The following is a 287,339-nucleotide window of genomic DNA, read 5'->3' as shown; positions in this document are numbered from 1 at the left end:
AAAGGGAATCCATACTGAGGAGACAGCCCCTTCTGTGGCCATAGAACGTCTCTAGGAGCCTGCCATACTGCTCCCAGGAAGGTGGGGAGCTGGTTCCTCCTCCTTGCTAGAAAATGACAGTACCATGCCTCATGATATTCACAGTTGGAAAACTGGTCAAGAAATTCAGCAGAGAAAGGAAAGTGGTTTAGTTATGGAAAGACTAGGAGTTGGGTTTTTTTTTTTTTTTTGGTCTTTTGGATTTGGTTTTTTTCGAGACAGGGTTTCTCTGTGTAGCCCTGGCTGTCCTGGAACTCACTCTGTAGACCAGGCTGGCCTCGAACTCAGAAATCCGCCTGCCTCTGCCTCTGCCTCCCAGAGTGCTGGGATTACAGGCGTGCGCCACCACCGCCCGACTAGGAGTTGTTTTTTAACTTGTGATTGTGCAGGTTTTAATTAAGAAATAAGTATAATTTAAAGTGTTAAGGAAAATATGCTTTTAAAATGTTACAAGCTGCTAACTTGGAAGCAAATGAGGGTAGGAAGGAGGAAACAGCTTTGGGTTTGGGGTTCTGTTGTGAATCCTTAAGTCTTTTTTTATTTGGCAGGGTCTTACTCTGTAGCCCTGGCTAGCCTCACACTCCTCCTGCTCTGCCACCTGAGGTGTGACCTACAGTACCTGACTGTTTTGGGTTTTGTTTTTATTTTTTGTTTTTTTTTTTTTTGTTTTTTTTTTGGTCCGATTGTATTTTTGTTTTTGTTTTTGTTTTTTTGGTTTTTTTTTTTTTTTGTGTGTGTGTGTGTGTGTTTATTCGATATATTTTTTATTTACATTTCAAATGATTTCCCCTTTTCTAGCCCCCCACTCCCCGAAAGTCCCATAAGCCCCCTTTTCTCCCCCTGTCCTCCCACCCACCCCTTCCCACTTCCCCATTCTGGTTTTGCCCTATACTTCTTCACTGAGTCTTTCTAGAACAAGGGGCCACTCCTCCTTTCTTCTTGTACCTCATTTGATGTATGGATTATGTTTGGGGTATTCCAGTTTTCTAGGTTAATATCCACTTATTAGTGAGTGCATACCATGAGTCACCTTTTGAGTCTGGGTTACCTCACTTAGTATGATGTTTTCTAGCTCCATCCATTTGCCTAAGAATTTCATGAATTCATTGTTTCTAACGGCTGAATAGTACTCCATTGTGTAGATATACCACATTTTTTAAAGATCCAACAAAGAAAGAGACTTCAGACCAATTTCCCTTATGAACATCGATGCAAAAATACTCAATAAAATTCTTGCCAACCGAATCCAAGAACACATCAAAACGATCATCCACCATGATCAAGTAGGCTTTATCCCGGGAATGCAGGGTTGGTTTAATATACGGAAATCCATCAATGCAATCCACTACATAAACAAAGTCAAAGAAAAAAACCACATGGTCATTTCATTGGATGCTGAAAAAGCATTTGACAAAATTCAGCATCCTTTCATGCTTAAAGTCTTGGAAAAAACAGTAATTCAAGGCCCATACCTAAACATAGTAAAAGCAATATACAGCAAACTGGTAGCCAGCATCAAACTAAATGGAGAGAAACTTGAAGCAATCCCACTAAAATCAGGGACTAGACAGGGCTGCCCCCTCTCTCCTTATCTTTTCAATATTGTACTTGAGGTACTAGCTCAGGCAATCGACAACATAAGGAGGTCAAAGGGATACAAATTGGAAAGGAAGAAGTCAAACTATCATTATTTGCAGATGACATGATAGTCTACCTAAGTGACCCAATAAACTCCACTAGAGAACTCCTACAGCTGATAAACAACTTCAGCAAAGTGGCAGGTTATAAAATCAACTCAAGCAAATCAGTGGCCTTCCTATACTCAAAGGATAAGCAGGCTGAGAAAGAAATTAGGGAAACGACCCCCTTCACAATAGCCACAAACAGTATAAAGTATCTTGGGGTGACTCTTACCAAACATGTGAAAGATCTTTACGACAAGAACTTCAAGACTCTGAAGAAGGAAATGGAAGAAGACCTCAAAAAATGGGAAAACCTCCCATGCTCATGGATCGCCAGAATCAATATAGTTAAAATGGCCATTTTGCCAAAAGCAATATACAGATTTAATGCAATACCCATCAAAATCCCAACTCAATTCTTCACAGAGTTAGAAAAAGCAATTAACAAATTCATCTGGAATAACAAAAAACCCAGGATAGCTAAAACTATTCTCAGCAACAAAAGAAATTCTGAGGGAATCAGTATCCCTGACCTCAAGCAATACTACAGAGCAATAGTGTTAAAAACTGCATGGTATTGGTACAGTGACAGGCAGACAGATCAATGGAACAGGATTGAAGATCCAGAAATGAACCCACACACCTATGGCCACTTGATCCTCGACAAAGGGGCTGAAAACATCCAATGGAAAAAAGATAGCCTTTTGTTTGTTTTTTGTACCACCCATCCATTTCATTTTTACACAATTGTAAAAGGTATAGTATAAAGTCTTTTTCACTTATACGTGAGATTGGCAGTAGTAAACTCAAGGCAGAATTCATTTATAACCTGTCACTGCTAGATAACTGAACTGTACCCTGTATTTGCATTAAAATCACTGGGATCTGTAGCTGTTTTCTTTTTGTTATTAGATATTTTATTTATTTACATTTCAAATGTTATCTCCTTTCTTGGTTTCCGCTATGCAAACCCCGTATCCCATTGCCCTTCCCCCTGCTTCTATGAGGGTGTTTCCCTCCACTCCTGCCTCACCTCCCTACCATTCCCCTCACTGAGGCATCGAGCCTCCACAGGACCAAGGGCCTCCCCTCCCATTGATGTCTGACAAGGCCATCCTCTGCTACATATGTGGCTGGAGCCATGCGTCCCTATATGTGTACTGTTTGCTTGGTGGCTTAGTCCCTGGGAGCTCTGGGGGATCTGGTTGGTTGATATTGTTGTTCTTCCTATGGGATTGCAAACCCCTTCAGCTCCTTCAGTCCTTCCCCTAACTCTTCCATTGGGGTCCCTGGGCTCAGTCCAATGGGTGGCTGCGAACATCCGCATCTGTATTGGTCAGGCTTTCGTAGAGCCTCTCAGAAGACAGATACACCAGGCTCCTGTCAGCAAGCTCTTCTTGGCATCAGCAATAGTGTCTGGGTTTGGTGTCTGCAAATAGGGTAGATCCCCAGGTAGGGCAGTCTCTGGATGGCCTTTCCTCCCGTCTCTGTGTCACTCTTTCTCCCTATATTTCCTTTAAGCAGGAACAATTCTGGGTTAAAATTTTGCAGATGAGTGGGTGGCCCCATCCCTCAACCAGGGGCCACTAGTGGATATGGTCTCCACGGGTTCTCCCTCCCCTTTCCTGGGTATTTCAGCTAACGTCATCCCTGTTGGGTCCTGGAAGTCTCTTGCTTTCCTGGCATCTGGGACTTTCTATTGGCTACCCCCAGTTCCTTATCTCTCATTACTATATACCTCCCTCCATTCAATTTCCTGACCCTCTGTACATCACCCCCACCTCCTCCCATTCCTGATCCTGCTCCCCTTTTTTCTCCTCCTCCTCCTCTTCTCTTCCTCCCAAGTCCCTCCCACCCTTATCTCCCATGATTATTTTGTTCCTCCTTCTAAGTAGGACTGAAGCATCTACACTTTGGTCTTCCTTGTTTTTGAGCTTCATGTGGTCTGTGAATTGTATCCTGAGTATTCTGAGCTTCTAGGCTAATATCCACTTATCAGTGAGTGCATACCATGTGTGTTCTTTTGTGACTGGGTTACCTCTCTCGGGATATTTTCTAGTTCTATCGATTTGCCTGCAAATTTCATGAAGTCATTGTTTTTAAAAGCACTTCATTGTGTAAATGTATCACATTTTCTGTATCCATTCCTCTGTTGAGGGACATCTGGGTTCTTTCTAGCTTTTGGCTATTATAAATAAGGCTGCTATGAACACAGTGGAGCATGTGTCCTTGTTATATGTTGGAGCGTCTTTTGGATATATGCCCAGGAGTGGTATAGCTGGGTCCTCAGATAGTACTGTGTCCAATTTTCTGAGGAACCTCCAGACTGATTTCCAGAATGGTTGACTCAGCTTCACCGGCAGTGAAGGAGTGTTCCTCTTTTTCCACATCCTCAACAGCATCTGCTGTCATCTGATTATTGGATCTTAGCCATTCTGACTGGTATGAGGTAGAATCTTGGGGTGATTTTGATTTGCATTTCCCTGATGACTAAGGATGTTGAACATTTCTTTAGTGTTTCTCAGCCATTCAGTATTCCTCAGTTGAGAATTCTTTGTTTAGCTCTATACACCATTTTTAATAGGGTTATTTAGTTCTCTGGAGTCTAACTTCTTTAGTTCTTTATATATATTGGATATTAGCCCTCTATTGGATATAGGATTGGTAAAGATCTTTTTCAATCTGTTGCTTGCCGTTTTGTCCTATTGACAGTGTCCTTTGCCTTATAGAAGCTTTGCAATTTTATGAGGTCCCATTTGTTGCTTGTTAATCTTAGAGCAAAAGCTATTGGTGTTCTCTTCAGGAAATTTTCCCCTGTGCTCTTCGAGGCTCTTCCCCACTTTCCCTTTATTAATTAGATTCAGTGTATCTGGTTTTCTGGTCCTTGATCCACTTGGACTTGAGCTTTGTACAAGGACATAAGAATGTCCTTTGCATTCTTCTACATGCTGACTGCCAGTTGAACCAGCATCATTTCTTGAAAATGCTGTCTTTTCTCCACAGGATGGTTTTAGCTCCTTTGTCAAAGATCAAGTGACCATAAGGATGTGGGTTCATTTCTGGGTCTTCAATTCTATTCCATTGATTTACCTGCCTATCTTTATACCAACACAATGCAGTTTTTATCACTATTGTTCTGTAGTACAGCTTGAGGTCATGGATGGTGATTCCCCCAAAAGTTCTTTTAATGCTAAGAATAGTTTTTGCTCTCCTGGAGTTTTGGTTATTCCAAATTAATTTGCAAATTGCTCTTTCTAACTTGTTTTATTTTCTTAAAACATTGTATTAGGCTTTTATTAGTCGCAGATATATCAAAAAGTAAAGAACAAAGTGTGAATCTACAAATCAGGCAGAAAGTTGGAACTCTGATTTTTCCCAGAGGTAAAAGATTTTATCATCATCCCTGTCCAACTGTGTCCTGTCCCACTCCATACCCTTGCTGATGCATCTTATTTGGGTTGCTGTCCTAATGTTTCTCTCTACCTTACATTTATATGTGTGAGTTCTGAGTAGGAAAATAAATACTTTTATTTATTTGACCATATAATGACAAGTCTCTTAAATGTGACAAAAACTACTCATCCTGTTGTCATTTCAGGTTAGTTTTCTTGGGGAAAAGAGCCTATGTTTCTCTGCTGATGTAATTTAGCTGCTTGTTTTTCTTGGTTAGCAAGAATCCCATAGGTGAGGAGTCTGGCACAAGTAAGATATCTTCATTGTAGTCAGAGGCCCTATTCCTTCTTTCTTTTGTTCTACAGACCTCCATGTGTATGATTAATGTCACCTTGGTCTCAAACTAAGGCAGGCAGTAGAAGACAGTCAAGAGTGATGTGTTCTTGCAGATTCACAGAATTCCTGTGGATGCCTCTGTAGACTGTTCCATCTCCTGGGTGGGGTTCATTGCTGGGTGTGTAAGTGACTTCATTTGAGCACATTTCTGCCTTGTATAGAAGTTGGGCTTGAGGCATGAATAAGAAAGGAAATGTGTATACTATTAAATCATGTAGTGTGTATGTTACATTCCTCTGCAAGACCAGTGCCTAGAATACTTACTCAGCTTTCTCTTGTACTTACCTTCAACCTCATATAACCCAGGGGGGAAGCGTTGGTGCTTAATGGTCAGTAGAAGGTGGTGTTACTCACCTTCTAGATCAGCAGTTCTTAGCCTGAGGGGTATAGGCCACCTAAGGCTATCTGAAAGCACAGGTATTAACATTATAATTCATAACAGTAAAATTAGTTATAAAGTAGCAATGAAAATAAATTTATGGTTGGAGGTCCCTACAACATGAACTGAATTAAAGAAAGGGTTGCAGTATTAGGAAGGTTGAGAATCACAGTATCTTATCAACTATACTGTTTACCTAATCACTTTATTTTTAATTACATTTTGTTAATTTACTTTTATTACACATATTTATTTATTGGGGTGAAGGATATGCGCCACAGCAGAAATGTGGAGGTCAGAGGACACCTGTGGGAGATGGTGCTCTCCTGTGGGACCCTGAAGGCTATCAGGCATGATGACAGATGCCTTTACCCACTGAGCCATCTTGCTAGTCCATTGATCACTGCCTTTATTTACCAGAATTATCCAACAAATTTCCCAGAAACAAAGATTTGCTACCACATAATATACGGAAGGAACAAAACTTTTAAAATTCAGTTTTTTGTCAGTAAAAAAAAAAGCTGAATAAACTGTAGTATATACTTACTTTTAAAAAAAGGATGGGGGTATCTTTGTAAACTGCTATAGAGTCTATATTGGTGAATGAAAATAGAGAAAATACATGTGTATATGCCAGCATTCATTCAATCATTTGGGGAGTGAGACAGTCTCGTTGTGTTAATTCTGGCTAGCCTGGAATTCAGTATGTAGACAGGCTGGTCTTAAATACTAGCACTTATTTTTATTGGGCTACATATATTTATGTCTGTCTCTCCCTCTCTCTGAACAAGGTAAGATAAAAACAAGACAAAGCAAAGCAAAGCAAAACAGTTTGTGTGTTTTTTAAATGCATTCCTGTAGAGGGAGCTAGGAAACAGTGCACATGACGGAAGTGACCTTAGATCCATAGTAAGTATTTTATCAGGATTGTACAGATTAACTTTTTAGGTTTTTAAGAGTCAAAATGCTTAGTTTCAGTTTACCTTCCTTCCACCTTACTTTCTGTGGTATTAATTAACATCTTACTAGCCGTAATATAATGAGTTACTGGAGCCAGGAGATTAACACAGATACAGGGTTACTGATGGACTCACATGAATCCCATGTGTGGGAAACTTTTCTGGCCCAGAATCACATTCCATCAGAAGTCGTGCCTCCTCAGATCCTTCAGGGTGTTACAGTCAGTGCCTTTGTCTGTCCTTACCTCAGTGACCATGACACTTTAAACAGTACTGACAGCTTTTTAGATTGTCTCTTGATGTGTTGGTTTGTATTTGCCCAATATTTTTCTTAGACGTAAAGTTATTCATTGCATCAGGGCTATCATAGAAATCATAGCGCCCTACTCAGTTCTCCCTGCTGGAGCACAGGGTTTCACTTGTGAGGAAATTTTGAACTTGGTTATGTTGTTGCCTCCCAAGCCTCTCAATTTAAAATAATTTTTACTTTTAAAAAATTAGTTAGGTATCTTATGAGGAGATTATTTTGGGATCTTACAGATCCAGTTTCTCATACTTTCCCCATTGCTGTTACCATCCACCAACAGACTTGCCCTTGGTCAGTAGTATTACCATAGTCTTTGGCTGAGGCTAAATTTTGTATCCATCATTCTATATTTTTGAATTGGAATAATAATTATTTTGTCCCTTTTCTTTAGTTAGGGAATCATGGATATTTATGGTTTGTATTTTGTTAGTGATTGTTTATACTAGGGTCTTGCTACATCAGCCAGGCTGACCTACAGCTCCTAGACTCAGAGAATCATGCTTCAGCCTTGTGAATAGCTAGGACCACAGGCATGTGTTGGTACAGCTGTCTGTTTTATTTTATAATCCACGATCCTCACTCTTTGTCCTAATGGTCTTCATATCCCGCTCATATCATCTAAGTGCTTTTTCACTTTTTTTTGGATAAAATATTCAGATACATGTTAACATTTTTTCTGACAAGGTCTTGGAATTGCTCTTTCTCCACAGGTACCTATTCTTTTTATTTGAGGAAAGTGTTTAGTGGTCAGGATCTGAAGCAAGATATAATGCCGTTCACCTCTAATTCTTGGCACTTGGGAGGAGGGAATAGAAAATCAGGAGTTCAAGGTTGGCCTTGATCCACAAATCAGGATTGACACCAACCTAGGTTACATGAGACTTGTCTCAAATAAGTAAATAAATAAAAACAGAAAGCCCGCTCCGGAAGCCTGCTCCGGCTCCTGGGTAGGCCCTTTGCTCGGCCCTCTGGGCAGGCGGACCTGGGAAATAGATGTGCGTGTACACAACTGTCAGGCTGCACACTGTTCAGGCTGCAGACACCGTCCAGAGGGAGGACTCTGACGCCTGCCTCTTGCGGGGCTAGTCGTAGTCTTACCTTCGTTCTCTGGCAGACACAGCTTGGCCATATCACAGCAGCATATTTATTCAGTCAGATCCAGCATAAAAATCAAGTGGTGTCAAGAGTATTGACCAACATTTTGTAAAAATAAATTTACTAAAACAGATCACTAATCTACAGTATATCAACAAAAACATTCTTTTCCAAAGATTCTTAGTTTAGTTCTTTTCTTCCATGCCAGGCTGTTTGGTTGGTTTTCGTTACAAAGTCTCATATACCCCAGACTGGCTTCAACTTCCCTGTGGAGCAAAGATTGGCTTTGAACTCATAATGCCCCTGTTTCTGCATCCCAGGAGCTGGGCTTAGGTATGTGTATGTGGTGCCACACTCTGCTGCAAAGTCAGTTCTTAAAATTCAAAAACAAAATGAGCAGTTGGGTCTCTCTGTATATTAGGGAGACAGCATAGCCCCCAGCAAGCAAATTTTAAATATAAATCATTTATGCATTTTTTGTTTGCTATAGTTTTATTTTTCACTTCTGATATACTTTTATCTAGATTTCACCAACTACATTTGTATTTTTCTGTTTACTTTATCATATTTGCCCTTTTTTTCAGTCTTGTTCTCTGAGTATGTACATAGACATACATTTAAATTGAGAATAAATCAGGGGCTGTAGACTCTTTTACCTTCTTTTTTAACTTTTTGTTGGTTGTTTCTGAATTTCACATCATGCACCCTAATCCCACTCGTCTCCCTGTCCCCTCATCTCCACCTTCCACCCTTACATCCTCACCCCCCAACAGAGAAAAAAAATGTTATTGTGGAAGCAATGGAGGATCAAGTGTATCCCACAGTACACCCTTTTGTCCACATTTCTTTGCTTGCAGATGTCCATTGCAATAACTTGTTTGTCAGGTACCAGGCCTCTGGCTTCTGCTAGTCTATCAGTACAGGAACCTTGCTGGGATTCCTCTCAGATATTCTCTTATTGTCCTGTGTTGTGGAGATCCTATAGTTTTGGATCTGTAGAACCAGCCCCGAAATGGGCAGGGTCAGCTCTCCTGCATTCATGCCCCCGGCGCCAGCTTTCCCATGATGCCCAGGTTAGGGGTTGGGGCCAGTTCTGCACAGCCCTCAGACATCCATTTGATTCTTGGTGGTAGCCCAGCCCAGGGACATCTGCCTGGCCTTTGGTGGTGACAGTCCCTGCTACTGCAGAGCCACCAACCCAAATGTGCTCCTCTATCTCCATAGCAGCACAGGCTAGGACCCCACCATGGTCCTACATAGCGTCACCAACTACTCACATCTGGCTGTTCCTCGTGACCCTCCAGTCTCCAGTTCTGCCACTTTTCATTGTGCCCACGTCCTTCTGTTTCTCTTTCTCTTCCATCTCTCCACCACTTGCTCCTCTTAGTGGTACTCAGAATCTCTGCATGTCTGTGGTTGTCTCGGGAGTGGTCTCAGAAGTGCTTTGCCCCAGTTATGCATTATGGTACTGGGCAGGGGTCATCTTGGGTATGGTCTAACCCACAGTGCAAGACTAGTGGTCATCTCAGGCTAGCTCCTTGTCTGGGCCTCATGACATCTGTCTGGCAGTCTTCTCAGGCTCCCTCCTTGCCTGGCCCACCTAAGTGGCCCCTTGAAAGAGTCCCCTGTCTCAGTTCAGTCCATCAGGGGCCCATGGCCCCAGGCAGGGTTCTTCTAGTCTCCAGATGACTCCCTGTCCTGGGAGCTGGTCCAGGCCTGCCTAGCAGCAGACATGTCAGGCTCACTTTTTTCAGGGAATGTTAGGCTACTAATTATTCAGATGTCAGAACATGAAGCTTAGACATGGCTTCTCTCGTCCTTGGCACCAACAGATGCACATGTGACACAGCAGCCACACCTTCAACACCTACAGAGGCAGGAGACCCTTTACTTTCTAAACACTCGGGTCTCTGTTCCATATGTACAAGGTCCTACTCTTGTATAAAAATAGTGGAGTTCATAGTAGTAGTGAGTCCATATTGAAATAGTATCATTTCATTTCTTTCCTACTCTTTTGTAGCTCTCAAGATCAAATCCAGGATCGACATTACATTTGCTCTTTAGCCTCTTTTAATCTGGGTCATCTCTTAGCTTTTCTTTTTCTTTGAAGTTTTTGCTGAGTGGTAGTTGGCTGACCTGTAGGCTGCTTCTAATGCAGACTGTCTGCTTGCTCAGGAGTGAGTTTAGATTTGGTCCCTACTGATCTGATACATCCTTCTCAAATACCAGAATCACAGAAACATGGTCTTCATTTGTCTGATCAGGTGCCCTTTGATCACATTTCCCTGCTTCTTTGAAATTTTAAGTAGTCTTAGAGAAATACACCGAGACTGTGCTTGTTTCTTGCCAAAGTTTCATTTGTGGTTTAGTTCTGTTAGTTATCTTTACTTGAACCAGGTGTCACTTGATGCTTACAGACTGCTGATATTCTGACAGTGCGGTTTGACACACATTTATTAGTTGACTTACTACTCCAGAGGTTTTTCCTTTTTCTCTGATTTATGTCAGTATGCACGCATGGCTCTTTAGTTCGGTGGATTGTAATTCATTAGTGTTTTTGTTTCAGTATTCAAGATGGTGTTACAATTGTGTGTGTGTGTGTGTGTGTGTGTGTGTGTGTGTGTGTGTGTGTGTGATATGTGATGATACTATGCTTGCACACTAAGCATGTGTTTGCTGATGACTACATTACCAGCACTTTTTAATTCTTTTTTGAGTCTGGATCTTACTGCCTTGCCTTACTTACTTGCCTAGGTTGGCCTTGAACTTAAAGTAGCTAGAATTAGAACTATGTGTGGCTGCACCGACTCAAGAATTATTCTCTTTTCATGGAGAACAGTGGTTTGTTTCAGATTTATGTCATGTGTTTCTGTGTGTGTGTGTGTGTGTGTGTGTGTGTGTGTCACACACAGAGAGAGAGAGAGAGAGAGAGAGAGAATATAAGAGTATAACTTCAGCTCTATATATTAGCCACTTCTCTAATATGTTTTGTCTGTGTTGAATTGTATTTGAAAGCCAAGATCTAAGAGTTGGTAAGTATAGGATGGCACTGCTTCTAGGCTTTCAAAGTGTAAATAGCTAGAGTTTGTAGTTAGAGAAACAAAAAAATATACATGTGTATATGTATTTATATGTATCTATAGGTCTAGAAATACATATGTAAAATACAAACATGCATTCATATTTTCTATAACTGCATACATTTAGAGGTACATATACACACTAGTCACCACTTGATTCCTTCTATCCTTTCTAATAATATAGTTTATTCTAAACTTCATCTCTTTCCTATTCACAACTTTGTTCTCTAAGAAGTGACAAGAGTAACTGTCATCCCAGAATATTTACTTACTTGCTCAGTCATTTCAGGATTGCCAGCAGCCGTACTGCATACAAGTCTACCTCCAAGCGTATCGCCAAATGTATTTTGTGTGTATCTAACAGGGTACATAGCCCTGAGTGATTAGAGGACACAAAAAGGTGACGATCTCAGGTGGTAAAGTGCTTACTGTGCAAGCATGAAGACCTGAGTCAGTGACCCAGAATTCACTTTAATAGGCCAGGCTTTATATAATCTCAGTACCTGCAGCTTGATGGCCAGCTAGCCAGTCTAGCCAATTTGCCTGGCTTGTGTTCTCTGAGAACATGTCTCAAGAACTACAGTAAAATGAGACACTCTGACACTCTCCAAATGTATTTGCTTTTGTGTGTGTGTGTGTGTGCATACACACACACACAACTGGAAAAAAACAATTCTCATTAAAAAGTACTTACAGGCCTGGTCATAGTGGCATAGGCCTTTAATCCCAGCACTCACTCAGGAGACAAAGGCAGGTGGATCTCTGAGTTCAAGGCCAGCATGGTCTACAGAGTAAGTTCTATGACAACCAGGGCTCTGTTAAATAGAAAAATCCTGTCTAGAAAAAACAAAACAAAACCAAAACAAAAAATTTACGTTGTTTTTAGTATTTAGTGCTGTGGGTTGCTATAGTATTATTTTCCTGAGACTAATTGACAGACAACCATGCATATTAATCAGGATTGTCTAAAGGAACAGAGTTAGTAGAGTCATGTTAAAAGGTTGTGACAGCAGAACAGCTGAGAACTGGTGGTTGAGTGCCATCTCACTGGGCCCTGGAGTTGGGAAACTTTCCTGGACAGCTTCTGGTTCTCAGAAGTTGAATTTGATACTGACTTGGTTACAGGGGAAATGAACTTGAGAGCAGGAGTAAGCAAAAGCTCTTTTCTTCCGTGTCCTTCTAAGTGGGATGCCACCTGAAGGTGTAGCCCAGATGAGGTCTTCCTCCTCAAATGATCCCATTAAGAAAACATCTTACAAGCATGCCTAGTGTTATTTAGGTGATTCTAGATGTAATCAGGTTGGCAACCAAGATAAACTAATACAACATGAAATTGGTCTCTGCTTGGCAGGCTTCTGTTTTCATGCCATTTGAGCACTGAGAAAGGATTCTGGTGTCATTTTCAGCCATAGAGATAGGGGAGGGATCTGATTCTAACCCGGGTGATCACCTGATAGGCAAACTTCGACTCGCTGCTTAGACCTCCCTCACTCCCACCTCCACCCCAGTCATTCAGACTCATGTCCAGGGGAATAGTAGCTTCCTTTTCACAGCCTGGCATGTGAGCTGTGATTTTACTGCTTTGTTTATTCTCTTTTGGGTGCTGGGATTGTGGTAAGACCATGGGACAGATGCAGGGATCTGAGGCTGTCATTTTCTTCCCACTGTCTTCACTCCTGAGAGCCAGGACACATTCTCCCTGCTCACGTTCACTTTAGTCAGATCAAGAACGCACTCAAGTCTGCAAGGGCACCTGCAGACTTCACTAGATGGCATGGCCAGGCCTCATGGTCAGTGTCTAGGACACCCTTCTCTGCTTGCTTTCCAGGGGGGGTGGGCATTTCTTGTTGAAGAAAAAACCAAAACAACAAGAATCCTTTTTAAATAAGTGAATCTAGCTTTATACAGGCCAGACAAAAAGAACCGTGGAATATGTTATAAGCAAGGTAACCACTGAAGACTATTGGTCTTTGATACAATATACAGACACACACACAGCTATTTGTGGGTTTTTTGGACATATATGTGTACACACATGCACCCCTAATCATTGAATCATACTGATGCCTCTATTCTAACACCAGAAAGTCATTCTATAGAGTCTCTCCCCATAGTCTTCTGGACCATGTCAAAAGAGCTCAGGGGTCAATCTGAGGAGACTTCCTTAGGCCATATTTCAACAGTAATAACAATAACAACTAAGTGCAGTAAAACATAACTGTATTATATGGCTTCATGTGTTCCTTAAAGAACTAATAATAAAAACCTTATGAGGTTTTCATTAGGAATCAAATGTTTAACTTTTCTTTAATAATTTCTTTAGTAATATACCCTCATAATGGTATATTAGGGCAACCAAAAATATTAATGAAGACAATCGTAACCCATAATAAAGAAATACATGTATACAGTGGTCTTCTATTTCATAACAAACAGACAAACATGTGCTTGTTAATGGGCTTTGAAAGCTCATCTGTGATATACCTGTCCAAAAGTCAGATCTAATAAAGTTGCAAGCTGTAACTCCAGTTTAGAGGAAGTAAAAGGGGCAAAATCACCCACTCAGGGACATAGCACAAATACAGTAAGCAAGGCGGGAAAACAGAGGACCAGCACAATAACCGCTGAGAGGGAAGGTTGGAAGGCTGGTTGGCAGCGAGAATTGTTTTGTTTGTGGAGGCACATAGCTTAGAGGTAGAACACTTGCCTCAAATGTGTAAGACCTTGTTCAGTCTCCAGCGCTGCAGGCAGAAAAGAACAGAATTGATTTTTAAGTACAGAAGTGATGGTGTGGTATACACCTTTAGAAGTCTGTATTAAAATACATAAGAATTAGAGGCATTTTTAGGATTTGCTGTGTCACCATTATGGAGAATGGTAGGAAGGAAGCAAGATTGTCCTCAAGGATTATTATACTTTTCTCTGGTTTTGTCAGTGTTTGCAATTTAAAAATAGAAGAGAAGCAGTTCGCCTGCCTCTGAAGCATTCACAGAGGTAGCGCAGCATCCTGAGATGAGCCTCACCACCCAAGATACCTGCACCATGAGCCAGGGGGAGAGGATGGCTATGTCCTTCCCATTGCTTTGCCTCTCTGCCCAGTACTCTGTGAACCTGTTGGTAAAGAAGGAGTAACTCCCAACATGACAAGACACCAGCTGTGAAAGTTGACCACTCACCCCACAGCGGCTTCTGTCATTATATCTGTGTGAAATGTGAGTGTATATATATGGTGACAAAATGTGTGTGACCCTTCTTCCCAGGCTCAGGCACGGTGTCATCGTATAGGCCAGAGCAAAGCCGTAAAGGTATATCGCCTAATCACTCGAAACTCCTATGAGCGGGAAATGTTTGACAAGGCCAGCCTGAAGCTGGGCCTGGACAAGGCTATTCTTCAGGACATCAACAGAAAGGCCAGCACCAATGGAGTGAGTACATTGCACCTGCCCAGAGCACTGAAGAGCTTGTGCCTTTGATCCCAGCACCAGGCAGATTGTTCTGAGTCAGGCCAGTTTGGGATAGATAGTGAGTCTGTAAACCAAGTCAAAAGTAAACCAAGAAGGAACACTTATCAGGGTCCTTCTGAAAGCTGTTTCTGGATTCCCTTTCATCATTTTGACTCAGTCCTCCATAGCATAGTTAGGTAATCCCCCATAATAGAATACTATCTGGAAGCAGTCCCTGCATTTTCTAAATGGATAAAGGCAGTCTTGGAGCCATGGTGTGCTAGGGCTGCTCAGTATGCAATAACATTTAAATAAAGTTTAACCACTTCCATCAGAACTGGTAAGTTTAACGTGTGTGTGTATGTGTGTGTGTGTGTGTGTGTGTGTGTGTGTGTGTGTGTGTGTGTGTGTGTGTGTGTGTCCTAACACTTTTATAATGGATTTGTTACTTTGACTCATCTCACACACCAGACTTTGAGCTGCTTTTATCTTATTAAGATTTACTTACTTTTATTTTATGTGTATGAGTGCTTGCCTGCATGTATGTATGTGTACCATGTGTGTACCTTGGTAGCTGCAGATTCCAGGAAAGGGTGTCCCATTCCCTGGAACTGGAGTTACATAGTTGTTATCTGTCATGTGGGTGCTGGGAGCCACGCCTCTGTGAGAGCAGCAAGTGCTCTTGACCACTAAGCCATCTCTCCAGCTTGACTTTGACCTTCTGGATGGTGTGATGGAGGCAGTGTCCCTGTGACTCTAACAGTGTACAGTATTTCAAAGGTGTTCATTGTGTGATGATCAATGACTAATAAATGAACAAATTAGCTTGAAGTATGACAATTAACCTCTTTGTCTAGCTGGGCATAGTAACACATGCTTATAATCCCAACACATGGGAACTGGAGGCAGGATAGTCAGGTGATCAAGGCAAGCCTCAGTGAATTTTCAAGACCCACCTACACATTACGACCCAGCCTCCTAACAAAGACAACAAATATTTTTGATCTGGATTGGAGAGGGTTAAGAATTACTGCTAAAATTCTTAAATTGCTATCAAGTACAGAACAGCATATCGAAGTTCTTCATCATTGGCCTTAGAGCATCAGAAATAGAGCGAAGATCTTAGTGCAGATGTTCTGTACCCTTAGCTATGCATGTATTGCTAACCATCATTCTCCAAATTGCCCATCCTGGGAGCCGTGGAATTCCCTCTTGTGATTGAAATAACGAGAACCAGATTGTTAATTAGAACCAGGAAAGGATGTTTTGAACTCCATTTCCTGTTTTCAACAAGTGGTTGGAAGATCACACTTGGCACAGGCTCCTCTTTTTAGTTAAGGGGTGACATCATTTCCAATATAAATGTACTTATTTAATAATGAATAAATCATTTTTTCTCAGCTCGTGTGGTACATCTGGAAGTTTTAAAGATATAAACTCAAACTAAAACATTAAAATAAGATGTCAAGTATATCCTCTCCAGTGGTGCATAGTTTTAATAGCTTACGACATTTGATGATAACCAGTGTCCTGAAGAATGTTAGGCCTTTGACCCATGTGTTAGGCTTTGTTTCAGGACTCCCTGTAGAAAATTGCCTCCCTGGCTGCCCTGCAAAGTAGCCAGGGCCCCTTCATCTGGCTTGTCTTCCCGATGTGTGCAGTTAGTAGAGCAGTTATATCCTGAATCACAAGGGCCATATTTGAGGCGTTTTTTTCCTGTACATCTTCCACTTTGGTGACCTGCCCAGGTACAGCAGCTCTCAAAAATGGAGGTGGAGGATTTACTCCGGAAAGGTGCCTATGGCGCTTTAATGGATGAGGAGGACGAAGGCTCCAAGTTCTGTGAAGAAGACATAGACCAGATTCTGCAGAGAAGAACCCACACCATCACCATCCAGTCAGAAGGGAAGGGGTCCACCTTTGCCAAGGTAGGTGATCCGCCCCCAACCCCCACACCCTGTGGTCATTTGGGAAGGGAAGGGAGCACTGTTCTTTTAGCTCATTGATGCAGCTTCTGTTCCTCCAAGTACAATCTCTTGATGATAGAGACACTTAGAGACACGGACTGTAGCAAAGAGAAGCTAGTGGCACATGCAGGTAGACAGTAGTCTGTTCTTTTTTCTGTATACTCTTTACAAAAACTGCTCCAGAACCCTTGATGATCTTCATGATTTTGTAAAGTTTTTTTTTAACACTGTCAGAGTAGACATCAACTGCACATTCCATTCCTCAAGTTCAGTCAGGGACTTTCATTTCACAGGAATGCGGTTTTCAAAAGATTCCTAGCCACTTGAATGAGGATCACTTTCCTCTGTTGTTCCGGTCACTCTTTTAGACCTCTGCAGATTTATCCACAGGTTGCCGTGGCTGCTGGCTCTGCTGGTTCCCATGGGCACTTTTGAGACCTGTTGTGATCAGTCTTCTATCTCATGTCAAGATTTGTTCAGGAGAGCATTTTGTGATGGTAGAAGGAATATAAGTAAACTGTATCTCATTCAACACCTCATCCTGGCCCAGTACCATTCTTTTAACATGTGTGTCATGCATGCACATGTGCACATGCATGACATTAGATGTCTACTTGGATTATTCTCCACTTTGATTATATTGAGGGAGGATCTCCCCCTAAACTTGGGACTCAGTGATTCAGTATAATTAATCCCCTATGTCTGCCTCCTAAGTGGAGGGGGAGATGGCTGCCACTCCTGCCAATTCAATCATACAAGTTCAAACTGCAGTCTCCACCCTTGCAGAGCACCTACTCTACCCACTGGGCCTTTACCCAGCCCAGTGCCTCCTTTGGGTTTTTTTATTGCTGTTGTTGTTCATTGGTTTGGGGTTTGGGTTTGGGGATTTTTTTATTTTCAGACATGGACTTTGTGTAGCTCTTGCTTGTTTAGAACTCATGGAGATTTACCTTCTTCCCTGCCTCCCAGGTTCTGGGATTACAGTTGTATACTACTAGGCCTTGTCCTCCACTCCAGTGCCATTTTTATAGCAGATGCTTGCTTGCTTGCTTGCTTGCTTGCTTGCTTGCTTACTTACTTATTTACTTACTTACTTACTTACTTACTTACTTACTTACTTACTTACTTACTATAAAACTAAAAGTTAAAAAAAAAAAAAAATCTTTTTAAGTTGAACCCTTTAAGACCTGGTAGCTGGAAATCTCATTCAGTTAGTAGAGTCCCTGCCTGGCATGCCCTAAGCCCTGCATTCAGTTTCTGGCACTGCATAAAACTGAGCTTAGTACATCTGTAATCCAGTACCAGCGGTGGAAGAGATGGAAGCAGGAGGGCAAGAAATTCAAGGTTACCATCCTTAGCTATATAATGAGCCCAAAGGCCGCCTGAGGTGCATGGGGCCCTGTCTTAATTGGAGGGGGGGAGATAACCTTTTATACACCATTTTAGTCAAGAATCACAGTGCATGACTCTTGTCCCAATACTTGAGAGGCTAAGGATCACAAAATCTAGGCAAGACTAGACTGCATAGTAAGTTTAATTCCAGCTTCCCGTATGCTGGTAAAGCAAGAGTATTGCACATTTAAGGCCAGCTTAAGTGTACTTGGTTATACTTTGTATCCAAAAAACAAGCAAATAAATGCTATTTTTATATCATACTAGACATCAGGTAATATATTGCTATTGTCTAAAGGGGTTGTCTCTTTACTTTGAAGTTTTTAAGTTTCAAGAAAATAAACCTGAAAATTGAGATTTTGATTTCAAAATAACTGTTTTAAGATTTAGGATTTTCGAAGTGCTGTTTTGGTTTTTAGTTTTGACATGGAAGGCTTTTGTATTTCTGGTGCATTTGAAATTAGTTTTGGTATTTGTTTTGTATTCTGCTCAAACAGAACTTGTTAACTTTTCTTTCACAGGCTAGTTTCGTGGCTTCAGGAAACAGAACAGATATTTCCTTGGATGATCCTAATTTTTGGCAGAAATGGGCTAAAATAGCTGAACTAGACACTGAAGCAAATAATGAAAAGGTACAGCATATTCTTTTCCACTGAGCACTTCACTGGGATTGCATGGGCCATGCTTACATAGCTCAGGCCACTGTTTACTCAGGAGTCTTGATTCTTAAGTAAAATCAGAATGTTACAGTGGCTAATGGGATATGTAGTCTGCTGGGTACCCAAGGAGTTAGGTAAATGCTGTTAGAGATGGGACTTGTAATTGGGTCAATACTTCTCTACAAGCTCCCTTACCTCTTGCAATTGTAAGGGGGAAAAAGGAAATACTGGTTGGCTTTGGCTTTTATGTTCTTTTTGTTTGTTTGTTTGTTTGTTTGTTTTAAATAGTGTCTCAGGTTTTCCCCATTTTTTGTACACAGAAGAGTCCATGGGTGCCAGAATAAAACTAGACTGTGTCTTTATGCAACCCTCCTGAGCTTACACAGACAAGTGGGAAAGGAGATATTGACACCCCAACATCAGAGTCATGGTCACATTGTGAATATGATTGGCAGTGCTGCCTGGCTAGCTATGAGATACCTATAAAATGTTAGTTCTTCTTCCTTCCTCCCTGACCCCAGTGCCTCACTTCAGGATGAATGCACAGTCTTCCTTCCTGTTTTCTTAAGTGTAGGTTGAGCTCTATGGGCCACAGACCTGGAAGACAATTTCTTATTATAATCTAGCTAAGTCAAGAGCAAAATGTGCATAACTATTCTGTTGTAGTTAGCATAATCATTGATGTTTCCTTAACCTAGCTTCTTTTTCTCCAAATAGAAATGTTGTTTCTCCTCCTTTAAGAGGATTCTGGGCTTCTATAATTGTCTACTCGAATTCCATCAAGGAGCCAGTCTGTGGGCAGGACAGTTGGGTGGGTTGGTGTATATCTCCTACCCTAAAGGCAGCACAAAGCAACCGGAGCACTCCACAGTACGACACTGGGTCACTGAAGCACAGTAACACTAAAAATTGGCCGCCTGGGCTGCATTGACAAGTGTTGGAAGAAGTGTATAAAGAAGGCGTAAGGAGAAGACTATACTGGGCTAGAGAAGGAGCAATTAGTATGTCCAGTGAAGCCACAGAAGTAAGATTCCTAAGCTAGGAATTTTGCCTTTTAGCAAAAGTTTAGTAGATAATATCTAAAGGAGGCAGATAATGGCTGTATCAGCATGTACTTTCATCAGAAAGTTGCTGAGCAAATGGAATCCTCTCACCTGTCCTGTCTCCCCAGCTCAGACTGCTCTCTGCATGCTGGGCAAAACAGCTGGGCTTCTCACTCCAGTCTTTCCTGGCAAGAGAAGACTGCCACATTGGGCACATGGGGCTTTGCTTGCTAGAATGACAGCAGAAATAACAGACAGTGGTGACAGTGCTGGGGTCTAAGAAACAACAGCTTGAGCAAGTCCCTGAGAGTTTCCTCTGCTTGTCCTGTCTGTGATCATAGATACAGCAGGTGTACTGTTGGGAGTAGCATTTGCTACCCTGCCTAAGCTCCTGGAACAGACTGCACTGTCAGCCCCCACCCAGATTCCCTTGAATCCACAGATACAAAACACAGACACACATAATTATTTGATTTCATCCTGCCTTAATGGCTCAATTGCTGGGCATTATTAAACTCCCATGGCTGGTATGCCCTCCCCAGTACTCGTAGCTCAGCACCGTAAATCTGTCTTCAACTTTAGTTGCTTAGTTACCTTTAATTCCTCACCAACACCCCCACTGCCCGCCTGTGTGAGCAGCCTGTGGCCACTTCATCTGAGATCTCACTTAGCTGTTTACCTTTCTTCCTCAGAAGCATGGTGAACTCACAACACACTCTCCCCCTCCCTCTCCCTCTCCCTCTCCCTCTCCCTTCCCCCTTCCCCTCCCCCTCCCCTCTCCTCTCCTCTCCTCTCCTCTCCTCTCCTCTCCTCTCCTCTCCTCTCCTCTCCTCTCCTCTCCTCTCCTCTCCTCTCCTCTCCTCTCCTCTCCTCTCCTTTCCTTGCTTCTTTGTATTTACCTAAGGGGACCTGGAAGTCCCACCTATTCCTTCTGCCTAGTCATTGCCCCATGACTTCTTTACTGATAGATCAAGAACCAACTGGAGAACAGGACCAGACCTTAGCATCAGAACCATCCCTATACCTCACCTCCAATAAAAAAAGAAAGAAAGAAAGAAAGAAAGAAAGAAAGAAAGAAAGAAAGAAAGAAAGAAAGAAAGAAAGAAAGAAAGAAAGAAAGAAAGAAAGAAAGAAAACTTTTCTTTAATACATAAATTGAACAAAACCATATCATGTAAATTGCACAGTGCAATATACAAATGACATCTAGTCTATCATAGTTGTTAATTAAATAAAGTGCTCTACCACCATTTCTCCCTTAAAGAATTATGATTCTATCCCTGAATTGTTTAGATTTTAGCCTGTTACACCATATGAAAAGCATGTTATGAGACTATAACTAATATTCAACCCTGTCATAAATCTGAAACCAACTTAAACATTATCAGGATATATAGGAAGCACCAAACATAGCTTCTTAAATGTAAACAGTTGTAGAGACAGCTGACTACCTAGGCAGACTCCTAATTTCTTATAACACTGGAACATCTGTCATCAACCTTCTGACCCAGGCTCATCTGACAGACCTTTGCACAGCAGGATTATGAAGGGCTGTCTACTCTGTCTTGGCAGAGCTATCAGTTGACTATTCCGCATAATGTGTCCTTTTCCTGGAAAGTATTTTGTCTGTAGATGAAATAGGCACTTCCTTCCCAGTGGCTATCTTCCTACAACTGGAGCAACTATATTGATATTCAATTTCTTCTTTGAACCAAGAAGGAGGTGTTGTTAGGAACAGATAAGTCTCATTGTCAAATGATCAAATAACATTAAATGTCACATTCTATGGATTTCTGATGTTTTTGAAGACTATATATATACATACATACATACATACATACATACATGTGTGGAATGAACTCTTAAACCTTGAACACTCTTAGCTTTCTAATTGAAATATATTGAAAACAACTTATAATTAATTCAGAATCTAACATAACCATGAGTTTGCTATCTGGCTCTTAACTTGTGTTGCTTAATCATCTAAAAACAGTTTGTAATAGCAGTTATTAGGACTGGGTCTTAGTTTTGTATTCTTAAATGAGTTTCATAGGCACAATGCCTATCTAAGTGTAACAAGTTTAATCTCAAATTTTGTGTCAATATAATAAATTCACACTAATGAAAACCTTAAATCTGTATCAAAATAAATTCTGTACTAGTATAAGGAATTTTTAACTTCAAGTTTGCATCAGTTATAGTGATTTCTATCAATTAAGATTATGACTACACAGTCTATTCCACGTACTTCCTCCCTGGTCAAAATTATGACCATTCCCAGATTATCCCTTAAAATGACAACTTATTTATAATTTATAAAATAATCATTACCGGACACTCCACCCAGGGAATTAGGCTGATGACTCTTCATAACTTCTTCCTACTGAATAGGGGTGACAAAAAAAATTCTTTAAAGGGTTGGGGATGGATAGGAAAATTTGAAAATTTAGTTAGACTTAAGAAAGCTAGCTTTAGCATCTGTTATCTAGTCTCTGCATATTTGGAAGGTTCAGAGCTTGACTGAAGTTCTGACTATATCCATCTGGAAGGTTGGATAAGGCACAGTGACCTGGAATCCGTGGTGTTCCCTGCCAGAGGCTGACATGGGCTGGTTCTTTCTCAGATGTGCCCTGAGGAGTGGCAGCAGGGTGCTTTGTGCACTGCAGTAGGGAATAAGGACAAGAGGCCTCCTCCCCACAGTCTTCTCCATTTCCAGGAAAGCTTAGTGATTGACCGACCACGTGTGAGGAAGCAGACCAAACACTACAACTCTTTTGAGGAGGATGAGCTTATGGAATTCTCAGAATTAGACAGCGACTCAGACGAAAGGCCCACAAGGTCCAGGCGCCTCAGTGACAAAGCCAGACGCTACCTCCGTGCTGAGTGCTTCAGAGTAGAGAAGAACCTACTCATCTTTGGGTAGGTACTGGCTCTGCTTAGTGGGAAGGGGGTTCTGTTAGCCCCACTATCTTTTTAAGTCCTTAAGATTTGTGCTGTGAACTTCTATCTCCCTCTGGGTACAGGCTAATGACATCTGCTGGAGCAAAAGAAAGCTGTGCTTTACCCAAAATTCCCCTCATCAGTTGATGCTGTAGTATGGGCATACTGTGATCTGCTTAAACCCATGTCACAGCCAATCTCTGATACCAGTTTGTGGCCTGGTACTGATTTTCTCTCCCACACATGAATGTATTATAAGGAATCAGAGCAATGGATGTTGCAGTTAAGGCATGGTTATGCAGTGACCACTCCAGCTGCACTTTCTCAGTTCCAGGCTTATTCTCTACCCCAATATTACAGTCTACCAGCCATATGAACCAGTACATATAACCTCAGTGACAAGTGGGGCAGTGTAGTCATAAAGTCCTCCTAGGCCTTTCAAGACAAAACTTTAGGGGTAGCTAATACACCTGCAAGAGGATGAGGAATATTTTGTCTCTTTGATTCCTGCTGTGTGGAGGATATGTCAGTGGCTCTTCCTCCAACACCTTCTGTATTCTCACCATCAGCTGGGGCCGGTGGAAGGACATCCTGACTCACGGGCGATTCAAGTGGCCCCTGAATGAGAAGGATATGGAGATGATTTGCCGGGCCCTGCTGGTGTACTGTGTCAAGCATTACAAAGGGGATGAAAAAATCAAGAGTTTTATTTGGGAACTAATCACACCTTCCAAAGATGGGCAAGTTCAGATCCTCCAGAACCACTCAGGTAAGAGGGCAAGTAGCCCTGCCGAGGTCTTCTGTTGGGTCATGAGTGCCTGCATTGTCTTGTCATTTCCCACATTTGCTTTTGCTCTGATTCCTGAGTCCACAGGAATCTCCTGACTGGGGACTCACTCCTCAAGCACGGTGGCTCACCTTTTTATCTCACTGTTCTGCTCTTGTCACTTCAGACATGCCTTTTCTTGTGTCGTACTTCTCTGTGCTTAGCCAAAGCTTCTTAGGGCTCCTTCTTCCTACTAGACTATAAGACCCAAAAGGGACAGGCTGGGTTATTCTTCCCTTGAGTCTCCCAGGGCATTCATCAAATCTTCCTGACTACCTTGGATTTTGTGAACTTGAGGCAGTGTGTCCCCTGGAGCCCACCATGTTGTTTCTGTACCCAGCCCAGATTTAATGCCCATATTGAAGCCCTTCTGGCTCATCCATATGCCTTACTATCTCTCCATTTCAGGCTTGTCTGCCCCAGTCCCCAGAGGGAGAAAAGGAAAAAAGACAAAAAACCAGCTCTTACTCCCAGAACTGAAGAATGCAGACTGGCTGGCCACCTGCAATCCTGAGGTGGTCTTACATGATGATGGATACAAGAAACACCTCAAACAGCACTGTAATAAGTGAGTGGGCCCCTCCTATTTTCAAAGATACCCCTGCTCAAACAGTCTAAGTATCTGGGATACCCACAAAGAGATCCTTTCACACCCCTCACAAGGTCTGGAAAAAAGAAAAAGGATTTGGGTGTGGACTGTGTCTGCATTCTCTTCACCCCAACTCCTTTAGCCTCTCCAGTCCTACAATACATTCTTACCCAGAGGCTGTTATAACCCAGCTTCAAGAACCAGTCAGGACAGCCTCCCTCTGCTCCTGCTTACTAATTTCCCTATCTTCATTTGGTGATGTGTTCTCAGTCTTAGGTGCCCAGAGTATTGTGTTAATGTGGTCTTCTTTCATAGGGTGCTTTTGAGAGTCCGGATGCTATACTACCTAAAAGCTGAAATATTGGGAGAAGCAGCTGATAAAGCATTTGAGGGAACTCCTGCCAGGTAAAACATTAACCATATAGTTCTCAAAGTTAAATAATTTATGTAAATTGCCTGCTGATCGATTGGCCAGATTCAGCCTGTTGTTTCAGGAGGCCCATGTTTCCACCCTGCCCAAAGCAGCTACCCAGAGAGTAAACAGATAAAGAAAGAAAAAAGACCTCTATTTTTTTCTTGGTCAGTCATGGGTCCTGTTTAGGCTTAATGTATAAATGACACTCATCCCAAAATGGTCATTTCTCCTATGGCATTGTGCAGTAAATCATTAGGTTTCTTAAAAGCTGGGGCCAAGGAACACTAGCTTCAGGAGTTGGGCCTGACAAGGAGTAGTCAGGCTTCTGTCAGTCACAAGAATCCTATGGGCAGTTGTTAAATGCTACAGAGAAACCCTCTATCCAGGTAAGTGTTCTTCCATCCAAGCCCCAAAACCTTTAGAGAAAACTCAGATGAAGAAAGGTAGTGAACTCAGAATCCATGTGCTCCTCAGGACGTGGGCAGAAACCCAGTGAGGCTGGTGGTAACAGGCTTGCCAGTCCTGCCATATGCCCCTGAGCACTATGTTCATACTTTGGGCCGGGAACAATGCTATGTGTGATTAGTTTTGACCTAACAGACAGCTTAGTTTCTGAAAGGCCCTCTTTATAAGTGAGATTTTACCAATGTAAACTCTGGGCAAGATAATTTAGATAATATTATTTTAAGGATTCAGTCATGTCTTAGTTCAGTCATATCAGAGAAATGTTGCCCTTCCATGACTAGTATATCAAAGACTTTTGCTCCAGTTCTTAACTAAAGATATATACCAAAACTACTTTAATACACAAAACTACATTACCCAGAGTCACCTGAGGGTAGATTCTCCTGAAGTCTCAAGTGGAGTCCGGGAATCAAGTGCCTGTATTTAAACAGCTTCATGAGTAATAAGAGTCACCGAGCTGCAACCTTTTAGATTGTCTCTATTGTTACTTAAGCATTCAGCCGGGAATGTGGTTTCATACCAGGGTTCAGTAGCTTTTGTGTTCTGTCTGGATGGAAAGAACACTTGAGATCACACTCTTCTTACCACAGAGAGCTGGACGTGCTTCTGCCTGACATTGACTATGTGGAGATCCCAGTGGACTGGTGGGATGCTGAAGCTGATAAGTCCCTTCTAATTGGCGTGTTTAAGCATGGTATGTTTTTAAGAAATTGATCCTTCCAGATCAGTTACCCAGAAAGCTTATTCTTTTTTTTTTTAATATCTACAGGAATTTTTTATGTGTGTATCTTGTAAGAAATATAGAATTTAGCATAATGCGTGACATAAGGTGTAGATCCAATCTTGTTTTCTTTTTCTATTAATCATTTTTATTCATTTACATTTCAAATGATAACCCCCTTCCTGGTTACCCCTCCACAAACTCCCCATCCCATCCCCCTCAAGCAATGTAGACTAGGCTATACGTACTCCTGCAAATGTACAACAGTCCCGTTGTCTGATTGGGACAATTCTGAAAACCAAATCATGCAGCTGCCCATTTGGGAGTCTTTAACAGATGAATGTGTGACTCGTAAGGGTTCTGTAATATATTACTAATAAACTTCAAAAGGGCAGCTGTGGTCACAAAGAATGAGCTCGATATTTTATCCTTTTCTCTTGCCTATTTGTACTTAAGCTGGAACTGCATCCATCGCCTTCATTGGGGGTGGGGTTGTCAGATACACATACTTGTGTGCGTGTAACAGCCAGAGGCAGATTTGGGTACCTTCTCTGTCACTCCACTATTCTCTTGAGACAGTTTCTGTCACTAGACATCTGTCACTAGCTCATCATTTTATATCTAGGCTAGATGACCAACAAGCCCTAAGGACCCTCCTATCTTCCCCAGCCCTGGAACTAAGGTTATGGCACACAGCCGTGCTTTGTTTTGTCATGTGGATGTTAGAGATCTGAGTTCGTATCTTCATGATCTCACAGCAAGCACTCTTTTCAGCCATATTAGTTCCTTTTCTGTTACTCCAGTAGAATACCCTGGCAAAAAGCAGCTTGGGAAAAAGGCTTACCATTTCTGGGGAGTACAGCCCACTGTCTTGGGTAGGACTGGAAGGTTGGCATGACAATAGATTTGGTCTTTGACTTGAACAAGCCTTGTCTCACAAGATTATATTCAATACTACCTTCAGGAGACCCTGCACCTTCTTACCCCAACCCTACCCCACACACAAAAAATATTTTGTTAGATTCAGTAAAATACCAGACATCCTCCTGCTTTAAAGTACCATCTGTGGGCTGTGGAGGGCTGATGTGGAGAGTGCCCCACACACAGGCACAGGACCTGAAGTCTGTACCCAGCACCACATGAAAGCTGGGTATGCCACATGCACCTGAAGCTCTGACACTGGGAACCAAGGAAAGTACGAGAGAGATAGCCTGAGCTCACTGGGGAGCCACCCTAGGCAGCAGGCAGTGAGCTCTGGGTTCACTGAGACCCCGTCTCGAAAAATAAGGAGAGAAATAGAGGAAGACATTACCACCAGCTTCTAGCTTCCACATGCAAACACATGAAGCATTTGTTCATTGTTTCATTGTCTTTAAAGTTCATCTTTTGGGTCAGAGTATTCCTTTTGTTTATTTTAAACGTGATGAGGAGCAATTCCAAAGCCCTAGCAAGTGTGTATTGGGATTTTGTGGTACTAGGTTTATAACACCGGGCCAAGTCTAGTAACCCAGCAAACCGTCTCCATGGTCCAGTTCACAGTTCAGCACTTATATCCGCCATTGGTCAGCTTCCTTTTCTAACTCACAAGATAGAATTGGACTATATGAAAATAAGCTCATTTGGGACATAGCAAGATGTTAGAGCTGTGGAACAGGAGAGAGAGGTTATAAAAGTAACTCATATGCTTCCCTCGGCTGTACAGAGTAGCAAACCAGTAAGAACTGTCTGGCCCCCTACGTACGTCTGTTTACAAACATGATGTTTACACGAATTGTAGCTTTGGTGAGAAACTGCTCAGAAGTCTCTATAGTAGCTCCAGAATCTTCCCATTGGGACATCTCATAGGATCGCATTAATGTCTCAGACCAGGGGCATGTCTGGTTGGTTCTGACCTGATCTCTGACACTTGTCGTTGCCTGCTCAGGTTATGAGAGGTACAATGCCATGCGGGCTGACCCAGCGCTCTGCTTCCTGGAGAAGGTCGGCATGCCTGATGAGAAGTCCCTTTCTGCAGAGCAGGGTGTTACAGATGGAACCTCAGACATTCCTGAAAGGTGAGAAGCCACATAGGCCCACTCTGATGTCACGTGCCTTGCCACCAACTTGTGTCCTAGTCCACATACACCAGCACTCTGTATCTTTATGTATTCATACCTTTCTGTTGCTGTGATGAATACCATGACCAAGAGCATTACAGAAGAAAGAGCTTATTTTGTCTTAATATTCCAAAGGGGAGTCTACAATAGAGGAAAAAGGATATAGCAGCAGGAGCAGGAAGCTGGTTGATTACATTTCATGGCTACAGGAAGTGGAACCCTGCTATAAATCCTCAAAGCCTATCCCCAGTGATATACTTCTATAGCAAGGCTCTGCCTTGTAAAGGTTCCATAAGCTCCCAAACTGGGGACCAAGTATCCAGAGATGTGAACCTGTGGGGACATTGCTCACCTACACCACCAGTTTCCCTCAATGTCCGACATCTCTCTTAAGCCTGTACCGTACCCACACCCTTCAAATTGCTTCTTTGGGTTCATCCTTTGGGTTCATGCCTTAGACTTGTTCTTTGGACCAAATCCCAACTCCTGTCCTTCATGGATTGCCTAGGCTGATTATCCTGCTTAGCTTGTTGACTGCAGTTGTCTCATTCTGGTCAGAGGGCTCTCAGGGGGATTTGTATCTCTCCCCTGGCAATAAACAAACAAACAAACAAACTACACAGACGCAGCAAGTACAGCCTTCCTGATCATAAAGTTCCTCATCTGATTGCTGGTTTTATTCCTGAATCATACAGCCTCCAAGGAAGATAGACTCACGAGGTTTAAGGTAGGGACAGTGTCCATAGTGAAGGGTAGAACGCAAAAGCATAGAAGCAGTCTCTCTGTCTCTCTCTCTCTCTCTCTGTCTCTCTCTCTCTCTCTCTCTCTCTCTCTCTCTCTCTCTCTCTCTCTCTCTCTCTCTCTCTCTGGCTCACTTGTATTGATTGTTGGCATAATCTCCAAAGGCATGAATTCTCAAATAGCTAAAACCTATAGATCTCCAAGATATAAAAGTTTTTAGAAAGTAGAATTTATCTCTTAGATGTGTATTGGCAGCTCTGGCCAGATCTCTCCTCTGTTAAGGAGAAGATGCTTTGAATTCCCCAGAGCTGTAGTTGGAGCTAGCCATAAGAGTATGGCATTGCCAACAACCTCTGGTGAACACGTTCGCTGTCATGATGCTCTCTGCCCCAAAGGCATTTTCTTTTCTTTTCTTTTTTCTTTTTTTCTTTTTTCTTTTTTTTTTTTTGGTTTTTTGTTGTTGTTGTTGGTTTTGTTTGTTTGTTTGTTTGTTTGTTTGTTTGAGACAGGGTTTCTCTGTGTAGCCCTGGCTGTCCTGGAACTCACTCAGTAGACCAGGCTGACCTCAAACTCAGAAATCCGCCTGCCTCTGCCTCCCAAGTGCTGGGATTACAGCTGTGCACCACCACCGCCCGGCTCCAAAGGCATTTTCTATGGCAGGATAATAAAAGTATATTTTGGGAGATGTTGACAAAGGCCTAGTGTGGCTGGTCATCCTGGTGTTAGTTAAACTAACTGATTCAGGAAAAACACTCCCTGGTTCAGGCACCTGTGTGTAGCTCAAAGCTTTTATATTTGTGGTGACTCCAGTGAGGCACCTAAGGTAGGAGCGAAGCAGCTGACGCTTCCTTCCAGCTGAACCGTGTCTGAGTCGAGGCAGACAGGCATCAGCAGTAGTTAAGCTCCCAAGAGTCACAAGTGTGATATCTGAGGGGATGGCTCACCTTCCTTCTCAGCAGCCGAGAGAGTTGTCTTCCAAGAAAGGACCTTGTGGGAGTAGTCACTGTGCCGGGTGGGCACCTGATGAGCACAGTTGTTGGTTTGGACTAGAGTTGTTCTCTTTCAGCTGTAAGTGGAGACAGCTCTTGACAGGCTGTAGTTACTTTTTCAATGATAGTGTTGTTCAACAGTCAGCCTCAGAGTGTGCCTGAGTAGATCACAAGGCCTCATACATGTGAGGTCTCAGTTGAATGGAAGTCCTTACCCACCTACATGATAACAATCTTGGGTGGTAGTATCTCTTTCTTAGTATCTCTAAGGTTCTCTGAAAAGAAAAGGAAAAATCTTAAGATTTTGAGTGCCTGTGAGAAAGATATCTATTAACCTTCCCTTTAGATTTGGAGGGCTTTCTTACAAGCACCCTGGTGGTAACGTAACTCCTAAGTGGTATATAATTACTTTTATTTAGAGGCAACATAGATAAAGAAGACAGTGCTGAGGACAAGTTAGATGGTCTCCAGAAGCAAACGGTGAGTCAGATTTGCTGCACTGGTCCTGCATGCTCCTTCCTGCTGAGAGAGGACTTCGTCTTTTGGGGAGTGGGACTGCATTGCTGCACTTTCTTTGTATCACCCTTTAGTACCGAAACTCTATTTATATTCTAAAAATTTTTTTTAGATAGCTGCAGTTTAAGATATAGTTGTAAACCACAGTATCCTGTACTAAGTATTCTCCAGAGTAAGGTCAGGTAAAATCATTTAATATTCAGGATGGTGACACTGAGTCAAGGTCAGAACATTTCAGTGACTATACAGGTCATGTCTCTATCTCATAACCATTTGTTTGCCCCTTCCACCTCATCATTGACCTTTTCTCCATTTTTATAACTGTGTCATTTTAAAAATGCAATCATGCAGTGCAGTGTGAACCTTTGACAATTTTTTTTTCATTTGTCATAATCTTAAAATCTGTTCCAAACGATTTGACTCCCTCTTTGGTTTGTTTTAGGTTGGGGGCAGGGGTGGTTGCTGGCTGTTCTTCTATGATATGGATGTGCACTGTTTATATAATGTACACTCGTTTGTTTAAGAAACGGCCACTTTTTTGGAGTCACTTTTTGCTACCCGCTGGCAGTGACTGAGTGCCATGCTTCCTGTGCCTCCTGTGCCTCCTGCATTTGTGCCGTCCCTGTTTTCTGTGGATGCACCCGCTCTTGAGCAGCCCTGCCGCCTTGGGACAGCTGGCCGTGCTGTCCTGGGACCACCTGTGCTCCACACGGCACAAGGTCTCACGGCCTTCGCTCCACTCCACTCCGCCATGCCGTCCTAGATGCTATGATAGAGTCCAGACGCTAGTCCTGGGGTTTGTTGTTGTTTGTTGATTTTGTTTTTGAGACAGGGTTTCTTTGTTCAGCTGTGGCTGTCCAGAAACTCACTCTGTAGACCAGACTGGTGTTGACGTTAGAGATCCTCTGCCTTTGTCTCCTGAGCTGAGTGCTGGGATTGAAGGTGTGCACAAGCATTGCCTGGCCACACACTCATCTTTGTATCAGATAGGTGATTTGCATGTCTTTTCTCTCCTTTGTAGTCTTGCCGTTTCATCTTTTCCATCTTGTCTTTAATGTGGCAAGAGTTTTTAATTTAAAGAAAGGGCTCTCTCACTATTGCTTTGTGGGTTATGTTTATGGTACTAGGTCTCAGAGCTCTTGTTACCTGGCAACCTAGAGTCTCTTCCTCCCTCCCCTCCCCCACATTTTATAGTTTTATGATCCATTTTGGTTAGTTCTAATTTAAATAATGAAATAGATCAAGGTAATTTAACCTGTTCCCATCCTGTTGATCCATAAACGGTCTTAACCTTATCAAATTACTTTTGCCCCTCAGAAAATCCCAGTTGGCCTGTTTGTGTGCCTCCATTGCTGGGTTCGCTGTTCAATCCTCTCAGCAGTACATAGTCTAAATTGTTGTGTCCATGTTTTAAGTCTTAAAATTGAACCAGCAGATCCCTTCCCACTCTATTCTTTTTCAAAATTATTTGACCTTTACTTAAGCTGTGCTTTTCTATGTAACTATGTAAAATTGTCATGTAAAATTCCTATATAAAATTATCTAGACAGGTGGCCTGGCTCAGCAAGTAAGGGTGTGCTACCAAACCTAAGTTCATTCCTGGGAGAACTGACTGCTGCAAGTTGTCCTCTGACCTCCACGCGTGCACACTCAGTAAATAAATAATTATTTAATTAATAAAAATGTTTCTATATTTTCAGAAACTTGCTGAAATAATTATAGTATGCTGCTGCCTGTCATCATTTCTTCATTTCACTGTCTGCTTCTTTCATCAGTGTGCAAGCTCTGCACACTTGTTAATTCATTTCATTGTTTCTTCTTGGGAGTGATCGTAAGTGCTGTTGTGGTCTCCTTCCATTCCCATGCTCCTTATGGCGGCAGAAATCCAGTGCGAGTGTTACGCCTGCCCTGCATCCTTCAGCTGGTTTAGACTTGCTTACCCATTCTAGGCCATTTCTCATGGATTTCTGTGGAATTTTTTTTTTTTGTCATCATCATCTGTAAATACAAAGTTAAAATTCTTCCTGTCTGGTCTAAATTTTAAGACTTCTTTCCTCTTCTTGGATTATGGTACTGGCTGAAGCTTTTAGCACTTTATTGAGTAATATGGGTGGAGTAAATGTCCTTGTTGTAAGTTTAGTGAAATGCTTATCATTAGAGTAATATCAGTTAGAGTTGAAGAGGTGGCTCCTCAGTTAAGAACACTTGATATCATAGAAGATGTAGGTTCTAGTCCCAGCATCCTCATAACTATCTATAACTCCAGTACCAGGTGACCAGACTCATAAATGCAGACAAACCATTCATAAACATAAAATAAATAAATATTTTTAATTCTTATTATAAAAATAATACCAATTGTAGATTATTTTTGTAGATCTCTTTATCAGAAACAAAAGGCATTTCCATAATTCTAGTTCCTGAGTTTTTATCATAAATAGCTGTTGAATTTTGTCATGCTATTTTTTCCTGTTAGATAAAAGAGGTTATCGGGGGGTTTTTTCTTCCTCCTCTCTCCTATTTTCTGATAGGGATTGTCTTGAATGCTTACCAGGTATGTGTGTATTACCCAGGAGCCAAAGGCCTTGCCTGAGCCCCAGCGCCATTTGAGCAGACTCTGTCTTTGAGCAGTAGAGCAGATGTGTCTGGCAAATGCCATGGATTCTGATATCAGAAGTTTGTATAGCACTATCCTTTGGTGATTCTACTTAGAGCCAGAGAGTCTGTACTCTTCTGAGCACACAGTTATAGTCAGTTCTGTTCTGTTCTTTACTGTTTGCATGTATTCTCTCGCAGCTGTTTGTTTCCTGATTCACTTCAGTTCACTGTGTCTCAAGCCTTTGCTCCACAGGAAAATAAGTCCTTAAAAAGTTTATGTCCCAAATGGGAAAGTGGTGGTATTACTGCTCAAAGTGCTGAGCATGTACTCCTAGGTAGGGTCACTCATTAGAGCATGATCAACCTAACACACACACACACATACACACACACACACACACTCACAGATGAGCGCGCGCGCGCGCACACACACCCACACACACTCTCACACACACACAGACACGCGTGCGCGCGTGCACGCACGCACACACACACACACACACACACACACACACGCACACACATGCGCGCGCGCGCGCGCACACACACACACACACACACACACACACACACGCCATCCTACTCTCCACTTCAATCTTCTGCTCTATGTTAGAGTTTTGACTGGCTTGATTGTATTCAGGCAACCACAGCAGCTTTGCCTTCATGAGACCAGCAGACCTGTTATGTATAGACGCTAATTCATTTATATTTCTTATCATAAATCATCTCCTTCATACACTCGTCTTTCTCTCTAAACATGGCATTCAGAGTTTCAAGGTTGGGAGGAACTACATGAATGATAATGTCTGCTCCTCCTGTCCTTCTCTGTTCTAACATCTGTGATATTTTTGATCAGTAAATAGTTGCCAGCTATACGGTTCAAGGATCAGAATTTGGGTTTTTTTATGAACCACACACAGTATTAAGAATATTTGTGTATGGAATGGTCTCAAAGCCAGAATTGTCAATAGTCTTTATCACACTGTTTTGCATGTTGGGAAGATTACACCTCTGTTAACAAAAATAACAAATAATGAAACAGCTTTTGTTAGCAGAGTACTTTGTGGCAGGTGCTGTCTTTGCTATACTACTGTTCCGTCTGCCAGTGTCTAGACTGGCACTAGAGTGCTTTCTAAAATAGGAAAGCTGTAATAGGATGAATGTGGCCAATGGGGGGTCAGGGAGAAGGGGGGGAACTTATAAGGAAATTTTATGACTTAAATGGTCAAATCCTACTGTAAAGAACCTTTAGTCAGGGACTAAATAAGAACCCACTTCTGTGAGTTAAGGGCTTGAAGATGCTCTAAACTCAGTATTATTTGTATGTAAATTTTGTTCATACTTGCAAACAGGCATCATTCTTTCCCCTTTGTACGGAATTAGAGCACATAGTCTCAGTCAGCTACAGAAGTCCTAACCAAACTAAAGGGCACAAGCAGTGTCCCTGATCTGCTCACATTCTTCTAGATCCTGCAGGCTCTGGAATAGACACCTGAGCTTCATGACGTTTGTTTTTATAGCTACTTTGTACACAAAGTTTGTGCAAAAGTAGGATGTTTGATTTTCTTACAAAATGAAAATACCAGCAGGGTCTTTTTGACTCTGACTTCAGACCTTTCGTTGCCTGTATACAGAGACCCTAGTGTTCTGCAGACTCCTTTACTTTCTTTCGTTTCTAGCTTGAGAATCACCTCTTAGACCTGTCCCAGCAGCCCTGGTTGATGTTCTAGTTGCTTATGGTACTGCACATACAGCCACTGCTTGTCTTTCCCTCTCCTCCACCAGACAGAATCCCCAGGACTAACGCTTCTGATTTGCCACTATTATAGTCCTGGAGCCTAGTACTTACAGGATACCCATTATTTGGCCAACTGCTGTGTTGACACTGGGGTTTGGTAAAAGGTCATAGCAGAAATCCCCTGAATCTACAGATCCCACCAAGTCTATACACTGCTACTGCCACCTCAACCAAGACAAAATCTGGGAGGCAGCTTCCCTCAGTAGGAAAGTACACGTGCATAGCTGTGCCGCTTTCAGCTGCTGGCATGACTTTGGAGGGAGCACAGGGCATGTTCATTCACCAGTATCGCTATATATCAGTTAGAAGCTCCGCAGCAGCACTTCTGAACCTGAGTTTCATCTTCACCCTTGATGACTAGTTTAACAACTTCCCCACTCCACACTTTCTCCAGCTGTCTAAAATTGGTTGTTAACAGTAAGTTTTTAAAAATTCTTACGCAGTACTGACTGCAGCCTGTACAGCATTTCCCTAGGCTCAGTAGAACTCACTGGTGCTGCTATTGCTGTTGGTAATCCTCTGGAGTCTACATAAGAGCATATACTCCAGGTAAAAGAGAAATGCTAAGTCACTGTTACTATTCCCTCTCTCCCAGCTGCCAGCATCTCTTTGTGTCAATGTGTAGATTACTCATTATACTCCATAACCACCCTGTAATAAGCTGAGTATTATTTTCGCCATTTTCTAAAAGAAGAAAAGTTACCTTAGAGAGAAGGAAGCATCTTGCCCAAAGCCAAAGAACAGAGGTTTTGTTCTCAGGATGGAGAAATTGTCTTCTATTTGTCCCTTATCAGCACTCTGGGACCCTTACCTGAAGTCAACTCATATTTCTAAGCTGAGCATCTGCTTCCTTGTAAGCAGAAACTGGTGAAGCTGTGAGCTCAGCTGTAAGGCCTTCTGTGTACCCACAACTATTGGCTTTCTGTGCATCAAACTCACCGTCATCTGGTTGCTTGGCCATGTTCTGTCATTCTATTAAGGAGAAATGCTTTACAAAAGATGGGATATATAAAAAGCACTTATTAATACCGAGAACATTCTCATGTGTTTACTCAAGGATTATTCACATTTACTAAATGCACCGGCAGAAAGTGCTGGATAGACTGGAGGAGAAAACTATGCTGACCTCACACCACCTGGGAGCCTGTAGCTGTGGGCAAGCCCCTGTCAGCTGCCACTGTGGCTTGAGAGGGAACTTGTCGCTGTGCTTTCTAGGCTGATGTACTCTATCACCTGTGCTTTATATTCTGTAGAATATTTTTCCCCTGCCAATATCCTTAAAAATGTCAGCATTAAAAGTATCTCACAAATGTTCTGGCCACATCTAAAGGCTCTTTTCGGCCGGAAGACAAACAAGATATAGGAAGTTTTTTGTTTTGCTCACCTGCCTAAAGAGTAGGGTGAGGTGGCACTCTTTGATGCCATTTCAAAATGGCATCATAGTGGAGCATGTATCCTTATTACATGCTGGGGAATCCTCTGGGTATGTGCCTAGGAGTGGTATAGCATACATGCTCCACTATGTTCATAGCAGCCCTATTTATAATAGCCAGAAGCTGGAAAGAACCCAGATGTCCCTTAACGGAGGAATGGATACAAAAAATGTGGTATATATACACAATGGAATACTATTCAGCCATTAGAAACAATGAATTTATGAAATTCTTATACAAATGGATGGAGCTGGAGAACATCATCCTAAGTGAGGTAACCCAGTCTCAAAAGAATACTCATGGTATGCACTCACTGATAAGCAGATATTAGCCTAGAAGCTTGGAATACCCAAGACACAATCCACTTATCAAATGATGTCCAAGAAGAAGGATGGAGTGGCCCTGGTTCTGGAAAGGCTCAGTGCAGCAGTGTAGGGGAATACCAGAACAGGGAAGTGGGAAGGAGTAGATGGGGGAATGGGGAGGGAAGAGGGCTTATAGGACTTTCCGGGAAGGGAGATCCAGGAAAGGGGAAATCATTTGAAATGTAAATAACGAATATTTTGAATAAAAAAATAAAGAATATATCTTAAAAAAAATGGCATCATAGTTCATCCTCAGTTTTCTGCTCTGTTAAATAGCAGGAAAGAGCTTTGGACAGCAGAAGGCAACTCAGCTAGTGCTCTGCGGTCCTAAGTGTCTTTACCTCCAAAGCCAATTTTATCTGGAATTCTCTTGGTGCCCTTTCTTAGATAACTTGGTCCTCAAGCAGACTACCTTTTTCTGAAGCCCACGTTTTAGCCTGAGATGCTGAGTGACTCGCTCAGCCTCCAGGGGCAGTTGTCTGGATCTGTGAGGCACAAGTAGTGATAGTTCTATCTCAAGAGATAGTTCGGATAGCCAGAGGAGCCATGTGAAAGATTTTGTCACCCCCACTCTACACAGGGAAAGTACATGCTCAGAAAATGGACTTCTTCCTCTGCATTCTCTCGAGGGTTTTCTCTCCTGGGTCCATACATGACTTCAGGGCCTAAAAGAATATATTGAGTTTTAATTATTGGAAGCTGTGTGTGTCTGTCACTGTCACTGTGTCAGAGCACCTGTCTCCTGTCCAGGAGGCAGCCAGTGCTTTCAGTAAACACAGGTGGTGAATATCCTAGACACTTCACTAGACTACCGCCACCATCTTCATGTTTCATATCCTCTTGCAAGTAGAACATTCTTAACTTGGGCATCTCCTTTCCCAGTCCCAAACCATCATTTGTGAAGTTTTACTTCAAGACAGGATAGAGCTAATGAAGCAAGCTGTTCAGCCAGTTTCATTAATGCACTGACATAACAAATTTTGTGCTTCTGTTCTCACTCCAGATTTGTTTGGAGCTTCAAATCTTAATTTTAAGTTCCTAGGGTTTTATACCATCAGGGCCCATGTCTGGAGCAGTCATGTTTTATAAAAAATAGCGTCCATTTCCATAATGGCTGATAGCCTGACTCTTTTTCACAGTGAAAAACAAAAGTGCTCTTTGTGAGATAACAGAATTAAATTGCAAGTGGTGGTGGCAGAGCAGATATTTAAATTCACAGCTAAAGCAGAAATGGTGCTTATAAAAGGTAATTGAGTTTCCCATCCTTTAACCTGAATCTCTGTGGGAAGAGGCTCTGGGGGAGGGCATGTGAGAGGAACTGCCTGAGTGAGCTGTGGTTGTGAGGCCTTTCGGGTCTCCGGCGTCCGCAGGCTTTGCTGTGCATGCATAGTCCTTGCGGCAGGGCCTTTCAGTGCTTTCTTCTGGGCTGCAGTTTTGCTGATGCAATGGCTTCATTTATCCCTAGGCGAGTCCCAGTGATGGAAGTGATGGCATTTTTGGTGAAAAGAAGGATGACAGCCAGGCAGGTGAGACTGTGTCCTGCAGGCAAAGAAAAGTAAGGTCCCAGCTTGTAGTTACTGTGGAGTTTATATAAGTCAATGCTATCTTTAAGGAGACTTAAAAGTAAGTTGACCTGTATTAAGTTCCCTAGAGTGACACATGTCTCTGAGTTCCTCCACTTAATGTCAGATGCAAAAGTTAAACTAGTGCTGTCTTCAGGACGGACTCTGACCAGTAAAGAAGGGACTGTAATCTCACTGGTGTGGGGTGTTTTATATCTCAGTTCAAACCTGACTGGAGCTTTGGTAGTTGGAAGGGTCAGCTGCATAGAAGCCATGACGTTTGTGAAGAAGGCAACAAAATTTTGCTCTTTCCTTTCTGTAGAGTGACTCCGCCCTCCAGAAAGAGGTGTGCGTTTGAGCAAGAGCAGCACTGACCACAGTGTAAAGCTGTTTTTAAAGCAAAATTGTTGCCTTTCCCACTAGCCTCACTCCTGACTGATGTTTAAAGCAGCTGTTTTAAATCACTGAGCCTGTTTTCTTTGTATTTAAACAAACAAGGAAAGACCCTCTTGTTTCATTTGCGTGCATAAATACTAATGTCCTCACTGATGTTTGAAGCCCAGGATGGCTCCGACCCAGACAAATCACCCTGGCCAGTTTCCTCTGCCCTCACTGCTCGACTCAGGCGCCTGGTCACTATTTACCAGCGCTGCAACCGCAAGGAGCTGTGCAGACCTGAAAGCTTAGGCCCAGCTAACCAAGGATACTGGGTTCAGGAGGAGGTGTTCAGGAGAACTTCGGACATGGACCTCATCAACAAGGAAGCCCAAAAAAGGTAAGAGTCAAGCTGGAGAGACTGCTAACCTCACTGGGCACTGGGCACTGGGCAAAGGGACGAGGGACAGGCTAGCAACCCAAGCCCAGAAAGAGCGTATGTCACTCATAGTTACCTGATCTTACAAGGATTAAGCTAAAAAGGTCAGTAAGACCAGAAACGAACACAGCAGAGCTGCAGTTCTCAGTGTTTAGATTATTTTTCTTCTGAGGCAGAATCCAGTAAATTAAAAGATAGAAAATTCCATTTTTCCCCCCTCTGTATTCCCTCTGACAGTACAACATTTGGAAGTGCATCTGCCACAGCTACAGACCTCCTTCCTTTTTCTCATTCTTCCACTGGTTCCCTCATCCCTACCTCTGTTCCTAGCTGAGGTGGAACACCATACCCAAGAACCCTCATAAAGACTGTGGTGGTGGGAACTTACCTGTTCTCTAAGTACTGTCTTAATCCTGTTGAGGACCTTTGTGTCCCAGAGAAGGGGATGGACATAGACCTCCACACACATAATAGAAGGGAGAAACTAAGGGAAGACGGAACCAGAGCATGTGCCGTCTCAGTAGGAGCGCTTGAATGACACTGACAGAAAGACCCCAGAGTCTGCGTTCAGCGTCGTCATGAGGGAAAGGCAAAATACAGAAGGTGGTATTTTTAATATTTTGGCCTTTATCTCCTACAAGTGAAACTTTAACTAGATAATTCCTAAAATTGATGACCAAGAGATAGCACAGTCAACTCAACGTATTTGACTTTAAAAAAGAGGGATCAATACCAGAAGGGGGAGCTGAAGATTTGAAAGTAGTTCCCTCTTTGGGAGTAAGCCTCTCCAGTATGTTTGGCTTAAAGATAGACAGCAAAATACACAAGCCAGCGCCAAACTTAGTAATACAGACGTGTAATCCCAGCACTCAAGAAGAGGGTGTAGAAAGATCTTGAACTCAAGACCAGCTTGGGTCCCAGGGTCACAACAAGATCCTGTTTCTAAAGGTACAAAGCAGCTCACCTTTCCTCTGATCAACTCTAGGTGGACTAGAAGAGAGCAAGCTGACTTCTATAGAACAGTGTCTTCCTTCGGTGTTGTGTATGACCAAGAAAAGAAAGCCTTTGACTGGACACAGTTCCGTGTCATTTCTCGTTTGGACAAGAAGTCAGATGAGAGCCTGGAGCACTATTTTTATAGTTTTGTAGCCATGTGTCGGAATGTGTGTCGTCTTCCCACGTGGAAAGATGATGGTGAGAAAACTCTTGTCACTACGTCAACAGGGAGGTGGGAAGAGAACATGTTAAGTATAAATTGTAGAAGTACTGTAGCTGCACTATAAAAGTGGGATCTATCTGAAGGATTCTGATAAAGATGGCAGGTTGTTGGAGGTCTGTGAGCTCGTCATTCAGATCTCCAAATTCCCAAAACGTACAACTCTGTGAAAGTTGAAATTTAGTTAAAACCGTACAGCAATAGTACAAGATTGACATTAACTATGCTTTCCAAAGTATAGGGGTTGTTTGGTTGGTTGGTTGGTTGGTTGGGTGGGTGGGTGGGTGGGTGGGTGGGTGGGTAGGTGGTTGTTTAAAATCAAGATCTAGGAGCTGGAGAAATAGTTCAGCAGTTAAGGGCACTTGCTGCTCTTGCAGAGGATCTGAGTTCAGATCCCAGCACCTGCATGATTGCTCGCAACTGTCTGTAACTCCAGTTTGAGGAGATCTGACATGCCCTTCAGAGCTCTGATAGCACCAAGTGTGTACCAAGTGGTACACATCCTTACATAACACTCAAAATGTTCATACACATAAACTAAAGAACAAAGAAAGAATTAAATATTTTCTCTGTATTAACTTAGATAAAAGAAGTGCTGTCATTTAAACACCTCCTGATGTTTCCTGGGCAACCCTTCTGACGTTTCCGCCTAGTTGGACTTTAGCAGCTCCCCCGGTCTCCCTGCAGCCTCATGGGTTTGATTAAACTGTTCTGAGCCATGTTGCCACATTTTAAGAAACAAGCATTGAGCCTCTGGCTTGGATGTGACTTGGTTTTAAAATATGTTTATTCAAGTCAAGGAGCTAATTTGGACCATGGAATCATATTGGTGAGACTTGATTTGACTCCTGCTGTGCTATCTTAAGCAAAGTGGCTTTTCTGGACCTGTTTATTTTCCTTAAGACAGGAATGATTGTATCAACATTTTTTTTGGAAGCTGGAGAACATGTCAGGAGTTTCATCAGGGCATATAACGTTGGTTTAAGTGGAAACCATTGCTTGTTTCTGTTTTAACAACAGCCTGTGTAAAGTTCTGTATGTCTCTCCCAGGTCCCCCAGATGCCAGCGTCTATGTTGAACCCATCACTGAGGAGCGGGCAGCGAAGACTCTGTACCGCATTGAACTGCTGAGGAAAGTCCGTGAGCAGGTGCTCACATGTCCTCAACTACATGAGCGCCTCCAGCTTTGCAGGCCCAGCCTCTACCTCCCAGTCTGGTGGGAGTGTGGGAAACATGACCGAGACCTGCTCATTGGCACCGCCAAACATGGGCTCAACCGCACAGACTATTACATCATGAATGACCCCCAGCTATCCTTCCTAGATGCCTATAGAAACTATGCCCAACACAAAAGGACTGACACCCAGGCACCGGGAAGTCTCTGTTGCCTTTACCAGAGCAACTCTAAACTATACGAGTCTCTTACTTGCACCCCTATGAGTAGGACTTCAGAGTCTCTGGAAAGTGAGCCAGAGAATCTGATGAAAATGGAAAGCAGGGATGATCATCTCTGCCTTCCCGAGGGCGGCTTACCTGACATAACATGTGAAAACTTTGTTTCCAAAGTTCAGGAGGTCATTTCTCTTGACCACGATGAAAGCTTGCTGCCTGAGTCTTTGGAGAACATGATGTATGGTAAGACAGGACTCAGCCAAGAGCCACGTTCTTTTCAGGAGGCCCTAAGTACCAACACACAGTCCAGGAAAAATGCTATTACCATCTCAGCCAGCAGAGATGAAGGCCAGCCTCCAGGTATTGAGGCAGAAATTACTTCAGCTTCCTCTCTCATGAGCAGCTTAGAAGCAGGAGTAGCTAAAATGAATATTAAAAATGGAAAACATTTGTTAGTATCTATCTCAAAAGAGGGGGAGCCCTGCTGCAGTGAGACAGGGCGGAGACCTGGAAGCGTAGGCCACCTAGAGGCCAAGTGCTTAGCGTCCCCTACCTTAGATACAGGACATGAGAGTGGATTTGTAGATCTATGCAGTCTTAGTGTCTTTGACTCCAAAAGAAACTTCTCATCAGATCAGCAATTAATTGATTTATTAGAAAACAAGGGTTTAGAAAGTAAGTTGATTTTGAATCAGAGTGATGAGGAAGAGGAAGAAAATGAGGACGAAACCTTAGCCATAGCAGTGAGCACCACAGAGAAGCCGGAGGTCTTGGACTTCACCAAGCCCACCGCGAACATCCCACGGGGAAAGAACCTCAGCTTCCACCAGGAGGAAGCCAAGAAAGGAAGGCTGGAGGTGGTAAGCAAGACTCCGGGACCACAGAGGGTCTTTCCTGCCTTGACCAATCAATGCCACTGCCAACACATTGAAAGGTGGGCACATGGCCTGGGGAGCGAAGGATCTGAAACAGAGAGGCCCAAGGCTTATCAGCCAGACCTGTACAGAAGCAAAGCCAATAATGCCACAGTGGAAGGGGAGCCTGCTGTTACTCCAACAGAGCCATTTAAACTGAAGCATGAGCTTTTAAAAGAACCGTGGAAAGAAAGTTCAGAGGGGGGGAAGAGTTTCTCCATGTATGTTCCTGAGGGAAGTGAACCCAAACCAGAAGACATGGATTTTGAGAATAAAGATGATTATGAGAAAGACGGACCCATCCACAGTCAAGGTACAGTGTGCATAACTATGTACTCGTGTAATGGGAAGAGGGGTGCCATCGGAGCCACAATCAATAGTTTTTAGTTTTAATACCTAAAATGGGCCTACCCACCCTCACCATGTGGGTAAACCCAAGAGGTACAAGGTCTTGATCTGAGAATTCAGCAGAGTACTTCAGCTGGGTCCCCCCAGAGAACTGGGGTGGCTGTGGACTGTCAGTGCCTGCACTGCAGCAGCCATAGTTCCTAGAAGGACTGTGCTTATGAGGAGAGGATACAAACTGGCACAGGGAAATGCTTTGTTCCTGCACTAGATGAACTGAGCCAGCTGAAGTAGAGCAGCTGTGGGACATAAGAGACCTGCAACTAATACAGGTGCCATTAATTTGCAGGAACTCCAAAAATACAAGTCAAGGTGGCCTTGTTGAGGTGAGCATAGAAAGCAGTTGTTCGTGTCATCGTCCAAACCCTGTGCTTTATGTCAGGGCATTTGTGTTAGGTTTCTTTTAGAACTGGACATGAATAAAAAGGACAGTTGCAAACAACTGAAAGCATAGATTTCATCTTTTTAAATAGGGAAATCTTAACTGGGGATTCAGGTTAGAAGGAGTTTCAAGCCTTTGTATGATGGCATATACCTTTAATCTCAGCATTCAGGAGACAGTGGATTTAAAATCAGCCAGTACAGTGATACCCTCCCTTAAAAAAAAAAAATTCTGGGTGACTCTGAAACTGTTGATGCTTTGTGAAACATACACATGGTGATTGGGATGCTAGTGGTTTTACTCATTTCCTGGGCCAGGAGGATGTGTGAGGGTGATCAAAGCAGATGGTTTATTCTTGCCGTTATCTGGTCCTGAGTGTGGTACCCCAAGACTGAGGCAGGAATGGCCTTTCTAAGTGGTGGGGGGAGGGGAAAGAAAAGCCTGACCATCTTGGGTCATATAGCTTCTTTTTGTTTTTTAATTTTTATTTGTGCTTTGTGTATGTGTATGTACATATGTGTGTGTGCACTCACACAAACACACATTCATATTTGAAGGCCAAATGTTGAGTACTCTCTATTTTTTGAGACAGGGTCTTACACTGACTGATTCTAGAGCTCACGTTTCAGTTAGACAGGCTAGCCAGTGAGCCCCTGGGATCAGACTGTCTCTATAGATTTCCCAGCACGGATGTTAGGCCACCATGCCCAGTTTTCTGTGGTTTCTGGGAATCCAAATACCGTTCTCCTGCTTGAATAGTAACTGCCCAGTTGTCTGCCCCTGGCCTATCTCCCCAACCCATGCTGCCATTTTTTAAAAACTTCCACCTCTAGTTTTTATCACTGTGATTAGGAACTAATGGTACTGAACACAAGTTAAAATGTACATAGTAGCTGTAGTAAGGACTTGGAAACTGAACTGAAAATGACTTGGTGGAATTGTAGCCAGGCCAGGATGACCTATCTGTGCCCACACTCCTGGATTCCTTTTAACCTCAGCCAACAAAGATCCTGCCATGTATCAAATTATAAGACTCCTATCACTCTTTGGACCCGGTTGTAAATGAATAAATCGCCAAAAGGATGAGGTACTAAAAGTGTAGACAAATAAGCACATGGTAAATGTGAGTTAGAGGGGAACGTTCTTCCTTTCTGTGGTGGGGGCTGTGAGGCTGGCAGCTCTGTGATAAAGATAAATACTGGCACCAGTGCATACACTACAGACACTGCCCACAGAGGTGTGGAAGAGGTAGTGCAGGCAAGTTAGCCCACTCTGGAAATGAGAGATCCTGAAGTCCTGAGAGAACAGTAGCTTACTAGTACTCCTTAAGGGTTGTCCCCCTGCTTCAGACCTCTCACTGCTGCTTCCATTGACTCCAGAACAAAATCCAGTTTTGTGTCTTGATTTACAAGACTCAGGATAACCCAGATGGTCCCTGCCCCTGGCTTCACATTTCTCCCTACTCCTGGCTATCTTGGTTCCTTAGTATGCCCTGCCCTTCCCCAATTACTTCCTCACCTGCACAGCCGTCCCCTGTTTATTAGCCTACTTGGGATAAGCCTTCCCTTCATTCCTTGTCAGCACATCATGTTTCTTCTCTTTGTGTGTTCTTACCCCTGGGGTTTGTGGGGGTTACACAGGCTCTCACTCTATAGACACAGCCAGCCTCAAAGTCCCAATCTTCCTGCCTCAGCTTCTGGAATATTGGGGTTATTTGTGTGAGCCACCTTGCTGTGGGTGTTTGCTCTCTGTGTAACACTGCCACCATCTAGCTGTTCCTTTATAGTTAGTGGTTTTCTATCTTCTCCATGAGGTAGGAAGAGCACTGAGCGCAGACCCTAGCTAGCTGTCTTGTTTATTCCTAAGTCCACCAGTCCTAGCAAGACTGCTCATAGGAACGAGCTTCTGTGACTCCCTAGGAGACTCATTTCACGGTGGGAAGTAACACACATTCCTTGTCAGTTTATAAAGAAAAGAAGTCTGAGTTTCCACCTTGAACATTTTACTGCCCTGTACATATTCTCTGTTATTACTTATTAGAAGGTCTTTGAGATTCCAGACCACACTTATAAATTAACTTTGACCTTGCCTAGCATGATGACACTCTCTTTTAATCCTACCACTGGAGAGACAGAGACAGGGTAGATCTCTAATTTTAAAGCCAACCTGGTCTACACAATGAGTTCCAGGCCAGCCAGGGAAGTATAGTGAGACCTTGTCTCAAAGAAAAATAATTAATTAATTAATTAATTTATATATATATATATATATATATATATATATATATATATATATATATATATATATATATATATATATATATATATATCTTTGGCCTTAAGGTAAAGCTCTAAGCTCATTTGCTTCACTTTTTACATGAATCATGGCTCCTTGTTGGAAGGTTCATGATATCATCCTTTCTTAATATCATCCTATTGATTTATCACATTTCATTCCTCTTTTTAACTGTCAAAATAGTGTTTACTATTGTCTTGTCCAGTAAGCTAGCAAGGAATGTTTAGGTAGTCTTAGATATCAACATGCTTAGTGACCCTAAACAGAATTTGTATCTGGTTTAGTTCTGGAACTAGGAGAAATGGCAATTTATAATTAATTTAAAATAAATTAGAACTGAGTGGACTAATTAAAGACAGAAGAGACAGACAGATTCACATGTCCAGAACCCTCACGTCACTAGCATTTCCCAACTATCTAGTTTGTTTGTTTGTTTGTTTAACCTATCTTTGCAGACTACCCAGGCAAATACTCTGAGGAGGAGAGTAAGAGTTCGGCATCAGGCATTGCAGGAGACCTTGGGGAAGAGACACAGGAAGTGCGGGCTCCCACCATCGCTCAGCTGCTGCAGGAGAAAACCCTCTATTCCTTCTCGGAATGGCCAAAGGTATCTCCTAGGGCTTGCATCCTCCACTCAAGGATCCATTCCCAGCTTTGATTCCTTTGCATTAGACCTTATAAAAATGCTTCTGCTGGACAAACTTAGCTGTATACGCTTGAGCATTTGAAGGCAATACACTAAGAAGGTGGGTAATATTCACCAGACCAATTAAACAATCATGTAAATGGCAGGTTGCCCCTAGTCATAGCACTGAAGATCTATTCTTTATTGCCCAGACTATGACATTTATAAATTGTATAGTGAGTGTCTAAACACTCCTTTCTGGTCATCTCCTTGTGAAAATTTCAGCCCCTGCTCTCAGGGACTTTGCAGACTTGGGTAACTTGAAAGTTATTTCTCAGTGCTGCTCTTCTTTTCCCCAGGATCGTGTGATAATTAACCGCCTAGATAATATTTGCCATGTGGTGTTAAAGGGGAAGTGGCCCTGCAGCCACCACTATGAGCCCTCAGGTACACTGGCCACACCAGTGATAGCCAGCAGTGCAGGCTCTCGAAGCAGCCTCTCAGAGCCAGAAGCAACAGAACACAGCTTCAGCAACGGTGCAGCATTGGCAGCCCAGATCCAGAAGGTGAGCTTACAGCTGGGATGGATTACCAAAGGACAGCAGCAACATCCTGTGTTCCCATTGAGTCATTTTTTCAACAAGTATTTGGGGGGTTTGGGTTAGTTTTTCAGTCAGGTAGTTAGTATTAATTAGAACTCTGGACCTTAAGCCAGTGGGGTTGTGTAGTGTGGTGCATACCTTTAGTCCCATTGCTCAGAAGGCAGAGGCAGGCAGATTTCTTTGAGTCAGAAGCCAGCCTAATCTAAAGACTTGAGTTCCAGGACAGCCAGGGCTATACAAAAAGAAACCCTGTCTCATGGAAGAAAATTGTTTAAAAGAATGTTTTGGTACAGAGAAGTAAAAGCAGGGTTTTATTCCTAAACTAGAGCCTGCAAGTTGTCAAGGGAAGCAAGGACAGAAGAGAGACATGCCAGGTAAGGATGCTGTGGAGGAAACATCTGCTAGAACTACGTCTAGTTCTAGACTGCAAGTTAGAGGAAGAGAAAGCAATAAACTTGGCAACTATGACTTGGGGAGAGAATAGGTGTCTTTAAGCCCTCGGAGGACAGATACCAATTTTGAAATTGGGGCAGAAAGGGGTGTTTATATGGAAGGAAGGCGAGTGATTTAGGAGTTATTAGCACACTGAATCTGATGCTAATTTGACCGCACTTAGGACTCAGCCAGAGAGACCTTGAAAAACTGCTGACTGATTTACTTGTCCTAGTGTAGCTTAGATATTGTGTTGTTTTAAGTTCCCAAATGATTCTACTATGTAACTGAGGCTGAGAATCTCTGGGCTTACACTTGCAACTACAGGCATAGTTGGAAGCCTGTTACCAGTGTAGACTCACAAAGTAGACTCTAGATTGAATGCACCATCTGGTGGCTCTCGCTCATATTTGAAGACCCTCCCAGTCACAGAGAAGATAGCTGGAAGTTACAAGCCTGGGGAAATGAAGCGTGAACAAGGAGCTAGTGTTTGACTACAGAAGTTACTTTCAAATTTCTTGCCGTTGTGTGTTCACAGGAGAGCTTCTTAGCCCCAGTATTCACAAAAGATGAACAAAAGCACAGACGTCCCTATGAGTTTGAGATGGAAAGGGATGCCAAAGCTCGGAGCCTAGAAGAATACTCTGCTGCCCATGGGCGCCCACCCCTTGTCCTCAACGGCTGGCATGGGGAGTCAGCTATAGACCTCTCCTGCTCATCAGAGGGGTCTCCAGGAGCCACATCCCCTTTCCCTGTGAGTGCCAGCACCCCTAAGATTGGTGCTATCAGTTCACTTCAAGGAGCCCTCGGTATGGACTTGTCTGGAATTCTGCAAGCTGGCCTAATCCACCCAGTGACTGGACAGATTGTCAATGGAAGCCTCAGGAGGGACGACGCTGCCATGAGAAGGCGGAGAGGGAGGCGAAAACATATGGAAGGAGGGATGGACCTCATCTTTCTGAAGGAGCAAACACTTCAGGCTGGAATCTTGGTGAGTATATGAGGTAAAAACCATTCTACATTGAGAAGTCTATTTCTTAGACATCAAGTTTTTCATTTATGGATCATTTACACCTATTTTAAGTTGTTCCTGTTTTCTGTCATGAAATGTCCTCTATCTTTTCTAGAATAGATGATAGTAATCCATTGGTGACCCTTAATGTATACAGCCTGGAAAAATGAACCAAAGGGTCTTATTTCAAGTAGAAGTAACCCAGATCCTCCAGTGCTTCGAAAGAGAGCCTCCGGCACTTGAATGAGCAGGGCCGGGGGCAGGCAGCGTTACCCAGCATGGTGAGGCTCTCCAGGCGTGGAGATATAGGAGATGGAAGGTTGATCTTGGCTTTGGCCTGGCACTGATGTGAGCATACCCACAAGCTGTGTTCTGGTCCTAGAGCATCTAATACAGCTGCCGAGGAGTCCTGCAAACCGCACACGAACAGCGAGTTCTAAACCCAGTGAAGGCCATTATGAGCCATGGTGGAAAGTGAGAAAATCACCTGTACATCTTGTCAGTGCCTGACGCTGTGTTTTGAGTTTTGTTGTTTTTTTAAAACATTGAGTCCTAAAAATGTTTCATAGGTTTTTATTCTTTTAAGTGAATAATGACAGTATTTACTGAGTGCCTACTGTATACCAAGTACTATCCAAGTACTATGCTCAGAGTTTTTCAGAGCCTCACAGCAACTCTATCAAAAAAAAAAAAAAAAGACAACTTGAAGTCTAAAAGCTTTTTAAAACGGCCCTCAGTTGTTCAGCTGCCCAGTGGCAGCAAGAAATCAGACTAAAGGCCTAGTTCTCTAGACACTTGAGAACATCTGTGGAAGCCTGTGTGGTTTGGTTGGGTCTTTCTCTCACGTTTTGCGTATAACTTGAGAGGTGGTTGAGGCATATTTTTTTCCCTGTCTAATTCTACAGACTAATTTTACTATTTGTTTAGTCTTGTTTAATAGAGTGACATTTTATTTATATCCTAACCTTGTTGTTTTGTTTTGTTTTTTAACGTAAGGGTGGTGGTATCTCAGTATTGCTCAGGCTAGTCTCAATTTTGTAGGGTCACTTGAACTTCTACCCTTAGTCACGAGGATCAAAGGGACCCTCAAACCTCCCAGTTGTGATTTCCCTGGTCTGGGGTGGAAGTGTGTGTGTGTGCATGTGTGATGTCGTTCTTCAGGTAGCATCCACCTTTGGGTTTTCTGAGGTGATCTCTCACTTGCCTGGCAGCCTGCAGTTAGGCTGGGCTGGCTGGAAGCAAGCTTTGGGATCCACTGGTTCTGCCTTCCAGCTCTGGCATTAAAAGCATGTGCCGCCACCTAGGGTTTGGTTTGAAGTCTTGGGTTTTAGTGAGGGAGTTTAGATTTGCTAATTTTTGTTTTATCTGCATAAATGTTGCCTAAATGTGTATATATGTACCACATGTATGCCTGGCCCACAGAGTCCAGAAGAAGGTATCAGATCCCCTAGAACTAGAGTCATAGATAGTTATAGACTACCATGTAGGTACTAGAAAAATACCCAGTGCTCGTAACCGCCAAGCCATCATTCCTGTCCCATCTGACTTCCTCCCCACCCCCCCCCACCCCACCCCCCCAAAAAAACCCATGGTTTCTTGGGACTGTGCTCTGGTCTTCGTGTGTTTAGGCTGAGCTCTGTACTTACTGAACTACCTCCCCAGCTACCTATGTGCTAAGAGTGAGCTTTCCACTGTTAAAGGCTCCTGTAGAAATACCAAGCAGTGATTTTCCTCTAGTGCTCATAGTATTCCAAAAGAGTAACTAGTAGGAAAAAAATACATTTTTTCTTCTCCTCTGGATAATTTTTAAATTTGTTGATGCAAGTGTTGTTAGCACTATTATAGGATTGTTTGGTTTGGTGATTCTGAGCTGAGTGAGACACAGTCAAGCCAGAGGAAGAAAAGGTGAGTAAACCCCAGCATGGAATTTTCTGCGATGTGAGAAATCTGAGCAGAATGCTGAACAGAGGGGGCGGTGCCTAGGACAGAGGAGGCAGTGCCTAGGACAGAAGAGGAGGTGCCTAGGACAGAGGAGGAGGTGCCTAGGACAGAGGAGGAGATGCCTAGGACAGAGGAGGAGGTGCCTAGGACAGAGGAGGAGATGCCTAGGACAGAGGAGGAGGTGCCTAGGACAGAGGAGGAGGTGCCTAGGACAGAGGGGGCGGTGCCTAGGATAGAGGAGGAGGTGCCTAGGACAGAGGAGGAGATGCCTAGGACAGAGGAGGAGATGCCTAGGACAGAGGAGGAGATGCCTAGGACAGAGGAGGAGATGCCTAGGACAGAGGAGGAGATGCCTAGGACAGAGGAGGAGATGCCTAGGACAGAGGAGGAGGTGCCTAGGACAGAGGAGGAGGTGCCTAGGACAGAGGAGGAGATGCCTAGGACAGAGGAGGAGGTGCCTAGGACAGAGGAGGAGGTGCCTAGGACAGAGGAGGAGGTGCCTAGGACAGAGGAGAAGATGCCTAGGACAGAGGAGGAGGTGCCTAGGACAGAGGAGGAGATGCCTAGGACAGAGGAGGAGGTGCCTAGGACAGAGGAGGAGATGCCTAGGACAGAGGAGGAGATGCCTAGGACAGAGGAGGCGGTGTCTAGGACAGAGGAGGAGGTGCCTAGGACTGTGAGAGAGAGTGATAATGGAAATTAGGATGGAGGTCAGGCCTGCTGAGTAGACAGGGAGTGGGCAGTCCAGGGTGAGCACCTAGCATGTGTAGGAGCAGTGAGGAGTCAGTGGTATGTGGGTTGAAATGCAAGCACCCAGCAGTGAAGACGGCGTGGGAGCCGCTGGAAAAGTCAGACAGCCCATGCCCTCCCATCGACCTGTGACTGGTGGGAGCAGTGTAGAGATGGGCATCTCAGGAACTCACTTCAGCCTGCCGTCATTATTGCTCACTTTTGTCTTACTCCAGGAAGTCCATGAAGATGCAGGGCAGACTACCCTGAGCACCACACACCCTGAAGGGCCAGGAGCTGCTTCCTCAGCTCCTGAGCCAGCAGCAGCATCCAGCAGCCAGGCTGAGAAAGCGGTTCCTAGCAAGAGCCTACTTGACTGGCTGCGGCAGCAGGCTGACTATTCTTTGGATGTTCCTGGCTTTGGGGCAGTAAGTACCCCAGACCACTGTTAGCTCACTGCTTGCTTGAGACAGTTGAGAGAAACTAGAAGATGGAAGCTATTTGGAAGAAATTTATGTTGACTGAAAGCATCATATTAAGGATTTTGTTTTTGTTTTTGTTTTTAACATTTAAATCCTGGCTAAATTCTCCAATAATAGAAATAGCAAGAGCATACCAACAACTAGACATGTAAAAGTTAAAAGAACTTAGGTTCACCCCTTCCCCAATATCTCCCCAGAAGTGACCACACAGCATCACAAAGAAATCCTTAGGTTGTATAAGTTCTACCACTTGATGAACATTTTCCCCAGCTACTTTCCTGGTGCTTCTGTAGGGGTTCTGTGCTTACAATTGCTTTGCTGGGATTCTCATTCAAGTCACCTGATGCCTTTGCTCTGTCTTCTCCCAGTGAGGAACAGCTCCTAAGCTCTGGGGTTCAGTTTTGGTTCTTCCTGCCTTACATGCTCACTCCTGCCCCATCTGACTCATAAGATACATAGAGAGCCAGCTGCACAGATCACAGCTGCACACTCACACAAGACCGACAGAACCAGCTAGCTGGGTGCCCTGGGGGGCTGGTAAGTCAGCTTGAGGCCCCAACCAAGGCATAGCATGGGCCTGCACAGCTTGTTTTCCAGCCTGCTGTAGGAGTTCTGATACCGCAAGCAGAGAGGTTAAGTGAGGGTTGGTGGTAGACGTTCTGTGTAAAGTACCATTAGGGAAAAAACAAAACCAACTGAAAAGCTCCACCATATCAGACTGTGGCAGAATGCTTTGTAACATTTTTCTCTGTTAACCTCCTAGAGTTTTTCAGACAAACCCAAGCAGAGGAGACCACGTTGCAAAGAACCTGGAAAATTAGACATCAGCTCTCTAGGTGGAGAAGAGAGTGTTCCTGCTGTCCCCAAGGAGCCAGGACTGAGGGTAGGAAGAGGGCCTTGGGTGTGGGAGCAAGGGGATCATCTTGATTGTGCCATGCCTTGCACACTTGGGAGAAACCCCTGCTGAACAGTGGGGTGGCTGGATGGCGAGCTCCCAGAGGACGAGAGGCCAGCACAGAAAGCTCAAACCACAGTAAGTGCCACCGCCCTTGTCGAGTAGCTGCGTGTCTCCTGAGGTTACGTTTTCCATCTTCACCTCCTAAACAGTGTGTTAAACCATTTGTACAGTCACACAGGATAAAAACCCTTAGCTCTGGACAGCAGTCTGCTGTTTCCATTTTAATAGATGCATCAGAGAAACTTTCATGTCTTACCTAAGTTTTCAATGACCATTTAAGTAAGACTTTTCTTCCTAGTGCTTTTGCACCAGCAATGAAAAACAGCTGACTCCAAGCATTGCCCCATTCCTGTTATAGACTCCTAAGACTGGAACCAGCTTCAAAGACATCCGCAGGATACTTAGAGTCTAATGAAGCTGAGTTAATTATAGTTTACAGATGGATGCAAGTTTGGAGTAGAAATGTCCTAACCTCTAGGGGGCAGCAGTGACATTTCCCCTAAAAAAACATTGGAGTGGACCCGCTGCATATAATGGACATCTCATCTCAGTGTATCCAGGAGAGGAGCGCCTAGAAATTCCTGTAGAGACATTTGCTCCTCCCCAGCTTTTCCATAAATGCAAGCTCTCCTCAGCTCCTCAGCTCCTCAGCTGCAGCAGTTCCTGCATCAGCTTCCTAGGTGGGCTCACCACTGTGGTTTCTTATTTCAGCTGTAGACACTACCCACTCTACTCTAGGCCTCTTGGCAGAAAGGAGTTGCCACTAGCTTTTGTCACTCACCCAGCAGCTCCACACTCAACCGCCTTCACTCATTTGTATCTGCTGCCACCACTGCTTCAGGGCAGGCCTGGTCAGTCCCTCAAATCTGCCATGTTGAAAGGTCATCCTCCCTACCTTACCTCTTCCTCTTCTTTCTCTTAAGACTGTGTTACCAGCTGACATGGCTTCTATTTCTATCCTACCTATACTTACTTACCCAGTCTTCCCCTGTGCCTCAGCATATAGCGTCTTAAGAAAGGTCAGGGAACGACCTCTAGTTCCTGTCCTGTTGTAATCTCCGAGTTGTTGGTTTACAGACACGCCCTTGGCCTTCCTGTTTCTTCCTCCATGCCCAATGGTCCCCTCACATTCCCTAGAAGTTACTGATCATTACTCCTTTGCAAGCACTGGCCCTTTGCCAGCAAACCCATGTCGAGTCTTCCAAGCCAACCTCCTCTCCATGGCGCATCTCCTTCCTTTATGAAATCTCATTCCCTGCCTCTGAGGTTACTTTTCTACACTGAGGCAGAATAGGAAACTTTTATCTGCCTGGCCCTCAGGGCCGCTCAGTCTTCCCAACACTTAGGTGGGCAGTGGTTCTCCACAGCTCTGCCAGGGCATGCTGCCTCTTCTCTCCCAAAGGAACTCTTAGACCACTCAAGTGGGTGTGCCAAAAAGCTTATAAACAACAGAAGCTCATTTCCCATAGTTCTCAGGGCTGAGAGATTGAAGGTTGAGTATCTAGTGAGGGTCCAGTTTTCATAACCATCTTGCTGCATCCTCTCGTGGCGCATGACAAGAAGTCTCTGGGCTCTCTTATGAGGGCTCAAACCCATTCATAGGGAGCTGGCCCCCGTGATCTCACTGACATAAAGCCCTCTCTGTCCCCAGCTTTGGGGGTGAGATTTTAATATACAACGTCCAAGGCAGAGACCCTTCCCCTTCTAAAAGTAGATTAAAACCCACAAGGAGCTTGGTTTGAGTTCAGGATCCAGCTATGTATGCTAAGGTTTATCTGGGAACGGTCCATATAACTAACACCAGGGGCCTTGAGACTCATCTTTGTTTATAAGTTGTATCTGTACATATGTAGTTAATGTAGAGAAAGATCTTCATTTATTTGCTGCAGATATGCTGTAATTACCTAAGTGCCACCACTGTTACACATGTGAGCAGTGATAGACTGTGCCAGCAACGTCATACTCAGATTTTACCAGTGATTCCAGAAATTCCTCTGGACCTGGTATTGTCTGGCTTTGTTTGGTTTTGCTTTGGGGATTTCTAAACATTGAGTTACCGGGTCCCTTTTCACCTAGTGCTTGTTGGATAAGCTTTTGTAACAGTAGCAAGAATGACTCAGTCACTATCCTGTTGGGCCTACCCAGGAGTTTGAGGGTTGGAACAAATGCCATCGTATACTGATGAGGCTGTTAGTGGGTTAGACTGTGGTGCAGTCCTCTGACATGCCTTTGCTGTTGCTTGAGCACGGCACTCTTGCTCTCCCTGCGCTCTCTCTAGGCCTCCTCTGGAAGAGGAAGAGGTTTGCTCCCCAGGGGATAATTACCAGAATGGAAAGCTGCCAAAGCCAGATTTGGCTGCTGTGTGTGGTCACAGTGCTGTTGGGAGGGGCACCTGTCTGTGGTGGGCAGCATCTGGGTGGCTAAAGTAGCTAGCCCTCCTCCACAGGAAGTGTTGAAGGCTGACTTCCTCTGTCAGGGCTTTCTACGCTATACACAAATCATTCTCTTTACCTGGGCTTTTCTACTTTCTGGACCTGAGGAGAAAAGAAGAAGAGCAGTCAGTCCAACACCCATGGAGGCCTCACTTCTCAGAGGACCCTGTGTGGAGGCTTGCTCTCTCTACAGCTCTTGGGAATGGCAGGGAGAGGATGTTCTTACACAGCCTGGAGCCTGTGGAAATTCCAAGTGTTTCCTCTGAACAGAAAGATTTTGGATGTGGACTGTGCCCTTCACAGTGGACAGTGGTAGGAGGAGCCACAGCATGTGTGGTACAAGGGCAGACGACTCGCCAGCACCTTCCCCTGGCTCTCTGCTGTAGGTGGGCAGCAGAGAAGAGCCTCAGAGAAGCTGTGAACTGCAGCTGTGCTCAGCAAGTGAGGTTATTGACAAGCAAGGGACCAAGATGGCATGGTATAGACAGAGGCCCAGAACAAGGTGGTTTGTGTCAGTGTGAGCTTAAGACAGATGGGTAGAAAATCATTTTTTTTAGCTGGATCCCATCCTTCAGACTTTGTTGTCTCTCTAGAAATAAGCAGCCAGGAGTTTATTCATACCTCAAAACCAGAGTGAGCCCTTGCCCAGCACACTCCACAAGAAACCACCCTTGCATACTGCTGGCGGGTGGTCCTTTCCTGCTGGAGTGGAGGCACATGGCGTGACGTGATATAGAAGAGCCCGGGTGCTTTCCTGCTCAGCCCCCACCCACTCGGCCCACAGGAGTCCTTGCCTCTCAGTTTTGAAAGGGAAGAGCTCCTGGTGTAACCGTTAAAGAGTTTCCTTCTAGATCAGTGATACTAAACTAAGGCTTTTTGGAAAGTTCTCTCAGCATTGGCATAATAAAGCTTTTTTCCGGGATAACTCTGTGCTTTTCTACAATATTCTTTTGGAAAGCAAAGGACAAGCATAGCGATTCAAAAATAGCTCTCTGGGGACTCTAACATTTGAGTCGTGTGTCCGTGAATTGTTAGTTTCTGTGACGTGACACCCATGCTGATTGAGGAGGTGATGGAGCCGTTGGCTGGCTGCTGACAGGCATTTCCATTGCTGCCTTCCTGTCATGCCTGAACAGCTTCTTCAGGGCTCGCTACTCTCTGTGAGGAAAGATGCATCCCATGAGCGTCTCCTGGAGCCCACCATGCCTGTGCTTACAGCTCATTGAGAGCTGGGAACTGTGTCGCCAACACCCGTTACACCCTGCAAAGAGAGCTCTGTGGAGTGTTATGTTCTTTAATGGTTCTGGGAGAACAGAGTCAGGGAAAACAATGGGACACACCAAAGCTGTGAGTACATTTCTATACCAGTCTCGGGAGGTAGTAAGTAGATTCCTTACCTGCTCAAAAGCCCAGTCTCCAGGCTCGGCTACCCTTAGCTTCCATGGCTTCCTTTCCATGTTCTAAGGCTCTAGGCCCTAACAATAGGGTTCCTCGATTCTTTGGTTAGTTCTCTGTTAGTAAAACTTTCTTCCTTACCCTGTCTGCTCTGTTGAGGAGTACAGTCAGAACACTGCTCTGAGCGCAGACAGGCAGCTGTGGAGTCCTGCTTCCCTACAATCCCTGCTGTGCACCCCCTCCGCACTCTGAAGAGGCTCCAGATCAGCTCAGAGAGATGCTGGGCTAGTCCACACAGGGGCAAGTGGTGGTGTGTGCAGTGGCACAAGACCCATCACTAGTACTCTGAGCATCCTGGTTTCACGCTTGCTAGAGCCAAAGGAATGTTGTAAAAAGAATGCTAGCTTTGAGACAGGACCACAGGAAGGAGATACAGGGCAGCAGGCCTTCCCCTTTGTGTGCATGGGAAAGAACAGCCCTCGGCATGAGGAGCTTTCTTTATATCACTCCTGTATGAGAAAAGGTGGAGGCTGCTCCACAGCACAAGGGTGTTGTAATCCTGTGGATCTGTAGTACCTGATGAACTAACAGCAGGACCAGGGGAGAACAACAGAGAAAGGCATGCGCAGATATCTCTGTGCAGACATCTATGTGTAAACATCTATGCCCAGGGATTGAGAGCAGCAGAGGGGAGGGAGGGAGGGAGGGAGGATGAGAATGAATCACTTTCTTGTGGAAGAAACAGGTTTCTTTTTTTACAGGAGGTGGAGCTATTATAATTCCAGTAGCTTCTGTAACTTCCTCTCCACAGCAGGCCATGGTCCCTGCAGCAGCCTCCACTTCCTTCCCACTGTCTTCCCTGCTTGTCCCCCCATCAAGGACGTGTGCTTATGTGGTCTGTGCTGTGATCCTGATAAGGCCTGGTAGGGAGGGTCCATGGGCCTAGTGCTAGGTAACATTATGAGTCTTAGGAGCACGTGCTGACTGTGGGGCTTTCTGCTAATCCCAACTCTCAGGAGGCAGAGGCAAGCATATCTCTGTGAGTTTAAGGCCAGCCTGGTCTACAGAGTGAGTTCTACTTACATAGAGAGACTGTCTTTAAAACACACACATTCACATTTAAAAAAAAAAAAAACTAATAAAAAATGGGGGCAGGGAAAGAACTCCAAAAAGAAGAAAAATATAGGACCTTTCTTAAGGGAAACTAGAACCTTATTTACTTGAGAGCATTGCTCAGTGGTGCTCAGGGTCCTTCATTTCTACAGCCTGTGTATACACATCTTTTTTCATTTCAACTCACAACTTGCAAGGATTCAGAAAATACTGGGATGTGCACATCATTGACATGCCATGTCCTTAGTAAGTACTCTATCTGTGGGCTGAGCATTGTGTTTAACCACTTCACTTGCAGTGACACAGGAGTGTCACTGTCTCTCTTCTGAGCCTCCCCGTCAGTTGTACTGTTGCCCAGGCCACCTTTTAACTTGAGTGCATCTGCCTTTAAATCCCCGCCCAGCACACTCTGCTCTGCTGCTTCAGTACAGTCCTCTTGTTCTGAGAAAGGTGGCTGGAATGTTCTGTGAAGGGATTGTAGCCTTAAGAATCAAACCAGGAAAGGGGAAAGCATTTGGAATGTAAACAAAGAATATTAAAAAAAAATGAAAAAAAAATTAAAAAAAAAGAATCAAGACCTGAGGCACCGGCAGTGCTGGTCTCCCTGCCCACCTCTGCCGGTTTCTCATACAATGGAAACTGCTCTTCCAGTCAGCACTGTTTGATGGGGATGGGCACCTGGTTGCTGCCTTGCCACTGAGTGCTTTTGTCCTCTAAGAGGCAAACCCCTCTGGGCCTTTGGACAGGAGATACTCTTATACTAGAGCCCTGTGTGGAACGGGATAAGCTGTTGCCAGGACACAGCTGCAGCCACCACTTGCCATCTGGTGACTTTCAGCATCCAATGTTTCTTTGTCCTTTTTCAGGGGTTTCTCCCAGAAAACAAATTCAATCACACCCTAGCTGAGCCTGTGCTTCGAGATGCAGGCTCCCGCAGAAGAGGGAGGCGGCCTCGGAATGAACTCCTAAAAGCTCCAGCCATTGTAGCGGACTCTCCTTCTGGAATGGGACCACTGTTCATGAATGGGCTGATTGCAGGGATGGACCTGGTAGGATTGCAGAATGTGAGAAATATTCCAGGCATTCCTCTCACTGGGCTGGTGGGCTTCCCAGCGGGTTTTGCCACCATGCCTACTGGTGAAGAGGTCAAAAACACCCTGAGCATGCTGCCCATGATGCTGCCAGGCATGGCCGCGGTGCCCCAGATGTTCGGTGTTGGCGGACTCCTCAACACACCCATGGCAACTGCCTGCACGACCACTGCATCAGCGTCTCTTGCAAGCACAAAAAGTGGTTCCTCAGCCACTGAGAAAACTACAGAGGACAAGCTGGGCGGCCGTGATGTGAAGGCAGACACTCTGGTGGAGGATAAGCCTGGCCCTAGTCCGTTTTCTGACCAGTCCGAACCCACAATAACTACTAGTAGTCCTGTGGCTTTCAACCCATTTCTCATCCCAGGAGTGTCTCCTGGACTCATCTACCCTTCCATGTTTCTTTCCCCTGGCATGGGCATGGCTCTGCCAGCCATGCAGCAGGCCAGACACTCAGAGATGGTCGGTCTTGAGACCCAGAAGAGGAAAAAGAAGAAAGCAAAGGGGGAGAAGGCCACCCCAGAGCCTGCTTCTGCCTGTGAGCAGGAGCCAGGCAGTGAGCAGAACTGCACCAAGTCCAGTGCCACTGTGTCCCCAGAGAGAGAGCACGTGGCACAGGCCAGGGAAGAGGGCCTCAAAGACTCCAATGGCGATACCAATTAGAACTTTTTCATTTCAGAAATTATTGTGACTTGTAAGTTTCTTATCCCATAAAGGTTTGTTACTTCCCTCACCTTCATAAGAACCTGTGTTTCCATCAGTAATATTACCTACCTAACTTCCTGTCTGAGAACTATGGTAACATGTTAATAGTTGCAGGGTCTTGCCACTTTGTTAGATAAGTGTCACCTGCCTAGTCTAGGAGGCACAGAATTCTTTCTTTTATCCGGTTCATTCCAGCAATCACAGTTGATACAGTGCTTGGTGACATACCCTTCTCCTTCTCTTTCAAGTCCTACTCATCTGAGGAAGAAAACAGCAGAAGAAAGCTGTGTAGGGATTCACTGTGGGGCCAAAGATCAAAGAGGAAAGTGAGTGCAAGTTCGTTCTTTTGTGAGCAACTGAATAAAAAGAACGTATCAAAGAAACCAAACGGCGCACAATAGGAAGTGTCAGTGCGTACTTTTGTAGTTCAGGTGTCCCTGTTTTATCACGGTTACCGAGTAGTATAGTTTACAGCATACTAATGGTTCAAAATGCATATACTGATGGCTTCTTTAAAACAGGAACCTTCCAGATAGTAATATGGCTTCCCCTCAAGGTTTCCCCCTCTTCAGCAAGAAGAACTACTGGCCAGCTAGGCAGTATACCTACCGTCCTGCTGAGTCTGAGACACTTCAGCACCTTGAGTTACTACAGCAGTGGGGAGGGCGCTGCGCAGGGTGCACGGTGCTGCTGGCTCTTAGCCCACAGGAACTGCAGCCACCCATTTCCCCTTATAAGAAACCTGCTGGATTTCATTTTGTGTTCTTTCACCCAGAGCCAGGCTTTTTGGAGCCTAGGAAGGTAATGGCTCAACACTTGATAGAATCTGTCATCAGCGTAACGTGTCAAAACACACACACCACCTTTACATTGCAACCGTGAAGATTTGTCCCTCTCATTTTCTCTCTACTCAGACTGTATCTTAGAGTTGGGCCCAAATTCCAAATTGTCAGTCAGGCAAGGTTCTGCTAAGTCAGCAGCACATGCTCTCCAGCTCTGTGTTGAAGAATTGAGCAGGGAAGAGCCCACTCAGCGGCACGTGAGCTTCCTGTCTTCTCCCTCCTCCTGTCTCACCACGTCCCTCCCGATGGTCTCATCCAACAACTCCTGCTGAGACCTGAACCAGCCAAGCCTCATTCTCTGGGGCACAGGCTTGGGCTGGACAGGTGGTGGGGCCCTGAGTACCAGGTTCACTTTGGTTACAATTGACTGTGCTTTTTACTGTTTCTGTTACAGTTTTACTAAGTTATCAGAAGGTCCGAAAGTTTGGCATGCTATTTCAGTTTGCATTATTTATTTATGATGATTTTTGTCATTGTCTTTTATACGTTTGGGTTATAAATTATGTAAATGTTAAAATGAGCATCTCAAAGAAGTCTGTTAAATTGTGACCGGGGAAAAAAAAAAAAACAATCAGGTGTATTTTCAAAATGGAGAGTCCCAGTTTTAAGAATCATAGATATAAACTAGAAATTCTATAACTGATCTATAAGAAAGAAGAATCCAAGAACTGAATAAATGATATTTAATGACGTCTTTGTAGTGTAGAAGGTCTGTAATGCTGATAACAGATTTCTTAGAAATGCTGCTCACTGTTGAACTAACATTCTGTTCACTTTTGCCTCCAGTGGAAGCAGAAAGGGTTTTTCAGCTGTTAAATCCTAAAAATCAATATAATTTATTTATGTAAAAGAAACACACAATCAATATATTTTTGAACCTTTTAAGTACTAATTTTCTTTTTATCAAGTAGAAAAAAAATGTATTTGCCCTAAATCCTTAAAATACAAATGCTATAAAAACTCCTGTATCTTGAAAGCCTTACTGCACATGAGCATTATAGACACCCAGCAGAGTCTGCTTCTCCTCTCGTCTCCTGTATTGTTTCACGTGGAGAGATCCTCTCCACAGCTTCCACTTAAACCTCCAAGTAGGTCACAGGGTCCAGTGTGGACTTGACTTAACCACCAGCATGCGCAATCCCTTGTTATATCTTACCAAACCTGTATGTTAACTCTCGGGTGTTTAGGCTTCTGTTGACTGCTGTTGTGATACTGTTTGCAAAATGAAATTGACACTGTGGATTATTTGCTCTGTAAGGCATAAGTGCTTCTTATGATTATTTTAACGTTCCGAGAGCAAAAGCCAAATTTAAACTCTTCAGCAAGCTCGAGCCTCTTCATCTAATTCCATGTCACTCACAGCCATAACTTACTTCCCTTGGTCATTCTTCACCCGTCTCACACAATAAATTGTCTGTGGTCTTGATCCTGGATTTAAAAGGGAAGTTCAAAATTCAGATTTATATTAAGGATTTCACTAGCACTTGGATGCCTGGATGCCTGGGCATTTTATGAATGTATTGTGTATACCGGGGCTCTACAGTCCTTCTAGGTGCCTGGTTCCGGCTGGACCACACTCTTGGGAGCTGACCTGACCCATCTCCACTGTCAGAACACAGACTAAACTGTGCCGTGGAAAGGAGTTAGCAGTACAACCTCCCTCCACTACCGGCCCAAAGGTTCTTCCTAAAGGCACGCCTTTAAACCCATACTGCACGCACATCTTACTAGAACCTGAAGTCTCTAAAGGAGCTAGGCTGCTGTGGGTGGTGTGTCCCATAAGACACAAGAATACCTGGTCTCTGATAAGAACTTTGTTGCCCTACTTATGGGGAAGCACAGCTCCTTGGCTCCAGGACTAAATGAGATGATCAACGAGGCTGGAGGAAAGGAGTGGGCCTCAGTTAAAACGAAGCAGGACACTAGCCCAGCTTCCCCTGTGGGTGCAGTCCCTATCTGGGAGCCCTCACTAGGCAAGTAAGAGGGTAAGGTATTGAGGGTCGGGTGCAGAGCCCTTTGCTGTTATTTCTCACGGCAGGAAGTACGGTCACCAGCTTAAGATCTCTAATGGAGGACCAGTGAATGTTTGCCGAGCATGACAGTGTGAGTTTGATCTCAGAAGTCACCTTGTGGAAGGAGAGACTCCTGAAAGTTGTCCTCTCACATGCGCGTGTGCGTGTGTGTGTGTGTGTGTGTGTGTGTACGCGCGCATACGCGCACGCACGCGTACGTGCAGGCATGCGTGCACACACACACAATGAGTGGCCTTTTAAATCTCTAATGGAGGCAGCAGGGCCCTCCTGGATAGGGAAGAGCTAACTCAACTAGAGTCTTGGTTTTGTTCCTTGACTTGGCTCCTGACCCAGACACCCTCCCCTCAACCAAGCAAGGGTTAGAAAGTACATTTTGCACCCTCATACAAGGGTTAGCCAAGTACACCCACGCCTCCACCCCATGAGTCTTATCCACGTTGCTAGTATTTATTTGCCATAAGCTGCAAGGGCTATGTTAGTCTTAGGAGGCATAGCTGAAGCCAGAGCTCATGGTCTCACGGACAGAAAACAACATCCCAGTCCTAGCTTCTGTAATACCATTCTGGGACCTCTCAACTTGGAGACCAGAATTCTGAAGGACTTAAATGAAAACTTGGCACTGGGAAAAAGGGTAGACACAAAGCCATCTCTCAAGACCTTGATGCTCGATTCATTGGCATCTACTCTCATTAAGTGGCCTCATGCATGTGCTTGATCTGGAAATCTCAAAAGAATTTAAGTCAGAATTGGCCAAACCCAAGGATTCGGTTTTAGTTTGGTTGTGTTTGCCGTTTTCTCAGACCTATTTATTATCTGAAGTACAGGAGCTGAGCAGCAGGAGCCCAGAACATGCTACTTAGAGCTGCTTTTGTGGTTCCCCGTACAAGATAATCTGAGGGATAAAATGAGAAGCAAGTGAATTAAGTACTGTCTCCCACTAAGACCGTATTTCATGAGCTTAGTGTGGGACTGGAAACACAGTGGCAGGGGCAGTTACCTGTTACCCAGACCACTATGACGCCTGAGCCCTGGAGAAGAAAAACCAGAGCTGCAACGAGAAAGGAGCATTGGAGTTCCCGGCAGAGCTCGCCCGAGGTGGATCCTCATCTGTGATCATTATATGCTGAGGGATCAGTAGTGGAGTTGATGGAATCAGGCAAAGTCAAATCCTGGGTCATTTACTCCTTTCAGTAGCCGTGGGAGCTGCCAGCTCCACTAGGACGAGAAACCAAAAGTCAAGAGCAAAGAAGTCCTTGCTGCAGGTAAACACTACAGGACCCAGCTTTCCAGCCCAACTCCAGGGCCCACACACAAAGGCAGCTTTCCGAATGACCTGTGTTCTAAATGGATGAAGAGCCCATTGTGGTGCCGGGAACAGGGAAGCAGTTCGGTACACATTACCAGGACTTATCCATAGTGCTTAATGGCCTTGTCCTCAGTCCCCACAATAACCTTGGATAACTCTATATCCTTGAGAGACCTGAAGTCCAGCAAGGGTAGATAGCTTACATAGTCAGTGAACTGGTCAGTAAAAGAGCTGGGCTGTGAGAATCCAGATTGGTTCCAGAGCCCTAAGTTGACGTGGGGAGTTGGGGGGTGCGGGCAGCTGTTCTGCCTGGGAGCTTCCCAAACTAGAAGTAAATGCAGACTGGCTGAGGGACAGGGTCCGTGCTAGCTCGTGCTGCCCTACGCCACCAGTGTCAGCCTGGAGGCCCATCAGGAGGCAGGTAATTTGGGCAAGTATTTCTTAGCCCTCCTAACACTGGTGTTGAGAGGTTTCTGGGCCAGGATGTAATCTGGAGACATCTTGGTATCTCTGTGCTTGGTCTCACTAACCTAGGGCTAAGGAGCCACGTGAGAAGTGCTTACCCATCTCAAAGGTGGAAAGAAGAAGGGCAGGCCGTGAGTACCTGCTCAGCTAGAAGACCTGAGGGAGAAGGACCTACAAAAGAGAAATAGACACTCCTCACACTTGGCCTCCCACCCCAGGCAGCTGACACACCATTGATGTTCATCACAGTGACTATTGGTGCCTCTCTGGGTCACTGTGTCAGGGCTTAAGAGACATGAGCTTATCACAGCATGTGCTCCCCAGATGAGAACCCAGTTCAAGTAGATGGCTACCTGCCTTCAGTGGCACAACCGGTGAGCAGAAAGACAAGAATGAAGGACAGTCTAAATGCACTGTCCTTACTGTGGCTTTGGCTTCGTGCAGGAAGCCACAGGCCCCACATAGCTTTCTAGAGGGAAGCCAGCCGACTACAACCACAGGCTAAGAAGGGACTTCATATGGATAAATTATGGGAAAAGCCAGAGGAATATTCCGTGGACATGGAGAGTATATCACATTTAAATTACCATAAATAAAGTTAGTGCTCAGCCACACTCATTCCAGGCCATGCTGCTTTTGTGCTGAGACCGCTGTTGTCACCGAAGCCTATGTCTGAGAAAGCCTAAGACAGTCATTCCCTGGCCCTTAACCAAGATTCTGGTCTGCTGACCTCTGGCCCAAACATCGATATAATTTATAGACTATTTGTTAAGTCAGTTAAAATATATGAGCTCAAACGTGGTTCTATGGGAATGTGGATCCTACAGTAGAATCACATTAACATCTAAGATAAAACAAGACTTGAAAGCAGCCCCAGGCTCCAGGCAGCCTCCTGGGCATGGGGTAAAACTCATCCTTTCACATTGTAGGAAGAGTTTGGTCTGTCCTACCCAGCCCCTTCCACACGGGGAGCCCGAAGAAGGCTGCTATCAAGAGCTCAGATTACTGAAGGGCGGATCCAGGAAGTGTGTGAGGAAAATTGGGATATAAGGAGAGAACCAGGAGGCCAAGCCCTCTGGGGCTTGTCTGTCAATGAAACCACGATGGTCCTCCTAAGTGGCAGAGGCTGGCCAGCAGAGTGGACCACAGAGAAACTTTACAGGAGAACAGGCCTGTCAGGTGAGCTCTATATCAGTGCAGAAGTTAGGGAGCTTCTTCCAGCACAACCCAGATCAGGGTAGCAAACACACCCCTGAGCTCCCTCCAGCCAGCTGGACTCAAATGTCTTCCAGACTTCCGGGCTCTCCCCTCAATGTACCCAGTTGGCTGTACCCCGCCTTGGGGATCTGATTGTTCAGTGAGTGACAGAAAGAATGGCAATTGCGCAGTCATTGCCCTTTCCGACTTAGCACCAAGTAGGACTTGAGACACAGCGTTCGTTTTGTTCCCCTGCTGGCCTGTGTGTGCTGCTACACAGTGATAGCAACCTCCAGGGGCTTGCGACTAGCCCCGCCCGGAGGAAGTCCTACAACATTCAGAAAGAAAAATGGGAGTTCCCCCATCTACAGCCCTAATGGGAAAAATTATAGAAGGACTCTTTAGAGGATTTGTCTTAATCTGTTTGTGCTGCCAAAATAGAATTGTGTAGTCTGGGAAGTGTAAACATCTTTTCCCACCATCAAGAGGTCAGGAGTCCAAGATCAGGGTTCTGACCTGTCCATCTGTTTCTGTTGAACACTTACTGGTTTGCAAACAGCTGCATTCTCGTGGTGGGCACCCAGAGCAGATGTGTGGAGGAAGAGAGCCCTTTAAGGCCCCTTCTAAGGATGTAGCCAGGGTTTGCTCTCATGGGCACAAAGAAGGACACTCTTGGTGTTCTTCACCACAGTGGACACCGTGGAAAGCTGTGGACTTCCACCTCTGTCTGAACAGCTGCCCCCACAGGCAGCTGAGAAGCAAGCGTGTCCATCCAAGGAGCTTCCCACGACTCACAGGCACTTCACTGTAAAGTGGTTCTCAACCTCCCTAATGCCGCGACCCTTTAATAACAATTCCACATGCAGTGGCGGGCCCCCCACCTCCGACCATAAAATTACTTTCATTGCTACTTCATAACTGTAATCTTGCTCTTGTCATGAATCGTAATATATTTTTGGAGATAGAGGCTACACAAAGGGGTTGTGACCCACAGGTTGAGAAATGCTGCTCTAGGCACAGCAATGCTTGTGAACCTGGATGCCTGCTGCTCGGGGTTCACACCACTCAGGATGACATACATGCCTGGATGACATGGAGGCTAAGGTGGCCGGAAGACCAGAACCTTGACACTTGGCTGCTTAGCTGGCACCTCAGTACGGGTGGCTGCCTTACAGGGGGGTGAGCTCTGTGCTGACTCGTACCTCATTCAACAGAGCATGGAAATGCAGGTGTTTATGTCTCCTTGATATTTTAAAATTCACTTATTCTTTGAGAATGCCATGCACGTATATGATGTCATTTGCTCATAGTACCCTCTTACATCCCCTCCAACTTCTCCCAGACTCCTTGCGGCCACATCTTCCTCCCATCACCAGTCTCTTTTGTCAACCCACTGAATCCATTCGTGTTTCTAGTGAGCGCATGGATGTGGGCCATCCACTGGAGCACAGGCAGCCTACCAGTAGCCACATCCCAAAAGAAAATTGATCTTCCGCCCCTGGCAGCTATCAACAGTGAGTGCCTCTGGGTGGGGCTCTGTGAGCGCCTCCCCCATCCATGAGGAGAATTGCTGTGAGATGGTGTCTTCCTACTGTGATGAAGCTTTGCACATTGGGTCTCACAACAGTCACTTTCTCAAGACCTGAACACGATCAAATTCCCTGACTCTTAAGCGTCTGCCATCAGTTATTTTCACACTCTGAAACAGACAAATAATCTGTCTTCAGACTGAGCCTAGTTCACAGAGCTTAGTGTGAATGATTACAGACCTGTGGGTGCTGACAGCTTCCTGATAGGATCCGAAGGTAATAAGGAGATGCAGAAGCAGATTCCCCCGCCCTGCACTGCAATGTGCCCTGGCTTTAAAAGCAGGCTTATCAGGAGGTTTCAGAGCAACACTGAGGCCAGACAAGTAGCTTAACAAAGTCCCCTGAGTCTAACCTGTCCTTGGGCCCCACAACTCGGGCCCTGCTGGATGCATGACTGTGGTGCCACCCTTCAGATAACCTCGGTTTTCTCCCAGTGCATCCTGGCTCCTGGACCCTTAATGATTGCCAAAACTCTCACTATAGCCCCCTGAAGGGCTGAATGCAGGGAGCAGAGCAGCCAGAGGGAAATGGAGAGCCATCTGCAGCAGGCCTCCTTTTGCCTGGATCTGCCCGGGCAGTGACAGACCAAGACAGCTGTAGCTGCCTAGCCACCACTCCAGTCAGGCCCTTCCCGCCCCCACTTCAGCTCTGACCCAGGCTTTTCCACTCAGACTTTCCAGAGAGCAAAGCCGATGGCCAAGGAGGGAGGGAGAGGAGAAGTAGGATTCGGCGGGGATTAGACACAAGGTCTCAGCATCTATTTCCAGCATCAAGGAAGCTCTTCCTAATCTGGGCCAACTTCCCATCTCTCATCCCTGGGACCCCAAAAGCCACCCTTCTTAACTCTTACAAATGCCCTCATCCACAAGCCAGTGAAACGTGGCCCCTTGAACCCCTTTGAGCCCCTTGGGACTCTGGAATAAAACCGTGCAAACACAGGAAGACCCTGATCACCCTGTAGGCAGCAGCATTACAAATTCTTCTCTGTGCCTCTGTGGGGACTGGGAGAAATGAGCCTAAGACCTCCAGGTTGTTATTGGGGAAGGGGGATTTTGTTCCCCTCAGACCAGAGGAAGGGGCTCAGAGCCTGCTACTGGAAAATCTTGGGAAGCCACCAGGTGATTACAATTGGGACCAACTCCAGGATGTTCTTTGCAGAGGCTGAAGGCTGCTGAGATGGGGCCTGGATCCCACATGGCCTAGGCCTCTTCTCCTGTGTCTGTTCAATGAAGAAGGCCCCTCAAGCTTTGCTGCCCCACCATGAAATCGTGAGTTGCAATGCCCGCTTGTTGGGGTATGAGGTCTTCTGGCCAGGCTCAGCCTTAGACTGCAGGGCCCTCTCTCCCTGGTTGGACCTCAGCACTGATGTTCCCATTCAGTCTTGCCTTAGAGCAGGAGTCCTAAGTCTCCCAGGCAGGATCCCTGCCTTCCTATTAGTCTGTTCTCCATGAGGCTTCTTGTAAAATGTTTGGCTGGGGACCAAGGAACTTTTGAAAACTCTATGGGCTAGACCAAGATGTACAGACCTGTCTTCCTCCCAGAGTTGATAGAAGCCAGATTGTTCACAAATACCGAGATGGAAGCTGGAAACGGAAGAGAGAAAAAGACTGTGTAAAGTGGCCTTGCCTACCACAGAGCCCCTGGCAGCAGTCTGCCCATCGGAGTGGGTGGGATGTGGGCAGAGGTAAAGCCTGGAACTGGGCGACTCCCATAGATACACATGTGACATATATGTGACATATATGAAGTCACCCACACTAACATGTTTAGGTATAGATGTGTTATATTGGTAACACACTTTGGAACTATACACTAACATGATGTATACAGAGAGAGGGGCACTGATGACCCAGGCAGTACAGCTGCAGAGCCGTACACAAACATGCTTTTATAGAGAGACACAAACTCCCCAAAGATGTACACAAAGGTTCACACTGCAGATAACAATGCCAAGTCAGACATAAGAGGTGAAGAAAGGGCTGGAACTCACTGTGCATCTAGCCTGCTTGGACCCAACACACATACATGTGTATATGTATGTATGTGCCCTTGTGTGTGCACACGCACATGCATACACACAGAAAACCTCCTCCTTCGTGATGGTGTCTGTGTATTCTGGGTAACAACATGAGGTCAAGAGCTGGTGCTGGGGATGAAGGCAGCTTTGTCTGCTGGGAATGGGACTATTGAAGCAGCTGCAGCCTCCTCCAGGGTAAGTGCCAGGCCAGTTCCTTACCCTGGAAGGAAGGTCAAGTAAGGCCCAGGCTAGAATGGAGGGCAAGCAGGAAACTGGGAGCTGTGGTAGACTCCGCCACTCGTCCCAGAGGACAGGGTCCAGCTATGGCACAAAGCCCGGAAAGCCAGTTGTCCCCCGCCATGGCTACTCTGACTTCTGACCTTGGGCTAGCCTGGGCTACATGCCTGTCATAAGCCTATATAACTCCAACTTTTTAGTAGAATGGGAGGTCGGGCTCTGAGTTAGAAAGACCTGACAGTTAGAAAGAGCCTTTATTGCCGGGCGGTGGTGGCGTAGGCCTTTAATTCCAGCACTAGGGAGGCAGAGGCAGGCGGATTTCTGATTTTGAGGCCAGCCTGGTCTACAGAGTGAGTTCCAGGACAGGCGGGGCTATACAGAGAAACCCTGTCTTGTAAAACCAAAAATGAAAAAAAAAGAAAGAAAGAAAGAAAGAAAGAAAGAAAGAAAGAAAGAAAGAAAGAAAGAAAGAAAGAAAGAAAGAGAGAGAGAAAGAAAGAGCCTTGATTTTGTCACTGTGACTGGGTGGCTTTGAGAAAACAGCAAACATGTTTGAGCCCTACATTTGAGTTTCTGACAGTGATCAAAGGCAAGACTTCTATCAGCCTAGGAGCTCCGTGGCCTTCTGGGTGTGCAGAGTATCCTCCAGGAGAGCTGACCCAGCAGGCCCCAGCCCTCTCACCCAGCCCACAGCAGTCCCTCCTGCTGTTCTAGGCCCAGGGAGGAGGCCTCCGCCATCTCTAGAGCTTCCCCCTATTTCCTACCCCTGGGGTCCCACTGCGGTGCTTTGGGATGCTCTGTGCCCTGTTTGTTGCTTGACCCAGACGCAGCCAGACGTCTGTCCCTTTAGAGCTCATATCCTGAAGGCTGACAAAAGCAGCCTCATTTTCCTAACTCCGGAAAAGTGCTGTGGTTCACACGTGGTTTGGGCTCTTCCAAACTCAAGTTGAAATTTGTTTCCCAAGAGAAGAGCTTTGAAAGATGGCAGGATCCTGAAAAACTGTTTTGGGGCGGGGGAGTGTGGGGGGCCCATGCCTGCCCTCAGGAAGGGCCTGGTACTGCCCAGAGCTCTAGTGGAAACAGATTTTTTTTTTAAGTCAAGACAACCCACGTGCTTTCTTCTTCCATACAACAACACTCCGTGCCTTTCTGCCATGGTGAAGACATGGCCAACGGGCTCGCCAGAAGTAACTGCCTAGATGTCAAGCCTTCAGATCTGGAGACAAAATAAGCTCATCTGGTCACAGGTGTTCTGTTACAGAAACAGAAAACAGAGTAAGACAGAAAATGATTTTGCTTTGGGAGGCAAGCAGCTCTAGACAGCTCTAGAACTCAATCCAGTCATCCACCCAAAGGGGGTTCACTTGAGGCCCTCCCGTACTAACCTTGATGCTGGGATTCAGCAGAGGGCTGCGGAGACAGATCGACAAAAGTGTCTTTCTTTGTGGCCTGGGCTCCCCTCACTGTGCACAAACCTTCTGCATCCCATATGGTTATATCGGCTAACGAGTTGGAATCACCCCATAAGCGCAGATCTTTGTACTCCAACAAAAGTTTGAAATGTTACCATCAGAACCCTGTTTCCAGTCAGCTCATCCATAGTAGACTGCACATCTCAAGGGCAGGATGTAGAGGCCACAGGCTGTGTGAGCCAGATTGTCAGAGACAGAGAGACAGCAGGGACTTTCAAGTGCATTAGGTAAAAATGCCCAACAGTTACTCTTTATGCGCGTGCATGTGTGTGTGTGTGTGTGTGTGTGTGTGTGTGTGAGAGAGAGAGAGAGAGAGAGAGAGAGAGAGAGAGAGAGAGAGAGAGATGCAAGAGGGATAACAGATGTGCCACAGTGTCTATGCAGAGGTCAGAAGACAAATTTCAGGAGTCCTCTCCCACTATCAGAGAATGAAACTCCGACTATGAACTCTTTTAACCCCTCAGAGTATTTCACTAACCCATTTTCATGTGAGTGGAAAGGGTGTGAGTATGGTGGGGGGTACACATAACAGATACAGAGAGAACAGAAGCCTCCTCGTGGAGACCCCTGTCTAGACCACAGCCTACCCGAGGACTGCCCCAGCCTATTTTCTCTTGCTATTACTGACCACAGACCACAATATTTATAAAGCTAGGAGACTTATTCAGCTCCTGGTTCTAGTGTCTAGGAAGCCCAAGAGTGTGGTGCTGGCGGTGCAGGTGTGTGTCAGCCCTGGGCTGCCATCGTTTTCCTATAAAGCCACAAGTCTTATTATGGGGTCCTAACTACCTCCCAGAGCACCCCCCCCAGCTCCAAATACTATCAGTGTAAGATTTATGGACATTTCCATATAAGTTTCTGTGGGGGCTTTATAGCATGGCCCTGGCCCTGTGCTGATGAGCAAAACCTGACACTGGGCAGAACCAGTGGGCACTGGGCAGGATGGTAAGCTAGTGCTGTGGTAGCCCCTGGAGAGCGCCTTGACTTGAAAGACAATGAGTCAAAGACAATTTTTCGAGATGGGCTCAACCTTGAAGAAAAGCTGGAGTGTGTCCGGGAAGAGTGACCAGCTCACCTAAACGTGGCGGGATTAGGGGCATGCCTGGTGATGCGAGACAGACTGGCAAAGTGTGGGGTGTTCTGGGCGAGAGTGTTTGGCTGAGCAGGGAAGCTACTGGCACCAGAGGGACTGTGATTGCCAGGGAGACTGGGGAACCCCTGGCTCCAGCCCTGGAGCTGCTCTTCTGAGATGTCTCCACTTAACATGTCCAACTCAAACCTACTCTCCAGGGTTCATCCTAGGTCAGATCCACTGTGGTCAAATTCTCCTTGATTCTTGGCTTGGGATCTCCCCTCCCTTCCTCCCTTCTTCCTCTCTCCCTCTCCTCTAGATTGGAAGAAACCTCACACTGTGAGTCTGTAAATCTATCAACCTGTTCAGATATTCTCTTCGTTCACACTGTGTAAGCATCTGCGTTCTTTTACAGTTTCGTGTTTCTTTTTTTTTTCTAATATTTAAACCTTTAAGCCATCTGTGGTTTATTTTGGTATAAGGTAGGAATCTAACTTTATTTTTTCCAAATCCTTAGCCAGTTATTCTGTCCCATTTTCTGAGTAATCCATCATTTCTGCAATAGTTTGTTTATTTTTTTTCCAAGATTTCATTCCCCTCCTGCTTGGCTTTAAAGGTATAGTTGCTGTGTAGAAAAAAGAAGAATGAGAAAGAGCCAGAAAAGGAAAAATGTGGCAATCCCACCAGGATGTGTGGCTCAGAACACGAGAGTCCTCTCTTCCCACTTCCCCAAGAAAATGGCAACTGGTTGTTACTTACTGTGTGTCTGCTCATTACTGTGTTGTGACTTGTAACCGGGTTTCTCTTCTACGCATAGACAGAGAAAGGAGAAAATCTAAAATGAATCATCATCTCTAGATACTATGTGTTAGCATACAAATATATTACCAAAAAAAAAAAAAATATTACCGTGGGCTGGCCAGTCACCTCAGTGGTGGTTGCCCCCGAACCTGAAGACCTGAGTTCAGTCCTCAAGAACAGCATGGTGGGAGGAGAGAACCAACTTCCGCAAGTGGTCCTCTGACCTCCATGCACATTCATTGTTCATGTGTGCCCCATGTACAAAAACACTCGAACAAATAAACAAAAAAATCCAAGTGGGGTGAAGAGACATCTCAGCCGTTGAGACCACTGGCTCTCTTCCAAAGGACCAGGCTCAGTTCCCAGCATCCCCACAGTAGTTCACAACCGTCTGTAACTCGGGTCCCAGAGGGTCTGACACCCTCTTCTGGCTTAAACCCATAGTAGGCTGCTCACAACCAACTCTAATTCTAGCTCCAAGGGATCTGGCGCCCTCTTCTGGTCTCCTTAGGCACCTGCACTCATGTTACCTACCTCCACTTAGACACCCATGCAAACATATAATTTGTAACATTTTAAGTTAGTTTTTTAAAAGAAGCAATATATATATATATATACACATATATACACATACATACACATATATAGGCATACATACACATAGTTGGAAAAGTGAAGTGATCCTGAAAGATACAAAATCAAAAACAGAGGGTTAACGGGGAGTTAAACACCTTTTATCCCATCCAGCACTCAGGAGGCTGAAGCTAACAGAAGGATCAGGAGTTCAAGGCCAGTCTGAGCCACATAGCAAGACTGTTTAAAAAGAACAAAAGGAAAAAGAGGCAGCTGAGAAGGTGAGTCGGTAAATTAACTCTTTGACGTTCACAGTCACTGCACCCTGTGAATGCTGAGCGTGGTGGGCCGCCTGCAAACCCAGCACTCAGGGAACAGACAGCATGTCCCCCCCCAGCAAGCTGGACAGCAAGACTAACCGAATCTGCAAGCTCTCACAGTTTATGTGTGGCTCGGCCTCGATACATGTGGGAGTGTGTATGTCTGCACACACCCCACACATGTAGACCCCCACATGTATGGACAGACACACACACAAGCATACGAAGAAGAGAAAAATAAAAAATGAGTGATTTTGTGTCACTCACTACCGGCCCTGCCCGTGCCGAGACCCTCTCCCCAAACGTAACCAAGACTGAAATGGCCTCTTCGTTCTAGTCTAAAGAAAGAAAACATCTCTCTTCTGTTCCAAGTTTTCATCTTTAAAGGGTCCACTTGGGGGGGATCTTCGGTTGGCTGTGCCAGACTGTGTTGTCTTGTGCCAGCGACGAACTGTTGAAAGTATCTGAGTTTTACCGCACGGTTCAGCTCCTGAGCAGTCAAGTCTTTGCCTCACTGTTTGCTTCAGAAACACTGCGACTAATCTATAGCTATTTGTCTTGTGAGCCTTATATTGTACACTCCTCCTCATTGACTGGAATTTTTTTGGAACTGAATTGTTCTTACAGATTATTGGATTATTTTGTCTATGGGTGGATTTCCCCTTTGGGGTCTCTCTGCTGTGACTGTGTTCAGACTTTATGATTCTCTTCATGGGTCCTCCGCTTCCTCCTGAGAGCGCTCTTAACCTCAAGCACCTGGTGTTACAGGCACAGTGACCGGAGAGGCAGAGAAGGCTGGAGGCTCAGTGGCCAGGAGGTTAGGAGGGGCTGTTGGTACTCAGCAGAGCTCTAGCGAGCACAGCTTGCACGAGCTTCAGGGGTCACCCAGGGGCCACTTTGGCTCAGCAAACAGAAGAATGTTCTATCTGTTGGCGCTGTGAGGACACGGAATGACTTCTGGAGGAGGCAGTGAGCTCTCCAACCCTGGCTCTTTCCCAGTGTTCTAGGGAGAAATGGAGTCTGGGCTGCCTACAGGCTTCCCAGTTGGTGACAGGCATGGGGGAAGGTGCTAGGTCAGAAACACCACACACACACACACACACACACACACACACACACACACACGCACACACACATGCACATGCACACGCACATACACATGTATGCACACACACACACGCACATGCATGTGCACTCACACACACTGGTGTTTTTAACTTTGCTCAAAGCAAAAAGGCCAAACCTTCCAGCCACCACTCTGTTCCTCTCAGCTCATTTTTCTTTTTACATTGACTTCCTTCAGGTGGAATGGTGTTTCTCTATTTCACATTCTAAGACACAAACATCTCTGCAAGCCACGGGACTACCAAGAACACCTAGCAAGGACCTGGATTCTTTCAAATGGACTCTTCCCTGGCCACTGTTCTGATTGTCTCCTCAGGGGTCCTTGTTCAGAGTCAGGCTGACAAACAGAAACCTGTGTCACCCTCCCCTCCTCTCAGTCCTGGGACAGTTCCTGAGCAAGTGAGTAGCCCACTGGGCAGTGAGCAGGCACCTCCGGCCCGCCTCCCATCCCTGGTTCTGCATGTACATACAGGCCTCTTTCTCCCCCGGGTAGCACTCAGCTTGGCTTGCAGTGTCCTCAGGGGGCCAATGGGCTTCTTGATTCCAGCCTGCACATCTGGAAGTTGACGCTATTAAAACAAACCCTATTATATAACAAACGGACATCTGGAACCCTTTAGCACCGAGTTTTTAGAAAAAGACATTGTTTTGGATAGGCTTGCTCCTAAGAATGTGGCACAGTGCCCTCCCTCTAGCTGTCCAGGAACCCAGGGACCAAGTGGCCTCCCCTGAGTCCATTTTTCAAGGTACAGGGCCAGAGGTGATCTGAGGCACAGACAAGGAAAGAGACCCCACACACGACAGACAGCTTCATGTGTCCCTGCTGTCTGCATCTTTGCAAGCTTCCTTTCCAGACTTATTTGAATCTTTACCCCAAAAAATACCTACTATGTGCTGCCGTCTCCATATCAATCACATATCTATCCCCAATACACTGGTGAATCTACATACTCCAGAATGTCACCCCCACCCCTGCCCAAAGCCTGCAGGGATCAGGAGGCAGCTCCAGAAATAATGGTGCTTGCTACATAAGCCTGCCAACCTGTGTGCGAGCATCGAGCCCACATTGAAAAGTCTAGATTTAATGATAGGGATCAATAAACCTAGGGCTCTTGTGGTAGGATGGGTGTTGGAGACAGGAGAATCACCAGAAGTTAGCAGGCTGGCTTACCTCAGGTATGCCACATGGCAGAAACAAGAGGCCCTGCCTCCAGTCAGGATGGAAAGTGAGAGATAACTCCAGAAAGTTGTCCTCTGACCTCCACATGTGTGCCTGGCATGCGTGCGTGCGTGCGCGCACACACACACAGCCCTCAATCTGGGCATCCTGGCATGCACCTACCTGTGTTCCCAGCTCCTCGGGAAGCCTGAAGAGGGAGGGTGAGCCTGGGTAACACCGTGGAAACCAACAGAGGGAGGGAAGGAGAGAAAGATGAAAACCAGAGAGAGCCAGCCTGGACTACCTGAATTACTATTGTAATTGTTTTTGTATTGTATTGCATTGTTGTTACTTTGTTATTGCTACATGTGTATGGAGTCTTGTCTGCATGTATATCTGTTTACAATGTGCATGTAGTACCGGCAGAAACCAGAAGAGGGTGTGCGATGCCCTCTGAACATTGAACAGTGCTTTAGCCACTCTTCAATCTCCAGGATTACAAGCCTGACCACCCTTAGCCTTAGACCTCCTCCGTCCATCCCCGTCCACTCTCAGGCTCTTCTCCCTACCCATCTTCCCTGCATACATTGGTGGGAGCACCGGCGCAAACATGGCCTAGGCATAAGTGATATGATCTTGGTCTATCATAAAGAACCTCTGTAAGAAGCATCTGGCTAGAGTAGGGGGTATAGCCCCATGAGTAGGAGGCATGCACAAGGCCCTGGCAGCACTGTGCCTTGTAATCCCCACCTCTGAGAAGTGGAAGCAGAAGGATGAGACGTTTACTTTCATCCTCGGCTACTTGGTGTGTTCAAGGCCAGTCAGGACTATATGAGACTATCTCAAAATTAAACATAAAAATAATTAAAGAACTGTCTAGCTACAGGCTGGAGAGATGACTCTGGTTAGGAGCGCTGGCTGCTCTTGCAGACAGCCCAGGTTTGAGGTCCAGCACCACATTATGACTTAACAATCTAAAACTCCCGAATTCCAGGGATATGATGCCTTTTTCTGACCTTTAAGTACACCAAGCACGCATAAATTATCTACATAGATACATGTAGACAAAACACTCATGCATGGAAATTAATCCAAAAAGGTTCTTTTTCCCTGTCTAGCTAACATTTCCAAATGGAAGTTCTAATTTAAAAATTTTCCCCAACAGTTTATAATCAAAATGTTCAAAAATACAAAAAGAAAGACCATAACAACATGTACACAGAACATGCATGTGTATATGGTGCCTGCGCAATAGTTGGTGGGCGACTTGTGCGTTTCAGTCAATTCCAAAGCAAGTTGTAGGCATCAGTAGGTTTTCCATCTTTGACACTATGCATGTATATCACTGTCCCTGGGTTTTACTATGTGCCTGCAAGTGTGCGTTAGAGTGTATGTGTGAGCACCAGTGTACAAGTGCTAGGGCAAGCGTGTGGAGGTCAGAGGGCATCCTCACATGTGCATCCTTGCCTCCTGCCTTGTTTGTGACAGCGCCTCTTCGTCACTTCTGCATGCACCTCATCTCCCAGTAGGGACACAATGGAATCACAAGCATGTGTGCTACTATGTCTGCCTTGATGTGTGTTAAGGAGATTCAAACCTAAACCATCAGGCTTACAGAGGAGGCGCCATCTCAGCCTGTTTGGGGGCTTCCTTGAAGTGAAATTGATAAGACAGTGAGATGCACAAGCCTTATGTAGCCCGTTTCAGTGAGCTTGGCCTGTGTAGACACCTGTACAATGCAACATCGTCTTCATAAGCAGTCCATCGTCCACCCCACTGAGTCCCAGCCTCCCTCCTGCTTGCTGGACCCTCGCCCTTCACAGAGACAAACACGACTATTTGTATTTTCACCGTAGATGAGGATTCACCAAATTCAGATGTTTGAAGTCATCATTGCTTCCCCAGGACCTCAAAATGTGATTGTACTCGGAGACAGGTTCTTTCAAGAGGTTATTCAACATAAATAATGTTTGTGATAAGCCCTAATGTCCTGTGACTGTGTCCTCATTAAAAGAGAAGTAAGTTAAGGCACAGCTATGCACAGAGAAGACCAAGTGAAGACAGGGGTTTTCTTCCTCAGAGGAAAAAAAAAAGAAGCCTCCAGCAACTCCTTGTTGGCAGGCTTGAGCCTCCAGGATTGGAAGTGAGTGCGTTTCTGTTGTTTAAGATGCCCAGACTGTGGTGCTTTGTTTGAGCATTTCTAACCACTTAAGACGGATACGACTTGTCTTTTCAGGGTTTCATATAAATAAAATCAGGAGCTGAAAACGGACAGTCAGAATGAGGTCCAAAGCTCAGTCCCCAGAACACATGCAAACTCCAGCGTGTGGTGGTGCCTACTTGTATTCCTCGTACTGAGAAGGCAGAGGTGGGTAGACCGCTCAGGCTCAGCCAGACGAGTCAGACTGATGGTGGGACCCAGGTCCCACCCAGAGATCCCGTCTCAAAAAAACAAGGTTAGACTAGTGAGATGCCTTGATGGTAAGAAAACTTGCCACACAAGTGTGAGAACTTGAGTTGAGGTTCCCCCAGACCCATGTAAAAACTGGGCATAGGCCAATGAAATGACTCAGTGGGTAGAGGGGCATTTGCCAAGTCTGTTGGCTTGAGTTCTTGTCTTCAGACACATATAGTGAAAGAACTGACTCCCACAAACTATGCTCTGATGGCCACACACATGCACACACACACACACACACATGCACATATATGCCATGTGTGCCTGTAACCTCAGCATGGGGAGGAAAGCCATCATGCAAGTCCTGGGGCTTGCTGGCTTGCTGAAAATAGCCAGGCTCAGTGACAGAGGCTATCTCAAGGGCATAAGAGAGAGAGTTATTGATAGAGAAGATACCCGGTGTCCTCTAGCTTGGGCACATGAATAGCGCCTGCACAAACATTGTGTGTGTGTGTGTGTGTGTGTGTGTGTCTTACTTTGTCCAGCCTAAGGCTCCTGGGATTTATCCATGACATCTTGTCCTTTTTCATTTATGGTTAATATTCTATCTACCATAGGGCATCAGAGCAATTTGTTTTCTTTAACTATTGGTTGCTAAATGTTTACTTTGTATATTTTACAGCTTCTTCTGCTCAACAGCTGTCAGGTCTGGGACCTCAGAAGTGGAATTCTGGGCTGCTATCAGGAGAAAGTATGCTTTCTGCACCGTCACGGATAATAGCCGAGAGCAAGGAGCTGGGTGGTTATGACCGTCAAATCACCAGGTGCCAAGATCAATTAATCTGCTGATCATAGGAGAAGTGGTATTGTTAGAGCTTAGTGAAACCCACTCTCAACTGTGATATCAAAATGCTTCCGGGGTGCCCATATTTTTATACATGTGTGTGATGGTTAGTGTGATACAACCTAAAATTACCTAGGAAGAGAGACTCAAGGAGGGATTGTCAAGATTAGGTTAGCTTGTGGCCAAGTCAGAGAGTCAGGGGGTGGGGAGGAGATTATTTTGATTACATTACTTGAGGCTGAAATACTTTCCCACTGAGGATGGCATCATCTCCAAAACAAAGAGTCCTGGATTGTATAGGGAAAAAGAGAGCTGGCTGAGTGCGAGCGTGTATGTGGAATTCCTTCCTTCGTGCTTTTTTTTTTTTAAGATTTATTTATTTATTATGTGTAAGTACACTGTAGCTGTCTTCAGACACTCCAGAAGAGGGTGTCAGACCTCATTACGGATGATTGTGAGCCACCACGTGGTTGCTGGGATTTGAACTCAGGACCTTCGGAAGCGCAGTCGGTGCTCTTAACCACTGAGCCCCTCTTTCAAGCTTCTTATCTACGGATGCAACGTGACCAGGTGTCTCAAGCTCCTGCTTCTATGATTTCCTGAAATGATGGATCGTCACCGGAAACCGTGAGCTAAAATAATGTCCCCTCCCTTCTGTAAATTGCTTTTGCCAAGGTATTTTTTTCACACCCACAAGAAACAAAACCAAGACAACATAAAACTGGTTTTGTTCCATCTGAATGGAGCCTGACAAAAATCCGCTTCACTTTGCCATGATACTTTCTAACAATGTGAATATTTGAATTAGAAATTACAGGAAGTGGGGGCTGGAGAGATGGCTCAGCAGTTAAGTACACTGGCTGCTCTTCCAGAGGTCCTGAGTTCAATTCCCAGCAACCATATGGTGGCTCACAACCATCAGTAATGGGATCTGATGCTCTCTTCTGGCCTGCAGGTAAACAAGCAGATAGAGCACTCATTTATAAATTAACAAATTAATTAATTAAAGAAATTACAGGAAGTGGTGGCGTATTTAATCTCAGCATTTGGGAGGCAGAGGCAGGAGTATCTCAGTGAGATTGAGGCCAGTCAGATCTGCAGTGCTAGCTCCAAGCCACCCTAGGTGAGATCCTAACTCAAAAGAGAAAGCAAGGAAGGGGAGGGAGGGAGGAAGGAAGGGAGGAAGGTGGGGAGGAGACAGCAGGAGCCCATCCTTTATCACAAATACTAATTTAATATGTTTTTAAGTCAGAGAAGTACATACTCCAAAGTGCCTTCATTTGTTTTATTCCAAAATTCCTTTTTATCTGAAATGCTTTCTGGCTTTGAAGTTCTTAGGAATTGCTTTTTTGGCACTGTTTATCTGCTTTGTCCCAAGTGGCCTTGGAGACCTCATCATTTCGCTCCGGTGATGATCATTCTTGGCTTTTCGAAACAAGGAGAATGTCTTTGGTTTCACTTTGAAGCTTGCTAGGGGGAAAAAAATCCAGGACCCTTATCATGAGGTAAGGAAATTTGAAACAAGAGATAATTCAGATTTGGAAACCGTGACTGTAGTTGGCTCCTCTGTCGCCAGCAGGATGTGAAGAATCCTTTGTGGCGGCTCCCTGTAACCTAGTAACATCTGAAGTGGTCCATTTGCAGGGGCTGGTGATGGAGGAGAGGCCTCAGGCCGAGCTGTGCAGGAGAGAGTTCTGCTGCTTCCGCACCCTTCAGCTTCACCCGCCTCCAGCGGGTTGGACAATGCTTTTCTTAGTAGAGCCAGGAGCAGAAATGAAAGCAAGTTTTTTCCCCTTCCCTCCCCAAAGTCATTTTTATCACAACCAAAGGGTGTATAGGAGCTCACTCACCAAGCTGCCTGCCTCTTAGAGTTCCTTTGTGTGCGTGGCCATTGACCCCACAGAGGGGTCTATTCAAAATCAACCACACTTTACCAGTTTGCTTTTTCTGGCTGGTTTTCTTCCTTTGGTGCTGGGATTTGAACTCAAGCCCAGCTCAAGCCTGCCAGGCAAATACTTCACCAAGGGGTCACACCCTCAGCTTGGTAGATCTTTATAACCCTGTGCTAGGGAGTGGGTCCTACCAACACTTGTGAACGAAGAAGCTCTCTCTAGTTAAACATCTCAACAATGGCAGCTTGGAAGTCTCATTTCTTTCCTTCGCAGCTCCAAACCTGCTCCGGTGGCTGAGGTCCAGGGTCAGCCAGCAGCCAGGCCTAGGAGGTGGGGCGGGGTTGTGCTTGAGCGGGCTGGCTTGGGATTTACTCTCCCTCTGCGCCAGACAGTAGGGACACTGAGCTCAGAGGACTTTGGGTGCGAATCAGATCTCCACAGTTGCAGAACTTGGCACAGGACCCTCAAGAGGAGAAGCAGAGCCAGGAGCCTTGGGTGGTCCTGGTAGCCCTACTACATCCCTCCTGAAAGCAGAGCACTTGTCCTGAAGCATTGGGAGGCTCAATGGGTGTCAGCAGGACAAGGGCCTTGGGAATGGTGAGAATTCCAGGAGACAAAGGGAAGATGGGTGGACGGTGGAGGGGATCCAAAAGAGAGGGGGAAGAGCCCGAGGGCGGCATACCGTGGATCCATGGGAAGACACCAGCCCGTAGTTGAAAGGAAGTCACACGGGGTGGGGTGAGATGCCGAGCATCTGTCATCCCAGCCCTGGGAGGCTGAGGCAGGAGGATGCCAAGTTTGATGCTAGTGGTTAGACAATGTGGCTTTGTCAGAAAGGAAAAAACAGCAGGAAAGGGAGGAGGGGGGAAACTTTCTTGACCATGGTTTTAGGAGACATGGGTTGAAATTTAAAATGAACTGGAGAGAGGATGGAAATGTAGGAGCCCAGATGGAATAGTGATGCAAAACCCAACGCAAAAGTGGGAGTGGGAGCAAGCGCGTGGAGGAGAAGAGCCTGCGAGTCGCCGTGTGCTCAGCACGAAAATAAGAATAACATCCCAGAAGGGGAAAAGCAATCGGAGTCAACGCCATCATTTTTTAAATGGAAAGGAAAAGTTTCCGTGGTTTGAAGAACGCCCTGGGTTCTGCAGATTGGAAGGCTCGCTGGGTTCCAGGCAGGAACGATGGAAAAAAGACTCAGGACTAGGCAAGGCCAGGGAAGAGCCCAAAATTCCATGATTAAAGGAGAAAGCTTTCCAGTGGAGAGAACAAGTTGCAAAGTACAGGGGTGGGGGTGGGGGTGGGGGTGGGGGGATCAGACCAGAAACCAGCATCTGCTTGCAGGTGCTAGACTTCCTGTTCAGGCTGCAGTGCCAGCCATGCGAGGGCGAGGGCGAGGGCGAGGGCACAGCCTGGAAGCCCAGCACCCAGGTGGGAAAAGCCAAGCATGGTGACAGCACTTGTGGTCCCAGCGCTGGGGAGGTGGAGGCAGGTGGACTTTCGGCACGACCAATAGCTCCGGGCCAGCAAGAGACAAGACGGACAGCATCTGAGGGATAACTCGGCTGAGGCTGACCTCCAGTCTCTACAAACACAGTGTATGTCTACAGGAAGGAAGGGAGGGAGGAGGGAAAAGGGAGGGAAGGAGGAAGGAGAGAAGGAGGGAGGGAGGGAAGAAGGGAGGGAGAGAGTGAGGAAAGAGAAAAGGAGGGAGGGAGGAAGCTGATATGAATTGCTTCCACATCCTACTGAAAACCCATCCCATGGCGGGCAGGCTGCCATCCACCCATCTGAGCAGAAAACAATATGACCCAGCAAGATGAAGCCAGGGTAGGCTGAGCTCAGCCAGCAATCGGTGTCTAACACAGGATAACACCATGATAATGAACACCAAGCTGGTGCTGTACCTCGGTTATCCCCTGAGAAACCTGAACTGAGCCGAACCTGATAGCACAGGCCTTTAATCTATGATACTTTGGAGGCTTAGGCTGGAGGATGGCAGGTTTAAGGCCTGCCTGTGGTACAAGAGCAGCCTGGAACAGCTCAGTGAGATACCTTCTCAAAAAAACAAACAAACAAACAAACAAACAAGGGGGGGGAGTTGAGCGGTAGAGCGCTTACCAGGTGTGTCTGGACCCAGTATAGAGATGGGGGTAACCCTGTGCTGAACTGTAACTGTCTCTCTGGTGGTACTGAAAGAGGTGATGAGGCTGGGTGGGGAAGAGCAAGGTCTGCGTGGACGGATAAGGCCGTGATTGCAGGACTGCGTTGGTTGCAAGCTTTCCCTCCCTCCTTCAGTGTCTCTTTCCTTCCCTCCCTAACCACGCAGTGCCTTCATCACATTACATTATGACACAGCAGAAAGGCCTTCACTAGACACAGCCCTTGAACCTCCAGTCAAACCTCTGGTCTCTATAATTTACCTAGTTGTAGTATTCTGTTACAGCAGCAGGAAACAGACTGAGGCAGATGGGTTTTTTGTTTGTTTGTTTGTTTGTTTGTTTTGTTTTGTTTGTTTTTTTTTAAACAGGAACCTGTATCACTTGCTTTTCTCATTGCTGTGACCAAATACCCAAGAAGGGGCCGCTTAAGGGAGAAAGGGTTTATTTCAGGGCATGATGGGGCAGGAAAGACATGGAGGTAGGAGTACGGGACTGCTTGCTCATATCTGGGCAGAGCAGAGAGCGGAGAAATTAACACCAGAGCTCACCTAGCTTTTCCTTTCACTAAACTCAGGCACCCAGTCCACAGGGTGGTGCCCCTCACTTCAGGGTGGGTCTTCCTCAGTTAATCCTCTATGGAAATACAAGTGTTTGCATGTGTGTGCGCAGGCACATACGTGTGCTCAGAATCCAGATTCAGCATTAGGTATCTTCCCTCAGCAGTCCACACATTGTTTTTCTTTCTGAGGCAGGGTCTCATTAAATGCGAAGCCCATCAAGCTGGCTAGAGCAGCTGGCCAGGAGACCCTAGGGCTCCTCTTGTCTCTGCCTCCCAGACACTGGGATTCTAGGTGCACGCCTACATGCCTGACTTTTTACAAAAGGTGCTGGAGACCCAAACTCAAGTCCTCCTGTTTGCAAGGCAAGCACTTTACCAACTGAGCTGTTTCCCCAGCCTGCTCTAAAACTAGTCAAACCACTACTGACCTTCAGCAAGACATTAGGAAGTAAAAACAATTAGGAAATCTTGTAAGAACAGCAATAACCAAGGGAGGCAAGCCAGGCAGGTGGAATCAGACAGTCCATGGAAATGCTAGCGTCAACTGGGTCATTCCCAATGTTCCTATTTTCCTTAGTTTTCTTTTTCTTACTCACATCTTATCAGTGAGATGTGACTTTTACATTTATTTTTCCATTGTCACATCTTATATCTGTTTCTGTTACTATAACAGAACGCACGAGGCTGGGAGAGTTGTGAAGCAGAAAGGTTTATTTCAGCTTACAGTGTGGAAGCCTAAGAGCATGGTCCCAGTAAGTGCTCAGCTTCTGGGGCGGATATAACCCAGTTCAGTGGGTGTGACGGAAAGCAAGGAGGGACAAAGGAGCGTTTTATAACCTTCCTCGCTCATGGTGAGACCTTGGCTACTCAGAGGACTGAATTGAATTCAGTCTCCAAGTAACCTCCTCAAAGGCCCCACTCCCAACCCCAGGACCTTGGCAGGCACGTTTCAACATGGGCTTTGGCAAGAGAGCCAAATTCGAAACTACAGCAGCCCTAAAATAAATAGCAGAGTCGGGCTTTACCATTTACACGCATTTCAGGTGATTTTGAGGGTTCTCCCAATCCCGTTTCCTATGTACACTGATCTTTACTGCCAGTCCACCAGGGTCGGCCCTCCCCCACCCATCCGCCTCTGCAGCCTCTTCCGCGTGGCTCCTAAGTATGTGATTTTGTCTCCACCCTCAAGCTGCAGAGGGCTGTGAGCAGATGCTGTGGTCCGGCCCTTCCCAGACTTTCGCTTCTGACCCCTACCTAAAATATCCCTCCATCCCCACCCAGTTCTCAGGAGGAAGCTCCAACAGCTCTTGTTTAGCCTGAGCAACAGAGGCCGCTTCCTACCGTCACCCACCCCTGCCTTGGAGACCAGCGAGCGAGCGCACCTTCAGGCCTGTGTCCCCAGGCTCGGCTTTGCTGATCCTCAGGCTTTGCCGTCCCCTTCAAACTGTCTTTATGTTGGTTTGCTTTTGTTTTTTGGTTTTTGATGTTTTTTTTGTTGTTGTTGTTTTTTGATTTTTGCAGGACCCTATCTTTCTGACTTGCTAGCACTCTTCCCTCTCCCTTCCCCCTCTCCCTCCCCTCTCTCCTCCTCCCTCCCTTTCCCCTCCCCCCCTCCCTCCCCTCTGTTTCTCCTTCCTCCCTCCCTCTTCTATTCCCTCCCCCTCCCACCCCTTCCCCTCCCCTCCCTTTCCCCTCCTCCTTCCCTCTCTTCTTTCCTCCCCACTCCCCCTCCCTTCCTCTCCCCTTCCCCTCCCCCCTCTCCCTCCCTCCCCCCTCTCTTCCTCCTCCCTTACCCTCCCTCTCCCTTTCCCCTCCCCTCTACCATCCCTCCTCCCTCTCTCTCCCCCTCTCCCTCTCCCCTCCCCTCCCCCCCCCCGTCCCTCCTCCCTCCCTCTCCCCCTCACCCCTCCCATCCTAGTTCTCTACCTCTCTCTGTCCCTCCATCTCTGTCACACCCTCTGGGCCCAGCTCGTCCCACTCACCTTCCTCCTGAATTTCTAACCCTCCTGTCCTCCTCACTTGGCTCCGCCCTTCCCTTGATTCAGCCCAGCTCCACCCAGGCAGGGACGCTCCTGCAAGAGCTTGGTTTCTGTGTGGCTCAGAAACTTCACCCTACCCTGGCCTGGCTGGCGACTCTCCTCCTCTCTCCAACCACATCTTTCTGATGTTCTTCCACAATACCTTTTCCTTGGATTTTACCTTCGGTGTCCCCAGATAGACCTTCAGTCTCCTGCTCAAAACTTTGGCAGAAAAATGAAATTCTCTCCAGGTTCAGGTAAAAGAGACAGGGCCGAGCTTGGTTTTGTTATGAACGTTTTTTGTTTGTTTGTTTGTTTGTTTGTTTGTTTTGTCTCTTCCACTGCAAAAGAAGCTCCAATTCCATTATTTTCTCTTTCCTAAAGCACATTTATTATTTTTTTATGTGCATTGGTGTTCTACCTGCATGTATGTCTAAGTGAGGGTGTCAGGTCCCCTGGAATTGGAGTCATAGACAGTTGGGAGCTGTCACATGGGTGCTGGGAATTGAGCCCAGATTCTCTGTAAGAACTGTCACTGTACCGGGCAGTGGTGGCGCACTCCTGTAATCCCAGCACTCTGGGAGGCAGAGGCAGGTGAATTTCTGAGTTCGAGGCCAGCCTGGGCTACAGAGTGAGTTCCAAGACAGCCAGGGCTATACAGAGAAACCCTGTCTTGGAAAAAACAAAAAACAAAAACAAAACAAAAACGTGCCACTGCTCTTAACCACTGAGCCATCTATCTCTCCAGCCTCAGATTCCTTTCTGAGAACAACCTCCCCTGGGGCAGAATTGGACACTTTATCCTCTTCTCAGGAATGCAGCCAGAATGGCACTTGAGCGCCTAAATTGGGGAAATTAGTTTCTCACTGGCTGGCAATTTGGGTTGCAAGACATAATGAGCAATCATGCTTCTTCCTGATTGTGGGAAAGGAGAGTGGGGTTTAAGGAGGGTCAGGGCCTCGGGGAGGACACCCAGGGAGGACTGGGAGGGGACCTGGAAGGAAGTGGAAGCAACAGAAAGTGTCAGGCCAGAAGAGCAGAGAGGATAGACTGGGGGGCAGCAACCAGCTGCCCAGGGCCTTTGACAAGAATCTGGGAGAAGGATGGGAAGCCAGCAGGAACAGCAGCCAGCCAGCTGTCTACTTGTGGCCCCAGGAGCAGCCCTGGATGCCAGCAGGGTAATACATGGGTGGGCTGCCAGAACCTGAGCCTGAAACACATCCCAACACCCCAAGCCGAGAGTGTAGGGGACAAGTGAACCCAAAGCTAGACACAGCCTGCTGCCCTGGGCAGGCTCTCTTCTCCGACAGCTTTCTCTCAGTCAGTCCGTCCTCACAGCTACACATGGGTCTGCCTGTCTTCCCTCCCAACACCTTCCTGTCCTGTCTCAGCAAAGGAGCTAGAATCCAGAGGTGGCCAGGGCTCTCAGTGCCAATCTGAATCACTCCAGATGTTTGTCAGCTCCTGTTCCTCTCTGGCTTGGCCATGGCCACACAGCACGTCCTTCTGGGCAGCTTTTCTGTCCCTCTCCCTCACTCGTCCAGGGAAACCATGATGAATAGCTTGTGTGATGAAGAGGCCCTTGGAGAGGTCAGGGACTGAAAAAGCTAAGGCAGAGGTGGCAAGGAGAGAGAGAAAGGGGGAGACACGTGGAGATAGGGAGCAGCCATGGGGCAGGGGTAGGAGACAGCCAGGGATCAAGATGTCCTGAATCTCAGCACAAACCCGAACAGAGGAGGGACTGATGGGATAACATCCCACCCATGGGAGCCTCCTGACCTCTCTTTCTCAAAGGAACTGCAACTGTCAGTCAAGGCCAGAGTAGCCAGGAGTGCAGGAGGCCTCACTGCTGAGGTTTAGCCTCAGGGAGGCCCACATGGTAGTGGCAGAGCAGAGAGATGGAGTGGTCAGGGGAGGGGAGGTCTACGAGTCCAGGCCCTGGCAGGGAGCCCTTATAAATAATTGTCAAGTGTATCATCAGCCCTAAGCAGAAGACAGAGGAGGCTAGGGCCCCACAGCGGATGCGAGCTCCCCAATGCTCACCTCAGCCCTGACCTACCTCCAGACAGCTCCTGAAGCTTGGCAGATTAAGAACGGCCTTCCTGTCCGTCAGCAGCAGCCCCTTCTGGAACCACAGCTGACTCATGTACGTGTTCTCACACACACACACACACACACACACACACACACACACCTGTCATGGCTACAGAATGACCCATCTAAAACCAGGATTGATCGATTTGTCAGATGTGAGCAGGAGATGGTCTGAAACTGCTAGTCTGTATTGGAGCACAGCAGAGGTACACCCAGGAGCTGTGCTGTGTTGGAAGCAGTCTCCAGTGGCTTCATGGGGCTGGCCACCGGGAGTGTCTATGCACCACGTTTGGTCTTCGGGCTGACCCATCAGAATCCCCCAGGCATCCCTCCAGGGACATCTCCTAACCCCCCTCCACCTCTGTTTCTTCCACCCTCTGAGTGCCTGGGGCACAGCCTGTCTGTGCTTCCTACACCAAAGCGATGGCCAACAGATATCCCAGAGAATTAAGGAGTCCCAGCAGAGCAGGTCTGCGATATGGACAGTGTTTGGGTGAAGGTCAGGTTCTGTCTGCCCAGGCATGAGTTCCATGGCAACAACAAGCCCGCCCCCGCCCCGTCCCGCCCCTCCCACAGTCCTTTCTCATGTCTGCTTTGTCCTCTCCACATCCTCCCATCCATCCTCGCCTCTTTGCCCGATAATCCCGTGTGCGTCTTTTACCCCAGTGCTCGTGAATAGAAGCGTTAGAAGAGAATGAGCAGAAATCATTCCCAGGGCCTTGCACCCCCAACTTGACGCCTCCCACAGACAGCTCTGCTCCCCCTACCCCCAGCCTGTCCCTATCCTAAGCCCTAGACAGATGCCAGCTCCAGGCCTGACCCGGGTTGGAACTGCGCCCCCCGCCTGTCTTCCACGCCCACACGCCTGTCTGGTTCTAGCTTTGCTTGAAGGGCACAGAAAATGCAGGCTCCTGCCCCTCCCCCTGCACTTGCTATGCGCCCCCTTCCCCCCTCCCCCACCTCCAGGAACTGCGAGTGACAATGGCTGCCTCACTGATCCCTTGCCCAGTGTACCCGGTGTACCCACGCCATCACCAACACCCTGGGATATTTGCAGCGGCAGTTCTTACGCGCTGTTCCCAGCTGAAAGTCCTGACCCTTCATTAGGATGTTCAAGATATCATTGGCTGTTCCTACTAAGCTCTCTTGAGACCTTGGTTACCCAGAGCCTTGAAGTGTTCACCAAACACACCGAGCTCTCTCTTAAATCTTGGCCAGGTGCGTGCTGTGAACACCACCTAGAGCCCTCTCCTAACATGGTGACCTCTGTATGACCTTTCATATAACACACGCACACTCCAGTGCAGGCAATCAACCATTTTGTTTCCTGTGGTCTCCGACCACACAAAGTATCACAGTCAGGGACTCCTCTGCTTACATATCTGTCTCCCTAAATTGGGTCAGGCTTCTGGAATCAGAGCTTGAAGGTAAGGATCTAGGTTCTAATGATTCATTGAGATGTGAGGTAGGTGCTCTCAAATGTTCTCTCCCCCCCCCCCTCAGAGGAAGCAGAAGAAGATAGGACTATAAAATGAATGTCAGGTAGAATTTAGACAGGGCCCAACCCTGGGGCTTTAGCATAAGTCATACTGCCAACCTATCCCCTAAAGCAAGGAGGCTATCTTTTGTGTCCTGTATCAGTTAGTCATATGGAGGAAGGTTCTAGAATTCCCTGGAGAAGCAACTGTCATCAACCAAGATGATTCACAGCACAAAGGGAACTATCACACCTACAATAGGATTGGTGGGTGTACTGGCCAGGTTCTGGTGTGTATATGCATAGGATACAGACAGTGTCCCCTGTGGAGTGGGACCTCTGACAGATTTCTGAAGGAGAGAGAAATGAGGATTCCTGGCTCTCCCAACACCACCAAATCCACAGGTGCCTGCTGCCCTAGGAGAAGGTCCAGCCCAGAGTCTGCGAGAGCACAGAGGAACTGTCATAGGGACAGATGGCTGATCTCTGGGGATGGGATCTCCACTGAGCACTGCCCCACTCAGTGAGCATCTATGCACCCAACCGTGAGGCCACCATTCCTATCTGTTCCTCCATAATGTTATAGAAGACCATTATAATCCAGAACGGTCACTTTGCATGTGAGAAAACAGGCTCACAGGAGTGATGGGACCTCAGACCAATGGTAGAACTTATGAGAAGATCTGGGCTTCAAACCCAGGTGGGACTCCCCACCTGCTTTCATCCCCTCCTGTCTGAGTAACCTTGAATCCAGCTCTTCCTGTCTCCCATAAGTAGTTGGGTCATACTTCTACTATACAACAGTGCTCAGTGAAATTCAGAGTCCCCAAGGGTCACATCTGGTATTTGCAAGTTGGGAGGCCCACATATGTATTTTGCATATAATTTGCATAATAGATGCATCTGGCTTGCACGTGTCCACGTTGAGACCCCACCAGCCGAAGCTGTTTGTAAGTCACTCTCACTTCAGGCTTTTCAGAGTCCGAGTAGTGTGATTTCTGGACTCTCTCCCTGGTCCCCACATATAGACTGCACACACTCTGGGGTCCTGATCAAGTGATGTCTGTCTAACTGGAAAGCGCCACTGTGAGCTGTAGTCCTGGAGACTTGCGTAACTCTGACAGTCACCCTTTTCTGGTGGTGCATGTGTAGTCCAAATGGGTTACGATGGGCTTTGAGAAGGCAGAGCTGGACAAAGAACCGTGTTACAGAAAGCTTTTAACAGAGAGGTTCAGGTGTGCGTGCACAGAAAGAAGAGATCAGCAGGAGTGATGGACATGAGGAGGCTCTGGGTAGAGTCTAGAAGCCACACCTTGGTGTAGGTGCCTCCACACTTGGCTTAGGGGAGCATGGGCTGTGCCTCTCCCAGCAGCAGGGGCTCATCTGCGGCAGCGAGGGCTCCTGCCAGAAAGCTGGCAGAGCCTGAACATTCTATTTCTGTCTCTTTCGGAAGAGCTCCATTCTATAAACTGTGGCTTTCAGCAATCGTAGGTGATGATCTCTGGATAAACAAGGAGCCACATACCCTGGGTGAGACAGAGGAGGCTGGGAAGAAGTGGGAGACTCACTTCTCAGGAGAGCTTCGGGGGCACACACGGGGTGGACCCAGAGCACACAGCATGTGAAACATCAGGGCCCCGGGATCACACAGCACCAGCTGGGTAAGCCCAGCTTACCAGAGAGGAAGCTCTTTGCATCCTCCTGGGATCCATTCTCTCCTGTTTCCGATGCATGGTTCACACTGCTAGCATCCTTGGCTATGCCCGTTACCAGGGCTATGAAGGAGGGTCACGTGTGTGACTCTGTGGGGCTGTGCATGTTTCCATGAGACAGTGCAGCGGATGGTGTCTGGAGGTGGCTGCGCATGTGAACGGAAACCGCGCTTCTGTGTGTGGTGCCTCTGGGGTCTCCATCCAGGTGGAGACATTCCCATCCCAGTCAGGGAGGACATGACTGTCTGCCTCCCTCTCCTGCCTCTGGCCTCCCTAGGTTTCCTGTCTGGCAAATGCAAAGTGGCCTCATCATCCACAGGGAGACCCCAGTCTCTGACTGTATCCAGCCAAGCCCCTGCGCGTCTCCCCAGGCCGGTGTCCTCCTCCTCCACTGGGATGGGGCCCAGGCCCTGGCTCCCCAAACTGTTCCAATTAAAGAAGGAGCCTGTTTTTGATGTCAGCCACCTGGGAAGGGGAAGTAAGTCCCATCTGTCCTTCTAGCCCCCTGTTCCATGGACATTTTCAAGTTCAAACAGGGTCCAGCCTCCTTCCTGTGAGTTGTGGGCCCCACATCTGGGGCTGGGGAAGGGAGTTAGAGGAAGGGGTGGGACCCTTTGGAAAAGGATCACAGCTTCTGGGGTGGAGGGAGTTTTCTCCCAGAGCCAGCTGAGTGGTGCTGCCAAGCAGTCAGAACCCAGCTGGGTAAGGAGCTGGGATCCATGCATTTACCCCTCAGATGCCTCCCTTTGTGGAAAGCAGGAAGTCCATGGCTTCAAGAGCATGGGCACTCTGTCCTTGCAAAATGGCTCCGAACATCTCTGGTAAATGTGAGGCTCTGGGTGCATCTGGAGTTGCCTGAGCCACTCAAGCTAGATCGAGTGGTAGGTTATTAGAAGCAGATAGAGGAGCTCACGGCTTGTCGCCAAATGGCTGTTTTCTAAGCACTGCGGTCTCCTCTCTAGGTTTCTATCCCTTCTAACTGCTACGGAGCTGTGATCATAGTATGTCTTCTCTGGTGTGTCTCTTCACCTCTAAAGCCCCCTGCAGGCTTGAACAGAGCCCTATCCTGCTAAAATGTAGTTCCACCAGAACCCCAGATTGTGACCTTATTTGGAAATAGGGTCTTTGAAGATATATTTACTTAAGATGAAGCTGTTCAATGGCCGCTGCCCTTATAAGAACACAGAAACACAGAAGAGGGTCGTGCGAAGACCAAGAGAAGGGCACGAGAATGCCAAAGCAGAGATGAGCGTGCTGTGGGCATGAGCCAGAGCTTGCTCTGAGGCACCAGGAGCCCAAGAGACAAGGACACATCCCTTCTTAGAGAAATGTCCTTTGATCCTGGACATTAAGACTCCAGAAATACGGCACAATAAACTGCTGTCATTTCTAAACAGTTTTCCTTAAATTTATTATCTTGTTTTATGTGTTTAGTGTTTTGGCTGCAAGTATGTCTGGGTACCACGGTGTGTGCCTAGTACTGGAGGAGGCCAGAAGAGAGCATTGGGTCCTCTGGAACTGGACCTACAGATGTGTGTGAACGACCACATGAGTCCGAGGAACCAAGCCTGGGTCCTCTGGAAGATTTGTCCCAACACCAAGCCATCTCTCCAGCCCCACAAATGGCTGTCTTCACCCAGGCACTTGATTTGTTAGTTATGAAAGAAACCCTAGAAACTAAAACACTCACACCTGTGAGGGGTTTCCCGTCACCTCCTGGGTCCCACCACTACGCAGTTCAAGAGCAGGACAATCAGAAAGGCTTAGGTCAGGTATCGGCCTTGAGGGCCACGGCAGAGAGGGCAAGGCACAGATATTGCTTCAGAACCTCTCTTTCCAGCATTCTTGATACCGTCGCCTTCAACTGTGTTTATTCACACCTCAAAGTTACTTTTGAAAAATTATTTAATGTGTATGGTTAATTTACCTGCATGTATGTGGTGTACCACATGCATGCCTGGGAACCAAGGAAGCCAGAAGAGGGTGCCAGGTCCTCTAGAACTGTCCTCTGGTAGTGCATCAAGTGCTCTTTAATGCTGAACCATCATCCTTCCAGCCCCTTCAAATTACTCTTGAAAGAAAGCAGAGTTGGGGAGACCAACTCCAGCTCAGTCAATGGAGTGCTTGCTTGCTCTGCAAGCAAGAAGACCTGAATTTGATTCTAAAAAGAAATGTTAAAAAAAGAGAGAGAAAGGAAGGAAGGAAGGAAGGAAGGAAGGCAGGCTGGCAGGCAGGCAGAGAGGGAGGGAGGGAGGGAGGGAGAGAGGGAGGGAGGGAGGGAGGGAGGGAGGGAGGGAGGGAGGGAAGGAGGAAGGGAGGGAGGGAGGGAAAGAAAAAGCCAGGCATGGTTGCAAGCACTTGTAACCCCAGTGCTGGTGTGGTAGAATTGGGATCACTGGGACGTACTAGGCCAGTTCACTGGCCGGCCAGCCTAACCTACTTGACAGACTCATATCAATGAGCAAGCCTGTCTCAAAGAACCAAGGCGAGGGTCCCTGGGAACATCTCCTGAGGTTGGACTCTGGCTCCATGTGCATGTGAACACATAGGAATGAACCCCATCACACACACACACACACACACACACACATACACACACATGTGGGCAGGCAGGGACAGCCAAGCAGGTCTGGCATTCCCTTGGTGCAGATTCAGAGGGCTATGGTCCCGTGGGAATGAGACGAAACCAGAGAGAAGTGGTCCTCTTGGATGACAGAATCAGAATTCAAAAGGCTTCTTGCAGGTTAGGCATTTAACAAGATGATGTCCAATAAGAATGACTGTATAGATGAACTCTTAGGTTACAGAGTCATGTTCAGGAATGAAAAATGCAGGAAGCCTGGCTTCAGGTAGTTTCTTAGGGAGGATGTCCTAACAATATCCTTTGACTAGAAACTAATAATGAACCAGATACCAGACTGTGGCCCACCTAATTAAAAGCTTTTATTGGAGAGACACTAGTGGGGTTGGGGTGGGGGTGAGTTATTCTTGGAGGGGTTAGAAAGGCAACAGACGCATGGTACAGCACTTGCCTAATAGAAACCGGCAAAGCTGGCCTATCGTTGAACTCAGACGGGCAGCCTGATCACCCTAAAAAGTTGGTGTGAAGTGAAATCTGCAAAAGTTGGTATGAAGTGAAATCTGCAGTTGTCAGATCTCCTGGGGCACCCATAGACAGGGGATAGTCTGAACCTTCTTGCAGGAAGGTGGCTAGGAAAAGGTTTCCTGGCATGCCCCTAAACGTGTTCATCTCAGGTCCAGGGCCAGGACTGCGGAACCCATACGCACTAGACGTTTAAGACTGAGGTGTTCTGCTAGATAGCGAGTCTTGGGGATCCCAGCAGGGAGGCCAGGCCTGCCTCCAGGCTTCCCTGCTTCTTGCCGGGTACCCTAAGACTACGCAGGGGCTGCGCGTGTTTGGGGAGCCTCCTGGAATTTAGCACCCTGCGTCCCGCCTGCTGGGTTCTTAACCTCGTGTTTGCACGCGGCCCTTCGGGCGTCAGCTTGGAGCTGGGGCCGGGGGCTGGCGACGGGGAGGGGGCTGGCGGAGCTCGCGGCGCGGCCCCAAGTTTATGCTAATCCGTGCAGAGCCCGCCTCCCGCCTCCCCTGCGCGGCCCCAGCCGCGAGTAGCCCGGGCCACTCGGCGGGACGCAGCGGCCGCAGAGCTCCAGGCGGCCGAACCAGCGCGCTCCGGGGGTCGCGAGTGGCGGCGGGAGCCCGGAGGACGAGCGGAGGATTCCCCGCGGGAGGCACCCCGAGGGGCCGAGTGACGACTGAGCGTGATGGGCCGCCGTCTGCCCGTGTGGCTGTGCGCCGTCGCGGCGCTGCTCTCGGGGGCGCAGGCCAAGGGCACCCCGCTCCTCTCACGGCCCGCACAGCCCGGTGCCTCCCGTTACAGCCTCTACACCACCGGATGGCGTCCGCGGCTGCGCCCGGGGCCACACAAGTAAGCGCGGGGCCGGGCCGCGGCGGGAGCGCGAGGGGGGTCCCCGCGTGGCGCGCCGCCACTCCCACCTGCCGGGACCCGCGCGGAGGCGTGGAGACATGGGTACCCCAGCCACCGATGGGGCGGTTCCCTCGACACGATCCTTTGCGCGGGCAGGCACCCCGCCATCCAGGAGGCTGCGGGGTTGGCGAAGAACAAGTCAGACGAGGGGGCCTGGCGCGGCGGCTGGGATCCTGGCAGTGCCCGTGGAAACCTTTCCAGCGAAGTAACATTTTCCAGCTGCGCTGTGAGCAAACTCCAGGCGTAGCGGACCAGGTGGAGGGAGAGGAGGAAGGGCTGTCCGCGCCTGGAACACGCGGGGCTCCCCAGTCCAATGCCTTCTGCCTCTCCTCTGCCTTGCATGGTGGTAGACAGAGCCATGCTTACTGTAGGTAGCTGCTCCTCCCTTCCTACAGTCTGGCCCCAGTAACCCTCCGGGAGCCTCAAGGTGGGTGAGATACAGAACTGGTGAGGACTCGTGGGTCCTGGGATTGTACTGTACAATCTTCCACAGTGATTTCTACCAGAATTTGATTCCAATCGAATGTAAGATCTTGAAGGCAAGTACACAGCCCACAACCATACTCCGCTGAGTCCAGGAGCATCAGAGCAGACTTCCTATCAGAGAAGGCACAAGTACTGGACGTGGGAGCAAGGAGATGGCAAAACCCAGGAGGCTAGAGAGCTTTTTCACAGGAGGAAGGAGGAAAGCCCGCTTAAAAAGAAGCCACTAAGTTGTGCTCTAAAAACCTTGAAGGCCAGGATAAGGAGTTTAGAACCAGTGAAGGAGCTGGGGGCAGGGGAAGGGGTGGGGATGGGAAAGAAGGGCGAGTGGTTGAGGGAGAAGCTGAGGCGGCCTTCTCAGAGTGTGTTGGGTAGACACCCAATCTTCTGGTTCAATTGAACACTTGGCTCAGTAGATACCCGTCAAGGACACAGGCCCAGTTTCAGAAGATATGAACAAGAATAAATAAATAAATAAAAGATACGGGGAACTCCCGAGGCCAACAGGTGGGAGACTGGGCCAAATATTCCAGAGCTGCTGTTTCCCCCCATCCAGGTCTCTCTGTGCCTATGTGATACATAGGAATGTGACCTGCGTCCTACAAGAGGGAGCAGAGAGCTATGTAAAGGCTGAGTACCGGAAGTGTGGGTGGGGGCCCAACTGCCCCTCAACAGTCAGGTGAGTGAGTATGTCCCAGGGTATTATTGCCTTCAGCTGGGAACAGAACCACTCTGCAAAGGGCTTCAAAGAACCTATCTGGGCCACAGTGCTTGCTAGAGTGGTCCAGGATCCCTGAAAAAGGCCATGAAAAACCCCAAAACTTTGAACTTGCAGCAGATCCTCCCCTATAGAGACAAGGACAGGCTCAGTTTGGAGCCCAGAAACCTCAGGGATACAGGAGGGAAGCTGGGCTAGAAGATAGGACAGAGACAGAGAGTTTAGGGAAAGAGAGGAGAGGTTGATACTGCAGGGGTCCCTACCAGGATGTAGAAGTCAGAGGCCCTGGTATAGATCAGACAGGGCCGCCCGGGACATGAGATATAATTAAGTCTGCATTTGGAGAGCTTAAATGTGTATGTCTGAGAACAGACCTATGCCCCATTGTGACAACGGGTGAACAGGTACATGGCTGATCAGGTAAAGGGGGTGTTCCTGGTGAGCTGTGCCTGTACCCCAACCTTCCCACCCACCATCAGAGCTGCCCTCACACCAGTCTCTGAGCAGTGACCAATTCCCTAAGCTAGAGGTGGGTTTGTAAGAGGGAAAGAAGTCCGGCCCTGGTGAGATATTTCTTCTACATATCAGGGGCTCGAAGCTTTGTCAGGATTCTGAGAGGCTCCATTAGAGCCAGGATGGAATTTCTCTTGGCAGATGGGGATCTAGTGGTCTTGGGAAGATTGGGGTTAAATCCATGCTAGCTTCTCAAGCAAGCAGGATGGTGGGGCTTCTCCACACAGTCCTTCACTCCCAGGGCTTAGAGCTTCTGTAAGACTCTGACTCCCTTGTTCTCTCTGATCCAGGTACCGCACAGTGTTCAGACCCAGATACAAGATTGGCTACAAGACTGTGACAGACCTGGCCTGGCGTTGCTGCCCTGGTCTTACTGGGGAAGACTGCCCGGAACACCTCACAGACCACGGAACCACCCCACCACATCAGGAGCCAGAGCCTCAGATTCCCCTGGGGCAGCTGGGCCCAGGTCCCAGGCCTTCTCCTTACAGCAGAGAGGCCCCGCGCCCCCGTGGTGAGTCTGTCCATGGATGTCCTCCAGGGAGGGTTGGGTTTCCTCAGCTTAGTGGCAGGGTGGGGAGGAGCTGATGCAGACTGGCTAAGCTCTTGTAGAGTTGTGTGTGGGGTGGTGCATCTTGTGTGGGCCATGACTGTAAAGCCCCAACCTTCCCCACCCAGACCCCATTGTAAAGGTGAGGGAGCTGCGTCCAGGGTAAGGATAATGTGTTGGAGGGCCAGGCCTGCGATGCTTGTGGGGGTCTTTCTTCCATCTTAGGAAGGAAAGGCCAAGGTCTGTTTGGTGAGCGGCTTGACCGGCGCCTGTCACAAGCATACGGCACTCTGAATGGATTGGCGGCCAGCCACAAGGATCCCAATAGACTCACTAGTGACTCCAGGGCTCCTGCTGTACCTATAGGATTTGGGGTCATCCCTGAGGGACTCGTGAACCCAGAAGACAGGGGCAGAGGGCCACTCATCCCTCCTCTGAGTGAGATCCTGAGCAAGGTCACAGAAGTGAGCAACACATTACAGACCAAGGTGCAGCTATTAGATGAGGTGCGCGGGCTGGCCCTGGGGCACGAGGCTCACCTGCAGCGGCTACGAACAGCCCCGCCGTCCCCACTGACCTCCTTAGCACTGCTGGAGGAGTACGTGGACCAGCGGCTACAGCGACTCTGGGGGAGCCTGCTGGATGGCTTTGAGCAGAAGCTGCAAGGGGTCCAGAGTGAGTGTGACCTCAGGGTGCAAGAGGTGCGGCAGCAGTGCGAGGAGGGCCAGGCGGCCAGCCAGCGCTTGCACCAGAGCCTCGACGGCCGGGAGCTGGCCTTGCGGCAAGAGCTCTCACAGCTGGGTTCTCAGCTGCAGGGCCTGACTCTGACTGGTGGGGGCACCTGCTGCAGCCAACTGGCTCTGATCAGTGCCCGGGTGGACAGCCTTGAGAGGAACCTGCAGGCTGTCACTGAGACCCAAGGCGGCCCCAGCACCTTAGCCGCAAACGAGCTTGCGCGCCTTTCTGCAGCTATGCTCCAGGGAAGTGTGGGCAGACTGCTTGAAGGCCTTGAGACTATCAATGGGACAGAGAATGGAGCAAGGGGCTGCTGTCTGAGAATGGAGATGGGGGGCTGGGGTGTCGGTGGCTTCGGGTCCACGCTGGAAGAACGAGTGCAGAGCCTAGAGGAGCGGCTGGCCACTCTGACCGGAGAGCTAAGCCCCAAGAGTACCATGCCAGACAGACCGGCGCGACCACTTGTTCATTCCGAACTAGCTGTGCTGGAACAGAGGCTGCTGTCCCTGGAGACCTCATGCACCTCAAGCACCACCACGGCCATCCTGGACAACCTTGTGGCAGAGGTGAAGGCCTGGCAGAGCCGGAGCGAGGCCCTCCTGCGCCAGGTGGCCCGTCACACCGCCCTGCTCCAACAGCTCAACGGCACAGTAGCCGAAGTTCAGGGGCAGCTGGCAGAAGGGACAGGCAGCTCACTCCAAGGTGAGATCACTCTCTTGAAGGTCAACCTGAACTCGGTGAGCAAGTCAGTCACAGGCCTCAGCGACTCTGTCAGCCAGTACTCTGACGCCTTCTTGGCCGCCAACACATCCCTGGATGAACGAGAACGGAGAGTGGAGGCAGAGGTCCACGCCATCCAGGAACAGGTCAGCAGCCAGGGCTCAAGGCTTCAGGCTGGCCACCGGCAGGTCCTGAACCTACGAGGGGAGCTGGAACAACTCAAGGCTGGCATGGCCAAGGTGGCCGTAGGGTTGAGCCGCTGCCGGGACACAGCCCAGGAACTCCAGCATACAGTAGGCCACTTTGACCAGAGGGTGGCCCAAGTGGAAGGAGCATGTGAGAGGCTGGGCCTGTTGGCCAGCCATCTGAAGAGTTTGCCTGCTGAGCAGCTGAGGTCCCGGGAGGGCCTGTGGGGCCACATAGAGAAGCTGAACCACACACTGGCCCAGCACACGCGGGACATCGCCCGTCTCCGGGATGACCTGTTGGACTGCAGAGCTCAGCTGGCTGAGGGGAGACCAGGGCAAGCTGACTAGAGTAGCTGCACAGAAATCTAAAGCGCAGATCCCGCCAACCCTGGGAATATCATCCCAGAGACCAACCCTACCCGGAAGCACCTTCCAGCCCTCCCTGGCCGCCAGAGGCCACCGGATGAATGACCGTGGTCCAGCTCAGCATGACTGTTTCAACCATCAAAAGTCACCCTCGGAGCTGCAGCCTGGACAATTCAGAGCAACAGTCAAGGTGAGCTACACGGGATGGTGTCTTAAGAGTCAAGGCAAGGAGGCCATGCCCAATGACAAAATCAGGCATCTGAGATGGCACGCTGCATCGGCTGCACTTCCTCTTGTTGTAGACACACTGGAGTTAGCAACAGTGCAGAGTTTCCTGGCCACGTCTCAGACACGCCTGTCCACTGTTCCCTTTACTAACCAGGGACCAGTCACAGCACTCGGGCCATCTGTTTTGTCCCTGAGCTTCTATCCTTAGGTATCTGAATGAGGTTTCTACGGGAAGGTGATGCCCACTGGACCTATCTGGCAGTTTCATAGGTGCTATTTCTGAACTAAAGACCAGAGGCCACCCGAGGTTTCCAACTCCCCACACATCCTTCAGAACAAACGAAAGCCCGGCAGCCCCAGCCAAGAGCACTCCACATTCCTTTTGATCTTGCCTCGTGATGAGGGTGTAGGCAGCTGTAGAATCCCAAAGAAGGGATCCAGACAATGTCTGAAGACCCCACCCCAATTTATCTTTTCTCTTTGATTTCACAAATACACCCACACGGTCCTCACCAGTTAGAGGAACACCCCTTCCCCCAACGCCACCATGGTCGGTACCTCTTGCCAAGTGGAGCCTTATAGTCTGTTGAGGCAGACCCCAAGAAAGGGGCTGGAACTGGATAAAAAGGAGGCCAGGCATCCATACAGAACCTGAGCCTTGCAGGAGTTTCACAAACTGGAGAGAAGCTGGGCTAGGAAACCATTAGGGAACGACTGGGGAACACACGTGTTTAGAGGCTGGCCATTTCTGCTTAGGCTCCTGGCCTCAGTTTCCCCCGATGTACCCCAGGGCCTGCTGTGCTGTGTGTTTCTCTCACTGCCCCGCACTCTGGCATGTGACCAGTCAATGTTTGCCCTCCACTCTGATGTGGGTTGGAAAACAGGTTGAGGATTAAATCTTTTAACTGGGCTAAAGGTGCTTTCTTCTCTCGTGGCAATGGGAGGGAAAGATAACTGTTATTCTGTGTCCCGTTGTGCCTTGGATCGTGGCTCGCTCAGCCAGCTGGCCATTACACTGAGCTGCTGAAGCCAGGGCAGCAAACGCCATCTGCTAGAGTGAGGATGGATTGGACTAAGCCCCCCAGGGAGGGGGTGAAATCAACAGGGGTAGGCAGGAGCTCCCCTCCATGAGCCCTTGTGTGACCTCCAAATCATTTTTCTTTTTGGTCAGAGGGGCTTTGGATTCAGGCTTGGAGCTGAGATTTCAATGTAGAGGAAGAGGTGATGCTTAGATCAAGACCCATGAACAGAGAGATAGGATCACAGAGACACCTGGCTTTGGGGGTTAGCCTGGGCTCCCGCAAGCCATGGGATAGTAGTATTCCCAGATGATACTGCAAGGATAGTGGTTCTCAACCTTCTTAATGTTGTGATTCTTTAATACTGTTCCTCGTGTTGTAAATAAAAGTATTTTCATTGCTACCTCATAACTGTAGTTTTGCTACCGTTATGAATCATAATGTAAATATCTGACACACAGAATATATGATATGAGACCCCCATGAAAAGGTCATTTGACCCCCAAAGGGGTTAGTACCCACAGATTGAGAACCAATGGCCTAGGCACTAGAGAACCCCCCCACCAAGGGTCTAGTGACACATTTCATTGTTGGAGGTCAGGGTTGTCCTGAGGCCTGACCCCTGATGTGGGTCCCTGGATACTCCCCATGCTCCTAACAGCCACCCGGGCCTCGCTTGGAGATGGTGCCATGTCTGTCGAGATGGATACTTCTTGTTCCATTTCTTCCAGTAGATGGCCTTGAAGTGGCCATGCCCTGGTACTGAGCAGTCAGACTGATGAACACGCCATTTCTGTTTCAAGATGGAGGTAGGGGTGACCGCCCATCAACTTGTAGCCCTTTGTTGGGTTGACCCTACAGCACACATCTTCTAATCCTTACCATCCTAAGTAGTCCATCAGTCCTGGGTCAGACCAAGGAGAACAGACAAGGCTCAAGCCAGGGCGTCAAAGTCCACATACGGCAGTGGCTTCCGCCAATAGCAGAGGTTGCTGTATTCGGGGCTGGCCAGGTCTGTGCTGGGGCCACGCACCACGGGTGGGAAGAGGAGCTCAACCACCTCTCCAAGCCGCTGGTATCTGTGGGCAGAAGGGGCTGCACTGAGTCAGAGTTGTTACAAGGCAGTGGCCTTCACAGTTGGCACAGCCCAGGGTTTACCCAGGAGAGGAGGTGAAATCTAGGTCCTGGGAGAGGCTGGGGGTGGGGGACAAATGGCCTTACGTTGATTTGTGGTTTTTTATGAGCTCCTGAATGAGTTCTCCCCGGGGGTTGACTGTGAAGATTCTAGACTCAGGAAGGCCCACCTGCCTGTAGGCAAACACATCCTGCAAGAGACAGAAAGGGTTAGTCTGAGACTGCTGGGGGCAGGGAGATGGGACTGCAGCTGTAAGAAGGGGACACTCACATTGGGCCTGTTGCCAAAGGCAGCGTAGAAGGGCTGTCTCTGGGGCAGAAACAGTTGCTGGATATCACTCAGGCAGGCAACCTTGAACACCTCTGGCTTTTTCTCGATTACCTCCCTGGAGTGGCCATGGTCAAGGACAGGGAAGAAGGCAAAGACAAGACAAGACGCCAGAGAGTCAGAGGACATGTTGTCTGACTGGTCTTGTGAGACACCCATGAGCTAGGTGTGCTAGGCTGGAGGTGCTCTTGCCTTTCCCTTGTGTGTAAGGGTGGTTACCTGTGGAGGGCGGAGAAGAGGCTGCTGGGAGACAGCAGGATGGGGCCCTTAGGAAGGCCACAGCCACGTTCGCTCACCCACTGCAAGTAACCCTTGGTGAGGTCAGCCATGCCAATAGCCCGTGCTGAGCAGTACAGGAACTTGTACCCATTTCTGGGGGTTGGAGACAGAGTCATCAGAGACACCCCCCATTCCCATTACCCATTCACTACAAACATAGCTCAATGGGGGTTCTGGCCTTCAAACCCAGAGGGCTTTGAATGAAGGAGACTGAGGAAGGCCTTTGTGGTATTTTCAGCATCTGTCCCAGTTGGAACTTGGACACTGTTTTATGGGCCAGGATAGAGATGGCTTCCTGCTACCTTGAGGTCAGCAGGTAGATGACTCACACAAGAACTAAGGACCAGGAAGGTTTCTGTTTTACAGACGTCCCAGTCTACTTCCATTGTGGGCTCTGGTGGTGCCCAAGACTGACTTCCTGGGGCAGAGGTTAGGGTGGCCTAAGATACCCTATTACCCTCTAGCAAGGAGCCCCGACCCAGTCATAGCTCAGTACTCACAGATGGACTTTGTGGTAGAGACTAGTAATGCCCTGGTGTGTCCAGTCTTTCCCCAGCTGGGGCAGAATGTGGCCCAGAGCATCTGACCTATAGCCAGAGAAGAAAGGTTATTTAGGCTACTACATGGCTCCCATGCTCCGTGGGTGTGGCCCAGTGTGGCTCAGCCCTACCTTGGCCCACCTCAAGAAGACATTGCACATTGTTCCCATGCACCCAGCATAATGGGTCCCTAGGCACCCCCCCCCCCCAGGCTCCTCACAACCAGCTGGCTCTTACTTGGTGATGGTGCCATCTATGTCAGAGATGACCACCTTGTCATCCCAATTCCACAGGTAGATGGTGGCTTTGCAACGGCAGGTGCCTTGGTACTGGGTAGTCACACTGAAGACCACATCGTTAGCTCCTTCATTCAGGTTTAGACACCGCTGGGTGGGGCGGGGGACAAAAGGGGAAAGTATAATCCCGACTACTACTTTACACTTTGACAGTAGCTTTTGATTCCCATGAGCCTCCTTCTCCTCTTCCTGTTAGTTCTGAGACCCTTCCTGAGGAGTTTTACAAGAACCACATACAGACATGTGTATATGGAAAGAAGGCCTTTCTGTGCCTTCTGCTCTGTGATACAAATATCAGAGAAGCCACATTTGTGACTCTGCTGGGTTTCACTGGTCATGATAAGGAAATACTTTATCTCAAAGGAAGTGAGGTTGTGCGATCATCATAGGAAGCCCTTTTGGGGGGCACGGTATCTGAGTCAATACTCCCCTCAAGTGAGACCTGGCCCGAATGTGATCCTTAGAGAATGATGCTGGCTTTTTCTCTATCATAGCAAGGAGACCTCTGTGTCCTAGCTGATCCCAAAGTGGACAAGTACTCTAGGGTACTAGGCAAGTGTCTGCTACCTTGTACCATACTGGTCAAACTGTGGATGCCTTCCTGACCATGGGGCTACCAGATACAGAGCTCAGAGAATCCATATAGTGAAGGATGGGTGGGGTTGTCAAAAATCTGTTATCAGCACTGATGGCTTCGATGAGGTTTCCAAGGTACACTGCAGTACACAGCAGGAGTACACCACAGGTAGATATTTTAGGACATGAGTGGACTTTTCCCATTAGAGCTTCTAACAGAAATAAGCTGGCCTATGAAGAAGTGAACCCCCATAGGTATTCAACCACAGGCTATCAGAGAAGCTGCCTATGGAGTAGATTCTGGCCTGTGGTGAACTGCACTTCATCTTGGTCCCGTGAGACTTGAACAGAATTAACATAGCCGGGCCCTTCCACCCAGGAACACACGGATGCGCACACTCACGATCTGATCGGAAGAGAGACGAAGAGACTTCTTGTAGGTAGGGACATAGGCTGGAGTGGAGGATGGCAGTGGGGGGACTTCAAGGATCACAGGGCTGTCTGGGACATCGTCGTCACTGCTTAAGACTTCTGTCTTCTCTCTGTGGGCATCACTGGCATTTTGAACCACCTCCCCTAGCCAAAGGCCTCGTCTTTTGCTTATCCTCAGCACAGGCACATGAGCAACCCAGGCCCTGTTCCTGTCACTCTAGAGGCTGCCTCTCCTTCAGGTGCCACCTGTGTGGGGTGTCTTCTCAGGGAACTAAGAGCCAAGCTGGAATGGAGGTCCAACCACCTAGCTTCAGTATGCCTCTCTGGGACATCTACCCTGGAGATCTCTTCCTGAACATATGTATCCTGGAACTTATCTTGAATCCTACTGTTTTGGCTTCAGCTGGCCCACCCTTGGTCACTCTTTCCACAAACTGGACGGCTGGGCTGCTTCCAAGATTAGAATCAAGTGTGGGCCAGGGAAAAGAGACCCTCATCCCTCCCCTTAACTGGCAACCCCTCTCCCAGGCTAGGAGACTGCATACCTGTTCAGCCCTGTCATTTCCTACCTGAGGGACATCTGGTATGTCTCTAGGTCTGTTTTCCCATCTTGGAGGTGGTGATGTTTCTCAGGAAAATGAAACAGCTGGGGAAGAAGCTCTGGCACCCTCCCCCGCCAGGCCAATCCTGACCAGGCTCCAGCCCTGAGCCCTACCAACAACAGGTCATACTCACCCCTGCTGTTTCCTGGTTGTGGCTTTCTCCCTCTGGGAACTGTGCTGTGGGAGGAACTTCCATAAGCAAATTCTGCTTCCTGTCCTGTGCTGGTTCTGCCCTGTGATCACCGGCCACCCACCTACCTCTTCAGCTGGAAAGTCCCTGCGTCTCCAGGAAAACCACCATCGCCCACCCTTCCGGGGCATCTTCTCCTTCTCCAGCTTATTCACAGTGCTCTGTGGGCAGATGGTAGCCACATGGTCTTTCTACACCACATAACTCTATGTTGACAATGGGAACCCCATGAGCCCAGAATCTCAGCCCACCCTAGAGCAAGGTACTGTCAACCTCTGGAGGTTGAAGAAAATGTTTACCTCCTCCCAAGAGGCCAAGAATGGCTCACGGAAGTCTACATAGGAGATCAAAGGCCCTTCCTGTCTCACCAGAACTCTTGGCTCTGGCCTAGCTTCCAGATCTCAGGAGCCTGTGACCTACTAGAGTGACAGAGGGTAGTGCTATATTGGGAGAGTCTTAGAACTGGTACTCCATACAGGGTGCCTCCCAATGGCCCCTGTAACAGACTGTAGTCAGGATACTCTTCAATCCCAAAGACAGACAGAGACAATTTCCTGAAATCAGCAATCCTAACTCATGATCCTAGCCCTCTCTTTGTATTCTGATCAGTATCTTATTGGAGCACCATTACATTATAGGGAAAAAAAAAAAGCTGATTAGATGCATGCTAGGTAACCTGCTTAGATGACCTATCGGCACCCTACAAACGCAGTTTGCAGAACTCAAGTTAGAAGGACATGAGCTTGGAGTATGCCAGTGGGCTTCGGTGGGAGCCTCTCAAAGGCCTCGAGTGGTGGGTGTCTAGATAAAATGAGGAGAGTCAAACAAGGGACAGACTCTCTTTCTTCCCACAAGTCCTGAGTCCTGTCACCATATGTTAGAGCCAGATGTCACTAAAGGGATGCTGTCAACACTTAGATGTCCTCTGAGGAAGCCCAACTGAGCTAAGAGTCAGGGACAAGGCAAGAGTCAGGCTCTGGGAATCTCACCGAGGACAGAAAGTCTCACAGGCCCCTCTCTGTTCACCATCCACTTGCTTGCCAAGGCTATGCCTTCAATGACCTCACAGAGAGGGCAAGTGGCTACAGAAGGCCAGGTGATATTCCTTCTGAGAAGGAATATAAACACTGGCTTCCCTCCCCCTCTGAGTATCCACAGTGCTGTCCCCTGCCTGACCTGCTCAGGACTGTCACTCACTTGTCTGACCAGTGGGCACTTGTTCTGCTCCCCAGGCTACTCATCCCTACCAATCGGGTGAATTTGATGCATATCTGCATGAGTTTTTGATCAACTGTGCCTTCCTGGAGGGTGGCTTTGTTTGGCTCGTGACTCCTCATGGTACATAAGTGATATGCAATATAGGAAAGCAGACCAAGGGAGCAAGTACCCCTCAGCTCAGCGGAGGAGGGGCAGGGTGGAACCCTGTTTCCCAGGCCTCATCTTTCTGATCCCAAACTCTCCTGTTGAAGGTTTGTCTCCGTTTGGTCATCTGTTGGATGTTTATCCTGCTCTGATTTCACATGAGTTCCGCTGATGAAAAGCCCAAACCCAGCAGGACCCAGCCATGGCTGAGAATCCTCAGAATGACGGGCTCTGTCCACACAGGAAGGGCAAGACTTTGAGGACCTCTGTTCCCTGTCTCAAGAGTGGGTCTGGTAGCCAGTAGCCACAAGCTCCAAGCCCCATCTTTGTTCACTATCTACTTTCTCTCCGAGGCTATGGCTTCAAGGCGACGGCCCCAGTGCTGTTCTTAGCATTACCTCAGGTAAGTTCTTCTGGAAGGCTTGCAGAGAAAGAATCATGGGGGCAGCCACAGCCCAGTTGTAGTGCCTAGAGAGACAGAATGAGGTGTTGGAGCTACTGCAGCTCTGAAGGTACTAAGAGAGGGTAACTCAGGCCACCAGACATCCCCAACCAGCTACTTACTTCTCATTGATTTTCACCACGAGGTTTGGGTCATCCAGGAGCCCGGGATTCTTAGTGAGGTCCTCATAGGAGACCATGTGCTGGGTGAACTTCTCTGGACACAGAGGTGGAAGTGAGGGCTGAGGCTGTCAAGCCCCACACGATCTGCTTCCCCCATACCTTCTGCTGGCTAAGTCTTTGACTTGGCAACATTTCCTGCCTCCTGTGGCTTTTACACCTATTCCCACTCCAGGCATAACAGGCTAGGTCAAAACTTCCTATCAAGCATTTGTGTCATAAAAATGTTGGTTGAGAGTGGGCGCCACAGGACAGATAATGGCAGGAAGCCCAGCAAGCCTCACATCTGTACTACTCCACTCTCAAACATCTGTACTCTCCACTCTCAAACATCTGTACATCTCCACTCTCAAACATCTGTACATCTCCACTCTTAAACATCTTCCCTGATGTCTGCCTCCTGGAGCCTTCCCTGCCAGGTGGCGATCTCTGGAGGTCTTCCTTGCTCTTCCTAGGCCCTGAGGGGTCATTTCAGTCCTCCAATGGCTCCTAAGTGTCACATCTGTTCTCCTCGTCCCTCTGTTCATCCCTCGATGTCTTCATCCCTTCTCTGATTCCTCAGCATCTTCTCCATCCTCCCTTGGTCCCTAGCTCTGCACTAATTCTTGGAATGACTGGCACCATGGTTGAACATACCCGGGGAGATATCGCGGGTGTCAGCCAGTCCACCACAGAGGGACAATTCTATTTTGTCCACTGAGTCCAGAGTGCACTCTGCTATGTGCTCAGGGCTGGAGTTCTCCAAGAGCTTCTGGTTGCTGGGCTCACTCCACCTCCTTGGTCCCATGCCATAGTCACTGAGGACCCATAGGGCAGCAATGATATGAATACAAAAGAAGATGGAGGCGACCCCGCTTTCCTCCCAGGCCCTTAATAGGAAGCCCTCGGCTCCACAGGCCCCAGTCCAAAACTCCCTGCCACCCAGTGCCCAGGCACCTCTTGGGGAAATAAAGAGCTACGTTCTCAGAGTCCAGGGAGGGTAGATCATCCAAGTAGATGTCACTGGGGCCCAGGTGCTGGTTTCTCTTCAGGGAACCTGAGCATGAACGAGGGGACATTCACCCACCAAACATGGATTCAGTGGTATGAACAACATATGTACCATGTCCAATAGAACTCTTCCATGATAGAAATGTCCCATATCTGTACTGTCCAATATGGTAGCCACTAGCCACATATGGCTACTAAGCACACTTCAGATAGATTGGTGTGGTAGAGAGGTGGAAATTCAACATTTGTTCACTTGAATTATTACATTTCATTTTACGTACCTATTCACTGGTACCATTTAAAAACTATTTCATTTATTTTGTGTATGTCAGTGTAGGGACGTGTGTGCCATAATCTGAGGATGACAGTACACGTGTATGGGTCAGAGGACAGCTTGGGGGAGTCAGTTCTCTCCTTCTACCATGTGGATCCTGGGATCAAACTCAGTTCTCGAGCTTGGCACCAAGTGCTTTACCCACTGAGCCATCTCACCAACCCTGCATTGTTTCTTTGAGACACAGCCTCATATATCCCAGGCTTGCTTTGAACTCATTATGTAGCCAAGGACAGCCCTGAATGCCTGTTCCTCTCACCTGAATCTCCCAAATTCTGGGATAAAAGCTTGTATCACTGTACATAGTTTATCTGAGACTAGGGCTCGAACCGTGGCTTCCTACATGTTAGTCAGGCATTCCACCAACCACACACCATCCCCAGCCCTAAATTATTTCACTTAATTTGGCTTCCTTCAAATCAATGGCTACTAACTTAGACAAACTTCAGTAAAGACAGGCTGGGAGTTGAGGGAGGTCCAGCCTTGCTTGATCTGCCTGACTTCCTGTCCCAGCGTCCATCATCCCTCCCCACACAAGACCACTCTCAGGTCCCAGGCCTGAAACCTGTCTCTCTTCCACCTTGGAGACCTAACTCATGCAGCCTCCTCTATAGAATTTTCTTCTTATTACCCCCATGGCTGGGTCTTTATCATCCACGTCTTGGTTACGACTCTCATTATTCAGAGAGACGTTCCATGACCACGAGATTTCACAGCCCCCGTCCTCGAGCAAATGGCTCTGTTCTCTGTGGTCTATGCTAGGCTCTCTCTTGTTTATGCACCCACTATTTGGCTCCTCCATAGGACTGGAGCCTGGGAACACTGGCCACACACAAGGCTTGGCATACAGCAGCTGCTCAAATTGTACCTAAAGTCCTACAGCCCATCCAGGACATAACCTGGGGCTAGGAATGCAAAGAGAGACACCCAGCTATTACTTACCTTTTCCCCTGGAGACTTCTGGATGCCCAGAGGGAGTGTGGCTCTCTGGAGTAGTCCAGCTCCATGATTTAGTGGCAAGGGGGTGGCCTGCACCCCCGGAGTTCTGAGTCTTAGATTTCTTACTCTCTGAGGTAGCAAGAGGAGAATCCACTGGAGTTTCCTCACAATGTGCCTCCACATCAGGGTTAACCGTATCAGCCCCGACTCCTGGTTGTAGCACTGGGGTTCTCAAAGGGTCCACACCAACCACAGAGGAAGAGGGGGAAGGGCTAGGTTCCTCAGGAAGAGCACAGATCGCCTCAGCCATGCTCTCAAGGACCACTGAGAACTCCCGTTCAGCTTTCGCCACCTTCAATCAGATAAACAGGGGAAGACAAGGCGGGTGCATGTGTGTCACAAGGTGCGTATCCTGGGGACTCTAATCCTGACGCAGAGGGGCCAGGGAGTCCCTGAAAGGTAGAGACTGGGGGAAGTGTGGAGGAACTCACCTTAGGCAGTCTCCCCCAGGCCCACTGCATGTGAGACTCAGCTCTCAGAGGACTGGGCTCCGAAGACCGCAGCTCCAGCTCTGAGTCACTCTTAGGGGACATTAGGTCACCAGATGAGAGGCTGCAAAGAACAAGCATTCAGAGACGGACACTAGTCAGCCTGTCACCACCCCTCAATCTAGGCCAACACAGAAAACCATTTTCAACAGATATTTATGCCTGTACTGAATCTAAAATAGACACACACAATATATAGATAGATATGTACATACATAAATGTACATATGTAAACAACTCCTATAAATCAACAATGAGAAAGCAATCCGATTTTAGTTTTAAAAGCTAGGTGTGGTAACACATGCTTGTAATCTTAGCACCATCTTCTGCTACATAAGGAGCTCAAGGCCAGCCTTGGCTGTGTGACACCTTGTCACAAAAAATCAAAACAAACAGGAGGGCAAGATGTGACTTCTGTGAGATCTATTTATGTGTATGTGCGCACATGAGTGCAGTGCCTGTGGAGGCCAGAAGAGGGCATCAGATCTCCCGGACCTGGAATGGCAGGCAGTTGCAAGCTGCTTCATCCATGGGCAAGGAACTGAACTTGGATCCCGCGGAAGAGCAGCAAGTGCTCTAGAGTGTGCAGCCTCCGTTCCCAAAGACGTCGCTTCTTAATGGGCACAGAGTTTCTGTCCAGCATGAAGGAAAGTTCTAGAACTAGTGAGCAGCTACGGTCACAGAGCATCGTGAACGGACGCCATGCCATTGTACACTCTGAACTGGCTAACACAGCAAAGTCCATCTCAGGAGTATTTTGCCACAGTTGAAACACTGAGTTTGATCCTCAGCCAAAACGTTATCAAAACCAAGACAAAAATAAAATAAAAATTGCCCCAAACTTGAACATTTTATACAAGAGAAATATAAATGGGCAACACACCCACTGGGTGGGTCCTGAGGAGTTAGTCATCACAGAGACGTGAACTGCAAGCATTCTCATACCAGCCTGCTGCCCACTTTACCACTTACTTGGTCTGTGGGGTACACTCGCCATCAGAGTAGGGGTAGATGTCTTTAGGCTGCAACGAGGGCTCCTCTTCCTCCTGAGCACTGTTTAGGAACCACAGAGAAATGCTCACTAACAGGCAAGGGCATGGAAGCCTGCCTGTCAACACTTTAGACAGGAAAGCCCAGAGACATCAAGGTCCTTGTCCAGAGTTGCACAGCATCAGCAGAAGAAATGCTCTGGCCCAGGCTAGTGTACCCCATGCCTCCACTTGGTTCCTACCCACCCTGGGGACTCTGGCATTGGCTTTTCCAGCAGCGTCAGCTCACTCTCGGCACCTGCCTCCAACTCCTCAGAACTGGAGTCCACAGCATCCTCCCTGCGCCTGGGTTTCCTCCTGCGCCGCCTCTTTCTCCGCCCGGTAGTGACTAGGCCCTCGGGCTCACTGGCTGTGCCCAGCTGGGAGTCTGAGGGAAAGCCCGACAGGCCTCCCCATGGGATGGGTGAGGTGCACAGGCGAGGAGGCACATCTTCCTGTGAAGAAAACAAGGGCTAAAAGTGGTGGGGTCACCAGGTTATCAGATCCCACAGTGAACTCGTTTGGCCCAGGCATGGGGGCTAAACAGAGGTGGTAGCAGCCCATACTGGCCTCAAAGCCCCCTCTCACTGAGGCCATGCAGCAGTCCAGGCAGAACAGACAGAAGCAGAGGCCCCGGACTCTCCCTGCCTCCTGTTAACAGCCATCCCTCCTCCTAGACTCAGCCAGGTGCCACTTCCTCCAGGAAGCTTGCCCAGACTGCAGTTCCTTGCAATGACCAAGTAGCTGCCTCATTGGACATTCAGATGCTCGTACTCTAGACTTGTCTGGAACTCTTTTTAAAGGTAAAGGAGTGGCTTGTTTTGAGCCTGCTGGATGATGTCTTGCATACAGTAGGGGCTCAGTTAAACTTTATCCAATTCAAGCAGTTTATAGTCTTCTGTTGGCTTGGACTAGGCTCTGTCTTCATTCTGTGAGTACCCCCCCTTTTCACACACACACCCCCTTTTCACACACACACACCCCTTTTCAGACACACACACCCTTTTCACACACACACACCATTTTCACACACATACCCCCAATGGGCCTAAGACAGACTAGAACACCAGGCTTTACTCTTCACAGTCCCCTTTAGCCTCGTCTCTTCGGAGCTTTCAATCCAAGCCGTCTTTCCATGGGCTCAGAGGACCCCTGCTTTAGAAACCTTCCCCAGGAAGCAGAATCAATCAGAGTACCCCCATCCCATTCTGGGCTGTGAAGACACAAAGTTTGAGGCCAGCCTCAAGTGACCCTCTTCACCAGATCTCTGATGAAGAGATGACCCTGAGGTCAGAGACAATGACAGAGCCCAGGGTCCCTCCTGCTGGAGCCCCAGTGAAGAGGTGACATCAGGCACAAGCCAGGAGGACGGTCCCTACCTCATCACTGTCCAGCTCCTGGACAAAGAAGGCCTCGCCACTGTCGCCTAGCTTCATGTGCAGGTCCACGGGCTCTCCATTGATCTCAATGTCCACCTGGGATGGGAAGGGGGTGGGAAGTCCATGGCCAAGGACACTCCCACCTGCCTCCAGCTCTGAGGTGGATGGAGCGCTCTCCAGCTTCAGTGTCCCTGGCCCCTTGCTCAACACATGGTCACCAAGAGAGCCGCACTGTGACCTCAGTCTTTTCCCCAGTTCCCGGGTGTTATCTGCACAGACTATGGTGAGAATCCCCACTTACTGTAGAGTGTTTTATGTAGAGCATCCTGTTTAACAGCCCCTTGTAGTAACTCCTATCATTATCTTTATAGAGGAAGAAACTGAGGCTTGTGTATGTGTGTTTGTGTGTGTGTGGGGGTAATTTGTGAGGACCTGCAAAAGGTCTTCAACTACACCCCAATCTCTCTGTTTTGTTTCATACGTGTTTACATGCATGTGTACATGTTTGTGTGAGGAGGGCAGAGGTCAATCTCAGGTGTCTTCTTCAGTCACCCTCTACCTTATTCCCTTGAGACAGGGTCTCCCACTGAATCTGGAGTTCACCAAGGCTGGAAGGCTAGTGAGCTCCGGAGAGCTACCTGTCGCTACCTCTTCATGCTTTATATATTTATACTGTAAATTATGGCATATAGTGCACCATGCTGTTGATACTGGAAAAGTTTGCCGGATATCGAAGCTCGGCATCACAAGCTCTTTGTCCTCTCAGCCATCTGCCCAGCGCTGTGGTCCAACCTCTTATCTCTGAGTACCTTGTCTTTTACAGATTATAACTTCCTATCAGGGTTCTGAAAAATTCAGCTACCTAAACTCGAATGGGGTTTGGGCCCACTGCCCTGCTGCTCACACACGGACCCAGGTGCGAAAAGAAGTCATGTCCATCTGAACTTGAGGAAGTGGATATAGCCCTACTAAGGGACTAGCCCTTGTTCCCACACACTGGTCTCAAGGCCACATTACCGGTTCCTGTTTACTGTTCCAGACTACTCCTCTTCTAGCACTAGGAATATAAAAACTCGTCCATCCCTAAAGGTGACGTGACTTTGTTTGAAGATGTGAGGTGATTTAGCACGGTCACAGGAGAAGCATTAGTGAGTTGAGCCAGGCCTGAGAGCCACAGCACTTAGTGCTAGTCCTCTGGGCTTCCTACCGGGGAAAATAAGAATCTTCCGGATCATAGCCCCAAACCAACCCCAAAACAGTGAGGACAGTGCTATCCCTACCTTCCAAGGCCCAGCCTGATGAAGCCAAACCACCGGCCAAAGCACTTACCACCTTCTCCCGTGACCGCAGGACACCCAGCTTGCCGAAGCGCACGTGGAAGGGTGAGCACCGGAAGGAGCCATCCCTCTGCCTCACCACCAGCACATCGATGCCACCGCTCAGTGTGGCTGGGTTCAGGCCCCGGTACAGCTCCTTCACTGTTCCAAACACTGTCTCTGCCAGCTGCCCCACATAGTTCATGGCTGCTGCCGGCCAAGAGCTGTGATGTCCAAGCTCACGCCACCTCTGCCGCCGCCGCCGCAGCCGCCGTCGTGTCTAGCCCTTGGAGAGGGACTGAATATGCCTGTCCAGAGGCAGAGGCAGCCGCCGCGGGATGACGGGAGGATCTCCAGAAGACCTGGGCCTACTAGCTGTGGCTGGCCCACACACCTGCTGTGGATCCCTTGGGCAGCCGGCTGCCTTCTCCTACTGCCAGTCTCCACATCTGTAAAAACAAGGACTCGGGGTGAAACAATAGCTGGGTGCCTGTGCCTCGAAATGCTATGACTCACTGTAATGCCCATGAGCACTCCATGGGCATGGCTCTAAACCTCAGGACAGCCTTGCAAGGCTGGCAGAGCTGGTGTTATTACCTCCTGTTTACAGATGAACTAGCTGACGCTTGGGAAGGTGGGGTGACGTGTCCAAGGTCTCACACCTGTACAGAGGGAACCTGAGGTTCAAGACCAGGTCCGTGTGATTCATGTCCGGAACCCTGGGCAAGAACTACTGGGAAGAAGAGTCACTGTGTGAACAGGACCTTGTGGGCAGTGGGGAGGGCCTCCTGATCCAGATAACCTTGCTAATTAATAGACGGCATCCTAAAGGAAGTCTTCCATTTAAGCAATGGGTCTAGGGCTGGAGAGGCAGCTCAGCCGTTAAAGGCTAGATTCACAACCAAAAATAATAAAAATGGGCCTACATAGCTTGCTGCTCCCTGGCCCTAGAAATTGAGTGGGCTCTTACCTATGAACTCCAGGTACCTAAATCTCTACTGAACCCTATCACTAGCCCAGACACCAAGTAAGGTCTCTGTATAGCTAAGGAACCACTTCAGCCCTGCAAACTCTCTCCAGCCCCTTTCCCTGGTATGATGAGGTTGGACCCTATACCAGGGTCTCCAGGCATTGCTACCAGTCAGTTCTTAGCTTCAGACTGGAAATCAGTCAGGCAGGTCCTCAGACCCACATTCTGGCCAATGCTCTTCTCTGCATCCCAGCCGGACTGGTCTCTCCGGCTTCCCTGTCTGAGGCAGGGTGGGGAGAGGTAAAGGAGGAGGCTTCAGTGGCAACAAAGAAAATCCAGGGCTATAATGAGAGTCATGACCAAGCTGACATAGTGTCCCCTCATCCTGCTCCACCTGAACCAGACTCAGCTCAACACACCTGTTATGCTGCCAAGTAAGTGATGTTCTGGCCTCGAGGACTGAGAACCAGACCCAAGACACAGCAACAAGTCACCCTCCTCTCTCAGATCTTGCCTATGAATGCCTGGGGGACAAAGGTTTGGGGTTATCCTTCAAAGATAGAGATAAGAAAGCATAGATTGTGGGGGAGGGGGGCGGGGTGAGCAGGCAAGAGGCTGTGACTAAGGTCTCCTGACTCCTTAATTAGTCCATAGTCCCCAAACCATACCACAGAGAGCAGCCACCTCTGCACAGCTCCGTGACGCACCAAACTTGGAATGTGGTCCAGGAATCCGCAGCATAAGTGTCCCTGGGAGTTTGTTAGAAATGTGGGAACTTAGGACCCTTCCTGAGTCCACATGCACATGTGAACAAAGTCCCTAGTGGTGCTTGCACCCTTGACCATTTCATAGGAGCTATCTCAGTGCTCCCAGCCCATAGTGACTTTTGGAAAAGTCTGAATGATCAGACCCCAGTTTTGAGGGAATGCTGCTATCTGGTTGGTTCTGGGACTATAGACAGGGTACAGGCTTTCCTCTGCCTGTGTCAATAGGTGGCACACTTCAAGAAGACTCGGAAAGTGAATTGACTTGCTGGGTGACTGAGATTAGCACCCAAGCAGTCTGGCACCCTTACCCACAATGCCCTATACCCATTCAGATTCTAGGCATCTGATAATAAAGTCTTGGCCTAGCCAGCAGGAGGCTAAGTCAGAACAGGGTGGCACTAAACTCTGTGGCTTCATAATGTCACTCAAATCCAATAACAATGTTGTCTGTAAGACACCCATTGGCTCCTCAGTGGGAAGCTTCATTCTGCTACATACTGAGACAGACAGACAGGTCAGACATCTATCTGTTGAGCAAACCTCTGGACCAGTGAGCCTAGGAAAAGCAGAGGAGGCCCAAGGGTTTCCAGGAATAAAGGAGTGAGCATGGACTGCCCAGGGTAGGGTGGGGAACAAATCAGCCTCAGACCTGCTGGGAGTGAAAGAATGGGGGAAAAAAGGACAGCGACAGGCTTGGCTTGCCCTAGCACAACTTCTCAACTGCTGTTTGGAACCAGAGAGCTCTGTGTGTGTGTGTGTGTGTGTGTGTGTGTGTGTGTTGTGCAGGGTAAATTGTAAGTAAGACTGTATCATCTCTGGTTCCTGACCATTAGATACCTTCCCAGCCTCCATCCGGGGTTGTGGCAGCCAAACTGTCTCGGGATGTTAGATGTCTCCTAGGAATGCTGGGGGTGTGGCCCAGTGGGAGAGCACTTGCCTATTACATACAAGGCCCTAGGCTCAATCCACAGCACTGCAAACAAAATCAAATGTCTCCCTGGGCTAAAACCGATCCCCAGCGGGGAGTCACTAACCCAAGAAAAGGAGCTGGATGGCAGAGGCGGCTGCGCGGGACAGGGTACCACTAGAATTGCTCTGGTCCATTCACGGCTCTCAGGAAAGTCTCCCTTGTACAATATAGGCCCTAGGTCAGACCCCTCTCACTCAGAATCCCACTTCCTTGGGCTTTGGTTACCTCTAAGTAAAATCCTACCCCTAAGAAAACCTTTTTGTAGGCCTTTTTGTTCCTTGACTGTCATACCACTTAGGTTAAGGTTTTATTACTAGATACTCAGATCACTGATGGCGGCAGAGCACTGAAGGTAAATACATCCCAGTAGCTGAGTTCTAATCTATACCCTGCCCCTTCCTAGCTACGACTTTGGGCAAACTGCTTCATTTATCTGAGTCTTTTTTTTTTTTTAAAAAGAATTTTCTATTTAATTTTTTTTTTTCTGTGCATTGGTACTTTGCCTGCATTTATGTCTACGTGAAGGTATCAGACCCTTGGGACTGGAGTTTCAGACAGAGGTGAGAAGCCACGTGGTTGCCGGGAGTTGAACAGGGGTCCTCCAGAAGAGCAGCCAGTGCTCTTAACCTCTGAGCCACCTCTCCAGTTCTTCTTTACCAGAATCTTACTTCCAGTTTCTTTAAGTGGAGATAGTATTAGGTAGGAATGAGCACCCGCTGGGATAATTAGCATACAGTCTTGTTGTACAATGGGTGTTAGGCCCCTGTTGTTATACAGGGACACCAGGATCTCTTTCAGAACCGTGACCATCCCACTCACTCAGGCTGTGGGCTGTGCAGTAGGGCAGCCTCTATGTGCAGTTAGCAGTTTAGACACAGCAGTCTGCCACCCAACACCACGCCAGTGGGAACCTCACTATTTACAAGACGGATAGGTGAACTCCCGGCCTTGCAGAGTACCTTGTTTAAGCTAGGTTAGATATATCCTCAAAGTTCCAGGGCTAGTTTGTCTCTACCACAGGGAAGCCAAAGTTGCTCCGGAGACGGGCAGGGAGTGGTGGTGGAGTGGGGATGACTTTCCAACTGCCAACAAAGACATCTGACACCAAAAAGTATAAGGAGGGGCCCTTATACCAGGGAAGGGATCCACCACTACGTTACAAGTCCCCATCCTAGAGTGGCAACTTCTGTTGCTCCAGGTGAGGGGCAAGTGTCGCCTCAGTTTCCCTCATTGACCGCCTCAGCTCCCCTCACTGACAGGCAAGCCGGGCCGGGCAAGGGCCCAGGACATTCCTTTGCAACTGAGGACTTAGTACCAAGGACACACCTTCAGTCTGGGATACCCTCCCTAAAAGGTTCTGGCATCTCCTCTCCAGCTTCCTAGTCTTGGCCATTCAGGGAGCTCGCAGCCTCTGGGAAAGGGGCAGGAAGGAAGTGAAGCCCTCCCTCCCCTACTCTTTCCCTAGCTCGAGGTGGACTCTGGCCCTTGAAATGGAAATGTAATAGAACAGAGTGGGAGAACAACTTTTTGTTTCCCAGGCCCAGCTAGGTTCCTACGTAGAAACTCTCCTCCCGTGGACCACTAAGACCCAGAGTCACCGCCTCTACCTGTACGCAGAGGTTCCACAGGTAAGCGTTCAGGTCCCGGCACTTCCGCTTTCTCTGAGACCGGGTGAGATCCGGTCTCCACTCCTTCCACCAACCAGGTATGGCTTTCGCTGTCCCCAGTCGGTTCAGGCTCCACCCCTCACTTCGAAAAGACCCCGCCCCCGTCCCTTGCTCACACTCAAGGGCGCCCTTTTTCCTATGGAGACTGGGGAGCTCCGGATTTCGAGGCTCTGACCGGTTGCCAACCAACCACACCCGTGGCCACCTCAGCTGCCACGACGGAAGCAGCTGATATACGGACTTTAGAACCGCGTCTACCTACGTCCTGTTCCTTTCTACCCGGCTCTATGACCTTGAGCGAATCTTCCACCGATTCCAGAGGAAAGCTACTTGTAAGATTTGCCAGAGAACGTGAATGACTTTGTCCAGGGCTTGGCGTTTGTATTTCCCATCCCGGGAACAGCGTTCCTTGACCCTCCACACCCCTTTCTAGCCGAGGTCTAGCTACCTATACGCTCACAGTTGTAATGTCTTATTTGCTCAATTAATGTCAGCCTTGTTTGTTTTTGCATACTGGTATCAAACTCGGTGGTAGAGGCAAAGAGATCTACCACCGCTACACCACCCAGTTTCAAATGACCTCTTTAATTGCCGAGCTTGACCGCCTTAAGAACCGATCACCTTCCTGCGCTCAGTGCCTTTGCAAACCTGCTCAGTCATCAGACACTTTAGCGGGTGGGCAATGCGCTTAATACTACCATGGGCCAGCAGAGGGCAGATGGTGACCAGTCTTCTCACCCAATAACCCTTTCTCACCACCCAGCAATCAAGAGCAAGCAAGACAAGTAAGCAGATTTGTAGGAACAAACCCAAGGAGCCGGGGCCAGCCAGGAATGGCTTTGAATCTGTTCAAAGCCTCCCCTGATTCAAAGGTCTCTCAGACTACCTGCATGTATGATCCCTGCAAACAAAATATGCTGGAAACATGAGAAGCTGAAGGTGTTTGTTCTAAAAAGCACAGTCGGGCTTTACCTAAAAAATGGCTCAAGTCAGCCCAGCATGGTGGCACCCATCCTGGAAGGCAGAGGCTGGCAGATGCCAGAGTTTCAGGGTAGCATGGTCTACAGAGGGAGTTCTAGGACAGCCAGGGAGACAGATAAAAACCCTATCTGGAAAAAAAACAAAACAAACAAACAAACAAAAAATGTTTCAGCCAGTAAAGGAGCTTGCTTCTGAGTTAGAAAACTATAATCCACACTTACAAGGAGTCTTGAGCAGGCTGCGTAGCCAAGGTACACACTGTATGCACTTTAAATCGGTGGTTCTCAACCTAAGGCTGTGACCCTTTAATGGAGTTCCTCAAGCCGTGGTGACCTCCAATCGTAAAAATTATTTTCGTTGCTATTTCATAACTGCAATTTTGCTGAACAAATTGAACAAATTTGTTCAGAGTCATAATGTAACTATCAGATAGGCAGGATAGCTGATATGGGACCCCTGTGAAAAGGTCATTCTTCCCCCCCTCACTACCACCAAGGGAGTCTCGACCCATAGATTGAGAACCTCTGCTCTAAATAAAATGTATTTATTTTAGGGTAAAGTCATAAAAAAGCAGATCTGGGGGACGGGAGTGGAGAACTGGGAAAAGCAAGGTATAGAGAGGACCGGGTGGTGAGGAGTGAGAAACTGTTACAACAGAGCTCCGGTAGAAATGACGGGCTTTTGTTGTTCTTCCTGTAGTAGTTGCTATCTCAGAGGAGCCCTCCCTGCAGGAGGCAGAAATCCTGAGGCCACCCTGGGGGTTGTGGCCTGCCACAAGATTGCCCGTGGCGCCATTATTTATAATGATTACATTCGGATGGTAAAACCCTGGAAACAGGAATTCGCAAAGAAAGAAGGTAAGAAGATAGGAGAGGCCACAGACTGAGGCTGCTAATGCCAGAGTCAAGCTGCGTTTCCTAGTTTAAAATTGGGATCTCACAGTCTTTTAACCCCAGCTCTCAGGAGGCAGAGGTAGGTGGATCTTTGTGAGTTCGAGGCCAACCTGATCTTCATAGTATGTGCAGGACAACTAGGTCTTAATAAAGATCTTGTTGAAAGGAAGGAAAGGAGGGAGGAGAGAGAGAAAGAGAGAGAAAGATGGGGCTTCACTATATAGCTATTTAGAATAGGCTAGCCTCAACACAAAGGATTCTGCCTGCCTCAGCCTCCCTCCAAAGTGTTGGGATTAAAGGTGTGTCCCACCATGCCTAGCCAAATCTATCATTTTATTCTTAATTTCACTTGCAAGATGAATAAAATTTACCTTGCAGGATTATATGGCAAAGATCTGACAGCCAGTGTGGTCCTTGGTCTTGGTTATATATTTAAGTCCTCATGCCCTTGACAAAGGCTGACCACGGCACTGTGGTTTCAAAACCCCATGTAGTTTTACTGAGCTAAATAAAGGCTGAGCGCAGCACAAGGTGCGCATTAGGCATTCCCCAGTGCTTACTGTACTTTTTGTTCAGGTGTGTGGTTTGTGGGGGAGGGGTAGTGAGGAGGAGGGTGGAGTGGGGGAGAGTACAGTGTATGGGGAGAGGCGTGTCCCTGAGAGTCTGGGTGCACAAGGAGCCTGGAGAAAAATCTAGGCATCTTCACTGTTACTCTCTGCCTTAATGCTCTGAGATGATCTGCCCTGAAGCAGGAGCTTGCTTTACGGTCTCAGTGGGCCAGTCGGTGATCTCTCCGGATCTACCTCTCTCTCTGTTACAGAATGATAGATTTATAGGCATGCACAGCCATGACTTAATTTTTTTTTCTTTTTTTAACCAACCAGAAAAAACAGGTCGGTGCCATCAAGCCTGGCTTTCGTTTTCTTTTCTTTCATTATTTTGTGTGTCTCGATGGTTTTGCCTGCACAGATGTGTGTGTGTGTGTGTGTGTGTGTGTGTGTGAAAACCATCCATGTGCAGTGCCCCCAGATGCCAGAAGAGGGCACTGGCTCTCCTAGGACTGGAGTTGGAGCAGTTGTGAGACTCCATGTGGGCCCCGGAGATCAAACACTGGCCCTCTGCAAGAGCAGCCAATGCCCTTAACACTGAGCCATCGCTCCAACCCTCATGACTGGCTTTTTATGTGGGTCCTAGGGATTTGAACTCATCTTCTTGCTTGCCGGACAAGAGCTCTTACCACTGAGGCATCTCCCCAGCCGTTTCTTTTTGTTTTATGTGGATTTGTTTTGATTTTGTTATGTTGCCCAGGATGACTTAGAATTCCTGGCCTCAGCTGAGCCTCTGGCCTCAGCCTCTTTATCAGCTCTTACTGTAGGCTCACAGTACCATGACCAGCTCTCAGCTCACAGTTTTGAAGATGAAGCACAAGTTGTTTTTGTTGTTCTTTATTAAAGGGGGAAAAGGTTCATAAAGATTGTTGCAGAAATTGGATTTGCATCAAGCTTGGTTTTGGAACTTGGAATCATCTAGAATGTGGTAATTATGGGTGAGGGGCAGTGTCCAGTGATCTTCCTTGTCCTACTACGAAGTCGAGCTGACCAAGGCAGGAGCTATCCTGCTCTAGCTTAGACCTTATATCGCCATCACTGGGGTATCCTTTTAGTCCGAAAGGATCTCAAGTACTGCACTAGCTTTGTTCTTCTCTTCCTGGGTGTGTGCACTAGCTTTGGCCTATGCCACTGCTGGGTGTGTGCACTAGCTTTGGTCTATGCCACTGCTGGCTGTCATTTTCTCATTAATCCAAGATTAGAGGTAGCACTGCCTTCTGTATGAAATTCTGTAGCTTATATGTTTCTCAGTCCACAGGCAGGTTCAGTGGCTACTTTGCCCCACTACTTCCTTTCGAGTGAACCCGGCCTGAGGTGAATGGAAGCTTTGAGCCAGGCCTGCAGCTGCGATCACATGTCATAAGCAGCAAGACTGGCTGCCAGGAGCAGAGCCTCCACCAGCCCTAGTGGGACAGGATACAGTGTAGCTGGTATTGACTTTCCTTAGGGAGCAGGCTTGAGGGGCAGGAGGCAGGCAATTAGCAAATAAGAACAAATGATACTGGTAACATTTTAACTTCAGATCCACATTTTCGGTATGTCTCATGTAATATTCATTACTTATCTAAAATTCAATATTAACTGCATGCCTTCGTTTTTTCTTTGTTAAATATGGTATATTCATATCTGCCCAAATATCTAAGTTCACAGCAACAGTCTGTCCTGTCCAATATCTCTGTCTCTCTCACTCTCTCTCTCATCATGTTCTCACTGTAGATCCCTGGCTGGCCTGGAACTCACTATGTAGACCAGGCTGACCTCAGACTCTTAGGACTCTGCCTGCCTCTGCTGCCCAATCGCTAGAATTAAAGGCATGTGCAGCCATCCCTATCAATACCTGGCTTTTTTGTTTTAATTGATGTCAGGTCCTTCTGTTTTTCAAGGAAAGCACTTACTGGTTTTTCTGGCTCCCCAGCCTCATATAGTGTTACTTAAGAGTGAGATTCGTGGACCAGCCTCAGTAGTAGCTCCTGGGAACTCATTAGATACTCACAGTCTCAACCCACCCACCTGACAGACTTTAGTGTGTCCAGAACTTTGGAGGAGAGGTTGGCAATTCTTAACAAGTCCCTCCCCTTTTCTCCCGCACCTTAGTCTTGACACTTGGTCTCATATAAGACCTGAAATGTGTAAGAAATGAAGTCTCCCCGCAGGCAGAGACATAAAGCACAGCGGAGGCTTCTAGGTACATTGTTATGTCCTACCTACACCAGACATGCGCCAGGCCCTGGGCATGCCACGTGGACTTCGGTTGTGGGTGCTGGCTCTAAGAAAAACAACAGATGCCAATGAGTAACCACTGTATAAGGCAAGTACAAGTCCAGGAGCTTATAGCCAGGTGAGATGCGTCACGGCGAGCATTCTCTCATACATATGTAGGCCTGAAAAAGAAGATGGCTGGAGTGTTATGGGGCCTACCTGGTAGGGAGGCCGAGTGGTGCTGGCTGAAAGTAGGTTGGCGTTGGTAAAGCAAGTAGGGAAGGGGATTGTGATGTTCCCTGTCCTAAGAGCAAAGGGAAAAACACATTGGGTATTGTGGAAGTCCTCTTGCTTTTAGGTTAAGGGAGCGCTGGGGAAAATGAAGGGTGTGGAATGAGGAGAGACCCAAAGGATGTTAGTTAGACCTTCTCATCCCTTAGATGGAAAGAGCCTCCGCCCTCAAAGGCATCTACAGAGATTCAACTCCCCATTATGTATACCAGCAGGTTCTGAAACCCAGCCCATGCTCTGGGTGCAAGGCCTGCTCTTCCAGGGCCAGCAGAGGGGGAAGGGTCTGGGAAACTGTTTCTCGAGCCCCACCCCTTGTAGCCTCTGCCTCTGCCACCCTTGCCAAAGAAAAGCCTTTGGTGCCAGCTGAGAACTGACTAGCCTGGCCGTGATGCCTGGCACTGCCCAGGCTCTGACTGCCTTTCTTAGGAAAGACGTCAGATGGCCGAGCCTTTCTGGAATTTGACAATAGTTTCTGACCTAAGGAGGAAAACTGGAAAATCAGACCACTGTGTAAAATGGAGTTTTCCATGCCTTAAAACAAAATTCTCCAGCAAGCTGGGTGTGTAACTCTGTCAGCAGAGTGTCATGCGTGTTTGGCACATACAAAACCTTGGGTTCAAACATCAGCAGTCCATAAATCAAGCAAGGTAAAGTCTGGCTAACACCTTTAATCCCAGCACAAGGGGAGGCAGAGGCTGAGTTGGAGACCAGCCTGAGGACAGCCAGGACTCTGTTACATAGAGAAACCCTGTCTTGAAAAACAAAACAAACAAAACAAAAAAACAGAGCAAGATAGAGGCAGAAGGAAAAAAAAAACCCTCAAGGTCCTTTTCAGCTACAAAGTAAGTGTGGGTCAAGTTTGGATCCAAGAGACATTTTTTCTTTTTGAGACTGGATCTCATTATGTAGCCTTGACTGGCCTGGAGCTTGCTTTGTAGATCAGGCTGGCCTTGGACTCATAGATATCTACCTGCCTCTGCCTCTACTGGGGGAGGGATTAAATACATATGCCATCATGCCCAGCCTGAGACTGGAACTTAAATGGGACTTAACAGACCTGTTTCTGCCATATGGCTCTGTGTTACTCAGGGTACTTCCCCCGTGCAGGGATGCACTCTCTGCACAGCTTCCTCACAGCCTCACAACTATGTGAGACTCAGTGGAGTCTGCTCGGACTCTTCCCAGCTATATCTCCATGCTCCGTTCTTTCCCGGCATCAAGAATCCCTTCCCTGGGTCTGGGGAGATGGCTCAGTGGATAGAACACTTGCTGGGGAAGCATGAGGATCTGACCTGAGTCTGGAGCCACGCCCCTTACATGAAAGGTAGCTGCAGCAGCAGCCTGCATCTGTAACTCCAACCCCTCTGGGTGGAAGGGAAGGACAGAGGGTAGGGGAAAAGCAATAGTGGGGATAGACCCAGGATGAGCCTTGGGGCTCTCTGGCCAACCAATAAGAGCTGAAATATCTAGCTCTAGATTCAGTAGAAAAACTAGCTCCCAAAATAAGGTAGAGAGAAATGGAGGAAGACACCCAAAGTTGACCCTCTGGTCTCTACATATGTACATCCAATGAGCACACCCACTCTTGACTCTTCACAGTGAGTACACATGCTATCATAATTTACTTCTTGATGATAGCTGGTGTTTGTCTCCCTCCACAGGAATGTGGACCCTGGGAGGACAAGATGTTTGGTCTGTCTTCACTAATCTATCTTCAGATCAGGGTCTGGCACACACTAGGCCTCCAATAAAAATAAGCGAACCTGTAGTTACTGCCTTGGGTTGTCCCGTCTCCATCTCAGCCTCAGCCTCAGCCTCTGATGCCTGCCACCAGCCTCTGATGCCTGCCACCGGCCTCTGTTTCCAGGATGCTGAGCCTCCCCCAAGGAGCAGATCTTGTCTGGTGTCTGCCTGCCTCGGGGCCTTGAGAGGATCCTGTTTGTTTGACCTTGTATCCCAGCCAAGTTGCCAGTATGCGTGAAATGCTAAATTCTAGCTTATTGTTATTATTGATTTTGAGAGCTATGATAAGAGGGCAAAAGGACAGCAAACAAGGAGAAGGAGGGGCTGAATGGATGGACAATCAGAGTTGGAGAGAAAACGCACTCACGGCTTTCCCGAGCTCCCAGTTCTGTGTTTTCCAGCCGTGCTCAGAGCAGCCAGAGGCTAGCCAGGGCTGGGTGCCACGTACCATGAGCTGTGAGCCACGTGGCAAAAGCAGGCCTGTTGAATCATGGAATGCTCAGCTTCTACTGGCTTGTAGAGTTTGGTGTGTGGAGTATTTTTGCTTTTTACAGCCCAGCTGTCTAATGATTTCCTTCCCGCGGCCTTGTTCACCAAAGTGTCCCAGAGTGACTAGCTGAGTCACTGCATTCCTGGCTGTTTAGGACACTGGCCTGAGCACCAAGGACCAGTGCTTTCATGGAGGTAGAATTTTTGCGGGTTGCCAAAGAGTGCCCAGAGAAGACAGAACAAAGGACTCCCATCTCTAACTTGCACCCTTCCCCAGAAATATAATTTAGAAATTATATTATATTAGGTACAAATAAGTGAAGTGGAAATTTCTAGTTACTTTAACAACTCAGTTGTGTTTTTCGAGATGTTTCTCGTGATGTTTTTTGAGAAGCTGTCTTGTGAGAGGGCATGTGATGTTCTGCTGAAAACGGACCCTTGAGAGGTCGAATGTTGTTGAGAAGGAATATGAGTGGAACCCCACAAGTAGTGAGAGGACACTCTTGCATTGCTACACTACTTTACTGGTCATCACTGGTCTTCATTGGTCTTTACTTCATAAAGAGAAATGCGCCAAAGAACGTCTCGTGGTGTTCCGGCTGATTCTGGCCTCTTCCCCAGACTCCTGCCAATTTGGAGGAGTCTTACTGTTTTGCTGGACTTGGCTGTTGCTACTGATTTGTGCTTGGTGTTTGTTTGCTCTTGAGCTGGACTTCTGGTATCCAGACAATGAAGAGTGGAGTCACCCCAAGGAATTACTTCTAAACAGGACCCCCTTTTCAGATTAACCTTCTTTTCCCCTTACCTCTGGTTTGTGGGTTAGAAGGGAGCTTGAAGCATTAAGACCCCTAAATAAAGTAGGTTTTGAAAAAAAAATCCAAACCTACAAATAAGCAAGACATCCATTCCATTTGCTAAATCACCAGGAAATGGCCACAGCCTGAAGAATTGTTTGTCAGTGACCATAAGGCCAGTGCCAGATTGAAATGGGTGGGGCAAGCTAGAAACCAAGACCCATCCCTGAGTTGCAGTAGGAAGATCTGAAATCCAAATACAGAGAATTCTTTCAGCCACCTGGTGGGACTATCACTATCTTTAGCCCCTCTGTAATACATGAGTCAGTTTTTAGCCAGGCAGTGGTGGTACCCGCCTCTGATCCCAGCACTTAGGAGGCAAAGGCAGGTGGATCTCTGAGTTTGAGGCCAGCCTGGTCTACAGAGCATGTTTCAGGACAGCCAGGGCTACACAGAAAAGCCCTGTCTGGAAAAAAAAAAACCATAAACAAACAAACAAGCAAAAAGAGTCAGTTTTTGGTAAAAATAAAATATGCTCAGAGTTTGTAGTGTAGCAGTTGCACTTCTGGAGTGATTTCTGAGACAGTTTACTCAGATCTATAAAGAGAAAAGATGGAGATTATTATAGCATTGTTGATAGGTGGGGAATTTGGAGCAAAAGGGGCCCTGGGAATTGAGTATGCAAAATACTGTAGATGTTTGTTATTGCCTTACTTGTCAGGTTGACACAGCTTAGAATCTCCTAGGAAGAAAATCTTAATGAGTGGTTGTCTCCCTTGGGTTGTCCTTCTGGGCCTATCTATGGGGATTGTCTTCACTGATCTGGGAAGACCAAGCCTTCTATGGGTAGTACCATTCCCTAGGTAGAGGGTCCTGAACTGTGTACGGTAGGGGAAATCTAGCTAAACAGAGCAACCAAATGAGCATGAATGCATTGACTTATGTTTACTTCTGACTCTGTGATATGGCTAGCTGCCTTGACTTCCCCCACAATGATGGGCTGTAATCTGAAATTATAAGTGTGAAAAAACCCTCCTTTTCCCTAGGTTGCTTTTCATCAGGTTATTTTATCATACTGAACAGAAATGAAACCAGAATACATTCCTTGAAATTCTGCATAGTAGTAAAAATCAAATCAAAACAAAACAAAACCCAAAAAATGCATACAGTAGCTGTTCCTAAAACAGCATGAATGGAGCTTACAGAGTTAAAGTGAGGAAAAGACAAAAAGAGTTTTTAAAACAATATACCTGTTTCATTAAGGCATAATTAACATACAGTAAACCACACATATGTAAAGTGTCCCATTTGAGTTTTAACATACATATGCAAGGCCACGATTAGGATAATGATTGTATCCATCATGCCTCAAAATAGGAATGAATATGTGTGTGTGTGTGTGTGTGTGTGTGTTTAATACCTACTGTGAAATTTTAAAAAGTTAAACAGTAATTTAGACATATAGTATGTACATATACTACAATCCCATTAATCCCATTATTGTGAGAATAAATAATGTTTGGACATTCTGAAAAAAAAATCAGAGTAACTATTTTGGTGATTTGAATAAGAATGGCCCCCATAGACTCATATATGAGTGCTTAGTCAACAGGGAATGCAACTATTTGAAAGGATTAGAAGGATTAGGAAGTATAACTTTGTTAGAGGAAGAGTGTCACTGAGGATGGGCTTTAAGGTTTCAAAAGCCTACAGAAGATCCAGGTTCTCTCTCTCTCTCTCTCTCTCTCTCTCTCTCTCTCTCTCTGCCTGTAGATAAGAATGTAAAGTTCTCAGCTTCGTAGCCGCACCTGCCTACATGTCACCATGCTTTCTGTCATGATAATAATGAACTATGCCTCTGGAATTGCAAGCAAGCTCTCAATTAAATGTTTTCCTTTATAAGAATTGCCTAGGTCGGGGCTGGAGAGATGGCTCAGTGGTTAAGAGCACCGACTGCTCTTCTGAAGGTCCTGAGTTCAAATCCCAGCAACCACATGGTGGCTCACAACCATCTGTAACAAGATCTGACACCCTCTTCTGGTGTGTGTAAAGACAGCTGCAGTGTACTTACATAATATAATAAATAAATAAATCTTTAAAAAAAACATTAAAAAAAAAAAGAATTGCCTTGGTCATGGTGTCTCTTCACAGTAATAGAACAGTGACTAAGACAACTCTTCCAAAACCACATGGCTCCATTTCATCTCCTGTTATGGCTGTGAACACACTTTGCCAATGTATATTGTGCCACGGGAATTTCTGTGTGTCTGTTGTCCTGAACCATGATCTTCAGAGCATGGTTAATATTTATTTCAGTATAAATAGCTCATTGTGGCTCCCTAGCTTTGACCTCATTAACATCACAAATGTCATTGTGATGGACTCCTACAGAAAGGTGCTTGACTGTCCTGTTCTCTGCTTTACAATGGAGAGCTGTGTCTAAAACTTCCTTGTGTGCACTCACCTCCAGGACTAATTTCTCTCTTCATCTAAGTAGATGTTCCAGCAGAACTGGATAGTTATCCATTCTGTACCACAGAACTCTCTCCCTGTAGTCATAAGAAGTAATAGAGAGCTATAGGGGCAAAGGCATGGTTGGTTTTGTGAGACTATGAATTTGATGAGCTTTTTACAAGGTAAGTCTTTTACGTCTAGCCTGCTTGGCTCAGCAGTCTTTGTGGGAGTCGTGCGTGTGTTCCCGTGGGTGCACATGTATGTGTACATTCTTGGGCACATCCATATTGTGATCAGATGTCAAGCTTGGGTGTTGTCCCTTAGGAGCTGTCCACGGTGTTTCTTGAAACAGGGTCTCTAATTGGCCTGGGGCTCACTAGAGTGCCTAGCTACTGAGTCCTAGAGATCTGCCAGTCTCTGCCTCTGCACTTGTGGGATTACAAGTGTGAGGCACTGTTCCTGGCTTTTGGCTTCTGAGGATTGAATTTAAGACCTCACACTTGCACAGCAAGCACCTTAGATACTGCCTCCCTGCTCTCTCTCTCTCTCTCTCTCTCTCTCTCTCTCTCTCTCTTGTTTTTTTCAAGACAGGGTGTGTAGCCCTGGCTGTCTGGGAACTCACTCTGTAGACCAGGCTGGCCTCAAACTCAGAAATCTGCCTGCCTCTGCCTCCCAAGTGCTGGGATCAAAGGCATGCACCACCACTGCCTGGCTTCCCTGGTCTCTATGAGATTATTCCATGTGATTTTTCTGTAATTATTTCGTGGCCAAGTTCTTTTGAACAGCAAAGCCCAGCTTTCTTACCTTGTTGCTCACAGCAAAGGCACAGAATACTTTCCACGGCCTGCTCGCTGTCTCATCCCATTTTTAGAACTTGCAAATATTCTTGAGTCTATTAGCCAGTTTGGGTCCACCTCTGTACTGATGCGTCAGGCCGGATCATTAAGAATTGTAAAGAAAGATGGCTACCCTGGAATTCCCCCATACCCATCCATGAAGACATTGTACTTTCAGAGAGTCTAGATTCTCCAGCCCTTAATTTAAAAAAAATTAAAATCTTATTTCTGTGTATATGTGTGTGCGCGATGTGTGTAGAGTATCCTTGGAATTCAGAAGTGTGGGGTCCCCTAGAACTACAGTTACAGATGGTTGTGAGCTGTTGTGTGAGGGCTGTGAATTGAAGGCAGGTTCTCTAGAAGAACAACCAGTGCTCTTAACCATTGAGCCATCACTCCAACCCTTATTTTTATTTTTAATTATGTGTTCATGATTATGTATGGGTTTGTTTACATGGGTGTAGTTCCTAAATAGGTGAGAAGAGGGTGCCAGATCCTCTGGAGCTGGAATTATAGGCAGTTGTGTTCTACCTGACATGGGTGCTGGAAACTGAACTTGGGTCCTTTGCAAGAGCAGTACTAGCTCTTAACTGCCGAGCCAACTTTTCAGACCTTTACCCTAATTCATACCTATACACAGATACATTATAAGCTAGGATCCACATCTGAGAAAGAATGGGAGGCTTTTTCTTTCTGAGTTCGGGTTACCTTGCTTAACGTACTTTCCAAATCCACCTGTTTCCCTGACAGTTTCACATTTTCATTTTTCTGTATGCAGGGTAAAATTCCATTATGCGTATGTACAACCTTATGTACTCACCTGTTGGTGAGCATCTATGCTGGCTCCCTTTCCTTGCTAGGGTAGATTGTAGCAATAAACATGTGTGTAAAAGCATCTTTAGGGGAGGCTATAGAGTTCGTTGGTATATGCCCCAATAGAGTCCTCTGAGTATATGCCCCAGATCTACTTTTTTTTTTTTTCAAACACACCCGGGGTTTTCAAGTGTGTTTGAGGGATCCAAACTTATATTCTCATGCTTGCATAACAAGTGGTTTACTGTCCAAGCCATCTTCCTAGGACGTTTCATTTTGGGCCAGAGCCGCTATCAGGAGTCAGTTCTTTCTCTCTACCATGTGTGTTCTCGGAACAAGACTCAGATTTTCAGGCTTGGCAGCAAGTGCCTAACTCACTGAGTCCTCTCATGGGTCCTTTGTCTTTTGAAGGAAAATAATTTACCTCTGATTAAATATTATCAACAAGTTCTCCTCCTTGATACCCCTCCCGACACTAATGTGTGTGCTGGTTGCTGTCTCTGCCTAGAGTCACTTCCAGTCATCTCTCCAGGTTCAGCTTCTAGCTTCCAGGGTCGTTGAGAACCCTTCCCACACTCACCTTTGTTTCTTTGGCCCTCTGAATGTTTGTTCTCTCCACTAGTACTGGAGATGAAACTCCAGGGCTTGACTATGCCAGGCAAATACTGTATACATCCAGTAGCAATTGTCTCCCCTGCCTTTAATTTTTATATTGAGATAAAGTCTTGCTAAAGTTGCCAAGGCTGGCTCAAACTTGTGGTCCTTCTGCCTTAGCCTCCTGAGTATCTGGGATTACATGTAAGCACTAGCTTACTTGCTTCATACTGGTAATTATACCTTTTGTGCTCTGTTTACCAGAGCAGTTGGCATTTGCATATTGTCCTCCCGAATTGTAGCTTTACATGTCTGTCTCCTGAAATAAGGAGTTCTTTGGCATCTGGAAGAACGTCTTGCTTACCTCTGCATCTCTCAGAGTGCCTAGATCAGAAAAGGTGCTTGGAAAATTGGTTGAATAAATGAAAATAAATGGGAGTACAACATACCCTATATACTCATTCATTCAAGAAATATTTATTGAGTGTTTGAACGTGTCTGCCCATGTTCCAGATGTTGAAAATAAGTAACACAAACATTCCTGCCCTGAGGGACATGAAAGACCGGAAGAGGTTATGTGGGCTAGGCAGAGAAGAAACAGCATAGGGAGACTGCATGGTGAAGGTAGGACTTGATATCCAATAGGAAAGACCTTTCGAGTAGAAGTGTGAAGTGAGACACATCTTTCCAATGCCCAGGAGAACATATCCTAAGGGCAAAGGTCATTCATGTTCCAGGAGCAGGAAGGAGTCTAGGGTGACTGACTGAGGTATGAGGGAAAGAAGTGCACTTAGTTAGAAAAAAAGAGAAAAATTGCATGTGATCTAGGAGTCCCTGGAATAAAGGCGGCTTTAAAAAATGTGCCCAAGATAGGAACCATTGGATTTTTTAAAATATTATTTATTTTATATTCTAATCGGTTTCCCTTCCTTCCTCTCCTCCCCATCCCTCCCCCCCAGATACATTATTTTGACTTAGGCTTTAACAAGATCCCCATGACTGCTGTGTTGACTACAGGCTGGTAGGGAAGATGCTATGGCAGTATTCCCAGCAGACAGACGGCTAAAGGTGGGGTCAGCAGGCTTGCTAATGGATTAAGATGGCTATGATTGGAAGAGAGAAGTGAAGGGTAGCTGAGGTGCTTTAGCCTGATCATTAAAAATACTGAGCTTGACATGAACTGTATGTAATGAGGAGGATCGTGTAATGACTATATGTAGTGTGTTAAGGTACAAGTTAGAGTGTTTGAGTCTGGACATGTTAAATTTGACACACTACTCACGCTTAAAACATATATTTACTGACTGTGATAAACTCAGCTTTTTTGTTTTGTTGCTTGAGATAGGGTCTGCTATGTAGTCCAGACTGGTTTTTTGTAGCCCAGGCTGACCCCAGACTTGCAATCCTCCTGCTTCAGCCTCTTTCAGTGAGATTATAGGTGTTTATACATCTCATACATCGCTATAAATTCAGCCACATTTACTAAACACCAAGATAAAGTGCAGGAAGCTTTATATAGACTGCCATTTAATCTTTTCACTCATTCTATATAATCCTAATATTTTATTGTTGCCTTTTGTGGATGAGAGATTGTGGCCGATTGATATTCGATATAAGCAAATTTGGGACTCAGTCTTCAGAGCTCTATTTGTCAATCTTGATCCGAAGGGTGAGGACCACTTTCTGAACATACTTGCCACAGATTTAAATTGTTGTGAAAAGATGCCTGGAACATGAAACAAGATTTTAATCCCAGGCCAATAGCAGCTGTGAAAATGAACATGAAGGGAGCAGGTGTTTGAAAGCTCAACTCTCTTAAGATAGTGTTAAGGAATCGGAGATCATAAATTCGTTTCGGCTGCTATTTTCTTTGAGTAAACAAGATTCTAGAACCTGTCGTGAACTCTTAGCGGGTCTTAAAAAACAACTCCCAAATGTTGCTAATTTGGAAACACTGCACTGGGGGAGAGGGCGCACGGGTCTGGGACCCTTGCCCAGACTACATCCTTTTGAAAGTTTAACCTCGTGTGGCCTTGGGGGAGAGGGCGCACGGGTCTGGGACCCTTGCCCAGACTACATCCTTTTGAAAGTTTAACCTCGTGTGGCCTTCCTTAGGTGGCCCTCAAGAAAGACCAGGATACAGAGCACAAAGACCGGGAACTGCTTAGGACCTCAGCATCCGCCCGGTTGTCTGCCTGCCCTGCCCCCGTTGGCTCCCCCACACACAGAACGAGGGCGGACAGCCGACCGGCGCATGCGCTCTGGGAAAGGTCCGCTCCCGGCGACGTCAAGGGGCTTGCGCCCTTTTCCAAAGCCCCGCCTCCTAGCGCCCGAGGCGACCTGGGCGGGGGCGGGGGGAGCGGGGAGGGGGGCGGGCCACGCCCCCAGCCGAATCGAGGAGGGCCGACCGGAGCCGAACGCCTCCGAGTGCCACCGAGCTCAGCCGAGCGGCCGGGAGTCAGTTGGGGCAGCTCGTCTTCGCCACAGAAGCAGCCCGTGGCTCTGGCGCCGCCGCCACCGCCTCCGCCTCCGCCTCCGCGGGGCCTGTGTCGGCCGCCCGCCCGCCCACCGGGGAGGGAGGGAGGGAGGCCCGCAGCGTGGGGAGAGCAGCCGGGCCACGGGTGCCGCCGCCGTCGCCGCCGCCAGGTGAGCGCCCGCCGAGGCCCATAGTCCCACAGCTGTCAGTCCTCAGTGTCTGCGTGTCTCCCCGCCTGTCAGCCCCTGTGTGTTTGCGAGCGCCTTCCCGCCAGGCCCGGCTCCCGCCCGGCCCTGTCAGCCGCCAGCACCCCCCCCCCTCCGAGCGGCCCCGCCCCTTCCCCCCCGATGTCCCGCCTTCCCCATCTGTCAGCGCCGCGCTAGCCGTGGGCTCCACGCCCGGGAGTCCAGGTCAGGGTGGTCGCGCTGGGCAGAGTTGCAGAAGGAGCCGCAGCGGGCTGGAGGTGGGGGCCTGGCTGTGCGTGCGTGTGTCCGCACTCCCGCGAAGCGGCTGCGAGTGGCTGACACCGGTGCCACTGGTGAAATGAGCGTCGGGATTCGAACCACTTAGGGGTACAGTGGAATCCTCCTTGCCTACGCGCAAACACCAGGGTTCTAGGATGCCCAAATGGGCGTGTGTGAGCAGAGTTTGGGACTTGCGAAGCCTCTCCAGTTTGAGGTTTTCATTCAGAGAAACCTGTTGGGAGCGATTGAGGAGTGGGTGGGGTGTGGGGTTTAGGGTGGAAAGTATCTGAGAGCTTGAGGCATTTTGAGTTGTGTGGCCTGCATTTGTGAACAGTGCCGTGGTAGTGTGTCCTGGGAGAAACTGTTATGTGACGCAGCTGGGGGGGGGGTGTTAGAAAAGAGAAGGCATGCTCTTTTCTGCTTTTATCGATGTCATGCCAACACATATATTTATCTAGATAGCCTAGTTTATTCATGAGGCATCCACACATTTTTAATTAAACAAGAATCCAGCACTTTCCATACATATATACATGTTCTCATATGTTGCTATCTTGATTTATTTTTTTGTTTGTGGTAACGTAGTATCTCAGTATTTCAAAACTAACAGAAATGTGTTCTAAAATAATTGGTAGCTTGCAGGATAATTCTCATCCAAGGAGAAAAGAGCCAAAAGCACACTTCATTAGCTGGAACAACTGATTCGGGCTTAATTTGCTTCTAAGAGACAGACATACAGTGGAAAAATCCAGAAACAGAAAAGAAGTATCAAAGAGACTTAGGAAACGAGCAAAAGGGCCTTTGTATGTGTGTGCCTTGGAGAGATGGTATCAAAGCAGCTTTAAGGGACAGGGCTGCTGTGTAATGATAAACGTATTAACCAACTTGGTTTTGTGACCTTGATACATTGGGCCATGCTTGATCTGTGCAGTGGTTCATGACAGGCAAACATTGCATGGGAAGTGTGGTAATTATTTTGGAAAAGAAAAAGTTCCCTATGTTTTTTTTTTTTCTCTTAGTTGAAGTAAGATTTCAGACTAGCTTTGTCCATAATCGGGATGTATAGGGTGTGGGGTGGGGTGTGTGTGTGTGTGTGTGTGTGTGAGAGAGAGAGAGAGAGAGAGAGAGAGAGGGAGAGGGGGAGGGCAAGTGTCCACTTGCATGGAACCATCTCAGTTTTTCTGTTTCTGATTTTTTTTTTTTTTTTTTTTTTTTTTTTTTTTGGTTTTTTGAGACAGGCTTTCTCTGGATAGCACTGGTTGCCCCGGAACTCACTCTGTAGACCAGGCTGGCCTTGAACTCAGAAATCTGCCTGCCTCTGCCTCCCAAATGCTGGGATTAAAGGTGTGTACCACCCCTGCCCGGCTCTGATTTATTTTTAAGGCAGAAAATTTGAGTAACAAAAGCATAAGGAAAAAAAAATCCTTATAACTCACAAATACTAGTAAACGTGTTTGGCATTTATCTTTTTCAGTCTTTTGTTCCCAAGTATATGTGTTTTCTTTTTTCTCTCTCTCAAAGTGCTACCAGCCTATATGAGTTTTATTGTATATGTTTCCTTCTATTTATAAATAGATTGTGAGGGGTATGTCTTGCTTTTATGAGCAATCATTTTCTCTTTAAAAACTTAAAGAAAAAGAAAAATAAAGAAATCCAGGTCTCACGGAGTTCTGTTCAGAAGTTGTCCTCCAGCAACTCCTCCAGTCCTCTCATGACCTACTGGGTGGGCTACCTGTCTCCAACATGGCCAAATCAATCTCCACTGTCTTTTTAAGAATTTCAGTCATACTCGAGCCTTGGTGCCTCTGCTTTTATGCTTCCTCTGGGTACACAGCTGGCCTAGATACTGTAAAGTTAAGATGGGTTTCCTTAACTTCAGGTCTTCAGGATTTCCCCAACAATTTCCCATGATCGATCACATCACCCTCTGCACATCACCCTCTGTGTACTTATCACCACTTGGTAGTATTTACTTGTTGGTTTTTTGTCTGTCTCCTTTGCTATCTCACCAGCTTGAGGCCTTGTTTCACTGAGTACCCTCAAGATTTAGAACTGCTCCTGATCCACTATAGGCATTTAGTATTTGTTCAGTGAGTAAACAGAGGGATGCTAGTTGTCCATCGATTCTGTAACATTGCTGATAGACTTCTAAGTAGCTATATCATGAGGCAGAGTAACATATTTTTAAACTCTGCAATTTTCCTCTTGTTACCATATCTTAGCTGAATTTCACAAAGCGAGAGCCTTAGTATCTTAAAAAGGATGACAGTCTTAGGGGCTGGAGAGACAGCTCAGCAGCTCAGAACTCTGGCTGCTCTTCCAAAGAGGACCAGGTTCCATCTCCAGCACCCCCATGGAAAACTATCTGCAACTCCAGTCCCAGGAGATCCAATGCCTTCCACTGGCTTCTGTGGGTACCAGGAACACAAGTGGTACACAGATAAACCCAAAGACAAAACATCCATACACATAAAATAAAAATAATAAAATTAGAAAAAAGGCTGGCGAGTCGGCTCAGCAGTAAAGAGTACTTGTTGCTCTTGCAGAAGATCAAGGTTTGAGTCCCAGCACCCACATGGCAGCTCAGAACCATCTATAACTCCAACCCCAGGGGAACTGACACAGTTTTCTGACCTCCATTAGTACCAGGTACACATCTAATGTTTATATATACATGCAGATCACTCATATGCACAAAATAATAAAGTCAATGAATTTTTTAAAAAGGCAAAGAAAAGAAAACCTTGATCTAATTTGAACAGTCTCAGGAAGAAACATTCTTGGAAAATGTTGCTTGCTTTCCTTCTTATGTGTTACCCTTTTTTGTCACACTGGAAAATTTGGAGCAGTCTAAAGTGTCCCAGTTTTGTAGTTCTTAGCAATAGTATAAGCCTTAAGAGCATAGTGAGCTTTTTGTGTCTACAGATACCCAAAGGTGTAATTACAGCCTTGGTGTGTTTTCATCCAGGGAGTACCTGTTATATTTACTTATTTTCTTGGCAATTCTGCCCTTTACATCTCTCTGCTTATCGGTTTTGGACAGCTTTGGAGGTGCACTTATTTGCTTGTTTTTTTTTTTTTTTGAACATTTTATAATTAATCCTTGACCTTTGACCAATTTTCATCTCTTGTGTGACCTATGAACTGTTTGAAAGTGTAGGCTTCATCTTTCAGGAGAAAACAACATCTGTAGTAAAATGTATCAAACTTTCATTGATAAGGATAGGAAAATTGTATTTTTGAGTGTAAAATTCTTATAGGTTTGAACATCAGATAGGCTACTTTTGTTTTTAGTGAGGTTTTTTTTTGGGGGGGGGGGAGATTTGCTGTTTTCTCTGAACCTTTTCTAGAACAAAACAGCCCAGAGACCTTAGAAAAATTTTTGATGTTTATGTTTCAAATACGTAAGAACTTGATGGTGTAGTCTATATGTCCTAAATGGAAATTTTATTCTGCTGAGGGAGTATAGGGAATATGTTCAAATTTATTCTTCAATGGACATTTGTTGCAAATGTATTTGAGTGCAAGTCTGTGTGCTTTTGTAGAGGTTGCTTAATCCTATTCAGTTTTAGATTTCCCTCTCTTCCTCTGAGACAGAGTCTTGATGTATAGCTGAGGCCCTTGAACTCACTGTATAGCCTAGGAAATCCTTGAGCTTGTAATCCTCTTGCTTCAGTTTCCTAAATTCTGGGAATTAAAGCATGTAACCACCCTTATTCAATATTATCACTTCTTTTCTCAGCAATTTCTCTTCTCTCATTGTATTCTTACCTCAGTTAGACTCACTCAAGTCTTTAGTATGCCCTACATGGAAACAACTCACCCTACAATGGAGACAACTCTGTCTTTAAAAGTCTCTCTCTCTCTCTCTCTCTCTCTCTCTCTCTCTCTCTCTCTCTCTCCTCTCCTCTCCTCTCCTCTCCTCTCCTCTCCTCTCCTCTCCTCTCCTCTCCTCTCCTCTCCTCTCCTCTCCTCTCCTCTCCTCTCCTTTCTCTCCTCTCTCCTCCCCCCTCTCTCTCTACCCCCTCTCCTCTCTCCTCTCTCCTCTCTCCTCTCTCCTCTCTCTCTCTCTCCTCTCTCTCCTCTTTCTCCTCTCTCTCTCTGTCTCTCTCTCTCCTCTCCTCTCCTCCCCCTCCTCTCTCCTCTCTCTCTCTATCTCTCTTTCTCTATCTCTCTCCTCTCCTCTTCTCTCCTCCCCCTCCTCTCTCCCCTCTCTCCCCTCTCTCCCTCCTCTCTCTCCTCTCTCCCCTCTCCTCTCCTCTCCTCTCCTCTCCTCTCCTCTCCTCTCTCCTCTCTCCTCTCTCTCCTCTCCCCTCCTCTCCCCTCCTCTCTCCTCCCTCTCCTCTCTCTCCTCTCCCCTCCTCTCTCCTCCCTCTCCTCATCCCTCCCCTCCCCTCTCCTCTCCCCTCCTCTCTCTCTCTCTCTCCTCTCCCCTCCTCTCTCCTCCCTCTCCTCTCCCCTCCTCTCCTCTCCCCTCCCCCCCCCCTCTGGCTTGAGGCTTGCATTTTCATCAGTCAAACTTTCCTGTTGTCTTTGCTTGCTGCCTCATCTCAAACTTGACATGTCTACAAAATCTCTGCGCCCTCTACTCCCATTTCATGCTATGTAACTTGGGCCATGTGTTTGCTAACTAATCATCCTACAGTTGAGCTAAATCCAGAACCCCCAATTTGGTCTTTCAGTCTCCCTCTCAAACTTCCACATCTGTTGTCTTCATTCGTGATGCATCCCTCAAGCCACCCCGGAATATTTCAAATCCGGTTCCTTCCTAATCTTGCATTCTCTTTTCTCAGCTGGATGACTGTTGATGCCTCTTAGCTGGTCTTTTAGTCTCACTCTCATCTGCTTCTTCTACAGAAGCCAGGATAGACTGGTTAAAATACAAGGGCAGACCACCTCTTTGTTGAGTGGCTACCCACTGTACTGAAGAATCACATCTGTGAATATTTTGAGGTACCACCCAGGCCCCACTGCTCTCTCTAGTCCCTGCTTATTGCTTGTGTTTGTCAGGTTGAACACCTTCAATTCCTCAAATATCCAAGTTCTCCTCATTTGTAAAAATCCTTCTCTTTATCTGGCACACTTAGAAAGATCCTTCTTCTCTTCAGAATGACCATTACTGATGGTCCCTGGTATATAGTACCTTCATTCTCATTCACATATGCATTTTCTATTAGAAGTTCACTAAAGTCCCAAGAATTTCATTTATAAGTTTCTCTCCTTCTTTATTGTCTCTTTGCCAATATATTACAAGATGTATGATTATGAGGACAGTTTTGCCTTGGTTATGGTATGGCTTTGGTGTGCAGCTCTTTCTGTAGGATCCTGTAGGTTAATGTTTCAAGTACTTTGAATAATGATTAAAGGTCCACTGCTAAGTATAGTTACACATTGGGAGACCCTGGAAAGATGCAATGACATTTAAGTTACCATTTCTCTATGTAGTTGAGGAAATGGAGTTGAAAGTAACACAGTTAAGAAGGTAACTTCAAAGTAACATAGTTGAGAAAGTAGTAGTTAGGATGTTTTGTTTGTTTGATTTTGTTTTTTTCAGAGAGCATTTCTCTATGTTAATGCCTCTCTTGGAATGCCTTTTGTAGACCAAGCTGGTCTCAAACTCACAGAGATCTGCTTGCCTTTGCCTCCTGAGTGCTGAGATTAAAGCAGTGAGCCACCAAGCCTGGCTAGAGTTTGGATATTAATCCACATGATCTTTCAGCCTTTTATTTTAATAATCTCAACCCTTTAACATGAATATGAGAGATACTGTTATCTTTATACTTAACTACTGCTAATGTTTGTGTTTTTAAGGACATATGAGAGCTAAAACCAGAACATTTGTGTTACAATCTTATGTAAATCTGAGTTTTTTCTTTGTGTGTGTGTATACATACATACATGTTTGTGTGTGTGTGTGTGTGTTATATACATGCTAGTATGAGTGTGTGTGTACAGGTAGGTATACTTGTGTTTATGTGAGTATAGAGGCCAGAGTTGTACTTTGGGTGTGTCTCACTCTGTAGTCCTTCTGGCCTGGAACTCAAACTCAGAGGTCCATTTGCCTCTGCTTCTAGAGTGCTAGGATTAACAGTTGTGCATCCCAAACACCTGGTCCTTCTTTTAAAATTTTTTTCAGCTATAAATGTGAGAGAAAAAATAGTTCTTATCTCATAGGGTCATTGTGAGGAGCAGAATTGCACACACAAGAAAATCAGTGTCAGTTATAAGGAAGGAAGGCTTGTAATCTCACCCATAAATATGGCTTGGTTGAGAATGAAAGACATACAGTTAATAATTTTGTATTCTTTCACTGACCCTGGTTTTGAATTGGGATTTGTAATTATTCTGTGTATTCATGATCACTTTAAGTTTGGATTTAAGCTTGTTTTATGATTGGGAGGCAAGATAGCTTTCTTCTTTTAAAACTTATCTCTGACTTTAAGATTCTTAGAGGAGAGAATTTACAAGAGGCTATTTTGTTTTCCTTTTCTACTAAGTTACCCACTGGGGCTAGAAAGATAGCTCAGTGGTTAGGTGCACTGGCTACTCTTCCAGAGGCCCTGGGTTCTGTTCCTAGCATCCACAGAGTGGCTCACAGCCCTCTGTTGTTACTGCAGCCTCAGGAGGTCTAATGCCTTCTGACCTCCACGCATTAGGCACCCAAATGGTATGCAAACATATGTGCAGCTAAAACTACTCTTATGCATAAAATAAGATAAACCTAAATAAACACATTAATAAGTTACTCAGCAGCATGCTGCTTGCTTCAGGGAGCTTACTTCAAATAATCACATGAACACTGGGCCCCATTACCTTGCCTGCTCAGGTATGAAGTTGGCAGCCTTCATAATGGGCTCTCTGAGCACAGTTGTATTTTCCAGTGGGATGGCTTATGAGGGAGTGAGAGTGTAACAATCTTATTCGCTGCTTTTCTCATTGCTGTGACCAAATACTTAACTAAAAGCAAGCTAAGCTTTAAGAAGGGATATAGTCCTTCATGGAGAGAAGGCGTGGTGACAGGAGGCACCTGGTCACTTTGGGTCCACAGTCAGGAAGCCAAGAAAGATGCATTTTGGCATAAAGCTGGTTTTCTCCTTTTAATTTTCCCTTTTAATTAAGTTGAGACTACAGTTCATGTGGTGGCGCTGCCTATATTCAGCAAGTCTTTCTCTGAAGTTAATGATTTCTGGAAAGACCCTCACAGACACACTTAAATGTGTGCCTCACTAATAACTTGTTTGTTAATCCAACCACGTTGACAATTGAAATTAAACAATAGAGACTGAAGTTGTTTGCTTAGAATAAGTGGGAAGAGTCCAAAGGAAAAAGGAGACGTTTTGGCAGTCAATTAAAATTAGATGGATGGAGAATGAGTTTGAAACAATGTCTGTGCTTGTTAGGCAGCATCAAGATAGGAGTTGTAGGATTAATTGGGATACCAATAGCATTTAACTGTCTAACTTGGGGAGCAATGAAGGCATATGGTTAGGCTGAGCCAGAGTTGGCATTTGTTAATGCCAACTAACCAAGGGGGAATGGCAGGATGGTGAAGCAGGTGCACTGAGGGTATTGGTCAGAAAGTGACTAACATGACAGATGGGCTGCCAAGGCTGCATGGCAAGGAGAAAAGGCCTAGAGGTGTTGATGAAGTCAAGGGATGAGTGTTTTGGAGTGATGGAGTAATACTAGGATGTGGTGAGAGGGACATGGGCATGGAAGATTCAAGAGTTGGAGCAATTAATTAGTGGGCATAACAGACTCCTGTGTTTTGCCACAGAAACTAACCATTGACGTGAACTCAGTGAAGATGGGTGAAGTCAAGGAGATTTAATAACTGAGCAACATAAGAGTTGTTTTGTTTGTCCCTAAGGTTAGAAGCATGCCAGGATTTATGGAGCTGAGAGAAGGAAGAGCTAGACCTGTAGAAGAATTTTAACCCAGCAATATGGTTGTTCCAGAAAGGGATCACATCCAAAGATATGGAATACAGACAAGCCTTTAGGACACCCTTAATCCCAAGCAGCAATGACATCGAATTGAGGGGCAGACAAAGTTGATGAATCAAAGAAAGATTTGACAGAATAAGTCAGAGATAAGATATGCCCAACTTTCATGAGAATAGACAGTAAAGAGAGGCTACTTAAAAGAACAGAGAAGGGGAAAGAGAGTCAGTTTCAGAGGCAGTTTCGTTCATGCAGTTCAGTTGAGCTCAGTTTAGAGCAGAGAAGTTGAATTTGGAGTTCAGTTTGTGGATATCAAGGCAGTCTTTCCAAGCAGAGCAATTTAGTCAGAAGCTGGGGAGAGCTAATTTCAATCAGTTAGCTAGAGAGGAGTTTAAGCCAGAACAGCAGAATTGAACCAACCAGCCAGAGTTTAGAAAGAGCTAGAAAGGGTGAACTTATTCAGCAAAAAGTCTCAGAGGCTGAAACATTCCAGGCCTAGGTTAACAGACAGAGGGTGGAAGCTGAAGTCTTCAAGGTCTGGGTTTGCAGCAGATTAGATTGTATGGTGGCGAGAAGCTTCAGGCCTAAGCTTAGGGACAGTTAGAAATGCTCTAGGCTCTGCCCAAGCCATGTATTTATAAAGCTTGGGTATGGCTCTTATTTCATCACTTCCTCTGAGGAAATAAAAGTGACATTTACATTTACATTTACATAGGTCTCTAGTGAATTAACTGAGGTAAGAGGTCCCACCAGTAGAAGAGGCCAAGAGTGTTAAACCAGTCTATAGGAGGCTCAAATTATTGGTGGATTCTGCTCAAAAGAGGAAGTTAAAAGCATAACACAAGATGTACTACTAGTTGTAAGGTCTATAGGAGAATTCACCTTTGATCTACTCTTTTGTATTTCAAATGGTCTGCTGTGGTGGCAAGCACTACTGTGTTTCTAGAATGTATATGAAAACGATGTTAAAAATAAGAGATACCAGGCTTTATCATATGGGACTATCTGGAGGAGAGGAACTTAAGAATATGTATTTCCTCTACCATGTACATAATACTTGACAATTCTTTGTAATCAGGTAAGAAGAGCTTGGAGGCTGGCTTGGATGAAGTGTATCAGAGTAGGATTGTCTTTTAGTGTCAGAGATTGAACTCTGGCTTTACACATGCTAGACAAGTGTTCTATTTCTGAGCTATACCATCTGGAAGGCCAGGTAAGACTGAACTACCAAACTATACCTGATCTATTTTATTTATTAAGACATCACTAACTTTAGCAAGGCTCCAGATCATTTTAGTGCTTACGCGTTAGCCTCTAATTATTTAAAATGACTCACTCAATGGAGAATGCCTAGTTCCATATTTTTAATAATTTGTTTTTGTAATTAACATAATAAAATTTAAGAAGTATATGGTGTAGATTGCTTTCATGGAAGCATAGATGAAAATGAACTCTGGATCATAGTGAACATCTAAAATATTAGAAATTCAGTCACATGCTGCTTAACAGGAATATATTCTGAAAGATGCTTCATTGGGTGTTCAGCATAGAATGTGCTTACATACCCAGGGATGTATGATTGTGGTTTGCATCAGAGTGATCCTATAGCTCATATCTATGAATGCTTAGTCATTAGGGAGTGGAACTCTTTGAAAGGATTAGAAAGATTAAGAGGTGTGCCTTTGTTGACTGGCTTTGAGGTCAAAAGCCATTACCAGGCCTAGTGTCTGTCTGTCTGTCTGTGTCTGTCTCCCTCTCTCTTCTTATTGTAGCATTTAGCTACTTCTCCAGCAGCACACCTACCTGATGCCTCCATGCTTCCTGCTCCCATGTGCCCTGTTTTAATGATAATGGTTGAAGCCCCTGGAAATGTAAACATGTTCACAATTAAATGCTTTCCTTTATCAGAGTTGCCTTGATCATGGTGTCTTTTCATAACAAAAGAACAGAGACTAAGTCAATGGTATAACCTATTGTTCCTTAGTTTTAAAAATGTAGGGTAACATGCTATACATTTTATAGCTAAGGAACAATAGGAATCCCATCATTTTAGTAACTGTTCTATAGCTGTGAAAGGACATCATGACCAAGGCAACTCTTATAAAGAATTTCAGTGTTTATGTGTTTAAATAGAAAGTATTGTTAAAGTCCCATGTGGTTAGAATATTTTAGCTCCACCATAATTATATAGGGCCACCATAATATATGCAGTCCATTATTGATTGAAATATTATGATATGGCTCATAACTGTCTAATATGATAAATGGAAAATCAAAATAATGGGATGTATATAGCTTGGTATGTGGAGAAGGGGAGCCCTAAGTGATGCTAGTGAGGCCATCACAGGAAAGGTTAACCCCAGGTTAGCAAGACTTTGGACAGCCATCATCTCATTTCTAAATATCTTTTTCAGGGATGTTGGTGATGGAGCGCTGTGGAGTGGGTTAGCTGCTCAGTCTCCTTTTCTCTGGGATGGCTAAGTACAAAGGGGCTGGCAGAAAAGCTGTGAAACAGCTCAAGGCAGTTCTTCCTGGTTGAGGGCTCTATATGCTTGGTTCCTAGGTATGGTCTGCCTCAAAAAGAAAAAGTCACGTTGTTAGAGTGAATTATCTCTCACTGATTCAGTGTGTTCCTATGAGTGAGTCTTCATTCCTTTGCCAGGTTTGTGAAAGCCAGATAGATCTTTGTTCTAGCTTTCTGGAAAGTAAAAGGCTAGAATAGAAGTTTTGCCCTTGTAAAAGCTATTTTGTTTCTGAAGTGGGTGGGCCCTTGGCACTTAGTGGTCAAGAGCAGAAAGTACAGTGAGGTCTTTGAAGGAAGAAGAATGTATCAACTTACTGTTGTGGAACTTGGAAGTGGGAGTTGATTATTGCTTCCCATTGTCTGTTGGGTGAAAGTTACACTCTACAGATTGATACTTAAGGACTTCCACAGTCTTTGATCAGTTCTACCAGGCTTTTTAATTTTTTGGCTTTATTCTAGTTCCTTTGTGTGTAAGCCAAGAGTACCTCTGATAGAACACTAGAATGTGATATGAGAGACCAGATGCTGTAGTGAAATGCCTTTTGACTGTGAGTCTAGTCCTGTGAGTCAGTCTCAGCTTCTCCATTTACTAGTAACTTGCTCCTCTAAGTCATTTTCATTTCTAATCCAGTTATAACCCTTTATTTATAATAATAGAAAGGATGGTGAGTGTTAAATTAGAAACTTTATTTTAACAAGAAACTTTATTTTAAAATTTCTTGGTGAAGAGTAGTATAGAGGCTGTGTCATTAGGCTATTCCTAATCCTTATTCCAAGCTCTTATATAAATTTTCTTCTTTACTACTATATCCTCTGTCAGATACTTAAACTCAACTTATATGAGTAGAGAAGCACTAGCTTATATGATAGACAATGCTATTGAGACCTCAGTGACCAAAAATAATAGAAAGTTTTGTGCTCATTTATAATACAAATAGTGTGGAAGAGGAGGCCCAGTCCTATGAATACCTGCTGATTTTAAATCATGGTTTCCTAAGTTGTCCCCTGGGTGTCAGTGGTCAACAGTCTGAGGGAAGTGACTGATAATGTATGTATGTATATATATATGTGTGTGTGTGTGTGTGTCTGTCTGTCTGTCTGTCTAGGAGGCTTTTATGCACCAGACTTAGGATGGGAGCTGGTGAGTTAATTCAAAGAAGATTAAGAAGTATGTACTGGATAGGAAGTGAGTTTGGTTGTTTGAATGTTTGTTTATACAGAGTTGTGAAAGGACTCCAGGAAGAGTCAGGCAGGACCTTTAAGGTGCCAAGACAGGATGAAGGGGCCCTTCTGTCTGGATAGCCAGGGATTGAGAAGGACTGGAGAGCCTTAGACTGGCTCCTGGTGAAGGCAGGTGGTTGCAAAAGGTCAGGAGAGACAGGAGAACTAGGGTGCTCACAAATCTTCTAAAGTAACTTTCCTAATAGCTCTGGAGGCATTGTTGTTCTTTAAAGCCCACACAACAGGCACCACAGAGAAATGAGTTAAGTCCGTAGTGCTGAGAACTAGGACAGTCTCACCTGCGTGATTGGATGACTTAGGCCACAGATGAAGTGGCTGGCAGAGCACCCCTGGGCATGGGGTAGAGGAAGACTTTCGTAGATGACCTCCCCTTAGGCTGCTTCAGTTGAGGGGAGGGAGAGTAAGAAAATAGGAGCATTTCTAGGAGGAAGCAGCAGTTTGAGCAAGTGTGGTCCAGGACTGAAAAGAGCCAGGTTGGTAAAAGCACGTAGGAGGGAGAAGTGGTGAGAAGGTGAGAGGGAAGCAGAACCTAGATCATCCAAAAACTTATAGACTTGGCAAGGAGTCGAGACTTACTCCAAGGGCAGCAGGAAGCCATTATACACTTTGAGTGATGGGTAGGATTATCTCAATTTATATTTTGAAAAGACCATCCCACCCAGCCGTTGTATGAAGAGTAGGTGGAGAGGAAGTCAGCATATGATTTCAATGTAGTAGATAAGGTAAAAAGAAGAATTCAAAGGGTCTAGTCTGGAGTTCAAATCAGTGATTATGGCTGGAAAATAGAATTTGATCCTATGTTTCCTGTTGGCTCAGTCTGTTCTAAGCCACGCTTCCTGTGGGTAGCCTTCTCCATGGCCTCTATTTCCTCACCTCCCTCCTGTGGATCAGCCCTCTATGCTCTAGCTCTGTAACTCCCTGAAATGTCTCAGACACCACCCAGGGTTCTTTGTAGTTTGATAAGTCCAGGACATTCTCTCCCACCTAACTTCATACTGTAAGCAGTTCCAGCCTAGAGCTGCTTTCCTCTTTAATGCTTCTATTTTTTGGCCTTCAGGCCTGTGAACTCTTCCAGGTCCTAAGTTCTCAGAGCAGTCCTGAAATGAAGGCATTAAGACTTCTAGCCCTGAATTTTCTGGATTTCCTATGTTCCTTTCCTAAAAAATGAACCTTCTCTTTCTTCATCAAGCCTTCCCAGCTTTATCTGAGGTGCCCCACTGACCCCTCTGGCCGTGATAGGTACCACTCCCCTGTCTACAATTCTCACGGAAATAAATGGGATACTAAAAAAAATAAAATAAAATAAACTGGATAGAGTAGCACTTAGTACTATGTTTACTTGTTTGTCAGCACAGTACTTGAAAGATAGGATTTACAATAAAATGTTTTGTGAATAGGCCAAAGATTGCTTTCTCCATTTTAGGTGAAAACCACACTTCATTATGAAGGTGCCTATATCTAATTGCATGGCCTTTGATGCTCCATTTGTTTTTCACTGAGTCCGAAGGTTGGAGTTTGGATATAATATCTTTTGTCAACAGAAGAAATTAGCTTAATTTGGAATAATCAGAAACTATCTTCATATTCTGAAAGGAACAAAAAGACTTAAAATCTTAATTGTTTCAAAAGAACTTGTAAAAATTGTGTTTCTTACTGGCATCTCTGCTGTCTTGTTCATACTCCAGAACCTTTTGTATGTGTCTTGTATTTTGTGATTTCACAGTTCTGGGTTTGACGTTACAATTGCCTCCATGGTGATGGGCACTAATGTTCTGTGCTGAATTGTGTTAGCCGTGGAAAGCAGCAAACACGCTGAATGAAAGATGAGCTTCTTCCTTTTCTGTCCTTGTCTCCTGCCAACCAGCTCATTGTGGTGAGGGAAAGAGAGGAGATGAACAGAGATGGTGCTGTGTCAGTTAGTGCACAATCCAACATTTTGCAAGGTCAGTAAGGTTTGATTGGCTAATGTCACTAAACTCTCATGTCTTTCTACTCTTCTGAATCCTCCCTTTTTGTCTTTTACTTCTAAAGCCAATCTATCTTTTTTTCACAGGTAGAAAGAACAAAGAAAATACAATAGTGAATCACTTTCTTCCTAGTGATTATATATATATAATAGATATACATATACACACATATATACTTATATTTAATGTTTATTTTCTAAACAGAAAAAAAGCAGTCCTTAGCATCATTACTCAAAATGATGTAGCTGCTTATACTTTGGCTTGATTTTACTTTTTATTTACATGGTTACTAGAATACCTCTCAAAAGGAGTAAGACTCCCTCTGTAAATGACATAGTGGGCTAACTCAGCACTCCTTGTTTGTTGCTACCCTTATGAGAAATGCCGGCACATATGCTCCACTTATTACCACTTATATTTCTTTCTTTTGTCTAAAGTAGACATTAGGATTATAGACATTCAGGAAGTAACCATCGAGTTTTCCAGTATGCCCACTGGTAGTATGCTGAGAGCTCCCTTTATGTAGAGACTTCTGTTAGCTCAAGAATATTTTTCCTTAGAGGAAACCAGTCTCTAACTCAGGAACTTTGATTCACCTACTTTGCATAGCAAGTCTTTCAAACATCTGCAGCCCTTTAGATTCCTAAAGTTGTGTCTTTTACCCTCAAGTTTCTTCACATTCTGAATCCCTAGTTTCTTCAGATGTAACCTTCCTCCTTATCCTGTAGACTGTAATCCTAAAAATCCTAAAAAATTGTCCCCCAGATTCCATAGTTTTTTTCCTATTCTCTCAGTCAGTTCTACCCTCATGGAACTCCTGTCAGTATAGGGTTAGGGTTAGGTTATAGATTTCCAGGTGTATACTTAGAGAATATTTTTTAAAAATATTTATTTTGTGTGTGTGTGTGTGTGTACTACTATGGTGCATATGTAGAGGCCTGGGAATAATTTGGAGGAATTGATCCTTCCTGAATGTGGGTTCTGGGGATAGAATTTAAGTCATCAGACTGGGACAAATGTCTTTATCTGTTCAGCCATCTTGCTGGCCGGGTCTATTTTTATCTCAGGAGTTTCAACTGGCAAGTTCCCTGTTGTGTTTTGTTGGTAATATTGTGATATAATTACCTTTAAAAGAAAATAAACGCTTTAAAATTTGGGGGTGAAGGGAAAATGCCAGTAAAGTTATGGAATTCTAGCTAGAACTCATTTACACACATTACTTGACTCTGCTGACAAGAACCAGTTTGTTACAGATATTACTAGAGCCATGCAGCCCTGTGTTAATAATAATACCATTCAAGTATAATGTTACTGACCTCATTTTAGTAAAGAAAAAATAGAGGCATAGAAAGTTTGAGACTGCAGTGTTGTTCATGGGCAACAAGTTCTCCATCTGCCTCCCTACTGCCTCATAAACACCTTTCTTTCTTTCTTTGTTTTTTTAAGATTTATTTATTATATTTTTTTGTTGTTTTTTGTGTTTTTGTTTTTTGTTTTTTTGGCCAGTGGTTCTTCTGATTTCATCTTTTTTTTTTTTGTAATTCTTTTTTTTTTAATTTTCTATATTCTTTGTTTACATTCTAAAAGCTTTCCCCTTTCCCAGTCCCCTCCCCCTCCCATATGTCCCATAAGTCCTCTTCTCTCCATCCATTCTCCTATCTTTCCCCCTCCCTTTTCTCTGTCCTGGTACTCCCCTACAATGCTGGATCAAGCCTTCCCAGGATTAGGGCCCTCTTCTTCCTTCTTCATGGGAATCATTTGATATGCTAATTGTATCTTCAGTATTCAGAGCTTCAGGGCTAATTAATATCCACTTATCAATGATTGCATTCCATGTGTATTCTTTTGTGATTGTGTTGCCTAGTTTAGGATGATATTTTCCAGTTCCATCCATTTGCCTAAAAAATTCATGAATTCATTGTTTTTAATTGCTGAATAGTACTCCATTGTGTATATATACCACATTTTCTGTATCCATTCCTCCACTGAGGGATATCTGGGTTCTTTCCAGCTATTATATTCTGGCTATTATAAATATATGTAAGTACACTGTAGCTGTCTTCAGACCCACCAGAAGAGGGCGTCAGATCTCATTACAGATGGTTTTGAGCCACCATGTGCTTGCTGGGGTTTGAACTCAGTACTTTTGGAAGAGCAGTCAGTGCTCTTAACTGCTGAGCCATCTCTCCATCCCAACACCTTTCTTGGTTCAACCTTCTTTTCTTGTGTTTCATTCAGTATTTAGCTTTCTGGTCTCCATAATTGGAATGTGATTTTAAAAAGAATTGGCTGATTCTTTTCAACTCAACAAGATATCTAGAAAAACAGCATGCACATGGTCAGCGCTAACAGAGAGTGGAGGCCCTTGGTGTGCTCTGTCTTTAGCCCAGTAAGAAGAGGGTAAACCTCTCGTTCTTGGTCTTGAGAGTTGCTCCAGGCTTCATAAACCAGTCAAAGTCTGATGGATTGTAGAGGGCTAGAGCCAAACTAGGGAAAGTGTTTCATTCCCTTGACACCAAATGGCATGCTGTGCATAGGATTTTATTAGAATCTTGAAAAGAAATGTAGACATTCTCAACTCAGGACAATTCTAGGAGAGGTTACTTAAAGAAATGTAGATTTGCTGTGGAGAAAACCATAGGAATATTATATTAACTCTAAGGTATGGTGATGGAAGAGCTGTTAGTACCCTACCTACAGAGGAATGTTAGATTAAAGTACCCATAAGAATCCAGAAGAGATTTTTATTTGGAGGATACTTTGAAAGGATCCTATACTTTTGGATAAGGGATGCAAACAGACCAAGTGCTGTGATTTCCCCTAGCCTAACCCCTTTCTATCCCATACCTCCTTCTCTTGGCCTTTTTCTGGGACTTAGCATTAGCAATTGATTGGGGTCAAAGGCACAGGGGCATATTGGTCTGTTCCCCAAAGCATAGCCTGAGTAGGTTAGGGAACAGGATAGAGAAAACGTGGATAATATGAAATGTAAGACCTCATGCAGTTTTACCTTGGGGAGAATATGCATGTATGTTAGGTAGAAAGTGAGATGAGAGGATGAGATGAACATTTCTTGAGCAGTACCATGTTCTAGGGGCTTTTCTTATGACTTCATATTTTAGGGTATGTTATTTATTTATTTTTACAAATGTGGGGAACTTGAACCCAGGTACCTTGGCCCTGAGTCTCAGCCAGTTCTTGTGATCCTGGTGATGATGGGCAGTGTATACCCCATCCCAGAAAGCTCTATTTCATGACATTGCTGGGGGGTGGGAGTGTGCAGGGGACTGTAATAGAGCTGCTGTGTACTTTTCCGTTTAAATCTGTTAACATGTGGGCAAGGAAAAAGAAGAGGAAAAAAACTCAACTTGGCATGAGTAATGTTAAGCAAGATCAAATAAGGTGAAAAGCGAAAAGCAAAACAGAATCCAGAAATTTTAGTTTTGCTTTTACCCAGAGTTCATGGGTAGTTACTGAACAGTCTCCCACAAGTGTTATTTCCTATTTCCCCCCTCTCTCTCCCCACTCACTCCCTCTCTCCTTAGTTGTAGTTCTCTTCTCATACATGAATATCACTATTTTTACTTTTTACTTGCTTATAAACTTAAAGAGCATTGAAGTATTTATTTAATTTAAAAATATTTATTTATTTAATTAAAAATGATTATGAGTATGGGTGCTTTGCCTGCATATCTGTCTGTGCACCACATTCATGCAGTACTCAAGGAGGCTAGAGAGGGCATCAAATCCTCTGAAACTAAGTTACAGACAATTGTTAGCTGCCATGTGGGTACTGGAAATAGAACCTGGGTCCTTAGGAAGAGCAACCAGTGCTCTTAATAGTCTGACAACCTCTCCAGCCCATTTAAAGAGATATGTAAAGGATAACGATCCAATCAAACATTAGGATCAGTTACATCACCTATGTTATTTTATTAGTGTAAAGATTAGTAATGAGTTACACTTATTTTTGGTTCCTGAAACTTTTCATTATAAAAAGTATTTATTGAAAGTCATCATTGGGGCTGGGGAGATGGCTTAAGTGGTTAGGAATATTTGCTGCTCTTGCAGAGGATTCAGGTTTAGTTCCCAACACCCACATGGTGGCTAACTAACAACATTCTTTTTTTTTTTTATTGATATATTTTTTTATTTACATTTCAAATGATTTCCCCTTTTCTGGGTCCCCACTCCCCACAAGTCCCATAAGCCCTCTTCCCTTCCCCTGTTCCTCCATCTACCCCTTCCCGCTTCCCTGTTCTGGAATTCGCCTATACTCTTGCACTGAGTCTTTCCAGAACCAGGGGCCACTCCTCCATTCTTTTTGGACATCATTTAATATGTGGATTATGTCTTGGGTATTCAAAGTTTCTAGGCTAATATCCACTTATCAGTGAGTGCATACCATGATTGATCTTTTGAGATTGGGTTACCTCACTTAGTATGATGTTCTCCAGCTCCATCCATTTGTCTAATTTATTGACAATTTATTGAATTTCGTGAATTTATTGTTTCTAATAGCTGAATAGTACTCCATTGTGTAAATATACCACATTTTTTGTATCCATTCCTCCGTTGAAGGACACCTGGGTTCTTTCCAGCTTCTGGCTACTACAAATAGGGCTGCTATGAACATAGTAGAGCATGTGTCCTTACTGCATGCTGAAGAATCCTCTGGGTATATGCCCAGGAGTGGTATAACAGGGTCCTCAGGAAGTGTCATGCCCAGTTTTCTGAGGAACGGCCAGACTGATTTCCAAAGTGGTTGCACCATCTTGCAATCCTACCAGCAGTGGAGGAGTGTTTCTCTCTCTCCACATCCTTGCCAACACCTGCTGTCTCCTGAGTTTTTGACCTTAGCCATTCTGACTGGTGTGAGGTGAAATCTCGGGGTTGTTTTGATTTGCATTTCCCTAATGATTAATGATGTTGAACATTTCTTAAGGTGTTTCTCAGCCCTCCGAAGTTCTTCATGTGAAAATTCTTAACTAACAACATTCTATAACTCTAGTTTCAGAGCACCTTCTGCTGTACACAAGTATACGTGCAAGTATACATGCAGGCAAAACCCATACACATAAAATAAAAGTAGGCAAATCTTAAAGAAAAGCAAAGCAATGGAGACCTGGAAATTTTAAATAGTATTCTGGGGAGATGGCTAAGAGTAAGAATGCTTGTAGCAAGCATGAGGACTTGACTTAATCACCATCACTCTCATTAAAAACAAAGTAATAATTTCTTAGATTTGGTTTATGTGTATATTTTGTATATGCCTGGTGCCTTTGGGGGGTCAGAAGAGGGACGCAGATCCCCCGGATTTTGAGTTATAGATGGTTGTGAGCTACCACGTGAGTTCTAGAGCAGAACTTGAGTCCTCTGCAAGAGCATCAAATGCTCAGCCACTGAATCATCTTTCCTGTCCCCTTAAAAGAAATTTTAAAGAAAAAGTACCCTAACATCCTTGAAAATAACTTAACATTTTTTCTTTTTCCTAGTTTTTCTCATATGTATAATTTTTCCATGGCTGGAATTGTACAACTCAGCATTTGTTAATATCTCTGCAGTGCCATGGTACTGTGGAACCTGCAAACTTGGTTATAATAGTTTATAGTTTACCTTAACCATCCTTTTACTTGTTAGATTTTTAAAAAATTATTCCTAGTCTTCTCCTGAAGATTACTTGTTTTGTTGAATATTCCTGTCTTTTTCTACAAGCATCTAGATTTACCCTTTCTCTCTGAGAGTGGGAAGAAAGCTACATTTCCTTAGAATTTGCAGAGTGGGATGAGTAACTCTGAAGCTGTCAAGGAACAGGAGATGTAGTAGTTATAGAAAGGGTAGCTGAGAGAAGCAAAATTCTAGCTAAGTCAGTATGCAAAATGGTTGCCTAAAATATTAACATGGAGTTTTATTAAGTCTTATATTTTAAAAATGATTGCCACAAGGGAATTAACATCATTAGCATTTTCATACACAATCTTGCTGATAATCTGAGATATGGTTATGTTCAAACATGTTCTGAGCTCTAGTAAATGTGGTAATTATTAATAAATTTTTTATTATAGTAATTATACTGTTCCCAGTTATCTTATACCCCTCGAATATTAACCTTGGCCTGCTAGTCCCCTCAACTGTCCCCTGAGCTGTGGTTGTTTCCTCCCTTAGCCATTCCTCCCAGTCTTGGGAACCTGAGGTACTTTTTTCTGTTCAGTCCTGTACAAAACTGTAAACTAGACAGAAGGGGCTCCTTTTGGATGGTGCCATGTCTTTTGATTGGCTAGAACTGTATTTTCCAGAATAGCAGTCACATTTGTTTCACTAAGCAGAAACCTTCAGGAAATCGAAGAGCTATTTGATTTTAAATCTCTATATCCTTATACTGGGCACAATGCCCAGCATATAACAGATGCTCAAAACACATTTGCAGAATGAAATGTCTTGAGACAGTCCTGAAATGTGTGACTAGTACAACAGCCTCCACTTAGCTCTTCTGCAGCTTAATGCCTTCTAAGTCAGTCATTCCTCATGATAGACTCTCTTGATCTCCATGCCTATTTCTTCTCATTGCCTCTAGCCATCATTGGCTATTAAAACTGTAAGGTATGTACATGGCCAGATTTCCCAGACATGGTATAATTTAGAGTAATACATTCAAGTGTGCATTGTTATATTATTTTGTTGAGAAAGCCTTGGTTGCTTATGTCTTTGTACTTAACCTGTTATCAAGCCTGGTAATTAAGAAAAATGCTTGTGTACATTTTCTTCTTCTAGTTTAGTGTTGCTTGATGAGCTAAATAAACTTGTTATTCATTATCCTCATCTTTAGGGAAATCCTAAGGAGGAACATTGTGGAAACCTCCCTTCAAACTGGCAACAATACCTTATTCTGTGCTTTTCAGAATTTAGTTACAGTGCAGGTTCCAATTCAGTGGGACTGAGTACAGCCTGAGATTATACCTCTGTAACAAATTCTCTCAAAGGTTAGGCTGATAGTGTGGTGTCTCCTGGATTGTACTGTGTGTAGCAAGGTGGAATTTTGGAGTGAAACTGCTTGTGAATGAAAATCAATGTTTGGCTGGCTCTTCAGTTCCTATCATGCCCTCAGAAGAGTCTTTCTGATGCTCACTAGATAAGCAGAGAAAACAAGTGTTAAGTGTTGTTTCGCTAGCCTTTAAGAGCTATCCACCCTGCTGTTCATGTTTATTGGATTCCATGTTCCAGCAGAGGAGCTCTTATACAGCATATCCAGTCTCTTTTCAAGTTGCTTGTCATTTTGACATTTGATGAACTGTCCATCTGTATTGGGTCTTTTGTTTGTTTGTTTGTTTGTTTTTTAGTTTTTTGGTATATTTTCATATACCAGAAGGTTACCAAAAAGACAAAAAAAATTTTTGTTTATATGGTACTGGGAATTGAATCTAGGACCTTGAACATGCTAAGCAAGTGCTCTACCAATGAGCTATATCTCTAGCCTAAATAGACAGTTTTAAAATCTTTTCCTATTAAGTGTGCTGTAACTGATAAAATTATATTAGAAATGTTAATGACATTCAGCATTTTTTTACTTTGTCAGAATTTGTATAAAATGAATTCATCGCTGAAATAACATTTCTAAATGGAAAAGATACTCATGTAGATGGGAGCCTTTAAGATTAGCCAAGTGACTTCTTTAGAACACAGTGTAACCCTAACCTTAACCCCTAATCCCAACCCTAGAACACATGTTAAGAACAAAGAAGTACTGATGTCCATTTTCTCAAACTTTTAACTCCTTCCTCTTTCTATCTCCCTCTCCCCCTCCCTCCCCTGCCCCCGTGTGTGTGTGTGTGTGTGTGTGTGTGTGTGTGTGTGTGTGTGTGTATGTGTGTGTGTGTGTGTGTGTATTGGGGATGGAACAGAGAATCTTTTGCAGCTCAAACCAGAAGTCTGCTATTGAGTTACACCCCCAAATTATATCAGTAATTTTTATTTCAAAAAATAATTATTATACTAAGATGGAGAACTGTTTATTACATCTACTTTGTAGACTTTATTGTAATTTGCTTAATGAATTATCTAATTGTTATAGAGAATTCTTTGTGAGGTAGTTCTCAGTTTCTCCAACTTCAACTTAGAGGATGTTTATGTAGAGGCCAGGAGGGAAGACTCTAGGTAAAGAATGTGGCAGAGGAGACCAGAGAAAGGAAAAGGTAAGTAATATTTATTGAGATGTTTAACCATTTATCTACATGTTTACTTAGATCTCATAGCACCATGGAGATTTGATACTAGGAGAATTGATGACTTTGTTAGTGTAACCATGAGATTATCAGCAATAGCCTGGCTTAAAAATCCCTCCCCTGCCACTATATGCATGGCTATGTAATATTCACCCTTTCTCTCTCTCTTCATCCCACTTAAATAACATGGTATTTACTTTATAGATTATTGATGTAAAAAAAAGGTACCTAACACTGGGTGGTGGTGGTGACATACTTTTGTAAAATTAATTTTTTAAAAAAATATTTATTTATTATATGTAAGTACACTGTAGCTATCTTCAGACACTTTAGAAGGAGGAGTCAGATCTCATTACAGATGGTTGTGAGCCACCATGTGGTTGCTGGAATTTGAACTCAGGACCTTTTGAAGAACAGTAAGAGCTCTTAACCGCTGAGCCATCTCTCCAGCCCGTAAAATTTTATTTTTTTACTTATTCACTTTACATCCTGCTCACTACCCTCCTCCTAGTCACCCCCTCCCACAATAGTTCCCCCTCCCTTTCTCCTCAGAGTGGGTAGGGGATCCCTGGGTATTCCCTCCCCACCCACAAAGGCACTTTTCCCACTAGCAACCCAGCTAGTAGAATATATCCCACATTACAGTCCACTGCTTTTGTTTCAGGTGTTCAGGATCCGCATGGAGACCAAGTTGCACATCTGCTCCATATGAGTGGGGAGGACTAGGTCCAGCCCATGGATGTTCTTTGGTTGGTGGTTCAGACTCTGAGAGCCCCAAGGTTCTAGAGCCCTAAGTTGACTCTGTTTGTCTTTCTGTGGAGACCCTATCCCCTTTGGGGCCCACAATCCTTCCCTTATTCTTCCTTAAGAGTCCCCAAGATCCACCCACTGTTTGGCTGTGGGTGTCTATATATTTCTGAGTCAGCTTCTGGGTGTCTCAGAGGACAACATTCTCTTGTCTGCAAGGATAACAGAGTATCATAGTGTTAGAGATTGGTGCTTGCCCATGGGACTTGAGAATATCTTCCTGAGTGAGGTAACCCAGTCCCAAAAGGACATGCATGGTGCATGCTCACTTATAAGTGGATATTTGCTGTATAATACAGGTACCATGTTACATTCAACACACCCAAAGAAGCTAAACAAGAAGCAAGGCCCAAATGAGGAAACTTGAATCTTACATAGAAAGGGGCTTGATCTCAAATAATCATAAGAGGCAGATGGAGGAAAGGAACTGGGAAGGAGAAAGGATGGGGATGGGAATGGGGTTCAGGATCAGGTGTGAGGAAGGACAGGAGCGATGGCTAGATGGCCATGAAAATTAATGGGACTCTGCAACTGACTAGAGTGAGGGGGTAGGGGGTATCTCCAGGACTAGACAGAGACCTGGGATAAGTGAGGCACCCAAGAATCAATGGGGATGACCTTAGCTGTAACTCACTATATTGGGGATATGGAACCTGAAGAGGCCACCTCCTGTAGCCAGGCAAGAATCCCAGTGGGGTGATAGAAACACCAACCTACCCACAAAACTTTCAACCCAAAATTTATCCTATCGACAAAAAATGTAGGCATGAGGGATGAAGCAGAGACTGAGGGAATGGCCAATCAGTATCTTGCCAAACGAGGTAACATTGACCTTTAATCCCAGCACAAAGGAGGCAGAGGATCTCTGTGAATGTGGGGCTAGACTGGTCTACAGAGTGAGTTCCAGGACAGCTAGGGCTACATAGAGAAACCCTGTCTCAATAAACAAACAAATAAAAATGGTATCTGGCATGAAATCAGAATTTAGCAAAGAAAACAGATTCTTATTTGTTACTTCGTTATAGATATATAGGTTTGTTTTGGCTTTTTTTGGGGGGTGGTGGCGTTTGTTTTAAATTGGGTCTTACTACCTTGCTGAGGGTGATCTTAGACTCCAGGATCAGAACTACCAGTGTATACCTACCATTTCCAGTTGTAGACTTAGTGGAGTTTTAGGATCTTTAATAACATTGAATGTTGTGATTATAGACTAAGCAGAGTTTTAAACAATCATAATAGAAGTTTGTCAAACATGGGTGCATTTTCTTTTCAATGGGTTATTTTGAAAACCTCTTATTTAAGCTGGAGAGATGGATCAGCAGTTAAGTGCATTGGCTGCTCTTCCAGAGGACCTGAGTTTGATTCCCAGCACCCAGTTATAAAGATGGGAGATCACTTTATAACTCCAGTTCCAGGGGATGTGAGACCCTCACATGGGCATATATGCAAGCAAAATACCAATGTATATAAAAATAAAAATTAAAACCTGTTTTTAAAAAAAAGAAAGAAAAGTGACCCAAGCCCTTGGAGGAACCCAGAAGATTGTGAGTGGATCGCAGACATTGGATGGTTAGAGTCTGATTTTGTTTTTGATTGTGACTGTGCCTTGATATTTTTCCCTCTTAAAGGAAGAAAGTATTTTAGTGGAGCCCACAGTTAAGAGACTTTGAATTGTAAAAAGATTTTGAATTTTAAGAGAGATTGGAAGCAGGTGTTGGTGAGGATGTGGAGAAAGAGGAACACTCCTCCACTGCTGGTGGGGTTGCAAATTGGTACAGCCACTCTGGAAATCAGTCTGGTGGGTCCTCAGAAAACTGGGCACACCACTTCTGGAGGATCCTGCTATACCACTCCTGGGCATATACCCAGAGGATTCCCCAGCATGTAATAAGGATACACGCTCCACTATGTTCATAGCAGCCCAATTTATAATAGTCAGAAGCTGGAAAGAACCCAGGTATCCCTCAACGGAGGAATGGATAAAAAAAAATGTGGTATATATATATACAATGTGGTATATATACACAATTCAGCCATTAGAAACAATAAATTCATGAAATTCGTAGACAAATGGATGGAGCTGGAGAACATCATACTAACTGAGGCAACCCATTCTCAAAAGATCAATCATGGTATGTACTCACTCATAAGTGGATATTAGCCTAAAAAATTGGAATACCCAAAACATAATCCACACATCAAATGATGTCCAAGAAGAACGGAGGTTCTTCCCTGGTTATGGAAAGACTCAGTGTAGCAGTATAGGGCAATACCAGAACAGGGAAGAGGGAAGGGGTGGATGGGGGATGGGGGGGAGGGAAGAGGTCTTATGTGACTTTCGGGGAGTGAGAAGCCAGAAAAGGGGAAATCATTTGAAATGTAAATAAAAAATATATTGAATAAAAAAAGAATAAAAGAGAGATTGGAAATTTTAATATGTAAGAATTTGTAAAGACTGTAGGGCTTTTAAAATTATTTAGATCTTGGGAATGCATAAGAAAGTAAGGGTTGAGGCTTAATAGTGTGTGTACGTGTGTGTGTGTGTGTGTGTGTGTGTGTGTGTATTTGACAAGGTGTCAATTGTACTGGCTGGTTTTGTGTGTCAACTTGACACAAGCTAGAGTTATCACAGAGAAAGGAGCCTCCCTTGAAGAAATGCCTCCATGAGATTCAGCTGTAAGACATTTCTTAGTGATTAAGGGTGGGAGGCCCATTGTGGTGGTGCCATACCTGGGCTGGTAGTCTTGGGTTCTATAGGAAAGCAAGCTAAGAAAGTCAGGGGAAGCAAGCCAATGAGTAGCATTCCTTCGTGGCCTCTGCATCAGCTCCTGCTTTATGACCTGCTTGAGTTTCTGTCCTGACTTCATTTGGCGATGAACAGCAATGTGGAAGTGTAAGTTGAATAAGCCCTTTCCTCGGCCCCCGCAAAAAAAAAAAAAAGAAAGAAAGAAAACTTCTTATTTAATTCATGTTGTCCCAATGTTGCTCGAAATATGTTTGGACTAATAAATTATTAGTTTTTAATCTGTACTTATCTTTTTGTTACAACTGCAACTAGGATGGAGATAAATTTCTACATAAATAAAATTGTCTTTTTTGCTCAGATTTTTAAATACTACCTATTTTTTTTTGTCAGCTTGCTGGTAGCCAGTTGGAATATAGTGAATAAGTAAAATATGATCATTTCTCTGTGGCATTTGCACCTGGAGTGCAAAAAGCTTTCATGAACTCATTGAATTGTTTAAGACTGCCTTAACTGACACTGATTAAACTGTTGAAAGGAAAGAGACAAATTTTAGAACATTTGGTAGACATATCCAAATCCTGAATTGGTACAGCATGATCATATCCTTAGCATGCTATCCAAGGGAGACAGAGACTTTCTTTGTAGAAAAAATGGGAGACCACATTCTGTATTCGGTACCATGATATAACCAGCCCCTCACAGATTTGAAGTGGAACAAGGAGCATCTTTATTTCTTCTTGATTGGACTGACATTGAGTTTGGAGTCACTCATGCATGGATTTGACATTGGATAACACAATTGAAATTCGATTATTATTCAATAACGATGTAGTAATGATTGAAAAAGAGACCACCTCATCTAGGGATCCATCCCATCTGCACACACTAAACCCTCACACTATTGCTGATGCCAGGAAGCACTTGCTGACTGTTCCCTGAGAGGTTCTACCAGCACCTGACCAATTCAGATAGAGATACTCACGGCCAACCCTCAGACTGCGCCCAGGGACCCCAATGGAAGAGCTAAGAGGAAGGGCTGAAGGAGCTGAAGGGGATTGCAACCCCATAGGAAGAACAATATCAACTAACTGGACCACCCAGAGATACCAGAGACTAAACCACCAACCAAAGAGTACACATGGAGAGAGCCATGGCTCCAGATGCATATGCAACAGAGGATGGCCTTATCTGGTATCAGTGAGAGGGGAGGCCCTTGGTCCTATGGAGGCTTGATGCCCCAGCATAGGGCCATGCTAGAGCGGTGAGGTGGGAGTGGGTGAGTGAGTGGAGGAGCACCCTCAGAGGCAAGGGGAAAGAGGTGTGTAGGGGTAATCAGGAATGGGAATATCACTTGAAAATGTAAACAAAAAAATGATTGATAAAAAATGGTTATTTGTTCAGGAACATTTTCTGGGATATATTAAAATGTCTAAAAAGTGCTCTAATTTCTTCCAATTGTTTCCAAACATGCATGCCTATTCAGTTTAATATACTACTAGCATTAAATATTGCACGATATGTACCCCCAAATAAGCAATGTTACAGAGCCCTGAAATTCAAAGGAGCTTTACAAATATTTAGAATACCTGTATTTCTAGTGCTATTCTCCAACATTTCTAAAGATGCAGAATATCTAGGCATAGGCTAAGGGGACTATGGGGAGATAACATAATCTAAAGGTAGGACTGACAGGGGCCAAAGACATAGCTCAGTGGTGGTTAAAGGGTGAGTAGTACTCTTGGAGTGGACCTGAATCTGGTTCCCAGCACTCACATTGGGCAGCTTACAACTGCCTGTAATGCCAGCTCCAGGCCATCTGCCTTAGAGTTTTATTGCTATGAATAGATGCCATGACTCTGGAAACTCTTATAAAGGAAAGCATTTAATTGGGGCTGATTTACATTTCAGGGCTTTAGTCCATTATTGTCATTGTGGGAAGCATGGCAGCATGCAGGCCAACATGGTGCTAGAAAAGTAGCTGAGAGTTCTTCATCTGGATCCACAGACAGCTGGAAGAGAGAGTGACATTGGGCTTGGCTTGGGCATCTGAGATCACAAAGCCTGTGATCCGAAGTGACACATTTCCTCCAACAGGATCACACCTCCTAATAGTGCCACTCCCTATGAGCCTGTGGGTACCATTTTTATTCAAACCACCATAACATCACACATCCTCTTGTGTATATCTTGCAGCATTACTGAAACATGCACATCCCCCATACACATAATTTAAAAAATATATCTTTAAAACCAAAGAACAACCAAATAGGACTACTAGTATCTGGCAAATTGTACCTATGTCAGTGAGGTTTTTCCAAATACTGTTCTAACCAGATAAGACTAGTCTTTTGTAGGCTAATTTCAGTCTCTGAATCTCTCTGTGTTGTTCTTCAGCAAATTTTGAAAATCTTCAGATCTTTTTGTCTTAATTTATAACTAGCATATAATTTAATGTGCAACTATTGTGGGCCAATCACTTTTCTAGATAAAAGGGATGATGGCACTGTGTAAGTCACCACTATCATGGAGATCTCAAATCCATAAATAATAGGCTCTAGAGTTATAGTCAAATGGAAACTTAAAAACTAAAAGTGTTTGCTTTGCTCTAAATTTGAATTTAAATGCTGTTGTTGCCAGCTTTAGTTCTTCATAAGTACCCATGATTGCCTAATGACTTAATGTTGGCTTTGCAAGGAAGCATGATCTAAGAGGGAAAGAAAACACCTGAGACGGAAGCCAGAGTCCCTCTATAACCTGGTTTTGGAAGTGACGCTCCAGCACATCTGCTGTATTTGTTAGAAGTGAGTCAGAAAACTGGCCCACATTGCAGCAGAGGAGGTTACCCAAGGGCATGAATACCAGGAGGCAGAAGTCATTAGTGATCATCTCAGAGTGTGAGACATAACTTTAACATATCGCTTCTGTGAAGAAAAGAACTACAGACTGAGAGTATCTAAGCAATTATTCAGGCTACACTATTATTAGATAGCAAATTAATCATCATTTCAGAGTGTTGGTGAAATAGGTTTTTCAGACAAATACCAAGAAATTTAGCATGTAGTAATCATTATTAAACCCCTAAGGTAGCAGATAAGTGAATTCAAAAAGAAGGGATGGGATACAAGATTTATAACCTGTCACCTTGACAATATCATTATCTTTAAATGTTTACAGTTATAAGTAGCTAATTTGTGGTATGGAAATTATTGCTTTCTTTTTGTCTTTATTCTATTTAATTTAAAAGACTTTACAAATATGCAAAAAAGGACATTGTAAACATTGGCTATTATTCTAATGTCATTGTGAATTTTTCTTACCTGTATCAATGTAAGGACTGAATTATTAGCTAATAAAAACTTGTACCAATAGTTAACACTGATAAGATTTTACTCTGTGGTAGGTAGACTTCTATGCATTTAATAAGTATTCTCTTACATAATCCTAGGTACTCTCAGAGATAGGCACCATTGCTGTCTCTGTTCTACAAATGAAAATGCTCACATTGTGACTTTCTGATGGTGGCACTGGCTGTAGAGAAGCACAGAATTATTCAAGTGCTAAATTAACCCATGATTCCCTGGGAAATACTTTGATGATGGTTACTTACTAAATTTACTATCATCTTGTTAGTGGGTGAGTTCCCCCTTTTTACTCTTTAAATGAGGAAAACAAGGCTTAGGAAGATGAGCTGCCTGTCTATGATTATGCAGCAGCCTTAAGTGTTGGTGACAGCAGAATCCAAGAGTCAGGTTCCTGATACTAATATTAGTATTATTTCCTTTAAAATCTGAGTATTTAACTACAAAGGAGATCGAGGTTTTAGTAGAATAGCTTAGGAAAATAAATGTTTTGTCTGGAACTGTTCATTCTGTTAGCTGGGATTCATAACTTGCTAATTTTATTTATTTTCCTTTTGTTGTTTTGAGACAGAGTCTCACTGTGTAGCTCTGTCTGGCCTAGAATTCATTCTATGCCAGGCTGGCCTGGAACTCACAGAGATCTGCTTGCCTCTCCTTTGGGTGCTCAGACTAAAGGTGCATACTACCATGCTTGACTATTTATATTTAAGTGCTTTATATTTTTAACTATAATTTCTGAGGGAAATACATATTTTAACTTCCATAACAAGACACAAAATATCTCTAGATACCATTAAGGAAAACTATAGTATGTAAATATTTCAATAACACTTTTAGAATTCAAAGAATGCTATAATATTTCAAAACAAATTGGTAAGCCTTTCCCTCACAAGAAACTAAAAGTAGAACAATTCTAGAACAACTGAGTTACAGTTTTCTCAGTCACATAAACATGTGTCCTACTTTTCAAAGCGAGAGTACAAACATTCTAATTGTGGAATTAAAAAAAAAGAAAAGGAGCACAGTCAACTGTACTTGTTCGGTAAGAAATAGAGTACAGTCATTTTAAAACACTTCTGTAAGTTTCTTCTTTCTTATTTGGGCAGAGCAGTGAACTTTATTGGTAGTACATGCAAGAGTGGGGCTTCCTCAGCCCTTCTCCTTCTGAGGATCTCAGGTACAAAGACTGAGAACAATGTTCAGTGCGTTGGGGGGCTGAGTGGGGCAGGGATTTCCTAGCAGCTGAGAGCTTCCCTCTTCCTCTCATGTAGAGAATGAAATGCAGAGAGTTTGAAGAATGCAGTCTTGGTGAGAAGAGCTGTTTCTTTGAGCAGAAGTAATGGAATAGCCAGCATGTTAAAGAAAATCTCAGGAAGGGAAACTAATTGGTATTGAATACCAGTGGGAAACTGGAGATAGTGGAAAGATGTAGGTTTGGTTGTTGCTTGTACACGGAGGTGGGCAATGGAAGAGATGGATCAGTTATGAAGAAGAGTATGATTTTGGTTTGGCACAAGCATAGCTTCAGAGGAACTGGGTTATCCAAGAGCCTATATGCAGTGTGCAGTGACCTATGGTGAGAGGAAGCTGACTTTGTGAACTGCTGGCATAGAAAGTGAGACCCGAGCCACTGGAATAGAATAGATGAACACAGAACAGTCAGCAACCTGAGTCAGAGAGTGTAGTAAAGTATGCTGCTTGGTACCTTATCAATAACAAATGCAGTGCTTAAATTAATCATTTGATCAATAGCTGTACATTTAAAAAAATCATTACACAACAAGCATTTTCTATTTTGTAGTTGAAACATGAAATACAATTTTATTGCTATAGGGAAACTAAATTGTATTACATTTTCTTTTAAAGTTGTGCATATAATAGCCAAACATATACTTAACATATCCAATGCTTTCTACTTTGACCATTCTCCTAACTCTTTGTCCTCCAAAGACCTTTAAGATGATTTTCTATTTACTGTTGCTAAGAGAAGCTGTGTTTGAATAGACTATAAGTTAGAAATTGGAAATTGTGATTCTTCATGCTTGCCTTTCGCTCATAGCTGTGTTTTGTTAGTGTTCAGTGACTAGGCTTCCTGGAAGAGGTATTTACCTTTGCTCTTTGTGGTGAGTAGTCTTGATGCCATAGGACATTCAACTTCACAGTGGAGGGCTGAATCTCCCTGCAGTATGAACTCTGGGATCTCTACAAAACTGGGTAGATGCAGAAGAGAAGTGTGACATTTCTATGGTATTGAAAACCACTGTTCTGTGTGCATGTGCCACTCAACCAGATGGAATCAGGGAGCTGTGATAAGTCTTTTCACATGCATTTACATTTTGGCGCATTTATACCAATCTCTCACTATTAGAGTAATCTGTAGTAAATAATAGTGAAAAGAATCTATGAGCCATTGCCTAATACCTTCACTGGCCCACTTACTGTATGTAATGAACTTAGGATTCTAGGTTGTAGCTGATATCTGAACCCCATTAGAGCTATTGAAAGCCTAGCAGATATCTGGGGCATTACTTTTAGTGTTAAATATACATAAAACTATGTGTTGAAGATTTCTACTTGGCAGGAAGGGTAAAAAGAGAAATATATGATCTCCTTTGATATTTGCAGAATCTAAAAAAAGTTAATCTTGAGCAAAAGCATTGTAAAACTTCTGAACATTTCTTTGATGTTTTCAGAACTGTCCTGTAATTTCCATTTTGGTAAAACAGTATTATCCTGGATTTAGTAATTAAAACTATAAAGTTGAGCTCCATCCTTAAGCTCTGTTCCTTATGCATAGCTCATCAGAAGCCTGCTGATGCCTCCTGCTTCCAGAACAGAGAGCACCTTCTCCATTGCCAGCAGCCTATTGTGGGCACTAAAGCAGACTTCTGTACAAGCCATTTGCTTTCTTTTTTCTGCTCATAGTCTGGCCCTACTACTATCCATTTGACACTTCAGCCAGAGTGGGTTTTTTTTTGGAAACCTAAATCAATTATGTTAGTGTCCTTTTTCGTTCCCTCTTACTTGAACCCAAATCCCCATCCCATTTCCATCTCTTGTAGCCCAGGCTGGCCTTGAACTCATTATGTAGCCAAGAATGACCTTAAATTTCTGATACTCCTGCATCAATTCTCAAGTGCAAGGATTACAGGCATGCTGACATCACCATCTCCAGTTTCATGTAGTCCTAGGGATCAAAGTCAAGGCTTTGTGCATGCTAAGCAAGCACTGTACCATCTGAGCATACAGCCCTCACTTTAGTCTATTGGTTTCTTAGTGTTTGTTAGTTTGGTTTCTGTTAACATTTATAAAAGAGGATCCAGATAAGCAATTTTCTTTTGGAGGGGTGTTGTGAACTCTAATGGATTTCAAGAGAGTAGGACTCCCTAAGTCCCCCCACCTCCTGGGGATCTGGGATGGAAACTGTAAAGAGAGATGCTCAGTGTTGGGGGCTGAGTTGGGACAGGAACTTTAGTAACTGAGGGCCTTTTTCTTCTTCTCACATTCTTGCTGGGGCATGAGGCCCAGGGCTTCTTATTCCTTGGAGGCTCTGTAGGCCTAAGGACCACTACCCTGTTGCTGTAATCATATCCATTGTCATACCAGGAAATGAGCTTTACAAACGTGTCATTGAGAACAGTTTCAGCCCCATCATCAAGAGGAGGCATCACTATTAAGTAGCAGGAGACAACCTTGTTTTCAATGTAGCCAAGGATGCACTTTAGTGGGCCCTTTGATGACTGTTACACCGAATTCTTGATGTCATCATACTTGGCTTCCTTCAGGCAGCATGTCAGATTCATGACAGATACATTGGAATAAGAACACAGAAAGCCAAGTCAGTGAGCTTCCTGTTCAGTGGGATGGCCTTGCCCACAGCCTTGGCAACACCAGTGATGAAGGAATGATGATCTGGGCAGCCCTATGGCCATCATGCTAGAGCTTCCCAGGGGCCATCCATAGTTTTCTGGGTGGTAGTGGTGGCATAGACTGTGGTAATGAGTCCTTCCATAATGTCAAAGTTGTCATGAATGACCTTGGCCAGGGGGATAAGTAGTTGATGGTACAGGAAGCATTGCTGACAATCTTGAGTGAGTTGTCATACTTCTCATAGTTCACACCCATCACAAACATGGGGGCATCAGCAGAAGAGGCAGAGATGATGACCTCTTTATCCCAACCCTTCAAGTTGGCCAGGCCTTCTCCACTCTGGTGAAGACACCAGTAAACTCCACAACAAACTCAGCACCAGCATCACACCCCACTTGATATTGGTAAGATCTCACTCCTGGAAAATGGTGACAACCTTTGAAAATGACAAACTTTCCTTTCTCAGCCTTGATTCTGATGTGGAACTTGCCATGTAGAGCCTGTAGACCATGTAGTTGAGATCAATGAAGAGGTCATTGATCTGTTTGCCAGAATTGAAGGAAGCCCTGGTGCCAAATATATTCACTCTGATCTTTACCATCATGTCTTAGGGACAGGGATGGCACTGCACGAGAAGACATGGGTGTCTCTGGAACAGTAAGGATCAGAGAATAGATAAGCAATTTTCAAATTAGAACTGAACTGAATATTCTGGAGAGCTTTTAGATATATGAACCTGGGTCCACTCTTGTCAATACTGGCTCAGTTGAATTGGGGGGTCTAGATGATGTTTTAAACATGCTCCCAGAATCATCTGGGATGATGATCAGACTGTTAGCCGAACAGGGCTCTCTTAACTCAAGTGGGAATGACCATTCTTTCAGAAGTAGATTCAAGCTTCAGGTACCCTTGTCCTAAGAAGTACTGGTTTCAGAGCCAGCTGCTCGATTGCTCACTCGCTTGCTGGCTCACTCTTCCTCCCTCCCCATTTCTCCCTCACCCGCCCCGCCCCCCCCCCCCCCCATGCCTTGTGTGCTGCTATTTCTTCACTCTGTAGTCCTAGCACCTATGTGGGTGGTCTCTCCAGCTAATACCCTCCTTCATTGTAGAAAGCTGTTTTGTTAACTTTGTCCTTATGAGAACATTAGAGGATGCAGCTGTTCACCAGACCTTTAATTATTCTCTTGGCAATCCGTGTCTCCCTTCTACTTCCACATCAGCTTCTACTGTATGAATTTAGGTTTGCTTTCCCCAGAGTTCTGTGGGTAAACACACATTCTTGGGGGTTCTTTCTTTTTTCTTGATTCAGATTGAGTTTTTTTTCTACATGATCTTGATTGGTTTTTAATTTTTTTTATATCTTCAGTCATCACAGTGATAACATTTTCCTGTTATACTGTGCCACTGTATAATCCTTTTATATTTTATAATATATCTTATAATTAGTATTCTAGGACATTTTAAGAGATGGAAGAGGGGCCTGGAGAGATAGTTGGTAAAGTGCTTGCTATGCAATAGAATTCCTAGTATCCACACAGGAAGTTTAGGGATGGGGGTGTGTCTGTAACCACAGAGCTGGTATGTTGTGGACACAGAGACAGATGGATACCAAGGCCAGCCAGTAACCATCAGGTTCAGAGATAGGCTTTGTCTCAAAAAATAATGTGGAAAGTGATATAACACTCCAGATAATCCACCTCTGGCCTTATTCATGCATTTTTGGGCAGACACCTGTATACACGTGTGCATATGATGAACAAAAAAATTCTTGACACTTTTTGATTATCTCTGAAAAGTGTCCAAGGAATTTAGCATACTAGCCACAGAAGAAGAGCAATGACTCATTTAACCAAATGGAAAAATAATCCCATTCTGTAAATGAAAAATGCATTTGAAGCTGTTAGATACTGTTTTCTTGTATCAAATTAGCAAAGTATGTTTGGTGTGTATGGGTGTGGATGTTATGGTAGGGAGTGGTTGAGGAGTGGAAAGTGTGACATACAGAGAATAGGACATTGCATGCAGGCAAAAGAGAAGACACTCCCAGTGGAAAGTGGCACAGTATAGCTTGGCCAGATGGGTCTTAAAATGTTTTTAGAAACACTTTGACCCAAGAATTTTCAAATTCTTGAGGTCTATCCCAAGAAAGCAATCATGATGAAAGCATTAATTTACATGCAAAAATGATATAAGGTAATATAGATTAGATTTATTAGAATTAGTGATTTATTAGAATGCTGTACAGGCTGTGATCCAGCTAATCCAACAATGGCTGTCTATGAATTGAAAGTCCAAGAATCTAGTAATTGTTCAGTTATGAGGGTGGAAGACTCAGCTGGTCTTCTGTATAACCTAGAATCCCAAAGACATAGGATAATGCCAGTGACTTATGGACTTGCTCTTGAGTTGAGAACAAGCAAAGAAAAAGCAAGTCCTTCTTCCATGTCCTTCTATAAGCTTCTAGCAGAAGGTGTGGCCCAGGTTAGAGGAGGTTTTTTCCAGCTCAAAAGATCTGGATTAAGGGCATGTTTCTACTTCAAAGATCTTGATTAGAAGTGGATCTTCCTACCTCAAATTAAGCAAAAATCTCTTTGAGATGTACACTTCATTTGGGGGTTTTAATTCCAGACATAGTCAAGTTGATAATCAAGAATAGCCATCTTATTAGTAATTTCAATTAAGATATCTCTAAACATCTAAAAAAAAATTGAAAAAACAAGGTAAGCTAAGAAAACATTGCAATGGCAGAGATATGTATGGGGTGTTTTCTCAGCATCATTACCCAAGCATCATCTCTGTCACCATGGTACATTAAGTCTTCAGAGCTAGGCACATCCTCCCCTACCTAAGCCAGACAAGGCAGTCAAGTTAAGGGAATGGGGTTCACAGAAGAGCAACAGATTCAGGGACAGTTCCTGTGCCAGTTGTTGGGAACCTGTATGAAGACCAACCTTCACATCTGCTACATATGTGCAGAGGAGCCTAGGTCCAGCCCATGCTTGTACATTGGTTTGTGGTTCAGTCTCTGTGAGCCCCACAAGGGTCCAGGTTAGTTGACTCTGTTAGAGTCCCTATTCTCTTCAGGTCCCTAAACCCTTTCTCCAGCCTCCAGCTCTTCTACAAGATTGGCAATTTGTCCCACAGAAATGTATGAATGGTAATAATCACATAAAAAGTTTAATCAGAGAAGCATAGTAAAAAATACTCAACAATAGTCTAAGTGTCTGATATATATGTATGTGTATGTATATATGAAAGAAAATAAAATAGCATATATATATATATATATATAGCATTATATATATATATATATATAATCCACTTGGGTTGAAGTGTGTGTGTGTGTGTGTGTGTGTTCAAATATTGACAGTACTGATTTCTGGGTAGCATATATTTTTTGGAACTATTAATTTTCTTTTTATGCCTTGATTTTTATTATGACTCAGTTATCAGTTCTGTGACAGCATGTCTCCCAGAATCAAGTTAATGGAAGAAGGACTTATTTTGGCTTATAGTTCCTGTGAAGACTAGCTTTATGTAAACTTGATACAACCTAGAGTTAACAGGAGTGGAGGGAACCTTAATTGAGAAAAGGCCTTTATAAAATCCAGCTGTATGGTATTTTCTTAATTAGAGTTTGATGGGGGAAGGCCCAGACCATGATGAGTGGTGCTATCCCTGGGCTGGTGGTCCTGGGTGCTATTAGAAAGCAGGGCAAGCAAGCCATAATAGCAAGTCTATAAGCAACACCCTCTTCCATGGCTTCTGAATGAGTTCCCTGACTCTAGATTCCTGCCTTGCTTGAATTCTTACCCATACGGCTTTTGATGATGAGGTGTTATATGGAACTGTGAATAAAATAATCCCTTTCCTCTTCATGTTGCTTTTGGTCATGGTGTTTCATCACAGCAATAGTAATAATCCTAACTAGGACAATTTTAAAGGTGTCAGTCATGTCTGTTAATCAGAATCCACATATCTGGCATGACACCGTGCTATCAGTGTATTGAAAAGACTGTTCTTTACTTCTTGGTAGGTGGAAAGCACAGAGGGAAAATACAGGAAGAGTTCAGGAAAGGGCAATTTTCTTCCTCCTCCTTCCTCCTCCTCTACACCTAATTTCTGATTCCATACTGTAAATACCGAGTGATAGTCCCCAGTGATAGAACTGCTTTTGGAAACACCTGGAGATGTGCTTTTACCTATCTAGATGTTTCTAAAGTCAGTCAAAATTGACTATCACAGAGTACTCTTCTATAGTCTCAAATATGTTTCTGTATCTCCCAGTTTGCCATATAGAATATACATGGTTTTATTTATTTATTTATTTATTTTTAAATAGTTATCCAATTAGATTTATAGATATTATAAACACAATTACAAGATGCCAATACAATAAAAGCCTTATCCCAATATTTATTTTTTATTGAATATAATCTTCATTTACATTTCAAATGGTAAAACCTTTCCCGATTTCCCCCTCCCCCAAAACTCCCAACCCCTCCTCCCACCCCTGCCTCCAAGTATATGTTCCTCCACCCAACCCACTCCCACCTCACCTGACCAAGTACCACTCCTCCCACTGATGCCTGACAAGGCATTTCTCTGCCACATTTTTGGTTGGAACTATGTGTACCCCTTGGTTGATGGTTTAGTCCCTGGGGGTTCTGGGGCATCTGGGTGGCCGACATTGTTGTTCTTCCCATGGGTTTGTAAACCCCTTCAGCTCCTCCAGTCCACCCTCCATCTCCTCCATTGGGGACCCTATGCCCTGACCAATGGTTGGCTGCTAGCATCTGTCTCTGTATGTTCAAGGCTCTGGCAGGGCCCCTCCGGAGACATTTATATTTCTAACCTTATAAAACTTAGCTATTTTGGCTAATAGAGGTCCACATCTGAAGCCATTTCCAGTTCTCCCTCTCCTTCCCTGCGACCTCTCACACATAGGGCTCTGCACCATCACCCTACAACTCTAGCTCCACCCCCTTTTCCCTGTCCAATCACAGGCCTTCCATTGCCCTAATATGATTGGACATGGAAAATACTGTAACATTTCACCCTTTTTGTTTAATTAAAAACAAAAAAAAAAAAAACCCTTTCTCTCCAAATATAAATTGAGCACAACTATTACCATTTTGTAAATTATAAAGTACAAGATATACCTAACACCCAGCCCAACATATTTGTCAATTAACTAGGACCTCTGTCATCTATCCTAATTTAAAAGACTTATAATTCTACACCTGACTCATGTCCTGGTTTTAGATTGTAAGCCATCTGAAAACCATCTTCCTAAATCTATATCTTCTTTTTCAATGTTAAACAGCTTGGACTGGCTATGAGACTACTAGTCTTCAACCCGTCAGAAATCCAAGCAACTGATATTAACTGAAGGTATATAGTAAGCTTAACACAGCTTCCAAACCTCAGTCAAACTGTAGAGACAGCTGCCTACCTATACAGCCCCAGTAAGTCAGGAAGTCAGAGCATCAGTCTTCAGCCTTCTGGCCAGGGTCATCTGACAGACTCAGAGAAACAGGACTAAAGGACAAGCCTACTTTGTCTCAGCAGAAATCAAGCTGTCCTAACCTATAAATGTGTCCTTTCTTTGGACATTATTATATACATGGCTTTATAATCTGCTTTATTTTTATATATGTCTATCCTTGATACTGTACTTTACATTTTCAGCATACCTAAAATATTTGACATGGAAGGGGTGTTTAGAGTTAGACAAACTTGAAAGAAATGTCCATGTAATTAATTTAGAATTAAGTGAAGGCTGGTGTCTTAGGGTTTCCATTGCTGTGAAGAAACACTGTGACTAAGGTAACTTTAACTGGGCCTGGCTTACAGGTTCAGAGCTTCAGTCCACTACCATCGGGGCTGGAGCATAGTGGCATCCAGGCAAATGCAGTGCTATAGAGGGAGCTGAGAGTTCCAAATGTTGATCAGAAGGCAGCTAGAAGGGCCTCAAAGCCCACCCCCAAAGTGACACTTCCTTCAACAAGGCCACACCTCCTAATAGTGCCACTCCTTGGCACTGTTCAAACCACCACAGCTGGGGAGATGGTCAGTGGGTATAGTGATTGCACAATAATGAAAACCTAAATTTAGATCCACTGGATTCATATAAAAACTGGGTGCTGTTGTGCTCACCTGTAATTTCAGTGCTGGAGGTGGTGTTGGGGCAAGTGAGTACCTGGAGCTCTATTTAGTCAGTCTAGATGAAACAGCTGAGTCTTGGGTTCAGTAAAAGAAACTGTCTCAAAAATGAAGTGAGTAATGATAAAGGAGAAAACCCTGATGTTTGTTAACCCCTGACCTCTGCAAGTGCACACTCATGCATAGAACACACACACACATACATACACACACACACATACACAGTAAATAATTAAAGGTAAACGTCTACAACTTTAGAAAGGTATAAAAGACACTGTTTCACTTAAATCACTTCAAATCAGTGAGAAACTCCATTTACAAAAAAAGAACAGAGAGAAAGCAAAGGAGGAAGAAGAAAGGAAGGGCTAAGGTATAAGAGGCTATACCACCCAATGGAGAAGTCAGGGCATAGCGTCAAATCACAGCACTTGTCCCAATACTGGAGTCATTCCCTAGCCAGCCCTACAGCAAGTGTCCCTGAGTGCCTGGTCTGACTCCCTTCTGCTTTAGTCTTCAGGGTTGAGGAGCACTAGTTCTTCAAACCCTTACTGGGCAGCCATTGTCTACCTTTCCATCAGAAGTGAAATAAATAAAAATCCTCCTCTTCACTCCTGGAAATGGAAAGCACAGACTTAAGTAAGTGAAGTAATGGAATTGTCCAGCACTTGGGAACTTTGTGCTACCTCAGATGAGAGATTCTGAGCTGCGAGTTTGAGAAGCCAAGGCTGTCTTTCTGACAGACTAGAGTGTATTATCTCTGCCCCTAGCTTGTTTCTTGTAGAGTTTAGGCAGCTGACAAGAGCCTGTAACTCCATGTGTGCATACACATGTACAGATACACATAGTTGCATAAATCTAAGTAAATCTTTTCATCTGTTCCACCACTGATTAGAAAACTTCGTGTCCCAACTGTTCCCGAGTCTTGACATTAAGTTCAGCTAGAGGAACTGAATGCAGCTAGAGGAGTGTGAAGCAGGGCAAGGTGTAATTAAGTTATCTTGTTGAAAGCACTGTTATAGGGAGGGTGACTGTGGCTGCCCTGGAGGCAAGACAAAACAGAAAGCCTTTTCAACCTACCATATCAGAAGGGCTTTCTGGTCCTGGAGCCCTAAGAAATTGACAGCAGACACAGGTGCAACAGCAATCCCTTGCTTCATAGACTCAATCTTCCAGTCTCAAATGACTTGTACTTTTGGTGACTATACAATTTCTTGAAGTTGCTAGTCTTAGAAAGCACTGCAGTTATTTTTAATATGAAAACAAGAAACAGTTTGTGTCCAGCCTAAGGAATATCTATAACATCAAATGACTGTTTTCTCACAGACCTCAGCCAACATTTTTTAAGAAAGTACTTTTTATAGAGCCTTAAGTTGAAGAGAGAACTTAGAGGTTAAGAATACTGTGTGCTTCTGAAGCTAATAGAAAAGAAACTGGGGAAGACCCTTGAGGACATCGGTACAGGGAGAAAGTTTCTGAACAGAACACCAATAGCGTATGCTCTAAGAGCAAGAATTGACAAATGGGACCTCATAAAATTACAAAGTTTCTGTAAGGCAAAGGACACCATCAAGAGGACAAATCGGCAACCAACAAATTGGGAAAAGATCTTCACCAATCCTACATCAGATAGAGGGCTAATATCCAATATGTATAAAGAACTCAAGAAGTTAGACTCCAGAAAACCAAACAACCCTATTAAAAAATGGGGTACAGAGTTAAACAAAGAATTCTCACCTGAAGAACTTCAGATGGCGGAGAAGCATCTTAAAAAATGCTCAACTTCATTAGTCATTAGGGAAATGCAAATCAAAACAACCCTAAGATTTCATCTTACACCAGTCAGAATGGCTAAGATTAAGAATTCAGGAGACAGCAGGTGTTGGAGAGGGTGTGGAGAAAGAGGAACACTCCTCCACTGCTGGTGGGGTTGCAAATTGGTACAACCACTCTGGAAATCAGTCTGGCGGTTCCTCCGAAAACTGGGCACCTCACTTCCAGAAGATCCTGCTATACCACTCCTGGGCATATACCCAGAAGACTCCCCACCATGTAATAAGGATACATGTTCTACTATGTTCATAGCAGTCCTATTTGTAATTGCCAGATGCTGGAAAGAACCCAGGTATCCCTCAACAGAAGAGTGGATGCAAAAAATGTGGTATATCTACACAATGGAGTACTATTCAGCCATTAGAAACAATGAATTCATGAAAATCTTAGGCAAATGGATGGAGCTAGAGAATATCATACTAAGTGAGGTAACCCAGACTCAAAAGGTGAATCATGGTATGCACTCACTAATAAGTGGATATTAACCTAGAAAACTGGAATACCCAAAACATAATCCACACATCAAATGAGGTACAAGAAGAAAGGAGGAGTGGCCCCTGGTTCTGGAAAGACTCAGTGAAACAGTATTCAGCAAAACCAGAACGGGGAAGTGGGAAGGGGTGGGTGGGAGGACAGGGGAAGAGAAGGGGGCTTGCGGGACTTTCGGGGAGTGGGGGGGCTAGAAAAGGGGAAATCATTTGAAATGTAAATAAATTATATCGAATAAAAAAAAAAAAGAATACTGTGTGCTGTTGCAGAAGTCCTGAATTGGTTCCTAGCACCCACACCCGGAAGCTCACAACAACCTATAACTCCAGTTGCAGGGGATTCAATGTACATGTGTGCATACACATACACACAGAGATTGACATACATATAAAGTAAATCTTTTAAAAAATTTTAATATACACTACCCTTCATATTAATCAGAGAATAAATTCTGTTTTAGAAATGATCTTTTTATTAATTTTATTCTGGACAGTTAAAAAAAAGAAAAAATTTCTTTGGGGACAGAGAAATGGTTCAGCATTGAAGTGCCAGTGGTGCAAACTGGTCTGTTAGTTTATGTCCCATTCACTCTTATAGAGTGTCAGAGGACCCTGGATAGACATAGCAGTCTTGAAAAGTGAAGTCAGAAGACTTGCATGTCTCAATTTCAAAATTTACTACAAAATTGTAATAATCAAACAGTATGATTCTGGCATAAGAGTATGCATATAAATAAATAGAAAAACTGGGAATGCAGAAAAAACCCTTCTGAGTATTGCCAATTATTTTTGAAAAGGCTGTTAAGACCATTTAGTAGTGAAAGGATAATGTTTTCAATAAATGTTGTAGAGAGAAATCAGTATCTTCATGTAAAACAGTGAAGTTATACACAAAGTTCACACCATATGCTAAAGTCAAAAGGAATCAAAAACTCAGTTATGAGAGCAAAGCTATGATACCTAAGTAAACATAAAGGCAAGTCTCTTAAAATTATTTTATGTATATGAGCATGTACCACACGCACATGTCTGGGTGCCCATGGAGGCCAGAAAAGGGGATCAGATCACCTGGAACTGGAGTTATGAATGGCTGTGAACCACCATGTTGGTTCTGGGAACCAAACACAGGTCCTCTGGGAGAGCAACAAATGCTCTTAAGTACTGAGCCAGGTCTCCTACTCAAAAAGCAAATCTTTAAAAATGTTGTAGTATTAGTTGTCTGTGTAATCGAGACTTAAGCACTCATATGCCATGGCACACGTGTAGAAGTCAGAGGACAATTAAGATTCTGTTCTCTCCACGGCTGGCTGTAGGCTTGAACTCAGGTTGTCAGGTTTTGGTAGCAAAGTCTCTGAATTCCTGACCCATCTTACTGGTAAATCTTTTTGATCTTGGACCCAATCAGTAAATAAAAAATTTGGCAAATTGGAGTACATCAAAATTTAAAACTTTTGTGGACCAAAGGATACCATAAAAAAAAAATAACCTTATAGAATAGGAGAAATCTGAAAACCTCATAAGGGCCTGCTATTTGTCTTCTTAGAACTCAACAACTAAACAACCTGATCAAAATATGGGTAAAGGACTTAAGTAAATTTTTCTAAAGAATATGCACAAATGTCTATGCATGTGAAAAGATACTCAGCACCATTAGTGGAAGTTAGATACAGATGAAACCACAATGATGTACCATTTCATAGCCACAGGATGACTATATCCTTGAGAGCAAAGCAGAACAGAAATTAATAAAGTTATAAGTATTGGTGATATGAAGAGTCCCCACCATGTACTTTGCTGGTAAGAATGTAAAATTGTATAGCTTCTGTTGACAATAGTTCAGTAACTCCCTAGAAAGTTGAATGCAGAATTTTCATGTGACACAGAAATTTCACCCTTAGGTATTTACCCCAGTAATTGGAAACATGTTTTTAAATATTTAATGTTTATAAAGTTTTTATTAACAGCCATGCTATTAACAGTGGCCAAAAGATAGAAACAACCTGGTATTCATCAATACATAAATTAGTGAAGAATTGTGATACATACAAGTGGGTTTTTTTGTGATAAAAAGAAATGAAATACTGATACATAATACAATTTAGATGAAATACGGTGTTAACTGAAAGAAGCAGACATAGAGAGTCACTTTACATGATTCCATTTATATCAATTATTCCAAGGAAGTTAAGCATGATGGCTCACACCTCGTAATTCCAGCATTTAGAAGAATGAAGCAGAAGGTTGTCTGAGAGTTTGAGACTAGTCTGGCTATATAGTGAGTTTTGGAACAGCACAAATAAAAGAAATAACCCAAAGAAACAAATCCATAAAGCAAATTAGTGATTTCTAGGGGTTAGAGGTAGATGCTAGAATTAACTGCTTATGAGTTTTATTTTTAATTGCTGAAAATATTTTGTGAATGGGTAGAGATAATTGTTGTTTAGTGCTGTGAATAGTCTAAATGCTACTGAATTGTCCATTCATGTCCATGGAGAGTATTACATTATGTAGATTTTGCTTATTAAAGATTACATCATAGGCTTTCTGTGATCTCACAAATAACTATGGCTTTCCTGTCCTAGTTACCTTGTGACTTGTTGGAATCCACAAGATTTTGTAGCATTGCTCCATTGGGACATTTCTTTCTGTTGGTGGTCCCAGATGCTCCCAAGAGGGTTTCTTCCTATAATAACAATTAAGGAATGTAGTTTTGATTTATCGTTTTTTATTTGATTAACTTTGGAAAACTACCTTAGATGAATAATTTAAAATGTAGTCTGGTCTGACATTGATTAGCGACTTTATTTAGCCTGCTTAAACCAGCTTTCTCTTGTTTAGGAATGCAACAAAGTTTGATTTTATGAAAATGTGTAGAAAGCAATGCAGTTGCATCTTTTTTGTTTTGGTGGCTTCTGTGCTACAGGTAGGAATGCTTGTTTTACTCTGCAACTACTGTGAATGCTTCTTGTTACCAGGAGAATCGGTGTTGAGAATAAGAAATTATATTTTCAGTTCAATCAAGCACATTTTGTGCAAAACTTAAACACCTTGATTCCTTCATTGTCCACCTGCTTTGTGTTTTTGAAGGAAGCATTCTGTCAGTAGAGCTGAGGGTGAGAAGAGCTTCTCAGACAGAGGTAGATGTGTGTGAGTCATGAAGCTGTTCTTCATGAATGAGGCCAGTGGCTTCTGGCCCATAGCCACTGCTGTATTTTATGGGTCCTTGTCTTTTTAGATGTGTCTATGTTATTTGTCTTGTATACCTAATGCTTCTTATGACAAAAATACACCATCCAGGCTAAGAGTCTAGAGCTATGAAACAAACAATATTTAGCAGGTCTATAATGAATCAAGCTGTTAGCTGCTTTCATTATTAGAGTTGTATCCCTGCCAGCTAACCTGGAGAGTAAAGAAATGTCTTGCTTATTTTGTGACTTCAAAGTTAGAGGTGACTTGGTAAACAACAAAATAGCTAAAAATAAATAGAATAAATCACAGAAGTGAGTAAATGTAATAGTTTATAATTATTGCTTCTGATTTTCACAACATCCAATATTCTTTCCTTTCAGGAAAAATACTTATTTTTATTTTATATGCGTGAGTGTCTTGTTTGCCTGCATGTATGTCTATGCACATGTGTGCCTGTTACCCATAGGAGAAGATCCCTTAGAATTGGACCTACAGATAGCTGTCCACTGCCATGTTGGTACTGGGAACTGATCCCAGGGCTTCTGCCAGAGTGGCAGTGCTTTTAATCACTGAACCATCACTCTAGTCCCTAGATTTTCTTTTTCTTTTGTTCATAAGATAATTTTTTAAAATAAGAAAAAGTTGAAGAATTATAAATTAGGTTTTTAATAAATTATAAATTAGGAAAACCCCAGGGAAACCAAAGTGAAATAGGGATGAGTCTTCAATGTACTGGAAAATTAAAATTAAATTTGCTTGCCTGTGAAAAACAGTACACATAGTACATACGGCGTGGCTAGAATAATTTACTGAATTTCTTTGTGTCATCATCTATTAGAACAATATTGTAATTAGAACAATAGAATTTACACACTAAGATCACGGGTAAGGATTATATGTGCTAATGTAGCTGAAGCTCCTAGTGTAGAGTTGATGCAGTAGGAAAGGCATAAGTGCATGTTAAGGATAAAAGGATGCTGATAATAAATTGTAGCTACTTTGGTTAGTGATTTGTTTGTGAAGACTGAACCTGTTTGTATTCATAGACATTCACAGCCCTGATGCCCTGTAATGTAGCAAGGTGTGAATATCTGAAATTTCAAGCCCTTCTACTAGCATACTTACTTTGGGTCCATTTTGTTAATTGGCATTTTAACCAAGGAGAATGCTTTGGTAAAGGAATATAGAACTCAAGAGCACTGTGTTTTTAAGTCCTTTCTCAGTAATTTTATGACCTCATAAAGCATCTTTGGTGGTTTTGGTTTAAAAGACTTTATTTATCCACTATAAATTACCATATACCTAACATTGCCTGTTGGCAAAATGGGATGATGTGGATGCAAGGATCAGAGAGGAGAAAGAAAAATAGATGCTTGGCCTAAAACCAAAGAATATGGAGAGAGAGAGAGAGAGAGAGAGAGAGAGAGAGAGAGAGAGAGAGAGAGAGAGAGAGAGAGAGAAGGGGAGGAGAGGGGAGGGGAGGGGAGGGGAGGAGAGGAGAGGAGAGGAGAGAGGAGGAGAGAGGAGGAGAGAGGAGGAGAAGAGAGGAGAAGAGAGGAGGAGAAGAGAGGGAGGAGGGGGGATAGTTAGTGATAGTTTGCAAGCCTTTGCCTGGGGCTTCAAAGGAAGAACATAAAAATTAGCACATCCTTAGAAGTTTAAGGTCACATTTTTATCAGCTAATTATTGCTGTCAGACTGCCTGACGCTTAACTAGAGTGGGGAATGAAGAGATTTTAATGAATCATCTTGATTTGATGACTGAGCTCACTGACCTGTGTTGGTATGCTCCAGTCTCAGCTTTAAGTGGTCAGAGCTCACATTAGTACTCCAGCAGCACTTGCAATTGTTGTAAATCACCGTGTGCATTTTAATGACCTCACTTGGCTTTGTGCACCTGGTATGTGTGCAGGGCTCTGAGAATGAATTAGGAAAGATTAAGGAGGCTAGATAAGTGGGCTTCCTAGAATGTGTTTTCTTTTCTTGTGAGGTGATGGAGTTATGCTTCTTTTACAGGACTGACTTGCAGCTACAGAGGCAACAAGTGACTCCTTAAAGATGCCTCAGAGCTGCAGAAGGTGAAGGGGACCTTGGAGAAGACGATGAAGTGAGAAGAATGTTTCTCCCAAGGACAAGAAGTATGTTTATATTTTAACAAAATTCTTGCTGTATCCAGTACAAAGTCTGTAATGCCTGAGGTGTGATAGCCATTTTTAGTTTTTACTCCTGTAACACATTCTTGTTTCCATAGTAGGGTGGTGGTAGTGGTGATGGTGTCATGGCTACAAGTCTCATATAGCTTTGATCTATATCTCTAAATGCCAGCATATATGCTTACACACTAGTTGGTTTTAAGCCACACTTAACAATGCATGGGAAGTATCTCTCTTTAAACTTTTGTTTCTTTTTGTGTTATTTTCCCAAGTTTATGTGTATCTTTTTTTGTAATTATATCTGCTGGTACTATCACTTTTAGTTTATTTACAAATATTTTTAGTTGAATACTCAACTTTCACTGGGTGGTGGTTCACATTTTTAATTCCAGAACTTGGCAGGTAGAAGCAGGCATATCTCTGAGTTTGAGGCCAGCCTGGTCCAGGAAGATCCAGGACAGCCAGGGATACGCAAAAACCCTATCTCTGGAGGCCTCAGGGAAGGGGGGATCCCAGAGGCAGGGAGCAGAGGGAGAACACCCTCTCAGAGGCAAGGGGGAGGAGGAATAGAATGAGGAACTGTGAAAGGGAGGACAGGGAAGGGGGCTACAGCTGGAAGGTAAATAAATAAAATAGTTTTTTAAAAAAGAAACCCTGTCTTGAAAAAAAAACAAAATAATAATAGCAATAATAACTTTCTTGGGATTGTTTCTTTGAGTCAGAGTTTTGCTTTAAAGCTCATGCTGCTCTTGAATCTATAATTCTCCTGCCTTAGCTTCTAAGGAATATTAAAATTACAGATGTGCCACCATAGGTGGCTTTGAAACAAAACCTCAAAAAAGAAAAGAAGAAAATCTTTTGTGTTTTCAAGATAGGGTTTCTTTGCATAGCCCTGGCTGTCCTGAAACTCACTTGATAGACCAGGCTGGCCTCAAAATCAGAGACCCACCTGCCTCTGCCTCCCGAGGGCTAAGATTTAAGGTATGTACCACCATGCCCAGTTACCAAAAAATGTTTTTTAAATTATAAAAGATTATTGTAAAGTAAGCTATTCCTTAGCCAGTTTCTTTCTGAGGCAGCAGTCCTGCAGCTCCCAGTGAATCCTGTCGAAGTGGTGTCTCATAGAACTGGGCATGATGATATACATGTACTTGTAATTATCAGCACTCTGAGAGAAAACAGGATTATTTCCAGTATGAGATTAGCCTTCACTACATAAATAATGCTATGTTTCAAAAATGAAAAGCAAAACAAAATGCAATTACTTTCTTTGTGAAGTTCCTTGAAATTCTTTTGTTTGCTTCTTAAGTTTTATAATTTTTGGGGGTTTTTTTGTAATACTGAAAGAGATGTTTGTTGTCGTTCTTTCATTCATTCTTTCTTTTTCTTTTCTTTCTTTCTTTTTTTTTTTTTTGAGACAGGGTTTCTTTGTATAGTCCTGGCTGTCCTGGAACTCACTCTGTAGACCAGGCTGGCCTTGAATTCAGAAATCTGCCTGCCTCTGCCTCCTGAGTGCTGGGATTACAGGCGTGCGCCACCACTGCCCGGCCTTTCTTTTTTCTTCTTTCATGTTTATCAGGTTGTCTTTGAACTCAGACATCTGCCTGCCTCTTTCTCCTGAGTTCTGGGATTAAAGTTGGTTCTGTTTATTTTTTAAGATTTATTTTTATTGGAGGGGGGAGAGAGAATATGAATATTAAAGAATGAATGTATATATGTGTGGATACCCATGGAGGCCAGAAGAAAGTGTCAGATCTGGATCTCCCAGGTGCTGGAGTTGTGAGCTGCCTATCATGGGTGCTAAGAACCAAACTTGAGTCTTCTGCAGGAACAGAAAGTACTACATACCACTCCTACTTGCTGAGCCATCTCTCCATTCTCTAGTCTCTAGATAATCTGTAACAATTTTTTTGTGTGCAGTGACTTTAGAACATTTCCTAGGCTCACTAATATTTTAGAGCTTTTTCTCTTGAAAACAGATTATTGTTGGTTTTCACCTTTGTCTTTAACATTTGTTTTTTTTTTGGAGATTTTGTGTCTGATGTAGAAATTTGTGCTTTCTGTTTTTAGGGTAGCTATTGCATTTTCTTCTGTTTTCTGAATTTGTTTCTTTATTTTAATATTAGTTCCTTTTCGACAAATATTTGTTTCCTTTTGGCCTTGAAATGAATTTTAAAATGAACAATCTTTTGAATTCTGCAAGTGCTAAAAAGAATGTTTGTATCTTGATTTATTTACATTCATCAGAGCAGGAGCAGGAATACATCATTCCATCCATATTCAGAGACTCAGTTTCTCTCTTGGCATTTCCTCTTTCTAATCTTTACCTGTATTTTCTCTTGTCTACCAATTTTTTCATATAGATATAGATATAGTGTCTTTAGAATGTATCAGTTCTTCTGAGCTTTAGTTGGTTCTCCTATTTATTTTTTATTTCTGATCCATTCAGTTAATAACCGCAGAGGCCTTGTCTACAACTGATAGGCAATGAGTGCAGGCAGTGAATGCAAGCAGTGAGTGCAGGCAGGATAGGCAGAGATAAGTGTAGCACTACCCCTGCCTTCAAGATCACCAGGCTGGTTGAGGTGGTGGCATGTGATACAAACCTAACAACAATGGCAAATTGTTTTGTTTATGGGTAAAGACATTCTGTAAGCTGAGGGTTGCCTAGCCAGCAAGTTTAAGTCTGCATCCTATAGGTTGTACCACAGAAGTCTTGTGGGAGGGAAACTGCTGTGTGAGTTCATCTTAGAAAGGAGCCTCAGTGAAGCTGACAGCAGGAAGGAAAGGCAACTAAGCAACTGTGGTTGTTTCCAGATGAAAGGTGAGGGCTATTGGCATAAGAGCCCACAGCGGGGATGGAGAATATAGTGTTTGAAGCAGAATCTACAAACTGTGTGTGGTGTGGGATTAAAGAATGTCAACAAAGGCTTTTTGCTTATTAGTCTTATAGAAAGTAATGATAGAACTGTTGATCAGCTGAGATTGAGGGTATGAGGGGAGGACAGAAGCTTATTTGGAGATAGGCAAAAGAGAATCTATTTTAGAACTTGATGATGTTTAGGGGAACACCAAAATGGGCCAGCCAAGGCTGGAGACAAGGTGTTTTACTCATTTGCATTGAGGAGAATGCAACTTCCAAACAATGGGTATAAGCCCCTCCAAGTAGGACATATAAGCAGAAAATAAAACATGCTCTTGGGGAAGGCCAAACTCTATGTACAGGAAATCAAAACATAATGAGCATTTTATGTCTAGCATGCAATGGCTAAGTCTCCTCAGATGGGTTTCTTGATCTTCTCAACAGCCCTGTGCATGGAAATTATTACTCTGCCTTATGAGCCAGGAAACTAAGGCTCCAAGGCAAGCTAGGCAAGCAGTGGGATTGCAAGCCAGGACCTAATGCCAAGTCTGTGCTTTTCTGCTAGAAGCAAAGTTGTGTAGACAAGATGATTGCCTACAAGGGGCAATGGTTAGGAGGGGCACATACTCAGAGATGAGTGGGATAAGTGCACATTAAACCTCTGGGCTCTCAAAATACTAAAAGTTTGCCTGCATGCTCAGTTTCTATAGAGTACCCAAGCCAGCCGGTCCTGGATTTAGTGGGGCCCAGGGAGCAGTTCTGTAACACAGAAACGAGAAGGAAACCTAATTTGGGGGCTGTGGCTTCATGGTTAATTGTTCACATATGATAGTTTGTTCACATATTATTCACATATGAGGTATTCTGATTTGTTCAAGTTTTTAAACCTTTGAGGCCTATAGCTCTTAGCTTGTCTCATCTTTAGACTTTAGATATTAAAAAAACATGGGCCTTGATCCCCTTTGTACCATCTGCTTGTTTAACTTGTTTACTTGAAAGGTTTTTTGCTTTGTGCTATTTCCTACATTATGGTTTTAGATGTTTCTAGACTGCAGACACTCTGTGGTGACTCTTTTGATTGTTATTTATTCAAGAGACCCTGGGGGCTTCTTCTGCTTCTTCTCTCAGTTCTTTCTACTCTGGAAGTTGTTTCCCTCTGCCATGTCAGTCTTGTTCAGCTCAGCTTTCTCCAGAACTCTTAATTCGTAGGTTATGACTTTCCTCTAGGAAACAGTTCTCTAACAACAGGAGGTTGTAGTACTAAAAGCCAAACTCTAAAGCCTGGGCTGAAATCTTGGCTATGACCCAAAGGCTAGTTATTATTTCCTGAGTGTCTGTCTCAGTTTGCTCATCTGTAAACTTTGAGACAATAATAGTATTGACTACCAGAGGTTGTGTTAAGGGTTAAAAGATGTACTACATGTAAAATTTTCAGAATGAATGATGTCTAGTGCTACACCACTATTAACTTAGCATTCTAAGGGGGAAAATAGTAGGAGAGATGATCTCTTTTTGATTGTCATTTGATCCATACAAACAAACAATAATTCAGACTGTTGGTTCCTTTACTTGATGATGAAAAATAGGCAATCAGATAGTGTTCTCCTATACTACCAGGAGTTCAGCAGGGAACAGTTTTAGTTTTGGCCAAATGTAGCATCTAGAGATATCCACTGCAGATATCCATGGTGTGACTTCACTTTCCCTATCTCAGTGTTCAAGTGTTCAATCGATCTTCCTTAACAAACCATAAAATTATTTCCATCTTCCAGGGTAGCTCTTTCAAATAAAAAACAAAGGGGGCTCTTTGAGCTTTTTCATCTACAAACAACACTTTAGAGATGGATAATCTTCATTGTCGACTTAACTGGGTTTGGAAGCACCTGAGAAACACACCTCTGTGAGTATGTGTGAGAGAGGTTATTTTTGATTAACTGGAGAGGCAAGAGCCACCATGAATGTGGGTAGCATTATCCCTTGAAATGGGGGATCTATAATGAATAAAAGTGTCAGGGGCAAGAGTAAATGAGCTTACTACCAGTATATAACTCCTTCCACTTCCTGACTATGAACACAAAAACACTCCTTGCTCCTGCCATGTTTTCCTACAATGAATTATTCTTCTCAAACTTCAAGCCAGAATAAATGAACTAAAGTTCCTTGTGTCACCTATTGTCTCACAATAAGAAAATTAATACTATTTTTAACTAACCATTAATGTGTATGTTGATATTATTTTAGTCTTTTTACTTTATTAGCCAGAATTTTTAAACTATTCAATATGATTGTTGCTTTACTTTTTTTTTACACTTCAGATTTTATCCCCCACACCTGGTCTACCCTTAGACTGTTCCACTTCCCATACCTCCTCCCTCCTCTTTGTCTCCACAAGGATGTACCCATCCCCTACCCCCACCCAACCAGACCTCTAAACTCCCTAGGTCCCCCAGTCTCTTGAGGGTTAGGTTCATCTTTTCTGACTGAACCCGTGCCTGGCAGTCCTCTGCTGTATTTGTGTTGGGGGCCTCATATCAGCTAATGTGTGCTGCCTGGTTGGTGATTCAGTATTTGAGAGATCTCAGGGGTCCAGGTTAATTGAGACTACTGGTCCTCCTACAGGGTTGCCCCCCTCCTTAGCTTCTGTTGCCTTTTTATTGCTATGATAAAATACATAACCAATGCAGTTCAGAAAAGAAAGTGTTTATTTGGGCTTATGGTTCAGAGGATTAGAGTCCGTGATGGTGGAGCAAAGACATGGTAGCATGAACAGCTAAGAAAGCTCACATCTTAAACCCACAAATAGAAGGCAGAAATCATATGGGAATGTCTTTCAAAACCTTAAAGGCCATACCTAGGGGCACGTCTTCAACAAGGCCACACCTCCTAATCCTTCCCCAACAGTTCTACCAACTGGGAGCCAAGTATTCAAATATATAATGGGGGCCATTCTCATACAAATAACCACAGTCCTGGTAATCTATAATATAAAAGTAACTTTTATTCACTAGATGTAATTGTCATCTGGTGGCTTACTACTGAATAAGCTTACTCTTTCTAGTTTGTTCTGAGTTGGCTGCTTCAACTCAGCTGTTCTGGCTCAAAACTCCTCTCCTAGCTGACTGATTCAAATAGGTTTTTCTTGGCCTCTCACTGAATTGCTCTGCTTGGAAAACTACCTACTTCATGAGCTGAATAGAACTGAATGGAACCACATGAACTTAACTGAACTCAACTGCATTCAGCTGAACTGCACCGAACTGGACTCAAGTGAACTCTACTGCAATGCCTGAACTCAACTAAACTTTTCAGTCTGTTCTCGTGAGAATTGGGTGTGTCTATCTCTTGATTCATTCTGTCAAATATTTCTCTTACTCATCACTTTGCCCCTCAACTAAATGTCACTTTCAATCATGGCTGCTTCTTTCTACAAACTAACTTTACCTCCATTGTTTGGTATTAAAGGTGTGTACTAAGGGAATATCTGCATTCCAGTCAGAGGGATTAAAGGTATGTCATTCCTGGATCATACAGACTAGAAGGTCTTCAGATGTGATTCCCTTGCCAGAGCAGCCATGTTGGTGAATTAAGATTCCTTTACATTACACTCCCCCTTTAGGTTTATCTTAGAGGTGAAGTATATTTCCTCTCTTGGCCAAGTGCTGTTACTCTCCATTGTTGCCTTCCTTTGGTCTTAGTTTTTTCATTAGGAATGAATATTAGCAAATGGTCTGGTTTTTATCCATTAAAAGACTCAGTTTTTCTCATTAAATTTTTGGGTTTGTCCTTGTTTATCTTGAGCTATCATTCCTCTCTGGGCCAATCCCTATCCATTTGGTTGTTCTTTTGTCATTTAATTGTTTTTGTCATCGAGAAAACCTTAAGCCTATATTGATTTAGAGTTGTCTTTGACAAAGTTCTTTATTTTTACTTTGTTTCTAAAAATAGCTAATGGGCCTTTGTAAAAAATTTGAAATAATAGAATAGTTACAGACTAACCAAACAACAAAATTAATCTGATAATTTTTCATTAATGTTGGATTTATTATGAAACCCTGTAGATTTTCTCTTATGTATTTTGATACAAATAATTTTCTCACCTTTCTCATTCATTTTTCTTATTCTGTTTCTCTTCTTTTTCCTATGTCTGTCTCTACCCCTACCTTCATCTTACCAAAAATTCAGTCACACAGCCTTGAAACTCTAATTTTCATTTACTAGTATATCATGTGTTCAATAGTATATCTATATGCACATGTGTCTGTTTCACTGTCTGTATAATATTCTATAGCATAGTATGATCATAATTTATCCAATTGGTCCCCTTGGTAGATATTTATCCTACTCCTGAAGTTTTGTTTTTCTAACATCATATAAAAAATTTCTTACATGTTTGGATGTACAAGTATTATATAGGATAGATTACTAAACATGAAATTGTGGATTAAAGGTAATAAATACAAGAGTTTCAAGACTTTGAGCACCTATTGTTGTATGCAAAATATGTTAAATACTATATATCCTAGATCAGATTCATAAAAAGTCACTATCCCTACCCACAGGCAAAAAGGGAGAGACTGTGAGCTGACAAAGTGAAATAATTTGCCTGAAGTCCATGGGGAACTTAGATAGAAGCCCATGGTCTCTGATTCCAGTGTGACTAATAGAAAAGTTAAGATGGAATATATATCAGTCTATTATGCTACTCTCTCAAGGAAGATTATGAGAATGCCACAACATTTTCTTTTTCTTATAAAAAAGAACCAAATCCTACTACTTGCCCTTTGGCATGTACATATGTACTTTGACATGTTGTATCATCCTTCCCAAGTAAATATTTAAATATATATAAATAAAATAAATGTATATATATATATATATATATATATATACATATATATATATATATATATATATATATATATATATATATATATATATATATGCATGGTAGCACATGCCTCAGATCTCAATGAGTTCCAGGACAGCCAGGCAACATAGACCCTGTCTTAAAACCACCCAAAATGATATAAAAATTGATATAAAGTGATGCTTATATGACTGAAGTAGTGAGGAGAAATCGTATCAATGAATCAACTAGGGGCTCAATTTAAAAAAATTAGTGTGTGTGTGTGTGTGTGTGTGTGTGTGTGTGTGTACAAAGCACCTGTGTGTGTGCATTTGTGACATGGCATATATGTAGAGATCAGAAGAAAACTTTGTAGAGCTAGTTCTCTGCCCTGCTTGTTTGTGGATCTGTCAAGTGTGTGTTAAGAGTGCTTTTACTCACTTAGCCATCTTATTATTATTAGCCTATAACTTAGTTTTTTTAAAAGATTTATTTATTATTATATGTAAGTACACTGTAGCTGTCTTCAGACACACCAGAAGAGGGCATCAGGTGTCATTATGAATGGTTGTGAACCACCATGTGGTTGCTGGGATTTGAACTCAGTGCTCTTAACCACTGAGCATCTCTCCAGCCCTATAACTTAGTTTTAAGGAGAATGAGCAAGTTTGTCAGTGAGGGAGAAATAGTCCTGTAAAGACTTCTAGCAGCATTTTTATAATCTCAAATCAGCTACCTCAACATATAAGTAAAAGTTAGCCAATGTATAGAGTAGAAATTAGTTTGAACAAGTGACCAATTTATGTCAAATAACCCATCCCATGATATACACTAAGACAAATATAGAATCATTGCTGTGGATTTTGCCCAAATTGTGTAATTGTAATAGTATAATAGTAAGAAAACAAGTATGCATACCCAAATCAAGGAAACAGACAATAAAATAACTGATAAGTAAGTTTGTAACATCAAGAATATGAACAACAAAGAAATAAATGGAGTTGTTAGATACTTCAGGAATCTAAAGAGAAATGACTAAATATCTTGGGGTTCTGGGAAGGAGTCTGGGACAAAAAAAATGAATATTGGCAGGAAAAGCTGGTGTCATTTGAATATGGCTTTAGTTTAGTGTATTATGCCAATAGTGTCCAAGTTCTGGTAAATATACTATGCTATGTAGGATGCTAACATTTGTGAAACTATATCAGGAATGTAGAGAAAGTAAACTATTTCTGAAAGTTTTCAAAAAGCCTAAAATTTTATTAAAAGAGGGTTTTTTAAAATCCTGTACAAGATTCTTTATGAATTTCTGTATCTTTGTCTTCTTTATCTTTTAAGTGAAAATCTATTATGAGGTTAGAAGAACTGTTGGTAGAAACTGGCCTAAAAAAAAAAAAAAAAGAAAGAAAGAAAGAAAGAAAGAAAGTAAATTTAGGATTGAATCCTAGTGAGCGACTAGGTAGATGATACCAGTAACTTTCCATGGTCTTGTGGCTAGGCTCATTTTCTAATACATCTAATTTTCTAGACCCTTTTCAAGGATATAGTAATGAAAAGCCATGCCTATGGGAAGTACCTCTGAACATTTTGTAGAGCAAAGTGATTATGAACTTCATCATAATAAGGCACTGTACTTCCGGTTGGGTATGGTGATACATGCCTTTAATACCAGCACTTGTGAGGCAGAGGCAGGCAGATCTCTGATTTTGAGGCTAGCCTGGTCTACAAAGTGAGTCCAGGACTGCCAAGCTCTATAACATAGAGAAACCATATTTCCAAGATAGATAGATAGATAGATAGATAGATAGATAGATAGATAGATAGATAGATACATACATACATACATACATACATACATACTGTATTTAAATGGGAAAAAATTCCAAACCACACTTACATAAAATTATGGGTCCCAAGATCTTTAGATTCATGGAATTCTCTGAATATTATGTTTGCTGCTGATATTAAGATTACTTGAAAACTGGTGCATATCCCAAGACTGTGTCTTCTGGAAGCAAATGAAGTCCCTCCTTGGTCACTGGGAAATGGCCAAACTAGATCACACTATATACAGAAAAATTTGAAAAGGCCAGGGGTTTATATCATATTTAGATCATGGTCTAATGGAAAAGCAGACTGGGAGTCTGCATGGAATCTTGGGTTTGGAGGAGAGGGCTCTGTAAGAACATCTGGTTTATCTGTGGGAAGAGAAAAGTCAGGCCCAGGGCAGACATTCAGGCTTCGGTGAAACTGAGCATGCTAGATATGCAAGTTAAAGATCTTAAGGAGTTTTGAATTTGTTTCCGAGGCATTAGCCTAACTCGTGAGGCTCTAAGAAAGTCTCATAGTCAGGGTCTACTTCGTCTCTGGAGTTTAGTTGGTGTTTAGTTAGCTCTTCCCTACCCAGTTGTGAATTGACTAATCTCTTACTGAACTAAAAGAAAAAAAATATTTTGAACTTAACAAAGCTGAGCTAGACACACTTGGTTGCATTGATGTTTTGTGAGCAATGTGTTAGGTCCTGATTACAGAGCATGTTCGTCACAGTCCTACCCTCATGGGGCTCACAGGCAAGAAAACTGTTCCTCCTAACTTGCATTAGCCAGTTCATGAGTCTCACTCAGAAGTGCTCTCACTAAATCACTCTGTCTATATATGTATGATTTTTATTTAATACTAAAGTGAACTAGTGTTTTAACTTTCTTGCAGCAGTGTGGAAAAGATATTTTCACGTATAGTTTGATTTATCTATCTAATTTTGAGCCAGCATTTTGTCCCTTTAATCATAAAACTAGCCCTTGTCCAGACTACTCCCCTCAGGCTATGATGTTGAAGATACTTTGGTTAGGGCTTTGTGGGTTTGCTCAGTGCATATGATAATCCAAAATGTGTTTACTAAATAAAGCCTAGCAAATGTGTTTACTAAGGCAGTGTGGCCAGCTGGCAGCATCCAGAGGGAGCCAACTTTTTCTGTTGCTGTGTGGACATTTCTCTCTTCCTGAATTTTATCTCCTGGGTCAGATTCCAAGCTGTAATCTCAAAGCAGTGAACCAACTAGAGTAGTAACATCTAACCTGATTCCATAGCACTGCTTCCAAGGCCCTTGTGTATCAGAGGCTTTTGACCTTTTTATTTAGTAAGATATATCCTCATAACTTGAGATGGAAAAAAATAGATGTTATAAATGGTTAGTTCTTCTATATCAAGGTTATAGTCAAAGCTAGGCAATGAAGGCCCACCCTGTAATCCCAGCACCCTATGATTTAGAAGCTGAAACAGGAGGAAAATATATCAAGGCTCCATTATTGGTTGACATAGTTAGTTTGCAGTCCAGTAGCATGTTTGAATGAATGTGCTTGTTCTTTCTAGTTACTTTTTCAGAGCAAAGTCTATGTTCATCAGCTGAGCTTTGACCCACTCCTCTTCTCAGCAGTGGATCTTACAGCCCGCCCTGCCTTGTTAGTCTCTTAACAACCAATGCTATATCATCCTGCACATCCTGGTTCTTCAGTCACCATCCTTCCTGTGAAGTGGTCTTTGGTACATTTCACTTTTTTCTCCCTCTTGGGGTTTCTGAAACATAGTTTCATGTAGCTATCATTAACCTCAAACTCACTATAGCCTAGGCTGGTCTTGAACTCATATGCTAGGATTGTAGGTGTGTCCCACTGTATCTGACTCTGGCCTTCTTTAACCTACCACATCATTCTCTCACTTGGGTTTTCCAAACCCAGTGTAGTACCTCTCCTAAAACACACTCCATAGGCTGACAGGCGATGACCACAACTACTGGCATGAAAATCTCCTATCCTGAATTACTAACTCCCTAAGTTGATAGCTGTGTGTCTTCATCTTTCTGTCATCTGGTGCCCAAAATAGCTAAGTTTTTATCATCAGCGTTTAATATTCTAGTCATCACCTGAACACTGTACCTTTGTTTTTATTTGTCATAATAATGTTGTGAGAGTAACATAGCATTATTTTTGTTTCACAGATGAAGAAATGAAGCATAGAAAGATTAAAGATGTTGCCCAAAGCTACAAAGGTAATAGTAGTAAAGTTGGGATTGTAAGCTAGGCAAGAAGTCAGTATCCAGAGCTTTTAACCACTACTTGGAATGTTTGTGGTAGTGCCCATGCCTTACATTGAGTGACATATTGACATACAAAAGGTAGTGTTTTGTTGAAATAATTTTAAATCTCAACTGGGGATTTCTACCCCCTTTGATCATTCAGTTTCCAGATAAAAGATATAAAACTTTTATATTTATAATAAGCCTTAATCAGTACTAGAGCTGGGTAGGTATCTATCTGCTATGCTATTATGTCTACTGTCCTGCCAATAACCCCAAGATATGACTTGCCACATTCTATCTGGACCACTCAGACTGGCCAGTCTTCATAGCCAGTTCTTACAGTTGTTTACCCCAGAGCTGCTTCTCTTCTTTTCACCTTCTCTCTTCCCCTTGTGTGCCTGCCTCAGACCCCAAGCCCAGGAACTAAAACCCTGCCTATTTCTCTTTTGCCAAGCTGTAGGATGTAGGCATCTTTATTTAACCAAGAGTATAAAATTAAGGAGCAAGGTAGCATAGCATCACTAAGAAGTGTCTTCCTTTTTTTTCCTTTTTTTTAGTATGGTCTTTTCTAACATTTTACTATTAAAACTTTCAAAGTTACTGTAAAGAAGTATATGGTGAGAAACCATACACCTACCGCTGTCTCGCCCATTAATATTTCTCTTCATGTACTTCCTACTCTGTTTTCCAAGTTTACCAAATTGTGTTTTTGATGTATCCCTCCCCTAGGTACTTATATGCATGTTAAGAAATAGATGTCAGTGTTTGTTCATGGGTTTTTAAATACTAAGCTTATTTACGGGGAGAGCTGAACATGCCATGGCACATATATGAAGGTCAGAAAACTCATGGGGAGATCTTGTTATGAAGAGGAGGGGCCTTTGTAATTGCTTGCTGAAATGTTTTTTCTGATGGCTGCTTTGGAATGACTGTATTTTCTCACTCAGGTTGTGATTTTCCTGGTTCTGGTTATGACCAGTAATTTTCATTGTTGTGAACAGTGTTTCTATAACACTGGGAGAATCTGTGTCTTCATTTGCTGTTGAGTCACCATGTTTTGCAGTCCCAGTAGATTGCAAACTCTTTGGTTTGCTTAGTTCTTGTGGTACTACTAGAAGATCCCATTGGGCCTTATTGATAGAATATTAAATAATAATTTTCCCCAGATCATCCTGCTTGGTGCCTGTGTGTAAGGAGAGGAAGTCTTGCTGGGATGAAGGGAACTTCTGAGGACTCTGTAAAGAAAGTGATGGCATTCCCTAGCCTGATTTATTTTCAGCTGGACATGAGGTATTCTGCTAGTTGGTGTTGGCAGCTGGCCTGGTATTGTCGATAAAGCTCCTATTCGGCTGCCTTCTGTTGCTAGGTTGGGGGTTGGGAAACATTGAGCCTGCCACCTTTTCTGTTGTGTGATGGAGGGGTATTATAACATGCCCAGCTGTATGTTGTTCCTAGGTTGTTAACCATTCGCCTTCTTTCCTCTGTCTTTCCAACATCCTTTGATAGCCTCTTGTGTTGCTCCCATTGCACTTACAGAGAGGTAGAGGAGAAGTGAGCTCCTGGGCTTATCCATTCTTTCCAGCTCATGGCACTCTCTGTTGTAGTTAGTCACTCATCTTTTAGATGATACAATTGTTTTATCAGTTACAACTTTAAACTTCCTAAAGAGGATGAGGGACTTCTGGGGGAGGCTTTCTAGCAGCCTCAGGGTCTGAGAAGCTTTCTTACCAAACAGACCCACTGGAGGCTGTTTCTTATCTGTCTTTCCCTTGCCTGGCTGTTGATGTATTTTTATGTCTGCTTTAAAAAGGTAGCCCCTTCCTTGATCTTACACTTGCTGAATAATACAGTACGTTTTTATACCTCTAGCACAGTTAAGACAAATAAACTGTAGTTTTGTAGGGACTTTTCTTAGCTTTTTGATCAATGCCAAATCCCAGTTGACAGGGATTTTATTTTAAATTCAACTATGTAAATTGTACCCATTGGTTAACTGTAAGATATTTAACTTTTATGTGAGTATTTAAATTTATGCACTGAAAAATATTCTTATATGTTTTTGACATTCTTTTCTTGCAAACAAAAGACTTGAGGTCACCTGAGATCTTCCACAGTAAATATGCTTTTGAAAAATCAGAATAATTCCTAACATTATCTGGAAGCCAGAAACTGTTTTATGTAGTTTACAATAGTAATTTTGCACAAATGATTTCAGGTTAAAATTGCATACTATTTATTCCCACCCATTTCCTTTATTGGCTGTGACACACAGGAATTACGCTCATTGCTTAACTAACCTTTCTGACCTTTTGTTACTTGGCTATAAATTGACTTGGGTCTTTTGCAAAAAAACACTGGGGGGGGGGATCTTTTTGTTAGAACCCAGCCAATTCCTGCTTCAGTGCAGAACAGTTTGTTCTCTTGAAGGAATGAGCCAGTCCAGTGAGCAGAAAAACACAGCCATAAACTGGCATCAGCAGGACCTGCAAAGATGATTGCCCGTGTTCATTCCACAAAGCAAGGGACCCACAAAAGAATGAGCTTTTGGGAAGAGAAATATGCTTTTGAGCTTCACTGACTTTAGGTAAATATAATTGACTTTCTATGTGAGTTGTGAATACGTGAAAAGGGTTTTCTTCCAGTGCTCTGGTGGGCATGAACATTTTAACTATTTAAACAGGAATATAGTGGAATTCTCTTCTGCTGTTCCATTGTCCCCTGAGACTGGGTATGAAGAGTACACTTCATCCAATCTGCTCATCAGGGTGGGAGCAGCTTCTGCTCTGTGTACAAACACTTATGGATCAATGGCACCTTGGAAGGCCTCCAAAGAAGACACTGATGGCAGCCAGTAGTCAGAAGAAAACATGAAATATTTTACACAATTGTGAGGCAGGTGTAATAATAGGAAACACACAAATCACAGTATTTGACAGAGTGATTGCTAGAAATGAGGGCATTTATAAGGGCTTTTTTTTTTTTTTTTTTTTTTTTTAGCTTTTTGATCAATGCTGTTTAATATTGTTAGGAGACTATTTAGGAGTTGCCAGATGGGAGGGTCTTGTTGCTGCTCAGCTTGTCCTGCAGTACACTCAAGAAGCTTGCTTTCTTTAAAAAAAGTTTCTGGGAAAATATGGCTTTAAAGTTTTGGAGTAATGAGGCACTTTGGGATTAAAGGTACTAGTAGAATTACACTTGGATCTAACATAAGAGTGGGGAAGGAAGTGAACCGAGCTGACTATGGATGTGTACTGTACACCTCAGTCATGGCATGAAGCACCTAGAATGTCTCCCATAGGCAGTAAGTAGGGCTGAAGATATTCCAGAAACCAGAGATTGGCTTGGGCAGAACTGGGTGAGGAAAAGTATGTTTGAGTGTAGAAAAGGCAGGTTGAAGCAAATGAAGGAAGGGCCATGATGCCAGACTGAAGTGGTTTCTGCATGGAGTCAGTAGAGATCATGATCTGTGTCCTGGGAAGGCAGATATGTTGTTACTTAGAAGACCGTATGGGAGCACAGGTGCAGGTAGTGTAGGTCACTGAAGTCTTTGCAGCAAATAAGGAGAGGACATTGCTCAGGGGTGACCTTGGTGGAAAAAGGAGTCAGGAGGCAAGAAGTCTCCTGAACTCTCAACATGCTGTCAAAGACTCATATACACTATCATGTCCAATGTAGTGGACTTAGTGCTATTTCACTCAGATATTGTATCAGAAAAAGCTGAGTTTTGAGAAATTCGGTTTTTCCCCAAAGCTAAGTAGCCTGTAAGAGGAAGCAGCCGAGTCAGAGTTGGAACGCAGTTTAACTGTCTTCAGACATAATGGCATGCCCACTCTAGGATAAGATCCGATGCAGCCGAGCAACCCAGTGTTGAACAAGCCTCAAAATGAGTACATACTCTTTTTCAGCATCTATTTATGTGTGTATGTTGAGACAGAGCTATGTTCCTGTCTGACCTAGAACTTCCTTTATTGACCAGGCTGGCCTCAAACTTGCAACGATTCTCCTGCCTCTGTTTCCACTTCCCTAGTGCTATGCTTACAGATGTGCTTCACAATGTCCAGCCTTGTATAATTGTATAATTCTTCTAAGAGTTTACACGTATAAATAATCATCTACTAATACTTAGATATTAATACAAATGTTAATACAAGTAACATTTTGAAAGTCTGAACATTGTCATGATTTTATCTCTTAAAATCTCACTTTGTGTAAGAATTGCTTTGGGAAAAGGCTCAATCAAACTGGCAAAGCATGAGTGTAAATAACTTTTAAAAATTACTGGTTGATTGATTGAATTTAATATTATTATAATTTTGTTTTTATGTGACCATGTATGCCACAGTGAGTGTGGAGGTCAGCCAACCACTTTCCAGAGATTGTTTTTTCCTTCCACCATGTGGCTTTTAGTTATCGAACTCAGGTCATCAGGCTTGGTGCTAAGTACCCTTACCCACTGAGCCATCTCACCAGTGGTCAGTGTATGCATATATAGCAGTCTATAAGAGAACAGCAAACTTTGACCTTCATAAAATAGAGAACCATTTAGGACTAATGTGAATATTCGTAGGGAAACACTTTTTGATAAGTGTATGCTCTAAAATGGTTCAGAAAGATACATTTTTCAAGTAACTATGTAAAAAGAGGGATTATTATACAGAGCTCAGCTTTAGTCAACCCCAAGACAAATTAATAGTTTTCTGTTTATTTCATTCATCCTTCAATCATGACTACAGGCATTCCAGGGTTAGCACCTAGGAAATAGTCATTAAAGGCAAATGTGGCTCCTCAATATTGGCTACTCTGTTGAGTACCAGAGTAAAATCCACAGCCATTTGGGACTGGATGCTCACAATTTAGAATCAAGATTGTACTTATACCAACTCTCTTCTTAGCATCCCATTTCTCAAATTCTTTTGTATGTTTTTACAGTGGAGCAAGAGATAATGAATATTGTGAAGATAGAAAATCTGAGTAAAGTATCTAAACTTATGTATCTCAATATGTAGCCTGTATTATTGTGTACCATCACTGGTAAAAAAATGCTGGGTCTTTAGGAAAAATTTTAATACTTATTGTAGCAAAGCTGTAGCTGTTCAAAGTCTGGATTATATATAGCTCAGGAGAGGAAAGCCAGCCCTGCTTTCTTCTAGCAGATGATGGCATAGCAGGAGAGGCAGTTATGTAACCAAGTGTGCTTGTTAGTACTGCTGTAAATCTAAACAGCTAGGCCTCTGTGGTCCTTTGTTACTTGCTTCCTTGATGGCTGTTAGGCTTGGCACATAAGAGGACACTGAAAACAAGGAACCCCAATTGCAGCCTGACGCTAGTTCAGTGGAGCACACAGTCCCCAGCTCACAGAAAGCAAAAGTTTTGTGGTATACTAGACCTGAGGTGACACAGCAAGGAAAAATCCACTAACCAAGCCTGGGGCACTGGTCATATACTGTGGGCTCCCTTATCTGTAACTTTGCTTCTTTGTACTTCTGCTATGAAAACACATTAATGCCTGCTTCATGTGTGAGTATTACATGATAATGTCAACATTAGACACGGTGACGCAGGTAATGTACCTTCTTCACATTGCTATGCAGTGAGCATTTTGCAAATATTCCTTTCTCCTCCATTTTCCTTTGCTCAACCTTTGCAACCTACTTCTGCCATTTTTCATTTTGCTGAGAAATATAGTCCCATTCATGAACACTAAATATTCAGTACCTCAAAATTCTCTCATCTTCACCTTCTTCCTCTTCCTCCTTTCCTTTCTGTCTCCCAGGAATGTGTATCCCCACTCTCCTTTTTCTGTTCTTGGGCAACAGGAGACCAAGGATGAGATGTAGAGGAAAGGAGCTGGCTTGAGAAGATAAGGCTGGATTGTTCTCATAAGCATATCCTAGATCAAAATTTCTCCTAATCCAGTTCCACCCAAATCTCCCAAATAACTAGGAATGCCAGATTTTTAACTTTCTTGTGGCATGTCTTTTCATACTAACTTTTACTCAAAAGGGAAAAAAAAGAGTGTTTGACCTTGCCAAGCTGCCTGGTTCTAGAGTCTGTTCCTTTCTTATGTAGGCTGGGTTTTTTTCTACTAAGCCCCCATCACTGGTTTCTACCAAGCCCCTGGGTTCTCACCGGCTGTGTACTTCATCTTATCAGAGTCCACATCTGAGGCACTCGTGAGAGAGTCCTTGCAGCAGCATCTCTTTGCCTTTCCTCTGGCTCTAGGCCTCTCCTTACTCTGCACCTGCCCAGACCAACCCTATCCAGCCACCTGTTCTCTGTTACATCTTTACTTAAAGAGATAATCATTCACTTAGGGGCATTTGGAAGAGTCTCAAATCTTGATAGGTTGTCACTCCCTGGGTATAATGGAAAGCTACAGGTTTCTAGTAGGTAAATGTCAGGGATATAGTGACACACCCTACAATATACAGGACAGCACCTCATTCCCAAATGTAGATCTTCCTGTTGCAGTTTTTCATTAGCAGCAAGGTTAAGAGCTCTGACTCAGGGTCTAATGCTGCCCTGCCTACCTCTATGACACTAAGGAGTTTTGCTAATCTCAGCAGCTGCTCCTTTCCCTGGATGACTTCACTTATCTCAAGTCTTCCTTCATTCCCTTCCCAACCAAGAGTGGATCCTCCCTTAGGTTCCTACCAGCAGAGCCAGTTCATTGCAGCCCTTTGATAGCCCCCAAAGACTTGTTCTTTCAAGAGCAGAGTAATAGCTTGTTTGGAATGCAGATGATCATTTATCAAATCCAATATGCTGTTGCTATATAATATTTATATATAAAAATCAAAAATATTTCAAGGCCTAAACCTTGGCATTAGAAGAGTAAGGAACACATTGAAAAATGAGCAAAGGACTCACGGCTCATACCTTCTCTGACCTTCAGGTTCCACGTAGGTAAGACAGAGACAGTGTTGACTTCCTGAGATTCAGACTATGAGAAGATAGCAGCAGAGAACCTATCACAGTTAGATGTATTTTAGAACTGGAAAATAAAGCCAGGATTTCAGATGTGACCAGGATAGTAGGTAGTTAGCACACACAGAAAATGTCATTGTTTGTTCTTATCTAGATAGTAATGGCCTTGATTCCAGATAGCTACCCAGTATTCCTCCTCATGACAGTGATCCCTTTACTGTAGAAATACTAAAATGTGTTAGTGATTTTCTTTACTCCATGGAAGCATAGGACACCCAACCCCACATGAATAGTGTTTTGTTTTGTGACTGAATCTTATGCAGCCCAGGCCAGTCTCAAGCCTCTAGCAATTGTGCTGTATCCTGAGTGTTAGTATAATAGGCTTAAGCCACTATACCCAGCTTCCCATTTTTATAGAAACATTTCTTCTTTTCCTGGAATGTTAGGACACTAGAAACATATTCTGAAGGTTAGGAGATCTGCAATGACCTGAAATAGGTTGAAGACAGTTGTTTTGTAAAATTGCTGAGGCATGAGAGGTACATTGCCTACAAATTTCTGTTACATGGAGACCAGCATATGTTACAGATCAAAACAGTATTACCTCTTGTTCAGACAATTATTATGATAAATTATCTTTTCCCATAGCATTAGTATGCTAGTGACAATTGACAGTATAGTCAAAAGTCATTTTCATATATACTCTTAGGGAAAGGGCTATAACATTCAAATCCCACCTAATATTTGTTCAGAAAATTTCAAAGTCAATCCCACTGGGTGCAGTCATACCTACAGAACAGAGAGGAAGTCTGCGTGTCAGAGAAAGAGCTGACTCCTTTGTTAAAGAGCAATGGCCTTAAGGCATATCAAATATTGATCTTGAACTTTATCAGCATCTAAAGAAGGGTCAGAGGTCAGAGACTGATATGTCTGATGTTTAGGCATTAGCATCAGCAGGGGTCACATAGCTACTAGAAGTACATGGAGCACTTCCTCACCCTATTTTCTTCTTTGACTCCTTAGAATAGACACTATTATCTCAGGACTTACCTTTGCACTGAAGTGTGTTTTCTTGTACTATTCATTCTTGTAAGTTTTTTGTGTTTTTCTTCTTGCCAGCCAGAAGTGTTGTGCTGTGATTTAAATATATAAGCATTGGAATCTGGAATACCTGGCTTTGACTCCCAGCTGTTGCTTCTTGCTTGTGTGACCTAAGTCAAATTACTTAGCTTTTGAAGCTTTATTATCCCACTATGTAAAGTTGTATTGATATTTAATTCATGGCATTATTGTTAAGGCTCAAAACAAGTGAGAAAACAAATATAAGGAAGTTGGTGAGGGCTATCAGTGGTTTTGTTAGGGAATGGTGATGACAGCATCTGTACTGTTTGAAGACAGGCACTCTGTTAGCTTTGAATTCTTCCTGTATCTACCTGAGCTTCTCTCTCTCTCTCTCTCTCTCTCTCTCTCTCTCTCTCTCACACACACACACACACACACACACACACACACACACACACACACACACACGGAGAGAATTGTCTGAAATAACAATAATTTGAAACAATTTAGAAGTCATGTTTGAGCTCATTTTCTGGAATCTTGTTCTTAAGAAGAAACCTAAGACATGCCAGTCTTTACCTTACCATTCCTAAGTAAGATCATCTGAAGGGGATTTGACCACATCATCTGAGCCAGCTATTAAAACAATGCCAGTTACTAATGACTTACTGTATGTGCCTTGCCTTCTTGAGAGCAATATAAGGGCTCTTGCTTGTATTTCATTGTACCTTTGCCTGGTCCTTACACAGAGCTCCAAAGCGTGCTTCTACTTGAGTGTCCCCCAAGAGGAATTGCCTCTGCACAGGCATAAGTGCTTATGAATTTTAAGTAAGTAAACAGTACCACTCAAAGTACATTTCTCTTAATATTAGGACTCTGAGGGTCAAATTATATATCAGATGAAGGGACAACTCTCTACTTGTCTTTTTCACCATGTCGCTCTTCCTTCCTCTTTCTTCCCTCCTCTCTCCTCCCTCCTCCTTCTCTGCAACAGCAAATCATGTTTGTTTTCATTCTCATACAAAAAGGGCAGGTCTCCTTCTGAGTTCTGACTTGGACCTTGATTACTTAGCTAAGCCATGTAATCCCACATATCACCCTAGGATGAACCGGGTGGCTGTGGTGCCAGTGGGGAGTTCAGGGCTGGCTACGACCCAGAAACCCCAGAAAGTTTGGAAGGAGCTTGGGAGGAAAAAACGACAAACAAAACAAAAACAACAACAGCAACAAAAAACAGTCCTCAGTCTTATAACAGCCCTACCCCCAAAGTCAGTCTTCCTTGTGATCTTGTGAGGGAAATGGGAATCCTGTTGTTTATTACTCTTGACTAGGGAAGCTAGGATAGACTAACAAAGTGGAAGCCTTTGTTTTTTATCACAGAATGCCTAAGTCAAACTGAAGCCACCCAGCACTGAACTTTGTTTCACATGTCAGAACCCTCCTTTATTGTGAGCCATCTTAAATTGGGTTTCTTACTTGCAACTTAGTATATGGAATTTGGTAGATATATACCTTCCATTTTTAATACATCAGTGGCTCTGACCATTAAAAAGGAGCCTAGGAACTTGAGGACTCTACCTTGCAAGGCACAGTCAGTCTGGGTGAACACAATTTTGCAAAATAATGACTTGCCTGATTATTTTGATGCTTTTCAAGTCTTGCCTTTATTGTTTTATTATGATTAAGATTTCACTCTTAGCTTTTAAACTTGTGTCAGTACTCCTGCTTCAGTCTTCTAAGAGTTGGGATTATAGGCACACTTGACTTTACTTGCATTGCTGTTTTGATTGATTAAATATAAACTTAGGTAAACTAACCAAGTTACAGGGTTTTTTGGTCATGTGTTTTTCACAGTGAACAAAGGTTAATAGTATTATGTAAGTTTCTACAAAAAAGTTCATTATTTATAGTCTACTGGTATTTGATATTCTCCATCAGTAATTCTTAGCTTTCCCCCCCTCTTTGGGAAAACCACAGCTTTTTCCCCCCAACAGAGCCAAAACTTTGATGCCTTAGGAGCCAAGGCTGCCTGCACACACAACAGTGATCTAGTTGAACTCTACTCATTGGACCCTGCTAGTAGGTTTGAGGAGATACTCACAGGACAGCCTTGAACTCTCTCCCGGCTTGTCCAAAACAAAATAGAAAAAACTCACCAACTCTGCTATTTCATGTCAGCAGTGACAAAGGCTTGCAGAGCTCCACAGTGCCCTGGCCTGTGTGCTGCTTCTAGAATGCCGACTGGAAGGCCAGCTAGTGGTGGAGCACCTATTCTAAGACTGGGCAGTTCCTTTCTTGTGACACTGGAGTCAGAAACAAGATGGGCACGCTGCCAGCTATTGAAGCAGTGACCTACTTTTACAGTACTCAGTTGGGTTTCTCCTTTCTCTCAGGAGGCCATACACTCAACATCCTCCTGAGTGTTCAACAAGCCAGTTCCCCAGATAAACCCTTTTGCTTGGTGCTCTTCAGTTTGAAATAGGTAACTCCAAACTGAAGAGAGTAATAGCTATCTTCTTCTCCTCTCTTGGAGGCTAGAAGACAGTTTATCAATATAAAATAGAGGGACAGGAAAAGGATTAACCAGAGGAAGGCTAGATGACTTTGAGGAAGAACAAAAAAAAAAAATCATCTAGGCAGAGAATGGTTTTGGTTTATAAGTCCAGGGTTTTGTTCTTGAAATCCTAATCACACATACCAGCTGATGGCTTAGCTTGCCCACCAAACTAATTGCATTCCATAGTGTAGTGTGATAGAGGCAGAGTGATAAAACTTTATAGATTTTGCTCAGACAAATCTTGTTGAAGAGGAACACTGCTTGCGAGTTTGAGGCAGTGTACAGTGCAGCAGAAGTCGGGATGGGTCTGGGATGAGGCTGCTGGTTGTGCTGGGCCAGGGAACTAAGACGGGTGTCAGAGAAATTCCTGTCAATTCCCAGCCACACTCTGTGCCTGCAGCCATTCTCCATCCATGGCTGGCTCGCTGCTACAGAACGAGAGCATGCTTTCTGTGTTGTTTGTCCCTTAGGGAAATGCTGTCCTAGTAGCAGGTCTGTATGCTCCATGCCCTTCTCTTATGCCTCTTCAAGAAGATGGCAGGATGCAGGGGGAGTGTGTTGCATGGTTCCATTCTCCAAGAGGTGACTGAGCCTTTTTTAAGCCTTGGGTTTTTACACCTAGAATGAAGCATATTCCTCTCTCCTATCTATACAACTCCTCATTCATTGTGTCCTGTTCTCACAGGATGTGAACTCTGCCTGGTGTCCTAAGGGATACTTGCTAACTGTTCTCTAGCGTCTCTTTGCCTTTTCCTTTAAAGTAGGATGGACGATAAGATGAAGAAGGACTGTAAATTTCTATTTTTACTTGCCTCTGTCTGTCCCTCTCAGGGAAACTGTGAGACTCACCTGGAACATGGCATCTTAGCAAGGTGAATCACATGCAAGAAGTATGTATATCTTGAAAATGAACTTGCTTGTCATCTGGTACCAAGAAGACTAAAGATATGGAGAGGGCTATAAAAGATTCATTTTAGGAAGTGGAGAGATGACTTAGTAGTTAAGAGTAGTTACTGTTCTTCCAGAAGATCTGGGTTCAATTTCCAGCACCCACATGGCTCCTTACAATCTGGAACTACAGTTCCAGGGCTCCAACACCCTCTTCTGGCCTCCATGGGTACCAGGCACACATGTTGCACACACACATATATATATACAGACAAAACACTCAAACATTCAAAATATAAAATAAATAAATCTTTTATAAAATAAAGGACTTTTAAAATTCACATTTATTTTGAGCCCTAGCCTATTTATGTAGCCCAGAGAGACCTTGAATGAATAATTCTTTATCCTCATCTTCCCAATTGCTAGCTTTGCAGACATGTACCACTTCATCCAGCTGGCAGAAGGTTCTTGACTTGTTTAAGGCTGAATGCCTCTTGTATTAAAAATAAAAAAGATAAAGGCAAAAAAGATACAGCTTATGAAGAATAAACACAGCCTGTTAGTATTTGTAATGCAGGGAATAGTGAGTTGCATAGTTTTATATCAATATGACAGATGCTGGAGTCATTTGGGAAGAGGGACTCTGGGTTAAGAAAATGCTTCCATATGATTGGCTTAAAGGCAAGTCTATCAAGCATTTTCTTAGTGATTAATGTAGGAGGGTCCAGCACACTGTGGGTAGTACCACCATTGGACAGGTACTGGGTGATATAAGAAAGCAGGTTAGAGGCTGGAGAGATGGCTCAGTGGCTAAGAGCACTAACTGCTCTTCCAGAGGTCCTGAGTAACTACATGGTGGCTCACAACCATCTGTAATAGGATCTGACACCCTCTTCTGTTGTGTCTGAAGACAGCTACAGTGTACTCATATACATAAAATAAATAAGTATTTTTTAAAAAAGAAAGCAGGCTAAGCAGGCCATAAGAAACAAGCCATTAAGCAGCACTCCTCCATGGCCTCTGCCTCAGCTCCTGCCTTGTTTGAATTCCTGCCTTGGCTTTCCTCAGTGATGTTTTGTTACCTAGAAGTGTAAAATGACATAAACCCTTTCATTCCCAAATTGCTTTTGTTCATGGTGTTTTATCACAATAATAAAAACCCTAAATAAGACAGAAATTAGTAATGTGTCATGGGATATCACAACATGTATATCCTGATCATATGTTTTTAGGAGGATTGTGGTAGTAGCATTATACCATAACAGAACAGGGGCATGTTGTTTCCTTACTTTTGTACATGATAGATAACACTCCAAAAATTCAGTCAAATTCATATTATTTGGCAGATGGTATTATCATGCCTCAACACAAAATGCTCACATGCCAACTTTGGTACAACTGATGTTCTGGAGTCTGGACTTAGCATTCAAAAGGTTATTGGGAAAAAAATGAATAACAAGGAATGCTAAGAAAAAAAAGAGGTTATTGGGTGATACCAGTGCTAGTCCTAGGTATGGGGGTTGAAGTTGCCTTTATGGTAATTCTTGTTCCAAAGAGAAGTGCATGGTATATGCTTGATAATAGAAGATATAGTGATAAATGAATCCTATAGTAACTTTGTACATTTGTCTAAGTTTTGTCATGATTTGTATCTCAGATATTGAGAAGTATGACTTCAGGAGTGTTCCTTGATTGAAGGACAGTTATGCACACCAGAGGGTGCTGTGCTTCAATGTTCATACCTCCTTTTTGTTTCTTATGGCTGTTTGTTAGAAGTTTTGAGGAGTAGCCAGTTGAGAATTGGCTCTCAACAAAGGACTGCCTGAACACGCCCTTCCTTTTTGCTGCTTTCCAGCCTAATTAAAGGGGTACGGAAATGTTACACCCCACACTCCCTGGGTCTGCTTCACTGTATTCTAGTTCTTAACTGTCAGGTTCTTTGTTAACCTATACAACTTTTTTTTATGCTGCAGCTTAAGTAGTTTTCAGTATTCTGTCTTTGGTGGAAATGGAGACCATCTGGTTACTGTTGACTGTGTAATAACAATGATTGAAAATGGTTATTAAGTCACTCTTCAGCCTTTTCTCTTGTCTAGGCAAAGTTGTCTCTGTTCCTTTGACCATGGCCCATAAATCTCATTTTCTAGTCCTTTAATCATGTTGGTGGCTTTCTGTGGAAACTACATCAAAGGCTCATTTCAGTGCCTCTATTCTGGTAGGGCCTGGCCATCAGTATTTAATGGATATGGAATGTGGTTTTAGTCGTCCTGTTTCTGTGGCTAGTCCCCATGTTTCCAAGCCAGTCCCAGTCTTCTGACCATTAGGGACTATTTTCTCTAGCTCTTCATTGTGACACATTTGAAATACTTTTGATTAAAGTGTTTATTGGGTTAAAATGTTAATTGCAGCTTGTGAATGAGTCTAGCTGTTGGATAATAGACATTTTCAGCCTAACCTGTTTGTATGAGATCCTTTCTGTCTGGTTGTGACTTTTATGAGACGCTAATCCTTTCCTGTATTTTAGTCATTGTTGACTCAACATCTGTGAGTGTATACTGTGTGCTCAATTCTGCTAGAAAATGAGGAGGTGGAGGAGGAGGAGGAGAAAATGTAGGGCTTGATTTCAAGGAGCTTGTAATCTGGAAGGGAAGTTAGGCATATACTTAAAAGTTGTGATGGATATGCAATAATAGATAGTTTAAGGGGCAGTGGAAATTTGAAAGCCTTCATTGAAAATGCCCTATTTGAACTGGTAAAGTTCAATGCTAGTGCAGGTAAAGGCAGAGAGGCTAGTACTTTTAGGAATCAGGGACTTAAGTGTGGCCAGGCATGCATGGAATCCACATGTTCTGTGATTCTATGATAGATCTTAGAAAAGACAGGTTCCCAGAAATAGGAAAAAGAGTGGTTTGCAGTGGGAGGAACGGATAAATAGGTAGAACATAGCATGGCGCTGTAATCGTGAATACAGTCAATTTTCCCAAACTCATGGAGTATACAGATGAGCCCTAGTATAGACTATGGGTGATCATTAAATATAGAAAATGCAGTTTTGGTGGAGGATACTCACAATTCTATAGGCATCATATGGATGGGGACAGGATATATGAGAAACCATTGTCCTGTCTCCTTAATTTTTGCTGTGAATCCACAGTTCTAAGGTTGGGGCTGGGGTTCAATGGTAGAGTGCTTTCTTAGCATGTGATGAGGCCATGGGTTTAATTCCAAGCATTAAAAAACAAAATAAAGCAGAGCCAGAGTCATATTGCCACACATCCTTAATTACAGTCCTCAGAACATGGAGGCAGGAGCATCAGGAAGCTAAAGTCATTTTTGACTATATAGTGAATACAAGGCCGCTTAGGCTGTATAAGAGCCTGTCTGGGGAAAAAATTCAAGCAAAATATATTTTGGCATAGTGGCACATACCTATAATCTAGCACTGAAGCAGGGAGATTTCAAGTTCCTGGGATGCATAGTAAGATTCTGTCTCAAAGAAGAAGGAAGAGGGGAAAGGTAAAGGAAGAAAGGGTGGAAGGAAGGGAGAGAAGGAGGGATGGAAGGAGGGAGGGAAAGAAAGAAAATAGCTAGAACAAGGAAGGAAAAAGAGGAAAAAGCCTAAATAAGTTAATATTAATAATATATTTTATGGACCAGAGAGATGTCTCAGTAAGTAACAATGCTTGTCACAGAAGCCTGAAAGCCTAAATTGAAACCCTAGGATCCCTGGCGAAAAAGCAGAACTAAATCTAAAAGTGGTGTTTTGACTCCCACAGGAGTATCCCCATAGTCTCCCTGCAGCTTTTCTTTACAGATATGTGCATATATAATATATACTTACATGTATATGCAACAATAAGTAATGTAATATTTTATTTTACCAGATCTATTAATATATTGTTTTAATATGTAATTGCTATAACTTTTTAGATCTTTTATCCTTTGTACTATGTCTTTGCAGTATTTTACACTTACAAAATTCTGAATTTTCACATTGGTTACATTGTGAGTGTCTGGTAGGCACATGAACACCTGTGGCTAATGGCTGCTGTGTTGAAGCAGTCAGGTTCTGAAACTTGAGTGTACTCCACTCACAAGTCTCACTAGCCATGGTGGTTCCCTCTTCCTGTGTTCTTTAGTCGTAGGTAAGCAAAGGGGGAAGAGAACTCAGAATCAGTTCATCCCACAGTGTCTCAGCTGTTTCCCATACTGCCTGTGGCTCCATGCACAGCATCTAGGGTAGTGCTGCCCAGGACAAATATAGTGGAAACCATATGTGTAGTTTAAAATGTTCTAGCAGAAATAAAACATTATTTAATTTATTTAAAATATTATTTCAACTTGTATTCAATATTAAAATTGTTAATGAAAACATAGATTGATTGAATGAAATAGGGAGCTCAGAAATTAACTGGTAAACACACAGTTGATCTTTGATCAGTTCTTTTCAGTAGAAAAAGGACAGTCATTTTAACAAATGGTGCTGGGAAAACTAGATATTCCTGTGCAGATAGATAAAGCTAGACCTTTACAGCATACAGGGGAAAAAAAGGAATGCAGTATGGATCAAAGACCAAATTAAAAAATTAAAACTATAAAACACTTCAAAGACATCACAGTGGGCAAATCTGTATTGTATTAGATTAGGTAATGGTTTCTTATCTATGATACTGAAAAGATAGAAGATGATTAGACCAATTGAACTACATCAAAATCTTGAGTTTTACTTATCAAGGAACACATTCAAGAGTGAAGAGAGAGGGCATGGTATGAGGTGCTGTGCCCTGGATTGTGAGCCACAGCAAGCCCTTCCTTCACTGCCTTTGTCAGGAACTCACAGCAGTTAGACAAGTAGATAATCCCATGTTCTCAAGTTGTTCTGGTCAGAAGCTGTTTTTCTCAGAAATGATAAAACTGACTAACACAGCACATAAGGGACAGAACAGAGCAGAGTGCATGGAAGTGATGTGGAGATCTCTGCTTGGACATCTGGTACAGTGGTCTGAATGTTTGTGTCCCCGAAACCTAGGCATTGAAATTCTAACCCCCAGGGTAGGATGAGGAAGTGTAGTTTTTGGAAAGCCATCAGACCATGGAGAAAGAAGCCTAGTGAGCAATATTGGTGCATTTTAAAAAGAAGCCCCAAAGATGGATCAATTCGCATTCTTCTGCATGCTGACCTCCAGTTGAACCAGCACCATTTGTTGAAAAGGCTATCTTTTTTCCATTGGATGTTTTCATAAGCCAGACACTCTGAAGCTAATAGAAAAGAAACTGGGGAAGACCCTTGAGGACATTGGTACAGGGAGAAAATTTCTGAACAGAACACCAATAGCGTATGCTCTAAGATCAAGAATTGACAAATGGGACCTCATAAAATTACAAAGTTTCTGTAAGGCAAAGGACACCATCAAAAGGACAAATCGGCAACCAACAAATTGGGAAAAGATCTTCACCAATCCTACATCAGATAGAGGGCTAATATCCAATATATATAAAGAACTCAAGAAGTTAGACTCCAGAAAACCAAACAACCCTATTAAAAAATGGGGTACAGAGTTAAACAGGGAATTCTTACCTGAAGAACTTCGGATGGCGGAGAAGCATCTTAAAAAATGCTCAACTTCATTAGTCATTAGGGAAATGCAAATCAAAACAACCCTTTGATTTGCATACTTATACCTTACACCAGTCAGAATGGCTAAGATTAAAAATTCAGGAGACAGCAGGTGTTGGAGAGGGTGTGGAGAAAAAGGAACACTCCTCCACTGCTGGTGGGGTTGCAAATTGGTACAACCACTCTGGAAATCAGTCTGGCGGTTCCTCCGAAAACTGGGCACCTCACTTCCAGAAGATCCTGCTATACCACTCCTGGGCATATACCCAGAGGATTCCCCACCATGTAATAAGGATACATGCTCTACTATGTTCATAGCAGCCCTATTTATAATTGCCAGATGCTGGAAAGAACCCAGGTATCCCTCAACAGAAGAGTGGGTGCAAAAAATGTGGTATATCTACACAATGGAGTACTATTCAGCCATTAGAAACAATGAATTCATGAAATTCTTAGGCAAATGGATGAAGCTAGAGAACATCATACTAAGTGAGGTAACCCAGACTCAAAAGGTGAATCATGGTATGCACTCACTAATAAGTGGATATTAACCTAGAAAACTGGAATACCCAAAACATAACCCACACATCAAATGAGACACAAGAAGAAAGGAGGAGTGGCCCCTTGTTCTGGAAAGACTCAGTGAAACAGTATTCAGCAAAACCAGAACGGGGAAGTGGGAAGGGGTGGGTGGGAGGACAGGGGAAGAGAAAGGGGCTTATGGGACTTTCGGGGAGTGGGGGGCTAGAAAAGGGGAAATCATTTGAAATGTAAATAAAAAAATTATATCAAATTAAAAAAATTGCAGCGGTATGCCACAAAAAAAAAAAAAAAAAAAAAAAAAAAAAAAAAAAAAGCCCCAAGCATTCTTCTTTTGACTCTTCCACCATATGAGGCCACAATGAGATAATGACTGACTGAGAAAATCAGTGTCTCAGCAAACAGTGTCTACCAGCAAGGCAATCTTGAAAGTTCCAGAGATGGGAGAAATTAATTTCTTTTTATAATCCACCTGTTATATGGCATTTTGTTGCAGCAGCCCAAACAGACTACAGCAGAGAGTGGGAGGTAAAGATCCAAACTCTAGAACATGGAGCCTGGATGTGTTTCTTTTGTTTTATTTCTTAGGCAAAAGATACCAAGGTCAGAGAGGAACCTATCAATTGTGATTGGAAATGATGGAACTAGTGCTTTGGAAGTCACTTGGGTATAGAACACTCCAAGTCCCGATCTGGGTAAAATTGCACAAGTGTGGGTCTCAGCCTCCCTGGGTCCCAAGGGTCCTTTATGGCTTTTGAGATTCAGATAAGAGCTGCAGAAGAGCTGTTGGGAAGAGCTGCTTGACTGGCCACCCAGAAGCAAGTAGTGTGATCAAAATGGGAAGAGGGAGTGGTGCCTACAGTGAGCCAAAGGCTGAGCAAGGACTGTGGCTAGCTGGCTGGCTGGCTCTGTACGAGAGAGAAGGATGGGAGAGGGCCATTTCATGGAATGTTTTCTGGGTTTTCTGGGAGTTAAGTAGTATTTTAAGTAAAATCAGATGTCTTGTTTTTTTTTTTTTTTTTTTTTTTTTTGTTAAAGGTTTTCATAGAAACAATAAAAAATCAATACGTTCCAATAAAATGGTCTTTTTCTTAAAGGCAGATAAATTACTTTGCTAGTTTTGTAAGACAGACATACAATATCAAGTTTTTAAAGTGGTTTATTTATGTTTTGTGTGTTTGAGAATGTCTGCATGCTCACGACATACATACCTGATAATGAGGAATCCCATGGAACTAGAGTTACATTACAGGCAATGTAACATACCTGCCATGTGGGTGCTGGGAACCAAACCAAGGTCCCCTTTTAGAGTAGCCAGTGCTCTTATCCACTGAGCCCTCTCTTCATCCCCTCACATAAAAATTTAAAACATAGAATTCAGAAAAATTCTTTAAAACTATTGTTTTTCTGAAACAGGGTATCATTGTATAGCCCTGTCTAGCCTCAAAATTGTGATCCTCCTGCCTGTACCTTCCAAGTTGAAGGGTTACAAGTGAGGCCACTGTGCCCACTAGAAACTTGTGATTTGGGCACCTTCAAGCTCATAAAAAGGTTGAGAAAGTTAACTTGCCCAGAAACTTAACCCAAGAGTCTTACTGGGTGAGTATGTGTGTGAGTATTTATGTATCTGTCCCAAGAGTTGTGTTGAATGTCTGTATGTGTTTGTGTATGTGCCCATATGTGCACATGTAGGTGAGATGGGAAGAGGGAGAAATGTATGAGTCATTTGTGATTTGAAGGTGATTTAAATAAACAGTTGTTGAAGTTTTAGGTTTTGTACCTTTCTTAGTAAGGATTACTTTTGCTGTGATGAAACACCATGACCAAATGCAACTTGAAGAGGAAAGGGTTTCCTTAGCTCACACTTCTTCCACATTGTAGTCCACCACTGAAGGAAGTCTGGACAGGAACTCAAACAGGGCAGGAACCTGGAAACAGGACTTAATACAGAGACCATGGAGGGACTTGCTCAGACTGCTTTCTTATAGCACCCAGGACCACCAGGGACAGCACCACCCACAATAGACTGGGCCTTCCCACATCAATTGCTAATTAAGAAAATGCCTTACAGGCTTGCCTACAGCCTACTCTTAGAGAGGCACCTTCTCAGTTGAGGCTCCCTTCTGTCTGATGACTCCAGCTTATGTCAAATTCACATAAAACTAACCAACACAGTACCTATAGAGCCAATTTTTGTTTTATGGGTTTTGATTGTTTTTTATTGCTTTGTAGCCTACAGAGTGCTTAGGTGTCAAGGCCTCTTACTCCTCCCCTCAAACCATTTCAGTGCTCTAAAGTTCCTCAAAGACAGAGCCAAGCACATACAGAAACCCCAAAATGCCTTGTTTGACTCTGTGTGCCTTGGTCTGCTGCCTCCTACGAAATTAGGCTGAACATGACTATGATCTTAAAGAGTTCTGGGAAAATATTGACCTTTACTGATGAAGTAGAGTTGGGCCTGACAGTTTTTTTTTTTTTTTTTGAAAAGCATGTTCTTTTATTGAAAAAGGAAGTAAAAACATTTTATGATAAAATTGAAAATTTACATGGAAAATATTTCTGATAAAATAGAAAAGATATGTAGAAAAACACATTAAAATTGACAGTTTTCATAGAAAATCAAAGAGTAAAGTGGTAGACAAAAAATTGCTAAATTAATTAAAAAGGGAAGTAGAAACATTTTATAATAGAATTGAAGATTTAAATGGAAAATATTTCTGATAAAATTGTAGAAAAATGTAGAAAACATGTTAAAATTGAAGATTATCATGGAAAATTATACAGATAAAATGGTAGGCATAAAATAATTCTAAGTTGATTGAAAGTGGAATTATAAACATTTTCAGGTAAAATTGAAGAGTTACATGGAAAGTATTTCTGATAAAATTCAACAAATATATAGAAAAAGATGTTAAAATTGACTTTCATGGAAAATTATACAGATGTAATGGTAGACATAAAAAACCTTTCTAAATTAATTGAAGGTGGAATTAAAAACATTTTGTGATAAAATCAGAAATTTACATGGAAAACATTTCTGATAAAGTAGAAGAAATATATAGAAAAACATGTTAAAATTGAAGATTATCATGAAAAATAATGCAGATAAAATGGTAGACATAAAAAATTACTAAATTAATTGAAAGAGGAATTATGAACATTTTCTGATAAAATTGAAGATTTACATGAAAAATATTTCTGTTAGTTTATGTCTTTTCATTGGGGGAATTGAGTCCATTGATGTTAAGAACTATTAAAGAATAGTGCTTGTTGCTTCCTGTTATTTTTGATGTTATTTTTATGTTTGTGTGGTTATCTTCTTTTGGGTTTGTTAGAAGAAGATTACTTTCTTGGTTTTTCTAGGGTGCAGTTTCCCTCCTTGTGTTGGCATTTTCCATCTATTATCCTTTGTAGGGCTGGATTTGTGGGAAGATATTGTGTAAATTTGGTTTTACCATGGAATATCTTGGTTTCTCCATCTATGGTGATTGAGAGTTTTTCTGGGTATAGTAGTCTAGGCTGGCATTTGTGTTCTTTTAGGTTCTGTATGACATCTGCCCAGGATCTTCTAGCCTTCATAGTTTCCAGTGAGAAGACTGGTGTAATTCTGATAGGTCTGGCTTTATACATTACTTGACCTTTTCCCTTACTGCTTTTAATATTCTTTCTTTGTTTAGTGCACTTGGTGTTTTGATTATTATGTGCCAGGAGAACTTTCTGCTCTGGTCCAGTCTATTTGGAGTTCTGTAGGCTTCTTGTATGTTCATGGTGTCTCTTTAGGTTAGGGAAATTTTCTTCTATAATTTTGTTGAAGATATTTACTGGCCCTTTAAGTTGGAAATCTTCACTCTCGTCTATACCTTTAATCCTTAGATTTGGTCTTCTCATTATGTCCTTGATTTCCTGAATGTTTTGGGTTACAGGCTTTATGCCTTTTACATTTTGTTTGACTGTTGAGTCAATATTTTCTGTGGTATCTTCAGCATCTGAGATTCTCTCCTCTATCTCTTGTATTCTGTTGTTGATGCTTGCATCTATGACTCCTGAATTCTTTCTAAGGTTTTCTATCTCCAGAGATGTCTCACTTTGTGATTTCTTTATTGTTTCTACTTCCACTTTTTGGTCCTGGATGGTTTTATTCAGTTCCTTTACTTGATTGTATTTTCCTGTAATTCTTCAAGGGATTTTTATTTCCTCTTTAAGGGCTTCTGCCTGTTGACCCATGTTCTCCTGTATTTCTTTAAGGGAGTTATTTAAGTCCTTTTTGAAGCCTTTTACCAGCATCATGAGATATGATTTTAAATCCAACTCTTGCTTTTTCGGTGTGTTGTGGTATCTGGGACTTGCTGTGGTGGGAGAACTGGGTTCTGATGTTGCCAAGTAGCCTTTGTTTCTGTTGGTAAGGTTCCTTTTTTTTATTATTCGATATATTTTTATTTACATTTCAAATGATTTCCCCTTTTCTAGCCCCCCACTCCCCGAAAGTCCCGCAAGCCCCCTTCTCTCCCCCTGTCCTCCCACCCACCCCTTCCTACTTCCCCATTCTGGTTTTGCCGAATACTGCTTCACTGAGTCTTTCCAGAACAAGGGGCCACTCTTCCTTTCTTCTTGTACCTCATTTGATGTGTGGATTATGTTTTGGGTATTCCAGTTTTCTAGGTTAATATCCACTTATTAGTGAGTAGTTGGTAAGGTTCTTATACTTGCCTTTTGCCATCTGGTTATCTATTGTGCTGGTTGGTCTGGCTGTCTCTGGCTGGAGCTTGTCCCTCCTGTGGACCTGTAAGCCTGTGTCTGTACTCCTGGGACACCAACTCTCTTCTGGCAGGGTCTGTGCACAGAAGGCTGTGGTGCTGCCTGACTCCCTGGTGCAAATGGCAGCCTGAAGACCTCTGTCCCAGCTGCTCCACTGATGGTAAGCCCTGTGTGCTCCTAGCTGTTCCCCTCCAGAGAGAAGGTGAAGATCTCACCTCCATGCTTAGAAGTGAAAGCACTGCAGGGAGATCACTTTCTGCACAGAAAGCTGTGGAGCTGCCTGCCTCCCCAGTGCAAATGGCAGTGGGAAGTGGGCCTGACTGTTTGATATAAGATCAGAAGTAGATTTTGTAGATGTACCCTGACTCCTAAGCTGAACAACCCATTGAGTGGCATTTAATATTGCCTATCAAGGAAAAAAATGGTAACTTCATTAACAGCAAAATATACCTCCAGAAGTGAGGGTGTATTTTAGTGTTCAGCCTTTAATTCCAGGGAAATGAAGCCTGTACTCCTGCAACTTTTCCCTTTTCCTTCTGGATGAAGGAACTAGAGCTTTTCAACAGAGGAGGCAAGAAGGGCTCAGTAGCTTTCTTCCCTCTTTGACAAGTAGAATAAATTTAAAAATTAACTTGTTGAGTTTGTTGTGCTTTATAAAAAGAAAAAGAAGTCAGGGATATATTCAGTGGAGGTACAGGATGGTGTGGGGGAAGGGGTGCCTCTGTGGGCCCATGCTGAGGCATCCCTTCCCCCTGAGGTACCAGCCTCAAGGCAAAGGTATAGTATAGAATAGAGTTTATTTAGGGCATGGGGAGGGGAGTTGAGGGGGGAGTAGAGACAGAGAAAGGCAGAATGAAAAAGAGTAGAGGAGTAGAGTAGAGGCTGGCCATGAGCATGTGGAAAGAGGGGGAAGGGGAACTGGGAGAGAAGGGACAGAGAATAAGGGAGTAAGAACAAGAGAGTGAGGAAGGGGCAAGCAGCCCCTTTTATAATGAGTTAGGCATACCTGGCTGTTGCCAAGTAACTGTGCGGTGGAGCCTAGAAGAAATGCCAACAGAGTTCACTTAAAAAGAAGAGAACCCAGATGTCATTAGAAAGGACTAAGAAGCAAGCTTTAGAGGAAGCTAGTTTAATGACAAGAACTAAAAGATAAGGCCAGCTGATGACACCTGCAGCTGCTGCCCCACCAGCATCACAGGATTGGGGAGGGAAGACTAAGGAAAAGCAGATGTTTATTCACTTATGAATTCCTGTATTTGCAGCATTATTCACAAGAGTTAAGAGGTGGACACAACTTAATGTCCATTGACAGACAAAGGGATTAAAAAAAGAATGTGATGGATATGGAGAGTGAAATATTAGTTTTCAAAAGGAAGGCCATTGTGATACAGTACTACAACACAAAAGGACTGTGAAATAGCTGAGAGAAAAGAACCTGACATAAGAAAACCAATAGTTTTTGTACCTGAGTAAACCCTGGTTATAAGTAGTGTTGGCAAGATGATGAAGGTACAGACTGCGTGTAATTCTCATATGTTCAGACTACATCCTGAAATAGGACTTCAGCTCATATGAGCTTTAGTATAAGCCAATATAGATAGCACTATGGTATTAGAATTCTTAACTCCATGCCTAGATCCCAGTTATCCATATGTTTAATAACTAAAACCTATTATTATGTGCCAAGCATTGTGTGACATGGTAGAATTTGAAGAGGGAAAGGACAGAAAGTTTGGAAGTGTTAACAATGTCTGCCCGAATGATCAGAGGGCCTGTGGTAGGATAATCCCTGTCTGCCTAGCCCAGCAGTGCTTCCTTAGCTTGCTGGGTCACTTCATGTTAAGTTTCTCCTCTGAGAAAGAAAAATGAGACAGGACTTCGACATAGATGTGGGGGTAGTCATAGGAGGTGCACAGTGGTAGACACAGTTCCCACTGACTTCTCTTCTGGGTGAGCTGCAAATTGATGACTTCTTTCTTTTCTAATTGCCACATTTTGGAAAGACATGCACAAATTTTTATGTGTGCAAAAGACTGAGGATATGGTTTGGTGATAGGATATGCTCAAAGAACTGGTCCCCAGAGAGACTTCAGAATGAATTGAAGGTGCTTACACTGCACAGGAAGTTACTAAATAAAGATGAGGACCTTCAACCATGAGACAAGTCAAATACAGAAAGAATTTGTTGGTTGTGTAGTAAACAGTTAAATTATTCTGTGCCTACAAGGGCGGTTCAACTAAGTAAGCAAATATCACAGTTGTGATAAGCTCTGAGCCTTGGTGACACTCATAAGAGCCTGCAAAGCAGGCCATGTGAAAGTGTTTCTGGGAAGGCATCTGGGCTGCACAACTCCCCCCCACCCTCCACTACATTGTGTGCTTCTGAGTCCCCTTAGAGCTATGGCTTTAACTTGGAGGCAGACACAGGTTGTGTTTGGGTATTGCATCCTGTGGGGGCAGTGCCCATGCATAGTACTGTAGCAGCTACCCTCAAAAGTTTGTCAGCGTTGAGATATTTGGGGTATATAGGAATGTGATTTACCATCCCTGTTACCTATCTGACTGGTCTCACACTCAACCCTACTAGCCTATTACTTTCTTACTTGTTATCTGTAACAACTAAAAGTTATGGGAAATGTGTCATTTTGGCATTTGGTTAAATTTAACTTTTTGTTTTGAATGCATAGAATACTCATATTTTGAAATTAGGGGGTCCATGGAGGCAAATGGTTAGCTAATGGCAATATAAACGTAGTGCCTTTGTATTTTTCACCCGTGCATATTATTCCACTATCTAGATATGCTATAGTTGATTTGACTGTCTCTTTTTGGTGATCGATTAGGTTGTTTCTCATCTGTTGTTGTCCCAGTGCTGATCATGTATTACATACTTTATATATGTGTGGGTTTATCAATAGGGTGAGTTCATATCTATATCAGAGTGGCTGAGTTGAATAAAGGAGAACATTTCCATTTTTAGTGAGAGAGTATATCTATTTTTGAAGACTCACCCACTGAATACAACCTCAGATGTCTGGTTTTCCCCAAGCAGACAAAAGAAAAGCAGAAAAAAAGAAAAAAAAAAAAGAAAAGCAGACAAAAGAAAAGCACTGTATTCCTCACAGTGATGGAATGAAGTACTGTGTGTCTGATCTTGTGGTCTTTGTAGTAAGGTCAGTGAAAAGAGTTGTCAATGAAACTAAGTCTGGAGGAGGAGGAGGAGGAGGAGGAAGAGGAAGAGGGCTGCTGGATTTTCAGGGTGAGCCAGGGAGGGATTTTATTTTCTAAATGAGTGTTCTTCAGAGATTCTTGTAAGCATGCCAGCCTGCAAGCTATTTAGCTTGAAAACCATGTGGCCTAGACTGGAAATTTTCAATTAAAACAAAACAAATGTAATTTCAGAAGTAAAACCACATCCAGAACAAACCATTTATAATGCTTTAAAATTTTTTAGTTTAAATTAAATAAAGTAATTTACTTTTGTATTTGAAACAAAATTTAGGATTCAAGTCTGTTTCCCAGTAACACATTTACTTTGAAAGCAGCTTTCTCACACCTCCGTGGAACAAGTGCTGGCCACTCGCCTTTTCTGCTACCCTAGCCTTGCTCCCAGCCCTATCCCAACCCCTTAAGTCTCACCCCACTTCCTGTATTTTTCCTGTGGGTTTGAGTGGGTTTTGGCAAAGACTAGAGTCTTTTTCACTGGAGACATTGGCATTTCACAGCCTCTCTGCTCATTAGCAGTCTGATCCATTTGCTCCCTGAAACACTTGGGAGAAAACCAGCTCAATCTAGTTTCCCCTAGAACAGTTGTCCACTATCAGCAGCTCAGAACTCCTTTTGCTTTCTGCATGGTGCTTACTAGCTTCAAATATGTTTTGGTTAATAGTAATGCCATCATCTTACCAAATTGAAGTTGTCTCCATTCACATGGACACAGTACACATACCCTGTACTTTCAATTCTTTTCAGAACCCAGCTACCCCCTCATTACCTTAGTTTCTCTCAGTCTGTTGCCAGCCACTGTTGTCTCCTGCCTGGACTTCTTTCATATTCTCATGGATGTCCCCCCCCCCCCACAGCCTCTGGCTCTTCCTAGTTTGTTGTCAGTAAAGCCCATGGAGCCATGCTGAACTAAATAAACACAAGGCAGATCTTTTCAGCCCTGTGTTTAAAGTCCACCTTTGGATTGCCTGTCTCAGAGAAATTTTAACATCATTGTGTGTCTGCACTGTCCCACCCCCACAGCTCTTTAACCTGGTCTCTTTCTGCCCTCTACCTCTGCCACTGTTTCAACACCTAGTGTTGGCTGCTATTTCTGCCTGGAAAATGCTTCCCCACATGCACATGACAGCTCACTCCTTCATGTCCCAGCTGATGCACCAGTGCTGGGGATTGAAAACAGGGCCTTGTACATGTAAGACAAGGGCTTTTCCATTGAGCTATATGCTTAACTCCCAGCTCTTCTTTTAGGACTAAGTGAGTAGTCACTCTCTGAGACAGTGTCAATGAACAGGCCCAAGAATAAATACTGAAACAAAGCAGATCCTTTCCTGAAAGTGCCCCCTGGAGGTAACACATTTTCCCACATTTCATTGGTTACACCTAACCTTGGTTAGATAGGGAATTCCAATGTGTCTAGGAAAGCAAGCTTCAGAGTATTAATGGTCCTAATAACCACAGAAGACCAGTGACTTCTTGAGTTCAGAGATGGCATCAGCTTAACAAATCTAACCTACATAAAAGTATTTGCATGTGTGCTCACTATACAATACTATTTAAAACCCTTTCCATTGGTGCTAAGTGTTGAGCTCCTTGTCTCTGGAGATGCTCAGACAATGACTGTTTTGATGAGCAAGCAGTGGTGCATTGAAGGACTCTCATGCAGAGGAGGCTGGCTAAACTGAGTCTTTCAAGTACCTCTTATTCTGGGACCCCTGTGTTCATAACATGTTCGCTCTTCTGAGCTTGAAGAATAATGTAGCATTCACTTTATTTTTATTTTTCATCTGTGACTTCAGACAGGATCCAAAGAGGAGGTGTAGTTTTCCTCTCTGGGTTTTATGGAGGGAGAGTTCCTATACCCTTCTGTGTTAGCCTCTTAAAGTAGCATTCACTTTAGAAGTGATAACGTCTGAGTGGAGAAGGCTATTTCTGTTGGTGAGTTGACAGAAACAAGAACTGTTTGAGGGGTGAAAGCAGAGAGCTTTAAGCCCTGAGTCCTCAGTTGAATTATGAATTTTAAATGCAGAAAGTATTGAAACATGTAAGCACTCAGTGGGTTAAACTAGGGGCTCTGCCATTCTTTACCACTAGCAGATATAGAGTTAGACAGATTTGAACTTTATAAACTCTTTATATTCAACAGAACTCTGACTACTCTAACCAGAAGATCTGCTGTATTACCATAGTTCTGCCCACACACACTCCTGATGAAAGATGATTTTCTATGTGTGCTGTTAGGGATAGAGTGCTGCTGATTCATTCCATCCCACAGTGACAGTTTTCTATTTGATGTAACAGTAAAAATACAGCTGATCATCTTTTTTATTATTTAATATTATTATTGTTGCATTTTTTCTGTGCATGGACACACATGCCACAATGTACAAATGGAGGTCAGAAGACATTTTGTGGGAGTTGTTTTCTTCTTCTACTATGTGAGTACCAGATATAGAACATGTCAGGCTTGGCAGCAAGCTCCCTTACCTAGTAAGCCATCTTGTTGGACCACAGCCCCTATTCTGACAGTAGGAAAAAAGTAAGAATCATTCTGACATTGAAATTCCCTTAGTACTGGCAGGTTTTATGACAGATTGGCACAGCTAGAGTCATCAGACAGAAGGGAGCCTCAACTGAGAAGGTGCCTCTCTAAGAGTAGGCTGTAGGCAAGCCTGTAAGGCATTTTCTTAATTAGCAATTGATGTGGGAAGGCCCAGCCTATTGTGGGTGGTGCTGTCCCTGGTGGTCCTGGGTGCTATAAGAAAGCAGTCTGAGCAAGTCCCTCCATGGTCTCTGTATTAAGTCCTGTTTCCAGGTTCCTGCCCTGTTTGAGTTCCTGTCCAGACTTCCTTCAGTGGTGGACTACAATGTGGAAGAAGTGTGAGCTAAGGAAACCCTTTCCTCTCCAAGTTGCATTTGGTCATGGTGTTTCATCACAGCAAAAGCAGTCCTTACTAAGATACCCTTTAATGCTTTAAAAAAAAAAAAAAGAAAGAAAAATAGAGTCAGGCAGTGGTGGCACATGCCTTTAATCCCAGCACACAGGAGGCAGAGGTAGGCAGATCTCTGTGAGTTTGAGGCCACTGTCTAAAGAGTGAGTTCCAGGACTGCTAGGGCTGTTACACAGAGAAACCCTGTCTCAAAATAAAAGAAAGGAGGAGAAAAAAATCAGACATAAAGTAGAATAAAGAAACAGATGAGAAGAATGACCACTGCCCACCAAACCCACTGGAATCATTGTAAACTCTTTGAACCATGTATAAGGAAATGTGACAGTAAAAGGACTGTTTGCTCTAGTAGATTGGGTAAATGTACCCTGAAGGGAAAATGGACTTAATCAGAATGAGGATCTGCTGTGATGGGCATATCCTGTCCTCCTCCTTGCTTAGTAGCTTCTCTGTGTTAAAAGAGGGTGGGAGCATTAATAATCCTCTAGGGGCACTGACGATGGCACTGGGAAAGATAGGATGGCATGTCTTTTGAGTGGTAGAATTGACATTAACTTAGTTTTCTTGGTGATGTGGAACATTCTTAGAAAGATAGTCGTTTAAGGTGGGCTTGAGCAGTAGGAAGGTGGGTGGCAGGTTGTCATGGTCAAAGTTAGTAATTTCCAAGAAAGGAAAGAAAAACATTTAAAACAAAACACTTTTTAGAAGTTGCTATAAAGGCTTTATCATACATCCGTTTATGCCAGATTTTGTTTTTATTTGTAAAAATATGAGATATATGCAGTAGAATGGTCAGGGTTTTTTTTTCTATTTTTACCCAGTCCCCATTTTTTCTTGTGATTCTTTCACCCTCCAGTAAATTAGTACATCATGAGTTGTTTTGCTTATAAATATTTCTGTGCATCACACTAAACAATTTGGGGCTTTTGTTTTGACATAACTGAAATGCTAGTGTTAAATACAAAGACAGTAAGTAATTCTTCAATACTATATAATGCCCATTTATGGTAGGTGGGCTAAAAAAAAAAATACCACCATTGCTCCTAGTATGGAAGATTTCTGGTCCAAGAGGGGAAATTTGTTTTCCATCCCTTTTAATTGGGATTGGCCTTACAACTTATTTTTGACCAGTGGAGTATGTCAAAAGTAATATTGGCAGTTCCAGATCTAGCTCTCAAGGAAGCTGGCAACTTCCTGTCTTGGAAGTCATCCACCATACAAGTAGTCTGACTACTCTTTACTGTGGCCATACTGTGAGAAGGCCTAAGCTGCCATGTGAGGGAGAAGACCGAGTCCTGTCCCAAGCATCCCAGGCAGGGTGTGACAGATGCAGGAGAGAAGCCATAGCCTGCTCTCTAGTTTCCCTGCCCTGGGCAAAGAATCTCCTAGCTAAGGCTATTCAGAATCATGAGACAGACATTCTTTTCTTTAAGCCACTGGGTTTGGTGTTTTTCTTTTTCAGTGTGATAATAAGCTAAACTGCCAACAAGTTTGTTTCCCTGATAGTTTAAAAAAACTGTCTTTTTGTTCTTAGTTTGTTAGAATCAGGATCCAAATAAGATGCAGCTCATTTACAAATGAATTTTTATTTATTTTGATCATAGCACTTACCCTAAAAGCCTGATTTCTGTCCCCTTATTACTGTTCTCTTGATTGCCAGTAAAACAAACCCCAAAACATTTGAATTGGGCTGGAAATATGGCTCAGAGGTTGAATACTGGCTGTTATTGCACAGGAGCCAGGTTTGAGTCCTAGCATCCACATGGTGGCTTATATCATGCTTAAATTCTGCACATATATATATAAACAGACAAAACAGTCATTCATGAAAAGTAAATAAATCTTAAAAAATAATTGAAGTGTGTGTGTGCATGCACCATGGCTTGCATGTGGAGGTCAGAAGACAAGACCGTCTTTCTACCGTGTAAGTCCTGAGGATCGCACTGAAGTCATCAGGCTCAATTACAGATGCTTTTACCTGCTGAGCCATCTCACTGGCCATATGAACACATTTTAAAGCACTATTTCTTTTAAAAATACTTTTTATTCTTTCAAATTTTCATACAATGTATTTTAATCATACTCTTTCCCTCCCCCAGGTCTCCCATAACCTCTCCACCTCCCTACCCACCCAGTTTCCTGTTCTTTGTCACTCTCTCTTGCTTTAAAAATATCAAAACAAAATGTCCAAACGACAAAAAATACAAAACAAACACAATAGCACACAAAAACAAATCATGGAGTCTGTGTTGTGTTGACCAACTACTCCTGAGCATAGGGCCCGCTCAGTAGTGTGATTACTGCATCCAGTGTCACTCCATTAGAGAGAGCTAAGTTTTCCTTCTAGCATGTATCAATCCTTGGTTAAGGTTGGGAATCTGTGCTCACTTTCACTTCTCTGAGCTGAGATTTTTGTCTGGCTAAAGCTTGTTTATTCAGGTGTTATAAAACATAATTCATTCCTTTCTCTCCCCCTGCCCCATCTCTTTTCTGAAACTCCCTATGCAGAGACCAGGCTAACCTGTAATTCACTGGGATTAAAGGTGTGTGTTTCTACACACAGCCAGCAGTATCATTTTGATGACCTAATTATTGCTTGGTTGAGAAGAAAGGATTATAGCATAAGCAAACCATCTTCTCTAAAGAAAGAGAAGTACAGGAAGCAGGGCTCTAGAGCAAGCCCTCTGGTGTTTACAACTGTCACAAATGCCTTTGCATGCAGGTACAGTCAAGAAACATGACAGCCCAGAAGACAATGAAGGATCTTGATTTAAGAAGTAGGATTTTTTTTTTTACATTTACTTACAGTTGGACTTCTTTTTCTAATTAAATGGTGCTGCTGTCAGTGCACAGTGACTCTTCTTGTGTGTACTTTATCTTATGTTTCACAAGTTTCTTGATTTGGATGCTTGAATTTGTTGAGTGTTTATAGCAGTTGTTTACAATGCTAGCCTCTGACCAATGGCCACCAATTGGGATCCTTCAATTATGCCCAACAGTGATTCTCAAAAGTGCTCATTTATTCTGTAACTTAGGGCCTGGAGAAGATGGTTCAGTGTGTAAGAGTGTTGGCTGTTCTTTCCAAGGACCCAATGTTGGTTCCCAGCATTCATATCAAATGGTTCATCACCTCCTATAACTCCAGTTCCAGGGTATCCAGTGTCCTCTTCTGGTCTCTTTGGGTACCCACACATATATGCATACACACAGACATATAAAGACAGAGAAACACACACAGACATATAAAGTTAAACAATAAAAGAACAAAAATCCATGTGCATAAAATGTAACTGATAGCCTGTTTCTGTCACAAATGTCTGGAAGAAACAAAGGAAACATTACTTTGCTCCATGTGTTTAGAGGTGTCAGTCCACTTGAGGGAGTTGTGGAGGAGCACAGCAGCTCACACTCTGTGGCCAGGCATCAGAAGAGGCCTGTCTGCTGCTGGATGTTTTCTCTCTTTGCCTGTGGGATAGCATTTCCCTGCTTAGTTAATGTTTTATGGGAATACCAGCAGACTCTCAGGGATTTGCTTCTTTTATTAATCTCTCAGGTACTTCTTCAGTCCCTTGAAAGTAGCCATCAAGACTGGCTGACCATCATAGTCATATAATGATCCCTTCATCATCTATCATAACATGTCTCTTTGATCATTAAGTTTTAAAGTTTGGTTTCTTGTTCTGTTTCAAAAATATAAAGCTGGGATTTTTTTTTTTATTTGTTTGGTTGTTTTTTTTTTAACCTTTCCTCTTAAAAGGACAATTAAAATTCAGTTTGTCAAATTCCATGAAAAAATTATTAGGGGATTTCTCTCCAACACTTTAAAAAATAAAGTTTCAAACAGAGGAAAATTAGCCGGGCGGTGGTGGCGCACGCCTGTAATCCCAGCACTCTGGGAGGCAGAGGCAGGCGGATTTCTGAGTTCGAGGCCAGCCTGGTCTACAGAGTGAGTTCCAGGACAGCCAGGGCTACACAGAAAAACCCTGTCTCGAGAAAACCAAATCCAAAAAAGCCAAAAAAAAAAAAAAAAAAAGAGGAAAATTAAAAGATAAAGGTGGAGCATCCACATTCCTACCACCTAGATTACACCGACAACATGGTGGCATCCACATACCTACCACCTAGATTACACCATCAACATAGTGGCATCTTGACTGTGATTTTAATCCCACTGAAATCAAACATGGATCTGGAAAGCCCTGATATTGTTGGAGTTCTGAGTCTTTACTTTAAGAAGGCACCCTGGCTCTTACTAGGTTTTCTTTTCTTTCTTTTCATTTCTTTTTGTCTGTTGTTTTTATTAAAGCTTTGTGGTTATTGTTAAAGGTTTTAGAGCCTTGATTATTAATGTGAATTTACTTTTCCGTCATTTCTCTAACCAGTCACTCCTGTTATATGGAAAAATTCATGATTTATGTGTGTTGGTAATATAGTAATACATTTTACTCAAATTTCTTATTGGTGAGTATAAAATCGTTGTCATGCAAGCATGAATACCAGAGTTCAAATCCCCAGAGCCCACAGGAAAGCTGGGTGGGTGTGGCTGTTGCCTGTAATGTCATCATATAGGAGGCAGAGACAGTATACCTAGAGCAAATTGGCTAGCCAGACTTAACCAAAACAACAATTTCCAGGTCCAGGTCCTGCCTCAGAATATAGGGTAGAAAGTGGTCAATAAAGACACTTGATATCAATGTTAGGCCTGCCTACACACACACACACACACACACACACACACACCTGTGCATTCATGCATACATATGTACCTTCCCCTACTTAGGCCACTTCTCAGCTTTTGTAAAAAACAGTGAAGGCTCCAATTCTCAGCTTTTGTAAATAAAATACTGGAGACATTATTTCCCTGTTGCTCAATGAAACCCAGTCCTTATCACAAATACCAGCACTGGCCCTGTGCTTTTCCATTTGTGCCATAGAAGCAAGGGTCCTGCATTATCTGCTACTGAGTTCTACTGGTGGTCTGTGCTTGTAGTAAGCCTCTCTTCTAGCTGGTAGTGCATCTTCCAGTTGGTGGCTCTCCATCTTTCTTTTCTCGCTCTTACCAAGCGTGATGCTTACAGACATTGCCATTCACCCTTATTCCAGGTAGACATAAACCACAGACTGTGTCACAAAACTGTCACTTAAATTATAAATGTAAACATGTGAGTGATGACCCTTTTCTAAGATCTACTAAAGGCTGTGATTTTATGGCCTCTAACCCCCACTCTCTCTCACACACACACAATTTTCATTCTGTTTTGCATCTGTTCAGGAGTAGAATTATTGGATACATTTGGTAACTATGTATGTAGTAGATTCTTGGGGAACTGCAAAAATCTTTATTCAAAGTAGCTGCATTCCAGAAACAGTTAAGGTTCCAATTTCAACACATTCTTGTCAGAATTTGTTCTCTGCCATGTGACTGCATCTCTCCTGATGGGGTGCAGAGGGATCTCATTATAGTTTTGATATGTTTCCTTAGCTACAATGATGTTGGTACTTTTTGTTTTATTATTTTTTGTTGTTGTTTTATGAGACAGGGTCTCACTATGTCGCTCTGGCTGTCTTGGAACTAACTATGTAAATTAGGCAGGTCTTGAACTCACAGAGATCTGCCTGCCTCTATTTCCCAAGTGCTGGGATTAAAGGTGTATGCTACCATATCATGGTGTTGTTTTGCTTATAAATGTTTTCTTGTGTCATACTAACCAATTTGGGGCTTTTGTTTTGATATAGCTGAAATGCTAGTATTAAATACAAAGATAATAAATAATTCTTTAATACTATATAATGTCCATCTTTTGTAGATGGGCTAACAAAATAAATACCACCATTGCTTCTAGCATGGAAAATTTCTGGTCCATGAGGGGAAATTTGTTTTCCATCCTCTTTAATTGGGATTGGCCTTATAACTTATTTTTGATCAGTGGAGTATGTCAAAGTATGGCAAACTTAATAAGTACACTTTAAAATGTACTTATTATCCATGTGTATGTCTTAGGGGAAATATCTGAACAATCCTTTCTTCATTTTTAAGTAGATGGAATGCTTCTTAGTTTGTTGTTGTTGTTTTGAGACAGGGTTTCTCTGTGTAGCCTTGGCTGTCCTGGAGATGGTGGTGTTCTTAAGTTGTAAAATATTATCATATATATTCCAGGTACATCTTATCAGATAGATGATTTTTAAAGCCCATTTTAGTGCTGTAGTACATGATCAGCTCCTTGTGCATGTCAAGCTTTCTCTTTTTTATAATTTGTATTTTTATTTTTTATTATATTCAACACAGTATATATTTTTATACCAGTCATAAAAGTGATGTACATGTTTGTTATTAAATCAACATAAAAAGATAGTCTTTTTGTTTGTTTTGTTTTTAGTAGAGCTTAAAATCTTAGCTCTCACTGTGGTACAAACCCAAAATAAGAACAATTTTTAGACATTGGAGTTCATCGTAATAAGGCTGTACTTCAACGTCCCTCACATCACCAAAGGATTTTACCTTACCTCTATAGTAGCCAAGCTCAGAGTTGACAATTCTGCTGTGCCAAGGAATGAATTGTAGGCATAGTTATTTGAATACAGATTTCCTGCTATGGTCAAAGCTATTTGACGTGGGTGATTGTCATCATTTTCAGCCCACAGGGAACAGGTTACATTCATTTCAGAAATTGTGTGTATATTAAGGACTATTCATGAAGTCATTCATGAACTGTTTCAATGAACAATGTTTCTGCTTGGAGGGTGGCACAGACATTATGTAAGTAAGGATAAGATTCTGTTTCATTGGCTGTGATGATTTTGAAAAGCATTCATCTCAGAAAAAGAGTAACTTATAAGGTCATTTTCAAAATTGATATAATAATAATATCAAGCAAATCATTCAGTCTCACTCTTTGTTGTTTTCTTACAAACCACCTCTCAAATTAATTGTCTATGTTTCTTTTGGCTGTATAAATAATTTTGAAATATGTGAGCTGTTCTGAAAATCATAGTATAGTGTAAAACATCAAATAAACAATCCTACTTATAAAGAGGCCGAGACAGGGGAAGCATGATTTCAAGACCATTATGCGGTATACAGCAAGAAACTGTCATGTACAAATGAGCAGAAAATGTATGCCCACAAATTTCTAATTCCTCATTTTTTGAATTTCAATCAATTAGGATATGTTGGTAATGTTAATTTTCATATTAAGAGATATTAAGGAAATGTGATTTTTTTATTTCCTGTTATTTTTGTTGTTAGAGGTGGAATTATATTTGTGTAGGTTTGATGAAAGTTTGCTTTCTTGCGTTTTCTAGGATGTGGTTTCCCTCCTTGTGTTGGTATTTTCTATTTATTATCCTTTGTAGGGCTGGATTTGTGCAAAGATATTGTGTAAATTTGGTTTTGTCATGGAATGTCTTATTTTATCCATATATGGTAATTGAGAGTTTTGCTGGGTATAGTTAGTAGCTTGGGCTGGCATTTGTGTTTTCTTGGGGCTTGTATGACATTTGCCCAGGATCTTTTAGCTTTCATAGTCTCTGGTGAGAAGTCTGGTGAAATTCTGATAGGTCTGCCTTTATGTTACTTGACCTTTTTCCTTTACTGCTTTTAATATTCTTTTTTTGTTTAGTGCATTTGATGTTTTGATTATTATGTAATGGGAGAAATTTCTCTTCTGGTCCACTCTATTTGAAGTTCTGTAGGCTTTTTGTATGTTCATGGGCATCTCTTTCTTTAGGTTAGGGAATTTTGTTGAAGATATTTACTGACTCTTTAAGCTGGGAATCTTCACTCTCTTCTATACTTATAATCCTTAAGTTTGGTCTTCTCATTGTGTCCTGGGTTTCCTGGATGTTTTGGGTTAGGAGCTTTTTGCTTCTTGCATTTTCTTTGACTGTTGTGTCATTGTTTTCTTGGTATCTTCTGCACCTGAGATTATTCTCTCTTCTATCTCTTGTATTCCGTTGTTGATGCATCTATGACTCCTGATCTCTTTCCTAGGTTTTATAGCTCCAGGGTTGTCTCACTTTGTGATTTCTTTATTGTTTCTAGTTCCATTTTTAGATCCTGGATAGTTTTGTTCATTTCCTTCACCTGTTTGATTTCCTGTAGTTCTTTAAGGGATTTTTGTGTTTCCTCTTTAAGGGCTTCCAGATGTTTACCTGTGTTCTCCTGTATTTAAGGGAGTTATTTATGCCCTTCTTCAAGTCCTCTAACATCATCATGAGAAGTGATTTTAGATCTGAATCTTGCTTTTCTGGTGTGATGGTGTATCTGGGACTTGCTATCGTAGAAGAATTGGATTCTGATGATGCCAAGTAACCTCGGTTTCTGTTGTTTATGTTCTTATCCTTGCTTCCCGCCATCTGGTTATCTCTAGTGCTACCTGCCCTTGCTATATCTGACTGGAGCCTGTCCTCCTGTGATTCTGGTTGTGTCAGAACTCCGCAGAGTCATACTGTTTCTGTGATCCTGTGATTCTGGGATCCTGTGATCCTGAGATCCTGGGTGTGTCTTAGCTCCTGGGAGTCAAGCTGCTTCTGGGACCCTGAGATCCTGGTGAGACCAAGCTCCTAGGATCCTGGGATCCGGTGATCCTAGGTGTGTAAAAGCACCTGGGAGTGGAGCTTCCTCTGGGTGTTGTACGATTGGCTGTGAAGTTTGTGCCCAAGGTCTGCTCAGGACACTGGCCCAGATAGACCGGAAGGAACCCGAGCACTGGTCTGGTGGAGTTCCTGTGTGCCTGGGTCCCAGTGGTCCCAGTGTTGGGTGTCCCAGTGTTGGGACAGATGTTGTGTCCTCCCCACCTCAAAGAAACTCCATCACTAGCTTCAACTCCAGCCCCATTTTGTCACTTTGAAAGTGACCTTTGAAGTCCAACTTTATATTTGGTGAAGCCCAGTTGATCTGCTGTGTTCTTCTTACACTTTTATTCTGTCTGAAATCTTTCATAGCTTATCCAACAAGCTGCTGTGCTCACTAGAGGACTGTCACTGTGAATCATTCTTATGTTTGGCATTATAAAGCACTTACTTCAAAGAATTTGCTAATTATATTTAACAGTACTTAGCAATTATGTACTTTAGGCTAATAAGACCTATTTCTATATACTTATCCTCAGGAAATAACCTATAGAAGAAAAAATACCTGTATGAACATTGCTGTTCTTATATTGTGACCCATAAAGTGGGCAGTTGACGCTCATGTAATATTGAACAGGATTCAGTAAAATTCACTGCAGTATATGGTTAGACAGTAGACATTTTAATTATGAAAGCCATGTAACAAAGATATGTTCAATAATGTGAGGAAAAGTATATACTTATTTTGATTGAAATGTATATTTAGACACTGAAAACTGTCTATTATTAAGTAGTTTTATTTTCTTAAACTTCAGTTTACCATTAATGTCTTTATAATTAAATTTAGTAAATTTGTCCCTGATACTGGTGGGTGGAAGTGGAAGCAATAACTGGTGGTTATATCTAGATGTGGGTTTACTGTATGACAGCCTTTAAAATAGCTGTTTATTTTATCATCATAAGCATCAGGCTAGATTTAGAAGCCAAAAACAGAAGAAAAAAAAAAGCTTACCTTGTTTATTTTCTAAGAATTTGAATTTTAAATTTCTTTAAATATATTTCAATTCTCTTTATATTTTATATCAAATCCAAACAAATACGAATTCTATTTTAATATTAGAATCACTATACTCTTATTCATTATAGATTGAATATTTAATGATGATGATGTGTATATTTATTCAAACAGTGAAGTTTTAGAAAGAAAATATAGTATAGATATAAGCAATCCTTTACTCAAGAGAAAGCACTTGGGAATAAGAGAGTGCTTACCAGAAACAGGAGTGAGGCTCAAGAGGCCATGATGGCAGACTGTTAATGAACAGGCAGGGGTCCCAGGGCAAAAACACCTTCTTATGGTGTTTTATGGAATAGATACTACAGTTATTTTATGTATAAGAAAATCCCTTGGTTTAATTTCAAACAGATCAAAGATTTAATAGTGTTTTTAAGAACAAAAAAGGTGCCAGGCAGTGGTGGCACACACCTTTAATCCCAGCACTTTGGAGGCAGAGGCAGGTGGATTTCTGAGTTTGAAGCCAGCCTGGTCTACAGAGTCAGTTCCAGGACAGCCATGGCTTCACAGAGAAACCCTGTCTCAAAAAACAAAAAAACAAAAAAGCAAAAAACAAAAACAAAACAAAAAAGGCATTAACAGAAATAAAAATGAAAAATACCAAACAAGCACAAAACAAACATGTGAGCAGTTATATGAATCCAAGTCGAGGCCTCACATTTGAGTTGCTGCATCTAAACTGGGTGTGTGGGTACCCACTGACCCTTGGCTTACCTATGTGACAGTGTCCTAGGCACATGGAGGAACCTCAGTTTTCCCACTGTTGGGAATACAGGTGGTAGGACACGCAGGAAAGGCAGTCTTGCATACCCTCCCTGCATCCACACTGAAACTAACTTGGTCTCTGGGCCTGGTTTGAAGGAGACAGAGGCATTGTCATGTTCTTGTATGTGGGAAGGCTATAAAAAGAAAAACCCTTGTTGGCCCAAATATTTAAACAGGAATTAAACTGGGTCTTTTGTTCTCAGTCTAAACTGGTCAGAAGTAATTTTGGGGCTCAAAAAGGATGGTTTTCCTTCCCTCCCTCTTTCTTTACTATAAGTTGAGTTGCTTGATGCAAAGATACAGGGAGATAAACAAAGAAAAATTGTATAATTTAAACATATTGAATGGTACAGAGCATCCAAGCTCATTCTCGGGGCAACTATCAAGGCTCTCCTGTCTTACAGTTCATAGCTAAGATCACACCAGCTTTCTTGATAGAAAGTAATCAGTGTATGGTATGTGATTAGGGACCTGAAAAACAGATTCAGAGAATGCAAAATCTTCTTCATATTTTTTTTCTCTTTCTCTCCAGGCTTAATAAGGAGAAGTGGCTTTCTGCAAATAACTGATAAAACTGCCCTTAGAAGCACTTCCCAGGCCCTCATGGAGTAGCTGGAATTTGTACTACAAGGCTTTCTTGCCTGCTGGTTACCTGAAGTGATTGTCGCCATGGCCAGCAAAAGGAAGTCCACAACCCCATGCATGATCCCAGTTAAGACCGTGGTGCTGCCGGGTGCCAGCACAGAGGCTCAGCCTGTGGAACCTCTGCCTGAAGGCCCCCAGCAGGATCTTCCCTCAGAGGCACCTGATGCCAGCAGTGAGGCAGCCTCAAACCTGGGCAGCACTGATGGCTCTGCCCTGGCAAATGGGCACCGGAGCACTTTGGATGGCTATGTGTATTCCTGTAAGGAGTGTGATTTCAGGTCCCAGGATGTGACCCATTTTGTAGGACATATGAACTCAGAGCACACGGACTTTAATAAAGACCCAAATTTTGTATGTACAGGGTGCAATTTCCTGGCAAAAACCCCCGAAGGGCTTTCCCTGCATAATGCCAAATGTCACTCAGGGGAAGCCTGCTTTTTGTGGAATGTGACCAAGTCAGACAATCATATAGTAGTGGAGCAGCGTGTCCCTGAGAGTGCTAGCTCATCTGTGCTAGCAGGTGAGTCTACTACTGAAGGGACTGAAATCATCATTACCAAGACTCCAATCATGAAGATAATGAAAGGCAAAGCTGAAGCCAAAAAAATCCATATGCTTAAAGAGAATGCTCCTAATCAGCCTGGGAGCGAGGCCTTGCCTAAGTCATTGGCAGGGGAGATAGAGGTTAAAGAGGGGGACCACACTTTTACCAATGGGGCAGCTCCAGCCAGTCAGACATCTGCTAATTCCACAAAACCCCCTCATGCTGCCAATGGGCCCCTGATAGGAACAGTGCCTGTATTGCCAGCTGGTATAGCACAGTTCCTCTCCCTCCAGCAGCAGCCCTCAGTACATGCCCAGCACCATACCCACCAACCCCTGCCTACATCCAAGGCCCTTCCAAAAGTCATGATCCCCCTGAGCAGCATCCCAACATACAATGCAGCTATGGACTCCAACAGCTTTCTGAAGAACTCCTTCCACAAATTCCCCTACCCAACCAAAGCTGAGCTCTGCTATTTGACTGTGGTGACCAAGTATCCAGAAGAACAGCTTAAGATCTGGTTCACAGCCCAGAGGCTGAAGCAGGGAATCAGCTGGTCTCCTGAGGAGATTGAAGATGCCAGGAAAAAGATGTTCAATACAGTCATCCAGTCTGTGCCTCAGCCCACAATCACAGTTCTAAACACCCCCCTTGTTGCCAGTGCTGGCAATGTACAGCACCTCATCCAGGCTGCTCTCCCAGGTCATGCTGTGGGACAGCCTGAGGGCACAGCAGGGGGCCTGTTGGTCACTCAACCATTGATGGCCAATGGCTTACAAGCATCAAGCTCTTCTCTCCCTTTGACAACTGCATCTGTACCCAAGCCAACTGTGGCACCCATTAATACTGTGTGTTCAAATACAGCATCAGCTGTGAAGGTTGTCAATGCAGCCCAGTCACTCCTCACAGCATGCCCCAGCATAACTTCCCAAGCTTTCCTTGATGCAAACATCTACAAAAATAAGAAGTCTCATGAACAGCTGTCAGCTCTGAAAGGAAGCTTCTGTCGGAACCAGTTTCCTGGGCAGAGTGAAGTGGAGCATCTGACCAAAGTGACAGGCCTCAGTACTAGAGAGGTGCGGAAGTGGTTCAGTGACCGGAGGTATCACTGCCGGAACCTGAAGGGCTCCAGGGCCATGATGCCCGGAGAGCATGGCTCTGTTCTCATTGACTCTGTGCCAGAGGTACCCTTTCCCCTGTCATCTAAAGTTCCAGAGGTGACCTGTATCCCAACAGCAACCTCACTAGTAAGCCACCCTGCCACCAAAAGACAATCTTGGCACCAGACCCCAGACTTCACGCCAACCAAATACAAAGAGAGAGCCCCAGAGCAGCTGCGGGTCCTGGAGAACAGCTTTGCACAAAACCCACTCCCCCCAGAGGAGGAGCTGGACCGCCTAAGAAGTGAAACAAAAATGACCCGCAGGGAAATTGATGGCTGGTTTTCAGAGAGACGGAAAAAGGTGAATGCCGAGGAGACAAAGAAGGCTGCTGGGCATGTGCCTAAGGAGGAGGAGGGTACTGAGCAGGAGGGTGGAGAGGAAGAGCTGGCCAGTGAACTGAAGGCTCCTGGTGAAAATGGCTCTCCTGAAATGTTTCTTAGCCATAGCTTGGCAGAACGGAAGGTCAGCCCCATCAAAATCAACCTCAAGAACCTGCGGGTCACTGAAGCTAGTGGCAAGAGTGAGTTTCCAGGCATGGGTGTCTGTGAGCCTGAGGAAGATGGTTTGAACAAGTTGGTAGAACAGCTGCCAAGCAAAGTAAGCTACAAAAAGACTGCACAACAGCGTCACTTGCTTCGGCAGCTCTTTGTTCAAACACAGTGGCCAAGCAACCAGGACTATGACTCCATCATGGCCCAAACAGGGTTGCCCCGGCCAGAGGTGGTACGCTGGTTTGGAGATAGCAGGTATGCCCTTAAGAATGGCCAGCTCAAGTGGTACGAAGACTATAAGAGGGGCAACTTCCCACCAGGTTTGCTGGTCATAGCCCCTGGCAATCGAGAGCTGCTGCAAGATTATTACATGACACACAAGATGTTGTGTGAGGAGGACCTGCAGACCCTCTGCGACAAGACCCAGATGAGTGCCCAGCAGGTCAAGCAGTGGTTTGCTGAGAAAATGGGTGAAGAGACCCGGGCTGTGGCAGATACAAGCAGTGAGGATCAGGGCCCTGGAAATGGAGAGCCTGTGGCAGTTCACAAGGTGCTAGGTGATGCCTGTTCAGAGCTGTCTGAGAACAGTGAATCATGGGAGCCAAGTGCTCCTGAGGCCAGCTCAGGGCCCTTTGACACTTCAAGTCCCCAGTCTGGACGTCAACTCGGTAAGGGGCTCATGGGATCTATGCATGGCCTTTCTCTAAATCTGAGGGAGGGTACAGTCACAGAGTAGGTACAGGTAGCAGGTACTGCTACCTCTGGGGCTACCTGGCAATCAGACCAACTTCAGAGGAGTGAATGGACAACTGGCAATAGAGGCCATAGAAGTAAAGGCTCAGAATTGGACTTTTGGTTTTGGTTCCTCTGTTTTTTATTTATGGTGGTTTTGTTTTAAATCCATGCAGGGGAAAGAACATAGTGGACTTAAAGGGACTCCTGTGTTTCTAGCCATTTCTTAGCATTGATTGATGTCATCGAAGTCACAGAGATAACATCTGTATGGAGACAGGGTTAGGACATTTAACTCATATTGGCAAACAAAAGAGAATCTTTTAATGGTCTCATGTGTATGTGTGCCTGGTGCTCACAAAGGTCAGAAGAGGGCATCAGATCCCCTGGAACTGGAGTTACAGGTAGTTTTTGACTTGCCAAATAGGTTCTGGGAATCAAGCCTGGGTCTTTTGTAAATAGTAGCAACTGCTTTGAACTGATACACAATCTCTCCAGCTCCATTTTTTCCTAATGAAAGTCTGAAGTTTGTATTGTTTTTCCTAATTTAGAAGAGATGTTTATTATAATGGAAATCACCTTGTTTTAAGAAATATGAGATCCGATGCTTAAGCTTTGCTTTTCAGTGTCTCAGGAAGGCACGGTTGTGAAGCCATGAACACATCAATAGATTTTGATTTTCTATCATTTTGGTCCATGAGTTCTAGACCCTACTGTCTCTTTGCATTTGTCTCCTGGTGAAATGCCCCATCCCAGAGCAGCTAGAACCAAAGTCTGGAGAGAAGAGTGTCACAGAAGCCGAAGGACTGGGTCTCTGAAATGATAGTGTGGCCAGCTGGGTCACAAGAGGGCAGAGGCAGCTAGAAATGTCTGTGGAGTTGGACGACTGTGCAGGTAGTCCCTGGAGACTGCTGCTTCTGTGTGGGCTCCATCCAAGTACAGCATTCTAACCCAGAGGTCCCATGGCATTTTCTGGACAATGTTGCGTTGTTTACATACAATGCATGGACATTGTTGTTTGCTTTGACCTAGGAAATCCTAGTTCCTTGTCCCTACTTATTTTCTACTTAATACCTCTAAAAAATTCCACAAAATGCTTATTCTTTTGCTGAATATTAATTTCTTTCAACACCTATTTTGAAATACTATGCTGTTGCTTCCCTTATTTAAGGAAAAAGGGATACTTGCAAGTATGATGGTTGTGGGATATGATGGTTGTGGGGAGGGTTGCCACCAGGGAGCAACTGCTGGTGGGTGAGTGGGTGGGTGAGCCCCGCCCCACCCCGCCCACTCTGTCTCCCTGAATCTCTTGACTCTGTATATGGAGGTGTGTGTGTGTGTGTGTGTGTGTATGTGTGTGTGTGTGTGTGTGTGTATGTGTGTGTGCGTGTGCGTGTGCGTGTGCCTGTGCAAGGCAAGTAGTCAACCCCCAAGGATCTTTCCTCAGGTGCTATACAGCTTGCTTTCCAAACAAGGTCTCTGCTAAGACGTGGGGCTTGGCCATTAAGCTAGTGGGCCATCAAGCTCCAGAAATCCTCCTGTCTCCACCTTCTCAGCACTGGAATTCTAAGTAGTGTCATCACACCTGTCTTTGCCACATGAATTCTACAGAGCAAACTTAGGCCCCTATGCTTACAAGGCAAGTGCTTTACTAACTGAACCATCCCCCAATCCAGAAAACTTACTGTTTCATGACCACCACTAAGGTGAAACTCAGCATTGCAAAGCAAACATGGAGCAAACACCTGGTGGAACCCAAGTCTCTGGTCACATTAGGCGTGTGAATGCAGTGTCACTAATCTCTCCAATTCTAGTCACATAGTCATTATTGGAAGAATGGCTTCAACATCTCACAGTAGCCTTTTTTTCCTTATTTTTCTTTCCCTTTCCTTCCCTCTGTTTTTCCTCTTCCCAGTTTCTTTCCATGTACATATCTGTGTGCATGTGCATCTAAGTATGGAAGCCAGAGGTCCACATTGATGTCTCTCCTGTATAGCTCTTTTATTCTTTGAGGCAAGGTCACTCACTGGCTAGACTGTCTGGTCAGTGAGTTTCCAGGATCTACATTCCTCTCCACCCCTGTCCTCACCACCTTAGACTGTATCTCTATACTTTAAAAAAAGTTTTTATTGAATTTGTTGTTTGATAATTTTATGCATTATAAAGTATATCAGTTACTGTGACACTCTCTCTACCTCCCAGTCCCACTCACAAATTCTTATCCCTCTGTTTTTGTGACCCACTGAGTTTAAATAATATCTTCTATATAACTATGGGTTTAGAACTGTCCATTCAAGCCTAGTGACTTTTCAGTGGACACACAGCTACCTCCCCCCCCAGAATTCATCAGCAGCCAAAAGTTCAGCAGGGTCCTGTGAACCCTTCCCCAATTCATGAATATTGATAGACCCAGATACTCCCTAATTAAAACATTAATTTTATATGTATTAGTTTTATATGTATGTGTATGTGTACCTGTATGTGTACCACATTCATGCCCCGATTCCCTTAGATGACAGAGAGGGCATTGGATCCTCTGGAACTAAAGCTACAGATTGTTACAGGTTACAGAGTTACAGGTTGTGTGCTACCATGTGGGTGCTGAAAAATGAACTTGGGTCCTCTGCAAGAGTATTGTGTGTTTTTAATTGCTGAGGCATCTCTACATCCTCCTAGGCCTAGTCTTATATAGACCAAGTAAAAGATAGCTGCTGTGAGACCATTACTGCATTGACCATGCCAGGCTTGTGCCCTGGCTCTTGTATACTTTGTACCCTCTCTTAGTGATGGACCCCTGAGATTGGCAGTATAAACATTCTTGTTTAAGGATGAACACTCAGCTCTCACTTATTCTTAGCACCCTGAGCAGCCATTTGATTAGGCATCTTGTTGCCGTGACAGTCTAACTAAAAAAATACTAATAAGTTTCCCCCTAGGGCCTAAGATTTCCTTAGCCATGAGTTTTTAACCAAACAACAGAAAGCAGTTGTTTACACATAGAACAGTTATGTCACTATTGCACATCTTGCCTTATAGATTGATATTGTAGTTTGTAGAATTAATAGCTATATAAGATTATTTGGTGCCCTTTCTCCTTCAGCAGTATATATAGTGCCTTCCAGCACCATGGAAGCTAGCCAGCATTGAAAAAGCTTCCAGCTCAGTTCCAGTTTGACCTCCATACCTCGCAACCAAGGTATATGGTGTCTTCAGTAACAGGGTCTTATCATCCAGTTCTCATGGGCAACCAAGAAGAATGACAGCAGCTTATATTATTTGTGCATACCTCTGGCTCTATGACCAACAACTCATAAGGCATTATCTTACATTTGGCTTTGGGGTTTTAATAACTACAGCTTTCAGGAACAGCATTTTCCAGACATGCATTGTATTTCCCTTAAAACCATCTCAGGTTTGAGAATATGGGAGCATCCTGTAATGCCTAGCATTTTCACATAGTTTCTGAGGATCTGCCATTCAGGGATGGGAGTACAGGTAGGCTGACAGAGATGTGTCAAGAGATTTTTGAGGTCGTTAGCTGTACTGTTTGGAAAAGAGTGTGTGTGTACAGCACATGCAGATGAAGGAACTGAGTTGCTGAGTGCATTACTGCAAGAAGGGTATGTATGTATATATGTGCTTAACTGAAACCAAATGGGTTTATGTGTTCCTGCCTCAGATATGTCACACAAAGAGTGATTATAAAGAAAGCTAATGTGGCTTTATTATGGCGAGGCCAAGTACTTTGAATAAAATGTTTGTGACAGATGAAGATATTTTGGTAAAAGGTCTAGTACAAGATTTAGCAGCTATTAACATACTCACTTGGGTCCAAAAGTTCATAAACTAAAAATGGACAGAGTTAAAGAAAAATAATAATAAAAATATTTAGAGAAAAGAATAGTCATCTACTTTCAATAGTAGACATTAAAACCACACAGAAGCCAAATATGGCATATGCCTATAGGAGGCCTAAGGCAAGAGAATCCTTTGGCAAGTTCAAGACCAGCCCTGACAATATGGTGAGAACTTCTCAACACAAAACCAAACAGAAATCTGACAGATCAACAAGGAAACAAAACGCTTTTAAAAACAATATAAACTTATCAAGTATGGTAGCTCATGCTTTCATCCTAGCACTTGGGAGATGGAGGTAAGAGACTACTGCAAATTTGAGACTAGTCTACGTACATAGTCAGTTCCAGGCCAGCTTAGGGTAAAGGAAAATAGTACAAAGTAATTAGACATAATACACACAAATGGATCAGCAAAGTGATAAAACACACACACACACACACACACAAATACAAGTGAAAACCTTTCAGACCTTGGGTTAGGCAGAGGTTTCTTAATTATAATAGCAAAAAGCATAGGCAACAAAAAATAAATTGGTCAGCATCAATATTTAAAAGCTTTGAGCTGGGCATGGTGGCTCATATCTCCAACCCAGCACTTAAGAAGTAGAGACAAGTTTATGAATTCCAGGCTAGCCTAGAATACATAGCAAGACCCTATCTTAAAACACCAAAACAGATTAAAAAAGCCAAACAAGCAAGATTTTAAAATATTGAGCTTGGAATGATGGCACATTCCTGTTCAAGAAGCTGAGGTGGGAGGGCTGCCAGCCTGGTCTACATAATGAGGCCCTAACTTAAAAAAAAAGTAAAAAGCTTTGTGTATTAAATGATATTCTCTAGAACAGTAGTTCTCAGGTTGCAACCCCTTTGTGGGTCAAATGACCCTTTCACAGGGATCAAATATCAGATTTCCTACATATCAGATATTTACATATGATTCATAATAGTAGCAAAACTACAGTTATGAAGTAGCAACAAAATAATATTATGGTTGGGGGTCATTGCAACATCTGGAACTGTACTGAAGGGTTGCAGCATTAGGAAGGGTGAGAACAACTCTCAAAAGAGTAAAAAAAGACAACAGACAGATGAGAGAAAATTCCTGAAAATCATGTATCTCATAAAATTAATATTCAGAATACATAGAAATATACTTCAATAATAAACCAATTAAAAATGAGTAAATTATTTAACTAGGAGAGAGCTAACAAGAGGTACAAACTCATGAAAAGATAACCAACATCTTGGGCTGGAGAGATGACTCAGCAGTTGAGAGTACTGGTTGCTCCTATAGAGGACCTGGGTTCAGTTTCTGGTATCCACAGGGCAGTTCACAACCATTTGTAACTGCAGTCCCAGATCTAAATGCTCTCTTCTGGCCTCCATGGGGACCAAGCATCACATGTAATACACAGACATACATGGAGGACATACATGGGGATCAAGCATCACATGTAATACACAGACATACATGGAGGACATACATGGGGACCAAGCATCACATGTAATACACAGACATACATGGAGGACATACATGGGGACCAAGCATCACATGTAATACACAGACATACATGGAGGACATACATGGGGATCAAGCATCACATGTAATACACAGACATACATGGAGGGCATACATGGGGACCAAGCATCACATGTAATACACAGACATACATGGAGGACATACATGGGGACCAAGCATCACATGTAATACACAGACATACATGGAGGACATACATGGGGACCAAGCATCACATGTAATACACAGACATATATGGAGGACATACATGGGGACCAAGCATCACATGTAATACACAGACATACATGGAGGACATACATGGGGACCAAGCATCACATGTAATACACAGACATACATGGAGGCAAAAACATCCATAGACTTAAAAATTTTTTTTAAAGATAAAACATTTTTTAAGATGAATAAGATCTTTCAGTTTTAGGGAAATGCATATAAAACAATGAGGGTCTACAGTAAGATTCTAGCTCACACTTAAATCAGCTATTGTTAACATGTACACAAACAGAGTCAGAGGCATTACTGAGGAGGTAGGGAAAACCAGCCAACTGGTACACTGTTGCTGTGGATGTAAAGGGATTAAACCTTGGAAAACTCTTCAGCAGGTCTCAAGAAACCCAACATAGGCTTCTCATCCAATCCCTGAGTCTCAACTCCAGCACTGACAAGAGGGCCTGAACTGACATTGTGCATGAATCTTCAAAGCAATAGAATTCACAAGTCCCAAAAGAAGGAAACAACCTGTATCTATTAACACAGGAATAGATAACTATGCCATAGATAGATAGATAGATAGATAGATAGATAGATAGATAGATAGATAGATAGATACATACATACATACATACATACATACATACATATATACATACACACACACACACACACACAATGTAATATTCAATTATAAAAAGGAATACAATTCTGATCACTGCACATTGATGGAACTTGAACACATGTCAAGTTAAATAAGCTAGTCACAAAAGGCAAATATTGTGTGACTCTACTTTTATGAAGTCTATACAAATTTATAGAGATTGAAGGTAGAATGTAAGCTACTTCTGAGAAGAATTGACAGTTACTGTATAATGGATACAAAACTTCTTTTTTGTTGTTGTTTTTTGTTTTTTCGAGACAGGTTTTCTCTGTAAAGCCCTGGCTATCTTGGAACTCACTCTGTAGACCAGGCTGGCCTCGAACTCAGAAATCTGCCTGCCTCTGCCTCCCAGAGTGCTGGGATTATAGGCGTGTGCCACCACCGCCCGGCTGGATACAGAACTTCTATTTATGGTATTGGTTCATGACAAAAATGTACATACTACCACCGAGACATACTTAGTATGACTATGATGAGAAATTTCATATTCGTGTATTGTACCATGATGTTTTTAAACTAGAGATGAGATGAGTGGGTGTGGCAGGCATGGTGGAGCAGAGCAGAGTGGCAAGGGTGGCCACCCTAGTGGCAGCTTGGCCTCCAAGGCTTGTCTGTTAGCTGTACCATGGCTTCTCATGCTCTCCAGCCAGCCTCAGTGGAAAGGCCCTGTCTATATACACAGGGTAAGAGCCTGTGATCAGCTACCCTGACCTTGACTTCCAACCTGCAAGGTATACATGAGATATCTGAGCTCAGGGCTCTAGGAGCAGGAGGCAGGACTATTAGAACACAGGGTTAACAGGCATCAGGGACCAGAGGCTGGGGTGACGGGTTAGGTGAGTGACAGGAGGCCAAGAATTCTGAAGGTCTTGTCCAATTGAGCCAGCATCCTGCCCTTAACTCACACTCTGTTCTTTGACCTCCACTCAGGCTGGAGGGGACAGTGGCATGGCATCCCTCATGGAATTAAGGAGTCCCCAACTCCAGTGATACCAGCCCAGGATAGTGAGGACTGGGCATCCCTGGGGACTGTACACGTTTGTAGCTGCTATGGAGTGACAGGTATGTGTTTTCTCCTCAGAAACGGACTGAATTTGATCTGATAACTGTGAAGGACCAGCCAGTCTGGGATGCTGTCTGCCATGTGGAAGGGCCAAACCTGCCACATATCATCTTGATGGCCAGCTGCCAGGCACCAGGAGAGCCTCTGGAATCTCTCTGAGCCCAGAACCTGCCGCCGCCCCAACTACCCTCTGCCTGACACTTCTAAGCAAGTAGCAATGGTTTCTCATCAGCCCATCCTTCCACAGTTTGGCCTCCCAAGGACAAAGCAGTTCAGATTGCATATACCTAGACCCAGAATCAAGTTGTTAGCATATACAGCTGCCTATATACATTTAATAAAGCATCCTACTACAGACATTTTCAATACATAGGAACTTGGGTTACCAAAGCAGTACAGCTCTGACAATGCCATGTCTGTTCTCTGGGAAGCTGAGACCACAGGGACCCTTGTCCTCTGCAGCAGCAGGAGTCTCGGCATGCTCAGAACTGCACCAGGCCTGGCCCTACTTGTCTTCTCAAGGGAACAGACTATTGGAAGAGATACCTGCATCACTGAGTGGAGGAAAGCCACATTTTGTACCAGGCTTGTCTTGTGTTCTGATTGACACAGAGCCCACTGTTACCTTCAGTAACACAGCCAAGCTATGACATTACCACTGGATGTGAACCACTCTCTTTAGTTAACTATAATTTTGCTTTTCTGTGGAGTTTGAATCATGGACCAACTTCTCCATTATCAGATAAACTAAAGAAACTATTGTTGTAACGCATACTGACCTGTATGCTCCCTTCAGCCCTTCAATTAAGTCTCCTTTAGAACAAAAGGAAAAGTGGTCAAAGTAGAGCCAATTGCTGTGGCTTTGGCCACGAACGTGCTCAATGCCTCCTGCAGGTCAAGAGGAAGTCCATGCGGGTGGCTGGGGGGAAGAATGAGGCTGAAGGGCTTAGGAGATCTGAAGCGGCTAGAGCTAGAGTGGTCTTGAACACACAGACCTGCAGGTCAGAGTTCCTGGCAAAATGCCTTGGTCACACACCAACAGCCCTGGCCAGCTACTGGTTTCATGATCCGGAGGTGCTGGACATCACTGGACAGATTCCTATGAGGGTGTTTTTAAAGTTCCACATTTATATTCCCAACTTGAGAAACAAGTACTCTATCTACTTTTGCCTAAGCCTCATGTCTTTTTAATTAAAATCTCAAGAAATGGTGCCTTTGAAACAATGGAAAACTTGCTTAGGGAGCTGTACTAAGCATCAGAACCCCAGTTTCTCCTAGGCTGGCTTCTCTAAGAGCAGTAGACACAGCAGGGCAGGGGAGGGAAAGATGACAAACAGGATGTGTCATCCATGGCCACACTTACCTCTTGGAGACTCACTCCATCAGGACACCCACAGGCAAGGCAAGAGCTTTGACCAAGAAGCAGTGGTCAACTAGGTGCTCTCATAACCGCCCCTCCCAGGAGAGGGGAGTAGTCCGAGGATGAACATGGCGGCCTTCAGCCTTTTAAGAAAGAGGGCTTTCTTTGAAACCCAGGGCCCTGGAACCTTTATAAGATGTTCCTCTTGCCCTTCCTGTTCCCATAGGAATGGCCTCACATTTGATTGGGGATTTTTGTTTTATTTTTGTGTTTTTTTCTTTTTTCTTGCTTTCTTTGTTTTTTTGTTTTTGTTTTTTTTTTTTTAAACTACTTGCCAAGTTTTGCAGCCTATTTTTGTATCCTTTCTGTTTGGGAAGCTATTTGGCCCCAAACCTTGAGGATTTGGAAAGAATGGTGAGTGATTGTTGTCCTTCAAAGAACAGATGCCTGAACATTTTCCTTTGGTGTCTGTATATGTGCCGATTTACATATCCATATATACAGGACACATACTTATTTGATACTTAATTCATAAAAATGTACATCTGGTGTACATTTGAGCTTCATGTAGATCCCTAGGGGGAAGCAGTCTGTGTGTGAAGAGAACAATACACTGGGCAGCTGGAGCAGCAGAGGAAGCCATCTCCTGTCTAAGAAAGCATCTGTGTCTCACCTGAGCCTGGATGCCTGCTGGAGTTCACCTCCAGAGCCCTGCTGCACTAGCTGAATGGTAGACTCTGTAACAAAGTCTGAACTAATTACACGGATCAGAAACATTAAGTTATTTGGTGGACATTATGCAGGACACAGAGCAACCTGGTCTTGGGCACTAGATAGTCTTCTGGATGGGAAGTTGCAGTAACACTGGCCCCAGCACACCTTTCTCAGAGCTGATAATGTCAAGATTGTCCAGGTAAGAAACGCATTAGACTAAATGGACCTTGCTTCCTTTGTTCTTGGATGGGGGAGGGAAATTGTGGCTTGGACTTTATTTGATAGGTATGGTGAGGGAGGTGGTCATGGAGTAGGCACTTCAGGGAAGGGCTTTGGATACCAAACAATGCACTGACAGAGGAGTTGGGGTGTAGGTTGGCAGCTGCCAAGCCTGTGATTACTGTGTGACATCACAGTGGCCTTGTACAGTTGGAGGCTCAAGTTGTTCCATGTGCCTTCAGTAGAAGGCTAGCTGTGGCTGCTGAGATGGGGTGGAATGTGCTTCTAATAAGATGTGCTTTGTGAGCTGGTGAGTCTTGAACTATCTTCTGCACTCTCTTGGACTTACCAGAGGCAGTATATTCTAAGTGTTTTTTGTTGTTGTTGTTGTTGCTAGTCTTGTATGTTGATTTTTTTCTACTCATATATGTTTTGTCAGTTCCTTTATAAACCAGAACCAATTCTAACAGAAACCTAAACTTATACATTGCTTTTTGTATTATTTTGTAATGTTTTGATCAGAGATTTTTCTTTTGGAAGTTGGGTGTGTTAGTGTTGGTAGTCCTTTTCCTAGATGACTTTGAGGTCTACTAGTGACTGCCCTCCACTTTTCTCTTGGCTTAGTGACAGTGGCTGCCAGGTGAACAAAATACCTTTGTCCGAGGGCATCCTTCCCTCTGGAAGCACAAAGAGAATTGGGTGGGACCTGGTAGGCAGATACCTGTATCCTCCAGTCTGTCTCCAGCTGACCTTGGGCGTGTGCTACCGGGAAGCTCAGTTGTACTCTCCAGACCCAGATGGCCCTCAGAGATTTTATTTTTTCTGTCAGTAGCTATGTCACACCTGTGTCCCTTCCTCTCTGCTGGCCCTAGGACATCAGTCACAGCCATCTCCTGTGGAGGGCAGGAGTATGTGTGTGTGTGTGTGGGGGGGGGGAGGAACCTTTCTGGCTGGAGACTCTAGGTGTGTTCTCTAGGTGAGTGGTGAGCTGTCCCTGTCTCAAGCCTTTGCCTTTTGTCTTCCTAGTCTCTATATGGACCAAAATCCTCAGACTGAAGCAGCTCAGTCAGTGCCACTGTCAATAGCCCAAGTGTATAAAGGTACTTTCTGGGAAACTAGCCAAGAAAATCTTAAAACAATACTAAAGCCACTTTGCAGATTAACTTATATCACATTCATTTGTAAGACTCCATTTTCTGCAGTAGTCTTCTAGATGCATAAAGGTCAGCTAGTCCTGGCCAAAGTTTGGCATGCTGCCTGGTTTTTCTTATACCAGCCTGAAGCCTTCTCTTTAGCAGCCCTGACTTAGCTTCATCTTTTCCCTTAAAAGCACACTGTGCACCACCATCCAGCCCAAACCTTTATGAGGTGATTTCCATGTGTTACAGCACTGGAGCCCACAGGCCTTTCTAAGCACAGGTCTCCTGAGACTTCAACCTGAATTGTCCACACTGCAATTTCTTCTGCCATGGTTCAATGGAACAGGTAGGTTAATGAGTTCTATACTCTAGAGCTGTTGAGGGGTCTTCAGTGGCTGGGTTTAGTTTTGACTGAGTAATGATAGAACTGATGATCATACTGTCTGCTGTTTACTACCTGGCTTACTAGCTAGAAATCCAAAAGGAACGGGGTCCTTGGAGTCTATTTCTGCTCCAGTCTGTGTTCCCTTGTGCCTGGCCACTAGGGATGGCTGGCATCTAGGTAGTGGCAAGCCCAAATGTACTCAGAGTCCAGAACCTGTACTTAGTTGTGGAGTGAAAGCAGCACAGGGGGTGAGAATGGTCTAGGACTGAGAGCCTGCTTTGTTCTGAGTGCTTGTTAACACTAGCCAGCAGTCCTATGAACTTGTATGAACTGTATTGGTCCTCCAATACAGGTTTTTCTAGTTCAGAGTCTAGCAGGAACACCTCTTCCCAACTCCCTAAAGTCTGGAGCAGGGATGTAAATCCAGAGAGTACACTTGTGCTGGCTACTACAAACTAAGGCACACTGGTTGCTACAAGGGTGTAGGCACCCGCTTCCTTGTTTTTTCCGTCTCTTCTGGATGCAGGACTGAATCAGCTAGAAATCCAAAAGGAACGGGGTCCTTGGAGTCTATTTCTGCTCCAGTCTGTGTTCCCTTGTGCCTGGCCACTAGGGATGGCTGGCATCTAGGTAGTGGCAAGCCCAAATGTACTCAGAGTCCAGAACCTGTACTTAGTTGTGGAGTGAAAGCAGCACAGGGGGTGAGAATGGTCTAGGACTGAGAGCCTGATTCAGTGTGGTTACTACTACTCTGTCGTCTCTGCCCTCTGTGAAACATACCTTGCTACTACTACTCTGGCAGGAGCCAGGCAGAACAGAGGGAGAACAGCTATTTGGCAGGGACTGTGCTACAATGATGTCTTCCTGCTGCTTATAAGGGTGGGCAGATGGTAAGTCAGAACATCTGAGAGGGGGCTGCACATTTACCTGCTATCAGTGCCACTTTTGTCAAGAGACTGGCATACTCTGTCCACAGATGGGCACCTATATGTTAATAGCTTTTCTCGATCCGTGCCTTTTAACATGTGTTCCCTTCCATGGAAAGTGGGTGATTCAGAATTATTCAGAACTCGAGTTGAAGGTAAAATGCCTAGGATAAAGCCTGCTCAGACACTGAATGTAACAAGGGCTGCCAGTGCTCTGTTCTTCCCCAAGCAAGTTCCAGAAGAGACATGTTCAGTGGGTGACAGTCTATGATGTGGTCCTGCTGACTTGCAGTTGGTACTTCAGAAAGATCTTGTCCCTAGCTCCTGTCCACACATCTTGGTTTCGTTCTTGCAGCCCCATATGAGAAGGCTGGCTGCAGTGAGCACTAACACCCACTCTTTAGCAGGGTTCCAGAACAAGTTAGGTTGCTCTTTGAAATTGGGTGGGCCAAGGGCAAGAGTGGCCACTCAGGGCACTGGTCTCTCTCCCAGGCTTCTGAGTAGCTGGCTTTGTTCAGCTTTGCCAGGAAGGCCAGACTGTGTCATAATTGTTATTAAACAGAGAAAATGAGCCAACCTTTTTCTGGCCCTTGCTGACTATTGTTCTTTGAGTTGTCCTGACATAGCCCTTGAGGAAATTGGGGAGGCAGCCAAAGACCTGCAGTGTCCTTGCAGACAATGTCTTAGTTTCTGGTCCCCAGCACCTGCTTTGTGTTCTGATCTCAATGTGGACAGCTTTGTTCTCAGGGGCCCCAACTGCTGAGTAGGGCTGGGGGTGATTTGAACAGTCTGCCTTTGGTGTGCTTCATGTCTCCCAGGAACAGCTGAAGCGACTATCCTGGTGCTAAGTGAGGATCACCTGCTACTGCCACCAGCTGTGAAAGCAAACTAAGAAATAGCATATTCTGTCACATAGACCTTTATAGAGAGGGCATTTCCTGTGTGGCCTTGGCTGGCCTCCCACCTGCCTGGTCTACTCACTTTGTAAACCAGGCTGGCCTCAGACTTGGGTGACCTTCCTGCCTCTACCTCCCAAGCACTGAGTTACAGGCATGGGCCACACCTGGCTGGAGTGTAGAAATCCTTCACCCTGGGAAACATTTGAATAGAAAGACAGCCTTTGCTTTTGGTGTGGGCTATGTGTGGTGGGAGGTGCGAGGATGTCCTCTTCTGTCTGAGTCTCCGGGCCTCTTAAGGTCCCCCATGGGGATGCTGCTATTTCCAAGATGCAAATTGCACATTTCCTAGATTTTGTATCTGCATATTTGGATAAGGGATGGGATGAGGGACAAAACTGCTTGTGTAGTTTGAATGGGCCTCAGTGGTACTTCCAATCTTTTAACTGTTCCTAAATAAAAATGTACAGACACTTCTTATGTGCTGACTTTATGTGTGGGGGTGAATTAATAAACAAAAATCTAAAATCCCTTCTATTGATTTTTGGGGGCTGTGGGTAAATCTGACCCTTAAAAGTAATAGGTGTTGGGGCTTCCCTCAGCTCCCCAGGAAGATTCCAGTTCTTGGAATTTCTTGTCCTCTGCATTCCTGAACTCACTGTGGTAGCTTCCATGCAAAACTGTGCTGAGTATAAAGCAAGTCTGATCTTAGAGCCATGAACTATGGGGTGTGAGGGCATGGGCAAGTTTCCCTGTGTTCCTGTCTTTTTCTGGGGAGAAGAGTTGTTAGTGAAGCATGCTGTTTGCTAAGGAGGACCCAGGAGCCTACTAGAGGACCAGTGTCAACCCGACACCTCCAAGCCTTGCAGCAACTGATTGTTGTCAGGATAGCCTCACTGGCCATAAAGAGAAGGGGACTCCCCAAATAAAGCCAGGTCGGAGTGAAGGGGTAGCGGTTCAACAGCATCATTATCTGCTCTTGATCTGCTCTTTCCCAAGGGCAGCTTAGGTCCTAAAGAAGTCGTGTGCTGAATCTAACAGCCAGGTCACTGAACTAACTAAACTAGTGCAATACCATGGAACTATCTATCTCTTGAGGCCTTGGTGGGCAGGTTCAGAACACAGTGGTGGAGACAGCAGCAGCCTGCAGGGAGCTGTAGTCTTTCTGGTAAGACACGCTGACCCATGGATGTAAAGCCTCTGGGTATTTATGTATAGGGAGGGGAAGCCTCTAAGGGAAAGATTTATGTATAGGGAGGGGAAGCCTCTAAGGGAAAGATGCATTTATCTAAAATGTAACGCAAGTCTGGGCTTGTTTTGGTCACTAAGTTGGTTTGGTGAGGTAACCTCACATCACTCAGCACCATTCAGTAGATCTGATATGGTCAGAGGTAAGGAATAAGTTGAAAGACAAGTGGTTGTTTAGTCCCACTCCTCAGCTGAAGTTCAGGGTGAGTCCGGACCAAAGTGAGGCCCCAGTTCTTTTTGTTAAGGGCACACAGCTACCTGGGATTTTTCTTAGTTAAAGGCCACAAATTGTTTCTGCCTTTTAACCACAGGTTTCAGTCCCATGGCAAGAGGCAGAATGCCCCTGAAGTCACAGCAGCACTCTTTTGTTAAGTGTTTTCACTCATAACATTTAGTTATCTCTCTTTATTTGTCCCTGGCCTGCAAGCCAAAAGGAGACTTCTCTTGGCTTGTGTTCCTGGTATCACTGCCTTCCCTTCCAACCCCACTCTTTTGGATTCCTCTGCCAAAGCCAATGGTTCTCAACATGACTTCTGATTTTCATGCTCCAGGGAGCAAGGCCTTGATAACAGCATTTCTCAGATGTACCTAAGGGTATGTTTAAACAGTGCTTGGCTGAGATTCTACAGGTCATAACCCAGTGGGTAGAAAGCAATGTTAACCAAGCTGTCACATGTAGGGACACACTGGATGCATAGGGCAAAACTGCCACGAGGCACCAAGAAGGGTCTCCTAGATCACTCAACAGTAGTCAGGTTTACCTGGGGGATTTAAGTGATGAAACTGATCCTTAAATCTGCTCCACTGAGAAGAAAATACTACCTGAAAGGAAATATGGTTAAGGGGACAAGACACATGAATCGAAGTGCTCAGCACCAAGCAAAGCTGTCATACGAGACAGTACTGAGTACTAGAAAATATGGCTCCTACCTTCTCCTGGGCCACAAGAGTCAAGTATGAACTTAGAGCTTCTGAGGGTCTGATACATTCCACCCACCATTTCCTGTGTGTGGAAGGATCCCTCCTCTGGGATGGGACAGGAAAACTTTAGATCAGTAGTTCTCAACCTTTCTAATGCTTTCAGCTTTTTAATACGATCTCTCATGTTGTAATGAACCCCAACCATAAAATTACTTCATTGCTACTTTATAACTTTGCTGTTATAAATTGTAAATATCTGCTATGTAAGACATCTGATATTGGACCCCAAAGGGGTTACAACACACAGGTTGAAATCCACTGCTTTAGATGAAAGCTACAGACCCAAGTACTTACGCTGTGTGACTTGAGTCAGCTAGTTCAGCACATGGTAGACACTGCTTCACGGTGGCATGGTTTTGCCCTATTCCAGCAAAGCCTCAGGAAGGACCAGGCCTTCCTCAGCATGGTAGGCACAGAGCTTCTGACTGGCAGTTGAAGAGGCAAACAGTAGCACCTGCCAGCACATAACCAAATGCTACTTTTTTGAAATAGTTTTCTGTGCAATGGAGACTGAGCTTGCCTCCTGGATGGGGTGGATGGACTTCAGCAATACCATTAGAAAATGAGGTGGCAGAGGGGTCTCACGTTTTAGAATCACAGGGAAGAGCTGTGTGACTTCCCAAGTCTCCGGGGATATTATACCACACTTGCTTCTATTCTCAATCACCATGTTCTCCTTGAGCCCCAAAGAAACAAACAAGTTAAAAGAAAAAGGACATGAGGATGATTTATTTGGCAGTCAGATCTTAAGAGGGCAGCAGAACTAGCAAATGGCCAACCCTGAGCCCAGATGTGGGCAGTGGGTTTGCGTGTGCTGAATGCTGGCTGTGCTGAGGCACCTTTGTACCCACAGGCCTGGACCCCAGCCTCTGCTCTCAGAGGTGAGGTTTACCTTCCCAACGTTCCCATCTCCTTTGCATCTTTTAACCAACTGCATAGAAACTGTACCAAGCAGCAGCTTCATTTGGGACCTCTTGCCTGACCCCCCTCACCTACATCTCCATTCCTAAGGGAAAGCACATTGAGTCTTCCTTGCCATAAAAACAAAAAAGCTCACCAGGATAGACATTGCTGGTCTCTCTTCCTGCCCCTCCACCCTTCTTGACAGTGTGCCCTCTCCCAGTACAACACCCCATGGAGCTGCGGTTCCCAAAGGCTCTGTGCTGGGTCTTCCCTTCCAAGGTGAGGAGCAGGACAGAATAACTTAGTTACAATACCGCTGAGAAGAAAAAAAATAATACTGCTAATTTTATCATGATCCCCTGTATCTTTCAGGCTGGGCAGTGTACCCAGCCATGGGCAATGTGCCCTTGTGCTGTGTCTTCCTCCTTGGGCAGAGCAAAGCCTTCTTATAGGTCCTGCATTCCTCTGTCCTGGCTCCAGGGCCAAACTGCAGGGCATCTATTCTTTAACCCTGACCAGCTGTGGTTTTAAAGCTACAGGACAATGTAAACTTTGTTTCCCTGGCCCAGCAAGGCTCTTCTTCCTCTTCCTCCTCCTCCTCCTCCTCTTTCAGGAATGTGTCAGCAGCTCCTTGAAGCCTCCTGTGCCACCAACTGAGGCAACTTCTCTTTCCAAGGTACTTCAGCCCTAGTCCTGGCCCAAGATGGAAGGACCCACCTCCACATTCAGGGCCAGATGTGTGTGCTTAATTCCAGACACAGTACAGTTTTGTTTTGTTTTTTTGCCTTCACCCAGAGCTGGGCATAGACGCCCAAAACAATACATCTCATTAATGGCTTGATTTTGTCTAGCCTTCACTGCTGGAATCCAGGCTCCAGGCTGTGAGACCAGGAAGGCTTTACAGTAGACAGCTCCCAGAGAACCCAGTTCAAGGCATTCTACAGGTGGGCAGCACCTGCTACTCTCCAACAAGGTGGGGCATGACTAGAGGCGGTTGTCTCCATTGACCCGAGTCCTTCTTGGGGCCCTGAACAGAAGTGAAGTGTCCTTACTGGCCTTGCAGCCAGATGGGACAACCCAGACACACAGTTATCATTTTTCCACATAGGAGAGAAAGCTGCCAAAGGATTGCTCTTTCTGGCTCCAGCACCCTTCCTCCAAGGTCCCACCATTGCCCTCACCTTCGTTCCCGACTGTCAAAATGGTCTGCAAGATGCTCCTGCGATATGCGGAAATCTTCAAATGGCTGCTGGTATCTGGCTTCAAAGGACCCTTCCCGGGCCCGTACATGGAACAGCTGGCTGGAGGCGTCTGAGGCCCGTTCCCTTAGGGATATGCCACTAAAAGGACTGAGGTCACCATTCTCCTGCTCAGTAAGGGAAGTGTACAAAAGTTGAGGTCTCTTCTGTATCTCAGGGACAATGACTGAGCTCTCTGCTCACTCTGCTGTAGTTACCTTAGCAGGGAAAATGTCAATCTTGATGAGCAGGGAAGCCAACTCCAGGTCTTCACTGTAGTTGTTCTTCAAAGGCACTGCTCTATATCCTAGGAGAAATACCTGGCTCTCAGCCTAACAGGTGTCAAGCAAGTGGATAAGCCCCATCCTGACAGCAAGACTTTATAAGGAAGATTCCTCACCTGTCTTCAGGCCTTTTACTGGGAAAGTAGCCTGAGCCAAGAAGTTCTGGTCACTAAACATGTCTTCCTCGTACACCACAAAGCGCAGAAAAGCAAACTCTGGGTTACTGATCTGGAAGTGGAAGGGCTTAGCAGGCCACACAGGGTTCAGTCCGTTGTCCACTGTGAAAGCAAGGGCAAAAGCTGAGTCCACATCAAGGGGATGTGACAACTGATGGAGAGGTCTTTAATACCCCAGGGGAATGACTGGTAATGGGGGAAGACTGACTTACCTACAAACTCTGTCTTTTGCTTGATGCTGTCATACTCAGCCCCAGCTACCTCGATCTCCACAAAAGGACACACAATACCCCGGCCATTCTTTGGCAGATGCCTGGCCCCCAGCACCTGTGAGGCAGGCAGGCAGAGATGGCGTGATGACTGTCTTCCTGCCCCCAACATCCTCCCAGCAGAGGCTCGGAGCATATCAAGGATGAAAATGCACTGTGGAGGCAGTACGCCCCCTGCTGGACCCTGAAGGTGCTGCCCATTAGGCCCCTCATTGTTCACTCCAGAGCAAACTGTTGGCTGTAAAAATCTGAGCTTTAAGCCGGGTGGTGGTGGCGCACGCCTGCAGAGGCAGGCAGATTTCTGAGTTTGAGGCCAGCCTGGTCTACAGAATCAGTTCCAGGACAGCCAGGACTACACAGAGAAACCCTGTCTCAAAAAAACCAAATTAAAAGAAAAAAAATCTGAGCTTTAGCTAAGTGTATTTTGCAGTCCATTTCATGTTCCAATATGGGAATCTTTCAAATTATTCCACTTTAGGGGGAAAGTCTGGGAAGCAGCAGTCGTGTCCACCTGTCCATCTGTGGCTCTGTGCTCCTAAGTGTGCCCAGGTGGCCAGAGGATATCCTTCCTCTTTCGAGACTCTGTTGAGGCCACCCCTGCTGATTCCCATAGCAAGGGTTGAGCTGACCCTTGATCACAGCTTTTCACCAGACGTGCCAGGGAGCTGTATTCTAGGAACTGGGAAAGGCAAACAGGCCTTTCCATGCTCTAGCAAGCCCAGGTTTTGCTTGGTCCTGCAGACAGGAGCCTGGCTCATCACAAGCCCCTCTTAGCATGGTTTGTGCACTGACCAGGATCTTCCTGCCAGGTAGTGACTTTTCATAGGTTAGCCTTACCCTTACATCCTAATTCTTGTGCCAAAAACTGGCCATGATCAGCCATGCTACCCCTGGGATTCCAACCCACACAGGACCTGTAGCTGGCTTTCCACTTCAGATGGTTCTATTTCAAGAATAGTCCAAGATGAGTTCCCTTCCCCCACATATGGCAGAAATGCTGCTCACCTGTGGCTCTGTACCCTTTCCTACTTGTGCTGACCCACCTGGTCCCTACCTTCTTAGCAGGTTTAGTATCAATATTCCACATAACCCTTTCCCACCCTGAAGCACCTACATGAATATACCCACCTCAATGCAAATGACACAGGGTTCCAGACCTCGGAGACTGCTCTTATCAAAGGGGTCAAAGGCTTCGTCTCTCATGGTGCTTGGCTGCAGCACATATCCACAATGCCCACCAGCCATGAAGAGGGCCTGGTTCATCTGCATAGGCTTGTCTGCAAGAGTGGGATTACAGTGTGTTCCAGGAGAACTGCCCTAAGTGTCTCCCCACCCTCAGAGACCCCCTCACCTGGGGTCTGAAAATTGAGTGCTACAAGCTGGCTGCCACAGATCCACATGGGCAGAGGATCATAATTGGAGGAGTCCAGCCTTTGGCCCTTGGGGTAGATGCGAGAAAGTTGCAGCCGGTTGTATTGGAGGAACTTCTTGCCTTTGGCCTTGTTCACATACTTCTCAGCCTTGGTTTCCGGAAAGGAGGACATGTCCCGGTAACAAGCACGTTCTGTGCCAATCTCTGAGCCAAACAGTGAGAGCATGTATAGAGCACCCCCTTGTGCAGTGTGTAAGGGAAGGGTATGCAGCCCCCTTGTGCAGTGTGTAAAGGAAGGTATTAAACACCACTTCATACCACCAGCCCCTTAGCACATGTGCACCACATCTGGCCCCAGCCTTACTCTCTTCATCAAAGGGAACAGGCCGGCAGTAGACCACAAGCTCGGAAAGCTCCAAGGCAATCTTCTTCCTCCTCTCCATCATCTTCCCCTCAGTAAGCTGGTGACACACACAAGGCCCAGGCTGAGCCCTGCCCAGGAGAAGGAAGCTCCTGCCAGCCTTGAGTATACACACACTTTAGGTGTTCTGAGGCCCACTCCTCTCCTTGCACATTTGAAATACCAGCAGACACTAAAAAAAACAACTGGCTCCCGGTTTTATCCAAAAATTATCTTTTCCTTCATCTCCACAGATACACTTGTTCCCCAACCCTTTTGGGGTGGAAATCTCACCATAGCTTAAGTCCCAAATGATCTCAATTGGAGCTAAGGTGGGCAAGGCCTTCCCAGTAATGCTATGATTATTCTTTACCTAGCCTTATCCTTCAGCAAAAACACTGCTTCCTGGTTCACTGAAGCACGAAGGCCTTAAACCCACTTAGCAATGCGTGCGGTACCCTAGCAGATCTTACCGCCTCATGGCCCCATGGCCAATGCAACCTTCCTCCTCCCATCCCTCATCTTAGCTGCAGCCTACTCAGACACTCCCCATGCTGCTCTTCATCGTCTCCGCCTCCAGGGGCTCCTCTATTTAATCTTTCTTTTCATTTCAGGCTAGACCCAGGATCTAGCCCTTCAACCAATGGATTTTTCAGTGCCTTGTCCTCCAGAGCACACTAATAGAATCCTAAGCATTGTATCTGTTCTCCAGTCACAAATCTACTCACCAAATGCAATGGGGGGACAGCCTCTAAGTAGAAGTTCCATACATCTACAAATGCTTCACCAGGCTCAACGGAAGAGGCCTCCTTCAGAAAGCTGGTCCTTCCAAGCAAATACAAGCTCCCCACTATCCACAAACTCCAACTCCTACTCTGAACTCCCTACAAACCACTGCCATCCAACCTCATGCCACTAAGAGACCTCAATAGTGTCATTAGGAACATCTGCTGCTGCTAAAGCCAAAGGACACCATTCTTACCATACCTTTGTGGCCCTCAACATAGCAAAGTTCCACTGCTGTGGGTATCTACAATTTCTTTGTCCCCCGTCCCAGACCCAGACCCTGTTACAAATATTTACCTAAGCTCTCCTCCTACTTTTACCACCTCCATCGTCTAAGCCTAATTCCATTTGCTGACAGCCCAGGATCTCTTACCTCCTGCCTTACACTTATTCAGGTAATTCTCATCCATCACAATCCTGTTCTGAGTCTGTTCTTTTGGGTGCCTTATCTAAGCCCAGGCAACATCAGTTACCTTCTCTAGAGGAGCTAGCTGGGGGTTGGAGGCCTTGGCTCCTGGGCAGGCCCACATGTTGCCCTCACAGACCCCAGTAGCACCTTCTAAACTGTGGCAGGTTCTCACCCTGGCATCTGCAGTCTGGGCAACTTCACGGATCTTTTTCACCCAGTCCTGTAACTCTTCCTGTGAGTCAGCTGCAACATCTAGGGACCACTGAGCCACTGACGGCATGCTGATGGAGAAGACGAAGAGCCGGTTGTTTTTGCCCTCAGGACGAATGGCTGTTGGGGATAAAATAATATAGGGCTAGAAATGCTATCTCTTTGTCCTTTCTAATGCTGTTAACCCTTCAATATAGTTCCTCATGCTGTGGTGACTCCCAACCATTAAATTATTTCATTGCTACTTCATAACTTTGCTACTATTTATGAATTGTACTGTAAATATCTGATATGAAAACCCTGCGAAAGGGTCATTAGGCCTCCAAAGGGGTTGAAATCTACAGGTTGAGAGTCACAGCCACAGCCACTGGTTCAAAGGAATTCATTCCATTTCTCCCTGGCCATACTTATAAGCAGGCAAAACTGGTATATAGATCCAATTTACAGAGGATACTGTAGTTCAGACAGACCATAGTAGCTGTGGTGGAACCAAGGCTCCAACCCAGCTGTGACTCATGCCCCTTCCTTGGAGCCCTGCACTGTAACCCCCACCCTAACCTATCTCCAAGCTTCTGTGGTCTAAACCATTAGGACTGGATGTCAGCTTGTCGACATCTCTGCCAACTTTTGACTCCATTGTACCTGGCACGGGGTAAAATTTGGGGATGACAAAGGAGTCTGGGATTTCCAGAGTCTAAGAGTAGCCTCTGGGGACTAAGTCACTGGGTTCCTCTCCAGAAGCAGAAGGAGTGACAAGGATACCCTGACACCAGGAGGAGTCATGAGCTAGGAAGCAGAGCTCACCAATCTGACAGGCTGGCACATCCAAGACCCCTCGCAGCAGGTCCCCCAGTGGGCTGTTCTCATCCAGATGCTGTAGGAAGCAAAGCCACAGGATGGGACGGTCAGCATAGCTGCTGCATGTTCAACTCGGGACTGTTTGATAATCTTCTGGGTATATTCTTCACCAGCCATGCATTACATAGGTACAAGAGAGACTAGAGTGTGGCCACACAGGATGTGTGGCTCACAGATGACAGGAAGGACTGGGCGTGATAAGACACATCAAAAGAGAACCTGGGGACAGGGAAACAAACCTGTGACACAGTGTGGTTCCAGACATACCTCCCTCTCCGGCTCTAGGACTGCTGGGTTGATCATCTCTTCCACATAGTTTGAGGGGAACCACAGCTGCTTCTTCCCACCATAGTCCCCTCTCCACCTGTGGAAGCCATGGGGTACTGACTCCAGCAACCACCCCAAACTCTCACAGGATATTCTTTGGGGGGCTCCCACACATAAGTCAGGCCAAGGCAGACACTGCTAGTGAACATGAGACAGATACTCTCAAAGCATACTGTCACAAGTGATTTCAGTGCCAGAGCCACAGGGGCCCTGGACTCCTGTCCCACCACACCACAAGCTTTCTAGCCTGGACAGCCTAGCTGCATTCTCACCAGCCACCGTCTTGCTTTTCCACATTCTGGATGATGGCACTCTTGGTAAACGTCAGCTCATCCTCTCTCTGGGCCTTGTAGTCAAAGAGGGCTTTTACTGCACACTGCGGAGTAAGGCAATGGGACTGTGTGGAGTAAAGCAGAGGGGCACTCCCCATCCCTTGACCCAGTGCAGCACATGTACATATATGTGCCTGGGCTTATGCTAGTGGGAAGGACCACTGTTGGCAACAAGCAGGATGGAAAGACAGAAGGCTTTCTCCAGGGAAATTCTTGGCCGCCCAGGTAGAGTCTGGCCACTCTGTCCAGTGTCTGACCCCAGAAGTCAGGGCTGAGGTCCAGTAAGTGTGAGTGGACACCCTTATGTAGCTCCCTACATAGGACCTTTACTCTAATGTACAATCTGCTACATTAAAGAAAAGGTCAAAACCAAGAAGATCCTAAGATCTTCATAATGAAGAGAATGACTAGACAGTGTGCCATCTGGCCCCTGTTCTACTACCCATGGAAGACAAAGGGATCACTCTGAAGGAATAGTGACAAAAAGCCAGTTCTAACCCAAGGCACGGGCTATAAAGTGGTTGAGCCCTGGAGATTTATGGTCATTTGTGAACCACACATCTTATAATCTCTTAAGCCTCAGAAAACCACAACTAACACTTGCTTTCTCCACACCTACCACAAAAGGGCCCAGAATACAGAAATATAAGCCCCAAACAGTAGGGGACCCCTCCTTCCTTGTGGCTTCCTGTGCCAAAGATATTTACCTTGAAAGTTGGCATAGGGTTTGCCTCCACATAGAAACCAGGGTTGCGGCCCTCATAGAGTGCCCCATAATCGGGTTCCTGGAAACAGGACACATTGTGATCTATTACCACCCCAGAACCGAGATAAATGCAGCTGCTAGCTCCCACTTGCCAAGTTTCTGAAGTGCAGCTGGCCTCTTCTATAGGATGTCTGCCCCAGCTCACTGGTCCCTGGCCTACTGGAATCCCCCTCCTCAAATTCTAAGGAGAGGGTGATGGTAGAGACTTGATCCCACACTCCTTTCTGCATCTTACCCGACATCTACCACTGTGGCTCCTGAAGACTCTGAGTTACTTGCTGCTGAACTGCCAGCAGCACCACCACATACTTAATGACTTTTTCAGTGGCTGAACCCAGGTCAGAAATAAGTCCAGCACACCTCTCCTGGCTTCAGGGAACAGCATGACCCTGACCAGGTTATGTCACAAATGACAACTTTCAACCAATCCTGTGTGAGATGCCTGCTTTCTACTAAAAACCACAACACTGGTCCAAGACCTTTGGCAACCTCTGTACTACCAAGCCATGGTCTTCCCTCCAGAGCTTTCCCACAGAACAAAAGCATGGATACAATTGCACTTAGCCTGCCCCCCAGCACACTCCAGACCAAGCCCATGTATGCACACCACAATCCATGTGAGCTCCCAGACCTTGCTACCCCTTACTCATGGGGATCTCGTCTGAATACCCAGGCACAGCTCAGGTACCATTTCCTCCAGCTATACTCCCAGTTACTCCTAGAGCTCTCATGTGAACTTGAAAACACCCCAAGATGAGTTTTCAGCACATTCAGACAGTGGTACATTGTGAATGTCCTCTCACTATCTGGTATTCCCTGCTCCCCAACCCCCCAGCCTTCTCACAGCTGTCCCAATCTTCTCCAGTGCCTCCTCATTGATGGGGTAGCGCAGCTTCATTTTGCGGTACAGGGGGTGCTTCTCATAATAGCTGATGAGGTCAACCAGGCTGTCAAACTCAGAGTTCCCCAGCATCACAGTCTGGCCTTCCTGTTGTACTCGGCAGTGCTTGATCTTTCCCTCAGCCCTTCACAATGACAGGACAGTCAGCTAGGAAGATAGCCCAGACCCCAGCAAGACCCCACAGCTGCCCAGCATGCCTCACCGGAAAGAGATGGCATATGAGTTAGGCTCGTTGCGTTTCCGCACCAGGAAGGCCCCATCCCGGGGCACTCGCATCAGCATATGTTCAGCCTGAGCTCTAGTCAGGCTTGCATGGTACCACCTGAAAATACAACAAAGTTAGGCCCTGACCAGTCAGTCCTCCCATTACCCCTGCTCCCCTCCCTGTCCCTTTCCTCACTCTTTGCTTTCATGGGCATTCGTCTGTGGAACAGGCTCTGAGAGGCGCATCTCAAATTCATTGCAGCGCAGGGGTACTTGCTGATAATGTGTGATGAGGTCATAGAGAGAGTCAAAGACAAGGTTATCTGTCAAGAAGAACTTAGGAGTCCCAGCATCCTGCCGGGAGTGGATGCGGCAGTGCTGGACTTTCCCATTCCGCCTGAGGGAAGACAGGATGGGAGAGGCATTAAAAACCGGTCAGAGCTCCAAAGAATACATAACTAGGCAAGGCCTAACATTTCAAAAAGGGAAGCAATTCTCCAAGGAAGCTTGGAGAAGATATATATATCAAACATGCATATTTAAGTTTCACATATGCCTATGTAAGAATGAATTATGTTCTATGGAAAACCTAGACCCAAGGCTAAATTTTTTTTTTTTTTTTTTTTTTGGTTTTTTTGAGACAGGGTTTCTCTGTGTAGCCCTGGCTGTCCTGGAACTCACTCTGTAGACCAGGCTGGCCTCGAACTCAGAAATCCGCCTGCCTCTGCCTCCTAAGTGCTGGGATTACAGGCGTGCGCCACCACCGCCCAGCCATCCAAGGCTAAAATGTTAACCAACTATGTCTAGGTACAGTCTATGTACACATAGACTAAAGATAGGTATAGTGCTAGATGAAGATTACCAAAAAGACAGCGTGTAGTCACCCACGAAGGTCTCACTTTCTCGCACTAGGAAGGAGCCATCGGGAGCCCCAGTCTCTATGCAGTACTCAGTGAGCAGGCGCTCGGCAATGTGCCGCCCGTCACGCCCAGCCCCAAGCTTCCCGTGGAACCACTTCTCGCTGGAATGCAGCTCTGTGCTGCCGCTGGCCTAGACAGGATGACAGCAAAGGTACCCAGTGACTATCAAGTTCCCACTCGGCTGAAGCCACGCCCCCAACGATTCTACCTCCTTTGGCTCCTCTTCATCCTCACTTCCCTGGTCACTGCTGGTCTCCTCAGAGTAGTAGATCTTGCTGCTAGTCAGAACAAAGTAGTGAGGATACCACTCCTGGAAGAGACCGAAGTGGGCCTGTAAGCCAGAGTTTGGCACACTGCCCCGCCTTGTCCAGGTTCAGCTAGACCTCACATGATTCACGGGGTCCTCCAAGTAGAGGATACCATTCTTGATGGAGTTACTGATGTCGTTCTCAGAGTACATCACAGAGGTAGGCACCTCCTCATAGGCACTGCCCTCAGCCAGCTTCTTGTGCTGTGGAAGCAGACCAGGTTATGGCAAAACCATTCCACGCCTGGCCCCATCTCCTAATGCAAGACTTCTACTACCAATGATGCCACACCTTAATAAGGATCTTCCTCTTGAGCTGGTTGGGAGAAGGAAGCCCATCAGCAGCAATGTCCACAGGCTTGGTAAGGAGTGTGTCACCAAGCACCTTTCTGAAGTGCTGAGCCATGTTCCTCTGCTGGGCAATGCTGCAGTGGTCCTCAATGGACAAGATGACTGGGTACCTGAAGGCAATGGGCCAGGACAGCGACACTGCTGCTAGTTATTCTGGTTCAAATCTCAGTTCAAACAGTTCCTTACAGAATAAAATAATGGGAGTCAAGAAGAGAGGGAGCCCCTGAAGTTGGGGTGGGGGCACATCAGGAGGCAGCTGGGAGACAGTGGGAACCAAGAAGTGGCAAGAATTGCAGAAGGGAGCCTCTGAGTTGCTGAGGCTGGCCTATAGGTCAGGAAAGATGAGAATTAGCCCCCAAATGCAGAGTGAGGATCCTTTCAGTGCAGTGGGAACTGTAGGCCTGGTGGTAACCAGCAACTGACAACAGCTCATAGGAAACATTCTCTTCTGGGCAATGAAGGAAAGGGAGATGACCTGAGACCACAGTTACAGGCATATTTTCTTGAGAATGAGATGCACTTTAGTGCTAGCCAGAGCTGTAGGGAACAGAAGCAAGAACTCAGGAAACTGGCTGATAAAGTGCAGAGGAGACAGGATGAATGGGGGCCAGCCATGCCAGGGACCCCGAGAATGAAGGAACATTCTGGAGGTTGCCCATGACCTCCACGCCTACTCACTCTGAGGCTACGAAAGCATGCTCCTTGATGGTATGCAGGACATCTGAGAACTTGATCTTGGTGGTCAGAGTATGCCCATGGTAGATGACTGGCATCCCATCTGGCCCATCCCAGCAGTCCACTAGGGAACAATACCATCACGGTCAGACAGGCAGGCCTCTCACCTTCCCTCCAAACCTCAGACCCAACGTACACTCAATGCAGCGGCAGCCCATCCTCAGGCATCGAGCATAGGCTTCCAGGGAGGACTCGCTGGAGAACTGGTCCCCAGTCAGGTACCTGGGTAAGCAAGGAGAGGTACATACGGTCTGCTGGGCCTTCCTCCCTCCTCAGGAAAAGGCTGGATGAACAGAAAGAGGCATACTCACGTATTATGTGAGGAAGAGATCCAATAGTGAGAGAGTGGGTTGTTCATGGTGTCTGGGCACACAGCATCCAGCTGTGAGTTCCACACACTGTTCTCTTTGGAGAACAGAAAGGTGACAAGCTACAAGAATAAATGTGGAGGAGGAGGTGAATGAGTGCCGCTTGGGATGGAAGTAGGTATACAAGAGTGTGCTCAGTCTCAACTCCGCTGGCAAAGTAGGCAGTAGACTGCATACACAGCTTTTAGAGCACAGGTCGGCTCTGGTCACCCCACCTGTTTTCTCCAACAGAATGATGGGAAAGGTGAGGCTCACCTCATCCAAATAGAAGTATGGCTCCTCAATCTCTCGCAAAGGGTCTCGAAGGAAGCTGAGCATAAAGTCCTGCACCTGGAGCCGGTCGACAGCCCACAGCTCCTGCCAGGTAAAAAGGAAGTCATGGAAGGGGCCACCAATGATGAACCCACCAAGCAGCCTGACTCCCCGGCCCATCCATACCCCCTGGTATTCAAGAAGGAACTGCTGGAACTCAGAAAGGGACACCTGGCAATGCTCTGGCCGTTCTCCAGTCCTGCAGGGAGAAAACAGTGTCTAGCAGCTAGCTGACTTCATCAGTAGACAAGGGCCCTGTCTAATGTACATACGCAGTGGTTTATTGTGCTCCATCCCCACCCACCGCTTCCCACCTGGATCTGAAACCACCCAGAGAAAAAGCCCAATTGCAACCAAACCTCAAAGTGATGTTTTCCAAGAAGGGAAGGTCCATCTGCAGAGAACAGAATCTGGTCAGGGGGAGAGCCCTGGGAGACCATGCAGGAAAGGGGCTCTTAAGAAAAGGTTAGGGAACAGATGCTCTGGGGAGGATGGCTGGAGCAATGGTACACAAAAACTCTAAAGCAGGGCTGCAGGGCTATGAGAGGAGGCAGAGGAGTTGGGCCAAGGGCAGGAGAGGGGAGAGGCTCACGCACCGTCTTCTGGGCACTGTACATGAGGCTGCGGTACAGCTGAGCAAACTGCCCGTAGGTGATGTCCCCACTACGCTGCTCAAGGTCCTACGTGGTACAGAGCAGGACTGCCAGTCAGGACCCTTATGAGGAGTCACCGGCCTCCCCTGCCTGGCCAGAAGATAGCCCCAAGTGTCCATTACCGTCAGCCGCTCTCGGAGGAAGCGCATATTGGGGACCCGGTAGTTGACCTGTGACAGCATGTTCTTCAAGTCCTTGGCTGATATACTAAGGGAGAGAAAAACAATTCCCTTTTGACTTTAGGTCACACCAACCTAAGGATGGACCTCAAACACCTATATTCTGGGAACCTTTGGACTTAAGAGCAACACTGTTTCAAACTTTATGGGGTGATACATGGAAGGAAGTTCCTTTCTCTGGCTCTCAGTTTCTATATGTGAAAGAGAAAAAGCCCAATATTCCAGAAGTGACCAAGCTCAGGAGAGCAGGTCAGGCTAGGGTGGGGGAAAGAACAAGCTATCTCTAGCAGTTGCCCCCAGCTGATCTCCTGCCTGTACAGGACAGGGCAGTGTCCACTGCTACTGAGATATCCTGGGACCCACAGCCCTCAGAACAAGCAGCAGGGAAGGAAGCATGGACACCCTTAGCCACTTGTAACTGCTGCTGTCTGACCACATTCCTGAGGCTGGACGGAAATCCAGTTCCAAGAAAAGAACTCAGTCGGAAAGAGGGACAGAGTGATGGAGGGGAAGAGAGAAGGGGGAAAGGTGGAGGGAAGGAGACAGGGAGAAAGGCAGAGAGAGAGAAAAGAGAGTGCACACTACCCTCCAGGCAAGGCAGCTTGGCCAACCACAGGACTAACAAGATGGGAAAGGATGCTCTCCTGGGAGGAGTGGGTGCTAGAAAGAAGGAGCACACACTCTTTTGGCCTAAAGCCATGCAGGAAGGACCAAAATTCTCTAAATAAGGCCCAGATCTTCACCAATAACTGAATGTTCTAAAACAGTAGTTCTCAAAGTAATACCACGACCCTTTAATACAGTTCCTCCTTATGTTGTGGTGACCTCCAACTAGAAAATTATTTCCTCACTACTTCATAACTATTACTTTGCTGCTGTTATGAATCCTAATATAAATGTCTGATCTGCAGAAAGTCTTAGGTGACTCCTAGGAAAGGGTCATTCAACATTCCCAAAGGGGTGGAGACCCACAGGTTGAGAACCAATGCTCTAGAACAGTGTTCTGCGGGGAGCATTAGGTCACCTGACCCTTAGTCAGCCAGGAAACTTGTCAGGGGGACCCATATTCACCAAGGGGACACAAGCCTCTGTCTCCTCCCTTTCCCAGGCATCATAAAAACAAGCTGCTCTTTCCACTCTGCTGGGCTTACTCTGTAATTGTTGCCCCCTTCCCCTCTGTGTAAAGATCTTTTTTTTAAAAAAAGATGTATTTCTTTATTTTATGTATGTAAGTACACTGTAACTGTGTTCAGGCACACCAGGAGAGGGCATCAGATCCCATTACAGATAGTTGTGAGCCACCATGTGGTTGCTGGGATTTGAACTCAGGACTTCTGAGCAAAGAGGACAAGAGCACTGGCTCTTAACTGCTGAGCCATCTCCCCAGCCCTCTGCAAAACTGACAGGATGCGCCTGCACTCCCTTTATGCCCCTAAGCTGCTCACCACGGGCTGAAGCTATTCTTCCAACAATGCTGTTACACATAAGGGTACATATACTCCTCTTCCCTAGCTCCTCATGTGGAACAAGTCTGGAGTTGGCCACTGGGCCTCTTCCCTTTTCTTGCTATCTGGATCCATGAGTTTTTATCTAGGACTCCGAGACTTTCCATTTCACCTGTTTACACCCCTGTGTTACTACCTCCAGCCCTACCTCCTCATTTGAACTCATTCTACCAGCCTGGTGATTCCACACCTCTCTATCTGGGCATCATATGTGCCATAAACCGTATACCCACACCAGACCCTAAGCTCCCAGTATGATCCTTCCACTGTCTCTTGTCTCAGTCAATGGCAACATTACTTTACAGATGCTCAAGTCAAACGCCTACTGATCTCTGACTTTAAACAATACAGCCAAAATCCAGCTAATTCCTACCATTATTACCTCAATCTGAGACCTCTCACCTACACCCAGAATGGTCGAACAGTGTCTAACAGCCCTCTACAGCAGTATGATCTTGAGTGTGTTTGCCTAGTTTTATGTCTTCTTGACACAGGCCAGAGTCATCAGTAGAAGAGAGCACCTTGATTGAGAAAATGCCTCTGTAAGATCCAGCTGTAGGCAAGCCCGCAGGGCATTTTAATTATAGATTGATGTGGGAGGGCCTAGCCCAATCTTGGTGGGCGGGGGCACCTCTAGGCTGGTAGTCATGGACTCCATAAGAAAGCAGGCTAAGTAAGCTATGAGGAGCAAGCCAGTAAGCAGCACTCTTCCATGGCCTCTGCATCAGCTCCTGCCTCCAGGTTCCTGCCCTGTTTGAGTTCCTGTCCTGGCTTCCTTTGGTGAACAGTAATGAGGATGGTGAACAGTAATGAGGAAGCTAATTTAAGCTGAATAAACCCTTGTCTTCCCAAGTTGCTTGTTCATGGTGTTTCACTGTAGCAAGAGTAAGCCTACCTAGGACACCGAGGATATTCTTATGTCAGAGCAGGTCATTACTCTACACCTCCCATGGCTTACTGCCTCTGAGGACTATCAGAGGGCCTTGCAACAGTACGAAGCTGCACTGGCAGCATGCCATCTGGCCTTTGCTTCCTCCAGCTCCTGGTCCTCTGGCTGCACTGCCAGTCATACCTCTAAGACCTAGAACCAGCTCTGTCCCCCACTCTGCATGCACTACTTTGGTGTCAGGCCCTCTAAACCCTCCCAGTGTAACTCAGTTCTCTGGGCCTCTGGCTCCAAGGCTCTGGGTGCCTCTACCCACTGGTTAGGCATCCACCTCAGCTTAGCACCTACCGATCCTCTCGGTTACGATCCACCGAATAGAACTGCTTCCGGAGCCACCTGAAGAGAGAGAGAAGCCTGAGGTAAGGGACTCTTCTCCAGCTGAGTTAAAGCTGGGTAGAAGAGCAGTTACTGCCTGTGCAGGGACTTGAAGTCTCTGCCTCTTTTTCCTTGGTTCCAAGACATCTAGTTTTAGCCACATGAAGACGAGTCTTACCTCTCAATTTGCAGGGGTGTGGCTGCCTGCAGTGTATCCTCCATCAGCCAAGTTAAGCCCTTGATCCACATGTTCACTTCATCCTCAGATGTGGCTGTGAGCAGAGCAACAGCTGAGCCAAGGGCACAGATCTCCCACAAGAGCGAGTGCAGCTGGGCTTCCCCCTACCTACAACCCCCTCCTCCTCTAAGCCCGTGTCTCCCACCTTGCAGGCTCAGGGTCTTGAGGCGGAATTCCATTCCATAGAGGATGACAAAGCAGTGTGACTGATCTGGGCGGAAGGCAGGGTCTTCTTGGTAGCGGTCAAAGTCCCGAGAAGTCTTCCCTGGGCGGATCTCCTTGATTTCCCGGATATCAACTGGGAAGATAGTAAAGGCCAAGGTCAAGCTAAGGTCCTCACAGTCAGAATCAAAGGACGCATAGCCTGCTCCACTCAGTCACGCCCACACCCTCTTCCTTCAGGGCCTGGACCACAAAGAGACAACCCTTTCTCTAAGACAGACTGAACCCACTCAATTACCCCAGGTGACTGAGTTGGACTTATCTAAGAGTAGACCCTTTTGTTGTTAAAGGCTTTTGGGGACAGGGTGTTACCCCTGCCCTATCTACATTCCATCGCTGGAAGGACAGGGTATATATACCCTTAGACCTGGAAAAAAAAACCAGGGATCCAAAGCCATCAGTTCCTTGTGGATCACTTTCTAACACAATACATATGCAGACTCAACTGTAAAGTCCTAGAGGCTGGGCTGGGCAAGTCTAGATTGGTCTCGGAATCCCAGACAGAACCTTGGATCAGGTTGAGAAAACTGGTAAATCCTAAAATGACCCACATCCCAGGCATGTCCACACAAGTCTTAGAAAAAGAGTTCCGGTTTAGGCCCTGGCTGTCCAAGAGTGTCTGTGCGGTGCGGCTTCGTCTCCTTACCTCGGTTACAAGGTATTCTCAACTACTCCCCTAACTCACAGACACAGGTGCGGCAAGTACCTGCACCTGAGGTAAATGACGGGTACTGGCTACTAACCTGAGTGACAGACAGAGTAACTGGAAGCTAGAGCCTCATTTAGCTCCTTCCAGTTGTAGTCTTACCAACTAAAGAGCTAAGTAAGAGTCTGCCTCAGTTTCTCAGGGCAATGGAGGGGTAGTAGGCTGCAAGGACTAGAATCTGACTCTACATCATCTTAACTGTGAATCTGAGCAGAGACAACTGCCCTGAATCCACTGCTACACTTATAAAGAACATCAGAGAGGACGCTGGCAAGACCAAAAGTGGTCCCTAAAGCATGGGAACTGTGTGGCCCACAAGAAGCTGGTCCCTGGCCAGCACTTGCTCAGACTGGGCTGTCAGCCCACTCAGGTCTGAGTGCTCCTGCTACAGCTGCCCTGCTGCCCATCCACTCCATCCTGGAGCTAGCTGGGAGCCTGAAGAAAACTCTCAGCCCAAGAAGAAAGATTTGAGCTTTCCCTCAGCTTGGAACTTCTTAAAATGTTCTGACCAGTCCCCCTTTTGAGTAAATTCCCCTTAAATTCTAGTTCTAAACACCAGCATGGCTGGAACATCCCAAAGGCTCCAACCAGCACCTGGAAGTCCTTGTCTTGTCCCTTGGGCCAGCCACACTGGCCCAAGTCATCACTGGCCTGGAGCAAAGGCAACACTGGCCCCACCCCCAGCTCTGCTTCACAAACAGCACCAGCTTTACCCAGATCCAACTCTGTCCCCTCATCAAAGCCTTTAGGTCTCTCCTCCAGCAGGAAGTCTGAACTCAGGCCACAGTTCTCACCAACTAGCCCTCTTTCCTGACTCTTCTGAACCTTAAAACATCGTTTGGAACCTGGTCCTGTAGGTCCACTCATGTTCCTCCTATGAATACCTATTAACCTACCATAAACCCACTCCCTTTTCAGCCTTTGAGGGTCTCATGATGGGGCTCAGAGATTTACCTTGAGTTTTTGTCTTGCCCTCTCTCTGATTCTCACAACCCAAGTCAGGCCTACAGCAAGAACAGCAAATATTCCTGCCCCATTACATTCTGAGTCCTGGCCTGGCCAGTTCTACCACTGGATTGTCTCCTACCAGAGATCCGTATGGGAAGTCCATCCTGCAGTAATCATCCGGTCAGTGCCTCAGGCTGCGAGGAAATAAATGTATATTCCTCACACCCCACAGGAGGCAGAGCCCTGTCCAGTACCCACTGAATGCAAACATGAGAAAATGCAGGCACATAGATCTGCTGAGTAAAAAGGCGTAGGGGATGGAGGAAAACGGAGGTTTTCTACTCAGTTCTACATGAGGCTGGGAGAGCTGGGTCACAAACCCACAACTTGATAACACAGTGTCTAAAGGTGGAAGGAAGAGCTTCCATTAGGAGGAAATGCCTATATCACATGCCACACAACCACCAAAAACTCTGCCCTTTGAAAACAGAAACTAGAATATTCTTTCAGTGCAAAGCTATCATTCCCCTCCTACACATTTGCCCGTGTATGTGCATGCACACACATACACACACACCTACATGACCCACAGTTAAGGTCTTTCCTGATACTGCCCCCACAGACTATACACAAGAAGGTGTATACACAATAGACAGGCAACTATAAATTCTGTCTAAGACTCATGGGTAGGCCACATGTGGTTCCCCTACATATGTGCAAACGTGGATGGTACATGCACACACATATGCACATATGTGTATATGTGCACAGAGCCAGTAGGCCCAGGTGAGCTCTAGCCTGCTCTGTGTTCTAGACACATTTGCGCAGGGTCTGAAGTTAGAACAGGCATTGATTAAATAGGAACCAGAAAGGCACAGAGCAGGGATGCCAGGCACATCATCTTCTAGGCCCACTGGCCACATGGACCCCTTCTTCCTCCTCCCATAAGGAGACACAGCATGGCCCTGATGCCCTCTAAGTCTATGAAGTCAGAAGCAGACTGAGAAGGACCTGACAGCAATGAAATAGCCTGATAGGCCATGAAGGCACAACCTGTGTCTCAGGACAAACAGAGAGAGAGAGAGTCCAGGCTCATTCCCAGAAGCTACCATCACAAGGAAGAAACTCCCTCATCAGACACAGCCTCTGCTTTAGTTGCAGAAGAGGAGAGGAAGACTGCCAGCCCAGCCACTGTCTGGGTGAGATCTTCTGTATGTCAGGAATGACTGTGTGTGTGCAAGTGCATGTGCTCGTGCATCAGCAACTGCTTATTCATTTCTGATGCCCGGAAGACCCATGAGCCAGCATTCCCTTCTTCCTAACTATGGGAGAACAGCATTTGGAGGACCATTAGTGAAAACGTAAGTCCAGGATACTGAGAGGCCCGGATGCCCATTGGTTGGGAAGTGAAAAGAAGATACACACTGAAGACAAGAGCAGATCTCCACAACCGGGGACCGTGATGTGACCAATGGCCCAACTGCAGGCTTACCATAACCTGAATGTGCAGTCTGTCAGGAGCTTTGATATATGCACTCCTCCAAGGACAAGGGCTCTGGGCCAAGTGAGAAGGCTTATCCAGGCTTTAGGAATAGCCTGGGCCGCCTGTGCAGCAAGGGACATCCAGTCCTTCACACTTAATCTTTATAAACTCTTTTTTTTTTAAAGATGTATTTATTATATGTAAGTGCACTGTAGCTGTCTTCAGACACACCAGAAGAGGGCATCAGATCTCACTGTGAGCCACCATGTGGTTGCTGGGATTTGAAACCGCTGAGCCATCTCTCCAGCCCTTTATAAACTCTTTTAATGAAATCAAGACTTGGTTTTTCTTTTGTTACTTCTGTTTTTGTCTTTTTTGAAGATAGATAACCTTGGATCTTGTAGTTCTCCAAATTCAGCCTCCAGAGTGTGATATTGCTAGGTGTGAGCTATCATGACAGGCTCTTCTCAAAAAAGATTTGAATAATGAGGAACCACCACACCTAGGCCAGGGACTAACATCACAAGGTTGCCCTAAGGCCAAGCAGTCTAGTACACCAGGCAAAATCCTGGTGGTCTGTGCTCCTCAGTGCCCCTAGTGGAGACCTTCCTCCTCCTATCCTTTCAGAAAGTCTGCCCTGACAGGATAAATGTTCCTGAAGCTGCAGGCCTCGCAGGAAGAACCAAGAACCACAAGGCCCTTCAATTCCAGCTGTGAGGTTCTGGTAGTCCCCCACATTTTCAGATTTAGCTTCCCAAGCTGGAAAACTGAATTCTTCTCACTTCACAAAATAAGGGAAGCTTGCTGAGAAGCCCCTGTCTGTCAGTGTACCTGGTGTTACTGTCATGGGTCATGGGAAAGACAGCCTTGGGGAAAGGACACAGCTGCCTGCCAAGGCTCTGCTCAGAGGGCAGACTCAAACCTCTAAGTTTTTTTGGAAAATAAAGGCCACCAGGAAAAGAATCCAAGCAGTTACTTGCCAGCTCACAATTAGGCCTTACAAGATGAGTCTCTGTGAGACATAGGCTATGCAGATATGAGCTAAGAGACTATCTCTTGAATCTGTAGCAAACCCCACAATGTAGGCATGTGTACCCCACAGGGATAGTCCAGAAAAAAAAAACAGATCTGAAATTGCAAAAATGAACTGTTTTCCTTTCTGGATTGTCAAAACAAGGCTATCAGTTAGGGGTATCCTCTACCCAAACACCCCCTGGGAGTACCAGCCCTGATCTGTCCCATCATTTCCATCTTCTATTTTGGCTTTGGTAGAAGTTGAAATGTGCTTGCTGCCTCTCTAAGATCTGAGGCAGATAACAAAGACTAAATTTGTACAAAGTCTGTATGATGAGGCAGGAACTCTGGGAAGGCTGATGCTCCCTTTCTATCTCCTTTCCTCTCTGGTCTGCCTTCCTCACCCCAGGGACAGACTCCTAACTCGAGACCCTGAGACTAGAGATCAGCCTTACTCTGAATGGAACATCTGGATGATGCTTACATAGACATGCCAATGTCCCTCTAAAGGACTTCTCATCTAGGACAACCCAGATGAGAACTAACCCCAAGCACTCTGACAGCCATGAAGGTGGCACTCAGGGCTAGGTGAGAGCCTGCTTCTTCTGTAGAATAGGTTCTTACTCCTCAGACAGGACTCAACTCACTGAGTAGGCAGAAGAAACAGTGCTGTCACAGGGACAAGCTAAATGGCAGAAAGCCAGTCTGAAGCCTGAGAAAGGGGGAAGAGGGCTTCTTCTGGTGCTTGGTTCATGAAGGCATACTCTTCCCAGACATCAGGCTGTGCACATGCCTGTCACCAGCTCTCTTAACCATACAGTGGGACAACTACACTGTGTATCCACTGCAGATAGATATCGTTGGTGAGTATTCTATAATCTAGTCAGAGGGCACCAGCAGAAACACCAGAGAAAGAGAATAAAAAGAATGGGGCACTAAGCCTTTTTAGGGGTCTTTAGTACACAGGCCGGGGACCCAAACCACAAAACCCCAAACCTTAATTTAGACCCACAACTCTGAGGCAGAACTCCTGTCCTAGCATTTCCACCTTCAACAAATCCACTTTCCAAATAGCCCCACAGATGAATATCCCCCACCCCACAGGGTCACATGGCAAAGAGAGGGTGGCGCCAAGACACACTCTCCTTCCTGTGCCTGTGCGGAAAGCAGCTGCTGCCACACCAGCAACTGTAGAAGAAAGGAACAGTGATTCCCCCCCCCCCCCCCCCGCCCCCAGAACCCTAGAAACCAGTTTACACTCACAGGACACTGCCTCCAACACCTGACCAGAAGAGCAGCTCAGCCTAACTCTGCATTCTGCTTCTTTCCTACCTTGGTAAACAGGAAACAGCCATTCAGACAGCTGGGTAGAGGTGCACGTCTCCCAGTACATGGGACTTGCCGTGCTCTGTACAAATTGTTTCAGTACACAATCCTCACCAATACACAAGGCCACCTAGAGACCAGATTCCAGATGACTTTCCTGTTTAGGCAAATGAGGAATGGGACCCAAGGGGGTCTGTCTCAACAATGGTGATTCATGGCAGATAGGGTTCTGGAGAGTCCTCATGGTAGTACCAACACTGATAAAGGGTATATAGAGAAAAGGAAGGGAGGTCACAGAAGGCTTCACACTGCCAGGCAGCCCTCTTTCCTAAAATATAGTTTATTTCACGTGGTAACAGCATATATAAGTTCCAAAGGAAGGAGGAAGGAAGGAAGGAAGGAAGGAAGAAAGGAAGAGAAAGAAGGCCCCACAGGGAACACAGAGTTAGAAGAGACCTCGGTCACCTGAAGCTCATTTACTTGGTCCATGACTCTTGTCAGTTACCAGGCATCTGTGCTCCACCCCAGGCCCTAAGTTGGGTCCTGGGGAAACAGATCAATGGGCACTGAGTTCCTGCCCTTCAGAAAATCCCAGCCTGATGGAGGAAACAGATGGGGAAGCAGATAACTATGAGGTCATGCAAAGAATGGAACAGTAGGGAGACATCTGTGGTGCTATGTGTGCACAACCTCCTTTCTATTTGGTGTTCTGATTTTGACTTTTTCCACACAACCTTACCCAGCCTTTCCTGCTTCTCTGTGTGCTAAAAGCCGACCCAAGTAAACATGGCCACAGCCCTCTGTCCTTATGTTCTGCTTTCTCCTCAATGACAGTCATGCCCACAGCTTTAATTCCTTCTGGTATATAGGCAATTCACAAAACATCTCTAGCCTCTATATGTCTGGCACTGCACGCCAACTGTTTTCACTTTCTATCTGTCCACCTAAGGAAAACACATACACACATACACACATACACACATACACACACACACACATACACACTTCAAAGCAAATTTTATCTTCTCTCACCCAAAACCCTAGGCTTCTGGCTATGCTCCTTCGGGTAGACCAACAATATGAACTGAAAACTTCACAACCACCCATCACGATTCTCTTTTCTCAGGCCTAGAAAAATGGTTCGGTAGAGAAGGCACCGGCTGCCAAGCCTGACGACCTGAGTTCCATCCCCAGGATCACATGTAGAAGAGAGAACCAACTCCCCCAAGTTGTCTCCTGACCTCAATACATACTTATTCTCAAATTTTTTGATTTCTGTTTCTCATTAGTCCAACGCTGCTAGCCCAGCTGACTGTTACTCATGATGAGCAGCTGTAGGACAGAAGTGAGGGGCTAGAGCTCAGCCATGGAGGAAAGATTGGGTTTGCCCCATGCTAACAGGCTAGCTTAAACAGCCTACAGACATTTCTCAGAAACTACAAAGCACAGAGGTTGAGGTCGATGCCTCTGCAGGTAGGGAGGGCAGCAGCAGCAGGAGTGGCATCTAATGTCCTGTCACGCATCTCTGGCATGTTTGCTATGCATATATTACATCAAGCTCTTAATTAAACTGAGTTGTTTCATCCTTACAACTAATATTGTGAAACAAATCTTACGTTTCCCATTCCCCAAGCAAGGACACTGAGCAGAGTGGTTAATGATCCTACCCAAGGTGACAGTTGGCAAGTAGCAGAGCCAACGATCTCAAAGCCGAGCTGATGTGCCCCTGGCTTGTGTTCTGCACTGCCTTGGGATCCCTGTGGGAAGCAGCCAAGTAGGAACAACACAAGGAAAATGGCAGCACTCCAGGCTGCTTTATGGCACTCATAATAAAAGCCGTGTGTGTGTGTGTGTGTGTGTGTGTGTGTGTGTGTGTGTGTGTAGTTTTAAATTCTAATATTATTATTATTATTATTTGTATGTGTGAACATGTGATGTGTAAGGGTGCATACATCCTATAACACCTGGGAGGGTCAGAGGACAACTATGGGTTCCAGTGATCAAAGGTTGTCACCGTTGCATGGCAAGCGTGTTACCCACTGAACGAGCTATCCCTCAGTTCTGTGTTCTAGGGCTGTTTGGCTCTTTTTTATAAATTCCCTGAGAACACGAACCATGTCTGTCATCTTCAGGGCTCCATACCTAGCAGAAACTTAACAAGTGTGAAAGGAAAAAAAACTATACTGAGGGTCTTTCTTGGCTGACCAACCTGCTCCTGTCAGCAGGCTAGTGAGACCTCACATCCCAGCTGCCTGCAGGCCTCTCTGCTGCTCTGCCTATGCATGCCCCTCCCAAAGGGCAGAGGACAAGCAATGGTCAGGAGGAGAAGGGAAAATCTGGGCTCTCCCTACCACAAAGAAAACAAAGCAGCTTCAGACTGAAGAAGAGATAGGAGAGAGAGGGGTTGGCGAGGTGAAGAGGGTTTCCCTTGTCAAAACTACTCAGCATATTCTTTTACCTCTTGTTGGTACCACAGAAGGTCACAGGGGTTAATTCCCAATGACAAAGGGAGTCATCAAGTTGGAGGCTCAGTGATGTGACTGCAGACTTATTTCTTTATACCCCAGGAGGTTTTCCTGCTTTGATGCTTCATGGCCCAGCCCCTCCATAGCACCTGCCATAATGCCTCAGTCCTGCAGCCAAAGTTACTCCCCTTTTGCTTCCTAGAAAAGCAAGGTCCCAGAGAAAGGCCTAGTCTCTGTCTGCAACTACCCATGACCCCATCCCCAGTTTACTCACCCTATTCCCCACCAACACACATCCATACTAGAATAAACTCCATGTGTCTAGTGTAGACCAGTTCTCAGAGTAGAAATCAGTACAACCTCTGCGGAGCAGTCTGGCACCAAGTACTCTCATGTTACTGCTGGACTCAAGAGGCCTGCCACAAAACTGATAAAGTGCCACTGTTCCCTTCTGAGCCTTCCTGGTAGATATGCTAAGTGGTCAAAAGAAAGGGCCCAACACAAGCACATTACACTCTTTTACCATTGTTAGTGAGAAAGAGACTGGGGTGGGAAGAGAAAAGTTGTTTCCAGTATGGAAGGCATCAGGTGAGATCACTAAGTGGTCTCCAGAGCCTTAGCAAAGGACCATCACTGCCTGTGTCAACCCTCTAACCTGTCAAAGAGGGAACTCTCTACCTGTACTGCCCTACCAGTACCTGAGACTCAGAAACCTGTGGGCTAACAGAGGCTTTCCTCTGCTCTTTCTCAGGCTAACCACTCTATGAACTTAGGCCCACTATCTGGGCCTGAGGCTCGCCTCTCCCCAGCACACACTCACATCTCCACACACAGCCAGAAATTATATTGTCAAGGCCTTACTCTTACTGCAGCTATGGCCAAGTCAAGGACCCTCTGACTCTCAGGTACACATGTCCCCAAGAATCACTATATAAGACTTTTTTCTCAGCCGTATCTCCAGGAAGTCAACCTGAAATGAATGCCCCACTTGCGCTGAAGAAAAATTAGATCCACAAACAAGTGGTATCCAACTTGCTGTGGGCTACCTCTCGCCAGGCAGACCAGTATGCGCTTCATAGTGGCTATGCCCCGCTTCACTTCAAGAGCCTCCACCCCAAGCTAATGTGTCAATCAATGGGGAAGAGACGATTCAGTAATGCCAGAAAGATCTGGGCCCTTGGGCTCAGCCCTCAGCACCTAAGTCAGTACCGTCTCCTGTAAGTCCTGTTTCCCATCTGCTTCTAGATCTCAAACTCTCCTGGATTGAGGACTGGGCCATCTCTTTTTCTTGCTTATCTAACTCCCCTCTGCCAGGCCTGGGCTCAATAGAGGAGATGCCAGTCTTCTGCTGGAGAAAGCCTCGCCCATTTACCCCTGAATTTTGCTGAAGCCAGGGCCTCTGGCCAACACGGGAAGGGCAAGAGCCGGAAGGAAGCAGCAGAGCCTATACACAAAGCCTCTGTGCGGCTATAAAAAGGAGCCCCTCCCTGCTTCCCCCAGGATGGGCCTGGTTCCTAGGAGGTGAGAGTAAGGTGTGCAAAGCCACTTCAGCCTTAAAGGCTAGCCCAGCACTACCTCGGCCTGCTTCTTGAAAGGAAAGTGTGCGAGTACTGAGCGCTGAGCCAGGAATGCAAGTAGAAACTCTTGAGATCAACCCCACGGTGCCCTCCAACTCTCCTCACAGCAACCCAGCACTCAGTGCATGGTCCAGTACTCCTTGCTCTCAAGAGGCCAACACGCAGATTCTCTAGAAGCCTCCAGGAGCCTGGGTTTCCAGTTCTCTGGAGCTGTGGGAGCAACCATGATAAGATGTGATAAGAATCACTGATTCTGAGGCTACAGGAGAAACACTAAGGCCACAGCAAATGATGCTGGCGGACTCAAGCAAGGCTAAGGGGGACTGTGTAGAAGGGCTTAAGAGTCTAAATGCTGTCTCTCGAAGGTCATACACGCTGTACCCAGCTTCACAGAGAAAAGTCTTTCCTTTCTAGCTTAGTTTGCCCAGTGTTCAGAGCTGTACTACAGACCTGGCCTAGACCACTGAGGTCACTCTCTAAAGACAGTAATGTGGCTTAGATGGATGGTATATGTAACAAATGAACCTTTATGCCACCAGTGCAAGGGTGGTCAGGGCCTTTGTCCTTGCAGCATGCCCTCAACTATCCTTCGGACAGAGCGGCCCAGGCTTGCTTCCTTTACAGCGCTCACCACACCCTGTAATTATCTGTCTGGCTGGTTTTGCCCTAACTGTATGCCCACCACTAGACTTCACAGTGCTTGGCACAATGAGAAGCCAGAGCACACAGGGCGCCCTGCTTGTTCAGTGATCCGGTGAGGCCCAAGGAAGCCACAGTTCTTTTTTATTGAGATTTATTTTTATTTTATACATATGAATATCTGCCTGAATGCATGACTGTATGAGTGCCTACAGAGGCCAGAAGAGGACATCAGATTTCCTGCTAGGATTGAGGTGACAGATGACTATGAAACACCACATGGGTGCTGGGAATCACAGCCTGGAGCCTCTGGAAGAGCAGCCCATGCTCTAACCACTGAGACATCTCTCCAGTCTCTCCCTTCCCTTCCTTTTTAAAGAAAGTGGCTAGGTTGACATGAAGGCAACCTAGTCGAGTGCCACCATAAACTGGCAGAAGCAGGAGAAACCCCACCCAGCTAGGTGTGCCCAACACAGCAGCTAGGCCCACCCAACACCTGAATAATAGATATAGGAAGACAGAAATGGAGGTACACTGAACTCTGTTTTGCAGGAAGCACCTGGAACCCTGTGACCCTCTTCTCTGTGGAGGTGTTGATAGGCTGCTACCATGAGCTAGTAGGGTAAGTCCAAGTTGAGGTGCTCTGACCTCATGTCAGACAGTACCTTCACTGTAGGAGGGGGAGGTCTGGGAAGCTAGGCTAGGCACCTAGCCAGCTATCTAAGGACCATGCCCAGGACAAGACCGGAAGGTGGTATACCGACAGTGAGTCTAGCTTGTCCACTGAAGAAAACCTGGGCTGGATAAACCCATGTGACCAGAGTCTAGAACAGAGGTCAAGTATCTATACAGCAGTCCACTTTATTGTTACACCCTACAGTAGGAGAATAAACAATACTATAGCAAAAAATCAGAATTCCCACACTTAACTGTGCTCCATGACCTCACTTCTGGAATCTCTGTTTCCTTATAGGAGCAATTAACTCCTGCTTTCCCTGGAAGTGCAGAGCTACTGCAGAGGATGAGAAAACGCACCATGCACTCCCAGAACATTATTCAAACACCAGATCCTTCCTTCCTTCCTTCTCTGTCCCCAAACTCAAGGAGACTAACAACACACACCAGTAGAAAGAAGAATCCTGCTGTTAACTGACTTAAGGGCAAAGGGAAGGTGCAACTAAGGGCCCCAGGGATCAAATTGCTGCAGGCTATTTCTCAGGCATCTCTTAGGCTTAGATGCAACCTTACTTCATTAGCTTTAACCTATAAACTCCATGAGGAGGAAATTTTTTTTGTTTGTCTGCTTTTTGTTTTTTTTGAGACTGAACTCACCTTGCAGCTCAGGCTGATCTCTATATAACTCAATATGTAGCCAAGGTGTCCTTGAACTTGCCATACCTGGCTAAGAATTGTTTTACAGAAAGTAACTTACCCAGGGTCACAAGAACACACTGCCTCTAGCCACACATTTGAGTGTTCACAGCTCAGTTATCCGGAGGGTGGGATTAGCTGCCCCAGGACACTAAGGTATCCCTAATTATCAGAGATCCCTCCAAGGCATGGAGGACATGGCTACATGGTACACCAAAACATTCAAGTCCTCCTCCCCAATGCCTCTCCAAAGACTCTCTGAGGTGCACACAGACCTCCCCCATGAGAAAGAAGGGAGAGTCAGTCTCCTAACAGCAAGACCCAACAGCAGGCTCCTATAACCTCAGGCCCTCCCACCTCCACCACAGTATTGAGATAAGGATACACTGTCCTTGAAACCATGTTCCATAGGAAAGGAGAGAGTGAAAAGAACACTCTGAGTTAATAGAAGCGGATGTAGCACTGCGATTCTGGGCTGTGTCACAGCACTTCCTGGAAGACTGGGCCTCCCCTATCATTCAGACAGCGAGGCCAGCTCAAGTGCTGAACTGTCTTAGAGACAAACGCTGATGTCCAAGCAGCCACTGTCAGCCAGCTAGCTGCCTTTTCTCCACACCAATGCCTGTGGCAGTAGAAAGCCCTGGTCATCAAGGCCCTGCAGAGAACTGCAGCTCCATGTCCTTTGTCATGGTGACCAGGCACCAGCCCTGACCACAACTGACACATCTATTCTTGTAACCTGGGGACTCGATCCTATATCTCTCCTGTCAGATTCCACATATTAAGGATGTTCACCACACTGCCCTAGGTGCCAAGTACTTTACACAAACACTCCTCCAAGCCTCAGGAACCCTGAAGTCGATGCTGTCTACAGATGAGAAGCTCAGAAGACTAGGTAGCCGTTGGAGGTCTCAGAACAGGCGTGCCAGGACAGTGTGCGTCCACTGCCCAGTGCTTTACCACTCTGCTCTCAGCCCTTTCTTCTCATCACTGCATTCTGGTCTTGTCTCTTCCACGAGTCACGTAATGGGGTGTGCAAACAATGTTTATTGAACAAATAAATGACCAGAATTCCAAAGGGCCACTTGAAGCAATGTGACCAAGTTCTCTAAACTCCAACTCAAGTCTATATGCATCTATGCAGACCTCTCTTTCCAGACACAAAGTCCCGGGAGAAGCTGGAGTGTTGGGCTTCCTGGTCCTGTGTTTGCTCAACTTCGCTAGTCATTTATGAAGCAGGTTCAGAAAACAAAGCCCCCCTGAACAGGGGACCTGGAAACACTCACAGCAGGCAAACCTGGAGTGAGTGCCGAGGAAACAATCAGAGGTCTAACTTCCCCTGGAACAATGATAGTCAAAGAGGAAACACATGGTGGGAATGGCCAGCTCTGGAGACCCCAGCGCATGTTTTCATGCTGTTCTCTCACTGGGAGCCAGCAAAAGGGAATCCTTAAGGACATCGGCACAACATTCTTAGGCGCTATGAACCTACCCCCAGAGCCAGCCCCTTGGTACTGCAATCTTCACCCACAATAACAGAGCCAGAGCCTAGGAGGGCGTCCAGGCTGCAGATACTCAGCAGGTCTCTGCCTGTAAATATCATCTAAACATGGAGGTTTCTCTTCACAAGGGGCCACAGAGGCTACAGAAGACATGAGACCACGGCCAACCACCAACACAACTTGGGAGCAGAGTCCTGTGAGGATTAGCCATGCAGGCAGAGTGAAAAGTCTGTTTAGCACTGGGCAGGAAGTCTATGGCTGCTTTTAACTCACTAAATTCTGCAACATAAATGCCAGACACCAGCCTGACTTCAGTCACACAACCAAACAGCACCAAAGCACTTTTCAAGCCTGACCGCTACCTTAGACATCAGAGGGTGCTAACTAGTTTCACAAGTGTCACAGTGAGAGAACTCAAGATTTAGGAAATGGCAGCCAGTCTGTCCCTCAGTTCTATGAGCACCCTGAGGGCAGGCAGTGGTAGGCTTTCTCAATGATAAGGTTATCAGCAAAAAGTCAAATACCTGAGGCATCTGAACAAGAGACCAGACAGTAGAGGACTCAGTTAGCAACTCAATCCTTTCCACAATCTGCAGGAGGCTGCAGGTTTGGAACCCACCAAGGCAGTGAGATATGTTCGGGCAGAAGTGGGGCAGGGCTTCGGTGGGGGGCTCCATTCACAAAGTGTTAAGTCCACACAGGCTAGTTTGCAGCCTTCATTCTGGACCCCAACAATCACTGGGCCAGGCCCAAGGAGAACATGCCTATCTCTGGATGACCTTTGTGGGTCCTGGAAGATGACAGCCTCTGTATTCCTGCTACCCACCCTAAAGACCAGAGTGAGATAAAACGGACTAGATAGTTCGTTCTCTAATCCCCTTCTTTCCAGGCCCCAACTCACAAAGACATCAAATGTACAAAACTCCAAACATTTTCTCTACAGAAACTTGTTCTACATGACAGGTGAATGGATAGATAAACAATGTTCAGCAAAATAAGTTTCCTCTTTTTTACTGAGTAATGAGTTAAGGAGAATGTGAACCTCTCTCGGCCCTCCTCCCTCTAAGCCCTTTCTTTCTCTTACCAGCCACATTAGACCTCCCTCAGAACCCCCATCCCAGGGTCTAGGAGGACAAGCATAGCCACTTTTATTAATAACTGGTTCTTAAACATCTGTAATGTCTCCGTTCACATCTACTACATATTTAGTTTGCTTACTTTATACCAACTATCTCACTAACCAAAAGTGACCATTTATAGTAAATATACTTCTACTGACTCAGAGAAGGAAAGCACCTGGCTAGGTGACGTACAACTAACATACTGGCTTCAAACGCAGACCTGTCTTCCACCACTGGACTACACATACTGCATACTGGTCACACACACAGTTTACAATGCAGCTGTTACCAAGAGCTAGCTAGCTACCAGGGACCTAATGCCACCACTCAAACACAGGAAATACTACAAGTGCAAAATGCCATGCCTGCAACCTGATGTCTGAGTGACGTCTCAAGACAACCAGAACTGTCTGCAGGACCATCCCCCAACACTGAAAATCACTAAAATGTTCTTCCAGTGGAGGCTGGCCGGCTGATGGCCACTGATGATGGTTAAGTGCCAATTCTGTTTGGCAGCTATGTCAGACCTGAAGTTTGTAGTTGAGGATAGCTGCCTTACCACAAAAACCTTCCTTCCTCCTCACCTCCTCACCCATCTACACACATGTACACCATACCCAGGAAGATCTGTGGGACCTTCACTCCGTTGTTACTTCCTGACACCACCCCCCCCCCCTTTCTCTAACACAGACCTGGTTCTGAGGCTAGGTCTCTTCAACCATAGTCTCTTTGGGGGTTCTTACAAGAAACATCTCAATGCCTGGAATTACAAATACATCATCTCCTCAACTCGGGGGACAGAGCTGAGTGCCTATCCTGCCTTACACCACGGAAAATGACTATCAGAAAGAGCTGAGCTTTCTCAAAACCCCTTATTCACTACTCCCACCAGAGACTTGTGTAAACCCACCAAACTCAGGTCTGGGAAGGATAAGACAGGAAACCAGGGGAGCAACTCTGGGCTATCCTGTAGTCACTATCCAACACATCCAACACAAAGGGCTGGACCTCAAACTGGCTGTCAGCTCTGGAGAGGAGAACCCCAAGGCCAGGGAACCTTTCTGAATGCAAGGGCAACGGAGCCTGGTAGTTCCCTCAGGAACCCTGGCTCTGGCTTTGGATGTCTGCCTATCAACATGGACCTCCAAAACTCAGATTTGGGACAAAAAAAGCATCCACGGAGGGAAAAAAAGCAACCACTGTTTTAGCTTTTGTACCCCACCCTCCCAAAGGACCATGTTCTTCCCTGTCTCCAAGAGGGAGATGAGTAGGCCCGCTTTGCTCCACAACCAGCCCTACCCCAACATTTGCCTAAGTTCTACATGAGGATTCCAAAGGTTCTTGTGCCAATAAGGCCATCCCAGAGCTCTTAAGAGTTTTCACAGACAGCAATCAATGGAGAAATGGCAGTGGGCAGGAAGGTCTTGTCAGTTCCCCAGGTTCTCAGGTTGGATGAGGGGGTCCTTGCTTCGGCTTCCCCTCACAGCCGCTGACAGCCAACCGATTCTAGGGGCCAGAATCCCCCTCCACTTGTCCAAACAGTGAGGACTTTTAGGCCTCAGGGCAAAGTGCCTGGAACACTCCCCCCTGCTGGGGGAGGGGGTGTCCTATCAGGTGATCCAAGACCCGGATGCCCCCCCTCCACTCGCCCCAGGGTGACCACCAGGGACTGGGCGGAGACGGGGCGCCAGGCGCGAGGCCCGAAAGTTTGCCCAAGTGTTTGGGAGGCGGGCAGGCGCGAGGCAGGCCGGAGTGGGGCGCACTTACTGGACCCCTCGATTTTGTCCGCGCCGCGGCTCCATGTGATCTGGCGCGTCTCCAACTTGACCTGGAAGGTCTTCCGTTCTGGCCGCTGCGACTTCTTGGAGTAGAACAAAGTCATGACGGTGCCCACCTCGAGGCTGCGGCAGAGGTGCAGCACCTCGGCTTCCGAGGGCGTGCCGGGCCCGCAGCCGTTGGCGCAAGGGGTCGCGACGCCCGCCATGCTGCAGAGACCTCGGCGACGCAAGCCGGCGGGCCCGGGGCGGCGGAGGCGGAGGCGGCGGCCGGGAGGCGAGCGGGACCCGGTGGCAGCTCCTGCGGGCGGACGCGGGGCGGGGACTGAGCGCGGGGGCGGGACGGGGCAAGGCTCCGCCCTCAGCGCGCCGGGAACAAAGGCGCTCTCGGAGACGACCCCCGCCCACCGCCGCGCCTGCGCCCCGCGACCCGGGGCAGGCCGCAGCTGGCGGACCCATACACCTCGGTCCTGCAGAGCCTTCCCCGCGCAGGCCTGACACAACGCGGGCTACAGCCACCCGTCACGCACGCAACCCCGCCCACAGACTGCGGCCCATCAGTCAGACGCGCGCGTGGGCCTCCGTCCCACTCGGGCCCCGCTGCAGTGTGCACGCCTCCCAGGGAGTGAGGATGCCGCGCGACCCCCGGCCCTCCCGCCGGACCCGGTTACCTGGGAAGGCTGCCTGGCGGAGGGAGCCGCGCCAGGCTGGCCGCCTCACACCCGCGGTGGCGGCGGGGGCGGGCCCTCCGCGCACCCTCTCCGGGGGAGGGGCGCACCCGTGGATTGGCCAGCGGGCCGTGAGTGACAGCACGCCTGCCACGCCCCCTCTGCGCAGACGTCTTTTGCAAGAGCTGAGCCGACCGGTCCTAGGGTGGCCTTCGAGGGTGTCCTCTTGGGAAGGGGCCGTGCAGGTATGGGCAGGGCCCTCGGACGCGGGCCCCGTGGCCTTCGAGGCCTCCCGCTTGGCCGCTGCCCTCTTCACGCTCTGCCCGCACCCTACCTGCAGATAGACTCCGAAGCTCTGGTTTTCCTCAGCCTTGTTTTCCTCTGGACTCAGTGCTGGGCTGGTTGCCCGGTGGCTTCACCTCTGCTCAGACACAGGTGACGCCAATCGTGGATCTCCCCTGACCTCCCGACCCAGGCATCTCGTTATCTGCGCCACCGCCTTGCCATCCTCATCGCAGGGTTCCTCTCACCGGCTACACGGTCTCTGTATGGCAGTAAACTCCTGAGTTGGGAAAGCCCCACACCTTGCCAGGAACCTCTTTTCCTTCTCTGCCTCACCCTTAGGTAATCCACTGAGGCTCTTCCCTCTCGCCTTTGGGGCTCTCTCCACTCTACCTACGATCCTGAGGCCCCATCTTCTCTCTGTGTGCACTATCTATCCTCTTGGGTCTTGCCTGCGTCTGTGCTTCAGAATTTACCACTACAATGAAATTAAATCCTTTTAGTTCCGTATGTGAATTCCCACTGTGCTTCAAATCAGCACAGCTTCGCAGCCCAGCAGTCAGACCTTGCCTTCCCCTGCCACTCCTGCTTCATGTCTCACCACTGTCTTTCCCTCTATTCTCCAGACATGACACCTGTCTGTGACTGTTGAATAACTTAAAACCAATCTTCCAAAAGCCGCTCTTTGAACAGCATGGGCAAACCCACGGGCATCCCTTGATCCTGCTGTCTGACCAATGAGGAGCAGACAGTTGGACAGCTACCGTGCAGCTCTGGACAGCTATCTGCATTTCAGAGGTGAGAAGGCCCACACAACATCCCGGCTTGCAGAAAAGCTCTCCTGGAATTCCTGAGACTAGAACGTGTAAATGTATGAGTTTGGACAACCCACCCAGCTGGGCCACCTTCAGCTTTGACAGGCTGAAATGATGACAGATGTGCTGTTTCCCTCAAGAAAGTCAGAATTCAGTATAGTACTGAGGAACTTTGTCCGTGGGATTGGGTAGTTGAGATAGACTGACTGCCACCTAGTGACAGGCCTGCAATGTAGGAGGAAACTGGAATTGACCTTGGCTTGCACAACTCATAATCATAATTATCTTCTAATCAAGGTTTCAGAGCCCCACCACTTGAAGTGAGGCTACATAATAAATGGGAACCTCAATCCATGTGCTTGTTCCACAGGAGAGCCCACTGGGTGAGAAGTAATCTGGGTTGTCACTCACTAGCCGGCCAATCATTAAGAGGAGGTATGTCCTCGTCTGTAGGACTTCAAGAGGGGCCAAATGCTGTAAAAAGATGGACATATGCATTTTGAAGGGTGGGCTGGAAGACAGTACTTTCCAGGCAAGAATGATAGCATGTACAAAGGCCCTGGGGTTTTTACTCAGTGGAGGGAAATGGCCAGCCAGGATGGTCACACATAGAGGACAGATGGGGCTGAACAGGGCCTTCCCTGCCTGCCTGCCTGCCTGCCTGGTCTTGCCGGTTCTCTCAGGAGGCATCCTCTTAAAATGTTGTAATCATTGTTGAGCTTTCTGTGCCAACGCCAGCAGCCTAGAGGTTGTGGTATGCTTTAAAAGTCTATTCTCTGGGAGCTCCCTTGTCTTCAGCCCAACCCTTTTTGTTTTTGTGTCTGTAACAAGACCCCCTTCCCCCAGGGGGGGCTCCATGAACTTCTTCCAACAGTGTTGTCTGCCAGGCCTATAATTGGGGAGCAGGGCCTCATTTCCTCTTACTAGCTTCCCAGGACTTAGGTGTCTCCTTCTACCAAAGGAAGTTTGGGAAAAGTAGGGCACTCACAGGGTGTAGCCAGTGTGGACTTCCCCCAGCTCAGCATCTATAAGGATGCGTAGGTGTCACTGGTAATGTCTATACATTTGTGGTGTCTGGGAGGTGCCCTAGCACTCACATGAGGCACTTGCCTGTGACATCACCCAGACTAGCCCAGCTTGGGGTTTATTTCAGGAAACACTCATGCTTCAGTATACCTTAGCTTACACAGAGCCTGTGCCTGCAGTCAAGGAGAGACTGCCCAACTGCCCATCTGGCCTGTGGACTTGATCTCACAGACATTGTATTTAATAACTACTTAGAACAGTGGTAAGCATATTGTGAATATAATAGAGCTTCTTTATTCATGTGGGTCCTAGAGATAGAATTCAGGCCATCAGGTTTGGCAGCAAGCATCTTTACCCACAGAACTATCTTACTTTCTCTGTTTTCTGTTTTTAGTTACTTTGTACATGTTTGATAAAGCTTGGTAGCTCAGGCTCATGTTGAATTTAGCAATTCTCCTGGCTCAGCCACTCTTGGCCTTGCTGGGATTACAAATGCGAGCTACTATGCCTCCCGGCTAGATTGGAATTTGTTTTAGGGTGCTGTCTCTGTCTAGTGGGCAGAGTGCTTTTTAGGGAGCAGCCCCTAAGGTCAGCATTGTGGAGGGAACAGGAAGGAAATAGGAGTGGGAACAGCCTCATGCTCGTTGTGGTCTTATGGACTGGCAGCTGGGTTTCTGTTTATACTTCTTCCAGAAGTGACCACAGTCTCTCCTTGAATGGGAAGCAGGCACACCGCTACGCTCACTGCATTTGTCTTCTGGTATGGTCTTGCTTTATAATCCAGGCTGGTTTTAAACTTGAGGCTGCCGAAGAATTGAGACATCCAGCGGGCACTACCACAGCAAGCTCTTTAATCAAAATAGAGAGCACTTCACAAGAGGACAAAAATGCTGTGTTGTTAAAATGGGAGGTGTGATTATAAGAGCAATCGTAACATGGTTTAAATGGTGATCGAGCTGCTGTCATTGAGAAGCAAATGTGGCTGAGCTTTATAGTAGCTGAAGCAGTAACTCTCAATGTTTGCTAACCTGGAATTATAAGAAAATATTCTCACATGGCTATGTATTTGATTAAAATAGCAGGCTAGTACCAAGTGCAAACACACTTTAACTTGTTCCTTATGACTGACTATAGAAGTCATTGAGCGACTATAGAAGTCATAATTTAAAAACATAGTCATATTCCATTCACAGAGGGAGACAAAGATTTAGATTTGAAGTGTCTGCTTAATCCATTCATCAAGCTGTGTTCCGTTCTTTATTTCCTCTACTGTTGGCTGTACATACAGCAAGCACTTCCTAAGTGCACCTCAGTGAACCTGCAGTATAGGCCCTTGTCCTCTGACCTGCAAACCTATCTATGGTTCCACCCCCTCTGACATCATAACCTCTGGGCTTCCTTGAGTAGGTTGCATTCTCAGTCCCTTAAAGGAACTTTAGGGGTTTTTGTTTGTTTATTTTTACTCAAGTTAAAAATCATACCTGCTGTGGGGGTTGGGGGGTGGCACACACCTTTAATCCCAGACTTGGGAGGCAGAGGCAGGCAGATCTTTATGAATTTCAGGCCAGCCTGGTCTGCAGAGCAAGTTCCAGGACAGCCAAGGGTACACAGAGAAACCCTGTCTTGTAAAACAAAACCACATAAATCACACCTGTCCCAACAGTTCCCAGCAACCTCTTCTGTGCACAGTCCTGGCTGCCTCACCGCTGAGTGTTCCTGTTAGCTTTCTGCAGCCAGGAACGGCAGGTACAGTGCCTGTTTCACTGAGGTCAAGCATGTGGTACTGAAGACAGTGGGAAACTGAGACCAGGGTGGACTTGCTTTCTTTCTCCCACCCTTTCTTCCAGCATACATCCCTACTCTGTCTTCTAAAGGATCTCAGCAGGGCACGAACACATCAAACCTGTTCCAAAAGTGGCTACAGAAATGTCTACAGGCCATGCTCAGTCTGACAAGGGCACACATTTAAGCAAGTAAGGCCTTATCTAGATTCTTTAGTGATTATGAGAAGAGAGAACAGAGTGAGAGGTGCTGTGTATTCATGAAATACAGCCTCTCCAAATGAGGTAAACTCTCCTTTCACAATAAGGTATTTTGTGGAGTGTTTCTGCAAAGGAAGTGCAAAGGTTTAAAGATGAATGATTAAAATGCCAGGTGTTTGTTCAGTGACACATGTATACTTTGAGTAACATTATTGAGAACCATTTATAAATATTGATTGCCTATGTTCAGGAAACTTTGCATGAACCTTGAGTCTCTTTTTCACCATGAAGAACCATCTAATGTTATCAAAGCACACTGCCCTCGATGCTTCTGAAAGCCTAGTCTTACTGAAGAATTTACACATAAGTTATACCCGCCTCTTTTGATTACTTTGAGTATGAGTGCTTTATTTATGCACACCAGTTGTCTGTGTATATTAAATGCACACACAGAGGTCAGGAGAGATTATTGGATCAGCTGGAACTGTTACTTGGTTGGCTGTGAGCCATCATGTGGGTGTTAGGTTTCAAACACCAATCCTCTGCAAGAGTAACAAGTGTTGTTGACCACTGAAGCATCTCTCTAGACCCAAGATGCACCCATCTTACATATAAAGTTTGAGTTTGAAAAATACACTCCTTGTAACTTCTACCCAGACAGTATATAGGGCAGATCTGCTGTCACTGGGAATTTTAATCTAAGCATAATTGCCTTAATGTGAGAATAACATTTCTTCACATCTTCCACGGATACATGCGAAGGCTGATAATCACTGCATTGTTTTAAACATGGTGTAAGGATTCTCAAATATAAGTACAGATAGGGCAGTACAGTGAGCCTCCATCCGACTTTAGGAGTTAATTACGTTGAAGGTTTTGGTGATGGTGGTTTTATGGTATGTGAGGCAGACCCCAGGGCCAAGGGCCCTACTTCTGGCCTACACCATTAGCCCCAGCTTCTGCGATGATGATCACTTGTTTTCCATAACTTTTTTTCTGAAAGATTTTTTTTTTAAAGATTTATTTATTTATTATATGTAAGTACACTGTAGCTGTCTTCAGACACCAGAAGAGGGTGTCAGATCTCTTTACAGATGGTTGTGAGCCACCATGTGGGTGCTGGGATTTGAACTCATGACCTTCGGAAGAGCAGTCGGTGCTCTTACCCACTGAGCCATCTCTCCAGCCCCTCTGAAAGATTTTTTTAAATATGAAAATACAGCATAATTGTTTAACCTAAAAAAAATCTATATGGTAATTTCAAAAGGCTGCTTACTTGGGATTGTGGGAAAAGTCTGTTAAATCTCTTCTTCCTCCCTATTTACTGATTTATCAGGGGACTAGCTTGACTGAAGTCATTTCAGAGTAATATGTTCTCCAAAAAGTGCTCTTTTGTTCAAAACAAGTTGAGAATATCTTATTATAGGAGGGATTTGCAGGGGCTGAAATAAAAGTCAGTTCTTCTTAACAGAAATGTTTAAAAAAAATTAAGAAATTTTAAAAGTTGGGAAAAATTTTATACCTATATGCGATATAAGTATTTAGGAAAGAATT

General features: G+C 44.8%; 5 protein-coding genes, 1 non-coding gene and 2 pseudogenes across 58 annotated transcripts in view; 3 read left to right on the top strand and 5 right to left on the bottom strand.

Moving 5' to 3' along the window:
- The window catches only part of Chd6 (chromodomain helicase DNA binding protein 6), a 172,757-nt gene extending 111,666 nt beyond the window's left edge, over positions 1-61,091 (top strand). Inside the window, exons 19-39 of one of the 50 annotated variants that reach the window (XR_007978028.1) lie at positions 14,591-14,755; positions 16,522-16,701; positions 18,654-18,764; positions 22,551-22,753; positions 23,344-23,543; positions 24,009-24,168; positions 24,505-24,594; positions 25,660-25,763; positions 27,715-27,844; positions 30,036-30,096; positions 37,792-37,852; positions 38,447-38,663; positions 39,688-39,896; positions 40,969-42,537; positions 45,762-45,913; positions 46,291-46,497; positions 46,860-46,907; positions 47,504-50,120; positions 50,184-50,309; positions 50,352-50,414; positions 50,499-50,805. Coding sequence is in view for 1 of the 50 variants with exons in the window: in XM_052184182.1 (XP_052040142.1) it covers positions 14,591-14,755; positions 16,522-16,701; positions 18,654-18,764; positions 22,551-22,753; positions 23,344-23,543; positions 24,009-24,168; positions 24,505-24,594; positions 25,660-25,763; positions 27,715-27,844; positions 30,036-30,096; positions 37,792-37,852; positions 38,447-38,663; positions 39,688-39,896; positions 40,969-42,537; positions 45,762-45,913; positions 46,291-46,497; positions 47,504-47,956; positions 50,884-51,075; positions 51,893-52,012; positions 57,894-58,781 (5,472 nt within the window). In the remaining 49 variants the exon portion in view is untranslated. Of the gene's footprint in view, positions 1-14,590; positions 14,756-16,521; positions 16,702-18,653; positions 18,765-22,550; positions 22,754-23,343; positions 23,544-24,008; positions 24,169-24,504; positions 24,595-25,659; positions 25,764-27,714; positions 27,845-30,035; positions 30,097-37,791; positions 37,853-38,446; positions 38,664-39,687; positions 39,897-40,968; positions 42,538-45,761; positions 45,914-46,290; positions 46,498-46,859; positions 46,908-47,503; positions 50,142-50,183; positions 50,806-50,883; positions 51,076-51,892; positions 52,013-57,893 lie in introns of those variants that run through there. The other 49 variants (XR_007978017.1, XR_007978042.1, XR_007978036.1 and 46 more) reach the window with 49 other exon arrangements.
- On the bottom strand, positions 10,007-10,130 carry LOC127686573 (uncharacterized; annotated as a pseudogene).
- Positions 61,092-93,859: 32,768 nt separating the features above from the next.
- On the top strand, positions 93,860-99,984 carry Emilin3 (elastin microfibril interfacer 3). The gene is made up of 4 exons (XM_052184179.1): positions 93,860-94,134; positions 95,234-95,356; positions 96,199-96,422; positions 96,684-99,984. The coding sequence occupies exons 1-4, from the start codon at positions 93,971-93,973 to the stop codon at positions 98,447-98,449; spliced, it is 2,277 nt and encodes a 758-aa protein (XP_052040139.1). The 5' UTR covers positions 93,860-93,970; the 3' UTR covers positions 98,450-99,984.
- Positions 99,903-117,014, bottom strand: Lpin3 (lipin 3). Of its 2 annotated transcripts, XR_007978005.1 has the most exons (21): positions 116,922-117,014; positions 112,621-113,056; positions 111,292-111,387; positions 110,120-110,367; positions 109,857-109,937; positions 108,828-108,948; positions 108,340-108,688; positions 107,010-107,109; positions 106,710-106,870; positions 106,017-106,110; positions 105,851-105,920; positions 104,159-104,251; positions 104,034-104,077; positions 103,270-103,408; positions 102,232-102,380; positions 101,956-102,042; positions 101,396-101,548; positions 101,120-101,234; positions 100,936-101,039; positions 100,597-100,793; positions 99,903-100,507 (listed from the first exon to the last, which is right to left on the bottom strand). XR_007978005.1 is itself a non-coding variant. In XM_052184177.1 (20 exons), exons 2-20 carry the CDS (start codon positions 112,810-112,812, stop codon positions 100,649-100,651), a joined length of 2,541 nt encoding a protein of 846 aa, XP_052040137.1. In that variant the 5' UTR covers positions 112,813-113,056; positions 116,922-117,014; the 3' UTR covers positions 99,903-100,648. The 2 variants fall into 2 exon arrangements, 1 of the variants encoding a protein (XP_052040137.1); XM_052184177.1 differs by having other exon boundaries at positions 99,903-100,793.
- Positions 117,015-132,093: 15,079 nt separating this feature from the next.
- Positions 132,094-246,843, top strand: Zhx3 (zinc fingers and homeoboxes 3). Of its 3 annotated transcripts, XM_052184175.1 has the most exons (5): positions 132,094-132,322; positions 178,981-179,102; positions 190,821-190,871; positions 230,361-233,339; positions 240,750-246,843. In XM_052184175.1, the coding sequence occupies exons 4-5, from the start codon at positions 230,498-230,500 to the stop codon at positions 240,758-240,760; spliced, it is 2,853 nt and encodes a 950-aa protein (XP_052040135.1). In that variant the 5' UTR covers positions 132,094-132,322; positions 178,981-179,102; positions 190,821-190,871; positions 230,361-230,497; the 3' UTR covers positions 240,761-246,843. The 3 variants fall into 3 exon arrangements, with proteins under 3 accessions (XP_052040135.1, XP_052040134.1, XP_052040136.1); XM_052184174.1 differs by lacking the exon at positions 190,821-190,871; XM_052184176.1 differs by lacking the exons at positions 132,094-132,322; positions 190,821-190,871 and adding an exon at positions 132,533-132,724.
- On the bottom strand, positions 165,279-165,894 carry LOC127684979 (glyceraldehyde-3-phosphate dehydrogenase-like; annotated as a pseudogene).
- On the bottom strand, positions 218,255-218,378 carry LOC127686589 (small nucleolar RNA SNORA26). The gene has a single exon (XR_007978189.1). It is a non-coding gene; the product is annotated as a small nucleolar RNA SNORA26 (small nucleolar RNA).
- A 2,457-nt stretch (positions 246,844-249,300) lies between the features above and the next one.
- Plcg1 (phospholipase C gamma 1) lies at positions 249,301-281,757 on the bottom strand. Its single transcript, XM_052184173.1, has 33 exons — positions 281,684-281,757; positions 281,005-281,313; positions 265,009-265,161; positions 264,804-264,897; positions 264,599-264,646; positions 261,803-261,887; positions 261,624-261,707; positions 261,387-261,421; positions 261,154-261,226; positions 260,971-261,072; positions 260,659-260,777; positions 260,484-260,569; positions 260,291-260,411; positions 259,554-259,722; positions 259,343-259,465; positions 259,163-259,264; positions 258,897-259,084; positions 258,231-258,431; positions 258,033-258,152; positions 257,774-257,954; positions 256,871-256,948; positions 256,104-256,207; positions 255,772-255,868; positions 255,451-255,520; positions 254,609-254,766; positions 253,206-253,302; positions 252,821-253,045; positions 252,598-252,746; positions 251,413-251,527; positions 251,141-251,302; positions 250,959-251,047; positions 250,684-250,868; positions 249,301-250,529 (listed from the first exon to the last, which is right to left on the bottom strand). The coding sequence occupies exons 2-33, from the start codon at positions 281,219-281,221 to the stop codon at positions 250,487-250,489; spliced, it is 3,873 nt and encodes a 1,290-aa protein (XP_052040133.1). The 5' UTR covers positions 281,222-281,313; positions 281,684-281,757; the 3' UTR covers positions 249,301-250,486.
- Between the last annotated feature and the right edge of the window lie 5,582 nt (positions 281,758-287,339).

This window comes from Apodemus sylvaticus, chromosome 5, assembly GCF_947179515.1.
Source record: "Apodemus sylvaticus chromosome 5, mApoSyl1.1, whole genome shotgun sequence".
Taxonomy (NCBI): Eukaryota; Metazoa; Chordata; class Mammalia; order Rodentia; family Muridae; genus Apodemus; species Apodemus sylvaticus.
The sequence above is the reverse complement of the archived record's forward strand: the minus strand, read 5'-3'. Positions and strand labels throughout refer to the sequence as shown.

Coding starts and splice junctions, on each gene's coding strand:
- Plcg1 (XM_052184173.1), bottom strand. CDS start 281,221: ATGGCGGGCGTCGCGACCCCTTGCGCCAACGGCTGCGGGCCCGGCACG. Junction 261,422..261,623: donor TGTACAGTGCCCAGAAGACG/GTGCGTGAGCCT, acceptor TGTTCTCTGCAG/ATGGACCTTCCCTTCTTGGA. Junction 260,778..260,970: donor CATACTTCTATTTGGATGAG/GTGAGCCTCACC, acceptor TTATTCTTGTAG/CTTGTCACCTTTCTGTTCTC.
- Zhx3 (XM_052184174.1), top strand. CDS start 230,498: ATGGCCAGCAAAAGGAAGTCCACAACCCCATGCATGATCCCAGTTAAG.
- Emilin3 (XM_052184179.1), top strand. CDS start 93,971: ATGGGCCGCCGTCTGCCCGTGTGGCTGTGCGCCGTCGCGGCGCTGCTC. Junction 94,135..95,233: donor CTGCGCCCGGGGCCACACAA/GTAAGCGCGGGG, acceptor CCCCCCATCCAG/GTCTCTCTGTGCCTATGTGA. Junction 96,423..96,683: donor AGAGGCCCCGCGCCCCCGTG/GTGAGTCTGTCC, acceptor CTTCCATCTTAG/GAAGGAAAGGCCAAGGTCTG.
- Lpin3 (XM_052184177.1), bottom strand. CDS start 112,812: ATGAACTATGTGGGGCAGCTGGCAGAGACAGTGTTTGGAACAGTGAAG. Junction 108,689..108,827: donor CCTGGGGGAGACTGCCTAAG/GTGAGTTCCTCC, acceptor ATCTGATTGAAG/GTGGCGAAAGCTGAACGGGA. Junction 105,921..106,016: donor GTGGTGAAAATCAATGAGAA/GTAAGTAGCTGG, acceptor CTGTCTCTCTAG/GCACTACAACTGGGCTGTGG.